Source organism: Lepidochelys kempii, chromosome 5, assembly GCF_965140285.1.
Source record: "Lepidochelys kempii isolate rLepKem1 chromosome 5, rLepKem1.hap1, whole genome shotgun sequence".
Taxonomy (NCBI): Eukaryota; Metazoa; Chordata; order Testudines; family Cheloniidae; genus Lepidochelys; species Lepidochelys kempii.
The window spans coordinates 84,314,052-84,602,409 of NC_136384.1; the positions used below are offsets into that span (position 1 = coordinate 84,314,052).

Below are 288,358 nucleotides of genomic sequence, written 5' to 3' on the forward strand. Positions count from 1 at the left end.
ACATCTACGCTACAAGCTAAGGCTGTGATTCCCCCTGCTTGAGGACATATACTCGGGCTAGCTCTCATGGAGTTAGCATGAGTATAAATAGCAGTGTAGCCTTGATGGCGTCAGTGGAGGCATGGCTGAGCTGAGTCAAGTACATATTCACCAGGTTCAGGCATATTCGTACTCAGCATGGCTCAGCTGTGCCACTGCTGCCATGACCTGTTCTACCACTGCTAAACTGCTATTTATATTTGTACTACCTCTATGAGAGCTGGCAGGAGTATGAGTACTTGAACAGGAGAATCACATCCCTAGCTCTTAGTCTAGATGTAGTATTTGGCTGCATGCTCACTTTCAAAATTGCACCCTCAGTTTCCCCAGCTGGAAAATGGGGATGATAATACATCTTCACTTATTAAGGTGTTGGGGTCATTTAGTCAGCAAATACTTGTAAAGTGCTTTGAAGATGGAAAATACTAAGTATATTCTTAATTTTTTAGAATTGTTGAGTGCAAAATGGTTGTTGGGTTGGGTGCCTAGGAATGCCAGTGTTTCTGGTTCATGAAGAGACTTTAAAATAGTTGCCCCATGACAGGATGCTAACGATAACATATTTAATGATAACTATGCAAAACATTGAAAACAACAATTGGAAATCTAAATATATATACTTAAATTTAGTTTGCTTGGTTGGTTGGTTTAGCAAATTGTTTATATTATACTTGACAGTGTTTATTTAAATAGGTGCTAAGAAGTCACAGTGACAGAATACATGGTTCTCACTTTAGAAATATTAGAAATGAATATTTTGCAGTAGTCTTGCTCTTGGGAGGACTCTAAGATTTGTAGACTTTTGATTTTAGAAAATTGCAGAGTGATTCAAAAAATGTCTTGAAACTGTATTTCATTTGGTCCAGCGCAGTCATCACCAGAATGTTGAGGGAACAGAAATAATTACCAGGGCTGCCGGAGTCGGGGAAGAGGGGAGAGTTTCTCCCAGTCACCCCAAAATGATGGAGGGGCAACTGGGCCAAGTCTGAGTGAGAGGTGTTGGATCTGGGCGCAGGTTTGGGGCCACCATCAATAGTGTGGGGAGTGACTTGCTCACCCCAGCGGGGCCCACATCCCACCAGCACCGCCACTGGCATCATCACACTGGGCCCAAGGCCACCCACCAGGCCGAGAGCCCGGAGGTGGGAGTGGAATTAGGTATACCACTCCCACCAGTAGTAGGGCTGGAACTCAGGGAGAGGTGGGACTGGGAGCAGCCCCCTAGCCTCACACTGGGCAGAGCCCCTCCCCACTATCTCCACAGGGAGGGCAGTGATCCCACAGGCCTGGGGTCTCTCTGACACCCTATCCCCTCTTCTCTTCTTAAATTCTTTTGTTTCCATGATAATTTTCTTGGAAGGATGCGGGTGGGGAGGTTCAGTTTTAGGTTTTGCCTTAGGTCCCCAAAATCCTCTCGGTGGCCCTGATAACAACCAATGTTAAAACAACACTGTAGAAAGAGTTGCATAAAACATTTTTGAAGAATGTAATCATGGATATAATGCAAATTATTTTTGATAAATATAGAATCATTCTTTGCTAAGGAACGTAAATCTTGTTCAGTAAAACAATATGGGTCATATTTTGGCTTGGGAAACACATGTGTATGGGAACCACATGTGTGTATTTCAACACACAATTGACCTACATGATTACATTAGAAAGAACAAAGAGAGTCAAAATTATGGCCCAGTCCTGTAACTGTTGTGCTTATTTAAGTATATAATATGAATGTGAGTAAGAGCTGCATGATCAGGACTTTTATAATATCTTGAGAATATCTGAGTGCTTCAATATTTTAAAATCCATGGATAAATTAACATCTCATGGCTTCTGTGTACATCATTTCTTGTTTCATTAGTATGAATTTTAGAGAACAGTCATATTAGCTCTTGAATCTGAGGTCGGACTCTGCTCGGATTGAAGTCAATGGCAAAATTGCAGTGGAGCAGGATTGGGTCTGTAATTAAGTTAATAGGGTTGAATGCTATTACACTGTTGAATTGGCACTCAATGCCATTAACGTCAACCAACCCAATAAATAATTAAATAAATAAAAACCATCAGCAGTGATTAATGTACAGCCGTATTAAATGTTGGTTTTAGAATACTTTGAGGGAGTGATAAAGTAATTGCAAAATTAATCATAAGGGAAAATATTGGAATTTGAAATGTAGTCAGAGGAATCATTACAGTTCATTAGTTTATGTGTAAATACTCATGTTTTCAGTGGAATTATAAAATACAATTGAAGTGAAATGGCTGTTTTTATTGAAGGCATTTTGCCATTATCATCAGATGGAATTTAATTTGTTTACAGACTCTGTATTGGGCTGATCCGCAAGGAAAACCATTAACAGACAAAGGATTTTAGTTCTCCGTTTGTATAATGGCAGTTTTCAATAAGATGATACAAATGTTCAAGGAAGATACTGATAGAACTAATAATTTGCTGGTGCTTTAATGATTTACCAAAAGCATAATGTCAAAGCTTTTGACATAAGTGGCAATTATATAAGGTTGACATAAAAATCATTGGCCAAATTTAGACCTTATGAACTTCTCACATGGATACAGGCCGGGGACGCATATGAATGTTGCCTGCAAAGCACTGTTGTTTTGAACACATATTTAGATGAGCCATGGACTCGTGTACAGTCCCTCCCTCATTCAGGTTATTCATGCCAAGGGCACCAGTAATATGCACAAGATGGAGTGTGGCCAAAACAGGAGATATGTTTGTTGAAACAAGCAGACCATGCCTCCTTGGAATACCCCAATCTGCAGAAGTCCTGTGGCGCATGAACTCTGCAGTAAGCGAAATATTACAGCCCACCCTGGTTGTATTTTTTTGCTTAAGTGCAACCTGAGGCCTGAATATTGCCCTGTGAAAGTACATATGAATTTGGAATCATTGCATACTCAAAACTCCCAGTGACTGAGAAAAGATTGGTGGTAAAGAACTGAATTTTGAGTATTCGGTGTTTGGATGGGTTTGTAATAATTCTGATCCTGCCAATTATCTGTTATTATTTTTATTACTATTAATATTATTTTATTATTATTGTTCCTAATTATATGTATAATGGTAGTGCCCCAAAGCTTCATTCAGGATGGACTGGGGTCTCATGCTGAATGTTGTACAAAAACATATAAAGACACGATTCTTGCCTTGAAACACAATCTAATTGAAAGACAAAACACCACACTCCCACAATAAGAATGAAAGGGGAAGGAAGATGAGAATAATTGTGATAAGATCATGTTGCTACTTAAGCTGGCTTGTATATAGCTTGAAAGTTTCAAATAATGTAAATATTTTAAAAATACGTACAAATAACTAATTATCATCAAATCCCTATCACTGTTGAGTATTTTCAGTGACTAATAACTTTAAAAAGACCTTGAAGTTCCAGCTTGTACAGCACAGCACATTAATGTATAGGATATAAGCTTGTATGTATATAAGTATCCCCTCTTCTAGGAGTATCAATGACTGGTATCTGATTTTGATTTCAGTTATCTACTACATTTTATATTTTACTCAAATCTCTGTGTCATTCGGGTCTGATCCAACTCCCACTGAAGGCCCACTGTATCCCACTGACCTCAATAAGAATTGGATCAGAGTCTAAAAGAATAAATACATAACTTCTGGTAAAGATATGTTTTCATTGATATTTGATAGAAGAGGTGTACTGTTTCACATTATGTACTTTAGAAAGTGGATACATTTCCTCATTGGAAAGCCAAAAATTATTTAATGACTTGAATAAATATGATTGCCAGTGTTCATAATATGCCAAGATAGTTACTGGTCAGAATTCTTTTGATCCAGTAATCCCAGTGCAACAGAATAATGTAAATGTAACCTGTGTGTTGTATTTTATATGACATAAGTCAAAGGATGAACATTCTGGAAATGATTTCAATTTCCAGTTGACCGGATTGATTATATTTTTTCAGAGGAACAGCCGTGTTAGTCTGTATTCGCAAAAAGAAAAGGAGTACTTGTGGCACCTTAGAGACTAACCAATTTATTTGAGCATGAGCTTTCGTGAGCTACAGCTCACTTCATCAGATGTTTACCGTGGAAACTGCAGCAGACTTTATATACACACAGAAATCATGAAACAATACCTCCTCCCACCCCACTGTCCTGCTGGTAATAGCTTATCTAAAGTGATCAACAGGTGGGCCATTTCCAGCACAAATCCAGGTTTTCTCACCCTCCACCCCCCCACACAAATTCACTCTCCTGCTGGTGCTAGCCCATCCAAAGTGACAACTCTTTACATAATCAAGTCGGGCTATTTCCTGCATAGATCAAGGTTTTCTCACATCCCCCCCACCCCCATACACACACAAACTCACTCTCCTGCTGGTAATAGCTCATCTAAACTGACCATTCTCCAGGTTTAAATCCAAGTTAAACCAGAACATCTGGGGGGGGGGGGGGTAGGAAAAAACAAGAGGAAACAAGCTACCTTGCATAATGACTTAGCCACTCCCAGTCTCTATTTAAGCCTAAATTAATAGTATCCAATTTGCAAATGAATTCCAATTCAGCAGTTTCTCGCTGGAGTCTGGATTTGAAGTTTTTTTGTTTTAAGATAGCGACCTTCATGTCTGTGATTGCGTGACCAGAGAGATTGAAGTGTTCTCCGACTGGTTTGTGAATGTTATAATTCTTGACATCTGATTTGTGTCCATTTATTCTTTTACGTAGAGACTGTCCAGTTTGACCAATGTACATGGCAGAGGGGCATTGCTGGCACATGATGGCATAGATCACATTGGTGGATGTGCAGGTGAACGAGCCTCTGATAGTGTGGCTGATGTTATTAGGCCCTGTGATGGTGTCCCCTGAATAGATATGTGGGCACAATTGGCAACGGGCTTTGTTGCAAGGATAAGTTCCTGGGTTAGTGGTTCTGTTGTGTGGTATGTGGTTGTTGGTGAGTATTTGCTTCAGGTTGCGGGGCTGTCTGTAGGCAAGGACTGGCCTGTCTCCCAAGACTTGTGAGAGTGTTGGGTCATCCTTTAGGATAGGTTGTAGATCCTTAATAATGCGTTGGAGGGGTTTTAGTTGGGGGCTGAAGGTGACGGCTAGTGGCGTTCTGTTATTTTCTTTGTTAGGCCTGTCCTGTAGTAGGTAACTTCTGGGAACTCTTCTGGCTCTATCAATCTGTTTCTTTACTTCTGCAGGTGGGTATTGTAGTTGTAAGAAAGCTTGACAGAGATCTTGTAGGTGTTTGTCTCTGTCTGAGGGGTTGGAGCAAATGCGGTTGTATCGCAGAGCTTGGCTGTAGACGATGGATCGTGTGGTGTGGTCAGGGTGAAAGCTGGAGGCATGCAGGTAGGAATAGCGGTCAGTAGGTTTACGGTATAGGGTGGTGTTTATGTGGCCATTGTTTATTAGCACTGTAGTGTCCAGGAAGTGGATCTCTTGTGTGGACTGGACCAGGCTGAGGTTGGTGGTGGGATGGAAATTGTTGAAATCATGGTGGAATTCCTCAAGGGCTTCTTTTCCATGGGTCCAGATGATGAAGATGTCATCAATATAGCGCAAGTAGAGTAGGGGCTTTAGGGGACGAGAGCTGAGGAAGCGTTGTTCTAAATCAGCCATAAAAATGTTGGCATACTGTGGGGCCATGCGGGTACCCATAGCAGTGCCGCTGATCTGAAGGTATACATTGTCCCCAAATGTGAAATAGTTATGGGTAAGGACAAAGTCACAAAGTTCAGCCACCAGGTTAGCCGTGACATTATCGGGGATAGTGTTCTTGACGGCTTGTAGTCCATCTTTGTGTGGAATGTTGGTGTAGAGGGCTTCTACATCCATAGTAGCCAGGATGGTGTTATCAGGAAGATCACCGATGGATTGAAGTTTCCTCAGGAAGTCAGTGGTGTCTCGAAGGTAGCTGGGAGTGCTGGTAGCGTAGGGCCTGAGGAGGGAGTCTACATAGCCAGACAATCCTGCTGTCAGGGTGCCAATGCCTGAGATGATGGGGCGCCCAGGATTTCCAGGTTTATGGATCTTGGGTAGTAGATAGAATATCCCAGGTCGGGGTTCCAGGGGTGTGTCTGTGCGGATTTGATCTTGTGCTTTTTCAGGAAGTTTCTTCAAAACTTCAAATCCAGACTCCAGCGAGAAACTGCTGAATTGGAATTCATTTGCAAATTGGATACTATTAATTTAGGCTTAAATAGAGACTGGGAGTGGCTAAGTCATTATGCAAGGTAGCTTGTTTCCTCTTGTTTTTTCCTACCCCCCCCCCCCCAGATGTTCTGGTTTAACTTGGATTTAAACCTGGAGAATGGTCAGTTTAGATGAGCTATTACCAGCAGGAGAGTGAGTTTGTGTGTGTATGGGGGTGGGGGGGATGTGAGAAAACCTTGATCTATGCAGGAAATAGCCCGACTTGATTATGTAAAGAGTTGTCACTTTGGATGGGCTAGCACCAGCAGGAGAGTGAATTTGTGTGGGGGGGTGGAGGGTGAGAAAACCTGGATTTGTGCTGGAAATGGCCCACCTGTTGATCACTTTAGATAAGCTATTACCAGCAGGACAGTGGGGTGGGAGGAGGTATTGTTTCATGATTTCTGTGTGTATATAAAGTCTGCTGCAGTTTCCACGGTAAACATCTGATGAAGTGAGCTGTAGCTCACGAAAGCTCATGCTCAAATAAATTGGTTAGTCTCTAAGGTGCCACAAGTACTCCTTTTCTTTTTGCGATTATATTTTTTGTTACTGTAACACAACATTATGTGATGCATTTAAACATTTTACCTGTATTGCAAGCGTTCTGACTCATTTAAAGAAATGTACATTAAGATCCATATGTTCAACACTGAATTTTTAACAGTATTATACTGCATTCAGTTATACTAATGCTAAAATATTGCATTGTAATAAGCAGAATTGCTGTAATGGTACTTTAGGAAAACAAACTATAGAGAATTTTATATGAAGAGTGGGGATATGTGGTGGGGAGTTTCTTTCTATAAAGGCCTGATGCAAAGCATGTTTAACTTAATGGAGTGACTCCCATTGACTTCACCATGGGCTTTAGATCAGGCCTAATTGTGTAGTTATTTGTATATTAGTTATATTTCTGCTTTGCAAGCACAGTAATTTGGGGCGGTGCTGTTGCTGTAAATAGTTAATGTTGTCTATGGAGTGGTTAGCTCTTGACTTCATTTTCCATTAAGGTTTCATTACCAAAGACAAATAGTTATAAGCCAGTAATTAACCATGGATTTTAGGAAAGTCTGCTTAGCTGTTCTATTAAACGTGTTAATTGTTCATGACAGAGGAGTTGGCATGGTTTGATGAAACAGAACCCAACTTGAAACCCAAGTCTTTATGATCCCTGATTAATTGTTATTACATCACTCACTCCACTTTGCCTTCTGAAAAAGACAAGAGAAACTGGCAGAATACAATTCATTTATTTTTTTGTAACTTTCCCAGCTGATAAAGTTAAAATTAGTTTCATTAGTCAGTGTAAACACATGCCCAATAAATAGTGATATTAAGCTAAAGTCACTGTTATATTTATTTTTTTAAATATGCAGGCAGCATAAAGATAGTCTGTAAAAGCAGTTGTCTTGCTAAATTTATTTTATCGGGAACATGACTAACCATGGAAAATTTGGTATGGAGGGAAACTATGTCTAGGATCAAAAAGAAATTTTGTTATGAGAACAAAGTATTTTTGTACTGATATGAATTAAATAATACAAAATGCCAGCTTAAATGCTAAGTCAAATTTTAATGACAAAATGTCTTGAGTTAAAGGTTAAGCTAGTTTTCTTTAGTTGATGATCCCATTTCAGATTTAAACTTCTATTCTAATTTGTGCAGTGTTTTGCTGCAGCTGTGTATCCTTAAATATTGCTAAATTGTACTGTGGTATAGTAAAAAACATTTTTCAAATGAGAATTATGTTAGTAAATGTTGTTATCTTAATGTAATTTCACTAATTACTCAATAGTTTTTTCTTTTAGATACGAGAGATCAACCTTATGTAACATTTTTTTTCTTTGTTGTTGATTTTTGAAAAAAAGTGGCGTGTCAGAATTATATAACTTGTGCTTAAACTAAATTATATTGATATGACCAGGCAAAAAGGGTTCTTAAATGTCATGTGATCTCTATACTAAATGTAAAAATAATATATGTTTTAAAAGTTAATTATTTTTATGTGCTGTGTAGCTGGAATGTGTTCTCTGTCATTATTTTAAGGCAAAGAAAAAAACATTCTAACCTCTTTAAATCAGCGTGGGTTATTTTTAATCTGTAATGGACCCAAATATATAACATTTCTGAATCACACACCACAGCTGCTTTTGGAAGAGAGATCTTTATATGGAGGGATAAGATATTTTCCAGTGCTGCTAATCAACATGTCTAGTCATCTGTTAGTGTAGAGGCTTAAGTTGGTCAACGATGTAATGGGAAGTTCTGTGACAACATTATTGTTGAATCAAAACCAAATGTTATTTTTACTGCTTTTCTTTGGATCAGACTTTACTTGTTTTGAAAACAGGAACCATTATTTTAAAGTTTTTTAATTGCATGGGGGAGGGAGAAAAGCTGCTAGCTGGTTACATAAAGTAACTGGATCATTGTTGAGTTTCTTTTGTAGTCTAGTAGGTTTAATGAATCAATCATTATTGTAAATTATGTATTTTGAAAGTAGCATTTTAAAGCAGAAAATCAGCAATAATCAACTAATAATTGGTGCTTTTTATTTGTTACAGGTTACTTAGCAAGTTCCCATTACATCTCTCAAGAAGTAAATTGGATCTGAATATTCTTCTGTTTAATAATATGAAACAAAAGGAATAATGCATATGGATTTAGAATTACTGTATTTATTAGGTAGTTATGGTTTGAGAAGCACTGGGAAAACAGCTCACTCTGTTACTCATCATAGATCTACTAAAAATTGCTTCTGATGCAGTTGAGAAAAATGCAGACCATTAAAAAGGAACAGGCACCTGTTGACGCAAGTAGCAATACGGACAAAATCATGGTGCTTAATTCTACTTTAACAGAAGTGTCTGAAGACTTGGCTACAAATGAAGACATAATACTTAATGAAGGAAATAGTGGAAAAAACAAATCTTCATCATGTCGGAGAAAGCGGGAATTCATTCCAGATGAAAAGAAAGATGCTATGTATTGGGAAAAAAGACGAAAAAATAACGAAGCTGCCAAAAGATCTCGTGAAAAACGACGACTGAATGACCTTGTCTTAGAGAACAAACTAATTGCATTAGGAGAGGAGAATGCCACGTTAAAGGCTGAGCTGCTTTCACTGAAGCTAAAGTTTGGTTTAATTAGCTCTGCAGCATATGCCCAAGAGATACAGAAGCTCAGTAATTCAACAGCTGTGTATTTCCAGGACTATCAAACTTCCAAATCAAATATTAACTCATTTGTGGATGAACATGAACCATCTATGGTAGGTAGTAGTTGTATTTCTGTCATCAAACACTCTCCACAAAGCTCTTTGTCTGATGTGTCTGAAGTATCCTCAGTAGAGCATACTCAAGCAAGTCCTATACAGAATAATTGCAGAAGTTCTGAAAATAAGTTTCAAGTTATAAAGCAGGAGCCAATGGAATTGGAGAACTATGCAAGAGAGTCAAGAGATGATAGAGGCTCCTATACAGCATCCATGTTTCCAAACTACATAGTAAATACCTTTAATGGGTACTCACATTCCCCTCCTCTGCTGCAAGTTAATAGGTCCTCCAGTAATTCTCCAAGAACTTCAGAAGCTGATGATGTGATCATAGGAAAGTCATCTGATGGAGAAGATGAGCAGCAGGTCCCTAAAGGTCCAATTCATTCCCCAGTTGAACTTAAAAATGTTCACGCAACAGTTAAAGTTCCAGAGGTGAACTCTTCTGCACTGCCTCACAAGCTTCGAATTAAGGCCAAAGCCATGCAAATCAAAGTGGAAGCAATGGATAGTGACTATGATGCCACACAGAAACTATCATCACCAGTTGAGATGACATCTAAAAGACATTTTGAGCTTGAAAAGCACAATGCACAAAATTTGGTACATTCTTCTCACACTCCTTTCTCTGTTCAAGTGACTAATATTCAAGACTGGTCTCTCAAACCAGAACACTGGCACCCAAAGGAACTCAATGTAAAAATTCAGAGTGGTTGCAAAACTGGAGTTGTTGAAATTAAAGACAATGTCTACAAAGTATCTGAGTCAGAGAACTTGTATTTGAAGCAGGGCATAGCAAACTTATCTGCAGAGGTTGCTTCACTTAAAAGACTTATAACTACACAACAAATCTCTGCTTCAGACTCTGGTTAAGTTACTACTGAATAAAGGCTTATTGTTTTAAAGGATGTCATTTGCAGTAGATCAATATGTTTTGTATTATGCTGAATTTTCACTGGACTTGTGATGTCATTTCACTGTAATGTTCACATAATGTCTGATTGATGGTGTCTTTTTGTGCACAAATTATTATGAAGACTAGGTTGTGTTATGATCACTATGCCTTGTGTATAGTCAAGTAGCCTGTATGGGGGCTGTATATAGTGAACCTTTTTTTCCCCTTGTTGTTGTTGTTGTTCTATTATAAAGTGTGCAAGTTACCAGTTACAATAAAATATTGGTGACAAACACAGAACATCTACTCCAGGTCAATTGATTTCTATAAGTATGTAGATATTTTGTTAATTATCAAATAAGAAGTCTTCCAAAATGTATTTCAGTTCACTCGTATCCTTGAGGTTTACAGCCTAAATAAACCAAATTGAAATTTATGACATACATGCTTGGAAAAAATCCTCGGTCACATTTTTTTCTTACAGCCCTTTTATAGGAGAATAGAAACTGGATTGATTTTTCACAACTGGTGATTTTTCACATTTCTTTGCATTCACAAAGCCTGTTAATTGCTGAACTGCAACCATAGCATTCAGAGTTGCTAACGGAAGTACACCATTCTCTTAAATCACCCACTCTTATTTCATGTCCTAATAATGCAATAGACACTATAGTTGGGATTTGTGTACATTTGGCAAGTAATAGAGGGAACACACCTTAACTTTTCTAAAAATGAGTCCAGGATTACCAAATATAACTAAGGGAACTGCAAGTGAATGAACAGGATTGGAAACACTAGAAGATGATTGCTATGAGCTGTTTGCTTGAAAAACATCTTCTGTAAGAAACCACAGAATTCTTTAAAATATTTTAGATATTATTTATCTCCTCGTGTAACAAAATGTGTTCAGTGGGATGATTTAAAATGATGATTATTGACATCTGTGTAAGCTGACCTACATCTTTAGCTGTTCATCTGTTTGGTTATTTTAGCTCTTGTTACTTATGGTTGTCTGTTGTAATGGATAAATTCTGCCCTCCTTTCTAGATGGTTATATTTTTGCACTGGTTTGTATGTCTCTATTTTGTGCAACTACTGTCTGATAGCAATGGTTGTTGGGGAGTCTTACCGGAAATCAACAGTAGTACCTGGCTTAAAAACAGGATCTTGTGTTATATGTACTCTCCCATGCATCTTAGCTTTTTGCTTTCTTTAAAAGAAATATGTTGTTTGCTAAAATCACTATGAATACATGCATTATACCAGCCTAGTCTATAGGCATTATCTCATCAGCTCTGACGGTGATGACAGAAAGATTTTTTTTTCATGTGAGTAATGTTGTGCATCTCACATAAAATTACATTATAAGGGGCAGGAAGGAGGTTGCACATACAGGACCAGGTTCTCAACCACAGTTCTGTCCCTTTTGCACCAGAATCTGGCCAAAACTGGCCAGCTGAGAACTCTTAACTGATATAAAGCATAGCTGACTTCTACACCAACTTCCCTTCCCCAACACAGGAGCATGTCAGGGGAGGGAGGGGGTTAACTTGGACAGGAGAAGGGAGGAGTGGAACTCCACTCCCATACAGAAATTTGCAGCTGGCATATGGTCCCTTATATCACAGCTGGGAATATTTGAGAATCAGGGAGTCTTAACCATGTCCCTGACGGCTCTAATCCCACATCCCCTTTCCTGCGCTGAGTGTTTCTTGGCACAGGAGAAAATCTGACCCACATTAAGAGTTGCAATAGCTGGTCCATTAATCCCCATATTGGGGATCTGAGGCTTTGTTTGTACATAAACACACTTCAACTAAAGCTGTGCAAATCCTTGTATGGATACCCTTTTTTCAATTTGAGTGGCTTATTTTGGTTTGGCTTAAGTTCCAAATCAACTTAAACTAAACTGAATAATCTTGGTTTAAATAGAAATGAGAGTGTCCCATGCAATCTTTTGCACCAGTTTAACTATATCAACTTAAAATCACGCCATTAGTTGAAACAGTGCAATCCTGTGAGTAGACAAGCCCTGAGTTTGGTTTTGAGCTTGGTTTTACACTCATGACAGAGTAAGAAGGGTGGGGAGGGAGGAGTGCTCTCTAGTGACCTCTGTGATCAACTCAAAGAGTGATATTAATGTATGCTGAAGATGGATCCCTGCTCAGATAAAGGGAAAGAAGGTCACTGTGAGGACAGGTTTTGTTAAGGAATAAATGGATTGTTCAAATGTGCATATAGTACTTTTCAAAAGCTGACTCATTTAAAAAAACAAGAACTAATATAGCTGTCCATGGCCAACTTTTATTTGTAGGCAAATAGCTCAGCCAGGTAATATTAGGAATTTGTGTAGCAATACATGGCAATTAGTTTTGTATCCTAAGGTCCTGAGAACAATGGAATTTAAGCTGTTAAGCTTTTGAGTCACAACTGAACATGACCACTGAAAAAATAGGATTTATTGATGTACAGTGGCATTTGAAACTCATAAGTGGAAATATACACAGTTGCCGTAATAATGAGTAAAACAGGTCATAAACATAAAACACACGATAAATATACAGACCTACTGAAACCTCTTATTGAGGGGTGTGGTCATGTGAAGATTTACACTGTTATTCTATCAGGATATACTGCATGACATAAAAAGAACAGATAAGGGTTTTTGTATGGCCAAAATCTTAAAATAAAATAATAAAAAAGGATAATTGAGCATTTATGTGGGGGAGGGGAGGAGAGGATGCTAAGTTCGGAAACAGAACACAGCATGTGTGCTCTTGTATACTATCAAATCCAGTGGAAAATATTTGCATCCTAGAAGCTGATGCAAATCCTTATTTTGGTTGAATTGACATAAACTGATATAGAGTAACTGAAAATACCATAGAAAATTATTTGTATGCTTTAAAATAAGAAATTTAAGAAAATTCACATTTGAAAACTAGAAACATAATAGTATTATCAACAGAAGAATCCTTATTTTACATTGGAAATGCCACACCAAAGGAGACAATCTAGTCCAGACTCTGATAGTTGTCGGTACCAGGTGCTTGTGGAGCATAATTGTGGAATACCTGCAGAGGGTAAGTTTCTTCTTAAACCCATCAGTTAATGGTTGACTGATGCCCTGAAACATCTCTATCTCTCTCCTTCTAAAGTAACTGTAGCTGTATTCATTACCCATATACTTATCTAATCCTTTTCTGAATCCTCATAAACTTTTGTCCTCAATGAGAGTTAGGAGTTCCATCAGTTCATTATATATTGTGTAAACATGTAGTTTCTTTCATTAGTTCTAAACTTGTTGCCTTTCAGTGTAATTGAACATTCCCTTGTTCTTGAATTAATGGGGAATGCCTGATGTATCTTCTCTATACCATTTTTTTTTTTTTTTTTTGGTATCTGTCATGTCCCCTCTTACTTGTCTTCTGTGAAAATAAGTGAGTCCACAGGTGGTGGTCTTAAAAGCACAGCAAGCATCTTCCATTGAACTTATCCTGAATATAAACTTACAATTGTACCTTAGCCTTAGAAGGTATTTTTCCTAGTGACCATTGCTGAAAGTGCACTAAAATTCAAAATGCTACAAATCATTTCTAATTGCTGATAAGTGAATATGCATTTGAAAACAGGAAACACCCAATGAACTGAGTAGAACATCTACAGAAAACCCTGTTAAAGTATGGCTTTTATTAACACCATATTGTTTTAAAAATATGTTTACAGTTTATTGCACAACATAAACTTGGTAACCACATGAATACAACCAAACAACTTTCAGGATGAATTGCAAAAGAGTAAATAACACGTGTTCAGTACAGAATGCCAAGTCCAAAGATAAAAATACTAGGCGAAACCCTGGGTTCCTTACTCAGTGCCAGATTCTGCTATCCTTACTCAGTAGGACCACTCATGCGTGGAATAAGCAATTTTATCTTTCTGAGTAACAATAGCAGAATCTGGTCCTCATCGTTGACTCATTCCTTACTCAGGCAAACTCCCATAGATCCTCAGAAACTCTAGAGCGTAGTCTCCTCTGACACCAAATTTATAACAGAGTAACTAAATTGACTTCACTAGAACTACACATCATTTACAACCATGTATGTGAGAGGAGAAGCAGGCTTGCTATTATTATTTCTTCACTGGAAGCTGTAAGAGTACTGAGTAAAACATGAGCTATATAGCTCAGAGTACAAGGTCGAGTGAAGCCACCCTTTCTCCATGCCAAGGAAAGAGATATTTTGTCTTTGAGCTCCAAGGTTTGGAAGGGACGTGCTTTTGCTACTACATCCTTTATGATTCAGCCAGCTGCCACCCGCATGCCAGTCTCACTCCACAGACTAGTATGAAAGGATGGTACTGCCTTCTCTCCACCACTCCCCTTGGGGCACTATGCACCCCCAGGAGAATACAGATGGAGAAATCTGTGTGATGCTCTGCACACAGGGTCTGCAATTCTGCCAGGATTTTATATAGGTCGTGCAAAGAGATGTAAAGGCCTCTTGCACCCTTCCCTTCCCTCACTGCACTCCACTAAAGGAACAGGCAGACTCCGGCCCTGGTTAAGGGACTAAAGATAAATGGGGCTAATCAGGGGGAATCCTTAAGCAACCTCAATGTTAATGAGGACATCAACTGGCCATCTAGCAGACACACACGGTATGTCCACAGTGTTCACCAGTGTCTGGCTTGTGCGCATATGGGGCACATGCTATCCAAGCCTGCCTCCAAAGGTCTACACTGGAGAGTCGAACATGCCCACGCCTGTGTATCCTTGTACACACCTGTCCTGCAGTTACATATGATTGACACTAGTTGACATATGTTTCTGGGGGTTTGTCCCAGGGTTCTTTAGCACTTCATGAGCTTGAGCTGCTCAAGGAATTGGTTCATAGTGTGTTGTGGGAGATCTTATCTGTCCTTCCTGGACTCTTCTGCTGGGTTTTATCCCATGATCAGACTTAGCTGAGGCATGGCTGGCTCTGCATTCTCCTTGCTTCCCTTCATTCCAGACAGGGGACATGGATCTGTCAGTGTTTGTTTATGTAGTAAAGGGTAGACCTTTTGTGAGAGTCTGGATGACATTTCAGCAGTTGTTTCTGAACTGCAGAAGGTGGCACTGGGACTCAGAGGGGGTTTCATACATGGAAGCCTGGAAAGACATGAGGTTTGCAGCAATTGCTGAGGCTTCCCCATAGATAGCCCGTAAAAGGACAACTAACACAGCATGGTGGAATCATATCAACATGCAGACCTGGGATGACTAGCAGTGGCTCCAGAACTTCCTCATGAGGAAGTGCCTTTATGGAGCTATGTGAGGAGTTTGCCTGATCATCCAGTGCCAGGACACTGATGACAAATGAGGGAGTCCATACCTGTCCGAAACTGGGTTGCAAGTGCCTCTGGAAGCTGACTACCCCAGATGGCTTTCCAGTTTTATGTTGGCAAATCAACTGTTGGTACTGTGGTAGTGGAGGTTTGTGAGGTGCTCACTACAGTGGCTTACACATATGACACCTTCTAGCCCATGTGGCTGTGTGGGTTGATTCTGGCTTTCCATCTTTGCAGCCTGTTCCTGGGACACCAGCCCCTGCTCCGGCATGGTCTTCTACAGTGCTGTTGCTGTCCCTTCTCCATCTGGTCTGAATATGTGACTGTGTTCAGAACTATGTCATGGAAAACAGCAGGCTGTAGTCTTGGGGCAGTGGTAAGCGCTTGGTCAAACTCCTTGTAGAAGGGGCATGTAGATGAGAAGTTGCCAAACCTGCTGTTGCCATCCTTAGCCTTGAGGTTGAAGGTCTTTAGGTGCTTGATGCACTCCCTGAACTGCACACCAATATGGTTGATGCCCACCTTTTCAAGATCGTCTCATATAAGTGGATATTTCGGGTGCTTTTCCCAAAATCATTATCTCTGCTGTACTCACACAAGAGATAAGCCAGCACCCTGGAGTGCTCCTCCAGCCAGTTGGCAGCACACTGAATGGTGAGCACCTTGTTGTTTGGGAGAGCTGGGCTGAGCTCCACAGAAACTGAAGCAGGCCACCTGGAAATGAAAGGTTAAATGACACGTATGTGTATGTAAACTAGCAGGTAATTTCTGATGTACAGAGGGTGAGAGGGAAGTAAGTTGGTAGAAAGGCTGGAACACACAGCAGGAGGTAGCCACACAGAAGGTGAAATCTGAACCTATGTGAATGCAGAAACTGAGGTGGTTGCACTCTTTGACTAGCTCAGGGGTCCGTTGGGATGTCACTGCCCCCTGGATCCAAACGCCCTTGCCTGAGGCCTCCACCTACATGGCCAGCAGCAGGCTCAGGAGGTACAGGAAGAGCCACCACCCCAGGGTAATGGGGAGCCAGGGTGCCATGAGAGGACGGACTGCAGAGAGATGGGGAGGTTGCCAGGAGTAATCGGGACTCTGGTGCTGTTGCTTTACTGCGGGATTGGTCCCCTGACCACAGCAGGTGCTACTGCATGGCTTGGTGCTTCCCTGGTGGATCCCAGGCTCCAATGCCTGGCTCTGGAGAAACATCTTCATCCCGGAAGGAAGGAAGAAGCACTCTCCGGCAGCCTAGCCACCTTCTCAACAGAGATCAGCTCAGTCCTGCTGCATCTAGTCCTGCCCACACCTCTGCAGATGTGCTGGGGAGAGAGTCAGGAAAGAGGGTCAGAGGTCAGGCAAGCCAGGGGGGTTGAGGACCAGGAGAAGTGGGGGTTGGAAAATGAGGGAGCTTGGGGGTCAGAGAGAAGCCTCTGTGAAAAAATGCATGTGCTTATCTCTGCATGCACGGTTGCTGCACTTTTCTATATTAATCAAATACTTGGGTGTGCTGATGGCTAATTAGGCATCTAAATAAACATTTCTAAATATGTGCATGCAGTCTTGGTTGCTGTGTGTGCTCATTTAGGCACACAATAATATGTGCATTTTTGAGAGTGGACCTTGAACCTCCATCTCTAACTATCTGGTCCCCTAAAAACTTTCCTCAATCTAGTATATAAATATACTTATAGCCTCATTTTCAGAATTGCTAAGCATGACAACTCCCATTGATTTCCATGGGAGCTATATTCAGTGCCTCTGAAAATCAAGCTATTAATGGCCTATATAACAATCCAACTGAAAACACCTCAGCATACTGTATCATATAAAATAACTGAAAATGTGAAAAAATACATTGAGAGTCATAGCAGCAGAACAAAGCATACACAGTTCTGAGTACTTTGTTACCAGAAAGATGCTGATAAACTAGAAGTTCAGATGAGAGCAACAAAAATAAATTAAGAGCTGGAGAGTTGACTCATGAATGAATAAAGATTAAAAGAGCTAAATATAGATTGCTTGACTAAGAGACAATTAAAGGGAATATGATAATCATCTGTAAATATCTGAGGGCTGTGAGGAGGGAAGGGAATTACTGAGCACGGTAAAATGGAGTGTAATTGGGAATAACATGACAAATTTAAAAAGAAAATATTAAGGCTAAATATCAGGAAAGATATCAGATGGTGAAAGGTATAAGATGAGGGGAATAGACTTCTAAGAGAGGTGACCATGACTTTATGGTGCTAAAGGGCATATTGACTGTCATAGAAAAGAGCAAAAGATTCTCTCTCAAGAGTGACTCCTCATTAATCCACCTCAATTTCTAGACAACACCCCAGACTAAAAAACTTTATTGTAAATCATATCAAAATATTGAGAGATGTCAAGAAAATATGTTTTAAAAAAATAAATCAGTCCACTATGCCTGTTGTGAGACTGACACCACCACCATGTTACCCATAGGCTGATGTGAGCTTGTCTACATCGGATGTTATTGCGTGGCTAGCCAGTGTGTAAATCTACAGTGCACCGGCTAGCCACGCAATAATGTCCCGTGTGGACATTGCTACAGCACAGTGAAAGTTCCATAGTGTGCTTTGATATACTATTGTTTGAAACAGCTGTTTGAACCAGCAGTCCATCAAAGCACACTACCAAACTTATTTGGAACTTTCTGTGTCTATATCTGCATTCCTGGTATGCTGGCTTTTGAAACAGGGACAGTGGCCTCTTCAGGTATGGCAAAAATGTAAGTGTGGCCTACAGATGACATCCTGAGGGAACAAAACCTGTATTCATGTTGTAAGTTCCTAAAAGACCACTTTATTTTGCTGGAAAGCTCTCATTTTTTAACAAACAGTTAATAATGAATCTGATTTCTTCACTGTCATTAAAAAAAAAAGGAGTACTTGTGGCACCTTAGAGACTAACCAATTTATTTGAGCATGAGCTTTCGTGAGCTACAGCTCACTTCATCAGATGTTTACCGTGGAAACTGCAGCAGACTTTATATACACACAGAAATCATGAAACAATACCTCCTCCCACCCCCCTGTCCTGCTGGTAATAGCTTATCTAAAGTGATCAACAGGTGGGCCATTTCCAGCACAAATCCAGGTTTTCTCACCCTCCACCCCCCCACACAAATTCACTCTCCTGCTGGTGCTAGCCCATCCAAAGTGACAACTCTTTACATAATCAAGTCGGGCTATTTCCTGCATAGATCAAGGTTTTCTCACATCCCCCCCACCCCCATACACACACAAACTCACTCTCCTGCTGGTAATAGCTCATCTAAACTGACCATTCTCCAGGTTTAAATCCAAGTTAAACCAGAACATCTGGGGGGGGGGTAGGAAAAAACAAGAGGACACAGGCTACCTTGCATAATGACTTAGCCACTCCCAGTCTCTATTTAAGCCTAAATTAATAGTATCCAATTTGCAAATGAATTCCAATTCAGCAGTTTCTCGCTGGAGTCTGGATTTGAAGTTTTTTTGTTTTAAGATAGCGACCTTCATGTCTGTGATTGCGTGACCAGAGAGATTGAAGTGGTCTCCGACTGGTTTATGAATGTTATAACACTGTTGATCACTTTAGATAAGCTATTACCAGCAGGACAGTGGGGTGGGAGGAGGTATTGTTTCATGATTTCTGTGTGTATATAAAGTCTGCTGCAGTTTCCACAGTAAACATCTGATGAAGTGAGCTGTAGCTCACGAAAGCTCATGCTCAAATAAATTGCAAAAAGAAAAGGAGTACTTGTGGCACCTTAGAGACTAACCAATTTATTTGAGCATGAGCTTTCGTGAGCTACAGCTCACTTCATCAGATGTTTACCGTGGAAACTGCAGCAGACTTTATATACACACAGAAATCATGAAACAATACCTCCTCCCACCCCACTGTCCTGCTGGTAATAGCTTATCTAAAGTGATCAACAGGTGGGCCATTTCCAGCACAAATCCAGGTTTTCTCACCCTCCACCCCCCCACACAAATTCACTCTCCTGCTGGTGCTAGCCCATCCAAAGTGACAACTCTTTACATAATCAAGTCGGGCTATTTCCTGCATAGATCAAGGTTTTCTCACATCCCCCCCACCCCCATACACACACAAACTCACTCTCCTGCTGGTAATAGCTCATCTAAACTGACCATTCTCCAGGTTTAAATCCAAGTTAAACCAGAACATCTGGGGGGGGGGGTAGGAAAAAACAAGAGGAAACAGGCTACCTTGCATAATGACTTAGCCACTCCCAGTCTCTATTTAAGCCTAAATTAATAGTATCCAATTTGCAAATGAATTCCAATTCAGCAGTTTCTCGCTGGAGTCTGGATTTGAAGTTTTTTTGTTTTAAGATAGCGAGAAAACCTGGATTTGTGCTGGAAATGGCCCACCTGTTGATCACTTTAGATAAGCTATTACCAGCAGGACAGTGGGGTGGGAGGAGGTATTGTTTCATGATTTCTGTATGTATATAAAGTCTGCTGCAGTTTCCACGGTAAACATCTGATGAAGTGAGCTGTAGCTCACGAAAGCTCATGCTCAAATAAATTGGTTAGTCTCTAAGGTGCCACAAGTACTCCTTTTCTTTTTGCGAATACAGACTAACACGGCTGTTCCTCTGAAACCTGTCAAATAAATTGGTTAGTCTCTAAGGTGCCACAAGTACTCCTTTTCTTTTTGCGAATACAGACTAACACGGCTGTTCCTCTGAAACCTGTCATTAAAAAAAAAATCATACTCTCCTTAGAGTTCTTGGAATCTTATGATCTTGCTCATATAAATGGGCTGAAGAGTTAAGTAGCATGTCAGACTATCCAAAAAAATAAAATAAAATAAAACAAATAAAACCAACCCAGCTGGCTTTCAAGTTTGCTATTATATGTAGGATATGAAACAATAAAGTCTAGCAGTGTGGAAACTCCCAGAGCCTCCAGTACCCATTTTTTTATAAAGAAACTATCCCAATCTGATTAACGTATGTTGGTTACAGAGTAGCAGCCGTGTTAGCCTGTATTCGCAAAAAGAAAAGGAGTACTTGTGGCACCTTAGAAACTAACCAAGTTATTTGAGCATAAGCTTTCGTGAGCATCTGATGAAGTGAGCTGTAGCTCACGAAAGCTTATGCTCAAATAAATTTGTTAGTCTCTAAGGTGCCACAAGTACTCCTTTTCTTTTTGCGTATGTTGGTCAGTTAACTCGTACTTCTCTTGCTTTTACACTTTATTTTCAAAAGACCACAGGGGTTGTCGATGCTTACTGTTCTTAAGTAACTCAAATCTAGATCACCCCTTCACATTGAAAAACCCGTGGCATGAAGTTCCCCAGGAAAAATAACCTCCTGTCTTCCTCTCACATCTGCCCAGATCTCAGGGGACCTTTTAGAGACAGAGGACCATCCATGCTGTGGTCTTCTGCCCCTACTCTGGTTCCTAAAGGTGTGATTGTAATGAAGTCCTGTTGTCAGCACCTCCTTCTACCGTTAGCTGCCTGTGGAACGTCACTCAAGGGTTGGGTTCGGTCCTTAGTGGGGAAAGGCACTGTACACAAATTAATATATTTTGTGGGCAGATTTATTTCTGGCATCCAGGATTATTATGCATGTTTCCCAAAAATCTAATCCAAACTTTGTTCTTCCTTCTCCCCATTCTCACATACAGATCAGGGAAACCCTCTCCCAGGATTCATTTAACATGGCCTTCCACTATGAGTTCAGCATGTTCTATTTTTCAGTGCATCACTGTTAGTTTAGATCCCAGATGTTTAAACTTTCTCTAAACAGTTGAAGTTAACTGCTAAAATAAGGAAATTGCAGGGTCATTATTTCAGTCCCATGAACAACCATGTCCCAAAGTCTCTGAAACCCCAAAGCAACCAAGGCCATTGCTGATGGCTGCAGCATCACTGGTCAAGATTGTTTGAACTGAAAACAGTCTTGACCAATGAGGCTGCAACCATAAGTGTCTTGTTTTAATGTACTGTATCCTCTTTGAAAAAAGAAAAGGAGTACTTGTGGCACCTTCGAGACTCACAAATTTATTTGAGCGTAAGCTTTCATGGGCTACAGCTCACTTCATCGGATGCATTCAGTGGAAAATACAGTGGTGAGATTTATATACACAGAGAACATGAAACAATGGGTGTTACCATACACACTGTAACAAGAGTGATCAGGTAAGGTGAGCTATTACCAGCAGGAGAGCAGTGGAGGTGGAGAGGAATCTTTTGTAGTGTTAATCAAAGTGGGCCATTTCCAGCAGTTGACAAGAATGTCTAAGAAGAGTGGGGTGGGATGGGGGGGGGGAAGAATAAACATGGAGAAATAGTTTTACTTTGTGTAATGACCCATCCACTCCCAGTCTTTATTCAAGCCTAAGTTAATTGTATCCAGTTTGCAAATTAATTCCAATTCAGCAGTCGCTTGTTGGAGTCTGTTTTTGAAGTTTTTTTGTTGAAGAATTGCCACTTTTAGGTCTGTAATCAAGTGACCAAAGAGATTGAAATGTTCTCCGACTGGTTTTTGAATGTTAGGAAATATGTCTTCTTAGGAAAGGTTTTTGCAAATATTGCAGCATAAATTGGCAAACCTAACTGAAAATGCACAGAAAAAAAAAGTCAAAATTAGTTAGTTGAGCCTAAAGAAACCTGGCCCTCTAAACAGTGTAATACTATTCTCTAGAATATGACCTTTGATAGATATATTGAGTATTATGATATGTTCTTCTTGCATGGCATGATTCTTTCTTTCTTTCTTTCACTACATTTGTAGTATAGCATTATAAACACTGCAGGCCATATTCTGCTCTCTTACACTGATGTAAATATGGAGTAACTCTCCTGAAGACATAGGAGCTACTTCAGATTTACACCAGTGCAAGAGAGCAGAATCTGGTCCTTATCAAAGATCTGATTTGAGTATGACAATATTTTTTGGCTACACTATTGTAATGTATGTGCTGAGGCTAGCAATGGGGAGGGTATGAAAAGGAAACGCAACAGCAGTTAGTGAATTCTTGTTCACTCTGCAGTTTTGATAGCTCAGCCAATGTTTATTGTTTATTATACTCGTCTCCTCCCTCTTTACAGGATGTTCTGTGATAACTGCTTTCTGATACAATGTCAATTCATCTACATTCTCAGCTACATTGAATACCTTCCTTCATTGTCACTATAAATGGTTGGCTCCCAAAGATGTGGTAATTATTCTTCCTGCTTGGAGAAAAATAGGACTTAAAAACTTTTTTCTTGTGATTTGGACAGTTGCAAAACAGGAAGCAAACTATGCTCCTTAGATGTAGACAAATGTTGCGATACAAGGCAATCCACTTTTTCAAAAAATGCACATGAGCACATTTTTATCCACCCTTCCCTAATATCCCAGAGTCAGCTCCTACAGATGGTACTAAAACATCCACAATGTGGTTGCTTGCATGTGGTGAGCAGTGGTTTTCCTGAACAACAGCAGACTCTCACAACTGAATTTCAATGAGGACCATTCACTGTTAGTATACAGAGTGATTATTAAAGTGTTTGGGTAAAGGAAAAATGAAACAAAATTGCAGATGCTAGTAATTACTATTTAAAAGCCATGATGACTAAGGGATGGACTGTGTGCGACTCAGTAAAGAGAATACAAAGTGTGAGATGTGAGAAGAGGGACAGGTTACTGGAATATGAAGTGTTTTTCTTGGAAATGATACAGTGTACATGTTTGCGTATCTGTCTATTTATAACAAGAAACATGACGGAAGCAAGTTTTTCTTGTTGAACACGGGAAGTGTCATCTGGACTGTGAATATATATATAACTGTAAAATGTGCTTAAAAGCAGCTATTTAACATTTTAAGATGATGGTAATTAAACATGAATAAAAGATCCAAACCCTTTTTTTTAAGACTTATAAAGAATCTTTAGGAAATCCTAATGATTATCTTAGTTAATGAACATGCATTTACATAATGTTTTTTATGCACTGGATGTAAAATGTTTTATAGATGAGCCAATGGATAATGCTTGAAGTGTATTTCTCTAGCACTGCAAGCTATTTTGTCCCAGCAAAATACACAACACATTCACTGTTTAAAACTTTCAGCAGTTTTTTGCCCTAATACAGCGGTTCTCAAACTGTGGGTCAGGACCCCAAAGTGGATTGCAACCCCATTTTAATGGGGTTGCCAGGACCAGCATTAGACTTGTTGGGACCCAGGACTGAAACTGAAGCCCAGGCTTCACCCCCCACCCAAGGCAGCAGGACTTGGGCTATGGTCCCTCTCCCCCCACCCAGGGTGGTGGAGCTTAGGCTTCACCTCTGCCCCCACCTGCCCTTGGGTCATATAGTAACTTTGTTATCAGAAGGGGGTTGTGGTGCAATGAAGTTTGAAAATCCTTGCCCTAACACTTTTCTATAGCATTCACTAGAGAAATGGGAGCTCCTCATTCTTGTGTTTGACCATTTCACTACTCAAAGGTTATGGGAACTAATGTTAAAGAGCAACAGAATACAGAGTGAAATCAAAAGAATTTCTTTCAGTGTAGAGATTAACTACAGCATAAGGCTGACAATTAAGTAAATATAAAGTCATAGAAAAAAAATTCTAGACTGAGGAAAAAGGCTCTTTTATGTAAGAATTATTAGACATCAGTTTTAATTCTCACAAGAAAACTTTGTTATAAACTTTTGTACGCAACATTTGGAGCTGAAACCAGCTAGAAGAAACCACAACCATATGCATTATGAGAAAAAAATTTAGCTTTGTATGACGAATGTCACTTGAAAATGGGCTTTGCTTTTAATTTAGAACATTGTAAACACATCAGGAGAAACTGGTTTTGATCATCTGCCAAATATTGCACAAATATTTAAACTAATAAATAACCTTCTAAAACAGGAAGTGTACTGTATATTTTATTTGTTCCCACAATCTTTAAGAGAGAGTCTCATTCCTTATGCTTCACAGATGTTGCTGGAAGAGAAGGAAATTAGATAGAACAGCATGTATTATTATCAAGAAGCATTTTAATCATAATGTAAATATTCAGGTATCACTAAATGTATGTAATAAAATAAGGTCGTATTTCACTAGAGGGTTTGGCTCACTCATTTGTCCATCAAAAACGCAAGCTTAAATTTTAAGCCTGAATGCAGAGTGGATAAAAATCAATGATTTTTTAAAAAAATAAAAAAAATCGGATTTTTTTTATTTAAATCAGATTTTTTTGATAAAACCTATCTAAAGATATCTTTGAGCTATAATGTATCTTAATTAAAACTATCTCATCATGGAATAGGGATTATAAATTCTAATTCTATAGTACGAGACAATATATTCATGTAATGTTTAAGAAAAGTTTTGTAAATGAGTTCCAATAGTTCATGGATTAGGGACCCAATCTTATGGGGTTCCAGGGGCTTCTGTATAGATTATTTAGGTTAATCTTTCTATCTACTCAATGGGACTCAGTGCTCAGTCTAGAACAGTGTTTCCCAAACTTGGGATGTCGCTTGTTCAGGGAAAGCCCCTGGCGGGCCGGGCTGGTTTGTTTACCTGCCGCGTCCGCAGGTTTGGCCGATCACGGCTCCCACTGGCCCCCATTGGCCTGCAGCAGCGAACCGCGGCCAGTAGGAGCAATCAGCCGAACCTGCGGATGCGGCAGGTAAACAAACCGGCCTGGCCCGCCAGGGGCTTTTCCTGAACAAGCGGCATCCCAAGTTTGGGAACACTGGTCTAGAAGATACCATCAGAGATGCTTAGTTTTGCAGTTCTCAAACTGTGGATTTATGTCCCCAGAGACAACATGCTTGTTAACAGCAAAAAATAAATAAAGAAGTAAAATAATATATAGAGGTGAGAAATAACAGACCTCAACCCTACTGTCCCTCTGCAAATTTGTGAACACAGAGTCAATCCCTTACCTCTCTCTAAAAGTGCAAAGTTTCAAAAAGTTCAGTGAATAGAAGATTGTTGGGGGTGGAATTGATCCGGACAAGGAGAAGAAGTCTGGAGATAAATGTGAGAAGGGAGGGACAGGCAGTAGAAACAAAAGTGAAATTGTTTGAGCAGCATATTCCAGAAGTCTTGCGGTCTTTCTGAGTGTAGCCTTCATTGATTTGAGAGCTACCATACCATTCTCTCACTAGAAGAGCAAACCTATAATGGCAGCAGGCCGTAAAAGAGACTCAGTTTGGGAACAAGAACCATTCAAGAAATATGTTTGCTGATGAAGTTTTAAAGAAAGTCACACCAGTGAACTGGTGGAAGTCACTTAAGCACTTGGATTCAGAGACTGTTGAAGTGATAATCTCACTTTTAACAGCAGTAGCTTCTTCTGCCTGTGTAAAAGAATATTTTCTTCCTTTGGACTAATTCATTCCAAATTGAGAAATCATTTGAGACCTGAAAAAGCAGGAAAGCTTGTTTTTCTTTTCCAGATTATGAACAAACAGGAAAATGAAGGTGAAGACGACTGAGTTAGCTGCAGAAGCCAATATTTTAAGTTTCTCATGTTGACCTGGCTGACATAGTCGATTTAATTTTTGTTTTGTTTTTTTAAATATTTCATTTAACTATTTTAATTAAAAACAATTTTAACGAAAACAAACCTGATTTTAAAAAACTTGAATGTTTAACTAAATTCAAAAATTCATATGCCTGTTTTGTTAAAATATTATATGTTTGCTGTTGAAGAAAAAAATCCAGAATACATAACGTTGTTGTTTTAGTTAAATAAAACAATTTAAATGTCTGTCTGATGATGTTCTCCTCCTAAAGAGCATGGCAATAAATTCCTCCAAATATTAATGATCATTCACCTCCCAATGACTTCATAAATATCTGCTTCAATTGCCTTTGGTAAATGAAATAACCAAACAACCATTCATTTTCTGATATAGCTATAAAACTAATCTGAAAATTTTTCAAAATAAATCACTTAAAAATGAATAGTATGTACCTTCTAAAAATGAAATCTACATATATCTTTGTGTTGTGAAGAATATGTATTAAGGTTATAACAACCAACAAGAATGCACTTTATATAGAAATCCATGATTAAATCGAGTCTTCTGGACTAGTGATTTAAATCAAATCCACCCTGCATGAATGTATTAAAAATAATGTATATCTTAAAATAGTCATAGACCAAGGGCCCTATCATCTGGTCATTTACATTATGCCTATGAATTTGATAGTTTTAAGAGAGATCTATAATGTGGAAAAGCTGAATAGCCTGGCAATGTTTTTTAAAAGAGATTACTGAACCACAGTTGTAATAATATGGGAATTATCTCATATTCTTAAACTGGGATGGACGTTCAGTTAAAAAATATTTTTTTTTCATTCTTTGTCTAAACATATGAGATTTTATGAGTTCATTCCTTTTCTGTTTTGATAGGAGTCTATCTCTGCCAAATAGTTGAGATTTCACAGAATGAATCCTAGTAATTAGTTTGTTTTTTTCCCCCTGATAGTCAAATTAAACTGATGTTTTCTTAACTAGCCATAATGGGGCAAAATTATGCCTTGTTAAACCATCCTAAACAATTCCTCCCGCTTCTTGGTGTTAACCACGTACACTTATATTTGTATGTTTGTTTACGTATGTGCATATGTGTGTGCATATCTCAACTCCTCTTTCACTTCCTAAGCCATTATTTAGCTATACATATTTAGCTTTTAGTCATTTTTCATCAGTTATTCTCTCCAGTTGATTAATAATTTTTGTTACTCTTCCCTCCAGTTGGAATATGTATGTGGTGAAATCCTACCCCCATTAAAGTCAATGACAAAACTCCTATTGACTTCAGTCAAGTCAGGGTTTTAGCCATTGTATTGAAATGCCTAGAACTGAATGCAACTGTCAAGGGCCAAATTCAGCCCCCTCATTTATAACCACGGAGAGCCCCAGATTCAGCAGAAGCAATGTCAGAGCGGGTCAGCACACTCTTTATTCCACTGAGGAGGGGATGATTTACTGGTAGATGGATTCACCAGCCATTTCTCCTCTCCATGGAAGGAAGGAAGGGGAAAGGTAAGAGCACCTTCTGCCAAGGTGTGAGTATTGTATTGCATGTTCATGTGAAATTTGCTGGCCACTATGACCCTTAGGACTCTGTCAGCATCATTGTCTTCAAGTTTTTTTGTCCCATTCAACATCTGTGTTTCGGATTATTGTCCCTCAAATGTATTATTATATGTTTTTCCCAGCTGAATTTAAATTTATTTTCATTCATACTTCTCATTCCCTTTGTATAATTTTCCTTCCCACTTTGATGTTGCAACACCTGACACAATTTGATATTATCTTTAAATATGATTTATTATGGGAACAACTAACCCCTTGAATAACTTCCTTGTTGGAGTTGGAATGGAGTAGCAATGGAGGGGAATTTGGCTCTTACTGCATATTACCTTTTAAGAGAAATTAGGGGTCTGGTTCAAATTCCATTGAAGCAAATGGCAGCCTTCCATTGACTTCAATGGGCTTTGGATAAGGCCCTTAATACAAACTTTAAAATATGGCTAAACATAACAATACTTTCTGTGGTATCCTATGAATGCAATCTGTTTAAGAAAATAAAATAGGATTGAACATCTTTTTTTTTTTGTTTGATTTTTTGCCATTTAAAACATTATAGGAGTTAACTGGTTTCTAATTTTAAAAATGTTTGCCTACATTTTCAAAGTGACTAGTGATTTTGGGTGACTGTTTTTGGTTGCCCAATTTGAGACACCTTGCATGGGCCTAGTTTTCAGAGAATAGGTAATCAGTATTTTCTGAAAATCAGGCTTCTTTTAGGTGTCATTTGGGTACTCAAAAATGAAGGCATCAAAAATCACTAGTCATGTTGAAAATTTAGGCCATGGTGACTATTTTTGTCTACTTCTAGTAATTTATTTTTTTTAAATTATTACTTAATCTAACAGATTAAGAAGGAAGAAAAGGTTCACAGAAGTCCAGCCAAACTAATACAAGGAAAAGTAAGGAAACAGATTTTCTAAAGAACTTGAGTGAAATTCTGGCTCCATTGAAGTCAATTGGAGTTTTCTTATTGATTTTAACGGGCCAGACTTTCACCTATGATGTTTATAGGGAGACATAATAAATACTTCCAGGGAATAATGTACGCAAAAGAGAAATTTACACTAAACACCATCTGTTTTGTTTTTTTTAAAATAAAAGGAGAAGTAGGATTAAGTTAAAGTAAAAATGCAATTTGGATATTTGGAACATTGTGATAGTAAGAATAAGCAGTTTATCTGGTGAGGTAGTTTTAACAAGCTTAAAGACATTGAAGTTCAGACTAGATATGTCTGCCTGAAAGTATAGTGCCAATTTCTTCCTACTTTGACATGGGGAGTTGGGCTGGATGAACAAAAAGGACTGTTTTAACCACATATGAGGTGGTTTCTGATAAATAATTTAATCCCAATAGTTTGAGTTTATTTACTCATGTACATAACTTCCTTGTTTTGATTTACTTTAAACTTAATATCCAAAATTAATTAGTAATTTTAATTTGAATGGCGATCTATGCTAAAGTATGAACTTCAGTGTATGCAAAAGTTGAATATACATTTTCTGACTAGTCAGTCTGAGAAGCAGATTTTTGCCACAATTGCATTACCTTTTTCATCTTCTTCTTATTGAAATAGTAACATTCTTTTGGAAAGCTCTAGAAACTTATGAGTGAATAGGAGAAAATGATCTAGTTGCATTACAGCACGATCAGAACTCTGGCAAAAAAAAAAAAAAAAATCCAGGCATAAGTGGGGAATAGAATGAAAGCATGGAAGGAAGCCATTTAAGGGAAAAAATTGAACTATGAAAGCATGTAATTTTGCTTGTACAATTTATCATGAAGAGGAAAAAATAAAAATCCATCTCAAGGACAGAGGTTAAAGTTTAACTTAACAAAAATGTACTTTTCAGCATTTTTGGCACTTAATGTAAGGAAAAACTATGGGACTTGTCATTCCTTCTGGTATTTCTCTGGAAGGGATGAAAGGAATAACATCTCTTTTGTCCTGAAGTCTTTCAGTGGTGGTGGTGATGTTGAGACAATGTGGCATATTTTGACCCTATGGAAGCCCCTTTGCATACGAATTCACGGAGTGGGGCTTCTACAGGGTTTTGTAGAGATTTAGGCTTGGTCTACATGTCCTGTCTAACATAGTTAGATTGATCTAACTCACATTGTAGACACAGGTAATGGAAAAGTGGATTTACTACAGCAACAGAAAACCCCCGTCCATTGCTATGCTGCTGTAGCACTTATAGTTTAGACATACCGATAGTTGGGTAGAGAGGGAGAGAGAAATGTCTCTTAGAATTCCCTGAGGGATTTCACAAGACATTTAATGCATTCAATTATGGGATCATCAAAACTCTGGCAAAGAGAACTTGGACAAGTCCAAATGGAGAAGCCTGGAACAGTTGTGCTACCCTGGGACATGTGGTGACATATGTGGGAGGACTGCAGGAGATCTGGATTAAGATGCTCTGGCCCTCATTGAATGCCCATCAGCTGCAAGTTAGGAAGATTTCCTCTCTTCCCGCCCTCACCCCGCTCAAACTCTATGATGTGAACAAAGTTATGCTACTTCAAAGCTATATGTTTTTTTTCACCAAACTTTGTGCCTTTCATAGGCTTTTCCATGGAGGGACGTGACCTCAGTTTATATCATCTACAGAATCTGAGTTGACTCTAATGGATCATACAGTACATTTCATCCTAATCTTCCAAATCCTGTGTAGTCATAAGAAGGGGTGTAACTTTAGAAAGGGTGAGTTCCTCATTCAATGAGAAATTAGTGCCACGCTCATACTCAGGAGCTATAGATAGACAGACAGCTAGATATAGTCTATTTTATCCACACTATGTGCACAAGTCTTCTTCATCTTGAATGGTGATTGTAAACATCACAGCAAAGCTTCACACAGGTAATTGCACTTACAAACCCAAGCTACAACACTGCTGCATCTAGCACTATTTTTATTTAGAAAATGCTGTCTTACCCCATGTTCTGCTTCCAACACTTTGGTCCCTACACAGTGGCCTGGAAATTCACCAGCCTAAACAAAATGTTAAAAAATGTTAAGATTTTAAAGTTAAGTACTCAAAAATAAGGAAATGTCAGAATTAAGTTTTCCTATGCAACCTTAATTCAACCCCTTTGTGCATATCCATTATCACAGCCTTTTTAACTATCACACAGTAGTTTTTTCCACAGGACCGCTGTCTCATTCAATGAATGGATAATTATTCATTATTTCTTTTTTTTCCTCTTCATTCAGTGATTAGCCCTAGAGTGTGTCCCTCCTGTTCTGCTCCTATTCATACTCCCACTCACCCAGCTCTTGACCCCTTCCCTCTCTACTCCTATCCACACTCCATTCACCCTGGCTCCTGCTCTCCACCACCCTCCTTTCCCTTTTATTGCTCACCCCTTTGCATCCAAATCAGGCTGCTTCCTCCTCCTCACTTAATTGGTTTTAAGAGAGAGCTGGACAAATTTATGAGTGGGATTGGACAAGCTGCTTGGGATGGTGTGGGTCAGGGCTCGACAGCCCTGTGGGTTCCTTCTAGTTCAAGTCCAAAAACAATCTCATGGTTCAAGGCTTTTGCTGGTCACCTGCAAGGGTTAGGAAGGGATCTCCCCCACTCGCAATGCAGTCTGTATTTTTCTCCTTCCCTCTGAAACATCAGGGATGGCCATGGCTGGAGATTTGATACTGGGTGGGGTGGGTCAGGGCACAGAGCATTCTCTTTCTCAGGTGTTTGACTGGCTGGTTCTTGCTCACATGCTGAGGCTCTAACTGATCATTGGACTGTGGGTTTGGGAAGGAGTGTCGTCCCGTCCCCACCCCCCACCCCCATCCCCGTCCAATTGGCACTGCTATTAGGAGTTTTTCACTTATTTTACAGCAGTGGTTCTCAACCTATTTATCATTGTGGGCCTCATATGTGACCCACAGTGTGTTACCCGGGCCACAGGTTGAGAATCACAGTGTGGCAACAGCAACCCCCAGCAGCTGAAAGTAGCAATTGCAGGGAAAGTCCAGCTCAACAATACTTGCAACTCTTGGCTGGAATGTGCTCAGTGCAGACAGAATCTTTGGAAATTTTAGCTGCTAAATTCTAACAAGTCTCTACAGAGAATGTGCAAACTTAGATTTTTTTTTTCAGAGGGCGTAGACCTTGGCCCAATTTGGGTGAATTTTCACAAGGGTGGCAAAAGGCCCAACGCTGGCACCAGGGATGGGGCTTCTCGGCTACATGTCAAGTCCCTGCACCAACTGTGGAGGCACTAGAACCTACAGTGAAATGGTTGAAAGAACGTTTTAATCAGGGACAAAACCGCGCGTTTTCCCATAAACGCATTCTCAGAAATGGCTAGTCATTTAAGTTTAACTTTACCCAAAAGTTTCATCCGGAGGCAGATACCTGGCATGGGAAATTTTAGCCCAAACGTAAGATTTATTAAAGTTATAATCAACTGAAAACACTGTCTTATAATGTAAAGTGTTGGATAACCTTAACTATAGGTGGCACCCACATAAAATATAAAATGCTTTTCTCCCTTTGTTGTTCAGATATACAAGACATTATTGGGGCAGGGTGAACAGCTCTGGGCCAAAATCATTCGGAAAGTAGTTAATTCTGTCTAATCTATTCTGTTTTCCGCACTTGAATGTTTAGGAATGCTTGTATATGTAATTAAGACTCCTGACTGAAAGAACGGGACACATGCCTGGCCTCAAATTAGGTATTAAAAAGCTGATCTCAGTCAGGTAGCATAGAGCCGTTTCTTGTTAGTTAAGGAATGAGATGGAACAGGTTGGCAGCGTATAACCTAAGAGCAGGTAAAACTGTGCTTAACAACAAAAAAAAGAAAAAGAAGAAGCACAAGACTGTTTTCATTTACCCTGATTAGGACTTTCTTTTCTGTAACATTTTTTAATCATTCAGGAGTTAACCAACGCCCAATAAAGTCAATAGCAGTCTTTCCACTGGCTTCAATGGACATTGGATTAGGGCCTCAGACATTAAAACATGCAAGTAAAGTGATTTCTCAAACAATCTGTGTATTTTTCCTGAGTTGATACATAATACTGGCCAAGATTTTTAAAAATTGGTGCCTAAATAAGGATACAGGAGCCTAACTTTGGGGATCTAAATAAATAGCCCGATTTTAAGAGTGATGAGCACCCAAAAGTTGAAGGCCCTGGACAAAATGTGCACCAATACATATAATTAGCATGACTGTTCATGCAAATTGGGAAATTAGGCAGATAAATGGCTCGCCATTTTGTATTTTTTTCCTGATTTTTTTTCATATACAAATTATATAACTATTAGCTCTTTTGTTTCTGATCCTGGGGTGAGCCTTTTTTTTGTCTGGGAAAGTTACCTATATAATCGGTCTGTTCTTGGAATCAGTTAGATTTGAGACGACTCTAAGGAAACAATATTATTCAGCCAAGAGATCACTCTGTTTAGACTCTGTTCCTTGGCTTTGTCATCCAAGTCATCATGGTATACAATTACCTGCAATAGCTGAAGTAGGATGAAAAACTTGTAGAGCTGCTACTGGTGGTCTCATTCGGTGTCTAACCAACTGCTGCATGAAAATTCCTTGAAAATGTATACTGTGGCTGAGCCGGAGACTAAGTAAATGGAGTTGTGAGGGAGATGGGGGTTTTGTTTGTTTTTGCTTCCCACCTCCCCATCATTATAACCTCTGTGAAGTTCCAGTCAACTGAAGTATTTCTGGTGGTACACAGTCTGGTTGATCTTTACTGTCTCCATTTGGTAAAACAGTTCAGCTATGCAGTTTTCAAGCTACTTCACAGATAAAAATCACGTGGATTTGGACTGAACTATTGCTGCCACAGTAGCAAATCATATGTAGTGAGGATAAATATGAGGTCTTGCCTGCATGAGTTCCAGACAATGTTTTTCACTGAGGTGCTGTGAGAGTTACGAGCTGATTGACTGGCAATCCCTCGATTTGAGGATGATCTCTACCACGGATTTACATATAGGTCCTGAGATGACTCAGGAGTCTGATCCTGGAACCACAAATCTGCCCACAGTAGATACAGACATTTGTGGCGGGCCAGCAGCTTTCTGGGAGAAAGTTATTTCTTTTTCCTTACTCCTCTCTTTCTCTTTTCAGCTTCGAGGGCAAAGTACTTCTCCTCAAAGCAGGCCACTGCCTGATGGATGATGTGGGCGCCATTGGGGTCGGTTGGTGGCTTGCTCTTCCCAGCTTGTGATGTCCACATCAGTTTTCTTAAGATACACTTTCAGTGTGTCTTTGTAGCATTTCCTCTGACCACCATGGGATCTCTGACCATGGATGAGCTGAGAGTAGAGGATTTATTTTGGGACGCAAGAGCCTGGCATCCACACACAATGTCCAGCCCAGCAGAGTTGGTGCATGAAGTTCATTGCTTTAATGTTGGTGACATTGGCTTCAGCGAGGATGCTGGCATTAGTGTGGCAATCTTGCCACTTGACACAAAGGATCTTTCAGAGGCATCGTTGGTGATACCTTTCCAAACTCTTGAGGTGCTGTCGATAGGTCACCCAGGTTTCGCATCCATAGAGGAGCGTAGGAACAACAATTGTCTTATAGACCTGGATCTTGGTGTCCTGCCATACGTCGCAGTCTGTAAAAATGCGTCAGGAAAGCACTTGCTCACTGGATCCTGTGCTGTATCTCACTGTTGATTTTTGCATTTTGAGAAAGTTGGCTACTGAGGTAGCAAAAGTGCTCAACTATCTCCAAAGTCTGACTCTTGATGGTGATTTGCAGTAGGTCATATGCAAGGCCTGAAGCAGGTTGAGAGAGCACTTTAGTCATCTCAATATTGAGTGAGAGTCCTCGGCTTTGATAAGCTTGTGCAAGAAAATCCAGTATGGACTAAAGGTCATTCTCAGTGTGCACAAGGATGACACAGTCATCAGCATACTGAATATCAGTAATTGATGCCCTGAAGACTTTACACTTGGAGTGGAGATGTTGAAGATTAAAGAGCCTCCCATCCATTCTATATTGAATGTCAACTCCATTGGAGAGGTGATCTTTAATGAGGACCAAAATGACTGCTAAGTAGATGGAAAACAGGGTTCGGGCAACAACACATCCTTGATTAACCCCAGTTTTGATGACAAACAGTTCTGTCCCAAGGCCATTACAGAGAACCGTGGCAGTCATCTGATCATAGAGAAGACTTAGGACCTTAATAAATATTGGAGGGCAGCCAAATCTGGCCAGCATCTTCCACAGGACTTCGTGATTGACAGAGTCAAAGGCCGTTGTCAAATCAATGAAAGCCATGTACAGGTCCTGATTTTTCTCCCGAGATTTTTCCTGGATTTGGCGGGCCATGAAGATCATGTCGGTTGTCCCATGGGATGATCTAAAACTGCATTGAGATTCCGACAATATTTCCTCAGCAAGGGGAAGTAATTGGTTTAAGAGGATATGGGCAAGAATTTTCCCTGCTATAGATAGCAAGGCAATGCCTCGATAGTTTCCACATTCCGACTTATCTCCTTTCTTAAAGATTGTAACAGTGTTAGTGTTTCTCAAGTCTTCTGGAATCTTCTCATTATACCAGATATAAAGAAAAACTTTGTGAAGCTTCCCTATCAGTTCTTCACCTCCAAACTTACAGATTTCAGCTGGTATTCATGTGGTCCTGCTGCCTTGTTGTTCTTAGTTTGCATAATGGCTCATGGGAGGGTCAGCAAGAGATTCTCTTTCATGTCATTGAGGTACAAATTTGATGGTGGCATCAGAGACAGTTGACTCATGGTTCAGGAGTAACTCAAAATGCTCCTTCCATCTGGCTTCGATGGCTTCATTGTCCTTAAAATATGTTGAACCGTTTTGGGCTTGGAGTGGTGTGGATCCATGGGAGCATGGGCTGTAAATGGTCCTTATTGCCTGAAAGAAACTCCTCATGTCATGTTTATCAGCATAAAGCTCAATCTCCTTGGCCTTTTCTCACCACCACTTATTTTTGATGTCACAGATTTTCCTTTGGGCTTCCTTAAGCATTGAGTTGCTTATATGACTCTTTCTTCTGCTGGTGTGATATGTTGTTTTGCCACATGTGATGAGCTCTTTTTTTCTGGTAAAGCAGGCCCTGAATCTCAGCATCGTTCTCATCAAACCAATCTTGGTGATGGTGGGTGACATAGCCAATGGACTCAGCACATATCGAGAGAATAGCAGTTTTTAATCCCTTCTAGAGATTTTCATTATCATCATCAGCTGTAGATATAGCGGCAAACTTCTCTTGGAGACACTGCTGAAGTTTCTCCCAAGTCACTATATCTTCAAGGGACTTGATGCTGAATTTCTTTCATACTGATTTTGCCTGCTTGTGATGCCTTGAGGCAATCTGGAAATTCATGATTGATCTAAGAAGGTGATGGTCAGTCCAACAGTCATCGGTTCCATGCATGGCCCTCAAGATGCGGACATCCTTCCGATCTCGAGCTCTAACAATAACATACTCAAGAAGGTTTCAATGCCTGGAGCGGGGGTTTCTCCAGGTGGTCTTCTACTTCTCACTTTGTCTAAAGAGGGTGTTCATGATGATCACGCCATGTTCTACGCATTTGCTCAGGAGGAAGATGGCATTGGAATTAGCCTTTCCTTCTCCTTCTTTTCCGATAGTGCCATTCTAGAGATCTGACTCCCGCCTGACTCTAATGTTAAAATCTCAAGAGGAGAATGATCTTGTCCTCCTTGGGAATTTTGGTCAAGATCTGTTTAGAATTGTTCCTTGATATCCTTGATAGAATCAAGTGTTGGGGCATACGCACTGATGACAGTAGCAGACTGCTTGTTGCAGAGCTCAAGACAAAGAGTCATAAGACATTCATTGATTCCTACAGGAAATTCTGTAGACTGACTGACAAACTTATTCCTAATTGCAAAATCGACACCATGAATGTGCCTGTCCTCTGCAGATTTTCCTTTCCAGAAAAAGGTGTAGCCTCCCCCTTTTTCTCTCAGTTGACCTTCATCTGGGCACCTTGTCTCAATCAGGGCAGCAACATCGATGTTATATCTCACAAGTTCCCGAGCGACAATAGCAGTTCTTCTTTCCAGCAGTACATTATCTTTGTTATCCATCAGGGTGCGAACATTCCATGTAGCAAAAGTCACTGTCTTTTTATAGCTTCAACCGCAGGCAGAGTGATCCCACCGGATACGGTAATCCAGCCAGGAATATATGAGACAGCCTAGGTTTAGGGCACCTTTTCTTGCCCTCTCCCCATGCAGGGTGAGCAGAGAGGATCCTAAAGAGGACTGCTCAGTCGTGATAGTAGCTGCCAAATTGCACCCCTGTCTCAGTCCAGGTGCCAAACGACCATCTAAGTACTGCCGCCTACATGCAGATTCATGGCTAGGGACTGCCAGATTCACTAATACTGTCCCTATCACCACTAGTCCATCGCCACAGGGCTTGGAAGATTGGAAAGATGTTATTCCTGTGGTAGAAGCCTGCGCATGATTTCTTTTAATGTGGGGAAGCTCGTGTGCCTACAGCAACCACATGATCATGACAAGTTAGAGGTCTGGGGCCCAGTGGCAGGGAAAGTCTGAGACGACTGGAGATCTCCACTTGCTGCAGCCTTCATCCGTTGAGATGAAGCCGTTGAGATCCGAGGACACTCTTCCACCTGATTCACCATTGAGGACTTGGAGAATTGGACTGAACTTTGTCTTGGACCTCCCCTCAGACCTGTTCACCTTGGGAGACCCTACCAGAAATATGAAGCTCCCAATAACTTAGCTCTGAGGATCATTGGAACTCGCAAGCCCCTTCACCACAACAAGGTGATGGTCCCCAAAGCTGTGAGCCTCTTGGATGTTGAGGCACTGGGTTCATCACTGGAGGAGACTGCAAATATTACCCTGAGGGAAGCAGTGCCCCCATTTCTTAAAGAATTGGCTGTTTGATGACTGTTCAAGAAACGTTTTTTCCTTCCACATGGACAGTCTCTTCCTTTGGGGTGGGGGGGATGATTAGAGAAAAGGTCGTGGTCATATAGCTCTAGCAATACCTGGAGTCCTTAGTTTTCCTAGATCAAGTCAATCTAGTTTTACATCTGGATATGATATAGAGTAGGGTGGTCAAATTTACTGACCCTCTGAGCTGCATACAATAATCTTCGTAACTTGAAGAGCCGGGTGTGCCTGCAGGGGCTCGTGACTTCAGTCCTGTGGAGGTCACCTGCCAGGGCTTGGGGCTTCTGCCCTGCAGCAGTGTGGTGGGACTTGAGGCTTCTGCCCCATGGGAGGCTCTTGCCAAGGCTCGGGGCCCCAGCAGGTGCACCCCACAGACCTGAAGGCCTGAGCCCCACGAGAGGGCAGAAGCCCTGAGCTTCTTTGCATTACAAACTGTGTATCACAATAGACCTAAAAGGAAAAGAGATGAGCATAGATACTTTTTATATTATAACAACTTAAAATTTATCTTCTCAGTGATTTGTGCATAATAACATAACATTCATTAAACGGTAACTGTGCAGCTGATTTCGTTTAAAAATACAACAGCTTTAGCAAAAGGGTAAATAATGTCTTAAACATCACATATCATCTACAACCCATCCATCCACTGTGAGCTTAGCAAATGTCTTTAGGCATAAGCCACCTTAAAATCAAGAAAAAAATTAGCTGAACAGAAGGGAAATATAATTATGTCATTCAACTGTTTAACATACAGCGTAACTACTGGCTTGCTCATGAGCAGTAATAAAGAATTATGTCCAACAAACAGTCTATAAAGCGCAGGAGATTTTCTATAACATTTTATAACCTAATCATAAAAGACCACATTTCTCCTAACTTCTAGTCTGAACCTGAATCTCAAGATAAATATATTGCCTTCGCCCAGTGCAGCAGTTTCTTGGACAAGCTGGTGCCCCCAACAATGTTTGTATTGTCAGATCTTGTATCGTAGGCCCTGTGCACACTATGGTTGAAACCATGCTAATGATATTTAAACAGTGTTATTGAGGGTTCTAGTAAGATATCCCTGATCATTGTGCAAAGAAACCGTTTTCTTATAAGCATGTGATTAAAGTGAGTCATTTTAACTGAATGCCAGATTGGAGGAAATTTCCACCTTTTGGACTGAGGTTCTTTTTTGGATGCCTGCTTTTTTGGGCTCATGTCATAATTCTGGTCCATCCATTATATGCTTTTCCATGGAAAGAGGAAAGTTTTGTTGCCTGCCAAGCAGTGGCCCAGATTGTGTGTGCTTGGGGTAAAAGCCATCTGGTAACAACATCCCCATTCTACCATGCTATCACATCAAACACAGTGCTCTGCCTCAGTTATTGTGTACTGTGCAGCTTCTGCTCCTGGAAGGTACTCTCCACCTGCAGTCAAGAGGAGACTTTCTCAGCTAGCAAAGCGTAGGACCTCAAGTATATGATTAATAGGAACTTTGCCAAAGCTTTCCCTGGATGGAGCTCTTCAAAAGGATGACCATCACTGGTATCAACAGAGAAAAGGACCAGAGTTATATGAAGATGGGTGACAACACTCATCTGTTCTGGAATTCTAATCCCAGGGAAACATGCCACTTTAACACCAGGTAACTAAAGGAAATTTAAACAAAGATAGATATGGTAGACCATCCACACCACACATCCATGTAGCTGAATTAATTTCTGCTATTTGCTGTCCTCCTTTCATTCAACTTCCTCCTTTACCTGGTGATCAGGAAATGTGCCAGATCAATAGAGGTAATTTACTGGGATTATGTTACACAGATGTATGAATGGTACATGGCCAGGACTATTTCGATACTTATTGTAGTGATGAGGGCTATAAAATAAGTCTGAGCACTGTATGTATTAATTATCCTCACAACCCCTCTCTGAGGCAGGAAATTATTATCGCCATTTTACAGATCTGAAACTGAGGCAATGAGATTAAATTACTTGTTTTAGGTCACCAAAGGAGTCTATGGCAGAGCCAAGAACTCAGCACAGATCTCCTGTGTCCCAGTCCAGTATCCCAACCCACAAAATGTAACACAGTAATTAGTATTATATGTGCAAACTTAGAAATGTTTGGTTTCTAAATACAAAAACTGTAAATGTTTGAAAATACACCAGAGAGTCATAGAACTGAAAGGGACCTCGAGAGGTCATCTAGTCCAGTCCCCTGCACTCAAAGCAGGACTAAATATTATCTAGACCATCCCTGAAAGGTGTTTGTCCAACCTGCTCTTAAAAATCCCCAATTATGGAGATTCTACAACCTCCCTAGGCAATTTATTCCAGTGCTTAACCACCTTGACAGTTAGGAAGTTTTTCCTAATGTCCAACCTAAAACTCCCTTCCTGCAATTTAAGCACATTGCTCCTTGTCCTATCCTCAGAGGTTAAGAAGAACAATTTTTCTCCTTCCTCCTTGTAACAACCTTTTATGTACCTCTTCTCCAGACTAAACAAACCCAATTTTTTCAATCTTCCCTCATAGGTCATGTTTTCTAGACCTTTAATCATTTTTGTTGGTCTTTTCTGGACTTCTTCCAATTTGTCCACATCTTTCCTGAAATGTGGCACCCAGAAGTGGACACAATACTCCAGTTGAGGCCTAATCTACGTGGAGTAGAGTGGAAGAATTACTTCTCGTGTCTTGCTTACAACACTCCTGCTAATACATCCCAGAATGATGTTTGGTTTTTTTGCAACAGCGTTACACTGTTGACTCATATTTAGCTTGTGATCCACTATGACCCCCAGATCCCTTTCCACAGTACTCCTTCCTAGGCAGTCATTTCCCATTTTGTATGTGTGTAACTGATTGTTCCTTCCTAAGTGGAGTACATGGTACATCCAAAATCAGAAACAGCTGTTAGATCAAATTCTTCAACAGAGTTATCGTGTGCCAATGTGTGTAACTAGTTAAATGTCCTCTCTGCTGAGCTGCTCTAAACATGCCAGGCCTTTTACCAGCACCAGCAGGAGAAAGAGGCATATAAGTATTCAAGGCCTTGGAGTTGTAATTAAATATAAATATCTCAATTTTTAGGAATTTTCATTGTTTGCTTGAATGTTTGTTTTGTTTCCCTGGCAGCAGGGGCTTCACACACCTAACTCCCTTATCCCTGCTCATGTCTTACCCCATGCTGAACTCCCATATTCCTGTACAATAGTGAGGACAAAGTCTTATTGCATAACCTATTGGAACTTTCCTACAGATTTTTCTGTAGTAAGAAAACAGATTTCTTCTGTTAGTAAGACTTTAAGGTCTTGTATAAACTACATTTAACAACATCGATAGCTATGTAGTGGCATGGTTGATTTTACCCATGGTGTATGGGTAAAATTTTCAAAAGAGCCTATAGGCCTGTCAGTACTGCAACTGGAAGATGTGATTCCCAGCACTGGTACACAGACTTGTGCTAGCTCAGCTTCAATGAGTGTGTTAAAAATAGCATCATAGACACTGGAGCTCTGGAAAAGGCCCAGGCCAACCATCCAAGCTTGGACCCAGTGGGCAGCAAAACTCTGTCACTCATTACTTTAACAGCAACATGTTAAAGAGTGCAAGAGACAAAACATACAACTAGGTGTTGTGAAATTAAGACAATCTTTGTCAGAGACAACATCTAATAGAGCTCATTGCCAATGTGGTGCTGGCAGACCCCTAAGACTCCTAAGCCTCACTGAACACTGACAAATGCCTAGCTGGAAATAAGTCAGTTTCACCTGTGTGTTAGTATTGTTAAAATAGATGTTAAGTTTATAAGAAATGTGTTCAGTGTTTGGACCTTATGAAATACTTGTCAGTTCCTGCATGCATTACTCTCACTTATTATATCTCTGTGCCATGTTAGAAGATAATATTTAAGTGTTTGCTTTGTAACTATAAAAGTGCTTGCTATGAAACTGGAAACCCCCACACCCATGAAGACAGGATATGAACAAACCCTTGTTTAGGGTTGCCAGGTGTCCGGTTTTCGGTCAAAAAGCGATCCTGGCAGCTCTGATCAGCACTGCTGACCGGGCCGTTAAAAGTCTTGTTGGCGGTGCAGCGGGGCTAAGACAAGCTCCATGCCTGCCCTGGCTCAGTGCAGCTCCTGGAAACGGCCAGTATGTCCCTGCAGCCAGGGGCAGCAGGCTTGTATAATTTTTGGTGGTGCCCAGAACGGGTCCAAGTCCCCACCTCCCCCACACCTGCCTAAGGCTCTGGGAGGGATGGGGGGGTGGTTGGGGTGCAGGCTCTGGGAAAGAGTTTGGGTGCTGGGTGCAGACTCTGGGCTGGAGCAGAGGGCTGGAGTGCAGGAGGGGGTGTGGGCTCTGGGAGGGAGTTTAGGTGCAGGAGAGGGTGTGGGGTGCAGGCTCTGGGAGAGAATTTGGGTGTGGGAGGGGTGTGGGCTCTGGGAGGGCATTTGGGTGGTAGGTGTGGGCTCTGGGCTAGGATGGGGTTGGGGTGCAGGAGAGGGTGTGCGAGGGGAGTTGGGGTGCTGGGTACGGGAGTGGGTTTGGGTGCTGGGTGCGGGCTCTGGGCTGGGACAGACGGTTGGGGTGCAGCACGGGGTGCGGGGCTGGGCCGGGGATGAGGAGTTTGGGAAACAGCAGGGAGGCTACCCTGGAGCTGAGGTGGGGGGCCAGAGAGGAGGACTCCCCGCATCCTTCTCCCCGCTGGCAGCAGCCAGCTTGGGGGAGGTGCATGGGGGTGGCAGGCTGGGCCTGGGGAGAGACCCGGCCCCAAAGATTGGTAGAGCCGGGCCCCCTGGGCCCTGAATTTGCTGAAGCCCAGGCACCATGGGGCCCATATAACTCGCCCACCTCTGTCTGCGGCCCTGAGGTGCAGGAGTAGCCAAGGAGGCTCTGCATGCTGCCCCTACCCCAAGCGTTGGCTCTGCAGCTCCCATTGGCTGGGAACTGTGGCCAATGGGAGCGGTGGGGCCAGTGCCCGTGGGTGAGGGCAGTGCATGGAGCCCCCTGGCTGCCCCTGTGCCTAGGGGCCACAGGGACATGCCGGCTTCTTCTGGGAGCCGCCTGAGGTAAGCGCCACCTGGAGCCAGCCCTCCAAACCTTTTTCCCCAGCCCTGAGCCCCCTCCTGCACCCAAACTCCCTCCCAGAACAAGTACCCCCTCCCATACTCCAAACCCTTTGGCCCCAGTCCGGAGCCCCCTCCTGTACCCCAAACCCACCATCCCTGGCCCCACAAAAGAGCCCCCACACCCAGCTGGAGCCCAACCCCCTCCCACAACCTGAACCCCTCATTTGTGGGCCCACCCCTGAGCCTGCACCCCCAACTGGAGCCCTTACCCCCTTCTGCACTCCAATCTCGTGCCCCAGCCCAGTGAAAATAAACAAGTGAGTGAGGGGGGAGGGAAAGTGAGCGACGGAGGGAGGGATGGAGTGAGCGGGGGTGGGGCCTCAGGGCAAGGGTGTTCAGTTTTCTGCAATCAGAAAGTTGGCAACCCTACTTGTCCCATCACAATGTGAACTCTGGGGGAAGGGAATAAAAATTCCTGACCAGAAGGATCACTGGTCAGTTTTCAGAATGGAGAGAGGTAAATAGTGGTGTCTCACAGGGGTCTGTACTGGGAACAGTCTTATTCAACATACTCATAAATGATCTGGAAAAAGGGGTAAACAGCAAAGTGGCAAAATTTGCAGACGATATAAAACTACTCAAGATAGTTAAATCCCAGGCAGACTGCAGAGAGCTACAAAAGGATCTCTCAAAACTGGGTGAATGGGCAACAAAATGGCAGATGAAATTCAATGTTGATAAATGCAAAGTAATGCACATTGGAAAACATAATCCCAACAATACATGTAAAATGATGGGGTCTAGATTAGCTGTTACCATTCAAGAAAGAGATCTTGGAGTCATTGTGGATAGTTCTCTGAAAACATTCACTCAATGTGCAGGGGCAGCCAAAAAAGTGAACAGAATGTTGGGAATCATTAAGAAAGGGATAGATAATAACACAGAAAATATCATATTGCCTCTATATAAATCCATGGTACGTCCACATCTTGAATACTGTGTGCAGATATGGTCACCCCATCTCAGAAAGATATACTGGAATTGGAAAAGGTTCAGAAAAGGGCCACAAAAATGATTCGGGGTATGGAATGACTGCCATACGAGGAGCGATTAATAATACTGGGACTTTTCAGCTTGGAAAAGAGATGACTAAGGGGGGATACAATAGAGGTCTATAAAATTATGACTGGTGTGGAGAAAGTAAATAAGGAAGTGTTATTTACTCCTTCTCATAACACCAGAACTAGGGGGTCACTAAATGAAATTAATAGGCTGCAGGTTTAAAACAAACAAAAGGAAGTATTTTTTCACACAATGTGGAGTCAACCTGTGGAACTCCTTGCCAGGTGATGTTATGAAGGCCAAGACTTCAAAAAAGAACTAGATAAAATTAATTGAGGATAGGTCCATCAATGGCTATTAGCCAGGATGGGCAGGGATGGTGTCTCTAGCCTCTGTTTTCCAGAAGCTGGGAATGGGCGACAGAGAATAGATCACTTGATTACCTGTTCTATTCATTCCCTGTGGGGCACCTGGCATTGGCCACTGTCAGAAGACAGGATACTGGGATAGATGGACCTTTGGTCTGACCCAGTATGGCTGTTCTTATGTTAACTATCACTATGCTGTTTGGAATTTAGAAAGTGCAATATTTCTAAGCATAAACAAGGGATCCTCAATATACTTAGCTTGGGTTAGCCCTAAAAGGACATACAGTGCTTGTACATTACAGCAGCTTGTATTACTTTTGAAGCTTAAGTCTGTAATTCATTTGTGCGTATGATTACCTGCTTTAACCTTTTAAAGAGCTCTCATCTATTTCCTAGTTAATAAATCTTTTAGTTAGTTTATTACAGGGTTGGCTATAAGCACTGTCTTTGGTGAGAGATCTTAGGTAAAATTGAACTGGGGTAAGTGACTGTCCTTTGAGAATGGCAATAACCTGAATATTACTGTGATTTTTGATGTAAGGGACCATCTATCACAAAGCAGGCTTGCCTGGATGGCAAGATAGACTTGACTGCCCAAGACTCCATATAAAAGCTGTTACAGTGTTTGAGGAGTTCACACTTGATGGTTGGTGAAATCTAATGATAGAACACACAACCAACTTGGGGTTTGTGCCCTGGTTTGTAAAACTCTACCCTGAGGTTGGCACCCACATTCATGAGCCACTCCAGACAACTTGACAGCCAGAAGGATAAAGGCCCTAACAGAACAGACCTTTTACAAAGACAATTAATTTACACCTTGTGAGAAATGCACAAGTGGTTTACCCTAAAAAGCAAGAACTGACTCAGAAGGAATATGCATTTTGCTATAAACATTTTTGAAGTCCCTTCTCTCCTTAGTGAACAACTGCCATTAACTTCACATGTACTCATCCACAGAAGGATCAGATTACTTAACTACAGTGGAGAATGTGGGAAATTGTGTGATTCAGTTTACCTACTCACTGTTGTATTACCACCTACTTGATCTGAAGTTAACTTTTTTCCAGAGACACTCTTTGTGCTAAAGAGACAGGAAGGTGTGCCTGAATGTCTCATTCAGAGGCAGACAGTCATTAAGGACTATCAGCAAGTTTGTAAGCCAGATGTACAGGCAGAACAAAGTGGTAGCTGCACAGCTGTTTCCTGGGGGCAGTTCGGAGATGGACCGGCTGCATGTTTCCCCGCCAACTCAGATGGTACATCACGGAGTGGCTGGAGAGGCTTGGGGAGTGGTGGAGATGGCAAGGCCAGGAAGGTCAGGAGTAAAGGGAGGACAGGGAGCATCCTCCCACAAGACCCGCTTGAGGAAAACATGAGAGGAGGGTAGGAGGGCGAGACCGCACTCCTGGCGTATGTGATGGGGAACACAAAGGGTGGAGAACCCCATGCGCTGGCTGAGTGCTACAGAGTCCCCCTGACTGTAGTCCAGGAAGTCGCCAATCCTGATACTACTAGCCAGGACCAGCCTCCGATGCACCAAGGGGAACTTAGCCACCTGCACACCTAGATGGGGGTTGTGTAGCAGGTGCTCTGCAAGGAGGCCCTCCCCTTAGTGCCCACCACAGAGCTGGTTGCCAAGACTAGCTTCCAGGTCTGGAGGTGGTCCTGGTAAAAGACGAGCAGCTCAGAGAGGTCTTGTGGGAGACCCCTTGGGTGGAGATAGAAAAGCTGCTGGTCATATCGGAGCCCTCTGAGGCAGTAGAGGAAGGTGTGTGCCATAAAGGAGTCTCTGCAGAGCCTAGAGACAGAAGACAGGGACCTGACTGCAAAGGCAGAGCAGACCCTGTCCATCCTCCTCCAATGGGAAGCTCAGGACACCCGCAGAGACTCAGTGCAGTCCTGGACAGAAGACTGCACTGGATCCTACAGTGCCTGCAAGGGTGGAACTTGGTGAAAGGGTGTGGTTAAGCAACAGGGTTGGGGGCAAAGGTGGTTAGGTCATGGGGTCCCACCTCTGAGCAAGGCTACTAGATAGAATCTATGCCCACAGAGCAAGCCTAGAGACCAAGGAGACTGTGCTTTGAGACTACCAAGACCAAAGGGGAGCTTAAAAGCACACATCCAGTGTTCGGCTCCAAACACAGCAGCCTGGTGAGGGTTGTGACAACTACAACTTGAATTGCTGAGTGATGTAGAAAAATCTGTGAGACTCAAGGGCTATAGTAGGTCCTCCTTCCCACTCCCCACCCTGTTGTACAGGTAATTCATAATTTTGCAGCTGGATTCCTGAAAACTCTAATATCAATAGAAATATACATGAAAACATGTTAAAGATTTTGTTATTGTTTTCTGATTTCAGAAATGGATGATGCCTTCACCCCCCTGAGTTTGATCAATGCATCTAGGAAGGGTGGCGGTCATGGGGAGTAAAGGGGGTGGCAGGGAAAAGAGGAAGAAACTACCACTACTGCAAAAATAACTATAAGAGTGGCCATTAACAGGTAAACCTCCCCCTTCCCCACCAACATGGCATAATTTTCTCAATAGCAATGAGTGTGGTGGTGTGTTTTTTACCAGCCTTCAATGCCAGTTTTCTGATGTGTCTGTCTTGGGCTATTCTATCACCTTGGTCTCATCCCCAAACAGGTCCTGAGACTCCAACTGAACTCTGACAGGCTAGGCACAGAAAGACCAGATTCCAGCTCCTCTTGGTCTAACCCACTGTCTTCTGGGTCTGTATGTTTCCTCCTTTCCCAATGACCCTGCCTGAAGCCCTTAAACTGTCCATTGTGAAAGCAGAGTCCATGACTGTAGTGCCGCTAATAATGTGATCCATCTCATTGTCATATGAGCATGTTATCAGATAATTACCAGAATGGAAAATATGGTTCTTGATCTTCCAGTAGAACATTTTAATCTCTTTGCTTTTTCTCCCAGCACCGAGGTCCTGTTTGCTGAATTCCATGCTCAGACCCATGCTTCAGCTCCTGAAATTGTAGGCCGTGCCAGAAACATACCAGAAATCCACCAGTACTTTGGTAGAGGCCTCTGGCCAGGTGGCAGCCTGCTAAGATGATGTCTTCTTGGGGGCTGGCCTCAAAAAAAGGATCTCTGTATCATAGATGTATGAGTGAAGTTGCTGGTAGTGGAAGCCAGATATGAATATGTGGAACTAAGGCTGAGCAGAACTATATGCAGAGGTAAGTGACTTCTAGTCAGGAAACAGATCATGGCAATAAAAGAATAGGAGGCGGGACACCCTGGGGGATTGTGAGAAGTCACTGGCAGGCAAGTTGCTCTTGATTGTTGTGTAGCGGTGCTAACCTATGTCCATGCTTACAGGTTGGTCATGTTAATAGCGAATGAGAGAGGCTCAGTTGACTTGTGTCACTCAGCATCTGTTACTACCACCAACACACAGAAATGTTTGGGTTTTGGTATGTGGATGGAGTCCAGTTAACAGGAACACTTGAGCTTTATGTAGTGTTAACTCATTAGTGAAGCTCTTGGAGAGATTTTCCATGTGCTATAACTTCTTCCTCCACAATTGGAGTTTATATAAAGAAATTATTTCACTAATGAGGAGCATCAGTGCCTATATTTTCAGAAAATCTTTACAAATAAAAGTCTTTTTTTAACCCTTTTGGAACTAAACTTGTCTTCCATTTGCTACTCTTACTTTAACACTGTGTGGGAAGAACTAAACCACAGTGAAATATCAGGGAACTAGAATACATGGAAAAGTGTGTTTCCATCCAAATCTTCTGACTCATGCTTAAAATGCCAGTCTAAAGAAAGGAATTGGATATACTGCAAACTGCATTGTGGCACAAAAACAAAACAGTTATATGAATGTCACACGGTTGGTAAAAGGTGATATAATACAAAGAGGGGAATAACCTACTTTAAGAAGCATATATGCTTAGTTTCTCTTGTTTTTTAACTTTACACAAAGTATTGAAAAATCAATCTTACAGATTTTGTTATATCAGAAAGATATAAGTCTACAATTCTCAAAGGGGTCTGCACCTCCATTTGAAACTTTTTAAGGGTACATACATGAAAAAAGATAGAAAACAACTGCACTATTTTACAGAGATTTCCTTTCATCAGAAAGCAGCCAGCAGGGGCACTACTGAGCATTTGCATCAGGGAAAGGACTGCAGCTGCTCCAAGAGCTTCTGGTTCATACCAAGACTACTCCTTGTATCAGGACCGCAGTGGGTGGTGGTACTACTTACTTCCTCCATACAGGGAGGGGGGATCTGATTAAAACACTTCAGTTTAAAAATCACATATTGTGGCTTTGGGGATACATTTTAAATCCATAATCAAATTCTAATTTTCTTCTTAAATCCCCCTTGAGGGCCACACCACTGTACACTAATTACAGCTCTAACAACTTTCCTTAGCTCCTATGAGTATGAAACAATTCTGAATTGAATTTATTTTTTTCAGATCTAAAAAGATATGCTCTAGCGAAGTTATGGGCTTGATGCAGGAATCACTTGATGAAATTCTCTAGCCAGTGTTATATAGGAGGTCAGATTAAATTATCATAATGGTCCCTTCTGTCCTTAAAACCTATAAAATTATAAATTTGCATTAGAATCAAAGAAGGTTGAGCCTTCTTCTCTCTACCTAGAGAGATGTGGTTAGAAACCACTGCAAAAATAGCCCCTATCTACAGTGATTTGATTGTAATGATTGATTTATAAAGTGTCAGCAAAGTGCTTGGCACTGTACAAGATGGTTTGTGTCTGCAGAGCTTACATTCTCAGGCTCATATCCTTCAACTTGTTCCATGTGGCTAGAACTGCATGGAACAAGTTACAAGATCAGGACCTAGAAGACAGACAAAAGAGACATAATGCATCAGGCAAGCCAGAGGTTTGACTACAACTTGATTACAAATCTTTTAGTTTAATCATTCACATGAAAAAACAGACATATTTCTAAGTCACTCAAACAAAGTTTAGGAGACAAGAGGAAAATCAGACATAGAAATGAGGTGTACTGTCAAAGGCTCTGTCTGTACTAGTGGAATAACACACCAAAAACTGGTTCAAAAGCATTTTAACATGGCATCGCTGGAGGGGAAGGATGGTTCAGCAGTCGGGACCCTACACTTAGAACTCCGGAAACACAAGTTGAATTCCCAGTTCTGCCACAAGTCCCCTGTGGGGCCTTGGACAATTCACCTTGAATGGTATCTTGAAATGTGTCAACTATGTGTGCTAAAAAATCTGTTTCACTTTGTATTTAGCAGTGATGCTCAGAGAGCTTGTCTACACTACAAAATTAGGTTGACTTAAATTAGGCCACCGCCATCACTGAATCAGCTGTTGGTGTCCACACTACCCTCTTTCTGCTGGTATTGCGCATCCTCACCAGGGGCACTTGCACTGAAGTGGGGCACTGACAGCTGTACAGGGGGCTGACAACCCTGCAGGCTGATAGCCTGAGCCCAGCACAAGGCTCAGTTTCACAGCAGGGAAATTGATATTCTTGTCAGTTTCATGGCTGCTATTATTTCTCATTTCCACTCTGGCTGTCAGTCCTGGGGCTGGGAGGGCTACAGCTGTGAGCTCCCGGCAGGGGTGACAGCCAACAGGTGATGTAAGTAACTCAGTGTCTACACAGACACTGCATTGTCCTAACTACTTTGACCTAAGCGCTATGCCTCCCGCGCAGGTGGAGTTATTAAGTTGGTGTAGTGGGTGACTTACATCAGCATGAGCACCATTGTAGTGTAGATACTAACAGAGTTAGGTTGACATAAGCTGTCTTATATCAACCTAACTCTGTAGTGTAGACCAGGCCTGAGTTAGTTTCCCAGACATGAAGAAGAGCTCTGTGTAGCTCAAAAGCTTGTCTCTCTCACCAACAGTTTTACCTCACCCACCTTGTCTCTCTTAACGACCTGGGACAAGTCATTTCGCCATCTAAAAAATGGCAATAGAATACTTCCCTGCCTGGGGGGAGCGGTGTTGCGAGGCTAACTCCATTAAGGATTGCGAAGTGCATTGACTGTTACTGATGAAAAATGCTCTACAAAATCTAGGTCCAATTATTATCTGAGCCAAGCCGCGGCCCCAGCATTGTGCCTCTGGGACCAGAAACCAAACTCGCGGTGCTTCAGAGGGGCTATGAAGGGGGTGACTGCAGGGGGGCTGGGTCTTGCGCCGTGTGCCAGTGGGGAGGAGCAATGATAGGGGCAGGGTTCCTCCAAGCAGCCAAGGGGTCACCGGGGAATGGTCCCCGCTCACTGGCCCTGGGTGCCTGGTCACACAGGCTCAGCCACAGCGGGCATGGCTGGAAGGCTCCTGGCATGAGGGGGGGAGACAGGGGGCCGGGGCCCAGATCGCGAGGCGTGGCTGACTCTGCGCGTGGCGACTGGTGGGCGGGGCGCTCGCGCTCCCAGGGTGACCGTTACCGTGCCTTCCGCTGTCTGGGGTCGCGCGTGGGAGGGAGCGGTGCGTGCCGTCGGGTCACGTGGTGTGTGTGAACGTTGGGGGGAGGGGTGGCTCCGCGGCACGAAGAGGGAGCAGCATGGCGGCATCCCTGGGCGGCCTGGGCCTCCTGCAGGGCAGAGTCAGATTGGCTGCGGCAGCCGCTGCCGCCTCGTCTCTCAGCCGGCCGGGCCCGCAGGGGCTGGTGCGGGGAGGGGCCGCTTGTTCTACGGCCGGGAGGGGCTACAGCTCCGAGGCCAAGGGGGAGGAGGAGCTGCGGGTCCGGTACCTGGATGAGGAGAACCAAGGTAACGGCAGCCCGGGCCGGGGGGAGGCTGCTCCGCCGAGAACTGCGGGCCAGGGGTGCAGCTGCCCATCACTGCGCGCTGGACGCTGCAGAGAGAGCCCTGGGACTGGTGTCACCCCCCGCCCCCATTCGCTTGGTGCAGCAGTGCGATCCGCCGGAGGCCCGTGGTGTCACCCGCCCGGCGCAGCGCGCTGATCTCGGGGCAGCTGATGGATGGGGCTGGCCCTTTAAATGCATGGCGGTGAGGGGGGAGACGAGTGGCTGCTCCGCCTCCACACGCTGCCCATGCGCAGTGCGTCCCCTGGGGAGGGGGGGCGCGGATGGGCGGTGGAGTGGGAGCAGCTGTTTTTTGCACTTACACCGCAGTGCTGCAGCAACCCCGTAGGCTGCCAGCCCCCTCTGAATTAGCCCGTCCGCGCTCCCAGGCCTTGCTGCTCTGAGGGCATGAATCTCTTCCCCCCCCCCCCCCCGTGTGCCATAACATAGTGCCTTCCGCACCTACAGTGGTCGTGGGGCACTTTATCATCCCCACCCTCTTCCTGGAGCGTCTGAGAAGTCTCAGGAGCGCTCGCACCCTGGGAGCAGCAGGCATGCAAGTAGGGGCCCTGCTATACCCTTCCGTGGCAGGGGTGTGTCTACACTGAGTGGTGATCCTAGTCTGCTATACTCTTTTTCTGCCACAGATGAAGCCCTTTGCTGGGATAGGGTTGGCAAAGATCGCTAGAGCAGTAGGTCTTGAAGTTAGTTATACTGAGATTTTCGGTGCAATCTACATTTCTCACCAGTTGTTTCAAGCTTTCTGTAGGCTCAGGCAAACATCACTACATTAGCGGCAAAGAGTCCTGTGGCACCTTATAGACTAACAGACTTATTGGAGCATAAGCTTTCGTGTTGGGTATTCACACACGAAAGCTTATGCTCCAATATGTCTGTTAGTGTACAAGGTGCCACAGGACTCTTTGCCGCTTTTACAGATCCAGACCTAACACAGCTACCCCTCTGATACTTGATCACTACAGTAGTTATGCATGGGTTGTTTTTTCATGCTTTTCTTAACCATGAGCATTAGAAACATTTTTTCCTTAAATGAAAGCTAAGATTCTGACCTCATCACCAGACTTCAGGTGTTGTGGCCCTAGGTATGGGCCTCTTGTGCCAGTGGCTTAATCTCGCCTTGGAATTTGTCCCTGCACCACTGATACGCCTGCTCTCATCTTCTTCCAATACCATGATGATCCTGCTGCTACAGTCCACATTTTGCAACCAGCTATAAAAGTGTTGAAATTTTTCAAATTTATAAATTTCAGTGACATTTTGAATTATGGGGAAGAAAGGGGTAAAGATCTTGGCAAAGTGTTGGTGAAATGTTTCCTGTCTAACCAGCTGTAAACATTATATAATAACTATGCCTACAAAGGGTTATGATTTTAATATATAGTATATTGTGACAGTGCATTGCTAGAAGTACATCCTGTGCCCTGTTGGGAAACTGAGAATCCCTCTTTTAAATGTTATAAAACACCCATATTTAGTCTTGTGGGGTTGTGAAATATTTGACCTTAAATTGTTCACTGGCACATGATTAAATAGTGCTTGAAATAGTGACTATTTGAAGCTGCTCAGGGGCTGACGATGTTAACAGAGTCCTGTACTTTCAGTGAAGATGGATTACTAGTTAGAGTGTGAGTCAGGTGATCAAAGATACAAGACATACAGTACTGCATTTACCTTCAGTTTATTCTTGAATGCATGTGATGGTGTACTGTGGATTGCATTATACAGGGGGTTGAAGAGTGTTGGGTGTTTTTGTTTTTAAATGCTTTCCTCCTTCCCAGCATATACCCATCCCTGTTAGTCAAAACAAAATAGAATCATAGAAATGAAGGATTGGAAGGGACCTCAATATGTCATCTAGTCCTTGCACTGAGGCAGGACTAAATATTATCTAGATGATCCCTGACAGGTGTTTGAAGGTTTTTAAGAACAGGTTAGACGATGGAGATTCCACAATCTCTCTCGGTAATTTGCTCCACTCTTACTCTTACACTTAGGAAGCTCTTTCTAATGTCTAACCTAAATCTCCCTGGCTGCAATTTAAACCCATTACTTCTTGTCTGTCCTCAGTGGTTAAAGAGAACAGTTTATTGCCCTCCTTTTGAAAACTTATCACATCCTCCCTCGGTCTTCTCTTCTCTAGACTGAACAAACCCAATTTTTTCAATCTTTTCTCATAGGTCATGTTTTCTAGACCCTTAATAATTTTTGTTTCTTTCCAATTTGTCCATATCTTTCCTGAAGTTTGGTGCCCAGAACTGGACATAGTACTCTAAATCAGGCCTTCTAAGTGCTGAGTAGAATGGAAGAATTACTTCTTGTGTTTTGTTTACAACACTTTAGCTCAAGGGGTCGGCAACCTTTCAGAAGTGGTGTGTCGAGACTTCATTTATTCACTCTAATTTAAGGTTTCGCGTGCCAGTAATACATTTTAACGTTTTTAGAAGGTCTCTGTCTATAAGTCTATAATATATAACTAAACTAGTGTTGTATGTAAAGTAAATAAGGTTTTAAAAATGTTTAAGAACCTCATTTAAAATTAAATTAAAATGCAGAGCCCCCCGGACTGGTGGCCAGGACCCTGGCAGTGTGAGTGCCACTGAAAATCAGCTCGCATGCTGCAGGTTGCCTACCCCAGCTTTAGCTAATACATTCCAGAATGTTGTTTGTTTGTTTTAGTTTTTTGCAACACTATTACATCAGTGTACACTTCCAGCTTGACTGTGAACGATTGATAACTACTCTCTGAGTATGATTTCCCCCACCAGTTCTGCACCCACCATGTAGTAGGTCGTCTAGGCTATATTTCCTCAGTTTGCTTATGAGAAGGTCATGTGAGACATCATCCAAAACCATTCTAAAGCAGAGAGATATTATTACCCTGTCAGAGAAAGATTTTTAGATTGTGTTGATGTGATTTGTTTTGGGAAAATCCATGTTGACTGACTGACTTTTCTTTTCTTCTAGGTGCTTCCAAATTGGTTCGTTGATTATTTGTTTCATTATCTTTCTGGATACTGAAGTTAAGCTGACTGGTCTAATTCCCCTTTTTATAGATAGGTACTATATTTTCCCTTTCCAGTCCTCTGGGAATTGCTGATGGCTCGGAGATCTCTTTAGCCAGTTCCTTAATAATTCTAGGATGTATTTTGTCATGCCCTACCAACTTGAAGACATCTAACTTGTCTAAGTAATTCTTACCTTGTTCTTTCCTTATTTTAGCCTCAGATCCTACCCCATTTACACTGATGTTCACTATGTTAGTTGTCTGATCGCTGCTAAGCTTTTTGGTGAAAACCGGAACAATAAACGGCATTTAACACTTCAGCCACTGCTGCGTTTTCTCTTGTTGTCTTTCCCTCCTCCATGGGTAATAGTCCTGCTCTGTCCCTGGTCTTCCTCTTGCTTTAAATGTGTTTGGAAAATGTTTTCTTGTTACCATTTATTTATTAGCTAGTTTAATCTCATTTTGTGCCTTGGCCTTTCTAATTTTGTCCCTACATGCTTGTTCGTTTTTTGTTTTTAATATTCATCCTTCATAATTTATCCTAGTTTCCGTTATTTGTGTGATTTTTTTGGGGGGTTTGTTTTTGTTTCAGGTCACTGAAGATCTCCTGGTTAAGTCAGTATGGTCTCTTACCATATGTCCTGGCTTTCCTACACATTGGGATAGTTTGCTCTTGTGCCCTTAATCATTTTTCTCTCTAAAAAACTGCCACCTCTCTTGTTTCCCATGGGATCTTCGCAGTCAGTTCTCTGAATTTGCTGAAGTCTGCCTTCCTGAAGTCTATTGTCTTTATTCTGCTGTTTTCCTTCCTTCATTCCTTAGAATAATGAATTCTATCCTTTCATGGTCACTGTTACCCAAACTTCCTTCCACTTTCAAAATCTCAATCAGTTCCTTACCGTTTGTGCAAATCAAATCTAGAACAAGCTATCCCCAGTTGCTGTCTCCACCTTCTTGTAATAAAAAGTTGCCTTCAATGCATTTCAAGAACTTTTTTGTTTAATTTGTGTTCTGTTTTATTTTCCCAACAGACATCTGGGGAGTTGAAGTCCCCCATTACCACCAAGTCCTGTGCTTTGGATGATATTGTTAGTTGTTTAAAAAAAGCCTCATTCACCTCTCTTCCTGGTTAGGTGGTCAATAGTAAACCCCTGCCATAATATCTTGCTTCTCTTTTATCCCTTTTAGCCTTACCTGGAGATGTTCAACTGGTCTACCTTCCCCTTCTATTGTGACTTCAGTGCAAGTGTATGCATGTACAAGGCAACTGCTCCTCCCTTTTTCCCTAGCCTGTCCTTCCTGAACAAGCTATACCCTTCTCTACCAATATTCCAGTCATCCGAATTATCACACCAAGTCAGATCTGTGATGCCAATTATGTTGTAATTTTGATTAGTCACTAATATTTCTAGTTCTTTCTATTTTCTAATGCAAAAAGAATGGAGATTAGACAGACAGCTAAGATGTTTGTTAGATTTCCCTTCTATATTTCTTCTTGACTCTCCTTTGTCCCTGTTATGATTGCCCATGTTCCCGCCCCAGGTTCCATCCCTTCACCTGTGGGCATATGTCTCCTGCTCTTGTCAAACCTAATTTGAAGCCTGCCTCAGTAGGTTTGCCAGTCTGTATCTGAAGAGACTCTTTGCCATCTTTGCTCAGCAGTCCATCTTCTCAGAACAGTGTCCCATGGTTGAGGAAGCGGAAGCCCTCCTGGCAACATCATCCATGCAGCCATGGATATCTCTCTCTGCCTGGGCCCTACCCTTGATTGGAAGGACCAATGAAAACACCAACTGTGCCCCAATTCCCTCACACTCACTCCAGAACTGTGTAGTCACTTCTGATCTACTCAGTCACGTCTTGCAGAATTATTAGTACTCACATGGAAGACCAGTGTGGGGTAGTAGTCAGAGGGTCAAATGATCCTTGGCAGTCCTTCCGTAATGTCTTGTATATGGGTCCCTGGCAGGCAACACACCTCCCAGGATGCCAAGTCAGGCTAGCAGAGGGGTGCCTCTGCCCCTGCTTAGGGAGTCACTGGCCACCACCACCATTCCTTTCCTCTTAGAAGTTATAGCCATGATCCTCCCAGCCTTGGGGTACCTGGCTTCTCTTCCCTTACATTTGGGGGAGATTCCTCATCCCTTGATGCAAGGGCAGTGTACCATTTTTTAATCTCTATGGACTGTAAGTTGGGAGCAGGGGTGGAGCGCTGCCAGTAGTAGTCAGCAGGCATCTTCTTTCCTGTGAAAGAGCCATTTCACCCTTCCCTGATGGTGCTACTGCAGTCCTCTCCAGCTGGATTGCTTCTTCAATCTTGGAGCTCTCCATATGTGTATTTTCAATGGATCCTCCTCAGCCTAGCCACCTCCTCCTGAGGCCTTCACCTGCTTTCTGAGAGGTTCTACCAGTAAGCACCTCTCACGCTGATGGTCTTCCCAGCCTGCCTTTCCGTGACAGGGAAATGCAGGCCACAGTCTCTGCAAAGACACACCAACACTGGGTAGGGGCACCCATGGTTGGATTCTCTGTCTGGACACAGGTGGAGGAACAGTGTTGACACTGGTGTTGCAGCCATCTCAAACCATGGTGATTTTTATTCTTTCTCCATCCTACAAACGCCTCCGTTCACTAGCTCCCCTTGGTTGCTTAGTGTCTGGCTTTTAAACTCTTCTCTTCTGGGTCAGCCCTACCCCCTCTAACACACAGGAGAAAAACAGCAGGCTAGAGCTTTGCTAGTGCACACTGAGCTAGCGGCCGATAGGCCTCTGGCTCCCATTCCAATGTAATCCCCAACAGACCACATTATGAACTTTAAGCAAGCCAAAAGAAGAACCAAACAGATGTATGAGCTCACTCACCACAAGAAGTAGTGCTTGCTCCTTCAGTAGGGGATCTCCTTCTCAAACTCCCTTGGTTGCTTCGCCTCTAGCTTTTAAGACTATCTCTTCTATATCAGCCATATCCTCTTGTTAACACACAAGGGAACGGTGATCAAGGATCAAAGAACAAATAATGTCTGAGTGGGGGAATTGGCATTTTGGAGCAACGAGTATGCTGTAGACATCATATGGAAGCAATTCTACTGAAATATCTTTCTAATTTTTAGACTGTATTTGAGGAAGAGATCTTTTCTGCACTTGCCTTTGACCAGAAGAGCCCATCTTCACACAGGAGCAAGTCTTGTTCTGTTAGTAAAGAAGGGCAAAGGATTTGGGGTAGGGCCAAGAGAAGGACAGGTGCCATTAGCGGAAATCAGTGCTGTATCTTATGTTACAATGCCTAATGTTTCAGGAGTAAGAATAGTCAGTAGGGAGAAAGTGACGGTTGGACCAACATTATGAAAGAAAGGTCTTCATTAGGTATACTCTATTTTGAGTAAAGCTAACTTAAAACTACAACTAAGAATGATATAAATGAGATGTTTTGGGCTTTTATTGTGCTTGTCTGGTGACTTCAGCTAATGTTTGTTACATAGCAAGATGTATAATTGATGTAAATGTGCTGTTGGGTTTAAAGATACAACAGTGTAGGTGAGAGGGTCATCAAACAGCATCCAGTTGGGGTAGTGCTATGTCCTTAGGAACATCAAGTTTCCAGTGAACATCAGGGGTTAAAATGGGTTTCTGTAGCATTCAGACCTTTGGGCCATGTCTAACTACAGGTGCTACAGCTACAGTCCTAACAGCTGTGTAGATGCTTCCTACAGGGATGGAATGGGGTTTTCCATCCCCGTAGTTAATCCACCTCTCCAAATGATGGTTGCATTCTTCAATCAACATAGCCACGTCTATGCCAGGGGTTAGGCCAGCATAGCTATGGCATCCAGGGGGGTGGATTTTTCACATCGCTGAGCTCTGTAGCTATGTTGACCTAACTTTTAAGTGTAGACCAGCCCTTAGACAGCTCTCAGAAAAGTATTTTAAATAATTAAAAAAAGTCACTTTAGAAAAACTGAAACATGAAAAATATGCCTCAGCCATATAATTAAAAGATAACTTGAAACTCTCTTGCAAGCTTCCAAAAAACCAAAATCTCACCTTAGCTTTAATGTATGTTTTATGTCTTCACTACGGACTTCTGTCAGCATAACTGTGTTAGTCAGGGATGTGATCACTGACTAATATAGCTGCACTGACATACATCCCTAATACAGACACAGTTACACCAGTAAAAGCAGTTTTGTTGAAATAGTTTGTTTCAATCACCTGCAAAGTGATGGGGAGGTGCAGTTTACCGTTCCTGCATGAAGTATAGCTTTGCCAATGTAGGTACATCCACAGTAGGAGCACTTTGCCAGTATAATATACCTGTACGGGGAAAGTGCTCCCAGTGTAGATATGGCCTAAGCTTGAGTGAAATTATAAAGGATTAAAAGTAGGAATTCAAATAGACTGGCCCTTGCAGTTTCTTTTTCCACTTTTTTAAAATTTCTGTTAGAGTGCAGATCACGTTTCCTATCAAGTAGTAAGATGACTCCGATGTAAAAAGCGGTGTGGAGCTACAGTGCCCCAGGGCTCGGTCCTTGGGCCGGTTTTGTTCAATATCTTCATAAATGATCTAGAGGATGGTGTAGATTGCCCCCTCAGCAAATTTGCAGATGACACTAAACTGGGAGGAGTGGTATATATGCTGGAGGGTAGGGATAGGATACAGAGGGACCTAGACAAATTAGAGGATTGGGCCAAAAGAAATCTGATGAGGTTCAATAAGGAGAAGTGCAGAGTCCTGCACTTAGGACGAAAGAATCCTATGCGCTGCTACAGACTAGGGACTGAGCGGCTAGGGAGCAGTTCTGCAGAAAAGGACCTAGGGGTTACAGTGGATGAGAAGCTGGATATGAGTCAACACTTTGCCCTTGTTGCCAAGAAGGCTAACAGCATTTTGGGGTCTATAAGTAGGAGCATTGCCAGCGGATCAAGGGATGTGATCATTCCCCTCTATTCGGCATTGGTGAGGCCTCATCTGGAGTACTGTGTCCAGTTTGGGCCCCACACTACAAGAAGGATGTGAAAAAAATTGGAAAACGTCCAGCGGAGGGCAACAAAAATGATTAGGGGTCTGGAGCACATGATTTATGAGGTGAGGCTGAGGGAACTGGGATTATTTAGTCTACAGAAGAGAAGAATGAGGGGGGATTTGATAGCTGCTTTCAACTACCTGAAAGGGGGTTTCAAAGAGGATGGTTCTAGGCTGTTCTCAGTGATAGCAGATGATAAACAAGGAGTAATGGTCTCAAGTTGCAGTGGGGGAGGTTTAGGTTGGATATTAGGAAAACCTTTTTCACTAGGAGGGTGGTGAAGCACTTGAATGGGTTACCTAGGGAGGTGGTGGAATCTCCTTCCTTAGAGGTTTTTAAGGTCTGGCTTGACAAAGCCCTGGCTGGGATGATTTAGTTGGGGATTGGACTAGATGACCTCCTGAGGTCCCTTCCAACCCTGATATTCTATGATGATCACACTATGAATAACAACCACACTGTATCATATGACCACTTTCCTCACAATTCTCTCTCTCCAGTATTTTGCAGGAATTAAAGCAAATAATGCTATTTTCATTCTTGACAAATTCGAGTTAAAATGGCTTCTAGAAGTGAGAGAATCTTTTTTAATCTAAAAAGATTTCAAGACACTACTGTTACATTTCATTTCTAATGTAGTCTTATTCTAGCATATAGAGATTTGTGTCCTGGATTTCCAACTGGGCTCAAGGAGAATTGGAACCTCATTCCAACACCTCTCTAATGAGCTGCTCTGTTTCTTCAGAATTTAAGTTCTCATTTAAAAATCAGGAAGTTATGTTTCTACTCTTTTATGGTTGCAAAGAAGGCCTTCTGAATATGGTGGTGTGCAAATAATTACTTTTTAATATGCAGCCTTCTGGATATGAACCAGTCTTCTTCAGCCTGCAAATACCCTGAAATAACCCAAACAGGGAATGACTTGCCTTCTTCATGTCCATTTTTGTCAATTTCATGGTCATAGGTTTTAGCTATTTAAATCTGAAATTTCAGTTTTGTAATTGTAGAAGTCCTGACCCAAAAGAAGTTGAAAAGGGGCCGCAAGTTTATTGTAGGTGCTGGAGGTGGTTGTGTTACTGCTACCCTTACTTCTGCACTGCTGTTGGCGGGGTGCTGCCTTCAGAGCTGGGGCCCGGCCAACACCTGCTGCTCTCCAGCTGCCTAGCTCTGAAGGCAGCGCAGAAGTAAGGGTGGCAACATACTATGACCCCCTAAAATAACCTGGCGACCCCCCTGCAACTTCCTTTTGGGTCAGGGCCCCCAACTTCAGAAATGCTGGTCTCCTCTCATGAAATCTGTATGGTATAGGGTAAAAGCACTCACAAGACCAGATTTCATGATCTGTGATGTGTTTTTCATGGCTATGAATTTTGTAGGGTCCTATTCATGTCCAAGAAATACTAATCCTGAAGTCTAATGATGACAAAATCAACACTGCTATATTCTTTACCAGTTCATCCAGCAGGACAAAAGATTTCTCTTATTCTCCACCAGTGCATGCAGGATGTGGAGTGTGGCAGGAAAGCTGACTCCTCCACTCCCAAGCCTCATTCCCTATGGCGTTCATAGACACTGCTTTACTACAACATTCACCATATGTTATTTTAATATGCAGAATTTAATTTGTTGGGCCCTGAAGCCAAGAGCCCAAGTTTGTTTTGGCCATAACTAAAACACAGGAAACAGTTTTACCTTATTGTGACAGTTATTGGGATATCACGACAGTGAGTCACCCAGTTACCCCCTGCCTCCAGTGTGCTTTGCTGGGCATCAGCTCCCTAACATTGCCACTTTTATGAGTGGTCACTCTTGGCAGATTTTACTGTAGTGTTACCCCCCCCCCCGCCTTGTAGCTTAATAGTGTCGCCGTATAGTGGTATGAGGGAAACCCAGTTATTTCTGCTCTTGATCTCACAATTTTGACAGCAGATAAAATGGCTACATTGTATCCATATTGCCAATGGCTATAATCTTCTCAAATTCCTAAAACTATCAACATTTGCTCTTTGGTATTTGAGTAGGAGCTATTCAAGAGAGGAAAAAAGGAGAAAGGATCATCTTATGGTTAAATCACTGGCCTGGGACTCAGGAGGACTATATTTAGTTCCTGGTTTGCCACAGACATCCTATGCAACCTCAGGCAAATCATTTGACTTTCTGTACTTCAGACACCAATTTAATACATTCCTTATCTTACACTGCCACTATAAAGATAAACCTGACAATTTATCGTCAGAGGTGATCTGATACTACGGTGATATGGCTATATTTAAAAAAAGAAAAAGGGGTGGGGTGGTGAATCTATGGAAGATGTCTCTATGCACCTGACTGCACATTCTATGCCTGCTATGTTAATCTTTTCACACATTTCTGATTACAATTCTCACATCACTTTTTTCCATAAATAGGAAGGTTGGAAAGTTGGGTGGAGGGCTGCTGAGCATTTGTCACTTTTTTGAGTGGGAGAAGAAAGTGGTAGGGTTATGACTTGTGAAATTTGTGGGAGTAGTAGGAGGAATTGGCTTATACACTTGTTTTTTTCTCTTTAGGGATTTTCCCCTTGCAGAGAACTTGTTATATTTTGTGTTTAACGACTTTAATCCTTATGTCGGAACATTCTTAATTAAGGTGCTAACATGAATATTAATTTTCTCCCTAGTCTGTGTCTATCATGGACGAGATGGGCAATTCAGTGCAGTCAAAATATTCGGTACAACCAATACAAACAAAAAACCTTTGTAAGGTTCTGAACCATATTTGTCAACTCTTTCCTATACTTTTGTGTTAAGTGATGAAATTTATTATGGTGCCTTGTTAGTAACACATACTAGAACTAGAGTACACGGCATACCTGAAAAAATCTCACGTTTTTCTGTCTCTAGGGCTTTTTCTTGCTTCTCAGGCACTATATGAAAACCAATTGTAAATAAACAAAAGGAAGAAAGAAGGCTGATGTGAACATCTTAGAGAATTTTCTGATTCTGTTGGAGTGGATGTTGTCAGTGTTAACTATGTAGTTCCTAGTGAGACGTATATCCAATGACAAACACAGAAAAACACACAGGGAAAATTCAGCTGTCCACAAGAACTGTAGCTGCTTTATTGACGTGTGTGCATGACATGGCAGAGTAGAAGTGCTTCATTATGGCTATTTAGGGGATCTTTTCCAGTATTGTATTACTATTACTGAATTTAGAAAACAATGATCATCCTTATTTGGAGATAAGTACATGTTTTACTTAAAAAAGATGTCACAAAGGGTGAAAAGGTCACACAATTTCAGAAGTTTTTTTTTTATAGTATCATCCAAATCCTTAAACCTTTCCATAACAAGAATTGCAGCATAGCTTTAAACCTAAAATCAGAGCTCTAGGCCCACTCTGTTCACTACATGTACACACAGTTGTGTATGTTTAATCTGCTCTCCTTAATCTCTGAGGATAGGACAAGAAGCAACGGGCTTAAATTGCAGCAAGAGTTGTTTAGGTTGGACATTGGGAAAAATTTCCTAACTGTCAGAGTTGTTGAGCACTGGAATAAATTGCCAAGGGAGATTGTGGAATCTCCATCATTGGAGATTTTTAAGAGCAGGTTAGACAAACACCTGTCAGGGATGGTCTAGATCAGGGGTTGGCAACCTTTCAGAAGTGGTGTGCTGAGTCTTCATTTATTCACTCTAATTTAAGGTTTCACGGGCCAGTAATACATTTAAACGTTTTTAGAAGGCCTCATTCTATAAGTCCATAATATATAACTAAACTATTGTATGTAAAGTAAATAAGGTTTTAAAAATGTTTAAGAAGCTTCATTTAAAATTAAATTAAAATGCAGAGCCCCCCAGACCGGTGGCCAGGACTTGGGCAGTGTGAGTGCCACTGAAAATCAGCTCGCGTGCCGCAGGTTGCCTACCCCGGTCTAGATAATACTTAATCCTGCCATCCGTGTAGGAGACTGGACTAGATGGTCTCTCGAGGTCCCTTCCAGTCCTATGATTCTATGACCAAGCTGAATATTTGTTTGAAATAATTTTGACATAAGGAATAAATTGGGATACAGCTAAGGAAAAGTGCTACATGCAAAGTACCAGTACCTTGCTGGTGGTGGGTTTTTTGTTGTTGTTGTAACTAACATGAACCCGGCTTTTTTGTGTAGTGAAATGAGTTGTCAAGACCAAGAGGGTGCTATGCTAAAATATGCATCTCACACACACACACACACATACATACATACATTTTGGGCCTGGCAGTGCCTTTGTGGTTTTTTTCTTTTTTAAATAAAAACTTTTTTTAAAAAATGCTTTATGAAGAAATATCTGAAGACTACATTTAAGTACCAAGTACTTAAAGTACATGCTTAATTGTTCAGGAAAATATTATGATTATTTGCTTTCGCAAATTTGGCCTAGTCAGGCTGCATGCACAGATGTGGTAATTTCATGTGTATCAGGTCATGAGTTCTGAGTCTGTCCTTAAAGCGATTGTCATTTCTAATGGCTATTGAAACACTCTGAAAAAGGAAGCAAACAAAACAAATCAGTCAAAATAATTACACGAGTCAATTTTCTTACAGTCCTAATTTAATATCTGTTTAGAGACAAAATAACATGGACACAAGTATGTACTTAATTTATATTTTTAATATGACACTGATTCAAACTCTTCTTTTTTCCTCTAGGAATTGTGGTACTTGGATTAAACAGATCTCGTGCCAAAAATGCACTTAATAAAAATCTTATAAAAATGGTAAGGGGGAAAAACTAACTGCTTCTAATTTGAAGGCAATGTATTGGAATTAAATATTTGAAAAAAAAATCCCCCCCCCCTCCTTTTTCTGTAGATGTCAAAAGCTGTGGATGCTCTGAAATCTGATAAGAAAGTACGAACTGTTATATTCCGAAGTGAAGTCCCTGGGATATTCTGTGCTGGTATGCAAACTTAATTTTACTATGAAGTTGGATATCTGTAATCTAACATTGTAGCAGAAATGGCCCAAATTCCAAGGAAGCATTGTATCTTGTCACATTCATCTCAGTTGTAAGCAAAACCTCTTCATATGATTTTCCTTGATTTTTAACAAGAAAGAAACATGTTTCATTCTGTTTTCTTCTTTCTGCATCATAAAGAACATTTCACAATATGTAGTAGATTTTTTCAAAGTAGTGGATAAATGCATTCTGTTGAATTCTTAAGACTTGCTTATACTCTGGAATTAGAGCCTAATATTGCTAAGTGGTTAATGGGACTGGTAGAGTATGAATGGTAAATAGAGAAGGATGCTGTCTTCACTTTCAACTTGGAGGTATAAAATCCATTAAAACAACTTGTGGAATTAGGCAAACTATATAGCATTAAAAACAGATAGCAAACTTTAACTGGCTATTCCCTTAAATGTGGGTAATTTATTAAAGAATGTGATCCTGTGCCTTCACTAGTAATACATACAAATGCATTGTAATGTGTGGGATGGGTGATTTGGGTATATGAAGCCATTAGGTGGGATTGGTTACCAAATCAAGGTTTTCAAAAGCATATTTTTCTAAAGTGACACATTTTAAGTGGCTATCTTGATGGCTGTGATATGAGAAACATGAGGTGACAAATATCAGTTGTCTTACTCCCAGAAAAAGCCCCAGATATGTTATTGAATTGAGGTACTGTGGCTTCAAGGACACCTGGTTCTATTCGCTGTGCCAGTACCCCTTGTTGGCAAGTTTAGAGAGCTGCATTGGTCTCTGACTTTGAATAGGCTTCTTGCCTGTCCTCCTTGCTGGAAAAGTAGGTCAGTGATGACAGTGGAGAGAGAACAGGAGTAAGTTCATCTCAGAATAGTGAGACCACTATGGGTAACACTGATACGCTGTTTGGGTCAGAACCCAGGAGAGGTGAGATCCACCAAGCTATTTCTTAAACTTAGTTCAAATCTCAGGTCTCTTATTTTGCAATGACTACAGGAAATGAGGCTATTCTTTTGTATGTATGCCTAACAGAACCACCAAAATGTGCACGTCTAAAAGGTGAGAAACCCAAGTGATCTCATTGCTTTAACCCTAATCTTTCATCACTCCCTTCCCTCTCCTTATACTGTTACCTCCCACTAACTGCATGAAGTGTAAAATTAGATTGTAAGCTATTCAAGGCAGGGATCATGCTTTGCTATAAAGTGTGTAGCACACCCTCAGGTGCTATAAAATATCTAAAGAGAAGCACTGCTTATATTTCTGGAGGAGGAGCTGTGTGTATAGATCGTGGGCATTTTACCTTTAAAACAAAAAGGAAATCTACTTTTAAAAGAATGCTAAAACATGAGTCCTTAAATCTGTGTATTATAGTAATAAAATCCCGTTGATCGATACCTAAATTGCTACTGCATATTTTATTGTAGTGTATATAATGCACCAATAGTAATGTCTCAGCTCAGTTTTTAAAACTACATAGAACAGTCCTAAGTCCATGTTGATATGTCAACAATCTCAGAAATATGGCGACTCTTCCTTGCTTCTCTTTCACCCCCAGAAAAATTTTCAGGAAAACCTGTGGATAAGTTTTTGGTGCCCTCAAGGGCTAACAAATTTGGGCTAGGGAGGGAGCTTAGATTCTAAAGCTCAGAAATGTCCTTTCCATAGCCATCAAAATAATGACATTGTCAGCTGATTTGTCCCCCTTGACTTTGACTGCTGGGTAAGAATATGTATAAGGAGGTATCATCTCTCTCTCTCTCACTCTCTTTGAAATAGAGGCCCCAAACCAAAAGGAGTTAGGTGATAAACCTCAAATCACCCTTGAAAATAGCTGGAAAGTAAGTACAGTTTATGTTACTCAAATTAATGTATTTCCATATGAGATGCATTACTAAGGCAGCAGGCACATCTTGCAGTAGCTAAAAATTGAGTAGCTTTCAAGGGTACTGTCAAGTAAATGGCACTGCATATAATCCAGTATGGAGGTGAGAAAGGTACAAAGAACTGTATCCAGGCTTACTTCTCAGAGAAAAGATCATGTGATATGAGATAGGTGAAGGTGGTAAAATAGGCTGCCTGGGCCATTGTTGCTATCTGGACTTACAGAATTTGCTAAAGATCCAATAATAACCATCGTTTCCAAACTTGAGTGATATAATGGGAGGTTGATTATATACACCAGTAATCTTGTTTGTCTTTAGGCTTGTTAGGATCTGGGGTTTACACTTATTCATGATTCATTTTAGCTCCCTTGTTTCTATTCATTTTTATTGTAGGTGGGGCTGACAGCACAACCTATTAAAATTACAACACTTCCCATTCTAAGACCCTGTTTTCAGGTGCTTATAACTTTGCCAGATTGTAACTGGGTCTCTGCCTCAGGTTGAATTACTTTTTTAAAAATTTCAGTGAAAACTGTTGAGCTGTTTCTGAGAACAAGGCTAGAGGAAAATGGTTTTTACCTGTTCATATAAAAAAAAAAATCTGGTGACCTTTTTCCTGAAAAGGTCTGCCCTCCTCTCATGCCTTGGAGTAGGGACTTGAAACTTAGCTGGGGAGTGGATTTTTGTATCAAATGTGCCTTTTGGCACATCCCCTGTGCAAATTGGGTCAGATTTGGCCAAGTTATTTTGGTCTTTGGAAAATGTCAGTTTGTATGTGGTCAGACTTGCTAGACCTTCTTGGTAAAATTCCCTGAAGTTCCATCCATGTTGGCCATGCTTCAGCCCAGACTGAGAAGGACTTTCCCTACAGTTGTTGCTCTGAGCTGTGTGAAGTCCGGAGCCAGGCACGTGAATTGAGAGCAGGTGTCTCTCCTGTGCTTTCAGTGACATCCCACTCCTCCCTTTGGGCCCAGACAATGTGGAAGAGGAAGCTACTTGATTCAAGTGTAGAGGGGACAAGAGCCAGACCTGGGAGAGGGAAACTGGAGGCAGGCTGGTGGTGGCGGCAATACTGGGACTGGCTGAGCAAGGAGACTGGGAACCAGGGATAAAAAGAGGCAATAGTAGGACTAGGAGTAGGTGGGACTAGGGAATATGGGAAGGAGTGGCAACTGAATGCTGGTGGGGAGGGACTGCTAGGGCAAATGAACAGGTCAAAGAGCTAGTGGGTTGATGTGGGGGACTGAGAATGGGATGCTGTGTCCAGAGAGATGAGGGTAGGACTTCAGAGCAAGGAGATGGGATGAAAAGCCTGTGTGGAAACTGGGCCTGACTGCATTGAGGTGCTGGGGAGGACAGGAGAGATAGGACTGGGATGGGGCAGGATGGAGGGGACTGGGCAGAAGTGGTCAGGATTGGGGGAATTGGTCAGAAAAGTTTTGTGCCCACTAGAGCACGCTTCTCTGCAGAGCCTGGAATGGGACCCAAGATTCCTGAGTCTTGCCATTCCTTTGCTTTCAGCAAATATCTGTGAAACCCACTGGCAACACGTCCAGTCTCCCTCTAGTGCTGGTCCACATAGAGGATGCATATTTACTGCTGCTGTCACTTACTCTGTTAGCTCAAGTGACAGAGGTCTCTGGTGTGGATCTAAAGGGTCCAGGCCTGCTGATAACCCACATGTGTGTCTACCTGCCACAAGGTGGAATTCCTGTTTTTCAGTTTGCTCTTTTTAAAAAAACCTGGAAAATTACACACAAACTAAATTAAAATATCAATTTTAAGGTTGAATAGTCAAGCACTGGAAAGTTAGGAAATACCAGAAAGTTGCCTGTGCAACTTTAATTGGGCCCATTTATGCATATGCATTATGATAGTCACGGCACACAATGGATGGTACTCACTTAATGAACAGCTATTAATATTTTGTTTTCTTCTAATTTTTCAAAGCCTAGCCCATATGTTATTTAGTGCATGCTGTTCAGACCCTGCTCTGAAGATAGAATTATTAATTTCCTTCTGTTTTTTTTTCTGTGGCACTCATCATTATAGTACCTGAATGTTTCACAAGCATTAATTTTACTTTCACACTACCTCTGAGAGATGGGTCTGTAAAGACATTATCTCCATTTTACAGACCGGGAACTGAGCAGTGAGAGATTAAGGTTAAAAAAAAAAAATCCACTAATTTTGAGTGCCGTGTTTGAAATGCCCAAGATCTTGTTTTTCAGGGGACTTAGCATGTTGTGTTCAAAGCAGAGCTCCCATCGACTTGAGTTGCAGCTGTGAGTGCTCAACACTTCTACAAATCCCACTCCAGTCTCACAAGTCAGGGACCCAGAAAATGGGGAATGCACAATTAAAGACCACCTCTCAATAGTTTAGTGACTTGCTTAGCCTTCTAGGAACTCTATGGCAGATTCAGGGATAGAATCCAGTTCTTGAGGGCAGCATTCAACTACTTTAATAATGAGACCCTCCTTTCTCTTCCTGCAATCACCTGCCACATTCACTATACACCTTTCAACTTCTGCAACAAGTAAAACAAGGGTCCTACAGACAACAGCTTTCTTCACTACACAACTCTGAATCATATTCAGAGCACGTCCCTATTGGGCATTGAAAGAGGCAGGGATTCTGTGGAAAAAGTACATGACTGTAATTAAATACTGGATTATAATGCATATGCACAAGGAGGGAAAATTAAGATTGTCCAAGCAACCTTAATTCTGCCATATCCAAATTTGAGTGCTTGAATTTGTAACCTTAATATTTTGTTTTGTAATACTATTTTTATATAGGCTTGGAAGGATTAGATTTTTATTGGTAAATGTCGGTTTCACTGTACACACACAAGTGGATGAAAAGTATTTCCATTGATGACTGAAATTTACAGAAAGACAAAATAAGAAAAATGCTGCATGAGACCGTATTAGAATTTGATTTAAGGATATTTACTTTGTATATATGATGTGATGTTGACAATTTGTGTTTTGACCATTATAAAGCTTTATCTTTGAATCTCAATATCTGCTGTCATTACATAAGTCTGACCCCCCCAATTATCCCAACTGAAAATTTAAATCAAAATAAATAAATCCCATAATTTTGCACAATAGTGAACTTAAATTGATTTAAAAAAAAAGCTTAAAAATAAACATTGCTATTTTGTCAAAATGATATAAAAATTAAATTCTCCCAAGCCTAATTATGTAGATTGATAGATTGTTGCGGTGAGTGCATGCATGCACATTTTTGTGCATAGATCTTAAGGATTTTTGTTGTTTGTTAAAAACTTTGTCCCTAAGTGTGTGTGTGTGTGTGCAAAAATCTTGTGTTTAAGGAGCCTTGTTGCAGCATTTTGTGGTGTAGCACAGTAGCGTTGTGGGATGAAGATGGGATAAAAAGATTCATAAATATTTAAGACCATTTATGATCCTGTAGTCTGACTCCCGCGTGACACAAGACATAGAATCTCCTCCAGTAGTTTTGCATCAAATTCAAGATCAAAGTTCTGTTTGAGCTGTAGAAGAAGTTTAGAATAGGTCAGGTCTTGATTTAAAGACTTCAGAGGATGGATAATTGTTAGGTCCCTGCATAAGTTATTTCTATGGTTAATTTAGTTACACTCACTGTTTAAAAATTTGCATCTTATTTCTAGTCTGAATTTTAGCTTCATGATACAGCCGTTGGATCACAATTATGTCTTTTTCTGATAGATTAAAGAGTCATCTATCAGAAACCTTTTCCCAATGAAGATACTTATAGACCATGATTAAGTCACCTCTTATCGTTCTCTTGTATAAACTAAATAGATGAAGCTTCTTAAATCTCTTGCTATAAGGCACGTTTTCCAGACCTTAGATCATTTTGGTGTATGGTTTTTGAACCTTTTTCCAATTTGTCAATCTCCTTTTTGAAGTGGGAGCTCCAGGGCTGGATGCAGTATTCCAGTAATGGTCTCATTAATGTCGCAGACAGATGTATTGTCATCTTTTTACTCCTACTTGTTGATATTCTGTTGATACATGCCAGATTACATTAGCTACTCTCGCTACATTTTTTACCATGACCTGTAAGTCCTTTTCAGTGTTGCTGCATTCCAGGATTCAGACCTCCACCTAATGTATCTTCATTCTTTGATCCTAGGTGTTTGTGTGGCTTTGCATTTTGTTTTATTAAAATGAGCCCCCATTACCAAATGATGTATAGCAGTGTGTATATCTTGGTCATGTTTACTTTGACAACCTTCTGACAAGGTATCACTAATAGTAAGTTTCATAATTGTCTGTTGGCCCAGCAGCTAGTTCCTTGAAGTAAGTCAATGGATACCCTGTCTTTAGCCAGATCAGTGCCTGCCAGTGCAGTAACCATGTATATCATCTGCTAGCTACATAAAATACACAAGAGGTAAATTGTATAGGGAATCCTTGGATGAGGCAGTGTTTAGAATACAAGGTTCCTACCATCAAGAGCAAACATTCCTTTTTTTTCTTTTTCTTTTTGAACTCTGATACAACAGAAGAGACTCTGCTTACTCAGGAGGCAGATGGAATTGTTCCAACTATATTCTGGACTGCTCACACTAGGGTTTCTAAACTTTTTTTCATAACCTGAGCCATATCTTAAAGAGAGATTATCTTTGTCTATCTGCTTTTTCATGTGTGATTACATAATATTCTTGTGGGAAACAAAAACTGTTTACATGGGAATGTAATCTTAAGAAAGCATTTGTATATTTTTCAGCTCTTCATGTCATGTAGTAATTGAGGCAAATTTAATGGAATTGTTGTGGATTTTCACCAGTGTAACTGAAATCAGATTATGGCCTGTAAACAATTATGAAATTGAAAATTGCATTGGGTATATAAAGTTTTTCAACATCTCACAAGAACTAGTATACAAGATGTTCTAAGATCCACTGGGAAAAAGTATTAGTATCTTGCAGAGAAACTCCACACTGAAACTGTTTTGAAGACCGCTGAATTAACAACATTGCCCACTACGTTGAACTTCCCTCCTCATTTAGAGCTTCCCATAGGCTGTTGTAGAAGTAAAAAAAATCTGTTTTCATTCTTTTTATAGCCCTGGCATAAAGCTTCAAAAATGCGCTTTTGTTAATCGTTGGATTGGGTAGAGTGACAATGGTGGATATCTTGTGCAGTTTTCCTTCTTGCTTCATCTGTCTCAGGCGAGTTGTATACCATGGTTCATGGTGACTTGAGGGCAAAACTGGTGAATAGGGAATTTAGGGGTCAGCCTATTTTTAATCAAAGTTAAAGATAAATTATGGAGTTCTACCAGATGACCTATAGAGTGATCTCTTGACTTGACAATATTTTCCCTCAACAGTCTTAAAATTACACTGTCTGTCTTAGTCTTCGAGTGCAGACCTGTTTAAATAGACTCATTATTCATCACTTCCCTTGTGAGAAACGTGTGCCCTGACCCTCAGGCTGGAGAAGACAATGGTTGATCCATCACAAAAGAATGACCCTTCTCTCCCCTTCTTTTAACTCAGACGTGAGATCCCGGCTGTTGCCAAGTTGAGCCAGAAATCACCTGGAATGATTCTATCGTTGTCATGATGACCATAAAAAAAGTGAGCAAATCTAGAACAGTGTACATCTGTACGGACATTTAACTTACCAAGAACAGTCAGGCTTGGTGACTCCTGTACCAATGCATGATGGAACTCTTAGCTCAAGGGTAAACTCTGCAGTGCAATGGGTAGGATTAGTATTGGTTTATAGTACAGTCATATTTCCATTTTGTACATATAATGGACATACTTTTTCAGGTCTAGCTTTGGAGTGGGAAGAGTCCTATATTTAAGATTGAATGCAAATAGCTCAGACACACCACTTTCCTAATCCTTTCTCACTTCATGCTGAACCATGAACCCACCTGATAACCTATGTTAACACGAGTGAATTTTCATTAGCTTCTGTGAGTTACACTGGATCTTCTGAGAACAGAATTTTTGAAAAGACATATACTTTATATCCTTTGAATAATACCATGATAGTTATAAAAAGATTGAATTGCTGATAAAATACTAAAAAAGTGTGTTTTCACCGTTTAATATTTTTCATGTTATCATTCCATAGTACTATAATTACTTTGATGAGTAAAACAAAACCAAAACCTCCAAACCCAACAATCTTCTTTTTGTAGCTAATTGGACAATATCCTTCTGTAAACAAGAACTTGTACCCTTCTTTCCTAAATGTAAAACACATACCATCTATTATTTGTTTGATTATATGACCTGTTTATATATAGATTTTGGGTTTGTTTTTTAAAAAAAGTTAATTATTGCAAAAGTAGACCAAAATTTTCATACATGAATGCCTAAAGTTATGTTCTTAAATTTAAGTTAAGCACCTTAAGAACATAAGAACAGCTAAACTGGGTGAAACCAAAGTATCCTGTCTTCCGACAATGCCAGATGCCCTAGAGGAAATGAACAGAACAGGTAATCATCAAGTGATCCATCCAATGTGACATAAATTGTAAATCAGAAAGACAACATATTGTCAACTTGTGGGCATGTGTGTCCAAATAAAGGATGAAGTTTACATGAAAAATAGCTTGTCCTGAGAGATGAGTTATGGCACTGTGACAATAATACCTTGTTGGCAAAACAAGCACCTAGACCAGTACTTGATGTTCAATGGATTTGTTTCACTTTTCTTTTTCACCTTAAATTCTGGACTACACTAGAAAATTAGGTCAGTTTAACTGTGTTGGTCAGGGATGTGAAAAATCCACACTGCTAAGCAGCATTGTTAAGCTCACATAAAACGCCGGGAAGGTGGATTACCTATCCCAACAGGAGAACCCCTCCTGTCAGTGCAGCTGTAGTGTTTTAAGTGTAGACATACCACAAGCAACCTCCTATTCCTTAGTGATTTTCACTTTTTTATTCCTTAAAAAGGAGTTATGAACTCAAGGTTTCTGTTAACAGACAAACATGCACACACAATCTCAAGAATATCTTAGAGCTTTTCTACTTTTTTAAGCTGAAAAAGGGTTCCAGGGGATCTCAGTTTTGTCTCACTCCCCACCTTGAAGTTCAAGCCAGGGTTCTGAATTACTATTATAACTTACTTTGTCCTATTTGTTTACATTTAATTTGATGTTAGAGATTATCAGTGCTCCTTGAGAGTCTAGTATGAATTTTATTTGCAAAACAAATTTTAGTGCATGTACTACTGTATGTATGCTATCAGACAAATTAAATGGAAAACAGACCATTAGGATGAAGAAATCATTAACATACTAAAAGATGCTTCCAAAAGCAAAATATTTTCTCAAACATTAAGTGGAGGAGACATTTTGAAAGGTATTTGTAAGTATTCTGTATTCCTTAATTGGTTGTGTGTATGTAAGGTTTCTAAATTCAGTTTACAAACTAATACTTACACAGGTTCATAGTGCTTTGAAATGAGTAAAAATAATTGTATATGCATTCATGAAAATTAGGAGGAAGTGTTATGTATCCGGAGGCATAGGCTAAGGGAACTTAAATGCACATTTATGGTATTCATGTTGTAAGTCTGAGGTGAAGAATGAGTTAATATTCAACATGTTAATAAAGACTTAAAACCTTGACTCATTAGGCCAAGAGCGCTATAAACAAAAGATCACTGGTTTCATTGTTTCATTCGATGAAAACAGGAATGATATTTTCTATCCTTATCATTTCTTTGATAGAGTAATCTTGTTTAGACTATACATTTAAAATAGGCATTTTCCCTACTAACTGGACAGTTAAGTTCTCCTACTATGGAAAAATATGATTTTTGTTTATCCTATAATCTGGATGTCTCAATTCTCAAGAAAATCTAACCCTGGCTGTTCCAGTGCCTTAAATTTAGACCTAAAGAAAGACATGACACAATATATTAACTATATATAATTATTTTAACACTATCTTACTGAATAAACAGCATTAATGTAACACTGCCTTTCAGTTATAGCACTTGCACTGTTTTTGCTGCTCCACATAGTGACAGGACTGCAGACATAATTTTCTGATTTTAATTAGAGTCAACATTCCTAAAGTTTACCAGCGATGAGGTTCTTTCCCTTCCCCTTTTTAACATTAAAATTTGTGTAAGACTGCAAGGTAGTATTCAGAATATGTGTTCTTAGTAACTGGTACTGAAACCCTGCAATTCAGAGAAATGAGTTCATTTAAAATTCTGTGTAACTCAGTGGGTTCGTTCCTCTTTGATTTCTAGTAAATCATGTAATTACTACAAACAGACCTTTCACTGAAATGATGCAGATGATTGTTTCAAGTGTTTTGCACATACTGTACATTTAGCTACTGCAAAAGTGAGTTTAAAAACAATATATTGTTACTAGGAATTAATAATTCTTGGTATACCTATTTTGGATTAGTAATAACTACAAAAAAATTAACAAATAGCATGTTTGGTTTGTTTTTTAAAATCAGATTATGAGCTGCACTCACAGAGGAAGAAGTTATGGGGTACGAAAAGGAAAGTTAAAATCTCTCCTAGCAAAATCCTAAAATCTTTATTCAGTCACAAATCCCAAAGAAGCTTTGATTGAATTAAGTCTGCATAATTTGGTTCTGAAACATTTAGTCTGCTGAAAAGTGATAATGATAAGATGTTGAAGGGATAAGTTAAAACCACCATTTTGTTTCTTTTTACATTAAAAAAAAAAAGTTAATTCTCTCACTGATATTTGCAACTTAAAACACTACAGTGCAAACATTCACACTGAACACTCTCCAATTTACCCAAAAACAAGAAGGCTAGAAGGAATAGGTATGTTAAAAGCGATGCCCCCTCCTAAACTGGCCCCCTGCCTTGGAGAGAATATCACTGGGTTCCTGCTTACCCCATTTATTTAATACTATTATAATTTGCAATTGATATTGTGGTAGTGTCTAGAGGCCTCAAGCAGGTCCAGGCCCCAATGTGCTAGGCACCGTACAAAGACATACCAAATGACAGCCTCTGTACCAATAACCTTACCATCTAAAGAGGACAAGACATAAGAGAGAGTTAAACAAACAAGTGGTCATGAGAAGTACAGAGGCAACAGCAATAATATGATGCTTTAGCACAGACTGTGTGCCTATTTCTTAGCCAATCAGTAAATACAACGCATCACTTCACTATACATATCAGATAGCTGTTTTCTGTATACATTATGGCAAGGGTGAGCTTTGAGGAAAGGCTTGAGAAATACTGTAAAGTATTAGCTTTCGAGATTTTGACTGGGAATTTTTCCAACGTATAACTGACAACGTGAGAAAGCACACAGACATTTGTGGGTGACGCAGGATAGATAAAGGCAAGGCTTTAGGAAAAAGATCAGGAGCTCAGCTTTGGTCATGTTAAGTTTCAGTAGACAGCAAGACATTCATAAGATGCCAGGATATGCATGAGATCTTATTCTAGACCGAAATGTACTTCCATCCCACAAAAACCTTCTGGTACTTCAAAATGTATGTAAACTACTGACAGCAGAAATGAGAAATCCTGAAACTGAAATTACAGAAAACTACATTCTGTACATGTTAATCATGCAAATAATCTCCTTGAAAGCAATGGAACTACACACTGAGTAAAACCAGCAGGATTTGACTACTAGTCATGATGTTTTTTTTTTTTTAATTAAAAATTTGTTTTTAAACTCAAACAATAAAAAAGTTTCCAATAGTTTTTAAACCTGATCTGTATCAGGGGACAGGGAGCAGGGAGGGTTGTATAAACGTGGGAGTCCCGGGGGGCCTGTCAGGGGGCAGGGGTAAGGATAGGGGTTGGGGCAGTCGGGGGTTGGAAGTGGGAGGGGACGGAAGCCAGGCTGTTTGGGGAGGCACAGCCTTCTCTACCCGGCCCTTCATACAGTTTTGCAACCTGGATGTAGCCCTTGGGCCAAAAAGTTTGCCCACCCCTGATCTAGATATATCCAAGCAATCATGCCCTGCAGAGCTGACTCCTATAAGGCCCTCTTTGGAGAAGAACTCTGTGACTCCTGGAAGCACAGGTTGGGTTCAGCACATATCAGCTCACCTATTCTGTAAAAAAAATAAACAAGTTGCACATCTTATCAGTGATTTCATATGACACTGGCTCCTTTTACAATTATGGATTAATTTTCAGATATTGGTTCTAATATTTACAGTCTACAACAGCTTAGTGCCTAGTTATTGCATAGACCCAGTGGAGGTTCTCCCATTGTGGCCCAAGGCACTAACCACCTTGGAAAAAGGAGAAAATAAATTGAAAGTAAAATAAATGTATGTTGATCCCAGTCTATACTATTATAGCTGTTACTTGATGGAATAGCTCCTTCAGATGAAGGATACCAGTGGGACAGCTGTTCCAGTGCATCACGTTTTATAGTACATATGCATATATTCCTGTAAGAGGCTTCAAATAGGAGAAGGATTTCATTGGAGAGGAGGTCTCAAAAGTGTCCTTAAAATAATGAACACGAGTCAAGCCAAATCAAGTTAGTGCCCACAATAAAAATGGCCTCAAGCCACCACTGCATAGAACACTATGTCTTTTACTTATCACAACAGATGCAAACAATACGGAGATGGTCTCTCACAGAGCCCAGGAGAAAACTCTCAAAGGTCAGGGACATGGCATTCACTGGAGAATTCCTTTGCCTGTATGATTATCTACCACAAGAGAGAAGCTTATGCCCAAATCTTTCAACCTTTATGGCAGAATGCAAGACTCATAATTGCACAAGCTTTTGCACAACAGTAGTGACTGCACAATAAAAAAAAGTTAAGAGCATGGTCCTCAGCCAGACACATGCCTTCTTTATTTTGTGCCTGATGCTAGGGTGGTGGAAGCCTTAAAAATGCAATTATAATAAAGGTGGAACTCCTATAATATAGAGAGGATATGGAAAATGTATTTTATATGCTACCACCAGTGTAGCAATTGGCATCATACAATATGAAAGATGAACCAGTCACTCTCTCTCAAGAAATAATTTTCTTTCTTCCTCCTCCTCCTTAGCAGATTTTTTTCAACGATCAGGTGTCAATGTTTGACTTCCAGAGAGGTGAGTTATGCATCTTAGGATGCTATTTGGGGAAACATTAGCTTTAAAGCCCAAATTTACAATTTTGTAAAAATAAGCTTTTTATAAAACTTAAGGCCAAGAGAAATGTTTCCACAACATTAAGTGTCACAGTGTAAAAACAGTTTGTAAAGAAACATTCCCCTGAAATGTCTGAAACAGAAGCTCTAAGAAAATGAAAGTGTAACTAGCTAAAGTTAAGTGTGACAATTTATTTATATTGTCCAATAAGAGAAATACAGACAATAAAGACAATAAATATGTAAACTGTTCAAAAAAAGAACTAGACAAGTTCATGGAGGATAGGTCCATCAATGGCTATTAGCCAGGATGGGCAGGGGTGGCGTCCCTACCCTCTGTTTGCCAGAAGCTGGGAATGGGCAACAGGAGATAGATCAGTGGATGGTTTACCTGTTCTGTTCATTCCCTCTGGGGCACCTTGTGTTGGCCAGTGTCGGAAGACAGGATACTGGGCTAGATAGACCTATGATCTGACCTAGTATGGCTGTTCTTGTGTTCTTATATATTTTTAAAATGTGTATATGGTAAGGAGTTTTTAATAGAAGAGGTAAAAGAATTTGTCAACTCAAACATACATTGTAAACAAACAATGTCCTTTCAAAAAGGTGCATCTTGCATTGTATTCTTAAGGAAGTGAAATTCAGGCTCAGTCTTATCTCCTACAAAAATGAATCCTATAGTCATGAGCTCTCCACTAAAAATACTTTGTTCTGAGCATCCAAAGATCAAATCTTGGCTCTATCAGCTAAAAACATTGACAGCACAGGAGCCTCGGAAAAGAGCAGAGTCACTGAGACAGCTGGGCCCTAATTCACTGAAACCTTTGCAAAGTATGATTCATTCATATCAGTTTACTGTGTTTAGGAGGTGAACCACTACACACCCTACTAACAACAGCTTCCAATTGCCTATAGGGTCACCACGACATAATACATGTTGCAGAGATGACAAATACATGGACCAACTCAGTGAATCATATATCCAGCCACACTTCTGAGACATTAATCATATATAAACCTGATAAAAATAAATTTGACAGTTATATATCAAAGTAAATTATAGCATCATATGTATATATGATTATAATCAGTAGTATAAACATATGATCTTGATGTACTGAAAATACATTTTCAAAGATATAGTTTTACTATACATTAGCTAATGTTTCTGCCATATAGGCCTGTAACATGAAAGGGGAGTAAAGCTTTGGGAAGTCTAATGTGGTGACGTCAGTGTTCAAAGCATGAATGTCCACGTGTAAGTTGCCTGCATCACCTCACGTAGATGAATGAGATACTTTCTCCTGCTGTACACACTTCTTTTTCAAGCCAGCCATTTTTTGCTCCACTCAGCTCTCCTATCCTCTGTGAATGAAGTAGATTTAACATGTTCAAATTACTACTTTAATACTTACATCTGTTTTCAGATCATCTTGTATGCAGCAACTTACACCACTGTTTAAGGGCTTGCCTGTATGGGAAAGGTTTTCTGGTATGCCTTTAGCTTTTACAGCATAAGCTGCCTTATGTCCACATGCACAAAATTTCTTTTTTCTATTTCTCTGGTGTTGTATCCCACTTTAATCAATATGCTTTGGTAGTGACATGACTCTTATTTTGTAATGAATTATACCACTATAAGTGAATGCTTCCTGTTTCTGAATTCAGTATACTGCTTCAGGCAGTCCTTCCACTGCTATTCTACGCTGTATTGCTTCACATCTGGATGAAGCTGTCTTGTTAACTATCTGCCCTCCACTGCTCCAGGTCATCTTGACCAGATGTCATTTCCCTGTATAAATCCTGGCTGCTCAAGGCAAGTTCACATACCCCAAGTCACTATAAAATTTTGCCCAGGACATACATTACTTATCACTGATAATCTTTTAAAGATAATTTGCATAATGTTAATTTCAGGTATTCCAAAAAGCTGTACTAACAGTCCAACTGCTCAAGATCACATGTAACTGTGCTACTTTCAAGTATGCTAACATAGCTGTATGCATTCATTCTTATGAAGCTGAAATTTCATAGCCATATTTTCATAACTGAGTGCCTAAAGTTAAGCTCCTAAATCTATATTTTAGGAAACAAAAATAAATGGCTTTATTTTCAGAAGTGAGCAGCACCCACAAAGCCCACTGAAGTTTATGGAAGGTTAGATGTGCTCAACAGCATTGGAAACACAAAACAAAACAGAAAGTCCACTTTTTTCAATGTTGATAAATGCAAAGTAATGCATATTGGAAAACATAATCCCAACTATACATATAAAATGATGGGGTCTAAATTAGCTGTTATCACTCACTTGGATTTTCGAGTCATTGTGGATAGTTCTCTGAAAACATCCACCCAATGTGCGGTGGCAGTCAAAAAAGTGAACAGAATGTTGGGAATCATTAGGAAAGGGATAGATCATAAAACAGAAAACATCATACTGCCTCTATATAAATCCAAGGTACGCCCACATCTTGATATTGCATGCTGATGTGTTCACTCCATCTCAAACAAGATATATTGGAATTGGAAAAGGTGCAGAAAAGGGCAACAAAAATTATTAGGGGTGTGGAACAGCTGCATTATGAGGAGAGATTAGTAAGACTGGGACTTTTCAGCCTGGAAAAGAGATGACTAACGGGGGATATGATAGAGGTCTATAAAATCATGACTGGTATTGAGAAAGTAAATAAGGAAGTGTTATTCACTCCTTCTCATAACACAAGAACTAGGGGTCACCCAATGAAATTGATAGGCAGCAGGTTTAAAACAAACAAAAAGAAGTATTTTTTCCACACAACGCGGAACTCCTTGCCAGAGGATGTTTTGAAGGCCAAGACGACAACAGGATTCAAAAAAAGAACTACATAAATTCATGGAGGATAGTTCCATCAATGGCTATTAACCAGGATGGGCAGAGATGATGCCCCTAGCCTCTTTTTGCCAGAAACTGGGAATGGGCGACAGGGGAGCTGCTGGAAGTGACGGCCAGTACATCCATCGGATCCGCCGAACCTGCGGACGTGGCAGGTAAACAAATCGGCGTGGCCCACCAAGGTCTTTCCCTGCACAAGCGGCGGAAGAAGTTTGGGAACCACTGCTCTAAACCCAAGCGTATTAAGGAAAGTGAGGCAAGACAGAGCTCAGGTCATCCACATAGCTCCAGCATGGCCTTGTCAGTTCTGGTTTTTAGATCTTCTCAAGCTCCAAGGAATCAACTAATAATCCTTCCTCCTCAAAAGGACATCAGTTCTTGAAACTTGGGTCTAGTGCTTCATCCAGACCCTATGTCTCTGAATTTGACAGCATGGAAGAATTTTGGCTAACACCAATGGATAAGGAATGCTTGTTTGAAGTACATTCTGTATTGTTAGAGTAGAAAACCCTCCATTAGGAAAACATGCATGAGAAAATAGAAGGGATTTTTAATTTGGGTGAAAATAAAAGGATGTGTTCCTACCTCCTCTTCTGTTCCACTTACTTTAGGTTACCTTTTATTTTTAAAACACTTGGGTTGTCTTTAAGCTGTCTTAAAATTCATTTGGTGGCAGTTTCGGCTTATTACCCACCAACAGGGAAAAGCTGAGAAACCTGCTATCAAACGATCATCAGATTTTTAAAAAAATTAAATCTCATGTTTTCTCCACTTAGCAAAATTCTCCTTCATGAGACTTGAATTTAGTGCTTTTGGGTATAATGGAACCACCCTTGAACTGTTGATCATGCTGCACTATTCACTATTTATGAATGAAGGCTGTGTTTTTAGTAGCTATTACTTTTGCCCATAGAGTTAGTAAAATCCAAGCACTCCTGTCTCACCCTCCATGCACTGTTTTTCATGCTGATGGAGTCACAACCTAAGTTCCACCAAAGATGGTTTAGGATTTTGATATTAACCAGTATGTGCACCTACCAGTTTTCTTCCCTAGATCCCATAGTTTTCCAGCATAATCAAAACTTCTTACCTCAGATGTTAAAAGAACTTGAACAGAATGAGACCTTTTAGGAAAAACTTTTAGATTGTTTGTAGCATTTAGTGGCAGAGCTAAGTGTACATCTGTGTAGTCCCAAAGACTAAGTAGATTGTGAGCTACATTAGTACAGCCTATGAGAGTAATAAGATAAACCCTCCATCAAACATTTCAGCTCATTCTACCAGGCACTGGCCTATTCAACAGCATATTTCAGCAAGATCCATCTGATAGAAATATGTAGAACTGCTGCATGGTCTTCAGTTAATATGTTCATTAGGAACTACTCGTTAGAGGCTTCCTCATGAGCAGATGCTCAAGTTGGAAGAGCAATTCTATAATCTTTGTTCTGAGAAATTCCTCTCTCTCACCTTGAAGGAATTACAGTGCTTGGTAGCCACCATGAGTGGGATCCAAATGCACATGAAGTTGAAAAAGAAAAAATGGTTGCTTATCTTACAGTAACTGATTCTTTTACATGATTTGTGCATGTGGATCCCATGACTTGCCTTCCATTCTCATAGCTTGGAGCCTTGTCACTAATGCTCTGGGTAGCCGAGGAACTGGTTGGGATCACTCTGCCCCTTAAGCTCTCAGGTGAAGGACTGTGAGAACATGAGACACACATGCATGACCCTTAAAGGAAACTAGTAGAGAAAAACTTCCAAGTTCCTGTGCAGGGGCACCAACCCACCATATGTGGGATCCACATGCACAGACCATCTTGAAGACTCATTTCAAAGTAAATCAATATAAAATATGTAACAGTTTCTTCCGGAGCCTGTCTGAGTTATACCTGCATGTGGGGGTGCCTTATATAAGATGCTGATTGACAAGAAACTTTAATGTTTAGACCTGCTACCCTTTCCAATTTAATGGGTCTCTAAAGAACATTGAAGTTCATACTGGGGTTTTGTTTTTTGTATATAAAAAAATCCTTAATTTATTTTCATTTCCAGATGCACTTTGTCCAGTATTTGTAATTGAAGTGTCTGGAATGGAGTGGAATGGTGAGTCTAGGAAGAATGTTTATTTGGGGTGAAATTCTGGCCTGCTTAAAGTCGGTGGCAATATTTCCACTGACGCTAGTGGGGCTGGGATTTCATCATTTGATTGTAGTTACCCTTCTGTCTATAAAACTACAGTGTAGTTCCAATTTTCCAGATATTTTTAAAATTGTTTCAATAGTGAAGGAAAATTAAAATTTATATAACTGATTTACGTTACTTGATAACTGTACCTTAGAATATCTAACTGAACCTTTGGCTCAACTGGAACCCAAATTTACTGTAGTTATTTATCAGTCTGATGCTAAATGGTTTATAGCCAACATTTCACACTGTGTTTGAATAACTTTGTACCTTGATCCTATTTCAGAATTATTTAGTTAATTGTTTATTTCATGAAGGGAACTGGAAGAGGTTGGCTGAGAACAAAATAAGTGTGCTTCTTTGTTATATCTGTTAGTGCTGCTTTGGTGGTCGAATCACATTGGGAGACCTATTTTCTCAAATGACACATTACTCCAGTGGTCTACCCGTACCTTCCATACAAGTTAAATTAATTTGAAATATAAAATAAAACTATTGTGACCATTCAAAAACTATTGATATTCGAATTTAAGATGTCCTTTTAGCACACAATGAGAAGTGCTTCCAGAGCCTGTCTAAATTTCAGCTGGATAGGGGGATGCCTCATCTAAAACTTTCTGTAAATTGTTGGTATCAAATAATGTTCTGGGCCCAGATTCAATCTGTTACACCTGTTTAAATTTGTGCTGCTATCACATGTTTAGGAGATTCTTGTGATTTAATTTGTTCTTTACCCCTTGAAAATATAACTGTTTGCAAATAGAAATACAGACTTCTCTAAATTTAGTATCACATGTTGACTTAGAAACTATAGTGGATAGCTCAAAGTAGATGTCTGCCTGGCACACAACAAGAGGGGTTTTTTGTTTTTCTGTTTTTAAAGAAGAGATACTTGAATGAATTGTTAAGACTGGAATATGTGACTATAAATCACAATGGTATTCCTTATCTGAGGTATAATTTTATAATCTTAGTCTAATTTTGGTTTCCTATTCAAATGATTGCCCACATGATTTCCATCCATAGATGTGAAATCAGGTTCTTTTAGCCAGCAGTGTCTGTTTGGGGTAAGTCTGAACCTAGATGACCTTATGCCCTCCCTCTTGAGGGCGTATAGGGTGGAGGGGACCTAACCATCCTTCTTACTTCCTGTGGCAGTGAAACAGAACCTGGCAGTGTCTGCCTGCTTCTCTGCGACTCTGATGCAGTTAGTGTAGTTGTTAGGTAGGTAGTAAAATTTAGGTTGTTTGTTGGCTTTTTTTAAAAAAAGAATTTTTAAAAGAATTTTTTTTACTAACTTTTAATTGTTAGTAGACTTGGTGTCCCCCTCCACCTCTCACTATGCCACTCAGTGATGGGCCCTCTAAGCGCCTTTTTGGTTTAGGTGAAAGGCATATCCCTGACCGTTGCGGCATGTGTCACTCTTTTTGTAAGTAGACTCAGAAGGCTAGGAATAACGGGTTAAAGTTATTTCCTCTTGTGTGCTTTGTGAAAACCTCCTTGGATACGAAGAAGAAACATAGCTAAGGCTCTGTTAGTCCTCCCTCTATTCTCTCTAGGCTAGTGCCCCAGTGAGCTGTGATTCCAAGGCTAAGAGGTCTAAGGAGACCCCAGTGGTTGACTTCGATCTATTTGTCAATCCCTTCAAGAAAGGGTAGGAAGGAGTATCACTCCAGAGATGAGCTGAGACGTAGGTCTTTTGCTCTGGGACCTTTGCAACCGAGGCAGAAGAGTTGACATGTTAGACTTGTCTCAAGCTCTGAAGCCTAAGGACAGCTAATGGCCTTAGTTGGATTTTTCTGGTGCCTCCTCTATATTGCTTTGAAAACAGTGCATGCTGTACCAGCTAAATCTGCTAACTTCCTTTCCTTGGGAACTGACTCTTCTCAGTAGTAGCTCAGTTGAGTCTTCCATATCCTCTTCTTGGGATCTAGCAAAGATCATAACCTTGAAATTCTTCACCACATTGGACCTCAAAGTCAACAAAGAGAAATCCACACTTATTCTTACTCTTAGCATAGAGTTCATAGGGACCATCTTAAATTTCAGATCAGTGAGTGTTTATGTTCCACAAGAAAGATTCTAAACTATAGTGGACCTCATCAGCTAACTTCAAGATCACCCAAAGACATCACTAAGAGCCTGCCTCAGAATTCTGGGACATATGGCCTCATGAACCTATGTGATACAGTTTGCCAGACTTCACCAGTGCTCCATGTGGTTAACCAGCAGACTGCGTGGTCCTGTTGATCACTGATCCACAGGAAGTCTTCTCCTCATTAAACTGGCAGAAAGACCCACTTTGGGTGTGTGAGGGAGTACTCTTCTCTGCACCTCTACTAGCCAAGTTGATCTAGGTCCCACTGTTGCAGACCATCTTTCGCAAATAGGTCTATTGACAGGTATTCCCATTTGCCACAGACTAGAAAAAGAAATGCCAAGTGTTCTTTTCCAGAGGGGGCTCCACTCTGGGTTTCCTGTTGCATGTCTTTCGCATCTCCTAGACTCCAGGAATAAGGTATGCCTTCCATTGATCCCCCGACACTGAAGGTTTTGAGGAAACTGAGGCAAGATGCTGGATTGATAGCCCCGCCATGGGCCAGTCAGTTCTAGAACTCTGATTTGGTGAACCTCTTAATGTAGTCCTCAATCATTTTGCCTGCTTTGACATAGTTTCGAACAGTCAGATCCTACACCTGGACCCCAGCTCGTAACATCTGACAGCCTGTATGCTGAAATCCATCAGAAGATGATGTTCTGCTGAAGATCAGCACATTTTGCTCCAAAGCAGGATAACCTCAACCAGACTGACTTATTATGCTAAATGTACACAATTTTTCTGTTTAAGCATCTTGGTACCAGCTGTCTCCCTTTTGTAACACAAATTTCAATAATAATAGACTATTGACTAGTCCTAAAACAATCTAGATCTTCTATCAGTTCCACAAGGGTCTATCTTGCAGCAATATCTGCACACCATCCTCCTTTTCAGGACCACACTATGTTTTTCCATCCTACAGTGAAGATTCCTTCTGGACTTTATTCATGTTTTTCCCCCAGTTCAGGATCACCCTCCTTCTTGGACCTCGATGTAGTATTAGCAGGGTTGATGAGTGCCCCCCTTTGAGTCCTTAACAACCTGCACCCATACCACTTGTCAATGAAGACTTTTTATTAACTGTTTTATCAGCACGAAGGGTAGGGGACATTCAGGCCCTTATGGAAGGTCATATTCCCCTTTATACAGTGTTATAGAAGAACTGGCTCATTCTCAGGCCTCATCCCACATTCCTGCCAAAAGTTGTTTTGGAAATTCATATCAACCTGTTTGTTCATCTCTCAGTCTTTTCCCCCAAGCCTCATCAATTTTTGGGGAAGCAAACAGACAATTGTTTGGTAGTAACCAAGAGTGGAATCCATGTGAACAATCACCCTAGAGTAACTGGTTCTTTTGAGATGTGTTGGCTCCATGGATTCTGTGACCTGACCTCTTTTCCCGTTACCAAGGAGTCCTGCTCCTCTGGGATTCTGTATTGGTAAAAGACCTGAAGGATTGTTGTGCCTGCTCCACTCTTTATCTCCCCACCACTAGCCAGGGCATATATGGTGAGGATATCTAGGGTGAAGCTGCAGCGTCAATGGACTTTGCTGGCCAAAAGACTCTGATCTCGGATGCATGGGGAGTATGTACACCAAGAGCAGAATCAATGTGGACACTTCTTGAACAACTATAGTTACTGTAGGATAAGTAAGATTCTTTTTCTTTGTATTAAAAATGTAGCTGAGATGAAAAGGAGATCAACAGAGAGAAGTGATTAATGTTTAGTAGGATAGTGGGATAGGAAATTATAGGAACTATGATTATGTTGTCCAAAGAGGAGACACTAAATTGAGCAGTTCAGAAGCCCCTCTGGATGCAAGAGAGACCTAGATGCACTGTGCTGAGGGATGCTAGGCTTGAGGGCCTAGAGAGTTTTCTGTGTTGAGTTCAGATGCTGAGTAAACCATTCTGCGTTATGCTGACTGAGAGTCACTCCAATCTAGAGATCAGGATTGCATTATTCCCTCTGTGCGTGGAGGTGCCAGGGGTCCAGAGCGAGTGGACTTCCTGAGTGGGCCCATGGTGAGAGACAGGGATGCTGAAGTCTCTGGGACATACGGTTCTAGGAGGTGAAGGGGTCTACGGCTTACATCCCGAGAGTGGACCCCTGAGAAGGGCTGTCGCACTGAAGAGGGTTCCTCCCAGACATTGTATGGAGCCGAGAGAGAGCAAGTGACAAACAGTTGACTAAATGTTTGTAAAGGCCATTGTGGTTTTTGTTTTGTTTACCAGGTCATATATCAAACAAGAAGAAATTCAGTGTGTGGTCATGGTAGAAGAGGAACTACATTAAATTAGAGCAATAAATTTAGAACCAATAATAGGAAATGCTATTTTACATGACATATAGTTAACCAGTGAAATGCACTGGCTCAGGAGGTTGTCAAGGCAAATATTGTGGCTGGATTTAAAAAAGGACTGTTTGATTTTATGATCCTTAGTGTCACTTTTAGCTATGTACACCAAAACAATAAGGGAAATCTCATCCCATGTTAGAGGTGTAAAATCCCCAGCAGGGGATAAGAAGGAGTTTGTCACCATGTACAGCAATGCACAATTGTTGAAGTACATTTTGGGAGTGATATTTTTGCTGTCTTTGAAGGGATGAGTTACTGTTGCAAGCAAGATACCAGGCCAAATTATCCAATACTCTTGTCTAGCATAGTACTTCTTGTGTTCCTTCAAAAGTGAAATTGATTTTCTTATCTGCCCCAAAGTGGGATGCTTAGAATTTGTGTGGGCTGAAGTGGAAATGAAAAGAAACTATATTTGAAATCCAAAATAGCAACTCTGTCTGATCATTGAGTAGTGCTGGTGGCCAAACTTCAAAGAAAGCAGCTGGAGTATGTTTTCCCACTTCCTCAGCTAGAGTATCATGTGTGACATACCACTAGGTTGCTGTGATGTTCTGCTTGCCCTTGAAAAGATTTACTTCAGAGAAAGACTGCTTTTTTTCTTTCTAATTTTCATGCACGGTTTTACGTAGTTGGGATTTAAAAGCTAACATTTAATAAAATCCTGAATTGAGGGCTTATTTCAGATTTCCAAATGAGTTTTTTGAGTAAAATTAAATTCTTAAAAGTGCCCACTGTCTGCCTTTCAAGCGGAGGGGTTTGTAGCTCATAAGCCACTTTTAAATCTCATTTTCTGTTATAAAAGCTAAATATGAATCTGCTTAACAACGTGATTTTTGTTTTTTAAATTAGGAATTGGTATTAGTGTTGAGTGTTAGCGGCGTGAGAATCAAGTGAGTTTTGTGGTAGCTGTGGCAGAACATCTCCAGTGCAGTAAGGTAGTGGAAGAGGCAGGCTGGGAAATATGTACACCAAGGCTGGAATCCATGTGGACACTTCTTGAACAACCACAGTTACTGTAGGGTAAGTCTCTCTCCCTCACCCCCACCCCCGCTCCCTCATTATGGGGACATGAGAGTCGGTAGACTGAGTATAGTTGGCTGGCCCTCCTGCCCTGGGGGAGGAGCTATGCAGTTGCATGCTAGCTGGTGGGGATGAAAAAGGAACCAAAGAGGCAAGCCTGAGGTAGCAGTGAGTGGGGGGAGAACAGGAGCTGGAGGAAGATGTAGCGCCAGGTTAACACTTCAAATGTAGATTTTGGAATAGAAAGTAAGTTTCAAAATGAGCTGTTGGGCCCTATTACTGAGAGGGTGGTTAGACCAAAAGGGGACTAAGGAAGAAGAAGATGCCTAAAGACCATGCTCTCCCCTGCCAATTTTTTAAAATTTATAAATAATTAAAAAAAGAGAAGATAAATACCTTCTCCTTTAATTTTATCCTTCAACAAATCCTTCCTTTCATAATGAAAGAATGTTACACAAAAATTTTCTTTGTTCCCTCCTCTCATATTTTATTTAACTTATGGTTTGATTTTTTGTGTGATTGTTCATCAGTGACTCAAGTAACTCAAGAATGAACAGCCTGTTGTGGCTTATTGTTTAAAATGTAGATTCTCTCTGAAAGGTGAAATGTAAAAATGGTACCTTCTTTGAGTTTATATATTCCATTTGTTGTGCGCAGATTCCCCATGCACTCAAAATCAGAATTTTGTGGCCAGCATTGTCCATTGAAGCTGTACATGTGCCTTGAGTGTCTGTGTGCTGTTGTACAGAGGACAAAAAGGGAGGTAGAAGCCCTACTGCCACTCAGTTCTTTCTTATCTCCCGAGCCTGGAAGACAAAGCTTCCAGTGTCCATGTCTAGTCACAGCACTTTTTTCCCAAGCTTTAAGGTTAATACTATATATGTTTGCATTAGAGAGTTGCTAGTTGTCTATTTTTAATAGATTCCTTTTTTGATAATGTAGCATGTTTTTACCTTCCTTCATTATTTTCTGTGATTTTTTTTCCTGCCCCCCTCTTCCCTGCATTAGGATCTTTTCTTGTACCAGAGCTTAGGATGTCTCATCCTAAATCACCTGGTTTGAAATACTGACCCTCTTGCGAAATGACAATTCCTATCAATGTTGGGCACCCTAGATGTCTTTTTTGTTTTGGGGAATCCCATATCTCCAGTAAATGCTCAGTGTGCAAGTTCTTTAAAAAAGGGACCTTAGAAGTTAGGGAGGTGCGCCTCAAAATGTGTTTATTAGGCTGCCCCATGTGGCTGCCCTCTGATCTGGGCATGGCAGACCCTCCTGGGGAAGTTTTGCCTGATTCCAGAAGTCCCCATGTGAGATCTGGTTCCGTTAGCTCCTGGACTTCATCTGTGAAAGCTCTAGCTTTAGAATCTGATAAGTTGGGTAATGTTAGTCCTCAGAAGAAAAGGAGCATCACTCCTCTGCTAAAGTGAGGTGCAGATCCCTGAGGGGAACTTCTGTTAGAAGGAGGTCTAAGTCACCTTATCATCCCCATTGAAAAGAGACACCGTGGGATGGATTGTGTACCCTGGGAGTACTGATGCCTGTCAGCTCTGTGTTTTTGGGGAACCAGGACGCAGTATCTAGCCTTCTGACACATGAAAGACCTCTCCCCCCCACCAGGCTCTTCTTGAACCAAAACCGATCAGAGAAAAGGCTTGTAGAGAGCAGTGAAGGGCGTTGGGAGACACACCTAGACCCCTCCTGACAACGATGACAAGATTAAGACATCTCCATTAGCATACAGAATGGAAAACAGAGACAACTCCCCTAGCCTCACCTGCATGAAAGATGGGACAGGGAGACATCTCAATTTGCATACAGAATGGAGAACAGAGAACCGCACTGAACTCTGGAATCAGAAAGGCAGGGAAGCACAGCATCATGGGAATCTCTGCTCCAGATGTTAATGAACCTATGCCTGCACACACCCAGCTCAGCAATTATCAGACCAATTCTAATAATAAATCCTTGATTGATATCTAAAATACTGAAGCAGCCTATCAGAGTAGCAGCTGTGTTAGTCTGTATTCGCAAAAAGAAAAGGAGTACTTGTGGCACTTTTCTTGAAGCAGCCTAGTTGCATTGTGAGCTCCCTGGAAGAAAACACCACCCATAGCCAAGAGTGATCAGCTCCTATTGTCTAGCCTTAAATCATCAGTTTACCCATAAACAAATCTAGTGTTCTCCCTTGAACCATTGTATTTTCTCTACAAAAACCCCTACCTATGACCAAGTAAGTGTTCTGATGCTTAGATCCAAGCTATGCATCAGTTCCACTGGGAATCCATCTTCTGACTGATCGTGCTGGGGGCTCTGCTAGTCTCCAGCACTCAGGACCCTGAGCTACCACCATCACCTGGGAACCCCGGCCAGTTCAAGCCTCATGAAGTGGGTGAGATCCCCCTCTTTCTCTCTCTCTCTATTTTCCTTTCTACCTTAGGTATTAACCTTTGATAATGTATGTTATGTTGGTTTAGCCCTCCTTGTGTAGTTATCACTATTATTCAGTAAATAACTGTTATGGTTAAGCTGGTTGCTTCTCTCTCTCTCTCTGAACTTTACTCTTTTGTGTTTTTAGCTTCCCCTTTTTACTCTACAACAATGCTTCTTTTACCTAAGCTAAAGATCCCGATAGGGCTCAAAAATACGGTGGGGTTTGCTCATCAAGTGGGTTACTGCCAGTACAATTGTGATGTGAAAGTGGGCTAGGGACGTGCTAAGCCTGTGGCACGTAAAGTGGGGGGGCGGAGGCAGCTGAAAGTGCTGCTCAGCCCAGCCCATTGAGTACAGGGACATATGAGGGTATCCGTTTGAGAGTGCTGATTGACCCGGTCCGCTCAGACTTGCTCTGTTAGTGTGTGCGTGTGTTCATCTAGTTCTAGGGCTGGAGGAACCCAGCTCTGGGGAACCTAGGTCCTGCAGGATAGCTCCATTGGGAGGGGACTTGCAGAAGGAAGGAGTAGAGCTCCATATGAACACATAAGTGACATAAGCAGTACATTAATAGGATTACAGAACCCCCCCTCCTCCCCTAGAAGAGTAAACCTAATAAATGAGCATACCCCAAAGTAACGGGCACATCCAGTAACAGTACAGTACTAAGACCTCGAGATCCAAAGCTCGCTGCCTCCAGTACAAAGGCTAGAGCCCTGGTGGGGCTTAGTTTGGCACAGAGTGCTTTGGCACTGACTATTACAGTGCCAGCTTCCTTGGCACTTCTGAAGCTTGGTCCTTGGCTCAGAGTGAATCAATACAGGGCATGTCAGCACTATCAGTTTGCCAGAAGCTGGGAATGGGTGACAGGGGATGGATCACTTGGTGAGATTACCTGTTCTGTTCATTCCCTCTGGGACACCTGGCACTGGCCACTGTCAGAAGACAGGACACTGGGCTAGATGGACCTTTGGTCTGACCCAGTATGGCTGCTCTTACGTTCTGTTCTATAAACCTCAGTGCACTGTACTCCTTCACCTACATTCGTGGCACTGGCCTCAGTAATGGGGAAGTGTCTGGCACTGGATGTTAGGAGCTGGAATCTACTTTTGTTAGGGCTGAACATCCAGTCCACAGTACAGATGGCCAATTCTGTTTCTCCAGTACTGAGTGCCTTCTCAGGACTGGCTATCTCTAGATGTACCTTACAACCTGGTTGTCCAGCATCAGCAGCCCCTTCCTTAGTGATAGAATGCTCATATCTCATCATCTGAATCTCAACACACTGAGGAGGCCCCTTTACTTATTCCCCAAGGACTCCTGTTATGAATAATGTGACTCTTGGAGGGTGTCAAGAAATTCACATTGATCTAGTTCTCATAGGAATTATGAGGATGAGGACATACCCTCCCTTTCTCAGTGCCCCCTGGGTCCTTATAATCTGCCAGTGTTGTCATATTGGAACCCTGGGGTCCATAGGGAGCAAGGCATCATTCCCCTGATTACCTCCTAGGCTGCATACCTCATCCCCTATTCCAAACCAAAAATCTACGGCGCCTTACTTGGCAACACATGATCCTCAGTCAATGGAGAAAAATTTGGAGGATGAACACCCTCAGACTGAAGATTTACAGATACTTGTAACCAGTGATGAGCTGCCAAAATCTGAAGAACCGGTTCCTTCAGTCATTCTGGGTCTTCGGTGGCACTTCGGCGGTGGGTCCTTCACTCGGCTCCGGGTCTTCGGCGGCCCTGAAGTACGTGCCACCGAAGACCTGGAGCGAGTAAATGACCCGCCGCCAAAGTGCCATCGAAGACCCGGAGTGCTGCCAGGTGAGTGAAAATTAAAAAGGGATTCTCAGCCAGGGGAGCCTCCCCAGCTGGATGTGGCCCGCGGGCCGGAGTTTGCCCACCCTTTAACAACCAGTTCTAAACTGGCTTCAAAATTTAACAACCGGTTCACGTGAACTGGTGCGAACCAGCTCCAGCTCACCACTGCTTGTAACTATATTGGCCTCATCCCTGGAGGAGGCAGTAATCACAGCTGCATTGTCTCACCCAAGTGACTATAATAGATCCAAGAGCTGCTCACATGCATAGCAGGAAACTCCATACAAGCTCCAGGCTTGGATTCCTGGGCATGTGGCATTCCCCATTAATGAGGCTTTTTTGGACTCTGCCACACACATTTGGCAAAGTTCTGTGATGGTCGTCCCATCTCTGAGAGCAAATAAAAGATACCAGGTGCCATCTACTGGCCCAGAATATTTTTATATAGATCCAGTATATGACATGTTGGTACTATTGGCAGCTCATGAAAAAACCACAGCATTAACCAAGAACGACTCCAGGTGAAAGGGAACCAAAATGTCTTGACTTACTCGGTTGTAATGTTATTCCTCTGCCAGTTCGTAATTCAGAATTTTTAAACTGAAGCATTGTTGGCCTGTTATGATTTCTTGAATTGCATGAAATGTTTCGATCTTATTTATAAATTATCTTAGGAAAGCAGAGTGGATTTAAATCTTTAGTTATAAAAAGGGACCATTGATCACTAGAATGTCTTTACAGGAAGCTCTAGACACTGAGTATATAATTTCACGGTCTATGACAACTCGGTAGTTGAGACAGGCATCCTGGCTCCAAAGGTCTGGCTTTTAAAGAGAAGTGCTGTCAATGTCTCATTCTAATCAAGGAGATGCTAAATTGCATACCCTAGGTGGTTGTAAGGCTTTGACTTTTTATTTTACTGCAAAGTACCAAACCCTTCAGAGCTTCCCCAAAATCAGTTGCAATATTTTACTGAAAGAATGAAGGGTCAACTGGTTTCATCCCAGAGATTAGCTAAATGCATTGTTGGATGTATTAAACTTTGTGGTGAGTTAGGTAGTTCAGAACCCCCAGCTATTATTAGAGCCAACTCTATCGGGCACAGACCTCCTCTGTTGCTTCCTTGTAAAGCATTCCCATTTTGGTCATCTGTAAGGAAATTGTTTGGAAATTTCCAATTGTCAATGCATACTTTTGCTAAGCACTTTTCCATAGTGTAAACATCTAGGTCTGATGCTTCTTTTGGCAGAGCAATGCTGTAATCTTTAAGTAGATCCTGAGTACCCACCTCCTTATTATTAGATCACTAGTTGGGAATCACCAACAGGGGAATAGATAAGTGACAAACACTTAAAAAAGGAAGGTTATTTATCTTCATAATAATTGGGGTTTGTCACAGGCCTCAGTTGAGTGCCCCCTATTTGCTATTTACTATATTGGGATGGGTGTGTGTGGGAAACCCAGCCCTTGGGTCCCTGGGGGTTTCAAGCCTTCATGTGTGACTGGAGCCCAGTCACTGCCCAAGTCTTTGGAGTCCCTAGGCGCACTCTTGGGGTGCAGGCCGTCTGTCTGACACTCCTTCTAGCCGAGCTGAAACTTGCTGTGCAGCTGCTTAGTCCCCGTGGTCAGTGCTAACCCTTTAGGTGCCCTGTTGCTTAAACATAACATCTTCCGCAATTCCACTCAAAGGTGTGAGCTTTCTAGATTACAGTTTAACTCTCTCAGGAGGCACATAGTAAGTGTAAAGCATATAACTCCCAATACTTTGCACAGATTCTAACACCATTTCTCTTTTACAGATAAAGCCCATGAAAGTACAGATCATTTAGAAAGCAATAAACATCCTGACTGTAGTGCCCTTCACTAGCTCACTCTTACCCTTGGGAGTCCTTGAGGGACCATCTGTTCAGGAAGGTAGGCAGGATCTTCTGCCTCATCAGGCTTCTACATGCTGGGTTGCTTCTCCCTCATCTTGAGCTGGAGAAAAAAGGCCCCTTGAGTAGAGCAGCCCCTGCCTGCTTATAGCTTGTAGCCCTCTTTGTCAGGTGATGTCCTGCTCAGCCTCCACAGGTGATCAGAGACCCCTACCAAGTGACTTTATTACCACGGCAACCCCCCACCCCACTTCAGACTTGAAAACCGGGCTTGCCTTGGGCAGCAGCCATCTCTTTGTAATTTATAAGCACAATTGTCAAAGTTTAATTACTCTGTTGTTAGGCCTTGGTCACTACCCCTGTTGGACTCTCAATCCAAAATGGAGAAAGAGACCCCACAGAAAAGACAAACAAGCTTCACATTCAAAATGGAGTTTGCATCTTGGTAAAGGTACATACAGATAGTTTATAATTTCACAAAGAATTAATAAATTATACATATAGATTCCCATATCATCATAGGATTCTTTGAAATGTGTTGTGCATGTACATAAATTCCACAAACCACCCTTTTTTCCTGTTACTATGGAGTCCTATTACATTAGCATTCTGTGGTGGCAAAGGAACTGAGTGGCAGTTGGGTCAGCACTGCTCTTTATGCCCTTGGTACAGGAGCACAAAGACAGTCAAGGCATGTGTGTGCTCCCAACTGATGCTACTTGCCCAAAGACTCTGACTTGCGGGCACGAGGTGCACATGTGCATTAAAAGTGTGCGTGCTCTTTCTCTCTCTCTGGACAATGCATCTCAAAGAACTCCAGTTACTGTAAAGTTAAGTAACGTTTTTTACTCAGCAGATCTTGGTATTTGATTTCTGAAAAACCATTTCCATTGCTATAGGCTGTGTCTACGCTACCAGAGTTATACCTGCTGCAGCTATGTGGCTATAGTCTCTATACTGTAGACATGGCCAGAGAACCTGATTTGCTCATGCATCATCACTAGTATTAGAAAGAACACAATTTGCCGTTTAGATCATATGTTGAATTTGCAAAGCTAGCAATTAGCAAAACCATCTTTTTTTTTTTACTAGTATATTAGTCATAATTGATCTGAAATCACTGATGGACAGTCAACTCTAAAAATAGCATTATGGGGTTCAAACAGTTACTTTTGAGAGTAAAACTGCACTTTAAGTGAACTCTTGATGTTGTTTCCTAATATTAGTAAGAATGAAAATTGACCTTCAATTTAACACACAGGATTTAACAACTACGATTTTCTGTACTAGAAACATTTTTTGGGTGACAGAAGTTGGAGATGAAATGGTTACACATTACTGAAATGTTAAGAAGGGGTAAATATTTACCTGTGTATTTCTAAACATTACAACAAAACACACATAGAATATTAAAAACAAAATGTGTTACTAATCCTGAAATACTGTAGAAAATTCTGTTGATAAATATTAAGCTACAACTACTGTCATTATTCATTTGATCTTATTGGTGACTTCCATTTTCTGACTGGAAAAAAAATACATTTTATATATGAAAGGTTTATTCAACTACTGTTTTGGTAGCCATGGAGTTAAATGGTAATAGTTTTTAGAAATTACTTCAGTCTGTCCCTCTATTTAATATTTCTTGTATATATGCTTTTTAACAGGTATAAAAGTAACCTTTATTTTTACTTTACCTGCCACTGGTCACTTTTCTTTAAATGGAATTTTGTGCAGTATATAAGTGACAACCAGTGAAGTCCTCTTTACATTTTTTTTCACTTTGAATTCAACATAAAACTAGGTTATTTTGATTTTACTTTAATTTTACTTTTGGTAAGTATATTCTGTACCTTACTGATTTATTGTCCTTTTAAGGTTTATTCTGAATGTATAAATTAGCTATTTCTGTAAAGCGAGTGGGATGTTCTGTGTGGTATCTGAAAGTTTAGAGTCACATTTTAATTATGCAAACACGTATATTTGGTCTACAAAGCATAAGAGTTTTTCCTTTCATTCCTGCAAGTGGTTTTAGACACAATGGTAAAGATTTCGATGGCTTTGATTTCTATGGTGGTTTGTCAAGCAAATGGCTGTCCATATAGAAGACTGCTTGATGAAATAACTAACAGCAGCTTTAAATGAGAATTTTTTTACTGAGGGAAACTTTTATGGGATTTAAATCGAAGCACAATCTGTTTACTTTGTAGAATAATTATCATAATTTTTATTTTTGTGACTTGTATAATTAACAAACATGCTACTTCTGTTCAAACAAGGCTTTATTCCTCCACAGTCTATCTATTTTTTCTTGATCTTTCAGTAAAATGTGTATGTTACATTACAATAGTGTAGTTTCTTTGCAAGGTTCTGAATTCATTGCAGGATGAAGCAGAAGAAGCTTGGTTTTGACTGAACTTGTATAAGACCTAGATATTAGAAAATATAAAAAATTACTGTCAAAGTGAGGAAGAAGTTATTACTAAATGTTTGTTTCCCAAGTTTGATTTTTTGCAGGCTATACATTTTCCCCTTAAATATGTATGGATAACTCCAATTGGGTGAAATCCTGACCCTGTTGAAATCAATGGGAGTTTTGCCATTGACTTCAGTGGAGCCAAGATTTCACCCATTTACTTTAGTGGGAGTTGTACGTGTATCTGAGGGCAAAGATATTTACAGGGGAACTGCGAGGTGTGTTTAATACAGTTATAGCTCTATCCTAAACATTAAAGTTGGTCTTGTGCTTCTCTGTTGTAGTTTGGTATCATAAATAAGAGAAGGAAAAGGCCTATTCAGAGTATGATGTATGAGCTCTAGCATGGGCAGCGGGTGAACACACCCTTGGGGGAGGCTAGTCCCTGGCCCCTCCCACTCTTGTCCTGCCTCCCCTGCTGGAGCCCAGAGCAGCCCCTGCTTGCGGCCGCCGGCCCCTTCCCCACGTGCTCCCAGCGCTGGGTGAGCAGACAGGAGACATGGCCAGAGCGCCCCCAACCCCAGCGCAGTACGGATGGGCAGGTGGCACGGTCAGAATGCTCCCAGTGCTGGGCGGGCAGATGGCATGTCCGGAGCGTCCACAGCCCTGGAACGCTGGGCAGGTGGGTGGCATGTCCAGAGCACTGGGTGGGCAGCGCGGTCCCAGTGCTTGGAGGATGGGTAGCGCAGTGCAGCACAGCGTGGCCCTGTCCCAGTGGTCTTGTACACACCGTGGCCCCGCAGCCTCTGGACCACAGAAGAGAACAGCAGGCAGGAGGGAGTCTGGGGGTGGAGCGTGGGTGGGGACACACTAGGCTGTTTGAGGAGGCACAGCCTTCCCCTGCCTACTATACCTGCTGCCCATGACCTCTAGTCTATCTCACAATCTGCAACCTCTGGAGGTATGTTGAGAGTGGGTGTTGGGAAGGATTAGGCTGAACAGAACGTGGGGCGTCAGCTGCAGTCCGCTGAGGAAACTTATGAAGTCTCATTCTGCAAGGCTGTCTGTTGTCTGAAAATCTGAAGCTACTTCTTGATTCTGAGGAGTTGACAAAGTATTATTTTCAGATGCTTTAAAATATTAATCTTTTAAGGGAATGGAGGCCTTTGCTTGTAGCTGCAATCTTTTTCATGGCTGCCTTTGGTAACATAACCTTTGCCACTTTCTGACTTGTGAACAAATGGCTGAGAAATATCTCTGAGTAATTCCTTTGCAAAATGGATCAAGATACTTTAATAATTGTTTGATCAATGGCTGATTCTTTTAAAGAGGACAAATATATTAAATTGTTGGCAATCCAACTCTCTCCTGAACTAAAAGATGCTGAAGCTGAAGTTAAAAGAACACCGTCTACTTAAAACCTGCACTTCTCTCTGAAAATTTTTTAGTTATTATTGTTACAACATCTAAGATTACTAAAAAAGGAAGAGATTAGAAAAAAACACACTATTTTTTCAGTTTGTTTGCTGTGGGAATTTGACACCATTTTGTGTGAATAGGGCAGAGACATTTTTTAAAATAGGAAAATGTAATTGTAAAACCACAGAAATTGGTCAGGGTACTCAAGAGCAAATATAGTACCTGAAATGGACTTTGAACTATTTTTTTTAGCAATTACATTTCAGGTTGACAGTGGCCCTTTTAATACACTTACAATCCTTTTATCTGCTCTTATCCAAGTTTTGCGAAGAAAATTGATTGAATTTCTATGAATGTCTCCCAAAGGACCTGGAGAAGAGCTACGTGCAAGCTCGAAACCTTGTCTCTTTCACCAACAGAAGTTGGTCCAATAAAAGAGATTACCTCATCCCCCTTATCTGTCCCAAAAGACAAATATTCTATGTGAAGTAAGAAGCCTGCAATTCATGCAGGTCTCTTTCAAAGTACTTATATTTATGCTGGAAACCATTTCTGCTATAAATCTTAACAGCAACAACAACAACAAAACCCTACAATTGCCTCTCAGACTCATAATGACACTATATTCTATAATGTCTGATGCATTCATAGGGTCACTGGTTGTGCTCATTTTAAAGTTGGCTCTATGCATTTTTCAAGTGTGTGTGAAGTAAATAGTATATTTCAGTTTGTATGGTAGATGAAAGTTTTGAGTCAGATTTTTAACTAAGTAATCGTATGCTTTTTTCAGTCTGTAAGTATAGGATTGTTTTTCTTAAGTGACAATTGTAATTTGCTTTTAGATACAGTTATAGAGTTAAAGCCAAACATTAATAAGTTGGTGTCAAAGCAACAGTGCTACTGTTTTTATTCACACCATTTCCTCTTCAGCTTTTAAAATATATTTTTCCTTTTGGTGTCTTATAAAGCACTCTCTTCAGTTAGAGCTTTATAAATAAAAAGAATAGTTGGGTGCATTTGTCTATGATTTAAATCATACCCAAATTTATGCGCATTCACATGCAAATTTTGTTTGATTTTCAGGTTCCTGGTAAGTTTTTGGTATGAAAAGTCTGTGTATTACTGGGGTAGAGGATTGGAGCCGTTCCTCTCCAATACAGTTTTGACCACAGTAATCCCCACTTTTCATGACTACCCAATTAGTTTATTTCACTGTTGTCAATATGGAGCTATCCTTAAACTTGGAAACCTGGCCTGTATCTAATAGCGCTACTTAAACTTAACAGTGCTAGCTGTAGACAATATTATATTATTATTTATTTGTATTATGTAGAGGCAGTGGTCAGGATTGATGCCCCATTGTGTTTGGCACTGAACATGCAGATAATGAAAAGACAGTTCCTGCCCCAAAAGGTTACAGCACAAGTCTGACTAGGCGCAACAAATAAATAGAGTGAACAGATGGAGGTCAAAGAAACAGTGAGACAATTATGATTATTATTATAAGCAGTAGTTGCATTACTGCAGCTGTTGAGTGTTCTATGCCTCATGGCATAGGTGGACTTTAAGAATAGGTTTAGAGGACAGTAATGTAGTGGCTTTTTTGTTTTTTTACAGAGAGATACCCGCACTCTCTCTCCCCAGTGCATAACAGGAGCATGGGAGAAAATGTGAAGTACCTTGAGGGGAAATTTGATTGTTGGGGGCAAAAGCTGGCATCTTTGGTACAGTGGAAGTGGGAGATGAAGATTAGAGCTAATTTTTGGCCACGTTGAATTTGATGATGGCTGCATATCCACAAGGATACACCAGATTGTTTGAGATTTGAGTTTGCATTGAAAGAGACACGATCAGAGAGGGAAGAGGTAAACCTGTGATTTGTTAGTATAAAAATGATAGCTAAAGCCGTGCTCTTGTATGAAAGACCCTAGAGAGAGGGTATAGGAGGAGGAGAGAAGGAGGCCAAGAATAGAGCCCAGTAAGAACATCTGATCCAGTAAAGTATTCAAGCATGTGTTTTAAGAGCTTTGCTGGATCAGAGTCTGAAGCTTTTTCCTAAATGAGCGAGGTGCTGACTGTGGGGAATAGTTTTATTTTTGGGATGCAAATGTGTTCAGTTTGTATCGTTAGTTGTATATCTTGTTTTTAACCTCTTTGTCCATGTGCCAAAATACTAGTTTGATAGTAGCATTTTTACAAATCAGAGAAAAATATTCCATTCATCCTAGTGGGAATGACATACATGTTGTCTGGAGAATACATGCGCATGTGTTGACTGCTTGTGTCTGTTCCATTTATACGATATTCTACTGTTGCAGGGGGATGGACTCTATTTGATAGGTTTCTTCCATATCTAGATACTGTGATTTTGTCTATATCTTTCTTTTCCATAAGGGAAAAAAAGGCATTTTTCATGGAGCAAGCTTCAAAGGACATTTAAATTTTATAACACACATTGTAATGATCACAATATTGTATAAGTAAGCTGCTAGAAGTGTTTTAGTATATACTTTATGAAAGAAACAAAGAATTTCTATTCATGTGTTTAATAACATGAAAAAATAGAGTCCTGGCTTTGGGACACAGTTGAAAAAAGTGAACACAGGCATGACAGTTGCATTAATGTATTGAGGCTGTGTTGTCTATCAAGATTTGTCATTAAGCCCTTAAGTTGCGGGAGAAGTCTCAGTTGGAGCAAAATTGATCAAAGTGGATAGTCTGTATTTCACTGTTTTCACTGTAAACATTCAATTCTATATTTTCCTTGAACTATGAGAAGACTGAGAATAACTGATTAATTTGAACAAGCAGTATTTCAAAGTCCACTTGAATCTTATTGGCACAGCTTTGAATGCTATTTACCGTTTACTAATTTGTGTATGAAATGTCACTTACAGGTGCTGACCTTCAGGAAAGAGCCAAAATGCACTCCAGTGAAGTTAGTTCTTTTGTCTCAAAAGCAAGAGCAACTATTAATGAAATGGGTAAGTAAAATAAACTCACTGTTGAACAGTTGCACAGCTCAGACTTCTTTAACCTCTAAAGGTCAGATCAAAGAAGTGATATAAACATGTATGATTAATTCTTGCTACGCGGTGGGATATCCAAACTACTTATGTCAATGAGATAATTATGAGTCACTGGCACATTGTGTTTTAAAATGTGCACAATAGTGTTTGACTTCTTATAGAATAAATTAAGGTGCTGTTTCACAGACTGATTAACAATATAGCCAAGTGGTTTGGAATCATATTTTTGTGGAGGAAGAATTGTAGTTCTGTGCCCCCTCGGTGGTGTGGGGTTTGTTTATATTATCCCCTTCTTCTATTGGATGTAGCAAATGCTGTTTTAAATTTATATCATATAAATGTTTTAAACATCTGCTGTTGATGGAAAATGTGGTTTTATGGCACTGCAAAATATTGTTAAATCTGTATCTACTTTGTTATAATGGTGCCTTTTAGTAATGATAGTTTTGGTTTTAAATTCCATTTTGTGGTAAGTACTCCTTTTAAGGGCTTAATAATTTGCCTGTGCATTTTGGAATATGAAATTTACATCCAAAAGTGACATTTCTGTAGATTTTAATCTGTTTGGTTTTGACAGGATATTGTTAATGTATTTTTATTAAAAGAAGGTCAATCTAACATAGCATCTCTGGAGCAATCCCCTTTATAAATTTAACCTACAAAAATTACTATTATGGGGTTAAAGAATCCAATCATGTGCAGTTTTGACAGTGCCTGATGACCCAAGCAACATTTTTTAAAGTATTACTCTTTTAAAAACTAAATGTGTATTCCTCCAGGGTTACTGTGTGGGATTTACATTCCTTTTAAAGAAAATAAATGTTGGAGCATAAACATCTTAAATTATAGGACTGTGTGTGTTGTTTATTTTAAATATTAAGAAGTTTGGGAAGGTGTTATCTAGCCCAAAAGTCAGAGAGCCGTTGAAGACAATGGAGTTGTTCCCAATTTACACGGGTAAGAATGGGAGCAAAATGTAGACCCTGTGAGCCAAAGTATGCCATGATGTAACACTCTGCATAACCTGGTTGAAATCAATGGGCTCCAATGAAGTGTAAACCATACCAAAGGTTGATCTGTAAGATTTTAGGTTTTATCATGGGGAGCTAGGGCTAGATCTTCATTTCACCTTTAAAAAGATGAATTATTAATACTTCAAAATTGCTCTAGAGGAGCCAATTACTTTTTAAAGACTAATTTTATATACCTGAAAGGTAATGGGAATAGATTGTTCCAGGGTTATACCAGGAAACCATCCACACATAATGCTATTCACTTATTTTTATGTTCTGTGTTTTTGACAATTTTTTTTTGTTTAATTATTTCAAGTAATATATTCATTACATATTATGGGCATTATTGTTTTGAATGTTCAATGTCAACAGTACATGCCATGACAGTATAAATATAACTTTTATTCTGAAACATTTCTGCAAAATAGTTTGCAACTTGTCTTCTCCATCATGAAGCTGATGGAAAAATATATATATAAAAAGTATACCTCAGAAATTGGAGATCAGTGTGGTGTGAGGTGTATGATGCCTTTACAAATGGAAGTGAACATTAATCTTTTAACAAGTCAGGTTTTCAGTTCTTCTTTTTTTTCTTCTGAAGGAGTAGTCTAGCATTACAAAAACTAATTTTAGTAGAGCAAGTGGGACAGTGTATTTGCATTGGATTCCTGGCAATGAATCAGTATACTGAAAACAAGCAGATGAAGATTTTTTTTTCTGCCCAGAAGCAACCCTTATGTCAAGAGACACTTCACGAAGGGGAAAATATCTTCCGACAATTATTTATTTGTCATTGTACAAATGCTGTAGCACCATATTTTCAATTTCCTGTTTTTGTCCCTTTACTATGCAACGTTAATAATGAAAACCAGTTTAAAATATGCACTACTTTCTGCTCTTCAGAAATAGAACACATTATGAAAACAGTGTTTATATTCAGACGTTTGACCTAGTAAGGAGATACATTTAAAGCAAAGTGTGTCTTCAGAGCCCTTAAGAAAAATAACTTATTTAACTGTATAGCCAAAATAGATGAAAGATAAATATTGCTTAAGACTTTAATAACTATTAAAATCAGCCTTTTGAATTGGTAGGTCTTAGCTTTTTGTAGTTATTGACAATTTGATTATATTTTTTGTTCTTGTACCAGTTCTTTTTTTTTTTTTGGAAGATGCAGCATCATTAATTAGGAATGTAACAACAGAAAGTATTTTCTATAAATTAAAATCATACTGCACTTGTTTGCTACAGTTTTTAAATAGAATTGTAGATGGGATTAATTTATGACTTCATGCTAAATTTGGGGGAAGTATTAAGATTACATTAAATATCACTTGGTATAAAAATAAGCATTTGAAAAAAGAGCAGAAGAAACTGTACTGAGCTCCTAGTTGTAGCTCTGAATACTTAAAGTTGGGGACGGGGGAATCAAAGCATGCCGCTATTTTTAGCACTAGTTGCTTTTGCTAAAATTATATCAGAGTTGTGTGGGTTGTTTTTATAGAGCAGGAACGTAAGACTACTTGTCCATTACTATATTCTGCCTTGAGATTCTGCATTACTGACATAAGGCTGCTTTTACCCTGAAAGTTCTCAGAGGGGAAAACATTAGTAGATCTGCCTAGTTGTATACAGTTTCAAAAGGGTTTCTGGCTAAACTAAAGCAAAGTCTCATTGGCACACACACATGCATCCCTTTTTTGATGCTTTGGAAATAAATAATACCTTGTGCCAGATCCTCAGCTGGTGTAAACTGAAATAGTTACAACGAAGTCAATGGTGCTATGTCTGCGTATGCCAACTGTGGATCTGTCCCTTTATATCTACACAGTGCAGTTCATCCAGTGAGATTCTAATTATAAAATAACATGTAACTCCTTGTGGGGTGGAACATGGTAGCCATTCTGTGCCAGCAAAACACTTTGTTTAGAAGGGAGAATGAAAAATTGGCAGTATTATATGTAATTACTCCAGTTGGAGTTTGGCCACAACCTTTATAAATGTGCAAAAATCCCTAAGGATTGGGAGTCAAATCCCATTGAATTTCAGTGGTATTTGGATGTCTAACTCTCTTATATGCCTTTGAAAAGCCCAGCCCAAGAGTGGTCAGCCTTGATTTTATATTCTGTCTGAAGGCAGTGTAACACTGACAGAACCCGGGCGTCGTCGGGCAGGATCAAACCTGGGACCTCTGGAGCTGGGGAGGGGGGGCTGGATTCCGGGGGGCAGTCAGGGGACAGGGAGCAGGGGGCAGTTGAATGGGGCGGGGCGGTCAGGGACGGGAAGCAGGGAGTGGTTGGATAGGTGTGGGAGTCCCAGGGGGCCTGTCAGGGGATGGGGGTGTGGATAGGGGCTGGGGCAGTCAGGGGACAGGAAGTAGGTGGGATTCCAGGGGGGGCAGTTAGGGTGGGGGGGTCCCGAGAGGGGGCTGTAAGGGGACAAGGAGCAGGGGGGGTTGGATGGGTTGGGGGTTCTGGGGGGGCGGTTGGGGACGGGAATCAGGGGGATTGGATAGGTGTGGGATTCCTGGGCGTCTGTCAGGGGACGGGGGTGTGGATAGGGGTTGGAGCAGTCAGGGGACAGGAAGCAGGGGGCGTTGGATGGGGGTGGGATTCCAGGAGGGGGTGGTTAGGGGCGGGGGTCCCAGGAGGGGGCAGTCAGGAGACAAGGAGCAGCGGGGGTTGGATGGGTCAGGAGTTCTGAGGGGGGCAGTCAGGGGGCGGGAAGTGGGAGGGGGCAGATAGGGGGCAGGGGCCAGGCTGTTTGGGGAGGCACAGCCTTCTCTACCCGGCCCCCCATACAGTTTCGCAACCTCGATGTGGCCCTCGGGCCAAAAAGTTTGCCCACCCTTGCTCTAAGTAGTCTCAGTGCTACTACATGGGACAGAGCACCGCACCCAGGAGGTGTTTGGGTTACAGCAGCACATTGCTTCCTGGCACCATGCTGGATCAGTGATTCAGTAGCAACTCAACGAAGAGAGCTACCAAATTTTTTGTATTACTGCAAGTAACTGGTGGTTTTTTGTTTTTGTTTTACATCTTCCGTCTAAATACCAAATAAACCATACTCTGTTTGGCTTATAAGCGCTAGTTAATTTTTACCCTGAGGTGGTTGCTATGGCTGTAGGCAGTGGGTTATATGCAGTTATTTTGTTTGGAGATAGCTTTCACATTCCTCAATTATTTTTTAATTTATTCTTTGACTATGACCTTCCCAGATCAAAAGGCCATACATTTGGTTATTTTCATTTGCTTTCCCTGAACAATGGCACTAGTTATTGGGGTATCAATATTCAAAGCCTAAGCAAATAGTTGCTTCTAGAGAACTTCCTGAAAGGCACATTTTTATTCTCTCTTAATTTCCGTCTATCATCCCTTTTTCTTTAAGGATTTGCCAAGTGTCACCTCCAAACTTTAAGTCCTTGCTCAGACTTTGGAAAGAATCACTCATCCTCTGAAATCTTCTTTTCCTAATCTTCTACATCCTTCCTGCCTAGAAAGAGGTACTATGCCAAATTAATGCCATAAATTCTTATTTGCACTGGCCAGCAGAACTTGGTCCCTTAGCCCCCAAGAATGCACAACCACATAAATTGCCCTGACCCCTATTTTACCAGCCATCGATCACCACTTCTCAATTTATAAAACTGGCTGGCGCAGCCTCAAAAGTAGGCAGAGCCAACCTGGGTAGGGTCAAGTTCAGCCTGGCCAGGTGATGCCCTAACCAGCTTCTGTGGTGATGGAACCCTCCAGGAGAGGATAGTGGCAATACTGCTGGTGTTTTGTGGATTATTGTTTGTAAATATCTTTGACAATGTCTTAGGGTGCCTTTAGTGTGCTTGATACTGAGGAAACAAAAATAAATGGTCTCTGTTTCAAGGAATGTACTGTTTTAACTTAGATGGTACAGTAGTTTCAGACACATAAAATAATGTGAATAACATTCAGTCTTGAAACAATGAAGATAATCCTTGTGGGATTATTGCTGAAAGACTCCGTAAAAGTGGGTTTTTTTCTTTCCTTTTTGAAAGGAGTGATTTGAATGAAGAGAACATCACCTGCTGCAGCATGGAGAGGAAGAGAGTTCCAAACATAGAAACCACAAAAATGGGAATGGGAGAAGAAGGCAATAAAGGGTTATGCAAAATGGGTTTGATAGTGTAGGCAGTAGAAGGAGAAGTAAGAGGTAATACACACAGAGATTGGGTGTTGGTGAAGTGCCTTGAAGGAGGAGGCAAGAGGAAGCCAGTGAAAGAATGTGAAGAAGGGAGTTGCATTGTCAGAGCAGTACTAGAATAGATGAAAATCAATTAAATTATGCTTTTTGAGACTCTGTTTAACTGCAAAAAGAAAAGGAGGACTTGTGGCACCTTACAACTGTAGCTCACGAAAGCTTATGCTCAAATAAATTTGTTAGTCTCTAAGGTGCCACAAGTCCTCCTTTTCTTTTTGTGAATACAGACTAACACGGCTGCTACTCTGAAACCTGTTTAACGACAGTCATTCTGCCTGAAACGTAACCATTGTACTGTACATCCTTCGTGTTGGCTGTAGTACATCTACTGATGCTACTTTTATAATACATAGTGTAACTGTGGAGGCAGTGACCCAGACCTGAGGGCTTACTTTCCTTTGCCTAGCAAGGATCTATCTGGATGATTAAAAGCTGTTAATATATTCAGAGATCTGTTCCAATCAGCTGGAAGATTGTAGGTTTTTGTGTGGAAGGTGGGTGAGGTATGAGAAATGATCCATAGGTTTTAATCAAGGGCATAGAATATCTCTCAAAGAGGGATGTAAAATTGGTTCCACGTCAAGACCTTGAAGTAAATTTTAATATATAATTAAACCTAGCAAAGTGAATTCTATAATAGTCATGCTATAAATCTGTTGTGTCCCTCCCCCCCCCACCTCCTCCCTCCCACCTTCCAGTCTCTCTTGCTGGTAAATAACACAATTTTGATATGACCAATGCTAAGAAAATAAATAAAATATTAAACACTATAATACATTATCCTATCAGAATGTTGTTTATCTAGTTTGGGGCACTGTGAAGAACATGGGAATAATCTGCATTAATTTCTATGAATGTTAAATATGTATCTGTGCTTATATTGTGCTGGCTAAAAACATGATTAATGGCTAAACACTGCAGGGGGCCATTGCTTTTATCAGCTGATCACAGTTCCAGAGAGGTGAAACATGGTTGGTAAACAGGGGGTAGCCTGGTGATCCAGTCTAAAGTGGAGCGAATTGCAGGGTTCCACTGTTTCTGTGGGCACTCTTTCAAGTGCAGGTGTAGGCCTATTACTTAAAGAGTACCCACAGAAAGAATGAAGAAGATCATAGGTACGCTCACCCCTGAACCATAACAGGCTCATATCTGACCCTACCCTGGCTCACCATCCCTCTCATTTCTGCTCAATGTTAAGGGGGGAGGGTTTTGCCCAGTGTGTTTCCAGCTGTAGATAGTTCAGTGCCTGTTCAGCAGAAGTATAGAGCAAGGCTAATGTAGTCAGAATTGCTAGTAGGCTGAAACACATTTCTGAGTTCTTGGTTGTTTTCCAGCAGTAGCTTTGATTTACTGCTTCTTTTAATGTTGAATTAATTTAAATTACTCTTTATATAAGAAATAACTAAGTATTGTCAGTTAACTAAGTAGGCAGTGCTGTCCCTGCGGAGCTGAAATTATGTGCTTTGTCAAATTTCATTGGATTGTTTTTAATTAAAAAATGCAGTGATAAAGTTTGATCATGCCAATGAATGCATCATTAAACTTCTCCATCCAAGCTGTTTGTTATCCATTTACATAACAACATTGCTTACAGGATTTTTGTTATACTTTTTTTCCCTTTCTTAATAAGACTCTAAAATTTGTTGTAAGGATGGGTAAGGAAATGTGGATACTAATGTCCCAAATCTTCCAGATCCAGGTAGGATCTAAGGCCTGGTCTACATTACAAAGTTAGGTTGACCTAACACGATTCTCTATAACTTTGCATGGGTCCACATCTTAATTTGCCTCTCACTGACATAAGTTCCCTGTTTCATTGTTGTAATAACACGACCTCCTCAGATGACACATAGCTAAAGTTGACCTACTTCTGCTGACGTAGTGCAAGTGTAGACACGGCATTACCTGCGTCGACCCTAACTGTTCTCCAGGAGCTGTCCCACAATGCCCCTGTTGCTGCAAAAATGGTCACTCAGGTCACAGTTTTGAAGGCCACTGCCCAGGGGTCACTGATACCTTAAGTCTGCCTACACCTTAAATCCTCCAGCTTCTTTTTGAAATGCCTTTTGCTGATTGTCCACCATTGCAAGCATCCAACCATGCAAGATCCACGCAGACAGAAAGCTAGTAGATGTGCTCTTGCCTGGAGCGGGAAAGAAGTCACTGATCTCCTTTGCCCTAACCTTAACCCTAAGGTGCACCCAAAGAAATATAGACAGCTACTTCCAAATTGTGCAGGGGTTGCTAAATCTGAGGCACAACAGGGATGAGCAGCAATTCTTGGTGAAAGCCAAGAAACTTTAGCAGGCCCATCATAAGGCAAGGGAGAGCAGCAACAAATCTGGAGCTGTCCCCTGCAGACCTGCTGCTTTACTTGGTGGGGACCACACCAGCACCATGACTGTGGACACTTGGTGAGAGATGGATGTTGAAATCGCTGCAGTGCATGGGGCAGGTGGTGGGTGGAGACAGGGGGCATGCAAACCATGCAGTGAACCAGGAGGTATTCAGAACTCAGTTGGAGTCAAGCCAGTCCTGCCAGGCAATTACAGATGGGGAGGGGAAGGGAAGCTCAGGTAAGTGTGTGGATACATAATTCCTTATAAGCATTTTCCCCTCTTTTTGTTGTCTGATACCTCCTGTCTCTCCCTCCCTTCTTCCTTATTTAAAAATGGCGACCATCCCATCCATGTGTTCAGAGAGCAAAGGTGTCAACTTTTGATTCCTCATTTTACTTGTAAAACCACCCCTGGGAATATAATTAAAGTTAATGCTTCGGAGTGCTTATGCAGTTGCCACTTCAATCAACTAATATATGTTAGAAAATAAATTTAAAAAAATTAGTATGGCCAGCCAAATTACACAGTCCTCATCAGATCATTGCCCTGTGATCTGGTAGAGGTTAGAAGAAAAAAGTAAAAGTGGAGTTTGCTTTTCCTTTCTTTGGCTTGTTGGACTGGGTGGGGCGGAGGGGAAGGAGTCCACAGTTCTATCCCAAACAGAATACTTTTTTTTTATCGGAACAGGGACATCCCTTTTATCCTCTTGAACAATCTCAGTGAAATTTTCATGGAGGTACTCTACAGTTGTTTCCCAAACATTTCTAGGGATGGCTGCTTTATGTCTTCCCCCATAATAGCAGACATTCCAATGCCCCTGCTATGATTTCCACCGGCACCACTGCAGTAAATCGGCAGCAGCATATAGGCCCGGGCAGCATCAAGATGTGAGTAACAGCTGTGTTCTGTGGGCCTCTGTCACCCTCATGAGTGAGAGATCAGCCAAAATCACACTGCCTGTGAAAATATTGGCAATATTCACTGCACTTTCCCTATACTCAGATTCAGAGGCACCCAGCTTCTAAACCTCTCATGCAACAGTCCCCACCCCTGCTTTGTCCCGGCTAGTCCCATGCTCACCATGGCTTGAGTTGCAAAACAGTTGTGTAATGAGGTGCTCCAAAACTAAAGTTGCAATTAGAATTTCTTACATTATTCCCATAAGACCTTTAATAAGGGAGTTTTGGGACTTATCTTTCCATTGTGATTGTAAATCTAATGATGTTTTGGAGGAGTAGGGGGAGGGCAGTTGCTGGAGGAGAGGGAAAAGGACAGAGAGGTGCATGGGAAGTGCACCAGGATATTATGGCTCAGGAAACAAACAGATGTTGGAGAATATGTTTGAGCTGAATGCCCAAAGGCCTCATGCACAGCAGACTTTCCAGCCCATGGAAGACTCATGGTTGCTGCCTCTTATTAACCCCACCCCAGCATAAGAGGTGACAGCATGGCATGAACTCTTACTTCTGTCACTCCATGTCAAGGGAAAACAAGGAGAACCTTGACTATACCTACACTCACTGACCTGCAATAACTACAGGATGAGCCTGCAAGTAAAGTGCACTAGTTTTTATCATGAATAAAACTTTGTTATATGTTTTAATATGTAGGCATGTATGTTTATTGTTTGTGTTTTTTATAAGTTTGGGTTACCCTCTTACAGCACTACTAAAATATTTATTTTCACTTTGTTTCCTGTTTATTTGTACACAATAAAGTTGTATTTTGTGAAACTCAGAGTATATTTATAGATTTGCAGCAAGCATGTATGCCACATTATAAAATCCATAATGGGAGTCAGTAACCCACCCATATTTAAAGTCTATGCACATGAAGGCACACAAGTTCAAAAGCATAACATAATAATCTGATGTCTAACTGCTTAAAATATTCTTTTAAAGCCTCCCTCTGCTGTACGTACTTCCACAGTTCTCTCTTCTAATAGCCCTTGTGTGTGGCTGTTCAAATTCAGCAGATAGCCAGTCCACCTCACCCTTCGATCTTACAATAGTCTTTCCCCCTTCACCTCACAAATATTATATAATACACAACATGCAGCAAAACCGATAGGAATGTTTGCCTTGCTGAGATCCAACCTAATCTCTAAAAATCACAAATGAGATTTTAATCGACCAAAAGCATATTCAGCAGTCATCTTGCACCTGCTCAGCTGTTAGTTGAATCTTTCCTTCGTTCTGTTGAGGTGGCAAGTGTACAGTTTCATGAGCAGGGGAGCAAGGCATAAATTGGGTCCCCCAGAATCAGTTGACATTTCAACAACATTAATGAGAATGTGCTAGTCAGGGAAGAATGTTCCTGCTTGCATTTTTTGGAAAAAGTCCCATGTTCTTAAAAATGCAAGCAGCATGCACCTTTCCTCACATGGGATGCTGGAACAATTTGTATAATGGGGTTGCTGAGAACCATGGAACCAAACTCTAAACCTTCCATATCATGGAAACCAATTCAAGCCAAGGGATGCTGCTGCACACCCGTCACCTATTGTTCCAGAATCTATGTCCCAGACCAGCCTACATTGATGTCAGTGAAGCATGTCTGGTGATCCACTAGCACTTGCATAATCATGGAAAAGTACCCCTTTTGTTTTATGTATTCACTGGATGGTGCCAGAATAGGGATAAGTGTTCCTGTTATTGCTCTACCACAGTTCAGGAACCCCACTATCATGTGACCCAGATGTGGGCTGTCATGCAAGGTAGCCTGATCAGGAGTCAGGAACAGGAGTTAGAACAAAAATCAATAGCTAGGAATCGGAGCCCCAGGTTAGTAAATATGGATGCACATCGGGTTCTTGCATAAAGAGACTGCAACATGTCAGCCAGGTTAAATGAAAAGTAAACATTTGTCCCTAGTACAAAAAGATGTAAGGAAATCAGGGAATATATGTTCAATATTTGTAGTTAGAGGGTCTTCTTTAAACATCCATCTTAATTCCATCAATTCCTTGATTTTCTATTTTGATTAATTCATTCTCATACATGGTCTGTATGAATGTTTCTACATTGGTATAGAAAACACTGATTTGTAACGTTAAAAAGCTGCTTACAGAATAATCTGTATTCATTCCATCGATGATAGAAATTTGTAGAAGAGAAGGAAAAACACTGTATCTTGAGGACATCCTCTTTCACTAGTAGCTTCTGATGCATAGAGGAGAAACCTAACTGGGTAATAGTTTGTCTGATATTCTCTCAGCGAGAAACAATCTACAGTATCTACTTTCTTCATTAAACAGCAAGGCTTCTCTCTTTATCATTTACAGAGAAAATAAAAACTGTGTATGTGCATACTCTGACTCATTGCAGGTTATTTGCCTGGGCATGCTTTTGGATGCACGGAGTTCTCTTTGTGTATTTGGCAAGAACTTAGTTTTTAATTTAAGATATTAACATCTTGCACGAATAGCCTTTCTTTTGCTTTTTTAAATAGTGAGACTTCTGACAGAGCCCTCTTTGAAAAGGTTATTTCGGTATTTGAGGAAACTTATTGATTCTGAGCGGGAACATACACTGAACTAGATTAGATCATTAGGCCAAGGTGTGTTAGCCCAAGATATGCATATTATAGAGTTAAGAGGAAGAGCCCTCAAATTATCATAGTAAATCTCTACTTTTTGAGATATATTTGAATTATCTTTTCTTCTGTCATCTAGTGAATCAAGAAGTTGAAACAGCCATCTTTGTCAGCACATGGCAAGTAGTGAGCACAAAAGGAAGTGCAGGTTTTTGCCTACTGTACAGCATCCAGATGATCTGATTAACTTAGATTCTATTTTGGTATAAACAACGAGGAGTAGTTGTGACACCTTAGAGACTAATAAATTTATTTGTGCATAAGCTTTCATGGGCTAAAACCCACTTCATCAGATCCATGGAGTGGAAAATACAGTAGGAAGATATATATAGTACATGGGGAAAAAATGGAGGTTGCTTTAGTTACCAGTAACTGAAGTTTCTTCAGTCATCCATGGAGACTCTTCCTTAGAGTTGTGTACCATCTTGTTCTGGCTTGGTGCTGCATATCTTGATCCTCTTGCCGTGCTACATCTTTTGTAATCTGAGTTGCTCAGCAATAGAAATGTATACTGCTCTTGACTCTTGATGTATCTGTATCAGAGTCTATATGAATGCAAGTCCATGGACATAATTTTCATAGGTATCAATACAGAAAAGTGAAGATTGACAAGATTCTAGTGATTCCAAGTACAATAATGGGTAGTAAAAAGGACTTATATGGGCATATGTATGTATATCTTCTCCCTACATTTAAAAAAATAAGTGGGATCTCTGTGCCGTTAGGCTTATATATTGACTAAGGATATGTCTACGTTGCAGTTAAAGACCCACTACTGGCCTGTGTCATCTCACAGGGTCCTAGCGCCCGAGCTCCAGCCTGAGCCTGGAAGTGTACACTGTAATGAACCAGCCCCGCAAGCCTGAGTCAATTGGCATGGTCCAGCTGTGTTTTTTAATTGCAATGTAGATATACCCAAAGGATGCTTACTGTTTCTAAAAGTGTCAAGTCCAAGTATCATGATGTTAAAACTCTCAAGATATGTATCTCTTTTTAATGGAGAAGATATGAAAGATTTGTGCTGTTTTTAATAGGGGGAATAATTCTGCTCTCGCATTGTACATGAGTAGTGGATAATCTCAAATCTGTTGGATGACAAATGAGATCCACTTCAATTCAGTCTTAAACATTTTTTTTAGCCTTTATTTTTGTTCATTTTAAAACAGTACTGTTAACACCTATGAATTACATAAAAATGCAAAAACAGATAATACAAGAAAGATAATTGAACAAGTTACCTTTCCTGGGGACAGGGTGATTCTTTTCAAATCTCTGGTCTCTATGTTCTTCCCTCTGTCTTTTCCACTCTCCTGCTGTCAATCACCTATCTTTTAACACCTATCTGTTCTGTAACTTTGCACAGGCTGTTTACGCAGTTATTTCATCTATGTACCTATCTATTCTAACCCCCTAATTAAAACACTCATGCATAAATCCCAGTAACCTAAATTAATACATTTTTGCTTATCCTGCTTTTTTAAGTTACTTTTATCTGTCTACTTATACCACCTATTCTTTGTTGTTAACCTCACTGGCTTCATCCAGGTCTTATCTTATTGGTCTGGTTTTGTGGCCTTGGTTTTTTGCTGGTTAGCTTGTCTTGGGGGGAACCTGAAGTTAACAATTGCTTCAGGACACTTTTTCACTCTGCTGTTTACACAGGACAAGGTTTTACAGCTAAGGCACACAAACCAGCTTTCATGGTTTACACAACCCTGAAGCAATTTCAGCTAAATTCTGAAATGCTACATCAGCAGAGACACATACAAAAGCAAAACTTCCTTTTTATATTTTCTTATATTACTATATATACATATAGTATATATATATATATAATGATAAGAATATATATAATCATTTCTCTAACATTATTTAGTATGTTTATTTGACTAACACAATTTTTACACAGTTTTCTAACAAGTCTTTCTGACCTGGTGGCAGTGCAGTGACAATTAGCAATTATGAAAGAACTTCCAAACACCACCTTGTAGTGACCATGGATATAACCAACCTAGGATGGGAAGCCCATGCTGAAAGTCTTCACTTCTGGGGAAATGTCTCTCTGGGAAGAGTAGTTTCTTATAAATGTTCTGCTTGCACTGATGACCTTCAGATACCTGGTGGTCCTGAGTCAGACAGAGGTGGGCCACAGTATAGTACAGAAACAAGCAGAAAGTTGCATCTCCTGTATTAGGCTATTCCTAATTACCACACATTTAACAGGGAAGAAAAACACGATCACAGGCAAACTAACTTGATCTAACACATGGTCTATGGATTGGAGATTAGGAGACCAGATCTTCCAGTTGGGGAGACACCAGAGGTAGCTCTCTTCTTAACTCACCTGAACAAGATATTGGCAATAATCTGCTCCTAGTAATAAGAAAAGTCTGTATCAGCAAGTAACATTTTCTCTATTCACTGAAAAAGGTGACTCCTATATACCTTTCTACTACTAGTAAAGGTTCTGGCAAAGCTCAGTACAGATGAGGGCTCATTATCTTCTAACAACCCCATGCTCAGATGGGTGAGGTTATCAACTCTGTTGCATGTGGTCAAAGCAGATCCTATCAGGCTAAGAGCCTGGTCTCAGATCATCATTAAAAACCAAGGCACCTTTGTCCTTACCAAGCTGAGAGCGCTTTTCCTGACAGCTTGGTTCCTGACAGTGTAGAGATCCATTGGCAAAGTGTCTCTGACATCTTTGAAGCCACCTATCAAAAAGATTCTCAACACCAACAGGAAAAGGTTTGTGGGATGAAGTCAGGCACAAATGATCTCCTTCGCTTGCCCTGCACAAAAATGGTTTGACCAACTTTCATCTGTCTTGTTTTAACTTAAAAACTAAGTCCATATAGATAAACCTGACAGCTATTTCACCTTATCATAAACTAAATGTTGAACTAGCATCTCTTTAGCCCATGTAGTGAGGTTCTTGCGTGGCTTGACACTTTTGAAATTTTGGGAGCAGGGAGCCCATTGTCTTGTAGGTCCTGATAAAAACTGATGAAAGCACCTTTTTGAAGCACTCAGTTCCTATGAGCTTAAGTTTCTTATGCAGAAAGTCCTTTTCCTGGTGGCTGCAGCTCAGAATCTGAGTAAAGCTTCACTCTTTAGTGACTGACTGAGCTTTATACCATCAGTTTTACATCATCAGTTTTACAAGTTTATATCATCAGTTTTACAAGGTGAAGGTGGTGCGGCAAACTCAGGTGACGTTCTTCTCTAAGTTGGGGTTGGTGTGCTGCCTTAAATTGGCTTGCCAATATTCTTCTCATCCCTGCAATACCCATACTAAGCTCCTTTCCATAGTCTCGGTGTCAAATATTATGAGAGTTCTATTTGGAATGGACTAAGCCCTTAATATAAAGCTTTTTTCCCTTCTTTTCAAGTTCTTGTTTCTTTTAGCATCAGTTTGCTGAGCAATGCGGACTGTGTTAAATGGATATCTGGTTGCACTTTGCATTGTTATAGCCTGGCTAACCTGAGAATAGGTTTGCTGGATTTGTGGGAAGATTGCTACTATGGGTCCACTTCCCAGATGTTTGCATCACAGACTTCTGCAAAGTAGCTATACTTTCTTCTCTCTCTAGCATTTTAAGAGCATTCTTACTTGGATTGGACCTCCAGGAGTGAATCTTTTTCAGACTTTCATTACAGAACTTGTTTTCAAGTTAAGGGAAGAAGAAACTAACTTTCCCATTCTGAAAAGAAGTTCTTGTTTATTTCAGGATGTCCTTTATTTTTAATTGGCCAGTGAGTGAATTCTCTGTAGACTTGAAGGTCGTGTTTGCTTTTGGACTGGTAAAAGATAGATTTCTCCTATTTATGTTTATGCTATGTATAACAACAGGAGAATCACAAACTCATTCCCTATTTACGCTGTTGGCATTAGCCTTGTTATTGTACTATTTGCAGCGCTATTCTTTTTTTTTTGAGATATCCCTTGACATTCTTACTCTCCAGGAATGAGAATCCAGCATATCCTTTTTATGAAGTTATATGCATTTTAGTGTTGTTAAGCCCTTATTAGATTTGTAAATTTACCTTTCATTTTTTGATAACCATAGTATACACAACATCTAATTCTTCATTTCAAACAAAACCTGAACATATGTGGGGTCTTAATCTGAAAAAGCAGTGCATTGGCATTTGATATTGTTATTTTTGAGAATAAAGAAAATGAATTAATGGCTAAAATTCTGTCTCTTGTGATATTTTAATTTTTCTGATTTCCTGTAAAAAGATTTAAAATTATTTTTGTTTTTAATCTTTTTACAGGAAATCAGAAAAAATGTTCCTAATATAAGGACCATTTAAGTTGTTTTAACTGACTGTGCTTGCCACTCACTAAAGTAGATTATATTTTGTGAGACTAAAATCTCAGTTTAAGGTAACCTCTTATTGAGCTGTTGCTCCTGAGTGCGTAGACTTGTTTAATGAACATATTTAAGAGAAGCCTCTTCATGCAAGTAACCGTGAATGGTGGAATATGAATATTTAGACACAAACTAAATTATCGTAAAGCCAAAACCCTAGTGGTTATAGCAATTTTACATTAATTTAATATTTGGTTTTAAATCATCACCAGTCTAGAGTCAAAACTCTTATGTAAATCTATGGCCTATTGAAAATATTTTGCTAATTGCATCCAGATGATTTGCAGAGGTTGAAGTAGTAAATCAGCACTAAAGAAGCAGCCTCTTCTCCTTATCTTTCTTCACTGCCACTATTGTAGGAATGAGCCTGCAGGGTGGAAGTTACAGTTTTAAGCTATATTTAAATGTTAAGTGGTTACAAGAAGTCTTCAGTATGAAATAAATTATATTGATAAACATGCCTTTTAACATATTAATAAATAAAATAACATTTGAAGAAAGTCATAATTTGACATTTTTACTGGATATTGTAATTTTTATCTCTTTCTTCTCATTCTCCCAGTGATAAGACCATCACTTTGTATAATTTACTGTGACACAATGACTAGCTCTACTTAATCATCTTTTGGGCAATCACTTAGTTATCTAGAGAGCACCACTGTTCCTTAGGCCTTCTTGATAAATATACTAGGAAAGATATTAGAGAGGGAGATGTCTTTTGAGTATGGTAATATTAGAAGGCTCTCCCTCTTCACTAGTGCCTCAGGCATACGTATGTAGTACATCTGTCACTGTTTCCGTATGTCTTTACACTCATAATGAATTGCAGCACTTTCTATACATCTCTCAGTCTACAGTGCATGACTCTCCAGTACTGCATAGATCATTGACAGATACAACCCATTTTTAATCAGATGACCCTGGTGTCTTTACATAGTTCAAAATCCATTATTCGAGATAGGAAACAAGCTGCAAATGCATTCCAGCTGCAACATTCCTTTCTCTCTTTTCACTGTGTACAATATATAAAAGATGATTCACATGACCAGAAGAGTAGGTATGGAATTAGTAGGATTATATCCTCCTAGTTCTTCTGGGACTAGTGTTCAACTAAACAGTACACTAGAAAAGTATTTTGTCCCTATTCTGATCCACACTCCATTCTTCAGATTAGTACCCAGTTGTAGTGTCACCAATACTGAAGTCAGTTGCCCCTAGTATCTCAGTCGGAAACTATGCCAGCCACCCGTTTTTCAGAAATGGAGCCAGAACATTTGCAATTTTAGAGCCAGGACAATGTTGTATTGTGAGATTTGTTATATTCTTCTTCTGCCCATCTCTCTGAACTAGATGCTATCATGATGACCTTAGATTTGCACCTTCTATGTCAGTCTGATTAACTTAAGTGTAGCCATTGATCCAGACAACAGATAACACCATTTTTTTGTTTTGTTTTAAAGAAAAACTCATTGCACATTGTTTTGAAATGTTTTCTTTCAACTGTTGATAATTGCTGTTTAATATAGTCTCAAAAGTATTTAAAATGCAGTGTTATTAGTAGCTGTAGAAACAGCGAGGCTTTAAGAGTGCTATATTATTTGTCATACTTACTTTAATTGCCACTATAAAGTCAGAAATACCGTCTGATATTGTTAGTTGCTCAACAGACTGTGTAAGGAAATTGTTGTGCACTGCCATGTCATGTATATCCATTCAGTGATTTTTCACCATTGTTATTCCAGTCTGTATTTGAATAACTGAAATCCTTGTGAATCCATATTCAAAATACTTTATAGTACTTCCTGATCTGCATATGCATTTATTGTGTTTTATTGACTTTATAATTTTTCCTTTGCAAGGCTATTAGCAATATAAACTCTATCAAGTAGCAGTGATTACTGCAGCATGTATTTGTCACTCCTCAGCAAACTCATCCTGCAAAACAAAGATCAGAGCAATGTCTGACTACAGTCCTCAGAAACATACGCCATATCTCTGTGAGAATTTAGTTTGGTTTTAAGAATGTCTCCACAAAGAGGTTGCACCAATTTAACTAAATTGGTTTCTCAGTTGACTTAGGGACTTGTCTACACACAATATTTTTACACTTTTGTAAATTTACAGAAATAAACCATATCGATATAATCCGCTTTATACCAGTATAACTGTGACCGCACTAGGGGGTTGCACCAATTTAACTATATCAATCTGTTTCTAAATTAATATAGTGTTTGTATCAATTTCACTCTGTGTGGACCAGCTTTTAGTTAATTCAGTACAATTTTCTGGTGTAGAGACTTTATTATTAAGGCCTGAAAACATTTACTTGACACGTGCTAGCATGAGAACTAAGGCCATGTCTACACTTACAAGCTTACAGCAGAACAGCTGTGCCAATACAGCTGTGCCACTGTAAGAGCACTTGTGTAGCCATGTTATGCCAATGGGGGATAGCTCTCCCATTGACATAATAAAACCATCTCAGCGAGCAGCGGTAGCTATGGTGGTAGCCTGCTGACGTAGCGCTGTGCGCACAAGGCTTATGTTTTTTCACACCCTTGAGCGACAAAAGTTTTGCCAATGTAAGTGCTAATATAGACATGGCCTAAGACTTTGAACCAAAGTGAAAAATACCTGTGAGATTATGGGCCTGTATAGATTAGGAAATTTGCTTGTATTGTAGCTAGCATGTTTTAATTAACATATTTTAAACACCACTTAGCACCTGTTATAGACTTATCAGCTAGCACATTTTTAAAGGTGTTCATGGTCAATCCTAGTGAATTTTCTGGGAGGTGGGAGCTCAGCACATTCTGAAAATCAAGCCTCCGTGGGTGTCTGAAGATGAGCATTCATAAATTGAGGTACCAAAAATCACTAGTTAATTTTGAAAATCTTGGTCATAAGTGAAAACTTAAATTCTTCAGAAATTTCTGAAGCTTACCGGGGATAGCTTCCAACATTCTGAAGATGAGTGGACTTCATAAATTGTCCTCTTAGAGTATTTCTACACAGCAAAGAAAAACTGGCAGTTGGCCCATGCCAGCCTACTCAGGCTGCGGACCTATTACATTGCTATGTAAACTTCTGGGCTCAGGCTGCAGCCAGAGCTCTGGAATCTCCAACCCTGCAGGGTCATAGAGCCCGGGTTCCAGTCCAAGCCCAGAAGTCTGCACAGCAGTGAAACAGCCCTGCAGCCTGAGCCCTGCGAGCCCGAGTTAGTTGGCACGGGCCAGCCATGGGTTTTTATTTGCTGTGTAGACATACCCTTGCACAGAACAAATATCTATAGTGTTCTTCTTCAAGTGATTATCCATGTGGAGTCCACTCCTGTGCGTATGCGCCTTGTATGCTTAATCAGATTCTCTTAGCCAGCAGTGTCTGCTGGGACCATGCCTGCATTCTGTCTTCCTGTCCCCCACCTGAAAGCATAAAGGGCAAAGAGGGCCCAGCCACCCCTCACTTCCTTCTTACTGTCCATGGCAGCGAGATGGAACTCTTGCAGTGTCTGCCTGCTTCTCTGTTCAGTGTGCTAGTTGTTAGTTTTGTTGTCTGTTACCAACACAAACCCAAGCAACCATTTTAGTCAGGTTCTGTTTTTTAGGCTAGGACCGCTATCCTTTCTCCCCACACACGAACTCTACTACTTCAACAGTAGAAGCAAAATCTGTGGGGTTTAAAACATGCTCCTTCTGTTAATCTTCAGTACTTTAATGTTGAATACTCTAGATACAAGTTTCATTTAGGAGAAGGACATGTTCCTTAGCAATTTACCATATGTCATTCCTTCTCTAAATGGATTTAGAAAGGTGGACAAGCTCACTTAAAATTGTTCCTCCTGGATCTTTTTATGCAAGCTACCTTGGACATCAAAAGAAACGATGCAGCTGGTCCCTCAGTCCTCTGTCAGTCCCTGTCCTTGAGCTCTCTAATGAGTTGAGATTCCACCCTGAGCTCTCTGGCTACCTCAACCAAGAAGTCCCTGTCATCCATTTCCATTCCAGTTTTGACCTCTGGCAAGGTTAGGAAGGAGCAATACTCCAGAGTTGAACTAAGCCATAGATCACTCTGTCTGGTGTCTACTAAATTGAGGTATAGGATTCACAAGTTGTCAAGGTTCCTTCCCCACTCTGAACTCTAGGGTACAGATGTGGGGACCTGCATGAAAACCTCCTAAGCTTACTTTTACCAGCTTAAATTAAAACTTCCCCAAGGTACAAATTATTTTACCCTTTGCCCTTGGATTTCCACTGCCACCATCAAACTTTATCTGGGTTCCTGAGAAAACGGAGTTTGGACACGTCTTTCCCCCCCAAAATCCTCCCAACCCTTGTACCCCACTTCCTGGGGAAGGTTTGGTAAAAATCCTCACCAATTGGAATAGGTGACCACAGACCCAAACCCTTGGATCTTAGAACAATGAAAAAGCATTCAGTTTCCTTACAAGAAGACTTTTAATAGAAGTAAAAAGAAAAGAATTACCTCTGTAAAATCAGGATGGTAAATACCTTACAGGGTAATTAGATTCAAAACATAGAGAGTCCCTCTAGGTAAAACCTTAAGTTACAAAAAAGACACACAGACAGGAATATTCATTCTATTCAGCACAGCTATTTTCTCAGCCATTTAAAGAAATCATAATCTAACACATACCTAGCTAGATTACTTACTAAATTCTAAGACTCCATTCTTGTTCTGTCCCCAGCAAAAGCAGCATACAGATAGACCCAGACCCTTTGTTTTTCTCCCTCCTCCCAGCTTTTGAAAGTATCTTGTCTCCTCATTGGTCATTTTGGTCAGGTGCCAGCAAGGTTACCTTTAGCTTCTTAACCCTTTACAGGTAAGAGGATTTTTCCTCTGGCCAGGAGGGATTTTTAAGGGGTTTACCCTTCCCTTTATATTTATGACACAAGTCATGTTGACTGGGGCTCAGCAGTCAAGGCAGCCAATGGCCTGGGAAGAATCCCTCTGGTGCCCTGGTCCCAACTGTTAAGAGAGCACTGATGGCACCCACTAACCTCAGTACTGGTTCTTCAACCCAGCATGCTGGCAAATGGTGCTTCTGTACAGGCAACATTGGAATTCTGTTCCTTTGTGCCCAGCGCATTGGTACCTAGTGTTTTAGTACCCAGCACATGTATGGTACCAAGTGATTTAACAGTGGTCCCTGTACTGGGGTTTCCTGAATGAAAGAGGTGATAACTAAGCCACTGGCTATTAAGTCTATTGACATGGTAGGTAAAGGAGATATCTCTGATACAGACTTCATGCCCTACCTTGTTAGTGAGAGCCCAGCAGAAACAGAGAATTCCTCACAGGACGGTGCCTGTCTTGAAAATGGTGTACTTGTTCACCTTCATTCCAAGGTATGTACTTGGGACTCATCTCCTACATAGCAGCAGCCTCCTCCTTCTCCTAGGGTGGCAAAGTGGGAGTCAGGAAGAGATTTTTGAGGACGGATCTGTAAGGGAGAGCAGGAAAGAACCCAGGGCTCATAGGGAGCATTCTTTTTTGTACTCCCCCCTCCCCTCATGTGTCCCCTATCCCAGTACCAATACCTATATCAGCTTTGGCCCTACTGAATGCCCTCGTGGAACAGCCAAATTCACAATTCATGGCCTGCATCTTCAAACCATTCTAGGCCTAGATCACCTTTCCCAAAGAGGCACTATAAACCCACATAGCCAGATTAGCTAGTGCAGCCTCAGATCCTGCAAAGGCAGGAGAAAGTGATGAGGAATTACATCTGTATGGGAAGATCAATTTATTCCTGCTCCAGTCTCCTCCTCGTCTCCCAGTGAAGCAGTAAATCCCTCAATTGTTCCTTTAGTTGATAATTTCATTAAGCTAATGGCAACGACTCTAGATATGCCTCTGGAAGTGGTGCAGGAACATCCTCACAAACTTCTGAACATCTTGCGCCTTTCCATGCCTGGGGAAGGGCTCATCATACTTATAAATGAGGGACTGCTGGAGCTTGTGAAAGGCCTGTGGCACGTACCAGCATCTATTCTGGCCATGTCCAAGTGAGCTGATAGGAGGTACAAAGTCTCTTCCAAGGGATTTGAATACTTTTTCCATGTAGTTACCAGGTTTATTTGTGGTAGCTGCTGTCTGAGAGGTTGCAGCAGACAGGGCCTCCCAAATCAACACCTTGGGAGAAAGACACAAAGGGTATGTCTACACTGCAGCTGGGAGGTGTGATTCCCAATGTTGGTTGACAGACTTGCACTAGCTCAGGAGTACACAGTACAAAATGGGGAGCTGACCTCAAAATACACAGAGCAACCAGTCTTGACTTGTGTTACTCAGCTGTAGAGTACTGTGTTCTGGTATGGTCGTGTTCAAGCCATGCACACACAATTGATACTGAACTCAGTCTAGCCTATAGGATCATCACAGGTACTTTGAAACCGACCTGGATGCTGTCTCTACACTGCCTCACAGGGATTACACCATCATCAGTGAGGCAGGATGCCTTCAGTAGAAAGGAGGGACAAAAACCAGGTGCATAAAATTTGAGACTATATGGGCACATATGACCATGCAAGAGGCTAAAGTCCACAAAAAACTTTGCCTCTGAAAATCCTTTACCCCAAAATACCTCTGTGCAAGGCTACAGAGTAACAAAATGGCAAGATATTCCAATGATCCTGGAGAACCTGTCTTCAGAACGATTCCCTCCCCAAGCACTGATCTTGAATGAAAATACTGCTGTACCTTAAATTGAGTGCAAGTTAGGATGACAAAGACTGTAGACAATATGATCAAGTAGAAGCTGAGGAATAACCCCAAAAGTGAAGAGCCAAAGCAAACACTTGAACACTGCCTGATCCTGTGTCCCCGTCAACATCCTACCCCTGAGGAACTATTTGAGACAAGTGACAACACCAGGTCTTGGCTGCAGTTTTGGAATGACAAGTTATGAGGATGATCTAAGGAGAAAAGAAGTCCAAAGCTATATATACCTCAGCAACTGGCTGATTTGAGGAAGATCACTCCAACAGGTGACCATTAAAGCTCTTCACAACCTGGAACTCAAAGTCAACAGAGAAATCCAAACTTGTTCATTGTAGAACAAAGCATAGAATTCACTAGAGTACTGTTAGATTCCAGGTCAGTGAGATCTGATCTTCCGTAGGAATCATTCCAGGTGACAGTAAACCTCATTAACCAACTTCAGGCTCACCCAAAACCATCAGTAAGAGCATACTTTAGATATCTGGGACACATGGCCTCATGCACCTGTATGATGCAGTTTGTAAGACTTCACCTATGTTCCATGCAAGGATGATTGAAAACAGTGTATATATCCAGGAGAAACCACATGGACATGTTGGTCAAGAAGCTGTCATGTTAAACTGGTGGAAAGCCCCTCTTCAGGTATGCAAGGGAATAAGTTTCTCTGCACTTCTACCTACTAAGGCACTAATGATGTATGTCTACACTCACAATGGAGATGGTGAGCTCATCTAGATTACTTAATAACTCAAGGCATGTTGTCCCCTCAGGGAGCTCATCTGCATATAAATATCCTGGAACGCAGAGCCTTCCACTTGGCATGCAATGTATTTCTGCCTTTACTCTGAAGAGCTACAATCCAGGTGCTGACAGACAACAACACAGCTGTGCATTACATGAACAGAGAAGGAGGAACCAAGTCATCTCGACTCTTGTCTGGAATCCATCTGGCTCTGGACATGGTGCATTCCAAATCAAATCACATCAGTGGCTCAAAATCTTATTGATCTTTGGAACACCTTACCAGACAAATTCAGCAGTAATTCTCAAACAACCCTGAGTAGTTTGTCAAATATTCAGAACATCTTTTGCAAGTGAGGATTCCTAGAAATAGACTTGGTTATTACAAGCCAAAACTACAAGTTTCAAACATTTTGGTCCAGAGAAGTGTTGAGTTTGGGCTCCTGGCAGACACTTTTCTCATCCTTTGGTCACTGGGACTAATATATGCTTTTTCTGCCCATCCCATGATACTGAAGGTTCTGAGGAAATTGAGGCAAGACTCTGGACTGATGATTATAATAACATGGGCCAGGTAGTTCTGGTATTCAGATCTGATGAATCACTCAACACAGCCCCCCATGACTGTACCTGCTCTAGCTGACATGACTGTACCTGCTCTAGTCTTGTGGAACAACCATCAGATCCAGACCCACCTTTATTACATTTGTTAGTCTGGAAGCTGTCTTGATGACATCCACTGAAAGAAGCTGTTTAATTGAAGTTCAGAATGTTCTGCTCCAAAGCAGGAATCCTCAGCCAGACTAACTGACTTATAAAGCTAAACAGAAGAGGTTTTCTAGTTAGGCATTTCAGCACCAGTTGTCACCCTTGACATTACCAGTTTCAGCAATATTGGACTATTTACTAGCTCTGAAACAAAATGGACTTTCTAACAGCTGGTGGACCATAACGATCCATCTTGCAGCAGTATGTGCACATCCTCCTCCTATCCAGGGTCATACTGTATTTCCCACTGTGCAATGGTCGTGTTCCTTAGGGACCTTATTCATATATTTTCCCAGTTTAGGATCCCTGTCCTTCTTGGAACCTCAGTATAGGATTAGCAAGGTTGGTGGGTTCTGCCTTTAATCCCCTAGAGGCCTTTTTCCTTTACCATAGATCTACAAAGACTGCCTTTTTATTGGCCATTACATCATCTTGAAGGGTAAGGGAAATTCAAGCCCTAATGATGGGTCCCTCTTATACAGTGTTTCATAAAGACAGAGTCACTTAGTCCTCATCCAAGTTCCTGCCCAAAGTTTTTTCAGAATTCCATGTGAACCAGTTTAATTACCTCCCAATTTTCATCCCCATGCCTCACTCCATCTCTGGGGAAGTTAACCTGCAAACACTTGATGTGGTAAGGGCACTATCATTTTTTACATTGACAGGACAAAACTATTCAGGAACACACCTAGACTGTTTGTGGTTTTTGCAGAAAAGTTTAAGGGGAAGGCAATAGTCTCATGGAAATTATCTAAATGGGTCTTCAACTGTTTAAAGGCATGTTACAAGTTAGCCTGGTTAGAGTCACATTGGAGCTCATTCCGTTAGAGCTGGGGTTCTCAAACTTCATTGCACTGCAACCCTCTTCTGACAGCAAAAATTAGTACACGATTCCAGGGTGGGACCGAAGCCTGGTCCTGTAACCTGATTCTCGTTGCTCAGGGCCGAAGTCCTTGGACTTCGGCCCCCAGCTGGTGAGGCTTGGGCTTTGGCCTCGGGCCTCAGCAAGTCTAAGCCAACCCTGGTGACCCCATTAAAATGTGATCACGACCCACTTTGGGGTCCCGATTCACAGTTTGAAAACTGCTGCACTAGAGCTCACGCAGCCTATGCGCCCTGTTTGATGAGAGGCCCCATTTCTGAAATTTGCTAAGTGGAGCTTTGGTCCACACATTTACAAGACACTGCTCTTAAGTAGAGGCTTCCAGACCAGATGCCAACTTTAGTAGGACTGTTCTGCAGTTATTGTTAGGACTCCTACTACCCACCTCCAGTCAGACAGTTATTTTAGGGCTTGTTTACGTGGACGCTTTTTGGGTGGAAAGCCAGGGTGTAAATCTACAGCGCACTAGCTTGCCATGTGTTAACTGGCTGTGTGACCCTGCTACCATACACTAGAAGGTCCATATACCTACCAGTGTTGTTATAACAATCTGCAGTGTTATGAATCCTCAATTCTGGACACAGCTTTTGAAGTTTTCTGTTTGGCTGTGTGATCTACCTACCTAGGTTTTTATATTGTATCCACCACTGTGGTGTCTGAGTTCCTTAATGTTGTACCTTTGCCAGTAATACAAAATAAATGCAGGGAATTACCTCTCCCATCAAGTTTTTGTTTAGAAATTGTAGTTGAATTGTATTTTTGGTGAATTATTGTTTCTCTTAGATGACTTAAGGTCCTTGGCCTTTTTGCTTCGTGACTCACAGTGTATGTGATGTGTGAAATAATCCTTCAGAAATTCATTATATGACCTGCCTTATTTTGCCTTTGATTCCTTATTCTGATGCTCTGCTATACTTTGACACAACCCTAACTTCTGTATATATTTTAATGTGTTACCTTATTACCTAGACCTTTTTTTAAAGTTTTTACTACTTCTCCCTCTAAAGACAACTTTCAGCTCTATACTAGAATAGATTACTTTACCTATCTGGTCTGTATTTTGCACTCTCTATTTTTCTGTTAAATTATTCATTAATCTGCCCACCCAACCATACTTTTAATTCCTTCTGTAGACTTGCACCTTGCAGCTTGTGATTCTGCATTGATAAATACTAATCACATTTGAAATCTATTCCTATTGCCCAGCTGCTGACTAGGATATGCAAAACATGCCTTAATGTGGTGTGCCTTTATTTACAGTGTGTCAAAACCATTCCAGAGAGTGACTGAAATTGTGGAATGTTCTGGAATAAAACAAGCTGCTGGAAAAGGCTTTAAATAGATTTTGTCTGTCACTCACCATTTGGCAACTGAGTCTTGCCATGTAAAATCATTGTTGAGACTGACATGACTATCTGCTCAATTTAGCATTCTTCAAATCTGAGTGCATCCAAATCAACTGAATCTGCAGGACTTGATCTTCAAATGTTTGATCAGAATTGCTTTGAACTGGACTGTTTTATGCATACAGTATTTCAAAAATGAAGATAACACAAGCAATCTGTGAATATTCCAGCAGGCTGTACCCTTGATGTTAATTTTTACTACTTTGGAACGCAATTTTTTTTATCCAAAACAATTACAGTTTTACATTTATGTTTATTTTTTTCTGTTATGTGAAAGGATGTTAAAATGGATAATTCTACTGTTCTTTTGATATGTGCATGTCACAGATTAGCACAGAGCAGCTATGGAGAATTCAGAGACTACCTTTCAAGTGTCACTCAGTCAACTGCCAGTTTGCAATTGGCTCTTTAGAATTAAACTCATTGTGAAGTGATGGCATAGCATGCTAACACGAGGTAAAGAAAACCAAACTCCTTTTTATTTCTGAGTTTTGAATTTTAGAACTGCTTATTAGGAACTTTAGCTGTAATTCTTTAAAACAAGTTGATTTTATAATATTTTTCTACTCCTGAGTCTTCATTTCCTTGTGGGATGGTGTGTTTGGTTTGCACTGTAGCTAACATTCTAAATGACTAATCTACTTTACCACCAAATGAAGCAGCCTAGCTTTGAGTCCTCCAGTCATTATTTAGTTAGTACTCAGAACATTATCCATGGAGGCTGTGATTATTTGCTATCCTCTCAAGAGAATCCTCTTAGTACTCCTGGGGGAATTCTGCCCCCCAAAATAAAAAATTCTGCAACAAAAAATGAAAAAAATCTGTGCACAGTATTTTCAAATTCTGCAAAATTCTGCATATCTTATTTGTTAAAATAAATAATTCAAATATAATCACACCAGTTTCAAGTATTTTTGGTCCTTTATTTCAAGATACTTGTCAGCAAGTATGTCTGTAACAATACAGACAACAACAACATCAGAAAATGTTTTTTGACAAGTAGATTCCTTAGTAGGCATATTAATGCAGAACTCTGAGCAATAATTCATTTAAACTACAGTACAGAACCATATTTCCCACACACCCCAGAAGCAGTGCAAAGGCTGGGTGGAGTCAGGTAACAGAGGAGCTGAGTTAGAGGGAAGGAGCCTGGGGGTGAACTTGGAGGGTTGTTGTGTATGGGGGCAGGGGAAGGGAAGGACTGTTAGGGAGCTCCCCCCATGCAGACCCTGGCTGACCCCTAGCCTCTCCCATTCAGTCAGGCACATGTGTCCCTCCACCCCCAGTCAGACACTCACTCCCCATCCCCATGTATCCTTGCACCCCCTGTCCATATGTGTCACTCCATCTCCGCTCAGACACCCACTTCTGCATCCCCATGTGGCCCTGCACCCCCTCCTTCTGTCCCCATGTGCTCCCACTCAAGCACCCCCTGTCCCTATGTGGCCCTGCACCCTGTCCCCCATCCCTGTGTGTCTCTGTGCCCCCACTCAGCCATTCCCCCATCCCTATGTGGCCCTGCACCTCTTCCCGCTTTGGCCCTAAGCCTCATCTCCCATTGAGCCCCTGCCACAGTCTGCCCTCCCCGACTAGCCCTTATGAGCCCCTGTCTGACTCCCCCGCCCCGCATCCCCACACTGTCTATCTCTCCATAGCCCTGGTCTCCTGACCTGGCCCTACAGGTACTGTGAAGAAGGCTCTGCAGGCTCTTTCTCTTCCCTAGCTGGGCTGGGAGCAGCTGCTGTGTTCTATTGCCACACTGCCCTCTAGTGGGCAAAAGGCAGACCTGCAGAAGTTATTTTCTGATGGGAGCTGCTGCTGTGGGCTGTTGTCACAGCACCCTCTAGTGGGCAAAAGGCGGAACTGCAGCAACTTTTCAGCAGAAGCTTTTTCTGCGCAAAAATAAAAATGTGCAAGGCTCATAAATTATGTGCATGCACAGTGGCACAGAATTCCCGCAGGAGTAATGTAGGTAATAATCACTAAAAATTGTGATTACTGGCAATTAAGCTTTCAATGGTCCAGGAGTTATTTTTCAGTTATCTATCTCTGTTAGTTGATCTATGGCAACTTTTAACTTTTGAAGCCAGATTCTGTCATGCTTAGTATACAAGGGCATAGATATGGGTTCCTGATTATCATGCTGGCAGCTCAGTTCCTGAACGGAATTAGAGAAGTCTGTCCTTTCTATCTTCACGTACAATATATGGGAAAAGTGGACGAACAAAGATAGGACCTGGGTAGGCCTGGTTCCTGATCCTTTACTCCCTATATGCTATCTGGTAGCTGGTGTGTGTAATAGCTATTTTGGAGCCTTGCAAGTAACTTCTGATGCCTGGAGTGACAAATATTTTTTAGGGTGCTTTATTGGTGCCAGTTTTTATTGGCAGTAAAAGACTACTCACAGATAATTTCAACTAGTCAATTATTGCTGTAATAGCATAGATGTAATATAGAATAATGCAGAACTTTCAAAACTCTTGGTCCTGAACTAGAGGTGATCTATGGACTGCTTATTGGTGGTCTAAAGACTGCTGGCTGTACAAATTGTGCTGGCTTTCCTTTTTGTTTCTGTTATTTTTGCAATAAAGACACCTAAAAATGAATTAGTTTCCTGATACTTTTCTCTGTAACCAATTGCTGTATTTTCCAAAGAGATATTATGTGCTCATGAATAGGAGGGGAGCTGGTCAGAGGTTGCCTTCTCTACTATCTCTTTGTTAAATTGTGATCCACACACTGAAGAAGTAGGAAACCCTAGAATAGCATTCTCCTCCAGTCTTCATTTAGTGCACCGTGAACATGAAAGGAAAGAACCTAAAATCAATAAAGATGAGGATGGATGCTTATATTTTTATCACAATTATATATGCATATATTATAATAAAAATGATATGCAAACAATATCATGATTTCACAGTTCCCTGGTGACCATACAACCTGTTAGATATGTTTGGTGAGATTAGTATCACTAGACTGAGAATTCCTTCCCGTACTTCACCCTACTCAGCCATCTAGTAGCTGCTCCCCCATGGTCAAGTACATTGGAAAAGACCCATCATGATGTGGGGATACCATACTTGGCAATGCTCACATGCACAGAGCTGCCAGCTCTAACCTGATTACAGTTGCTGCTATTTACATGTATGTTTCAACTGTGCTCTGGCAAGGCTACAGATACAAAAAGAAAAGGAGTACTTGTGGTGCCTTAGAGACTAATAAATTTATTTGAGCATAAGCTTTCGTGAGCTACAGCTCACTTCATCGGATGCATTCAGTGGAAAATACAGTGGGGAGATTTATATACACAGAGAACATGAAACAATGGGTGTTACCATACACACTGTAACCAGAGTGATCACTTAAGGTGAGCTATTACCAGCAAGGGGGGAGGGGGATGGGGGAGGGGAGAACCTTTTGTAGTGATAATCAAGGTGGGCCATTTCCAGCAGTTGACAAGAATGTCTGAGGAACGGTGGGGGTTGGGGGGATAAACATGGGGAAATAGTTTTACTTTGTGTAATGACCCATCCACTCCCAGTCTCTATTCAAGCCTAAGTTAATTGTATCCAGTTTGCAAATTAATTCCAATTCAGCAGTCTCTTGTTGGAGTCTGTTTTTGAAGTTTTTTTGTTGAGGTATTGCCACTTTTAGGTCTGTAATCGAGTGACCAGAGAGATTGAAGTGTTCTCCAACTGGTTTTTGAACGTTATAATTCTTGATGTCTGATTTGTGTCCATTTATTCTTTTACGTAGAGACTGTCCAGTTTGACCAATGTACATGGCAGAGGGGCATTGCTGGCACATGATGGCATATATCACATTGGTTGATGTGCAGGTGAACGAGCCTCTGATATTGTGGCTGATGTGATTAGGCCCTATGATGGTGTCCCCTTAATAGATACGTGGACACAGTTGGCAACGGGCTTTGTTGCAAGGATAGGTTCCTGGGTTAGTAGTTCTGTTGTGTGGTGTGTGGTTGCCGGTGAGTATTTGCTTCAGGTTGGGGAGCTGTCTGTAAGCAAGGACTGGCCTGTCTCCCAAGATCTGTGAGAGTGATGGGTCGTCCTTCAGGATAGGTTGTAGATCCTTGATGATGCATTGGAGAGGTTTTAGTTGGGGGCTGAAGGTGATGGCTAGTGGCGTTCTGTTATTTTCTTTGTTGGGCCTGTCCTGTAGTAGGTGACTTCTGGGTACTCTTCTGGCTCTGTCAATCTGTTTCTTCACTTCCGCAGGTGGGTACTGTAGTTGTAAGAACGCTTAATAGTGATCTTGTAGGTGTTTGTCTCTGTCTGAGGGGTTGGAGCAAATGCTGTTGTGTGGTAGAGCTTGGCTGTAGACTTCAATCTCTCTGGTCACTCGATTACAGACCTAAAAGTGGCAATACCTCAACAAAAAAACTTCAAAAACAGACTCCAACGAGAAACTGCTGAATTGGAATTAATTTGCAAACTGGATATAATTAACTTAGGCTTGAATAGAGACTGGGAGTGGATGGGTCATTACACAAAGTAAAACTATTTCCCCATGTTTATGCCCCCCACCGCCACCCCCCACTGTTCCTCGGACATTCTTGTCAACTGCTTGAAATGGCCTACCTTGATTATCACTTCAAAAGTTCTTCTCTTCCTCCTCCCCACCCGCTCTCCTGCTGGTAATAGCTCACCTTAAGTGATCACTCTGGTTACAGTGTGTATGGTAACACCCATTGTTTCATGTTCTCTATGTATATAAATCTCCCCGCTGTATTTTCCACTGAATGCATCCGATGAAGTGAGCTGTAGCTCATGAAAGCTTATGCTCAAATAAATTTGTTAATCTCTAAGGTGCCACAAGTACTCCTTTTCTTTTTGCGAATACAGAATAACACGGCTGCTACTCTGAAATCTGCAGATACAACAATTTTAAATGTTTTGTTATTTCTGTAATGCCAGGGACTGTGCTTTCGGAGTTTACAATATAAATTAAGAGCAGAACTGAGCAGCTGCTGAAGGGAAAGTTTGCAATACAATTTAGTTGCAGAAAGATTGAGTGTCATATGTTCACTGAACAATCATTCTGGACAATTGGTTTTAAGATCAGCATCGTCACTGAAGAAGATATGTTACTGTTTTTCCTCATCTGATTGTAATTTGAACAAGAGATAATACAGGAATGACTCACAAATGTTCATTGTGAGCAGGTATTAAGTGATACTTTCTCTTGCAGCTAATCTTCCAGTACCAACAATTGCTGCGATAGATGGGACTGCATTAGGTGGTGGCCTAGAACTGGCATTAGCCTGTGACATAAGAGTGGCAGGTAAGACTGAATCCTATTACATGAACAGGAGATTATTAGCATTACAGAAGGCTTGACTAATCCTTGCCTTGGCAACAGTCCTTATAAAACTGGTTTTATATTCTGACATTGCATATGCTCAATTATTTCTATGTGATTTAGCAGAAACTTGACTGAAATCATTGCTGATGTTTAATTTCATACCACTTACTGTTGATAGCTAGAGCATTTTTGTTGCCTGTTTTAATTTATTCTTATGATCTTCATTTTATTGTTAGCAGTCTTCACTATATCATTAGCAGTGATCCCAGAAGGCTAGGGCAGAGGTTGAGAATTTTTTTTATAATTAAAATGCTCTTGTCGTCAAAATTTGTTACTATACAAACAGGTTGCAGGAAATAGGCCAAACTAGTTTGTGAGTGTATTATTAAACAAGCAATTAAGCTCTTATAAAATAAAAGTGACAACAGCACATGAAAAGAGGAACCTTGATCTATCCAGCTGTCAGAACTGCAAAACCATTTGTTGGAAAGTAAATGGAAACTTGCTCTTGAGCAGTTGCCAGCATACTCATAGTATATTAAGCTGTTTGACCCTGAGGGAGTAGTCAGTCAGCTAAAGAATTCATAATCGTCAGAAACAGACTTCCCCACCATTTCAAGTTGTTAAATAATAACATTGCCACTTTCTTTTAGTGCTTTAAAATCTACAAATAATTCTCTGCATTATTGGATCTAAATAATTTACTTGCATCAGCAATCTTCCTGTGTGAAAATTAATGAGGTACAGAGCCTGTCTTGACGGCAATAGCTTCTTAGTTCTTTTAATAAATGCAAATCAATTTGGTGTCTTTCTGTATTTCCATAGCCAAATGCTTTTTTAAGTGATGGTTTGTTGTTTGGAAGACAAGTTTAATAAATTAACTGATTGTTGTAAAGAATCTTCTTTTGTATAAACTTTTTCAAATTATTATTTACTATAGATTATATCAAGAACTCATTACATTTTATGCTTCTTTTCAAGCATCTTCTGCTAAAATGGGTCTAGTTGAAACAAAGCTGGCAATCATTCCAGGTGCAGGTATGAATTTATGTCTTGTACAATACTGACGATAACCCAACTGCTAACCAGTGGTCTTGGTGCTTGTGATTTTGCATTGTTGGTTATGCATTTTAGGTTTAACTTTGCATTTTTTATTAAGTGTTATTAACATAGTTTCAAACCATATTTCCTACTGAAAATTAGTAAAAAGATTTTGTGATGTCTTTAAAGAAATGAGTTATGTAGGCTTTTTTTTTTTTTAATGGATGCCTGCCTTAACGGTTATGTAAATGGGATTAATGTCTTTGAAGGCTGATGTCATTTGTGTAGGGGCATGTGCAAAAACATTAATTTGTAACTATTAGTATAGCGGAAATGGTAATTTAATTTGATGATCCAACAGTGTATACTGTCTTAGCATCATAGAAGATTAGGGTTGGAAGAGACCTCAGGAGGTCATCTAATCCAACGCCCTGCTCAAAGCAGGACCAACCCTAACTAAATCAATCTATTCCTAAATCTGTTCCTTTAGGACACTAATTCAACTTTTGTACTGCTTTTTAATCAGTTATATGAAGATACTGACTGTGAAAGTGTGGTGTATGTATCACTCTATCTCATTCAGATTTTTTTTTTTATCTTCAGAGGACAGAGATTACTATTTTATTTTAACACCCTCTTCCACTTGGAAGGACACTTGGCCCTACTCAGGATTCAGGGTGGTTGAAAAGAATAAAAGGATAATAATGATGTTTGATTTGAGTCCCTTCTACTGTGAACGGCATTTATTTTTGTTTTCCAGATAAAAGCGCCCTGATTTGAACCAAGCTATTTGCCTTTGTCCTATTTGCCTAGAAGAACAATATCTTGAGAAAACAAAACTTCTCTGCTAGGGCTTTAGCCAATGTTGCTGGAAGTATTTTGAGAATTTTTTACTTCAGCTTTGGAGTAATGTTCTTTCTGGCTGTTGGGGAAATACTAGGTCTGTTGCTAATGGAAATTGTCAATGCTTGTAGCAGGGAGAGCAGGGTGCCAACTGTCCTTAAGGAAACATTGGTGCAACCTCTGGATAAGAAACAACCACTTGAATTTGACAGTCTGGATGCTTTTTGTCCTGTTTCAAATTTTCCATTATTGGTTAAGATTATTGAGGAAGTTGTGATGAGACATCTCACAATAGCTTAATTAGGTGTTTCAGATCTCCTAGTTTATTCTCAGTTTGAGTTCAGACCTTTGTTTGTCATAGGTACAGCACTGGGTTATCCTGATGTTTGATCCCCTCTTAGCCGTGCGTGAAGATGAGGTATTCATACACATATTTTTAGGTCTATCAGTTGTCTGTGGTGCTGTTGATCATGATATATTATTGCCTTACCAGTGGATCTTAGTGCGAGTAGGTGAAGGAGGTGTTGATTACCTGTGTTCTTTTCTTTCAGAGAGCTCCCACAGGGTGGTGTTGAGGATGATGGCATCCTAGACGCAGAAAACCAAAGTTAGTATAGCAGTGGCTGGTTGATATTCAGTCATTTCAAGAATGAGACTAGGGAAAAACATGTTGTTTTGGCCATGTTAAATTCTAGTGAGCTTTTCCTTGAACAGCTCCAGTGCCCCCATGCCTTTCTGTCAGGGATGTGTCTGCAATGAAGACGTGGATTCTGTCCCAAATCTGTCTTGAGTTATAAGCCTTTGAAAAATTGTAGTTTGTGCATGCTCGGTAGAGACTTCTTTCATTTTACCAGCTAAAATCTCCGAAGATTCCATCCTCATTGAGCTTGCTCAAACCTCTCACAATTCCTAGTGTTGACCACACTGCACTTACACCACCCCTACAGAGTGACTGAGCATGCTCCATATGTTCTCTGCTCCTACTTGTGATTGGACTGTGACTGTAGGGAAGGATTGCAGACCAAGTTGGATGAGCAAACATTTCAAACAGTGATTAAGAGAAAGCAGAAAGCCTACGAGGAATGGAGGATGGGACAGATCAGCAAGGAGAGCTGCCTCTTGGAATGTGGGGATAAAGTGAGAACTGCCATAAGCCAAGCAGAGTTAGACCTTGCAAAGAAAATTAAAACCAATTGTAAAAGATTTGATAGCCATATAAATAAAAAGAAAACACGGAAAGAAAAAGTGGGATCACTAAGCACTGAGGATGGGGTGGAGATTAAAGATAATCTAGGCATGGCCCAACACCACAACAAATACTTTGCCTCAGTTTTTAATAAGGATAATGACAAGTTTAGGGGTTGTGGCAGGGTGGCTAATGAGAACAAGGATATGGAAGTAGAAATTACAACATCCAAGTTGGAAGTCAAACTCCAACAGTTTAATAGGATTAAATCAGGGGGCCTGGATAATCTCCATCCAAGAATATTAAAGGAACTGGCACATGAAATTGCAAGCCCATTAGCCATGATTTTTAATGAATCTGTAAACTCGGGGGTTATACCCTATGATTGGAGAATTACTAATAAAGATCCTATTTTTAAGAAAGGGAAAATAAGTGATTCGGGAGATGACAAGCCTGTTAGTTTCACCTCAGTTGTATGCAAGGTCTTAGAACAAATGTTGGAAGAGAAAGTAGTTAATGACATAGAGGTAAATGGTAATTGGGATAAAATATAACATGGTTTTATAAAAGGTATATTGATCTCCTTCTTTGATAAGATAACTGCCTTTTTAGACAAAGGAAATGCAGTAGATCTAGTCTACCTGGATTTCCATCAGGCATCTGATACAGTTAAATTGGAGAAGGTGGGAATTAATATAAGGGTTGAAAGGTGGATAAGGAATTGGTTAAAGGGGAGACAGGTCATACTGAAAGGCTGCCAGGCTGGAAGGAGGTAACTAGTGCAGTTCCTCAGGAATTGGTCTTGGGACCAATCTTATTTAACAGTTTCATTAATGACCTTGGCACAAAAAATGGGAGTGTACTAATAAAATTTGCAGATGACACAAAGTTGGGAGGTATTGCCAATACGGAGGAGGATTGGAATATCATATGAGAAGTTCTGGAGGACCTTGAAAACTGGAGTAACAGAAATGAGATGAAATTTAATAGTGCAAAGGGACTATCAACAAGACGTTTTGCTATAAGCTGGGGACTTACCAGTTGGAAGCAACAGAGGAGGAGAAAAACCTGGGTATATTGGTTGGTCACAGGATTACTATGAGCTGCTAATGTGATGTGGCTGTGAAAAAGACTAATACAGTCCTAGAATGCATCAGGCAAGGTATTTCCAATAGAGACAGGGAAGTGTTAGTACCATTATACAAGGCACTGGTGAGACCTCATCTGGAATAGTGTGTGTAGTTCTGGGCTCCCATGTTTAACAAAAATGAATTTAAACTGGAACAGTTGCAGAGAAGGATTACTAGGATGATCAAAGGAATGGAAAACCTACTTTATAAGAGGGGAATCAAAGAGTTTGGCTTATTTAGCTTAACCAAAAGAAGGCTGAGAGGGAGATATGACTGCTCTCCATAAATACATCAGAGGGATAAATACCAGGGAGGTAGAGGAGTTATTTAAGTTAAGCACCAACGTGGACACAAGAACAAATGGATATAAACTGGTCATCAACAAATTTAAGCTTGAAATTAGACAAAGGTTTCTAACCATTAGGGGAGTGGAGTTGCGGAACAGCCTTCCAAGGGGAGCAGTGGGGACAAAAATCCTAACTGGCTTCAAGACTAGGCTTGATAAGTTTGTGGAGGGGACATTATGATGAGACGGCATACAATGGTATATAGCTGATGTGTGACTGGTAGCAGCAAATATCTTCAATGGCCAGTGATGGGACACAAGAAGGGGAGGGTTCTGAGTTACTACAGAGAATTCTTTCCCAGGTGTCTGGCTGGTAGGACTTGCCCACATGCTTAGAGTCTAACTGATTTTCTCCTGGGTCAGATTGGCAGAGAACAGTGTTCCCTCTAAGCTGCATGCCTGCGTGGCTGCACAAAAGTAAATTGAGTGCCGTGCATTTGATTGGTATAGCTGTGCACATCCGGCAACTTGTGTCTGTTGCAGTCCGAACGAGCCTTCAGACTGGTGAGTGTGGCTGCGCTTCAAGAGACAGCGCACTGTCTCTCATATACTTCCCCAGCAGCCAGCACACACACACTCTGTCTCTAATTCACACACTGTGTGTGTTTGTGTGTGTGTCTCACACACACACACATTCTCTCTCTGTCTCTCACACACTTACCTCCCAGCACATACTTGTGTTATTGTTGTTGTTACTTCGTGATACTTCCTGCAATGCACGTATATTCTCTGTAATTTTATTCTTTCAAAGTGCTGCTGTTTTAGTTTTTTGACTGGTCTATGCATTTCATAATTTTTATTTCTCTCTTACACTTAAATTTAATTCTTTGAGTAGTGAGTTCTAAAATGCTTAACCTGTCCTGCCTGGAGTAATTATCCCTATGGTAACTTTTCAAAAATATATATTATATCTAGGGTTTTTTTGTCTACTGGTGGCGCACATCCTCACATTACCTTAATATTGGTGCACATAACAAAATTCATTCCATACATAGATGGAAAAAATTAGAGGGAACATTGGCAGAGACCCTGGGAGCTTTTTGCCTTCCAATGCAGCATGGGGTACAGGACACTTGCAGGTTTAAACTAGAGTAAATGATGAATTCTCTTATAACTTGAAGTCTTTAAATTATGATTTGAGGACTTCAGTAACTCAGCCAGAGATTATGGGTCTTTTACAGGACTCTGTTGCCTGCAGTATGCAGGCAGTCAGACTAGATGATCATGATGGTCCCTTCTGGCCTTGAAGTCTGTGAGTCTACATGCTACAGGGGCAAAGCCAGACTTTTCCCAGTAATGGCTGCTTCTAGTTGCTTCAGGACAGGGTGGGGCTGTAACTGAGAATAGGGAGCCTAGCCCACTAGGACTCACACCCCTACAGAGCTTGGAATAGAACCAAGATTCCCGAGTCTCACCATTCCTTTGCTGTCAGCAAGTAGCTGTGAAACCCACTGGCAAAGTGAGTGATTCATCTTCCCTCTAGAGCTGCTCCAAATAGAGGAGGAAAACATACTATTGCTATCAGTTACTGAGTTAGCTCAAGTAGCAGAGGTTTGTGTGATTAATATAAAGGTTCTAACCTTGCTGATGACCAAGATGTAGTTGGTGACACATGGTGAGACTTCTTTATTTCCAGTCAGCTTTTTTTAAAACCTAGGAAATTGAAGACACCCACACAAAGTAAACTGAAAAAACAAGATTAAGATTGAATAGTCAAGTCTTGAAAAGTTAGGAAATGCCAGAATTAATACTGCCTGTGCAACCTTAAATTCAGCCCCATTGTGTATATACATTATGATGATCTTTAATTACATCATCATAATTACATGATTAATTACATGATCACGCTGGGATCTGATTTGCAGAAGTGCTGATCACTTACTGCTACAACTGAAGTCAACGGGAGCGGTGCTTTAAACATATAAAGTACTGTATTATGCTAAGTACTCTGAAAAATCCTCTTTCGTTCGATCCTGGTGCAAAAATAATTGAGGAGAAAAGCTATTAAATTAGTGAATGGGGAAAAGTGATAATAGTACTGTTTATATATTAGATGACTTTTTTTATACAGAGGAATCAGCTTATTGAGTGTGCCCAGAAAATCATTTATCAACACATTGCAGAGAATGAAGTGTGTGAAATTGGTGCTTGCAGAGGAGCAGGCTACATTTAGACCAGGATCTGTTACAGTAGATCAGTATTTGTGATAAGATAGGTATCAGAAGTACATCAAACACAACCAAACCTATAACAACTTTATAAACTTCATAAAGGCTTTTGATAGCATTTGGCAGAAAGGGCTATGGCAAGTTTTGAGAATGTTTGGCACCCCAAGAAATTGATCAAGTTGATAGAGAATATCTATGGCAAGTTGATGAGAGCAGTGAGAATAGACAAGAAGCTGATGGAATGGTTCAGGATGACCATAGGAGTGATGCAAGGATTCACACTATTGCCAGCTTTGTTCAACTTGGTACTGGAAGCAGTAATGGCGGTAACACTCAGAGATAAAATGGGAGGAGTCATGTTATGTGGGAGGACAGTAAATAACTTTAGATTTGCAAATGATACTGGCCTCATAGCATTGACTAAGGAGGATTTACAGAGAACAACTGACAAGATGGACCAAGAAATCAGAAAATTCAGACTGAAGATCAGCATGGAGAAGACAAAATTTATGGCAATTGGAAGACAAGAGGAAGAGGTAAAGATTAAAGTTGAAGACAAAGAACTAGAACAAGTGGGAGAATTTGTGTACTTTGGAGGACTAGTACTGAAGAATGGGAATCGTGAAAATGACATAAAAAGAAGAATCAGACTAGCCACTATGGCATTCAAAAAAACCCTGCAAGATCTGAAAGTCTAAAGACATTTTGATTAAAATGAAAATCAACATATATGAGACAACTGTTGTGTCAATACTGCCGTATGGGTCAGAATACTGGAGTGAGGAAAGTCCGTGAATGAAAGATATTTGCTAAGGCCAATATTAAGAGTTCCAAGACTGCAGAAAATAAAAAATGAAGTTGATAAGAAAATGGGTAGGGCAACAAACAACACTGTTAGAGAAAATTCAAGAAAGACAACTATGATGATTTGGACATGTGTCAGGAATGGACTTGAAAAGGATACCATACATGGCAATAAATACCAGAGTGCAAGGAACTAAAAATAGAGGAAGACCAAGTATGCATCAATAGACATGGTGAAGAATGGAGATAAAGCAAAAAGATTTAAAGATAAAGGAAGCTGGTGAAGATAGAAAGTGGTGGAAAGACTTCATTCAGTCCCATCATAGCTGCTGAACTGATGGATGGGAATCAAAGAAAATGATGACTCTGAAAAATCAGGTCCTAGGCATATCAAATTAGGCACACAAAATTAGCAAAAACTTTTGATCTTAATTTCTCTGTCCCTCAGCTCCTCATCTGTAAAATGGGAATAAATATCATGGCCTCACCTCACAGAAGTGTTGTGAAAATAGATTGATTAATGTTTGTGAACCACTCAGATACTATCGTGATGAGCCCAATAGGAAAACTCATGAGGAAGTTTAATATGTCTATCTTGAAAGCAGGGTTAGAATTGTATATTGTAAATAAAGCATGGGGACACACTGAATAATGAGGAGAAAACAAAAATATCAAGCACCATCCATCCTGTACACTGAATGGATAAAAATAGTATGTGATCGTGTAATTAATGATGGTATCATAATGCAAGGAGGGTGAGTTAAGGTTGCACAGTGAATCCTAATTCTGACATTTCCTACTCTTTGAGTTTGCACTTTAATAATGTTTTTTTATCTTTTAAAGTAGTGTTTTTATGTGTAATTTATCTATCTATAAAGTGTATGTGTGTGTTGTATTATTAGATACCTAGATTTATTAGATTTATTTTGAGTAATTTAAACAAGGGGGTGGTTCCTGAGACATAGGCCCCTGAAATAAATCATGTGTTTACAAAATCATCTGGTTTGTGTACTCCTGTGGCTCAAATTATTGTATTCATCTTCTGCAACCTGATATCACATGCTCAAGATTGGTTTCAGTGAGTTCATGGCACCCACTGCCCTTTTGAAGAAGCAATATTGAGTAAGATATTGAGGGTTAAATTGTAACTGCAGATTGGTTCAAGCTAAACTGAAATGCCACAGAAAGGGAAATGTACGTGTGCATCAAGACTAGGGCTCTGTTGCAAGTCAGAAGCTTTGCAGGCAGCCCAATGTCAGAGTAACAGCGTGGCTCAAGGTGACATGCAGTGCCCACTGAACCTAAGCAACACCCATGTACTCTGAGTTCACATCCTTCCCTTGGTAGAGAATGTATATTGTTCATGTTCCTTGCTCCCTGCCCAAAATCTGCTTTAACAGCTGATATTTCAAAGTGTTCTAAGATCCACACACACATTCTGATTTTACTTGAGAAATATTGTCAAGAAAATTAGCATTAATTAAATAGAGGGAAGATGAGACTCTAGGAAGCAGTTAGGGTAATGTAATCATGACTTGTGCTCCTCAACCATTTCCTTAACAGTGGGACTGAATACGATTAAAGAAAAGCGAGTTGTTGAGTCAGCCCCCCTAAAATGAACTGCTGATAACACTTTAAGATTCTTATCACTTTTTTTTAGTGTAGACTAAGGGAAAATCCTAAGGCCACCTTCATTTAGTTTATAGCATGGACTGTCCCTGAGATCAGCTATTAAATGGGACTAAAGACCAGTTTAGAAATATTTCAAATATTATTGCACTACAAAACATTTACTACCTCTGCTTAAAACATCTGTGCAAGCTGTTGTTTCCTCTGAAACTTTTGTGAGTGACACACACTGATCAGCGTAATCCCTTGGTAGTTTAAGGGTACAAGTGCTATCCCAAGGACAGTGAGGTTGAATCCTCTGCTTAGGTGATTTGTGTGCTATGCACATTACGCGCACAAGTGCTGAAACTGCAGAGATGGGGTGGGGATGAGATGAGTGGAGCAGTTCACACATCTCAGTGTTATCATTCCAGAGTGTATTCATCTCTGTGGTGTATTCTCATTCAGTTGAGAACATCTTATTGAGTTGAATGATGCACTTCACACCTCTCTGAGCCTTCTATACTTCAGATAAATGCACAGAGTCCCTTCCTCATACACTCTGCCCAGACAGGGACACTGTATCTCTACTTTCCTTCCCTTTCCTGCCTCCAACTGGTACATGCATTCTTCACAACCCAACCACCTTCCCTTCTCCTCCAGGTTAACAGGTGCATGGAGTGGGAAGGAGGAGGGTGGAGCTGGTCTGTGTGTGTGTGTGGTGGGGTAGAACTGGACTTAGTGCAGTGGGGGTATGGGAGGGGCTCAGAGTAATGGGAATGCTAGAGGGAATGTTGGAGTGGTTGGAGCAGTGTCAGGGGCGGGGGTGTAAATGACCATTCATACATTGGTTCTGAAAACCCGGTCCATTGACATGAGCTTTGAGGTACAACTGACTTTCCAAAAGCAGTTTTTCCTAAGATCCTTTGATGAATAAGGGATTGTCATCAGAGGGACCTTTGCTTTCTGGGAGCTCAGATGCGCTGATAGAGCAGAATGATAAGGGGAGCCAGGGAGGGGGAAGGTTGGACACCTTTTCATCCAGCGATATACTGGTTGGGGAAGAGAAGTGGAGCCAGCTTTCCACATTCTGGATGGTCCTGAGGCAGCACTGGGCAACCTTAACTCTGTGTTAATAGGTTTCAGAGTAACAGCTGTGTTAGTCTGTATTCGCAAAAAGAAAAGGAGTACTTGTGGCACCTTAGAGACTAACCAATTTATTTGAGCATAAGCTTTTGTGAGCTACAGCTCACTTCATTGGATGCATATGGTACAGCTCCGCCAGCTGCACATCCAGGCTCCGCAGCACCTCGAAGATCTCCAAAATTGGTTAGTCTCTAAGGTGCCACAAGTACTCCTTTTCTTTCTATGTTAATAAAGTTTTTGGCAAGTTAATTACAAAAAAGGTAAAAAGTCACTTCAGGAAGAGCTGGAAATAGAATCCTGGTATCTCATATGTAGACCCAAGTCTTATCAGCTCAGCCACACTGCTGTTTGGTTCAGGGTATAAACCCTGCATACAGTCCATATCAGAGAGTCTGAACCATCTAGAATTGTTTTCGTTTCATTCTTATATACCTAAAACATCAGTTAGGTTCCTAACTTGCTCTCTTCAATGCTCTGCCATCTATGGATTGGCTTGGTTTCTAGCACATAGAGTCCGTCTTCAGGTCTCAATTGGTTCATACTGCCTTTGATGGGCAAAAGATATCTAGAAGAGCCTTGGATACTGGTGTTCAGAAGGCAATGGACTGTGATAAGTTGCTCATGCCAGAAGAGAAATACTTCAGTGAAAAAGCAGGAATCAATCTTTCATGCCACTAAGCCCAAAAATATTATTGTCTCTCTTCAGCTCTCAAAAGTCATTAAATGATCAGGGCTGGTCCTTCCACCAGCAGACAGAAGCAGGGCATGGTATTTCAGACCGTAGCCTAAGAGGGGACAGGCTGAAAGAGTACATATATCCCGCAGGGGATTCTCAACTTTGAAAACACAAAATGAGATCACCTAATAAACTTAACGCCCCCACCAATATTCTCTTCTTTTTTATGAGAATAGTTCAAACAACACAAGATACAGTATTTGGGAACAAACACAGAAACTATGCTGTATGAGAGCTATCCCCAATTTAGGCGAAGGTTTCAGGGATCTGTATTTGGTTCTTCCTAGTTCCAGTGAAGAATAGGGTATTTGACCATTTCGGGATATGATGTCTCCTTTATATGTCAAATGAACCAGGTTCTTCCATGTGGGAAAATCTCCCTATACAAGATTTATTGTGGGATGAAATATTTTCTATGTTCAGTTGACTTCATGGATTTGTATCTTCATGTTCCCTGCCCTCTCACAGGTACATTTCAGAATCCTCTGCTTCTCAATGGATTGTCTTTGCTACCAATCTGTTGCCTTGCCATTTCATCTTTCATCAGCCTCACATATGTTCTCCATGCTCATTGTCAGCCATGGTGGTTTCTATGAGAGAAGAGAGACTTCATGTCTTCCATTATTTGGACAACCTTATTGTTTAAGCACCAATTAGTGTGTCAGGTGTTTCACAAAAATATACATGGGAGATTAACAACAGTTAATCGCCATGGATCAAAGTAACACATTTCAGGCCTCCTCTTGTTTTTTAGACTTGTGGATTTGTGATGAATAGGGATAAGATCTCTTGTGACCTATGTTCCAGGTTCTGCATAGCCCTATACATGGCTTCTTTTTTCAAAAGGAAGTATCCAGTATCAAGTCTCTGGCCAAATATCTATTCCTTCCCACAGAAACATTACTATTTGTCAGATCCTCCAACAAGCTATTCTAATGGCTGTATATGATGAGCTGTCATCCACCTGAGACCCTTCTTATTCTTATTCTCCTTTTGTCTAGGATTACCAAAATGATGCAATTAATTCCTGGACTGCTCGTCCCTAGAGATTCATGATTCATAAAGTGGTGGGCTCTCAACATGAATATCAGGTGGAAGATGAATGACTGAACCAGTACTAAAACAAATCAGAATAGACACCCATCAGGTCTGTGGAGCTTATGTGACCCACCACACATCAGAGCTAATGGTCCTCACAAGAGCACACAGTAGTAACTGACTGGAACTCAGAATCACAGGAAATACCCTTAGGATGTTCACAATGCTTCTGAATCCAACTCTCTGTTAATACAAAGTGGCAACTGTACATTCCTCACTTACATAAAGAAGTGAAGAGGAACAGAGTCCCTCTTTTAGGTCAAAAGTACTGCGAATTCTTCACTGCATGGAGATAATAAGCTGACAGTCCCAACTTCCTGGTCAGATTCATTGTGTAACTCCATTTGGTGAATTTGGCTCCTTCTACCTAAGGAAAGCTAAGTACTTAAGATGACAAGAAAACTCATGTGAATATCTCTGAATGTAAAAAGAATCAACAAGTTTTGCACTTTGTCCTTTCAAATGGGAATGCCAGATGATTGGCCTCTTTCCATCTTTCATCAACAATAAGCTTCGTCTGCTTTAGATACCTGGAAAACAAGACATGTAAGGTGGATGCATTCTCCTTTGAGTATGAGAACTCTTTTTGGGGCCTGATTCTTGTTTACACTGGTCTGGCAGTTGTAAATGGGCCTTCCTGTAATTGAGAATCAGGCCCTTTATGCCTTGTCTCTGTCCTTTCAAGGCAGCCATAAAGATCAGAATGACAAATCTTCATAGTGTCCATAGCTCCATATTAGCCTAGCAGGACATGGTTTACCATATAGTAGAGATATTCCTCTGTTTACATGGATACTGCCCACGTGTAACTGTGGTGTCACAGTTCAGGGCAACTGGCACTGTACCTGTTTTTCCCTTCAGTGGTCCAGCAAAGGCACCTGCTCTCAGGCTTCCAGCACCCCAGCGCCGTTGCCTTTCGTGGGTGGAAGCTCGTGTGTCTAACTGGGGCATTTCCAAGCTGTGCAGTTCCCTGCCTTTATTGTGTTATTTGCAGCACAGACAGGTTGCCCAAGGACACCTGCTGGTACCACACAGCACTTCCTATGCAAACCTACTTTATTCTTAAGGTAAAAGGGATCACTGAGAAAACATTAAAAACAATAAAAGAACCTACATGCAAGCTAATTAGACATCACCCCAACTCCAACATGGGCTCCGTCAGTAGCAGTCCTTTGGAGTTTCCTTTGTGGTCACAAGTTCATCACAGCCTCAGCTTAGAACTAGCACACTCATAACATATTTAGTTCACCCTTTACACAGTTCAGGGGTAACTCCAGGAGCAGGTAATTAGTAGACGATGGGATTTCTTCCCCAGGGCATAACTTTTACAGGATGTATTTGAAATGCGTCATTTGCATTCCCCTTATCCCCCAGGTACTTCCTAGGAAATCCACTATACACACATAGTCCCCCAAAGTACTTTGAAGTTCCTAACAGTTACATTAGTCAAGACCTTAGAAAAGTTACATGCAGTCCTCCAATAACACAGAAACAATTTCATTTTCAATATGATTGACCCCTAAGGCATCTAACCCAATTCAATAAGATTTAACTTAATTTGGTAAATTTCATTTGGGATATTACAGATTATTGTCAGTCAGTCACACAAGGTCTTTCTGTTACAGGGGCCAATCTTGTGTTCTGACCCAGGGATATTTTCATTGGTGAAACAGACACTGTGGAAGGCTAAAATGTTTGGGTTTTGGCTACTCATCTCTACTGGCGGACAGTCCTGTGCAGTCAAGATCTGTCTCTAGTATTCTTCATGTATTTAAAAACTCTTTGCTAGTTTAAACCCCAGCTCCTAGAAAGGGGGACTATCTAAAATTTAATTTGGGTGACTTCACAAGGGTTTGGACCTGATCTCTCTCCAGGTCCATATCACAATGTTAAGGGCTTTTAAGGTCTTACATTGGCAAGGGAATCTAGTCTGCGATTACCACAGTGCAAGATTTTCCTCAGGCAATCACCAGACTTTGACTTGCCACCTGACAACCTATAATGAGCTGGAACTTGAACTTAGTTGGTCTATACCCCTATGAAATCCCCCTTTTTGAATCTCATGAGATAACGTCACTTTGTATCAGTGAATGTAACCTTTCTCAAGTCTTACTGCTGCTCAGAGGACTGAGGAGCTTTTTGGCCTCTCTGTCTCAAAGCCATTTTTCAGCTTTATCAAGAAAAAGTTGTACTCTTCATGGATTTAGATTTCCTATAAAACTCATCTCTCCTTTCCACATAAGTCATCTCTGTCCTATGGCTATGCCCTAAACTAAAGCACAGAAAAATACACTTTCAGTATCTGGATGTCATTTCCAGTAGTACCTCTTGACTTAGGCAGAAACTATATATGAAAATAGGGTAATTTTGTTCTTATCTGGAAATTTTCTTCTCAGAACATGTATATGAACACTTCTCCCTTTTCTAGTTTGTTGCTGTTTTGAATTATTTTGATTTATAGTTTATTGCTATTATTTCTCTCTTGGTTAGCATTGTAAACTTATTTTGGGAGCTGTAATGTTCAGAGGGTTCCTTGTCAGCAGAACTGCCTCCATTTGTGTAGTACATTATTTAAGAGGCTCTGGATTTTAGCTGTGTCATGAGAACATGAAAGTGCTAATAAAGAACATAACTGTGGGAACATAACATGAGTAACAATGTGTGGTTGGTTAGTTTGTAATTCTGGTAGACTCACAAATACTTTACTGAGCTAATAGGAAATGACAGAGTAAGGATACTGTTATGATAAAAACAGGAGGTACTTTCTGGTACTAACCGAATATTCTTGGTGTGATTGCATATGGGGTGTTGAGTTCTTTGGAAAAATTGACAGCGATAGACACAAACTATGCTCTTGCATAACACCAGTAAAGTCAGTGGAGTTATGTCAACAGAAAATGTGACCAAACTAGATGAAATCCTAGTACTGGAGTTGCATACTTACAGCTTTCTAAACCCTTTAAAAAGGCATTTTAATTTGCAATATTTCATCAAAGATCAAATTTTACCATTGTTTCCTTTAGTTCAAATAGGATTATTTCATTATGCAGCTGTCTGCCACAAAGTCTTGAAGAACAGTGGTGTCTTAAAAAAATTCCTCTGTACATTAACTCTTGACATTTTTTGCAATTATGATAAATATTTCACCCTAAAGGCTTTATTTAACCCTATAAATATCATTTGTCATCTTCTCAACAAGTCTCAAATTTTTCCAGCGATGCAACTGTATACAGCATATGTACCTAGATACATAGGACTTATTGTCTCTTGAATGTGTGGTGCAGATTTCGAGCAAGTGAAGAATTAATTGAAGCTTTTAAAGGTTATTTGTTTCTCTCCAGTTTGGTAACTGTCACCTCAGAAAACTTTACAGTTCATTTTTTTCTTATTTTTGACCATTTTTGCTGATTTGACAACCTGTTGTAGAAAGTCAGAGCTATCAGATTGTGGATTCTAAGAATATAGAGGAAGAACATGGGTAGTTTTATTCTTTGTATGAAAAGAAAATGAAGGAAAGTGTGCTAATTGGTCTTAGTGGATCTTTGTGAATCTTCAGCATCCCTTAAATTATTCCCTTTTCGCAGTTAAAACCAGAATAAAGTTCTGTATTAATGGATTTGCCTTAAAATTGAAAAGCATTCCTTTTGTGATGAGTAAGATACGAGGGGAATTTCCAGATGTGACACTCATGCAAAATGCATTCATGCAAACAGCAGTTGTACTAACTATGCAGGTGTAAAAGGTTAAAGAAAGACTGTTGTATTTTGAGCCTGAAATTTGACCCACATTTTTATGGTAGAGTATCTTCTAGCTATAAATACTGTAGCTTCTGCTAAAGTAGAAAAGTATTGTACAACTTGGTAATGGCAGAGAGGGGAGGGAAACAGGACTCTCAACATCAAAAACAATTTGTAATTTTTCTCTGCTCAGATGCTAATTTAAGAATATTTGAAATAAAATAGAACATTTTGCCTTCCAGATAATGAAAAATATCATTTATTTACTGCCGAGACTCCTCCTGCATTGGCAGGCTGATGTAACAGAAGACTTGATTGCTCTTTTCCACCTCTAATTTCTATGATACAATGACAGGCTAAATGTGAGAAGAAAAGGAAAACTTTTAGGGGAAAAACTTTCAAATTTCTAAAATAGAAATTTAACATCTTAATCCTCCCGGAATGAAGAGACGGATTAGAAGTTGTTGTTTAAAGTATTGTATTCTGTCCTTAGTATATACTATGAGAAAACAAAACATATCAATAGAAGGTGGATCTGTTTTGCTTTAGATTCATTTTCTGGGGGAAGGAAGTGGCTTTGGAGTTTCACAGAGCTAACCTGAAGAAGAGTTCTGTGAAGCTCGAATGTTTGTACCTTGCACCAACAGAAGTTGGTCCGATAAAAGATATTACTTCACCCACTTTGTCTCTTGTCCCAATGTTGAGCATTCATGATAGCTATCATGATTTGGTATTGTAATAAGACAAGTAACTTGGTATGTGAACATCTATTGGCTTTTTCTTCAATCAACACAAATCTATAGAGCCTTATTTGCATGTTAATATTTTGTAATATTTATTTTTTATCAAGTTAAATAAATGGCCTCAAATAAAAAAAAATGCTAATAGTGTTGAAAACAGATGTTTTGAACATCCACTCTTGTCTCAAAGTAATTAAACAAAATATGTAGAATGCTAATAGCGGGAGGTAAATTAGTTCTACCTCAGTAGGTTATGGAGAATTATGGTTCATATGATTTGTTCTTTTTTCTTAAATAAAAATAAGCTGACTTTCACCAAATGAGTCATTTTATACTTGGCTTTCTGAGCAGTTCTAACGATGTTGGTGTGGAGGCAGAGTTTTAAAATGTCACACAATGCTAATATTCAAAATCGGTTTACCAAATTTTAAATACAATTGTACAATAGCAACATCTTTATGTATAAACTGAGAATGTTTCACCAAACTATTGGTAGTGCAATGACCTGCTCCTTATAGAGAATCAGAGTTCAGGGTGCTATGTTCAGATAGGGTACATCTACACAGGAAAAAAAACATGCAGTTAGTTTTAGACCCTGGGTCAACTGACTCAGGCTCACTCTGCAGGGCTAAAATAGTGGTATAGATGTTTGGTCTGGGGCTAGAGTCCAGGGTCAGGGACGTTTCCCCCTTGCTGGGTTTCAGAGCTCAGAGCCCAAGCTGCTATTTTTTGCATAGGTGCCAACGTCTAGTTGTCTTGGGGGGTGCTCCCTGGCTGAACAGCTGTGGCTGGTGGGTGCTGAGCACCTACTATTTTTTAACTCATGGATGCTCCCACCCCAGAGCATCCACGGAGTCAGTGTCTGATTTTTAGACCCACAAGTCCAACTCAGTTGACTCAGGCTCTGAGGCTTGCTGCCACAACTCTTTTTATTTTTATTTTTTTTGCTGTGTACCTTCAGGGTTAGGATTAGAACTCCAAAGTGTTGTTTTTTGTGACCTGAGCTAGAATTTTAAACCCAAAAGTTTGGGGTCTTGAATCCATTGTGTTACAATCTCTTCCTTTCCCAACATACGTTAAAAAGAGGTGAGCTCATTTCCCTTTGGTAGTGTTGTCATTAGCTGTTTCTTCTTCACACAGTTCTCCTCATATCTTTCAAAAATTGTATTGGTCAGTTTGAAACTAATGTGTTGCTCACTTTACATGAATAACTGATAGAAGGTGTGACCTGTTCCCTCCTCCATAACACCTACAGCATTAGGTCCCATTCAAGATCTGCCTCAGTGAGTGTGGGTTGCACCATGTCACTGGTTTCTTTTTGAGATTGTTTCATTGTAGTTTTCCATGACACTGATGACTAAAGGGAGAATGTTTGAAAAATTAAGCAACGCTAAACTTTTGTATTTATAATTCAATTCTATAATGAAGCATAGGAGTGTCTGTGGGACATTGAATAGAAATCCAAGTTTAGGAAGAGTGCAAACTATGTGGAGACAATTCACAATCGGCTTAATACATTTCTTATGCTTTTGGGGCACTCAAGACCCCTCTCCAGTGAAATGGTTCAGGACACAATAAAGAAAATATAGAAAAATACAGGTTCAAGTATTGTCAGCCGTAGCATCCTTTACTCTTTAGCTCATGAAGATTTAAAATCATCTTTCCATTCTGGTTCCATATCTTTATGAAGAGGTTCATTCCCTGTTCACCAGCCTTGCAAGGATTAAGCATTATCCCTGCAATGCCCTTTTCCCCACAACCCTCCCTTTCTGTTTCCCTGGCAGACTGATTGCTAGTGAACGCAGCTCTGTTTAATTCTTCTTGTCTCTATGGTAACAGAAGCACAAAAGAGAGAGAGCTGTGCTTATTAGTGGCAGGACAGACAGAGAGAATGCAGGCGGGTTGAAGAGAGTGTCTGGTAGAGATACTGATTAATCCCTATGAAGATGAAAAGCCAGGAGTGGATCTACCAAGATGGGAAATGTTTACTTCTCCTCGTCCACTGAGATGACCAGGGGAAGGCTTGAACCCACCTTTGTTGTACAAACAGAAGCTAGCAGAAATTTGTTGTTGCCAACCACCAGTCCTTAGGCCTTGTCTACACTGGAAAAACGCATAGGGTTATAAAATGTCTTAATGCACACAGTGTTAAACACAACTTAGCAAATAGTGTGGACAAGTCTTACTTTAAAAAAAAAAAAAAAGCTGGTCCTGCACATATTGAAAGTTTTTTAAATTAGGTTTCAGAGTAACAGCCGTGTTAGTCTGTATTCGCAAAAAGAAAAGGAGGACTTGTGGCACCTTAGAGACTAACCAATTTATTAGAGCATAAGCTTTCGTGAGCTACAGCTCACTTCTTCAGATGCATATCGTGGAAACTGCAGCAGGCTTTATATATACACAGAGAATATGAAACAATACCTATTCCCACCCCACTGTCCTGCTGGTAATAGCTTATCTAAAGTGATTTCCAGCACAAATCCAGGTTTTCTCACCCTCCACCCCCCCACACAAATTCACTCTCCTGCTGGTGATAGCCCATCCAAAGTGATAACTCTTTACACAATGTGCATGACAATTAAGCTGGGCTATTTCCTGCATAAATCCAGGTTCTCACATCCCCCCCACCCCCATACACACACAAACTCACTCTCCTGCTGGTAATAGCTCATCCAAACTGACCACTCTTCAAGTTAAAATCCAAGTTAAACCAGAACATCGGGGGGGGGGGGGGTAGGAATCCTCTTGTTTTTTCCTACCCCCCCCCCCCCCCCCCCCCAGATGTTCTGGTTTAACTTGGATTTTAACTTGAAGAGTGGTCAGTTTGGATGAGCTATTACCAGCAGGAGAGTGAGTTTGTGTGTGTATGGGGGTGGGGGGGATGTGAGAACCTGGATTTATGCAGGAAATAGCCCAGCTTAATTGTCATGCACATTGTGTAAAGAGTTATCACTTTGGATGGGCTATCACCAGCAGGAGAGTGAATTTGTGTGGGGGGGTGGAGGGTGAGAAAACCTGGATTTGTGCTGGAAATCACTTTAGATAAGCTATTACCAGCAGGACAGTGGGGTGGGAATAGGTATTGTTTCATATTCTCTGTGTATATATAAAGCCTGCTGCAGTTTCCACGATATGCATCTGAAGAAGTGAGCTGTAGCTCACGAAAGCTTATGCTCTAATAAATTGGTTAGTCTCTAAGGTGCCACAAGTCCTCCTTTTTTTTTTTAAATTACTCTTTCAAGGCTAGCTATTAACACTTGGCAATAGGACCGAATGTCCTTTCTGCTAGTTTCTTATTAGTTTGTTAGACCCCACAATTGGAAGGTTTTGATACGGTCTCCCACAGTATTCTTGCCAGCAAGTTAAAGAAGTATGGGTGGATGAATGGACTATAAGGTGGATAGAAAGCTGGATAGATCGTCAGGCTCAACGGGTAGTGATCAATCGCTTCATGTCTAGTTGGCAGCCGGTATCAAACGGAGTGCCCCAAGGGGCGGTCCTGGGGGGCGGTTTTGTTCAATAACTTCATTAATGATCTGGAGGATGGTGTGGATTGCTCTCTCAGCAAGTTTGCAGATGACACTAAACTGGGAGGAGTGGTAGATACGCTAGAGGGTAGGGATAGGATACAGAGGGACCTAGACAAATTAGAGGATTGGGCCCAAAGAAATCTGATGAGGTTCTACAAGAACAAGTGCAGAGTCCTGCACTTAGGACAGAAGAATCCCATGTACTGCTACAGACTAGGGACTGAATGGCTAGGCAGCAGTTCTGGAGAAAAGGACCTACGGGTTACAGTGGACGAGAAGCTGGATATGAGTCAATAGTGTGCCTTTGTTGCCAAGAAGGCTAACAGCATTTTGGGATGTATAAGTAGGGGCATTGCCAGCAGATCGAGGGACGTGATCATTCCCCTCTAATCGGCATTGGTGAGGCCTCATCTGGAGTATTGTGTCCAGTTTTGGGCCCCACACTAAAAGAGGCATGTGGAAACATTGGAAAGAGTCCAGCAGAGGGCAACAAAAATGATTAGGGGGCTGGAGCACATAACTTATGAGGAGAGGCTGAGGGAACTGGGATTGTTTAGTCTGCAGAAGAGAAGAATGAGGGGGGATTTGATAGCTGTTTTCAGCTCCCTGAAGGAGGGTTCCAAAGAGGATGGGTCTAGACTGTTCTCAATGGTACCAGATGACAAAAAGAGGAGTAATGGTCTCAAGTTGCAGTGGGGGAGGTTTAGATTGGATGTTAGGAAAAACCTTTTCAGTAAGAGGGTCGTGAAGCACTAGAATGGGTTACCTAGGGAGGTGGTAGAATCTCCTTCCTTAGAGGTTTTCAAGGTCAGGCTTGACAAAGCCCTGGCTATGATGATTTAGTTGGGGATTGGTCCTGCTTTGAGCAGGGGGTTGGACTAGATAACCTCCTGAGGTCCCTTCCAACCCTGATATTCTATGATTCTGTGATTCTAAGGTGAATCCCATGCAGGGTTTTTGGGGAGATGCCTTGTTATTTTGTAGGGTTTTTGTTTGTCTGTCTGTCTGTCTGTCTTCAATGTTTTTATTGCAAAGTTATGGATAATTAAATATTTTACTAATCAATATTGGCGTTCTTTAGCACAGACATGAAACTATAACCTGGAAGATGCAAGAGGTAAAGGAGAAAGAGTGAGGAAACTTACATTTGTTATTCAGAAAGTTGTCAATATGTGGACAAATTGTGCTTGTCTTATCAACCTGTGTTGTCTCAGATATAGATAAAAGGAACAAAGACAAAATGCTAAAACTTTCCAATTTAATTTCCTTTAAAAAAGCTTTAAAAAAAGTAGTTATAAATTTATACATAATATAGGGTTACTTCTTTTTCAGAATCCCAAAATACATCACTGAGTACCAAAATGTCCCTCTAAAATTGGGCACAAATCCTGAAGTCATTACTCAGTAAAAATTCACATAAAAGTCCATGAGAACTTGCCTGAGTAAAGGCTGTGTAAAAATTGAGAAATTTTTTTGATTTTTGTCCAGTAGCAGTGTATCTGGTAATGTAAATCATAGTGGGTTAATAAGAATCGTATGCTTCTGTTTTTCAAAATTTGGACCTGTCATGTGGTCTTTTCTTCACACAAGTAAATCTTATGCAATGAGAGAATAGTTACACTTTAGGCAATGGCATACTCATGTAATTAAGGACCTCTTGCGTGAGTAGGATTTGCTGGATTGGGCTGCAAGTGACACCTCTTTGAAAGCAATACCTTGTGTTAATTATGTCATAGTCCCAAATTGGTTAGTAAAAAAGTCCTGCAAATGTTTTAGTTTTTCAAGAACAGTCTTTTTTACATAATACACCAATTTATCTTCTGTACTTTACTTTGCTAGTGAATGGAAAGCAATTTGCAGAGGACAGTAAGAGGTTTTCAAAAGATGATCAATCTAAGATGTAGTGATTTTTGCTACATATTATTGTTATGATACTTCTCACCAATATGTCTTCATCTCAATATAAATGGTGGTGGTGGGATGGGAGAGGGGAGGTGATTTCTATAGTATATGCTTCATTCTATAAATGGGGCCTTTTATAGAAGCAGTAATGCTTGGTGAGTTCTTGAAAAAATTATGTTGGCAGCTGTTGAGCTCATCCACACTCCGTGTGTTTTTTGAAGAGAAGCCAAGGAATTTTTAATCAAGAAAGATTACTGAGCAGATTACTGTATGCTGAATATTTAAAAATAGACATACTTTTATTAGTAACGCTCTCTTTGGTTTAAGGATGAAGTGTTACATTTTTCACTGGAAAATAAAAAAACAATCTGATTTAAAACAATATTAAGATATTATGAATGAGAAGTAAAAGTAATTCTAAAAAATCTTCTAATACAGTGCATGTGAATGCAATACAGGGATGTCAGTGTGAGTAATGTAATGTTAAAGTAACTTTAATTCTAAGAGATCTCACGAAGTCCATGCCTTTTTTGTGTGGGAGGGGATTCTCAGTGATCTGTCAGAATGGATCATTTGTAATGTAAAAATAAAATAAAATAAAATAAAATTAGGGAATGTAACTCTTCTCCTATATAGAGTTATTCTGATAATCTCCCCTCATAGGACCACTTGCTATTCTTTTCCCACCCTAATGAAACTAGGTCACTGGATTTTGGCACTCATCCATGTTGTGAGATTTATTTTGTGTTCAAGCACACTGTCTAGAAATAGCGATGCAATGTCAGCAAGGCCACTTTTCATTTCACGAACATAATTTCCAGTGCCCTGGAATTAATTTATTCACTGACCTGTTAATAACTGCAATCCGTCGCTAGTTTACAAAGGCAGAGGAAACGTCTGGCAATAGTCATGGTCACTCTATTAGATGATTAGTTACAGGATTTTCATACACTGTAGTATTTTGGTTTTGATCATGTTGAAGAGCCTAGCTGCTTACGAAAACCAACTAGCTACTTAAACAGAGAAAAATATTTGTAGTTGATAAATATCTTGAGGGGATAAGCAACCTCAAGTGATTGCTTTATAGAACTTTTTGCTGGTGGATATCTTAGTCACACATTCTGGATAACTTTGAGGAAAAAATCTGAAGCAGTATTTTTAGGGCATCTAAGATTATTTTAAGAATCTAATGTGTTAAAAATGCATTATAGTTTTACTATTGTGAACTTATCAAATAAAATAAAAATATAGTTGCTAGAATTATTTTGTGTTACACAGCAGAATTTTTTTCAAGGCACTTTTTAGAGTACAGTTATATAAAGTATGGTTTATGTACAGTATATGTTCATTTGTGTCATGCACTATTGGTTCTTGTGGTAAAACAACTAATTAGGGGTTAGGTTTATGAGGGGAAGTATATTATTCCATCTTAATGTGAAGACTTGTTATTTTGTTTGCCTAGTCGAGGGGTTGGCAACCTTTTAGAAGTGATGTGTCGAGTCTTCATTTATTCACTTTAATTTAAGGTTTCGCATGCCAATAATACATTTTAACGTTTTTTAGAAGGTCTCTCGCGATAAGTCTATATATTATATAACTAAACTATTGTATGTAAACAAGGTTTCCAAAATGTTTAAGAAGCTTCATTTAAAAACAAATTAAAATGCTGATCTTACACCGCTGGCCCGCTCAGCCCGCTGCCCGCCTGGGGTTCCATTTACCTAGGCCGGCAGCGGGCTGAACGGGGCCTGAGGCTGGAACCCCGGCTGGCAAGGGGCCGGCAGCCAGAACTCCAGACCGGCAGCGGGCTGAGCGGGGCCGGCGGCCGGAACCCCAGACTAGCAGTGGGCTGAGCGGCTCAGCCTGCTGCTGCTCAGCCTGCTGCCTGTCTGGGGGTCCGTCCGCCGGCTCCTGCCAGCCAGGGTCCCTGCGTCCAGCCCCGCTCAGCCCCGCTGCCAATCTGGGGTCCTGGCCCTGTCCACATAGAGTGGGTACCTACCTTCTCCCTGGTTCTAGCCATTCTCTTCCTCTCTCTGCACTGAAATGAGGGCGGGAGTGCGCTGAGTACAGGGATTGGGGTGAAGGAGCAGGCTGGGGGTTGGGGTGCAGGGTTTGGCCAGGAGCTAGAATGAGGGAGGGGGCTTAGGGTTGGGGCAGGAAGTTTGGGTGTGGAGCGCTTACCTGGGCAGCTCCCATTTGGTGGGAGGGGTGCAGGTGGGAGTGTGTGTGTGTGTGTGTATGTGCAGGAACTCCCGTTTGGTGCCCAGGGTGGGGATGTGGGGGGTGCAAGAGTCAGGGCATGGGGTGTGGGGGGGCTGGGTATGTGTGGGGGGTGCAGGAGTCAGGGCAGGGGGCTGGGTGTGTGTGAGTAGGGTGCAGGAGTCAGGTCTGGGGGGGTTGGGTATTTGTGGGGGGTGCTGGAGTCAGGGCTGGGGTTGTGGGGGTGCAGGGGTCGGCACGGGGCTAGGATGTGTGGGGGATGCAGGGGTCAGGGCAGAGGGCTGGGGGTGGGGGGGGTTCAGGGGTGAGGGCAGAGGGCTGGGGGTGTGTGAGGGGGGTGCAGGGGTCAGGGCAGAGGGCTGGGGGTGTGGGCTGGGGTTGTGGGGGTGCTCCCAGCCCCCTGCCCTGAGCGGCTCACAGCAGGGGGCTGGAGGGGATATGCCGATTCCACCCCCTTCCCCAAGGTCCCCAGAGCAGAGAGCACGAAATCTGCTTTTCCCTCTCCCCCTCCCCCTCCGTAGCAAGGGCCGTCAGCTGATTGGCCGCAGGGAGGGAGAGAAGGAGGGGCAGGAACCCAGCATGCTGTGGGGAAGAGGCTGGGGGAAGGGAGAAGCTTGCCTGCCCTGCAAGGAGAGAGTGGTGGGCAGGAGGTGGAGAAGAGCGGGCCGGGCCGGGCAGGATTTTTAGTGGCACGCTGCTGTCTGCTGGGGTCCCCGGCAGACAGCAGCGTGCCGTTAAAAATTGGCTCGCATGCCGTCTTTGGCACGAGTGGCATAGGTTGCAGACCTCTGGCCTAGTCTCTGCATAGTTCTTGGTCTATGGAATGAAGGCAGGCCAGATAACATTAAAGAATATCTTAATGTGCCAGTGGTGGGATTTTCAAAGTGCTGAGTGCTGACCTATCTCTTCTTCAGTGGTGGAGTTGCCAACTCTTGTGATTTTTATCACAAGTCTCATGGTATTTGGGTTTCTTCTGTGAGTAGCCTTTGCATATTCCCACTTGTGCATCCAAGATACCTGCGCTGCGAGCTTCTGGACAGCAGTGTCCACTAGGGCCACTTTCCCCTCCTCCCGTTCACATCCTGGAGGTTCTGAAGGTATAAAAGCGGGGGCGGGGGTGGGGGAGCGGCCCCAATCTGCCCCTCAGTTCCTTCTAACTGCCAAAGGTGAGGCAAGCTTGGATTGTTCACAGCATCCTCAACACTTTCCTCATTGTTTTTTCTTTTTTTTCCTCTCATTCTACCCTTTGGGGGCAAATGTTGTTTATAGCTTGTCAGTTAGTCAGGTTTTTTGTTTAAAAGAAAAGAGATGCCTGTCCAGCACAGACTTTGTCTGAACCGGCAAGAGTGGGAGGGCTGCCTCAAACATCCCTGCTAATATAGGAAGCTCCTTAGGCCCAGTCAGCTAAACTATCAGTGAATAAATCCAGCATTGGCTTCAAAGATAGTCCTCTAGGCCAGTGGTTCTCAAAGCCGGTCCACCGCTTGTTCAGGGAAAGCCCCTGGCGGGCCGGACCAGTTTGTTTACCTGCCGCGTCCGCAGGTTCGGTCGATCACGGCTCCCACTGGCCGTGGTTCGCCAATCCAGGCCAATGGGGGCTGCGGGAAGGGTGGCCAGCACATCCCTTGGCCTGCGCAGTTTCCCGCAGCCCCCATTGGCCTGGAGCGGCAAACCGCAGCCAGTGGGAGCTGTGATCGGCCGAACCTGCGGACGCGGCAGGTAAACAAACCGGTCCGGCCCGCCAGGGGCTTTCCCTGAACAAGCGGTGGACCAGCTTTGAGAACCACTGCTTTAGGTCAGGGTTTGGCTGTCTCACACAATTCTGCTAGTGAGGGAGGCTCCTCAATCTGTTTACTGTCAAGGTTCCTGGCTCTGTCCAGGTTGATCTTGGAGACCTATCTGTGTGCCTAAAATGGTTTTATGGTTGTTGGAGCTGGTTTCCAAGGGATCTAGAGCCACACAGATCAGAACCTGCAGACAAGCACAGAACTTGGGCTGCACAGCCTGGATCTGGATCTGGCAGCTGAGCATGTATCCGAGGTGGCAAAGTCTTGATCTGGATCTGGCAGCCAAACATAGATCTGGGACTGCAAAATCCAGATGAAACAATGAAGCATGGATTTGGCAGCCACAAAAGGGCACAGATACAGAGCTACCAAAAAAAAAAAAAAAAAAAAAGAAGCCTCAAAAGCAAACTGAGCATGTATCTGTAGCCGACAAGTATGGATCTGGAGCCAGAAATCAAGCCTGCTTTGGGCACTAGCAGCCAAACATGGATCTAGGGTGAGAACCTGAATCCAGATTTGACAGCTCAACATGAAGGATTACCAAGTACAACTGCCAAGAAGGGATCCAGCCAACGTGAGGATCTAGCACCTTTAATTGTTAAGTCACTTGTCTTGTGGTTCTGTACCACTGAGGCCCCAGATCCACCCAGATCAATGAAGTCCAGTACTGTACTTCCATTACCATGATCTTTGCAGAACCTCTTGCCTTACTGCTTCTGTGCCCAACTTAGGGGTCTGAGCAAACAGATCTGGTGTGGAGGTCCTCAGAACACTGAAATGTAATGTATTTTCTATTACAAGCTTTTGATCAGATCTGGGATTGTGATTCTTTGTTCCAGGATAGTGTTTTTACATTGTGCTTCCTGTTTGCATTTTCAGATGCAAAAACTTGACACCCTGCTTTTGGGAGAGGGTTTTCCTTCCTTCCAAAGCTCTATCTATCAGACTCTCGCCTTGTAGGTGAGTAGAAAGGGGTAGAACCATTCATAGACTCTTTTACTATTAGAAATCTTAGAAGCCAATTTGCATGGTTCCAGAGCTCTCTGTTCCCTTGATCCTGCATAGTGCCTGTTGAGGTTCTCTTGGGCTTCCATCTTATGCCTTTGGGCTAAATTGTGTAACAGAAATTCAGGCATCCAGGGTTCGGTTCACAAGACTATAGCTGATGAGGATCTGACAGGCTAAGAACTGATGCCTGGATCATAGGTTCCCTTAGGGTTTCAAGTTAGTTGCAGAGGTAACCCTTAGGATGGTGAGGATACTATATCCACCTCAGCCCTATTGATTCTGAGAGCTCAAAAATCCAAAGCTTTCTCTGCTCCACAGCCTTTGTAGCAGAAACAAGTTATGGTGTCATAGGATCAATCTGATGTTCCCTTGGGCAACCTTGCTGCCTCAGACTCAAATACAGCTAAAATTGGAGTGGGTTTATATGTTGTCTAAACTGGAAAAAAAAAACATTGTGATATAGGTTCTGCCAGCATAGATGAATGAATATGTGAGCCTTCTTCATCTCTTAAGTCAGGCCTGTGTTGGTGAGCCAAATGCACAATTTTCATATTCGCTTTTTCCAACTCCAAATGTACAGACTTCCCTAGATATTTTCTTGCCTTCCTAGAAAAAGCTGTAACCTTTTTCAGGAACCATCTTTTTTTCCAGGCCTCCTCAAAGCTACAGAATGACATGGATGAGGATTTGGGTGCACAGGGGAAGCTTCGTCTCAGAAGGAGCTGGGGAAGGATAGCAAAAAATGCTTCTCTCGTGCCTCTCCCCTAGAACTTTTGGTAACTGATCTATTCTACCAACCATTTTCTTCAACCCACTTCCTGCCACAGTATTACGCAATACTGCCACATCCAAGCCCAAAGGTGGGCAAGAGTGGCTCTGAACTGGACGACTATAATCTTCCTGTGGACTCCAGGAGCTTGCTAGGACAACTTCAATTCCCTCCAGACACTCTGGCAAGGGGACTCTTCCTCCCAGACCTGGACTCAGATGTAAATGTTGACATTGGCACCTAGATGACACAGTGGAGCCAAGGGTCACCCATTGTCTCTAGGATCCCCTACTTTCATGCTTCAGTTAGAAGACATAATCTGTGTTATAAGCCTTATAGTCTATAGAATGTTTCAGTGTTCTTGAATGAAAAAGGAGGAATTTATATAAATGTACTTTTTGTACAGATACAAATTATAACAGCATAGCTCATGCTCCTAATGTCATATTGTTTCAGAAGAAACTGCCTGCTTTTTTGCTGAACTCCCTTATTTTTGGAGTAAAAGAAAACAAACATGGCAAGATATTTTTATGGCAAGATACAGGGCAAGATATTTTACTTGTATGTGTGTAATTTATGCTGGTAATAACAAGCTTATGCAGTCATAGTTTTTGTGTACACAAAGAAACAGTTGATCACCTGGCCATTTGTTTATGCAATAACCCAGATTGGATGCACCGTCACAATAAATCTGAGTGCAATTCTAAAAATCTGGCCAAGAACATATAGCATAGAAGTGTATGCAGTAGCTTCATCTTTTTTGATATGAGCAATCATTAACGTTACACAGAAAATTTGAGGATAAAGAAAAATATTGTGGTGGAGAAATAAAATTCAGCAAATGGAAATTCTGTGGACTTAGCTAGCAATTTCCAAAAAAGTTTGTCTGAGAAAAGCCACAGCAGGGATCAGAGCAACACTTGTTATAATAGGAAATAAAATATAAAAACAAAGTGAATTTCCATCCTTATCTTCTGAATTTAAATTGTGTGTTCTTATTGAACTTTAATTTTGCTTAATACAAAAGAAAAATCAAAGGAGGAGAACAAACCAGAACTTATTTAAGATCCTGTTGATTGCATTCTGGATAGAAAAAAATGCAGAAAGATTAAGACTAAATGCTGTTTTCTATAATTACTCTATCTGAAAAAGCACTGGTAGCTGTCGGGCGTTGATTAAAATCTACTGAAGTTTGACACCAGATGCATAAATTAATTGCTGAAAAGTTGGCTATGAATAAGATGACACATGGCTTGTAGGTCAAATTTGCTGCAGATTTTATAGAATGAGCAAACAATACACACTAGGGCACCCTACACTAGACCTAAATACACGGGAAATAAAACCAGTCAGTCTTTTACAGAACTGGATCCACAGTGGTAAAAATACTAGCACCCTATCCACAATGGAGCTCCCACTTGTTACCACAAGTGAAGAATTATGGGTCAGAATTTTTGCTGGAGTGGTTGCAGCCCTGAAACGTATTCCCAGCCAGGTTTATTACCACTTATGCAGTAGAAAGCCCCTTGGATAGTTACACTATGGACTTGAAAGTGCCAAATGTCCTGCCAGCTGTTACTCTGTTCCTTGGAATGCTAGATCACCTAGTACATAAAGCTGTGGCCACAAAGCTGCATGTTGCTCAGCACTCAGAGAGCAAAGAATAACAAGTTAATAAATATACTATAAGATCACTTGATAATTACCTGTTCTGTTCATTCCCTCTGAAGCATTGCCATTGGCACTGTCAGAAGACAGGATGCTGGGCTAGATGGACCTTTGGTCTGACCCAGTATGGCCATTCTTATGTACATTCTTATGAGGGAACTGTCTTGCTCTTTCAAGTACATTCTGAAGGAAGAACCATGAACGAAGGAAAATTTCTTGTACAGTAACTCCTTGCTTAATGTTGTAGTTATGTTCCTGAAAAATGCTACTTTAAGTGAAATGATGTTAAGTGAATCCAATTTCTCCACAAGAATTAATGTAAATAGGGGAGGTTAGGTTCCAGGGAAGAATTTTTTGCCAGACAAAAGACATTATATACATATACAGTATAAGTTTTAAATAATTTTAAGCAAACAATTTAATCCTGTACTCACCAATGATGGTTGTGAAGCTTGGTTGAGACAGGGGCGTAGCAGGGTCAGGGCGTGGGGGCTTGCCACATTCTGCCCACCCAGAACTCCTGCCAGGGAGCGAGGTTGGGGGCTTGCCTGCTCCCCGGCTGGAAAGCCGGGTAGGCAGAACGGGGCAAGCCAAACAACATTATAATGGAACATTGCACGACTTCAAACAAGTATGTTCTCTAATATATCAGCAACCTAATAACGAAAAAACGTTAACCGGGATGACTTTAAGTGAGGAGTTACTGTATCCCAGAACTATCATAGTGCCAAGTAGTGTCCACAATTAGTGTAAGGAACTGTTGGACTTCTGATGTGGGCTCCCAAAACCTGTCAACCTCAGCCTTCTTGATGTGAGGTTTCTAACGCCTGTTTTGCTTCAATCCACCATAAATCAAGACAAAATATAGATAACACAGTTAACCTGTGTTTATTAAGACCCCTTGTGTCCCATCCTCACAACAAGGGCTCTAAAATCATGCCCCTCCCTACCATCATATTCTTAAACAAGGGAAATTGACTATCAGAACCACAATTAATTTCGAGTTAGAGACCAGCAATGCCTCTTACCTTTCCAGAATGTCATAGAATCATAGAAATGTAGGTCTGGAAGGCACCTCAAGAGGTCATCTAGTCCAGCCCCCTGTGCTGAGACAGGACCAAGTATTCCTAGACCATTCCTGACAGGAGTTTGTCTAAGATGTTCTTAAAAATTTCCAGTGATGGGGATTCCACAACTTCCCTTGGAAGCCTATTCCAGAGCTTAATTATTCTTATAATCAGAAAGTTTTTCCTAATATCTAATCTAAATCTCCTTTGCAGCAGATTAAGCCCATTATTTCTTGTCCTGTTTTCAGTGGACACGGAGAACAATTCATCACCATCCTCTTTATAACAGCCCTTAACATATTTGAAGACTCTCTTATCAGGTCACCTCTCAGTCTTCTTTTCTCAAGACTAAACATGCCCAGTTTTTTTAACCTTTCATCATAGGTGAGGTTCTAAACCTTTTATAATTTTTGTTGCTCTCCTCTGAACACACTCCAATTTGTCCCCAACTTTTTGAAAGTGCAGTGCCAAGAACTGAACATAGTACTCCAGCTGAGGCCTTACTAGTGCTAAGTAGAGTGGAACAGTTACCTCCCATGTCTTACATATGACACTTCTGTTAATATACCACATATTCAATTTGTGATGCACTGTAACCCCCAGATCCTTTTCAATGGTACTACTGCCTAACCAGTTATTCCTCATTTTGTTGTGGTGCATTTGATTTTTCCTTCCTAAGGGTAGTATTTTGCACTTGTCTTTATTGAATTTAATCGTGCTGATTTCAGACCAATTCTCCAATTTGTCAAGGTCATTTTGAATTCTAATCCTGTCCTTCATAGTGCCAGCAACTACTCCTAGCGTGGTGTCATCCTCAGATTTTATAAGCATACTCTCTACTCCTTATCTAAGTGACAATGAAAATATTGAATGGTACCAGACACACGATAGACCCCCTGTGAGACCTCCACTAGAAAAATCCCCCCAGACTGACAGCAAACCATTGATAACTGTGCTTTGAGCCTGGTCTTTCAATCAGTTTTGCATCCACCTTATAGCAGTTTAATCTAGACCACATTTCCCTAGTTTGCTTGGGAAAATGTTATGTGAGACTTTGTCAAAATCCTTACTAAAATCAAGATATATCATCACATCTACAGCTCCCACTGCCCCATCTACTAGACCAGTAACCCCATCAGAGAAGGAAAGTAGGTCTGGCATGATTTGTTCTTGACAAATGCATGTTGGCTGTTACTTATAACCTTATTATCCTGTAGGTACTTACAAATTGATTGTTTAATAATGCGTTCCAGTATCTTTCCAGGTATCCAAGTTAGACTGACTGGTCTATAATTCTCAGATCCTCTTTGTTCCCCTTTTTAAAGATAGGTACTATGTTTTCCCTTCTCCAGTCCTCTGGAACCTCATCCTTTCTCCAGGAGTTCTCAAAGAAAATCACTCGCTGTTACAAGTTTACTTGCGCTAGTTCTTTAAGTACTCTTGGGTGAATTTCATCAGGCCCTGATGAGTTGAATACATAGAAATTATGGAAATATTCTTTAACCTATTCTTTCCCTGTTTTAGATTGCACTCCTTCCACTTGTTGTTAATATTGATTGTGTTTAAGTATCTGGTCACAATTTATTCTTTTAGTGAAGACTGAAGGAAAACTGGCATTAACCACCTCAGCATTTTTTAATATAATCCATTATTAGCTCTCCTTACCTGCTAAGTAGAGGACCTACCCCTTTGTCTTTCTCTTGCTCCTAATGTTTTTATCAAACCTCTTCATATTGCCTTTTATGTCCCTTGCTAGATGTAACTCATTTTGTGCCCTAGCTTTTTTTATTTTTGTCCCTACAGGCTTGTGCTTTTCTTTTGTACTCATCCTTAGCAATTTGTCCATGTTTCCTCTTTTGTGGGATTCCTTTTTGATTTACAGATAATTAAAGAGCTCCTGGTGAAGACATATTGGCTTCTTCTTATTTTTCCTATCTTTCCTTCACATCAGGATGGTTTGCTGTTTTGCCTTTAATATTGTCTCTTTGAGAAACTAGCAGCTATCCTGGGCTCCTTTTCCCCTTAGATTTCCTTCCCATGGGACCTTACCTACCAGTTCTCTGAATTTGTTAAAGTCTGCTTTTTTGAAATCTTTTGTCCCTATTCTGCTGCTCTCACTCCTTCCTTTCCTTAGCATCATGAAGTCTTATCATTTCATGACCAATTTAACCAAAATTGCCTTCTACCTTCAGATTTGCAACCAATTACTCCCTGTTCGTCAGAATCATATCTAAAATGCTCTACCTTTGGTTACTACCTCCACTTTTTGAAACAAGAAGTTGTATTCTATGCAATCCAAGAATTTATTGTGTTTTTTCTGTTTTATTTTTCCAACAGATGTCTGGGTAAAGTCCCCTATTACTACCAGGATTTCTGTTTTGAATATTTCTGTTGTTTGTTCTAGAAGTGGCTCATCCACCTCCTACTCCTGGTATCGTGGTCTATAATAGACCCCTACCGTGATATTGCCCCTGTGTTTTCCCCTTTTATCTTCACCCAAAGACTTTCAAGTGTTCTGCCTTTCACCTCTTTGTGAATCATGTGTATATTCATGATGTATAATGCAACACCTCCTCCTTTTTTACCCTGCCTATCCTTACTGAACAAGCTATGCCCCTCTGTACCAATATTGCAGTCATATGGTTTATCCAACCAAGTCTATGTGATGCCAAGTGCACCAGTGTTTAAACATTTAAAATGCAGGAAATAGAGTTGCAGTAAAACAAACCAAAACCTCTGAAAACAAGGCAACACAAAGGTAAGGCTGCTGGATGAGGGTGGGATATCTCTGAACTATGAAGTGACAGTAGTCACTGGGAATAAAATGGTCCAGCCAGTGGTGTCCAATAATAAGCATACATGAAGAATGACTAACAAAATGTCCTATTTTGTGTGTTGTGTCCCACAGAATTATATTCTCAGCTGCTGTTCACTGTGTTAGGGATAGCTGTATTGACTGGTTACAGGGGTTACCTGCAGCACATAGCCACAGCACTCTCAGCAATATGAGGAGAGGGTTTTCTACACCCAGAGAGATCATGGAACCATCTTCTCTGTGCTTAATTATGTTGATAGTGCAAGTAGAGGTGCACAATAGTCTGTTCCTCCCATTGGGATTTCTGTATTCAGTGTAGTTTTAGCTGCATCAGTCTCAGGCTATTAGAAAGACAAAATGGGTGAGATAATATCTTTTATTGGGCCAACTTCTGTTGGTGAGAGGAAAGCTTTTGAGGTCTGGGAAAGGTACTCTGAGTGTCACAGCTAAATGCAAGATGGGACATAAGCAGGTAGCACATATTCTTACAGGCCATTCAAGGTAGAGTGTCCTGTTAACACCTCTGCAGTCATAGGACAAAAAGTGGGGGTTAGTGAGATACAGATTGTTGTAATAAGCCATAAATCCAGTGTCGAGCATTCTGCATGTGCACTGTGATGTATTACAGAGCTTATTCACAGGTAAGTACAGGTGATATTCCAGAGGGAATTAATGAGACAATGATTAAGGGTGGGTAACATCTGGCAGTACTGGTGTGGTTTTTGTGAAGTACACGAAGTGGTGATCAGGTATATATAGGACAGGCGTAGTAGCTAGCTGGTGTTTCCTCAACCTGCCTAAACACAACTTTTACCTTAGTGAAAACAAGTTTCTTCTACTTTATTTAGGCTCTTTTCTGCAGTGCTCCAAATCATTTGGAAGGATAGTGTTTTATGATGTGTGTTGCGGTGAAGCGGGGTGCCATGCAGAGGAAAGAGTTAAGGTTGTGAAGTCAAAGTGATATGTACCTTACCTTTGCATTTTCCAGTTTTCATAAATGTTTGTTATATTTTCCCTTCCTCATTTTAGAGCTTTCAATATTACGTGCACTCAACATTCTGGAAGGATATGAGGTGAACTTTAACTCTGCATTAATGAAGATTTTGGAAGTGAATATAATTTGGAGTCAGACATAGACTGTTGTGTATTGTGAAAAAGAGTCTGGATATTCAGTTTTGCATGAAAGATACTATAAAAATAAAGTTCTATGATTTGTAACACCTAATCATATATAAAATAGATTAACAGTAAGGAAATTTCTAAATGTTTTACAAATCCAAAATAATCCATGAACTAATTCTATGTAACTATGGGAATAGTGACACTGGGATATTTGTCATTTGCAATGCAGCTTCATCTGTGCGAGCATCTGATTTAAGTAAATTATATCAACCATTACAGAAATGTGGAAGTGGTGTAGTAGTATGCAGAAATATAGCAGTGGTATTATAGTAGTAATCATTTCCATAATGAAAAAAAAATCAGCTATAAGAATGTGTGTAGGAGAAAAATGTTTTCCAAGAACTACATTAGAATATCAGTTCATCTAAATGCTAGACACATTCATATGACTAATATTTTCATTTTTAGTAATGATTGAGACACTTTTTGTCAGAAGTTACTTGTGGTTTTTATCAGTGTTGTGAAAACTTGCCTTACTTTCATTTAAGGAAACAAAACTTAACTTGTAAAAAATTTTATATCTATATATATCACACTCTGTTCTTCAAATTGCATATTCCACCAAACAGTCAAACAAATTTCTTTAGTGGTTATCAATCTCCCTTCTTTTACCTCATTTTTTAGTGCCATTTACTCAGCCACTTTCCTTGTGAGAAGGGCCATTAGACATATTGCTTTGCAGCAAAATCAAATAGTTGGTTGATTTAATATAATAAATGATATTGAAACTCAGCAACTTTAAAAATGATTAAAAATGATTTGTAACACAACTCACAATTAGCTGAGGAACTCATTCTTTCCAGATAGATAGATTTTAAGGCTAAGAGGTTAGCAAGATTAATTAAAGATTGGACATTTATATAACAAAAATATCAAGTTGTTATAGTAAGGACTACAAAAAAAATTTAAACAAATGGAAAGGAAATAAACCCCTATACTTCATAAGCCAAACACTAACTAAATGGAGTTAAGGAAAAACTTGCCCTATAGGCAGATTATTCCAAAACTGCCTACTGAAGAATTTGTCTCACATTCCTCTGACGCTTCTGGTACTGAGCACTGTTAGCCACACAAAACTGTACTAGACAGACCACTGGTCTGATACAGTATAGCCGATAGATTTCTTTACTAAATAGTCACCGAACCAACAAAATGTGATACCATGTTAGATTTTGTATTGGTAATTAATGAGGACCTCACTGAAGAACTGGTTGCAGAAGACAGCTTTGGTGTGAGTGATCGTGAGCTAATTTAGGTTAAACTAGATTGAAGGTGTGACGGGTTGGATCACAGAAAACCCTTTGGGAACTGCCAGCTAATGTGCTGAGACTACCTCTGAGCCCGTTTTCCTTGGCAGCTTGGGACTTCAGTGCCCTGCCTGGTTTGAGCCAGACACACTAGCCTGCTACAAACGCAGACCCAGATCTGAACAACATCCCCCAAAAGCTGCAGGCTTAACTGAAAACAGCTTGAGAAGTGTTCCTGTCTCCAGCACTCAGATGCCCAGCTCCCAGCGGGGTCCAAACCCAAATAAATCTGTTTTACCCTGTATAAAGCTTATACAGGGTAAACTCATAAATTGTTCGCCCTCTATAACACTGACAGAGAGATATGCACAGCTGTTCCTCCCTTTCCCCCCTCCCCAGTATTAATACATACTCTGGGTTAATTAATAAGTAAAAAGTGATTTTATTAAATACAAAAAGTAGGGTTTAAGTGTTTCCAAGTAATAACAGAAAGAACAAAGTGAATTAACAAGCAAAATAAAATAAAACACGCAAGTCTAAGCCTAATACAGTAAGAAAACTGAATACAGATAAAATCTCACCCTCTGAGATGTTTCAATAAGCTTCTAACACAGACTGGATGCCTTCCTAGCCTGGGCACAATTCTTTCCCCTGGTATAGCCCTTGTTCGAGCTCAGGTGGTAGCTAGGGGATTTCTCATGACTGCAGCCCCCTTTGTTCTGTTCCACCCCCTTAAATATCTTTTGCACAAGGCGGGAATCCTTTGTCCCTTTCTGGGTTCCTACCCCTCCTTCTAAATGGAAAAGCACCAGGTTAAAGATGAATTCCAGTTCAGGTGACATGATCACAGGTCACTGTAAGACTTCATTGCCCACTTGCTAGCACACAAGTATACAGGAAGACTTACAAGTAAACAAAGCCATCTACAGTCAATTGACATAGTTAATGGGAGCCATCAAAATTCCAAACCACCATTAATGGCCCACACTTTGCATAATTACAGTAGGACCTCAGAGTTATATTTCATATTTCTACTTTTAGATACAACAGTGATATATTTATACCACACTCAGTAGATTATAAGCTTTGTAACGATACCTTACAAGAGACCTTTTGCATGAAGCATATTCCAGTTACATTATATTAACACTCATTAGCATATTTTCATAAAATCATATAGAGTGCAACGTCACAGAAGGATAAACAAAAATAGGTCTGCAACTAGGTTCCTTGATTTCAAAAGGGCAAATTTTATGAAATTAAAGGCATTAGTTAGGGAACTGGATTAAATTGAAGAACTCAAGGATCTGAATGTTGAAGAGGCTTGGAATTAGATTACATCAAAGTTGCAGAAGATATCTGAACTTGCACCCTAAGCAAGGGGAAAAAAATTCATAGGGAAGGGTTGCAGACCAAACAGGATGAGCAAGCATCTCAGACAGGTGATTAAGAAAAAGCAGAAAGCCTACGAGGTAAGGAAGATGGGATGGATAAGCAAGGAAAGCTATCTCTTGAAGGTCAGAAAGTGTAGGGCTAAAGTGAGAACTGCCAAAAGCCAAGCAGAGTTGGACCTTGCAAATCAAATTAAAACCAATAGTAAAAGGTTCTATAGCCATAGAAATAAAAAGAAAACAAGGAAAGAAGAAGTGGGGCCGCTAAACACTGAGGAGGGGGAAGAGGTTAAAGATAATCTAGGTGTGGGCCAATACCCAAATGAATACTTTCCCTCAGTTTTTAATAAGGATAATGAGGAGTTTAGGGGTAGTAGCAAAGTGACTAATGCAAATGAGGATGTGGAAGCAGAAACTACCATCCAAGGTGGAAGTCAAACTCAAAAAGTTTAATAGGACCTAATCTGGGGGCCCAGATAATCTTTATCCAATAATATTAAAGGAATTATCACAGGAACTTGCAAGCCCAATAGCAAGGATTTTTAATGAATCCATAAACCTGGGTGTCATACCCTATGACTGGAAAATTGCTAATATAGTACCTATTTTTAAGAAAGGGGAAAAAATGATCCAGGAAACTATAGACCTGTTAGTTTGACATCAATTGTATGCAAGGTATTGGAACAAATTTTGAAAGAGAAAGTAGTTAAGGACATAGAGATAAATGGTAATTGGGATAAAGTACAATATGGTTTTACAAAAGGTTAGATGGTGCCAGACCAATCTGAACACTTTCTTTGATAAGTCTTTTTTTAGACAAAGGAAATGCAGCAGATCTAATCTATCTGGATTTCAGTAAGGCATTTGATACAGTTAAATTGGAGAAGATAGGGATTAATATGAAGATTGAAACGTGGATAAGGAGTTGGTTAAAGGGGAGACTACAACAGGTCATACTGAAAGGCTGCAGGCTGGAGGGAGGTTACTAGTGGAGTTCTTCAGGGATCTGTCTTGGGACCAATCTTATTTAACAGTTTAATTAATGACCTTGCCCAAAAAGTGGGAGTGTGCCAATAAAATTTGCAGATGACACACACTTGGGAGGTATTGCCAATATATAGGGAGACCAGAATACCATACAAGAAGATTCAAAGGACTTTGAAAACTGAAGTAATAGAAATAGGATGAAATTTAATAGTGCAAATTGCAAGGTCATGCACTTAGGGACTCACAGCAAGAATTTTTGCTATAAACTGGCTACTTACCAGTTGGAAGAGACAGGAGGAGGAGAAAGAGCTGGGTGTATTGGTTGGTCAAAGGATGACTATGAGCTGCTATTGTGATGCGGCCGTGAAAAAGGTTAACACAGTCCTAGGATGCATTGGGTGAGGTATTTCCAGTAGAAACAGGGCAGTGTTAGTATCATTATACAAGGCACTGGTGAGAGCTCATCTGGAATACTGTGTGCAATTCTGATCTCCCGTGTTTTAAGAAAAATGAATTCAGACTGGAACAAGTGCAGAGAAGGGCTACTAGGATGACACAAGGAATGGAAAACCAACCTTATGAGAGGAGACCTAAGCAGCTTGGATTGTCTAGCCTAACAAAACGAAGACTGAGAGGAGATATGATTGATTTCTATAAATATATCAGGGGGATAAATACCAGGGAGGGAGAGGAGTTATTCAAGTTAAGCGCCAATGTGGACATAAGAACAAATGGGTATAAACTGTTCATCAACAAGTTTAAGCTTGAAATTAGACAAAGCTTTCTAACCATCAGAGGAGTGCAGTTCTGGAATAACCTTCCACAGGAAGCAGTGGGGGGCAAAAAAACCTAACTGGCTTCAAGACTGAGCTTGATAAGTGTATGGTATGATGAGATTGCCAAAAATGGCATGTGGCCCATTTGCAAATGCTAGTAGCAAATCTTTTCAGTGGCTGAAGATAAGACACTAGATGGGAGGGCTCTGAGTTACTACAGAGAATTGTTTCCCAGATGTCTGTGCAGTGGGTCTTGCTGACATATTCAGGGTCCAACTGCTCTCCATATATGGAATTGGGAAGGAATTTTCCCCCAGGTCAGATTGGCAGAGACGCTGGGGTTTTTTTTTGCCTTCCCCTGCAGCATGGGGTACAGGTCACTTTCAGGTTTAAACTAGAGTAAATGGTGGATTTTATGTAACTTGAAGTCTTTAAATCATGATTTGAGAACTTCAGTAACTCAACCAGATGTGATGTGTCTATTACAGGAGTGGGTGGGTTAGGTTCTGTGGCCTGCAATGTGCAGAAGGTCAGACTACTAGATAATCATAATGGTCCCTTCTTGCTTTGTAGTCTATGAGTATGTGAACTCCAATGTAATATGTCTTTGAAAGGCAATCTTATAATGTCATGTTTTGGTAAATATAGTTTAAGATGATAGAAGCAAATTACCAAAATTATAATAATCCTCAATAAGCAGTGCCAAGATACCAGAGAGATGTTGAAACTTTCTTTCTATCTAATCATACTTTTTTAACTTTCAGAATTAAAAAAAAAGATAACTAAAAACAACATTTTCTTTAATCTACTCAATCTTTACCTTTCTCATATTTCAGTACATCTAGTTTGAATGTAGTTTGCCAGAAAAGTTTTGGAGACATTAAGATCAAGGATAATGTCCCTTGCCTTGAGTCCCTACTGTGTATTTCTACTCTATATCAGAGAGCTTCAGTTGCTTGAACTTTTGCATGATGGTTGGTAGACATGATTGATTCAGGATGATTAGACTGGAATTTCACACAGCTTTACCATATGCTTGGAAATGTAACTTAGTGAGGTCCATAACATAGGTTAAATTCATGTAAGCTGGTACAGTAGTGACGTTTGTGAATGCTTTACTGAAGCTAGGTAGTTGAGGTAGTATAGATTAGACTAAGAATAGACTAGATGACCATATAGTAGAGATTGAATAATGCCATATTGCATCTGAAATATTTGTGTGCTTTTATATAGTACATGCATTTCGTCTAGAGAGAAAAGTATTTCCATCATTTCTACTAAAACTGCAAGTACCTAACGAAAGACATGTGGCTCTTTTTACACAGCATCATCTACTGTACTGGCAGATTTGAATTTCTTTAAACAGGGACAGTACTGCAATGAATGCTCAGTGAAAGCAATAGACTAGGTATATAATTACATGAACTACATTAAGATGTTTTGTGCATCTAAGCAGCACATAATGTATTAAGATATATAAAGTAGAGATTCACTTTGAAGAGCAAATAGTTGTATCAACATTTGCTTAGTATTGCTGGTTGCTGTTACAGAATCTCTGATATTTTAGTTATCACTGGTTATGTAAAAGTTTTAGAAATAGCTCAATTACAAGGCATTTTAATACAGCTGATTTAGCTACTGCTGGATACCTGGTATTCTGGAAAAAACAAAAAACATGGGTGACAGAGTTAAAATTTGTGATATCTTGTGGCCTTTCCAGTGCGTTGAGTTCAGCAGAACCCAAATTTCTGAAATGAAAGCACGTTTCCTGGAGTCTGTTGGAACTACAAGTGGAATTAATACAAAATAAATAGATTAATAAATTAATCATAAAATGAGAATACCCGTATACAACATACTAAAATAACTCTTCTATTGCGATTCTACTCGGTGTTCATGTGCAAATAAGACGGACATTTTAGCATTCACATATAGGTCTCTGTAACTAAATAGTTTTGGTATTAGATCACTGTTTGCTTGACCCCATCAACTCTCAGGTCTCTGGGCGTCAGGCCTTCTGGCCAGTGAAGGTTTTGTATTGTACTTTAATCCTTCTTTTATGGGTGAGTTTATGTGGAATAGTTTCTCAGACATTTAGAAAATGTCTATTATATGAATCACATGGTCTCACTGGGATAAAGACTGGTTGAACTGTGGTCCTCATCATCAGCCTCCTGTTTTATAGCCTTGCGAATCAGCACTTGAGTATTATATATTAACATACTTAACAGTGCAGTAGAACTTGGCAATTTTGTTATGTGTAGGAAAATATGATATATCTGTACTTGAAAAACTGGTTTGTAATGAAGTTACAGAAGTAATTTTTAAAAAATTAATATTTTTCCAGCTAGCATGTGCACTTCTAAGTTGGGACTTATGTTACAATTTTAAAGGTGACTTTCAAGAAAAGCAAAATTGAGCTTGTGCATTATTTTACTTCTTTGAAGTATAAAGAAGTCCTGTAGGGGTTGATTTTATGAGTTTTCTTTGCTGTAGAAACTAGTGCAATGATAACATCACAAGAGGCAAGAGACTAAAAGCTGAGCAGTTGAGAGGGAAAGGGATTTGTTACAACCTGTTTTTTGTTTGGTTATGTTAACATTTATTTACTTCAATGACTAATTGGTATTTTGGAGAAAGGAAGCCTTTGTTGAAGATTCAATATCCCACCCCTTTTATGAAGGTGGGAAAGTTAACAGTATACATCATTTGAGGCGCTCAACAAGTCCTTCAACAAAAAATAGGGGAAAACACAGTTGACATTCCCGATATATCCAAGGTGAAAAATCAGAGGGAAACATGTTTATAACATAGATCCTGCCCTCTTTATTTATTTTTTTTTGGGGGGGGAGGGAGGAAGCAGTGGGGGAAACTTTTCAGTCCTTCATTGTACATCATAAGGAAACAAATGAGGGCACAAGCCCAGTTTGTATAATATCCTTTGCAGAAGATCTTTAAACATACAATTTTAATTGTTAGCTTTTCATTACCTGCTGAGCTTTTTGGTGTATTAACACTATAAGAAAAGCAATGTTATAAGTTTTAACAGCTGGAATATAAACACTTTAATAGTAATAAGTGAATATTCAGTTTTCCATTACTATAAAATGTGCACAGATAAATACAGTTTGTATAAAAATAAATATATACATTGTTCATCTTATTGGTGTAGATCTTCCTTCGCTTTTATAAAATGGGTTGGATGGAAGCTATGATCTGATTGAAGATCTCCAGCCTGGTAATAGCAGTAGTAATAATGCCTTTTACCAGTATTGCTTTCAACATTATTTCAAGTTGGAGAAGCTTTGGAGGATGTAACTGTTCTGCAGCTGTCATAACAGAAGAAGGACCACATTTTCCAAGCTACCAGTGGAATCCCACTATGTATCTGAGCACATTAAGTATACTTGCAGTAGCAACATACCCAGGGCCGGCTCTAGGTTTTTTGCCGCCCCAAGCTCAGGTGGGGCTGGGGCTCGCAGGTGGCGCTGGAAGTGGGGGAGTGATGTCACGTTCTCCCAGTTCCTGCAGGGGCTTTACCCCCTCCTCCCCCCGGCCACGCAGAGAAGCCCCAATGTAAGGGATGGCACAAGGCAGCACAGCAGCCAGTGCACAGATGAGACGGCGCAGCGCCGGCTCCCCAGCAGGACGCGCCCTCTCCTCCCCAGGTAGCGGCTGGGCCCTGGCAGCTCAGCATCCCGGGGCTGGGGCTTCCCCTTTCCGCTGCAGCCGGGGGCGCGGTACCCTCGCCCCGTCTAAGTGGCGCAGTTCCGAGAGCGCAACTGCCCCGAAAAAAAAGGATGGCCGGAATGCCGTCCCTGGAAATGTGCCGCCCCAAGCACATGCTTGCTTTGCTGGTGCCTAGAGCCAGTCCTGAACATACGTAGTGGTCTTTAGGGAGTCTCTGGTCTCTGGTTCTCCCTTTTTCTGTTAAAGAAATCTTTGCTTGGGGGCATATATATATATATATATATATATATATATATATATATTTATTTACACCGTGTCGTTTACTGTACTTGCAGGTTTCAGTTTCTTTAAACAGGGACAGTAGTGCAGTATTTTGGTGAATGCTCAGTGAAAGCAATGGACTAGGTATATAATTACACGAACTACATTAAGATGTTTTATGCATCTTATATAGAGGGCAGAATTGTATGTGGGGTTTGTTTTTGCTATTGTTTTGAAAATCATTCTGTTTCTGGTGGAAAAGGTGTGTTGAAGAGGCAAGTTTTGCAGTATTTTCTACAAGTGATCAGAATCTGGAATCCTCTAAATTATTATGGAAATGTATCCACAATTGGAATATCTTGACTAATAATTAATTTTCTCAAGCACTCATGCACTCTGTTTAGGGCTTTGTGATCTGCATTATTCCACTGAAGCACAGCTATTTTGAAGCTTCCTAGATGAATATGCAGTCTCTAATGTAGTTGGGACCTGCTACAGTATGGCTATGAAGATTAGGACCAAGGCCTTGAACTTGGAGCAGCATTAGAAGAAGAGCCAGTGAAGGGAATAGAGCATAAATTTGATGTACTAAAGTTGGCCTGAGCCATGGAGGTGGGCAGATACATTTTACATCAGTTGGGGCCTTTGAATTGTGTTCATATTTTAGGATTAGAACTGAGGACTTCATGACTCATGATCTTCTCTCAATACACTTCTGTCTCACTATCCCCCAACAAACACTACTGTTCACAGGAGAGTAATTCCGTGTTTCATTACTCTCTACTCTGCACAGGTAGAGGAAGATTTTGAAATTGAAGTTGCTCTGCAAAGAGCATTTAGCAAAGCTATAAATAATTAGGTGGGTTTAAGACTGTAGAATTCATTTTAACAAACAAGTGCTTTAAAAATTGCTGGTAACTCTGATGGAAGCAGAACCCTTTGAAATTGTTGTAACTCTGTTTCACAGTCTGTCATAGAAATGAGAAGCTGTGATAACAAAATAACTCTTTGAAGAAAAAACAGCACTAACAGGACAGGCAGGCTTCTTAAGTGAAGCTTAAACAGCCTTGTGTCTCAACACACCCAAGGTGTGCGGGGATTACCTAACTGTGTACCCTGTCAGTATGTTGTTGCTTAAAACTTGCAGTCATGCAACTTTTCATACCAATTTTTCCTATCAGCACTAATTGTAGTTAGGGCCTGAATGCGAACTACCTACAACTGGAGATTCAGACATTTTTCAATGAAACATTTTTTCTGTAGAAGATACTGATTCAAAATGGAAACTTTTCATGAGAGGTCATTTTTGACAAATTTCCCTCTTAAATTTGTTTGGAAAAAAGTTTCAAAATAATCAAAACATTTTCTAAATGAAAAGTTCTGTTTTTCAGTTCAAAATGACTTTTTATTTTAAAATGTAATTTTTAGTAAAATATTTATAAAAGAAAAGTTCAAAATCAAATTGAAACATTTTAAAATTATCTAAATGAAACATTTTTATTCACCTGAACAGTTTACAAAGAATTTCTAGATTTAAACATCTTATGGTGATTGAGGATGAGAAAAAAAAAAGTTAAATCCTCAAAATTTTTCCTGGGACAGGAAAGCAGTTTCCTATCTAGCTCCACCTTCAACTTCAGTGTCTTATGGGCACTTCTGAAAATCAGGCCTTTAATTTTTATAGGCTATGTAGTTGTTTCTCACCACCCTCCATTGCCCCCAGTATGTGTGTTAGTTTTTCTTTATATTCCTGACAGAAGGAATTGCTTTATCTTCTCCAGAGTAATTCAGTGTTCCATGGCTGGTTAAAGCCCTCTGAACATGTGTAAAATGATTCATTTCCAATGCAGATGCCCAAATGGTTTGAATGGACTACCTCTTGGCAAGTTGACAAATTGGTTAAAGCCTAAGTAGTTCGGTTTGAACTGTTCAGATGCCAGAGTGGATGGAGAGTGTAATCTTCCAAGAATCATTCACAGTGTACCAGTTAATGTAGATGTAGCCTCTCTGGGCGCAATGGGGGCAGGGAAAGGGCTGTGAAGCAACTGGTTCAGTTGATCAAATTTCCATATTGTGCCAGTTGAGGGTCCACAGTCTGTGCCCTTCATACCCTCATTTCATCCACCATTAATTCATTTGACTCTACGTGTGGCTGACACACTACAGTTGCTTTGTTGGCTGCAAGTCCTGGTCTGAAGGTGCAGAAGGTATAAATACTTTCCCTGGGCCTGGGGTTGAATTGAAGCAAAGGGGGCAGGGGTCAGTATGGATGGGGAAACACAAAGGAGAGGGGATGATATGTAGAGGGCACCTGTAGTAAACCAACTTTAGTTCACCAGCGGAGGACATTTTGAACCAGAGCATTAGTGGAGATGTCATCTGTGTGCTTGTGTGAGAGAGAAAGAGATTATGTGGGAGCATAGAAGGTGTGTGGATGAGGTATACTGAAAGGAGATCCTCAGTAGATGAACTATAGGTGGTTTACTGAAAGCAGCTGCCAGTTAAGTGGAGCTGAGGGCTCTGGTCTTCACACTCCCCCTGACTCTGCAACCTTCCATTCCTAGGCTGGCCAGTGCATTGTTGAGTAGGTACCTAGGATGTATTGCACCTGAATTGATTTAGACGATAATAGTATGGATGTGGGGCAGTCATTAATGCTGCTTAAACCAGCTCCACATGGCCAATATGGGTGCACTGAATTGTTTGAATTTAATTGGTTATATTTAACTGGTTAAAGTACAAATGATTTATTTCTCTGTTGTAGACTTACCATAAGACTCTACCATTTTCTCCCTACTATTACTTGTTTTCCTTTGAGGCTCTATATTGCATTCACTGTCCTCCTAGCTGCAGAAGGAACTTATCAATATGCCTTCTTCAGACCCAATTCTTTTTTGTGGAAGTTACTGCAAGAATTCCCATAGCTTTCAGTTGGAGTAGTAGCCTGCTCTGACCACATGGCTTGCGTTCAGCAGCCTGAAGTCCCTGCTCACAGGCATTTCAGTATGCTCCTTGTTCCATAGTCTTAGCTCCTACTATCTCAAGCTCTAAGAGACTGGGTCTAGAACTAAATCTTGCCTGGTATATGTAGAACACTTTGGCAAGGCTACAGTTCAGCTCCATTATAATTCTTATTGGTTACATATGTTCTAAGAGTTTACATGAAAATGTAATTGACTTGTTTCTAAATTAGAAATGGTTGTCTCTGCCTTTCTCTGTGTATGAAACTGCAGAATGCTAGTTAATTTTTCCGTTGTCATAGCTTAAAAACATTGAGTGGCACTGAGATGTTTTTAAAATGTACACAAATAGTTTTAGAATTTTTAATTAGGATTTTCTTTTTGTATAGGAAACATTGCATTCAAAAAACCAAACTGCTGAATACATGACTGATGGCTAACATTTTTATCAGTGAATTATGAACTCTGGTGGTTAAATTTGTATCTAACACTAATTCAGAGAAGAATTGTAAAAATAGCAGTTCATGTCTTTTTTATGGTACTTTTATTAGTTTTATTATTAAATGTATATTTAATTTCAATATAAGGAAATTAAAAAATATTGCACTGTTCATGTGGAGTTATTTTATGGCAATAAACCCTAGCAAGTTTAATTACAGCAGTCTGGATAGATGCAATAGACATATGTTTAACACAATTTAAGCCTCACTAACCAAATTAATGAGCTAGTCAAAATTCCTATCGTAACACTGACTATGTTTGTTTCACTTACTGCAGACAGTTATTTTGTATTTTTCATCTTGCACATTATATGAAAAAGCTCTGATTTTTTTTTAGCTGACGTCTTAAATTAGACAACTTTAATATTTTTTAAATAAGAAATTTAAAATACTGGAACCCAAAGCCATTTAATCATGAAGTTCCTAAATAGAGACTGCTTACCTGATATTGCTTTATCACATGAGCATTTGTCTAAAGAGACGAATTGCTCTGTGGGTATGATAAGTCAATTTATAGGCACAGATTGTGTAGGTGTTAGCACCTGAAGCATTTTGAATTAAGGTTGAGGACAGTCTAGAATGTTGTTTGAAGGTTTCAGGTCTTAGGTGATGAAGTAAAGTGAGTTTTAGACTTTAATGATTTAATGCTTAGCAAAGTAAGATTTTTTGCTTTGATCTCAGTGGATGGAACTTCAGTTGTGTATGATTCAGTTGTGGTTCAGAGAATGACCGTAAGTAACTTATCTTATCTTATTGAATGTCAGGAAGTCTATGGGAATAAATGAAACAACTTTATTCCAAAGCCCCAATTCAGACATATGCATGTTATTATTTCTATATTTACCTTTATCCTAATCAGCCCACACTGAGAAGCATTTTATGTTTTATTGCTAGCAGCTGTGCTAAGTTTTGTGTTTTTAGTCTGCATTCTTCTGTAGCCAAGCCAAAGCACATACATGTTTATGAGATTAATTATTGAAATGGGGAAGAAAATAATGGAAGCAAAAGGAACATGTATTTTTACTCAAAAGTATTTTATGATTAAACCATTTCTGATGTTCTTTGGTGGAAGGGGAACAAAGCGTCATCATTTCAATGTTATATAGTAAATAACACTTCACAGTATTATGAAAAGGGGGAAGAACAACTTGAGTATTCTATCACCATTTCTAAAATGTGGTTTCTGTGCATGAATCTAAAATAAATCATTTGTATGTCTGATGAAATTTCCCTTTTATTTTGGAGTTTTGATTTAAAAAAAAATATTGTGCCAAGCCATTCTGATGAAGCTAGGCTTGGCTTTTTGACAGGTTAACTTCTGAGATGAGCCTACAAAGAGATTGATGGTCAAAATCCCAATATTCTGTTAACCTCTCCATGACTTTGGCAATGGTAGGTAACTAAATTGCAGACTGCTGATGTCAACCTGAACTGAAGTCTTATTGGTGCTTTAACATTGAAAATCTTGACATTTTTCAAGACCTATTCATAAGCCTCAGCAATCTGATTGTCAGCAACTTAAAGGAAGGATTTTAATGATTCTTCTCAGACTTGTAAAATATACTGCAGCAGTGATTGTAGTGACTGGAAAAAATTCTTAGACATAATTAAAGCTCTTTTGAAGGACAAAGGAACAGGTTGTAGTACACAGCTATCCAAAATATCACTTTAATGTTCTGTTGGCTGTAAATACTAGATTTATATGTGTGATGCCTATATTTGAGGAAATCAATCCTGATGGTATACCAAAAAGTCATTGCAATCAAGTTAGTGCTAAAAATGCTCACAATTTATTAAAAGTGTTTGTATAAAGATTTGAAAAAAACAGTATTAAATAATTTTGACACTTATGCCTTAGGTAAAAACTAGCTGATTCTATGTATTGATGACCAAGATTTTCAAAAACGGGTAACTAAAGTTCGGCTTTAAGCTCCTTATTTGAGTGTTCAAAGCAGCACTTAGGAGCCTAACTCCAAGCACTCATTTTTTGGGGGCCTAATTCTTGTAACTTTTGTGAATCTTCCCAGACTTTCTGGTTAGTAGATTTTTCTTGTTGTATATCTGATTTAGTTGTTTCTTTGATTCAGTTAGGTAACTATACCAGGGAGGTAAGATATAAAGGATAGGCTTGTGTAGAATGGAAGGTTTATAGTACGCATAGATTCAGCTAGTTTTCAGCTGGAGAATACCTATGTTTTAAGATGGACCATATTGCTTTTACTCTTATTTCATTTGCTATTAAGCAACTTGGTATATGGCTCTCTGAGAACTAGAGAAAAATCAAAGAAATAGTTTTTGTCCTAATATCGGAAGGACCCCCCTCCCCTGGAAAGTTAATACTGAAGATTATATTACAGAACATTAAGGAGTCCAGTGGCACCTTAAAGACTAACAGATGTATTTGGGCATAAGCTTTTGTGGATAAAAAACAACTTCTTCAGATGCATGGAGTGAAAATTACAGATGCAGGCATTATATAATGACACATGAAGAGAAGGGAGTTACCTCACAAGTGGAGAACCAGTGTTGACGGGGCCAATTCGATCAGGGTGGATGTAGGGCTAATTCGATAAGGATGGATGGTTCTAGCGACACCATCAGAGGACCCAACTACATCAGCCACTCCATCAGAGGCTCATTCACCTGCATGTCTACTAATGTGATATATGCCATCATGTGCCAGCAATGCCCCTCTGCCATGTACATTGGCCAAATCGGACAGTCTCTACATAAAAGAATAAATGGACACAAATCAGACATCAGGAATGGTAACATACAGAAGCCAGTAGGATAACACTTCAATCTCCCTGGACATTCAATAACAGATATAAAAGTAGCCATCCTTCAACAAAAAAACTTCAAAAGCAGACTTCAAAGAGAAACTGCAGAACTAAAATTCATTTGCAAATTTTAATACCATTAATTTGGACTTGAATAGGGACTGGGAGTGGCTGGCTCATTACGAAAGCAGCTTTGCCTCTCCTGGAATTGACACCTCCTCATCTGTTATTGGGAGTGGACTACAGCCACCCTGATTGAATTGGCCCTGTCAACACTGGGTTCTCCACTTGTGAGGTAACTCCCTTCTCTTTGTGTGTCATTATATAATGCCTGCATCTGTAATTTTCACTCCATGCATCTGAAGAAGTGGTTTTTAACCCACAAAAGCTTATGCCCAAATAAATCTGTTAGTCTTTAAGGTGCCACCAGACTCCTTGTTATTTTTGTGGATATAGACTAACACGGCTACCCCCTGATACATGGCAGAACATTCACCGTCTGTACTCTGTGGTGCTTCCCATGGGTACCTGGGTTGTGAGGCACCTTACCACAACCTGCCCTTGGCCTGAGGGAACCTTTTCTGTGTCTGCTGTGGATTAACGCCCTGAAACTACCAGCCTCTGGCAACATAAGCACTTGCCCTTAGCCTGAGGGAACCTTTTCTGTGTCTGCTGTGGATTAACGCCCTGAAACTACCAGCCTCTGGCAACATAAGCACTATCTTCCAGGCTTCCTCAGGCCTTGCTCTCTCTGTATAGGTTACTCATAGGCACACACCAGCCCCCGAGTCCTCCAGGTATCCCTCTGGAGTGCTCAGCCCCTGTTCCACTGAACACTCACAGAACTCTTAGATCAGCTATTCCCGAAGTATTGACACACCAGCTTATAAGATTCAACTCAGGATCGCCACTTTGCGTGACACACAACACTTTGATATAGATATAAATACAGTGAAAACAAGTATAAGTTTATTTCCAAAGAACAGAGATTCAAGTGATAGAGAGTAGGAATATGGGAAACAAATGATTACATATAAAACAAAATCACAACACATCTCCTAGAGAGTAAACTAACAAGACATTTTCCCTATCTCCTACATGATAGTGTATCCCAAGTTCTTTCCCCAGCGTTTTCAACCACTTTGGTTGAGACCCCCTCTCAAAAGATCAAACCTGCTGGCAGCTTGTCCTCATAGACTGAAGGAATATCTAAGGTTCATCTGTACCACAGATATACTTTCAAAAGTTCATTGTCTTACTCCTAAACAGGATAACTTCTGCTGTTTTTGTTTTTCCCTCCAGCCCTTGTAATCTGTTGATTAGCATTTTGCTCAGACTGTAAATGTGCATTCATTGCGAATGATACAGTACGCAGTTTGCATATGATGGGCAGAGTGAGATAAGCCTCTCTTCCCCCTTGACTGCCAGAAGTATGTGGAAAACCTTTTGGTGACCGGAGTCAACTCACATACCTAGAGAATCATAGAATCATAGAATCATAGACTATCAGGGTTGGAAGGGACCCCAGAAGGTCATCTAGTCCAACCCCCTGCTCAAAGCAGGACCAATTCCCAGTTAAATCATCCCAGCCAGGGCTTTGTCAAGCCTGACCTTAAAAACCTCTAAGGAAGGAGATTCTACCACCTCCCTAGGTAACGCATTCCAGTGTTTCACCACCCTCTTAGTGAAAAAGTTTTTCCTAATATCCAATCTAAACCTCCCCCACTGCAACTTGAGACCATTACTCCTCGTTCTGTCATCTGCTACCATTGAGAACAGTCTAGAGCCATCCTCTTTGGAACCCCCTTTCAGGTAGTTGAAAGCAGCTATCAAATCCCCCCTCATTCTTCTCTTCTGCAGGCTAAACAATCCCAGTTCCCTCAGCCTCTCCTCATAACTCATGTGTTCCAGTCCCCTAATCATTTTTGTTGCCCTTTGCTGGACTCTCTCCAATTTATCCACATCCTTCTTGAAGTGTGGGGCCCAAAACTGGACACAGTACTCCAGATGAGGCCTCACCAATGTCGAATAGAGGGGAACGATCACGTCCCTCGATCTGCTCGCTATGCCCCTACTTATACATCCCAAAATGCCATTGGCCTTCTTGGCAACAAGGGCACACTGCTGACTCATATCCAGCTTCTCGGCCACTGTCACCCCTAGGTCCTTTTCCGCAGAACTGCTGCCTAGCCATTCGGTCCCTAGTCTGTAATGGGCATTGGGTTCTTCCGTCCCAAGTGCAGGACCCTGCACTTATCCTTATTGAACCTCATCAGATTTCTTTTGGCCCAATCCTCCAATTTGTCTAGGTCTTTCTGTATCCTATCCCTCCCCTCCAGCGTATCTACCACTCCTCCCAGTTTAGTATCATCCGCAAATTTGCTGAGAGTGCAATCCACACCATCCTCCAGATCATTTATGAAGATACTGAACAAAACTGGCCCCAGGACCGACCCTTGGGGTACTCCACTTGATACTGGCTGCCAACTAGATATGGAGCCATTGATCACTACCCGTTGAGCCCGACAATCTAGCCAGCTTTCTACCCACCTTGTAGTGCATTCATCCAGCCCATACTTCCTTAACTTGCTGACAAGAATACTGTGGGAGACCGTGTCAAAAGCTTTGCTAAAGTCAAGAAACAATACATCCACTGCTTTCCCTTCATCCACAGAACCAGTAATCTCATCATAAAAGGCGATTAGATTAGTCAGGCATGACCTTCCCTTGGTGAATCCATGCTGGCTGTTCCTGATCACTTTCCTCTCATGCAAGTGCTTCAGGATTGATTCTTTGAGGACCTGCTCCATGATTTTTCCAGGGACTGAGGTGAGGCTGACTGGCCTGTAGTTCCCAGGATCTTCCTTCTTCCCTTTTTTAAAGATTGGCACTACATTAGCCTTTTTCCAGTCATCCGGGACTTCCCCGGTTCGCCACGAGTTTTCAAAGATAATGGCCAGTGGCTCTGCAATCACAGCCGCCAATTCCTTCAGCACTCTCGGATGCAACTCGTCCGGCCCCAGGGACTTGTGCACGTCCAGCTTTTCTAAATAGTCCCTAACCACCTCTATCTCCACAGAGGGCTGGCCATCTCTTCCCCATTTTGTGATGCCCAGCGCAGCAGTCTGGGAGCTGACCTTGTTAGTGAAAACAGAGGCAAAAAAAGCATTGAGTACATTAGCTTTTTCCACATCCTTAATTGTGTGTGTGTATTATTTTCTTTACATACATTTTACAATGATTATGATGACCAGTGTGACGCAGGCTTTTATTTGAGTCTTTACTTGACATTCTTCTGGTGAACCCAGGGGATCCTGTACCCCTATGTACCTTGTGCCTTTTGGCAGTTGACATCAAGATGTCCTACAGTCACATACAACTTGTCTGTATAGAACAGCTAAACTGTGGGGTATGCCCTCTAGGGAGGCAGGGAAGAACATTTGTGGGGTGTGGCAGGGCCTGGTCCAGTCCCCATGGGTGGGCGGGGAGGGAGCATCACCCAGCTCCACTCCATCCCCAGCTCTGCCTCAGTCCCAGCTGCGGTTCCACTCCCAGCCTCAGCCTGGGCCCCCAACCATGGCTTCCACTCCCGGCCGTGGCCCCAGCCTCGGACCCTTTATCCCTGGCTGCTTGCCTCCCCGCTCCCGGTTCCAGCTCTGGGGCCTTTAGGTGCTACAGTAATACAAATAATAATGATAAAAAATTATTTCAGGACATATCAGTGTATTTATATAGTTAGGTAAGAAAGGTGAAACTTTAGTAAAGAAATTCTGACTGCAAAATATTTTTTTAGGAACTCTCTTTTTCTGACTTTTTTTTGTACTTCTCAGGATCTTAGGTCTTTATTTTTTTGTGTCTGCCAGTGATGTTGTTTCAGAAAGCACTGGATATGAATTCCAATTTACACCATTCTCAGCCAGCTCAATTCCATAATAACACAAACCACCTGTGCAGGCTCCCTAATTTACAGGGTTACAGTGGGCAGCCCCAAGGTGTCCCAGTAAATAAGCTCTTTAATACTGTTTCCCCACTCAGGTTTTTATAAGTAACATTTTACCTGTAGGGTTCTCCTAAGGGAACATGTGGTTTAGCAGTAGCAGAAGCTTAACTCCCATGTGAAATACTATAAAAGTCCTCACTTCCCTAAAGAGAAATAAATTTCACAACAGATTAGAAAAATGCCTTAATGCACTATCCATGTCTCCTAATGATGCTTGGATAACTGGTTTAGTCATGGAAGGTGCTTTTTTAGTCCTTGTCCTCTCTTTTTCATAAAGCAGACTTCAGTGAAGGAATAAAAGTTACGCTGGTCTGAGGTCTGGGACTTGCTATAGTCAGTGCTGTTAGATTTAGGGGCCAATAATAAATCTTAATATCAGATATCTCAAAAATAATCAGGGTTGGATACTACTGATTATGCAAATGGATTCAGATTGTCATTTTTTGAATGTATGAGGCTATGGTATGGTTTCTAGCGCTAGCAGGTTCTCAGATATGTGATCCTAATATTCTAATTCCTAGCTTGCTTGTCTTCCAGCCTAATTCAAATATGCTCTGTCTTTTCAAACTGTCAGAGCTAGAAATGCTTAATACCATTTTATGACCTGAGAGTAGCCTGGAATCCCAGCTTCCAAGCTTTATGGAGCGTCAGGGTCAGACTGTGGTTTGAAAGACAGAGTGTGAGTAGGGTCACACTTCAGCAAGTGCCACTGGAGAACTTCCTGAAGATTTGACCTGAATTCCTCCTTAGGGTGTGACCCATGAATCAGATTTGCAACTCTTTGAAACTATACAACATATGCTGCTTGTGTCCAGCATGCCTAGTTGACTCGATTAGCCAATGCGGGGAGCAAGGAAGGTGAAAGATGGCCACAGTCTTCCAGTTCCTTTTGGGGTAGCTAGATTTAGCAGCAGCATTGGCTTAGTAGAGAGCTTGTGTTGCCTATCCTGATTGTTGCTAGCTTTTGCACAGGGATATAAAAGGAGAAGCTTCTTCCTCTTATTCTCTCTCTCCCACAATCCCCCATGTTTTCAGGAAAGGCTTGTGACAATCTATACCTAAGCCCTGGTTTACACTATGAACTTACGTTGGTATAACTACATCATTCAGAGCTCTGGAAAATCTACACTCCTGAGTGACCCACTTACAGCGACCAAACTCCTGGTGTAGATAGCACAATGTCGATAAGAGGGCTTCTCCCATTGACATAGCTACTGCCTCTCGGGGAGCTGGAGTACCTATACCAACGAGAGAATCTATTCCGTTAGCATAGGTGGCATCTTCAAAAAGCACTACAGCAGCACTGTAAGTGTAGACAAGCCCTTAGTCTCTCTCTCTCTCTCTCTCTCTCTCTCCCTCCCCCTCATCTTGTTAGTGAGCTATAGGTTGCTGAAATCATATTGGACTGGAAGTGGGAGACTAAATAAGATGGTCCAATATTCTGACTCTCCATGGATAGAAACGCTTTGCCAGATGACTTCAAATGCTTTCAGGAACACTAAGCTTTCCCTAATACTGATTATGAGCTAGCAGTCAGAAGGAAGAAAATAGCTGCTGCTTTTGAACTAACTCAAATATGACTCATATTTTCCATATGCGGCATGGTAAAGCCTCCACTAGCTTCTGCAATCTGAGAAGTGTACTCCATAGCCCTGGCCACTTACATTAGGGACCTCGCCTGCATTTCTTGATCATCCAGAATTCTCACTAAAGTTAATTGGCATTCAAGGAGTGTCTGTTGGGGCCCATACTTAGCTCAGTCAGGGCAATATTAAATGAGATGGAGAAGATGGAATGTAAACGCCTTCATTTCTAAAACCTATGGAGGATTGTAAAAGCAGTCTCAAAACGAAATTGTTTTCAGAATTTTCTCTCATGAAGTGTCAGCAGCAGTTCAGAGTTCTGGGTACATGATGGTGTTTGACAAAGGATTTGCACTACACAGTAGAAGTTGACATATTTTTACCATCAAATTTTATTACTGCAGAGTTTGCATTTAATAAGTAAAACATCTGTATTGCTTGTTCTAGTAGATTTTTGAAAAATATCTCAATAATACAATATGTCATTGTGCCAAGAGTCATCTTGAGCTTGCCCTTTTAAAATGCTTTCTATTTCCGTTAGTTTTAATAACCTGGAAAGCCCCCATGCTGAAAACTCTGGGCTTCTGTGACAAGTATCTAATTTAAGCAAAAAAAAGAGGTCATCCTAACTAATATATACAGCAGTATCATACCAGTGGCTTGATCTATGTTTATTCTTAAGATCTCAGTTCAGGAAATCACTTACACAAGTGTTTGACTCCCATTGACTTCAGTGGAACTTAAGCACATATTTAAAGTGTTCGATGAATCAGGGGGTTAATGGACAAGCGTACATTCCCAGCCAGCAGAATAGGATCAGTAATTTTTCTGTGTGATGACTCTGGGTGCTTTAAGCATAAGTCATAGACTCAGTGAGAGGGAGTAGCAATTGTGAAGAAAATAACTCATGATGTATCTCAAGAATCTGATTTTTGACTTAATGGAAATGGGAAGGACTGCATGTATTGCCACTAAAACCTGTAATGCAAAATCATATTAGGGGTCACATTTTATACAAATCAGGTACTGCATTTGCACATTAAGCCCCTATCTGGCACATAAATTATGTACACAGTAGTATATGTGGGCAGTTGTGCCTGACTTTGAAAATCTGACTTTATATAGGTAGAAAATAAAAGAATTTGTAACATATCTGTTGCACTGTCCCTTTTATATTTTATAGTTCATTAAACAGCAACATTTTGTTGCATATTTAACCAATTTAAGAAGTAATGTGTATAAATATTCAGTCCTGTTCAATTTTTTAATATCTACAAGTATTCTAATGATATTTTAGAATACTTATAACCGGTCTGAGGGTGTCTCCAGTGGATAAACCACAGGACTTTGAGTTCTGTTCCCAGCTCTGCCACTGACCTGCTGGGTGACCTTGGGCAAGTCACTTCATCAGTCTGTGTTTCAGTTTACCCAGGTGTAAAAAAGGGTCGGTGATACCGTTCTGTGTAAAGTCTGTGATCTGCAAATGAGAAGCATTATATAAAAAATGAAGCATTTATTACTGCTATTATCATAACATACAAAAACCTTGGTAATGAAGCAGTTAGAGTTGCTACATCCATGGTAACATTCCTTGTTGTCACCCACAAGAACAAGGAAATGAAAATTTAAGATACCTAATAGTAAAAACCTTTTACTCCTTGACTCAGACTCACACCTTATCATTACCCAGCTACCATACACCATAGAACATGTACTGCAATCTTAATTCTGTCCCCATCAACTTTCGCTTCTCCACACACCCCATTACCAAATTACTGCCTTTCAACGTGATTAATTGTACATGGTTGGTGCAAAGGTGTGGGTTTGAGAGAGGGTAGTTTGGAAAAGGAGATGCTGGAAGGATGATATCCTGTTTGGAGGGAAGGAGAGGGCAGAGTTAAGACATGTACATCCCAGTGGCCATGTTACATGTCACTATAAAAAGATTGGTACTTCTTTTTACTTATGTGGTTTTATATTGAGCTCTTTGGGACAGGGTCCTTTAGTTTCTTCAGTGAAGTTCAGATTTGTAGGGTAATGTGTACACCGGTGCAATTGTGCAAAAGTCATATGTGAGGTTAGACAGTAAAATAATTTACTGAGCGAAGTTGTTAAGGCATTGTCTCTACAGGAGCTGGAGCTAAAAAGCAGACTTTATAAAATATGTAAAGAGAAATTTCCAAGACCTATGCAAAGCCTAAGCAAGTAGATTTTGTGTACATGATTATACCAAGGCTAGGGGTATGCAATCCTTTCCACTAACCTATATACAGGATACCTGTGCAATCATTCTGCAGGTTCTGATACAGCCCATAGGATATTCCAAAAGTCTAAACCTGCTTCCTTGTTTCCTACTTAAGTCAATGACGAGTGGATCCATGCAGTTCACAGACCCACTGGCTATGCCCATGCTCCTCCCCTAGCCCATTCAAAACCCTCTCCACTTCTCCTTGCTTTCTGCGGATGGTGCATTTTTCCACTTTGGTATGATGGTTGACAGTTTGTGTCACCTGCAAATTTTATCTGTGGTGATTTAATGTTTTCTCCCTAGTCATTAATACAAATGTTAAATAGCATAGAGCAAGAACTGATCCCTGTGGGACTTTACTAGAAACACACTTGTTTGATGATGATTCCCTGTTTACAATTACATTTTGAAACCTATCAGTTAGCTAGTTTTTAATCCTTTTAATGTGTGCCATGTTATTTTTATATCTTCCAAGTTTTTTAATCAAAATGCCAAGTCCAATACTTTACAGAAGTCTAAGTATATTACATCAACACTTACCATTACCCTCACGCCCATACAGTGGAACAACTGCATTTTGCCTCTTCTTCAGCTTTGTTTTCAGGGTGAGTAGGATTTCATCCTTGGAGAATAATTCTCATTAGTGGGGTGGGGAAAATTACCTGGGAAGTGCTTCCTAGACCATGCTCGAAAAATACTAAGGTTTTCTGTTAGCCTTAATTTAATTTGTGGATTTATGTTTGAGATGTTGTTCCAGATCCTCAGCCATGCCAGAGCTTGTTTGGCACAGCTGTGGATGGGGCAGGAATCTGCAGGGTACTGAACGCTCTAAATCCTGGTCCCAGTCCCTTTGCCTTCTGATATGCCCCTTACGTCAAGCAAGGGAGAGTAGAGCCATCTATGCCAGCTCTTGGATAGCTGGTGTGATGCAAAGGAACCAGAGCTGGGGATATAATTTGTTTTATTAATGTTGTGGTTTTGTGATTGGTTGTACTAAAAATAGAAATTTTCCTCTTCAGTTTGTCTTTGAATTCTCCATGTTTTTCAGAATAGTGCATGATGGCTTTCATACTGTATATGCTAGACTCAGTGCTCCCTGGCTAAGAACGAGGACTATATTTTAAGATCCACTTAAATTCAGTTTCCAATAAAGTTGCTAAAGATGCAAGAGGAAAAATATTCCATGGAATACAAGTGGAGATATATTCATTTGAGATCATTATGTCCAAATATATATTCTGAATTTTAAAAAACAGATACTGTGTACTAGATTTCAGAGTAACAGCCGTGTTAGTCTGTATTCGCAAAAAGAAAAGGAGTACTTGTGGCACCTTAGAGACTAACCAATTTATTTGAACATAAGCTTTCGTGAGCTTATCCGATGAAGTGAGCTGTAGCTCACGAAAGCTCATGCTCAAATAAATTGGTTAGCATTTTTGACTGCCACTGCCACACTGAGCCACAATGACACTCTTTCTTGAATGGTAACAGGTAATTTAGACCCCATCATTTCGTATGTACAGTTGGGATTATGTTTTCCAATGTATATTATTTTGTACTTACCAACATTGAATTTCATCTGCCATTTTTGTCACCCACTTACCCAATTTTGTGAGATCCCTTTGTAACTCTTCACAGTCAACATTGGACTTAACTATCTTGAGTAATTTTGTATCCCCTGCAAACTTTGCCAACCTTACCGTTTACCTCTTTTTCCAGATCATTTATTAATATTTGGAACAGCACTGGTCCTAGTATAGATCCTTGGGGGACCCCTCTATTTACTTCTCTCCACCATGAAAACTGACCATTCATTCTTACCCTTTGTTTCCTATCTTTTAACCAGTTACTGATACTGGATCACCCTTGTCCATATGCTTTTTGACCCCCTCATAGAATTCTCTTAGATTGGTGAAGCATGATTTCCCTTGACAAAAGTCAAGTTGACTCTTCCCCAACATACCGTGTTCATCTATGTGTCTGATAATTCTGGTCTTTGCTATGGTTTCAACCAATTTGCCTGGTACTGAAGTTAGGTTTACTAGCCTGTAATTGCCAGGATCTCCTCTCAAGCCTTTTTCAAAATCAGCATTACATTAGCTATCCTCCAGTCATATGGAACGGAGGCTGATTTTTAAGCAATAGATTACATAACCACAGTTAGTACTTCTGCAGTTTCATATCTGAGTTTCTTCAGAATTTTGGGGTGAATTCCATCTGATCCTGGTGACTTATACTGTTTAATTTTTCAGTTTGTTCCAAAACCCCCTGTATTGACACTTCAGTGTGGGACAGTCCCACATTCTGTCTCTTGAGAAGAATGGCTCGAGTGTGGTAATCACCCTCAGATCCTCTGCAGTGAAGACTGATGCAAAGAATTCATTAGCTTCTGTGCATTGGCCTTGGTCATCTTTGAGTGCTCCTTTAACACCTCGATCATCCAGTGGCCCCATTGATTGTTTGGCAGACTTCCTGCTTCTGATGTACTTCAGAAAATTTTTCTGTTAGTTTTTGTGATTTTTGCTAATTGCTCTTCAAATTCTTTTTTGGCCTGCCTAATTATATTTTTACACTTGATTTGCCAGAGTTTATGCTCCTTTCTGTTTTCTTCAGTAGCATTTGACTTCCAATTTTTAAAAGATGTCTTTTTGCTTCTAACTACCTCCTTTACTCTGTTGTTTAGCCATGGTGTCATTTTTTTGTCCTCTAACTGTTTTTTGAACTTGGACTGTACATACAATTTGAGTCCCTACTATGATGTTTTAAAATAGTTTCCATGCAGCTTGCAGGCATTTCATTCTTGTGACTGTTCCTTTTTATTTCCATTTAGCTGGCTTCCTCATTTTTGTGTAATTCCCCCTTTTGAAGTTAAATGCTATTGTGGTTGGTTTCTTTGGTATTTTCCCCTCTCTAGTAGGTTAAATTTAATTATGTTATGGTCACTACTACTGTGCAGTTCAGCTATATGCTTCTCTTGGACCAGATCCTGTGCTCCACTTAGGATACAATAAGTATCCACAGTAATTACTTCTTCCCTTGTGGGTTTCAGGGCTAGCAGCTCCAAGAAGCAGTCATAATGGTGCCTAGAAATTTTATCTCTGCATCCCATCCTGAGGTGACATATACCCAGTCAATATGGGGATAGTTGAACTCCTCCATTATTAATCTGTTGTCTCTTTATGTAGCCTCTCTAATTTCCCTGAGCATTTCAAACTCACCATCGCCATTCTGGTTAGGTGGTCAGTAGTATATTCATTCTGTTATACTCTTATTATTCAAGCATGAAATTTCTATCCGTAGATATTTTATGGTACAGTTTGATTCATTTAAGATTTTTACTATATTTCACCTATAGTGCCACTCCCTCACTAGCATGACCTACTTCGTCATTCCTGTATATTTCGTATGCTGGTGTTACCATGTCCCACTGATTATCATCATTCTACCAGTTTCTGGAATGCTTATTATATCAGTATCCTCATTTAATACCAGTTACAAAAGTTCACCCATCTTATTATTTAGACTTCTAGAATTTGTATAGAAGTATTTATAAAATTTGTCAACATTTAGTTGTCTGCCTTCATGTGATGTAACTGAATGGGACTCTTTTTCATTTGACTGTTTCTCTTTAGTTCCTACCGGTACTTCATAAGCTTTTATGCCCCTTTACTAGGATATAGATTATTCACTTTAATAAAGCCTCCCGTAAAGGATTTCTCTGTCTGAAGTGTGTGTTCCTCCACACTTGTCGGCTTTCCCTCAGTCATTAGTTCAAAAACTCCTCTGCTGGTCAGAGTCTGCTCATTTTGGTTTAGGTGGAGGCCCCCCCGCCCCATCCTGTGTAGGCGCCTCCTTTCCCAAAAGGTTTTCCAGTTACTAATAAACCACACAATCCCTCCTCAAAGCACCATCATCTTGTCCACGCATTCAGGCCCTGCAGTACTGCATGTTTAACTGGCCACAGACATGGAATGGGAGCATTTCAGAGAGTGCTACCATTGAGGCCTTTTCTCCTTTCCTTTCCTTTCTGCAATAAACTTGAATATACTTTTTTTTACCTCCCCCACCTTGTGTATTTGGGATCAAAAAGTTGATTTAAAAACAATTACTATTGGCCTTAGATTTTCTACATCAAATTTCAGCATAAATTTTCATGATTGTTTCCTAGACCCTTGAAATCATAGGTGCTTATAATAGAAATGGTGTCAGAACTTTAAGTAATGAAGATAACGTGTCACTATAGAAACTTTTAGTCATTGTAAGCACATCTACTAGAAACAGATACTGTGTTCTTTTAAATATTTTATGGAACTTCCCTTATGAGCCAAGCATTTGCAGGAGGTGACTTCTGTATAGGCACATTTAAAAAAAAACAATTAAAAGAAATGTGAAATGTCATACTTCTATGATCAATGCAAATGAGAGTAAACCTCAGCAGTTTAATTTTTAAAACAAATCCAGTAAAAAGAAGTGGCTTGATAGGCAAACTGTTTTAATAATTTGGGTAACCAGCCTGCTTCTTGGGTACTTAAAAAGAAGAAGAAGAAGAAGAAGAAGCAGCTCAAATGGCAAATGTTCAGAAGGCACCCTAGCACATCAAAACATATAGAAAACATATAGTTCATCCCATAAAGAAAAACTAGAAGAGAAACACAAGATGGAAAAAAAGAAAGCTCGTATTTCTATAGAGAATTCTGACATAGACAATCAATAGCCGGTTCATCGGCTTTCTTTTATCTGGTATTTTGCTTTCGTGATAGTTTGAATTAAGGTTTCCTCAAAGTGGTTTGAGATGCTAGGTCACTTTCTGAGTATTTTCTGTTTTAAAATGTCATCTGTCTGCTGTATGTCTATGGAGAGAGCCATTTGGGGCCTGATCCAGAGTCCATTGAAGTCAATGGGAAGCCAGTAACATACTACTTGAAGATTATTGAATGTTTAGTCCAAGCTCTTTGCTAATGTTTAAAATGATGGTGCATTTACTGTATTAAACATTTTTGTGTTTTCATGAAACTTTTAATGTTAGTTTTGTACATCTAGGTCTTATATGCTGTTTTGACTTTATTAACCAATATTATAATCACCAGTCATTTAAAAATTATTTACTGTCTTGGTTGACTATTAAACTGGATTCTGTATTTAACCAAAAAAAACCAAAAAACCCAAATCCCCCTAATTTCATCATTGTAGTTTTAACAAGACTATATTTAAAATAGGCTTGATTTGCAGTTCATATAATACACTTATGTGTATAATAAACATACAAGATTAATTATAAGCAAATTTATTTGATTGTTAAAATGCTTTAAATGGTTCTGTAGTTTGGAAGCATTAAGTGTGTGTATGTGTGTGGGGGAGAGAGAGAGTGTGTGTATTAGAAATGCTCTTGTCTGAGAGTTTTGCATGTATAATACGTTTAATTTGAGAAATAATGTGTTGCAGGAACAAAGTTAAGAGTTTAGGCTGTTCAGAACACCGCTCTAATCAGCAGATACACTGAAATACTGAAAAGGGTGAAATTCACCTCCGTGCCTAGGGCTGTTTTGCATGCCCCTTGTCACCACCAGAGCCCTTTGGATGAAATTCATTCTAGCACAGATGGCCTGCAAAATCCTTGTGCATTCACTTAAGCCCCAATTAAGCACTATATTGAGGTTTTAAGTAGGTTTAGGTGGTGTCAAGTTCTGAGGGCAGGCCTTCTTCAGTGAGGTGAATTTCTTCTTATATGTAGAACTGTTAGATAACTGTCTTTTATTGTAACAGAGGAAAGTGTTCTCAGGTTCTCATCTGTTTCAAACTCTCGTGCTCATTTAGGTCTGATAGCTGTGTGATAATTTTAGTATTCTATGAATCAGTATTAAAAGGCCATATGTTACAATAAAGAGACATTCTCTTTTTGCCTAAACCTTTAAATAAATTTATTACTTAAAAGTGTTCATAAGTCCTGTGATGCATTTTTTTCTTAGTTGTTTTTTTAATGTTTGGCCTACAGAGATCCAAGCAATGTTTTTATTAAAGGAAAACTGTGATGCATACTTAAATTGAGTACATGCTACGTAAGGCTGTATATATCAAAAATATTTTTCAAAAGATTTTAGAAATACTTATCATTTTCCATATCTCCATTCAGTGAATAGTGATGGAGTCATTCTCTGTGGGGGCTGATGTTTTTCTGATACTTCGCAGCAAGAAGTCTATTCCAGTTAAGTAGGTTGAGATAAAGAAATGCATTTCACCATTGCAGTGGAATGGATGGGAAATCAGATTTTTTCAAAGGTGTTGTAAGTTCTTAATGCTTTTTTATTATTATTATTAAAGGGTTTAACTACTGTTAAATTAACCAAATTTTTAAAAAATAGTAATCGCCTTACAACAACTTTGAAATTGTCCGATGTTTCATTTATTTCAATGGTGAGCTGTTTCCTTTGTCCTAACCTACATCACCAGACTGCAAGATGGCTGCTCTCTGTTAATTGTCTTTTGTTAATTTTTCCTTTTTATTATGTTTACTGTGCTTTAACTTGTAAAAATAGATTCTTTGTAATTAGATCTTATGAAATCTTTTTCACGGTGTTACTAATAGTCCTTCATATTGAATTGCTGTTTTCCATTAACTAAAATTGTAGTGAGAGTGGATGGAAAAGGTTCTCAAAATTACTTGCTTGTTGCCAGTAACTTACTTGTATCCAAACCTACAAACTGATTAGTCCTTGACTGCCATATGAACAACCCAGACTCTCATTTGTCAATTTCAACTTGTCAGGTCTTACCCATTTTTCTTACGTATGATAGGTTATGAAACACTTAAAATTCTGCATCATAAGCACTGGATTGAACATGTTTTTAGGGAAGTTTGTGACAAGACAACAAAAGCGTTAGATTTCTTTGATCTCAGTCAGTTTGGTTTTTGGCTTGCATATGGTATTGAGAACCATGGGTGAGATTCTGCTCTGCTCCTTTATTAGGCATAGCACAGGCCTTGCAGCCCAGGGGCCAGAGCGGAGGTGAAAAACTCTTCCACTGTCCCTGTGTGAATGTGTATATATGTGCGTATGTGTGTGTGTGTGTATATATATATGTGTATATCTGTATTTAGTTATAGGCAGGGCTCGTAGCAAAGTTATAGGGAGGGATCATAGCACTGCCTTTGCTTGACACTTCCCATTATAAGATTCTGTTTTCAGTTGCTTATAACTTTGCCAACCTTCAACAATTTGGACTGAAATTTTCTATGCCAAGTCTGTCTCAGACTGATTTTTTTGTGGGGTGGGGAGAGGGGCAGTTAAGCCAAAATGTTTCAGATGTTTGAGAATAATGCTAGTGAAAAAATTGTTGTTTTGCTCATAAGTTATAATGAAAAGTCTTCATTACTTGGTAATATTTTATATCTGCTTTTCTTTATTTTTCTTATTAAAGATTGATTCAAATAAGTATCTCAGCCTCTTTATAATTATCACTGATTTCTTCTTCTGTGTTTTGATTATCTAACTTTCTCATTCTTTATCCCAGTATTATTTTCCAAAACCCTTCTTATTCCCCTGGGCTGCTTTGGCTAGCATTAGGTCATTGTGCTTTGGTCGCCCTGATCTTTCCCTGAAAAATTTAACTGGCTCTATATATGCTTGTTTGGTTTCCTCCCTCAGTGATTACTGTAAGTTTTGTCTCATCCAGTATGAATTCTTGTTCCCTCTGCAGAGTCAGCAGTTAGATGCAGTGTTAGTATCTTTATTCAATTACTGAGTTCTGCTGGATTATAAGACATGCCTGACCTGGTGCTATAATAGACCCATAGTGCTTAAATTTTTGGAATCAATATAAGATTCATATATGGGGATCAGGTAATGTTAGGATGGTTTACAAAGATTAGATGTTAATTATCTCTTGGAGAGAGGAGAAATATCTAAATTCTGGTTGCCTCACTTTTCCAGTACCCCCTGCAGGTTAATTCAAAGGAACAGCATTTGGTTTCAAAGTGAATGGCATATATATTGTGGCTAATTAAAATGAAAATAAGCCCAAATGTCTTTTATGTTGTTATTAATATTTAATAAAATAGTTTCTAGGCTTCTGTGTGAAGAGAATACCAAAGGGATTTCTGAATAGATTCCACCCCAACACTTAACTTTCAGCAAACTGATAGTATCTTGTTGAGATTACCACAGTATCTATTATTATTGTTGATATTATATTTAGCCATCAGAGTTATTTTTGTGCTTCCTGTCATCCAGAGCAGGTTGTCCTGACCTCCTTGTACCATTGTGGTCATGAGGATAAACTGGAGCACTGAAGTATTTAAGATAAGATACAAAATAACTTCATGATGACAACTGGGGATGTAAAAAGAAAAATCTCTAAAATATTTAAAGTGGAGATGAAATTTCATCAACGCACTGCATTACTTTGTTACATTTCATTTCATTCTTAGAGCATCTCATAATAATCTTGTTGCACTTCATATGACATTGTAATGAGTTCTGATGATGTATCCATATCACATTGTGTTACATGACATGGCAGTGTAAACACATTAAATTGTTTTTGTAATATGGTAGATCATTCTAATTTTAATGGTTTTGACATATCTCTTCTTCTGTGCCTCCTATACCCGTTGTTTCTCAAATCAAAGGTGATATATATAGGAAACTAAATTCCTATCATTTTTAGAAACACATTTCAAAATTCACATTACTTTTGTAACATAATATTATTTCTTCATTGAAATTAATTTGTGCTATTCCAGCTATGCTAAACAAATTTATGCTTATTTATAGCGGGGTTTGTTAGCACTGTCTGTTATTAAGGTTGCCTTTCCATTATAAGACCCTGTTTTTGGTTACTTATAACTTTGGCAAACTTTAATAATTTGAGCTAAAATTTTCATGACCGAGTATCTGCCTCAGGGTGAAATGTTCAAAAAAATAAAAAATAAAAAAATAAAAAAATAAAAATGCAGCCAAAACAGTTCAGCCATTTCTGAGAACAAAGGAAGGGAAAAATATGTTGTTTGGCCCATATTAAAAAAATTATGTTGACCTTCCTTTGAGAAGGTCAAGGACCCCCATGCTTTGGAGCAGGAATTTGAAATTTGGTGTGGAATGACCTCTGTGTCAGGAATGGGCCTTTGGTCATCACCATGAAAATCTTCCCAGTTTTGTCCAAGTTATAAGCTTCTGCAAAATCACAGTTTGCACATGTTCAATACAGAGTTCAATTTTAGCAGCTAAAGTCCATCTTCACTAAGCATGCTGCAGTCCAGGAGTGAGCAGAAATTTCCCTGCAGGTGGAGTTCTGGACTGTTGTGGGCCATGCCAGACCTAGACATCTGAACTGAGAACAGGGAGCCTGTCTCCCCTGTTCTCTCAGTGACATGCTGGGCCCAGGCAGCATGGAGGAGGAAGCTGCCTGATTCAAGGGGACAAGAGCTGGTTTTGTGGGATGAGTAGATTGGGACAAAGAGCCTGGGGGGTCGGTAGAAACTAGGAGTTGAGGTGAGAGGGGCTGACTGGAATTGCCTGAACAAGAAGACTAGGGCAGGGTATCATAGAATATCAGGGTTGGAAGGGACCTCAGGAGGTCATCTAGTCCAACCCCCTTCTCAAAGCAGGACCAATCCCCAATTTTTGCCCCGGATCCCTAAATGGCCCCCTCAAGGATTGAACTCACTACCCTGGGTTTAGCAGGCCAATGCTCAAACCACTGAGCTATCCCTCCCCCAGGGAGCTATGTGGGACCCATTGGCTGGGCAGTGCAATGCGGACTCAAACCCAGGGTGGGAGCACTGTGACTGGCTGGGCAAGGAGACTGTGACTGGGAATTGGGAAGGGAAATGGGGAGAATTGGGAGCCAGTAAATGAGGAGGTGGTTATGAGTGGATGGTGGGGGTGGAGATTGGGATTATTTGGGCAAGGAGAATGGTACTGAGAAGCAGTGAGACAGGGTGAAGGAGGTGAGGAGTGGGGAGATATGTGATGATGAGCCAGGTTATGAAGAGAGAACTGGACTTTTCTGCCCAGAAAGACTGGAAAAAGGAGTCAGGGGGAGAAGCGGGGGCACTGAGATTGGATGAAGATCCCAGGGAGGGAAACTAGGATTGGGAGCCAGTAGGAATGGGGAATGTGTGTGTATAGGAAGCAACTGGGGGCCAGGGTTGAGGGACAGAGAGATCGGATGAAGAACCGGGGGAAGAGGGAGACTGGGACTGACTGGACAAGGAGGCTGGCACTGAGATGAGAAGATGGAATTGGAAACTAGGACAGTCTGGGTGAGAAGACTGGGTTTGGGATGAGGAGCCAGACTGGGAAAGAGACGAGTTAGATCCCCACCACCATTGTCTTGCATGATCCACTCCCCCTTGCAGTGCATGTCCCCCTTGTGGATCTCCTCTCTCCCACATTTTGCTGCCTGCCTCTCCTGCCCTGCCTGAGTCCCCCATCACTGTTTGCTGCCTGCTTCACCTGCCCACCACCCTTCACTGTTTACTACCTTTATCCCCTTTACTGTTGGTTGCCCCTTACTTTGCCCTTGCTGTTTGTTACTGCCTGCCCATATCTCTCTTAGCCCTGATTCCAAACTGACCTGGACACAGTGTCCTCCCAGGACAGGTCAGAGTTTTAGGAAATCTGCTGTTACCAGCTCACCAAAATGTCCACTTTGACCTGCAGAAAGGAACAGAGTGCTCGAAGCCTGAAGTTCCATTGTCTGTTTTTCCTATATGGCCATGTTAATGCTTTACATTTTTCAAACCTTATTTAGTAAGGCCTCATACCCACCCCATGGGACAGTCAAATATTATCATCTCCATTTTACAGATGGGCTAACTGAGACACAGAGAGATTAATCAGTTTTCCTGAAGTCACGTATAAAGTTGTGGCAGAGCTGGGAAACAGAGTCCAGATCTCCAGCCTGCTAGATGCATACAATAGATTATAGTGACCCCAAACAAATTGCTTCAGATTTCTGTGCTTAGTTGTGAATTCTGTGAAGTGGTAATACCTACCAATCTGTGTAATGCACTTAGAAATCTACAGATGAAAAACACTAAGTCCAAACCATTACTGTTACTTATGTAAGCATTTGGGCACACAGCCTACCATTATTAGTGTATGTGGCTTTTGTCTACACTATTGAATTTTACCAAAAAAAATCCCACCAGTGTTACTACCAGGTCTGCTAACATTCACATTAAGTTTTGTAAAAATAAAATAGAAGTCCAGTAGTTGCCATTCTCAGATTGATCAATATTATATGGTGAAAATGTGAAAGTTTAATAGGAGGAGGAAAGCTTGCAATAACTTTTTAGTCTGTAATGCAGCCTCATAGTTTAAATGTTGTTTATCAGGATCCCAGTGAAATAAATGCAATATTATATTCTCAAATATCCATAATAGGTTAAATGAACAGTGGTGAAAGACTTAACAGTAAGAAGACCAATGTTTACAATAATCAGACCTATATTTTATGTATATTTTACAAAAATATGCATGAACATTTGACAGTGTTAAATGACATGGGTAGAAATCAAACATTTTGGAAAAGGAAGAGCAAACATGAGCCTTGAGCTAAATCCATTAACACTCCAAACCCCTAGTCATTTAGGAAAGAGGAGAGTCTGATGATCATCAGACTTAGTCCAGAATCAAATTACAAAAAGGAATTATCAAAATTTTAGTTTTATTGGTGTTAATTTTTAAATAGATTTGTAATATCCGTAATTGCAAAGTAGTAAGTTATGATGACAACTGGGAAGGCTGGTGAATTCTTAAAGTAGGTAGTCAAAATTGTGTTCCTAGCCAATTTATATTACAGAATAAAGATCATACTATATTTAGGTCCAAATAGGATATGCAACGTCAATCCTGTATGCGCAGAGTAGCTTCCACTGGAAGCCACAAACCAAGATTTCCTGAGCTGCATCAGGTCAACGATTACAATGTGATTCTTTGTATACCAGCTTCTTTGTACTTGTCAGGTGAAATAAAGGGGCCAAATAGTGGCTGTAAATGGCCAGCAGAGAGTTCTCCAACTCCCTATAACTTAGAGAGCATCCCAAGGGGCGGAGGGTTGTACCAGAGGGCAGATGGAGCTCTGCTTAACTATGTTAGTACTCAGCTTAATGCCAGTAACATAAGTTAGATAAACCCCTGCTCTAGGCTACTGTAACTCATGCTGTATCAATGCCGGCACAGAACCGGGGAGCTATAAATGGAGATTGGAAGTAGGGGAGCATTGGTCTTCAGAATAATAAAAATAATAGGTACAGATAATGTATAATAATAATTAATAATTAACACCAATCTGAAAATGTCAATTCTTAAAAGCATGGGGTCCCAAACTGAACTCTAAGAAGGCCTGTAAGTAACTGGGATGGGGCCTAATGATCACGTACAGCTGCTGATGGCTGTAAACTGACAGTACTGGAACAAAATGAGAAGCAATAGTATCAAAAAATGAAGCATCTAACACAACTCTTTAGACTCCAGTGCTTAATTTGTGCCCTAGCTTGCCAGTAGGGTTGCCAGGCATCTGGTTTTCAACCAGAATGCCCGGTCGAAAAGGGATCGACTGGGCTGTTAAAGTGTGGTCGATGGAGCAGCGGGGTCCTGGGGCTAAGGCAGGCTCCCTGCCTTCCCTAGCTTTGCACGACTCTTGGGAGTGGCCACCAGGTCCCAGGAGTCGCGGTAAGTGCTGTTCTGACCCCACACCCTGAACCCTCTCCCTCACCCTAACCCCATGCCCCAGCTCAGAGTCCCCTCCCACACCCAACCTGCCTCCCAAAACCTGTACTCCCCCAACACCCTGCCCTAGCCCTGAGTCCCCTCTTGCACCCCAAACCCCTTATCACCAGCTCCACCCCAGAGCCCACACCCCCAACCAGAGCCCTCCTCCCCCCCATCCCCCGCACCCGAACCCCCTGTCCCATCCCAAAGCCCTCTCCTGCACACTGAACTTCTCATTCCCACCTGGAGCCCATACCCCCCTACACCCCAACCCCCTGTCCCAGCCCAGAGCCTTCTCCCACACCCCAAACCCCTCATCCCCGGCTCCACCCCAGAGCCCGCACCCCCAGCCGGAGCAGGGGAGGGACAGGGCCTTGGGGAAGGGGCAGGCCAGGGGTGTTCAGTTTTGTGTGATTAGAAAGTTGGCAACCCTAATTGCCAGGGCTGAGCCCCAGCACCCCTAGGCATGATAGTTCATAGCCCTGGCACCTCTGGGCTTGCTGCATCAGTTATGAAAGTAAAAAAATTGCTTGAGCTCCGGCACCTCTTTCATTACTAATTGAAATCTGTTAGACTCAATTCCAATCAAATTAAAATTTGTGGTCACCTAAACCAGTGCCATTACAGGAGGTAAGACTGTACCATAATCTTGATTGAAACTTAGTATTATGAAGATAAAATTGCAGCGGAGCAGGAAAAACAAAACAACAAAACAACTTTTAAGTACCGTATATAGTCGTTCATAAGCCGAATATTTTTGGTAAAAAAATAACACATCAAAGAGCAGGGGTTGGCTTATAAATGGGTCTACACCAAAATTTGATCATTTTAAACTCTATGAAATCATTGAATTGAATATCTAATACATTGTCATTTTGTTTACCTGGAGCGTGCCACTTCCAGCAGCTCTCATTGGCTGGAAACGGCGAACTGCAGCCACAGGTAGCTGAGGGGCTCCATGCCTGCAGATGCTCCAGGTAAACAAAACGTCCCAATCCGCCAGTGGCTTACCCTGTTGGGCCGGGAGCCAAAGTTTGCCAACAGTTTTTACTATTTGTACCTATCCATCTTGGGGGGTCCGCTTATAAACGAACGGGCTAATGAACGAGTATATACGGTACTTTTGCCAAGAAGGACAAATTAAATAAAGAGGAGTTTCTCCAGAAATTAGTGATATAAGGTAGGATAGTCATAGAAGATAATAGAGCCCCTGATTTATGCCACAAATGACAAATGAACCTCAGTTCACCTTCATTATCTTAATTATATTGAATGGTCACCATGTTCCAGCTGAAGAGCTCTGGTGGGGTTCTCACCACAGCTCATCGATCCTACTCAAGAACTTTCATGAAGGTTGGAGGCTAGGAGGAGTTAGGCACCCTACACTTCCCTTTTCCAAAATTGAAGTGTTGGTACTTTGCTGGGCTTCTGGTTTTTGCTCATAGTTAGTAGAGGAGCTGGGAGTATTCGGGAGCTCTCCATTAGACCAACATAATATACAAATATAAAATCTATTCTTTTTATCTCCAGCACTAAACCTGAAATACATTAAAATTAAATCTTATGAAATCTAGTTTAGCTAATTTGGTGTAATAGTTTACCCATTTTGAGATCTGCCATCAATATGTAATAGTTGCTATTCACTTTTTTTCATACTCAGTTATAAGTGTAATAAGACAGGAAGTAAAATAGCTTCCCATAGCCACTGTTAACTCATCCTCATCTGTGTGTGTGTGTTTTTCTTAAGCTTCTGGAAATTTCAACAAATTAACTGGCATTTATGTAGTCCACCTTAAAAGAACAGCTACATGGGTTAGTCAGCTCACAGTAAAAAGAAGTTTGACAAAACGATTTATGAAATATTGTTTCCTGAGTTATGTCACAGAACCATTGTGGCTCCAGAGACTTATTTGAGCCAGCTCTTACAAAACTCTGTGTCAGTATTCAGAAACATTAGCTTCCCTTCTTTCCTTGCCTCCCTCTTTCATCATCTATATTCTGGTATCCACAACAAAGGATTTATTTTTCAGTTGTCAACCATAATAAAAAACAAACTTATTTTTAAAAGTAAAGATTGCCAAAAGAGATATCAATGCCTAGCTGTGCAAGAGTTTATCTTACTGTTGTCTACATTTTGATCTGTGAAAGTAGGCAAATCAACTTTATTCAGATGGCTGATATGCTTTTTTGTCTGAGTTTTCTGTTGACAACTAAATCTTACTCCTAAAGGTTTGAGTGCCTGTAAAGAAAAATAGGAGCACACACTAATTACATGATATAAATGTGTGTATTTGGTGGATGACTTAAATATTCTTAAATGTTTTTTGATAAGTAATATTCTTATCCTGATGCTGCTTCAACAAAAAAGCAGGTCTGTTTTGCATTTGAAGATTAAGAAATGGTTTTGAAGTTTAAATCATCTAAACTAAAAGAGGAGGGCAGAGCATTCAGTTAATTTGGATCTTTTTGCTGTAATGGGATAAGTGTATAGTTAATACAGTTATAAAAGGAAGAGGCCTAATAGCTCATTGTGAATGGTCTAAATTCCTGCTCTGTCCTAGTTCCCTCTCTAGAAAGCCTCTCTCACATCCCTTATGTAAAGGTTGGAGATGCAGTTACCACAGAGTGAGCAGAACTTCAGCTTTATGCAGGGTTCTGACATCTGCCAACATGGTGAGTCACTTGAAAAGCTCTGACCAAAGCAGGATGGTTCCCTACACAAAAGTTTTAGCTTTTTGCCCGGTCTACAGCCATCTTATTTTTCTCCAGTTAATTAAGGGAGAGAGACTGTCATTACCCAGCCTGTATTTGTTCAGGCATAGCATACCATGCACATACAACTTTCACTTACAGAAAATGCTGCTTCAGTCTTAGCCGGGGGGAAGTACTTACATCCTTGTGATACCACACAGTTAAATAAAACCACATCATTCTCTGGTCCCAATGGTAGGTAAAAGTGGAGGAACAAATCCAGAACAGAATGTTGAAGGAGAGCCACAACTGTCTTCATTCTCAGAAATAGAAAAAAAGTCTCCTGTGTTATTTGAACCTACCACTTTAAGCTGCTTTATTCTTCCATGGTCTGATAAGGGAGGGCAAGAAGTACAGGGACAAGTGTGTGAAATGCATTTTGGATTTGGGGTAGAATAATACTCAGGGCTGTCCTGCCAGGAGGAACAACACTGCTGTCATGGCCAGCCCCATTGTGTACCATACTAATAGGAGATAGGATCGCTGTCACAATATGGCTGTGCTTGTTATTTATTTTATTTAATTTTTATTTACACAGTAAGAATTGTTAGTATAACATTTCACAACTGCAAACTTTTGAAATCCAAATAGATTGAAAAATGTAGCAAATGAAATTCTGAATATTCCTGCAACTCCATAAAATACATTAATTTATATTATTCACTATTCGACTTCACTGTTTGTATAGTGGGAGGTCAGATGAGTTTCTGGCTAACACACATGAGTGACAGTTAGGACACCTAAGCTCTATTGCATAACAATCAATATAATAGAAATTATTTACTTAGTATCAAACATGAGCAGTGGCCTTTACAGAGAAATATAAAGAACATCTCTGCCCAAAAGAGTTTATTAGTAGGGCCCTGCAAAGATTGACACAACTCAGCATTCCCAGTCAATGGAACTACTCACTTGCTTAAAGTTCACCACGTGCATAAGTCTGCAGAATTGGGATGTACGTAGACAGTATGTAGGTGAAAAATAATAATGGGATGTAAGAAAAAAGCAAATATATTGGGCAGTGATGTTTAATACATATCCATTGTGCTGGGTTGATTTTTGTTGTTGATTGATAGGAGAGGATTGTGTTCTAAAGGCATCAGGGAACAAGCAGACTCTTTCAAAGAGGGTGTGGTAGTTGGAAGTGGACAGAACTTTACGTTTTTGCTTTATTTGTGTGAATGTAGTTTATGCTGGAGCCTCAGTTTGCTGCTGCCTGGCCTGAATGCTGCTCTTGAAGCAGCACTATGTACTGGCTGGGGCAGGCTGAATCCTCAGTTTTCTACTTCAAGGGTAGGTAGAAGTTGTGTTAGCTAAAAAATGCCTTAGCAGCTTCAGAGTATGACTTCAGTAGTAGAGAAGGTAAGTAGCCGGTGAGAGAAAATGCTCAATCGATAAGATTGAATTGCAAAGGTTGTTTTGCTTTTGCTATTTTTTTTTCAAGTTTAAGTACTTTTTTTATTCTTAAAATGGTTACAAAGTAGCTGAAGTAGTCTTTGCTTTTCTGTGTCAGCATTCCACATGCCCACAGAAAGCCTTGAGGAAGGAATCAAAGAAAACAAGGTCAAAGAGAGTGTTTCAGACTTATAGGTTTACGTAGAAGAAGGCACAGATGAGAGTGGAAGAGGCAGGGAGGAATAGAGAAAAGGCAAGATCGTTTGAGTCTTTGGGCAATTCACTTATCCTCTTTGTGCCACAGTTAACTTACCTCTGAACACCAAGTCTACATTCTTCTAATTCACGTGCTTCTTAAAAACCCACTTCTGTGAGGCACACAAGAAGTGAGTTTATAATTTTTATGTAGGAGGGAAACAAGCACAATCCAGTTTCTCATCTTCTGTGTATATGTCTTTTAGCTTGCAAGCTGTCCAGGCCAGTCATCCATTACTGTTATTATTAACTGAGTAATGACAATTAGTGCTGTTGATTAATCACAGTTAACTCATGCGATTAACTCAAAAATTAATCGCGATTAAAATATTTAATTGTGATTAATTGCTGTTGTAATCACACTGTTAAACAATAGAATACTGATTGAAATTTATTAAATATTTTAGATATTTTCTACATTTTCATATATATTGTATTCTGTGTTGTAATTGAAATCAAAGTGTATATTATTTTTTATTACAAATATTTGCACTGTAAAAATGATAAATAAAAGAAATAGTATTTTTCGATTCACTTCATACAAGCACTGTAGTGCAATCTCTTTGTCATGAAAGTGCAATTTGCAAATGAGAACATAAGAATGGCCATAATGGGTCAGACCAAAGGTCCATCTAGCACAGTATCCTGTCTTCCGACAGTGGCCAATGCCAGGTGCCCCAGAGGTAATGAACAGAACAGGTAATCATCAAGTGATCCATCCCCTGTAGCCCATTCCCAGTTTCTAGCAAACAGAGACTAGGGACACCATCCCTGTCTATCCTAGCTAATAGCCATTGATGGACCTATCCTCCATGCTAGATTGTAGATTTTTTTTGTTACATAACTGCACTCAAAAACAAAACAATGTAAAACTTCAGAGCCTCCAAGTCCATTCAGTCCTACTTCTTGTTCAGCCAATTGCTAAGACAAACAAATTTGTTTACATTTACAGAAGATAATGCTGTCCTCTTCTTATTTACAATGTCACCAGAAAGTGAGAACAGGCATTTGCATGGCACTTTTGTAGCTTTGGCTACCATTCCAGAGGACATGCTTCCATGCTGATGGAAAAAAATGTGTTAATTAAATTTGTGACTGAACTCCTTGGGGGAAAATTGTATGTTTCCAGCTCTGTGTTTTACCCACATTCTTCCATATATTTCATGTTATTGCAATCTGAGATGATGACCCAGCACATTATTTATTTTAGGAACACTTTCACTGCAGATTTCACAAAACACAAAGAAGGTACCAATGTGAGATTTCTAAAGAGAGCTACAGCGCTTGACCCAAGGTTTAAGAATCTGAAGTACCTTCCAAAATCTGTCAGGGATGAGGTGTGGAGCATGCTTTCAGAAGTCCTAAAAGACCAACACTCTGATGCAGAAACTACAGAACCCAAACCATGAAAAAAGAAAATCAACCTTCTGCTGGTGGCATCTGACTCAAATGATGAAAATGAACATGCATCGGTCTGCACTGCTTTGGATTGTTATTGAGCATGTCCCATGGAATGGTGGTTGAAGGATGAAGGGACATATGAATCATTAGCGCATCTGGAACATAAATATCTTGCGACACCAGCTACAACAGTGCCATGAGAACACCTGTTCTCACTTTCAGGTGACATTGTAAACAAGAAGTGGGCATCATCTCCTGCAAATGTAAACAAACTTGTTTGTCTGAGTGATTGGCTGAACAAGAAAAAGGACTGAGTGGACATGCAGGCTCCAAAATTTTTTAAAAAAAGTATTTTTGAATGTAGGCTTTTTTTGCACATAATTCTACATTTGTAAGTTCAACTTTCAAATGATAAAGAGATTGCACTACAGTACTTGTATTAGGTGAAATGAAAAATACTATTTCTTTTGGTTTTTTACAGGGCAAATACTTGTAATCAAAAATAAATATAAAGTGAGCACTGTACACTTTGTATTCTAGGTTGTAATTGAAATCAATATATTTAAAAATGTAGAAAACATCCAAAAATATTTAAATTAATGGTATTCTATTATTGTTTAACAGTGCAATTAATCACGATTAATTTTTAATCACTTGACAGCCCTAATTATAATTACTATTAATATAATCACCAATAAAATGTTGATTTGTTATTCAATATTACATCAAACATTTTAACACCCTATTTTATGCCCCATTGTCCATGATTTTTATATTGTAGTATTGTTTGAATGAATATGGTGTTGATATGAAATTTAAAGCATGTAATTTATGTGTTGAGAGAGAAGCTGAAATCCCAGCAAAAGTAAAATGTCTGTTTTATTTTACTATTTTGTATTTTATTTTAAACATAGTTTTTATATGTACAAATGTTTAAAACTTGCTCATGCAATTGGCATTTGTATGTACAAAATTTAGAATCCAGTTTGAAGCTCTTTGAAAATCTGGTCCATAGTCTGGTGTTTTTGAAAAATCTTTTTTTATCAGAATACATGCACTGTTGGTTGCTATAATATTGGTATTTAATCTATTTAGATTTTGGGTATTCCTACACGGTAATACACAATGAAAAATGAAAGAACCATTTATCCCTTGATCCAACCTTATGCAGACATAAAAGCATCTAAGGCAGATGGCCTGATCACACATATTTCACTATTCACAATATAAATTTAGGAATGAGTACCAGATTAGGTCATAAGTATCCAGTGTATTATCTAAAATGTAGTGCTAAACATATTTAGGTATTTTAGTGCTAAAGATGCTCAAAAAGGCAGTATTTTCAGCTTGTGTGCCTAAAGTATGTATACTTTTTCCAATTAAAATTACTCTTTTGGTCTTTTTTTTTCTTTTTAAAGTTAAATCATTAATGCAGATTAAGAAGTTGGTTAGTGTTCCTTAGTCCTAGTTTGTATGTCCTTATCAATATTAACTTCAAGTTTTAAAGAATTACAGTATGCTGATAACCAAAATTGTCCATCTGAGTGACCTTTAAGTATAGCTGATGCTAGTCTAAAAGTTTCAGTCCTTGTTACACTAATAATGAGACCTGCTAGCAAAGGTCCATTGTAACCTCAAAAACTGCTTGTAAACTGTCATGTACTATATGCTCAGTGCAATACAATTTATTTTTGTACAATAGTCTTTATTCATAGAATCACAAAATATTTTACAGCAAAAGTTAAACATCAGCTAAAGAGAAGAAGGACTTCAGGTGAGATTTAGAGAAAAAGTGGCTTGATATACCTTAAAATTTTGGTATGTCTGAAATGTTGATGTACACTGAAACATTGAAGTATAGTGTTTGCAGATGTACAGAATTATGTGCATCTTTTATATAAAAAAGTCCAAATCCTTGATGCAGGGTAATGCCATTTGTGCTGCTCCAGCAGCAGATAAGGGACCTAAAATTACCTCTATCTACGTAGGACCTGGGAGGAGGCATGGCAGGAACACACTGCACTCCGGTTGTCCATCTTGACTGCTGGGACCTATTCTGTCATAAATTTGAAGCAGACTTGCAGCTGTAGTAACTTGCAGGTGGTCTTAATTAGTTCCTGGCTGCTCCCAGGATCAGAGAAAATAAAGGTCTCTTATGTCTCTACCCACCCTTTCCATCTCATTAGTACCAAGTGGAACTCTGATGTACCTAAGAATCCAGCCTTTTGGCTATCAATATATTGGGCAAAATTCATACCAAGTCTATCTTCATTGAAGTCAGCTGGGAATGAAGTAACCCACAAAATACATATCTTTATTATTAATATTTATATTGCAGTAACACCCTTTGCATCTAAGGTGCTTTCCAAACAAAGAGAAAGGCATGATCCCTATTCTGATGAGTTTACATCTAAAAAGACAGACAACTTAAGGGTGATATGACAGATTGGGGAGATGTCTGTGTCCAATTGTGAATTGCATTTTGTTTTGTGAATGCCATTTTGTGATTGTAACCTTCATTGCAAACTTCACTTTACATTGTAACCTTCATGTTGGATTAAATACCCATGGTCAATCTGTTCTGGACATTGTCTTCATGCTTCCGTGTGGAACTCTTCAGCGCGGGCTGACAATGAGAGAGACATCAGCTCTGATTCTCTCTCTACTACCACCTCCCATCTTTTTGTTTTGTGTTTGTACAGTGCCTAGCATAATGGGGTCCTGGTCCATGACTAGCAAGCACAAACGTAATCCTAATTAATAATAGTAACCCACAAGAACACTCTACAGAGAAGGCGGGCTGAGAAAATGTGCTGCTGTTCCTCAGCCTGGAGCACATAACGAAGAAGGGGAAATACACATTTTTAAAAGGTGACTGCTTCTCTGAACTGGTGCTGACCAACATGTGAGCAGACCAGTCCAAGAAGGCAGGACAAGCTTCCTGGCATAAGTTTGCTGACTAAATCCAGAATTTGCGAGAGGGATGTGATCAGACTCAAGGGGGCTGCATTCATAACTCTGTTGTTTTCCAAATATCTATAACTCTTTAGTGTGCTTTCAAAAGTAAAGTAATTGTGATTAAGAAATTCCTTTCCTAAATCTGTATTCCATGAGGAACTGCCATGTTATCCCTGAAGGATTTAACTAGAAACCAGAGCTCCCACAATCAAGTGAACAGAGGGGGAATGTGTTTAAAGCAACAGGGAGCTCCGGAGGGCTGACTTGTTCCAGAGTCTAAGGCGGCCAGACTGCAGTGTCCCACTGTCCAAGTAAGATGTCAGACACAGGGTCTGTATTCTGGGGAGTGCTTCAGAGACCTAGAGCTAGGAACATTGATGAGTCACTATCCATACTCAGGGGGATTGGAAGCTTAGGAAGTCAACTCCCAACAGATTGGTATTCATCTAGAGAGGGGGATGAGGTGCTAGAGCCAGGTTATAATGGAAAAGGTTACAACATACATGCAAAATTGATCAGTGTTGTGATAGGCATGTGCTGTGTGGGTTCCTGTTTGTTTTATATAAACTATCCCCAGTGGCATCTACTGTCTAACAGATCTTTTAAAATATTTAATTATTTATTTAATATTAATTTGTTCCCAATTAACATGCTAGCTCTTTGTGCTTAACTGACATAAATTCACCACTTTTTGACGCCTGGCTTGTGTACTTCCAAATAACACCTCTCTTGTATCATGGATCTAGGGTTTAAAGAAAAAATAAAATATATGTTAATGGAACGTTAATGTCCTAAGTGTCTAAAGGTGCCCACCCTCCTGTTCTGGAGAAGACATGACAAGGGCATCTGCATGGCAACCCTACCCCCAGTCTCACCAAGCAGATCCTGACACTTCTCCCTTTTGGAGGGTTCAGGAGGGGAAATTTTCATTATCTACATACCTCTTGGATTCTATTTTATGAACTAGTCACTGACTAACTCTCCATTATTATGTCACAGTAGCAGGTAGGATGAGTAACAGAGGTCCCTTCTTAGTGATGTCACTTTCCCCTTTGCACCCCAACAGCTGGACAGCAACTGCCTAGAAACAATTGCTTGTTTCAGCTCTTTCTTTTTGATTTCCTATAAGTGGACAACTTTATTTTTTGTAGATGTTATAAATTGGATAGAAGGTGACATAGACTAAGGAAGACAGTGGAAGAGCAGTACTATTGAGGAAAACCATGTCAGTGTTCTGAAGCAATAAACAGTAGGGACAGAGTCTCAGTTTGTGTAAATTGGCTTAGCTCCGTTGAAGTCAATGGAACTATACTGCTTTGTGCCTGCTGAGGATACAATTAAAAAACTGTTTATATAATTTCAAGTGAGACCTTTTAAATATTTTAATTGGAAAACAGTGAAATCAATGAAATCCATTTCTTAAAACATGTGTTACCAATGTGAATAAAGTAAAATAACAGACTATTTCACCAGAATGAGTACAGGACAAAGGAGACCATTTTAAATGCACCAAATGTACTAAACCCTTATTATCGTATTATACCTCAACAGAATGTGTAAGTAAATAAAAAAATATGCCACGAAGTGGCTTCATTTGTAGTAATCAAAACAGGCAGTATTCATGCTTTATTTAGTAGGTGTTGGTACCACCTGTATATTAAGTTTGCCTAACATTTACCATTCAACTCCACCCCCCTTTTCATTTTCTTATAACTTTACCAGACTATAACAAGTTGCGCTGAAATTTACCATGCTGTTGTCTGCCTTGGGTTGATCTTATAAAAAAAATTTCCACGGAACTGGTGCTGTGGTTTCTGAGAATGAGAAATGTGAAATATATAAGCAGTTTTACTGATGTTAGTTAATTTTTCTGTATTTTTGAAGAGCTCTTGCATCTTAGGAGCTTGGTTCAGGAATTTAAAATTCAGCAGGGGGATACTCCTGGGATCAGAGTGGTGCCTTCTCTGTTCCAGATGTGTCTAAGTTATAAACTGCAAACATCACCATTATGGCATGCACAATAGAACTTTTTACAGTTTTGCTCCTAAATTCTTGGAACATTCTGTTTGTCTTGAGTACACTCTTTAACTCATTGACCATCCTGCATCACTCTGAAGCAGGTACATAGAACTGACCCTCCTGTCAGAACACAGGCAAAATGGCTCTTCGGCTGCTGCTTCTCTTTCTTCCAGGCTTTATGGGTACCTGCATGGCCCCACAGTATGCCAACATTTTTATGGCTGACTTAGAACAACGCTTCCTTACCTCTCGTCCCCTAACTCCCCTACTCCACTTGCAATACATTGATGACATCTTCATCATCTAGACCCCTGGAAAAGAAGCCCTTGAGGAATTGCATCATGATTTCAACAATTTCCATCCCACCATCAACCTCAGCCTGGACCAGTCCACACAAGCGGTCCATTTCCTGGGCACTACTGTGCTAATAAGCAATGGTCACATAAACACCACCCTATACCGGAAACCCTACTGACCGCTGTACTTACCTGCGTGCCTCCAGCTTCCATCCAGGACACACCACACGATCCATTGTCTACAGCCAAGCTCTAAGATACGACCGCATTTGCTCCAATCCCTCAGACAGAGACAAACACCTACAAGATCTCTATCAAGCATTCTTAAAACTACAATACCCACCTGCTGAAGGGAAAAAACAGATTGACAGAGCCAGAAGAGAACCCAGAAGTCACCTACTACAGGACAGGCCCAACAAAGAAAATAACAGAATGTCACTAGCTGTCACCTTCAGCCCTCAACTAAAACCTCAGAGTATCATCAAAGATTTACAACCTATCCTGAAAAATGATCCGTCACTCTCACAGGTCTTGGGAGACAGACCAGTCCTCACTTACATACAGCCCCCCAGCCTGAAGCAAATACTCTCCAGCAACCACACATCACACAACAAAAACACTAACCCAGGAACCTATCCTTGCAACAAAGCCCGATGCCAACTCTGTCCACATATTTATTCAAGTGACACCATCATAACAGCTAGTCACATTAGCCACACCATCAGGGGCTCGTTCATCTGCACATCTACCAATGTGATATATGCCATCAATGTGCCAGCAATGCCCCTCTGCCATGTACATTGGCCAAACCGGACAGTCTCTACGCAAAAGAATAAATGGACACAAATCTGACATCAGAATCATAGAATCATAGAATATCAGGGTTGCAAGGACCTCAGGAGGTCATCTAGTCCAACCCCCTGCTCAAAGCAGGACCAATCCCTAATTTTTGCCCCAGTTCCGAAATGGCCCCCTCAAGGATTGAACTCACAACCCTGGGTTTAGTAGGCCACACGGAATCATAACATTCAAAAACCGGTAGGAGAACACTTCAACCTCTCTGGCCACTCAGTAAAAGACTTAAGGTTGGCAATTTTGCAACAGAAAAGCTTCAAAAACAGACTCCCAACAAGAAACTGCTGAGCTTGAATTAATATGCAAACTAGATACCATTAACTTGAGTTTGAATAGAGACTGGGAGTGGCTGTGTCATTACACATATTGAATCTATTTCCCCATGTTAAGTATCCTCACACCTTCTTGTCAACTGTCTAAATGGGCCATCTTGATTATCACTACAAAAGTGTTTTTCTCATGCTGATAATAGCTCATCTTAATTAATTAGCCTCTTACAGTTTGTATGGCAACTTCCACCTTCTCTGAATGTATATATATATATCTTCTTACTATATGTTCCATTCTATGCATCCGATGAAGTGGGCTGTAGCCCACGAAAGCTTATGCTCTAATAAATTTGTTAGTCTCTAAGGTGCCACAAGTACTTCTGTTCTTTTTGCGGATACATACTAACATGGCTGCTACTCTGAAAAATGATCATATTCTATTTTCCACAGGTGCTCTGATTCATTTAGTGCATTAGATGGGCGAATGATTCATATTTGTGTAGTGAATAAAGGTGTTGTCTGTTAGACCTAGGAGGAAAAGGAAAGGAGAAGATGTGGTTTGTGGTTAAGACAATTGACTGACTTGGGAAAACTAGGTTCAATCCCTGGCTGTGCCATAAAATTCATATGCGATGCTTGGCAAGTCCCTTACATAGCATTTTTGAAGGTGTATTTCTGTTACTTTGGTGCAGAGTTTGAGAGTTTTTATAGCCTGTTGAGTGGAGGGTGGGGGAGCTTTCGGAACCTATGAGAATTTAAGCCCTGCTACCTCTGAAAATTCAGGCCTGAACTGTGTTAAGTTACATACACAATCAGTGAAGCACATAAAATTGGTATATGAAATATGTCATATAAAATACATGCGGTAGCTGTGTGTATTTTGTGTTTATATTGACTTCTTGTTTAATTGATAAAGAATTTCAAATATGTCCTGTAATTATTCTTGCATAGAGATATCCTTACCAAAAATGGCAAGTAGTGCCACTTTCTAGATACAAATTAAAATATGCATACAAAAATAATGTATAAAATATGTATGCATGGTGGTCTACAGATTGTATGTACTTAATTGCAGCTGTGAATATCTCGTCAGGTATCAACCACATCTGCAAAATAACAATAAGAGGACCACTCTTCATAGAGACAAAGAACAGAAGGTCATTCTGGAGTTTTTAGATACAGTAATAAGTGAAATAGAGCAAAATAAAGTTAGGATTTCAAAACAACGGATTAGTTAAAAATATCAGACGTGGTTTCTCAAAATCCAGTTTTCTGATTTACCACGAAGTTTGTAGTTTTACTAAGTTAGAGAGACTGGAGGAGGTGGTAGTCAGAAATGCCCTTGTAACACAAGTCTTGTTTCAGCCTGAACTATTGTGAGTGATGCAGCTAGTCTCTCCATAATAATTATTTGTCTTTAGCAGCATGAGTAGAGTTACTCTGTAGTTGGACATGGGCTTTGACTGACCTGCCTGGTGGTCCCTTCTTTGGAATACTGGTCTGGTCTGTTCCCTTTTCATTTATTTGTGCTGATTGTCTTAGCTACAGAACTTCTCCTTCTCCACAGATTTGCTGCTGCTCAAGGTACTTGGCTACTGAAGCATGCAGCTTTAGTCCTAGCTACAGCCTGCTGCTTTACTTTTTCCCTGGACTTCTGTTATCAGTAGTCAGAAGGGTCAGCAAATCCTCCTTCTGTAGCCCCACATGAGTCAGAGAATTTCAGGGGTGGGCATTTATAGATTAATTTTGGAGGACTGGGAGCAGATGGACTTCTCAGTGGAGAGGGTTGAGAGCAGATGGATTTGATGAAACTTGGGGTAGAAGAAACTGATTAACTTTTTGTATTTTTGTGGGGTTCAGCAAAATGATTAATTTCTTTGTATGGCAGGTGGGAGAAAAGTGATAGATTTCCCTGAGGAGGAGGTCAGCTGAGGAAGGGAAAAATTTCTGACTACTTGTTCACAGACAGCTAAGACTTCAGATTATCTGATTTTAAAACAATGCCCCAGTTTTGGGTTGTGGGTTCATCCTCTCAGGTAAACCAAAATGAAATACCCTTTCCACCTGTGATAATCTAAATGCATTTTGCTTGTTCTATTTTAAATTATTGTGCAAGACTTTCGCATTTCTATTCTCTTGTTTTTGTTATTAGCACCACCAGTCCGAGACTGAGATAATAGAAGGTATGAAATCAGTTATTTAAAATTCAGGTAAAAATTCTAATACTTAAATAATATTAGGGCTAAAGTCCCTGTGATTGGAAATCATACAAAATAACAGTAGATTCCATTAGGCCATCTTACTGTTGCTGCCAAGAGCTGATTCTGTTCACAAATATGTGGGCACAGCTCTAATAAGGCTAGATAGCACTTTCTCTTGGGCCATTCATTTATATCTGCACCAAGTTGGGGATTGTGCTTTAGTGTGTGTGTGTGTGTGTGTGGTGGGGCTTCTTTTAATTTCTATTACTGTAGTATTTCAGAACAATATAAACAATATTTCCACCAAGGGCTATTGTATTGTAGGGCAGGTAGCTTTTGAAATATGCATGGGCACTCTCATTTGTTATATTTAAATATATTTAAGTATAATTTTCCTCCTCACTCAATTTCTTTGTAAAGTGGTCTTGCATTGTCAATTTCTACATTGTCATGATGAGCTAATTATTATTGTATCATTAGGTCACTACTTGGAGTCAAAGTATTTCAAACTATATGAATGGTGGCTACTGTAGCTGATGAATCAGATGTTTAATAATGTCAGGCAAATAGATCCGATTGTTCCCCAGCTATAACTTTGAAGACTCATTTACCCCAAAGACATTTTTACTCCTTCAAATCTGCTATCTCTAAGTACAAGCTTTCAGTTTCATTTTCTGTTTTCATGCATTTCACATGGGCAGATGTCTGCATTTAGGGAATCCATTCTTAGTCTTATACCCCCTTAAAAAAGTGATTGCTTTTATCAAAAAGTCTCATCTTTTTTTTACAAATTACTCAAAACATTTAATCTGTCTGATATGAAGCCTATGAATATTTAACTTCCAATGAATTCTAAAAAGTGTATTTACATGTTTACATCTGAGTTTCTCATGTTAATAAGTCACATAAGCTTTTGTCATTTTGTAAGCTTTCTCACATTCTTAGGCCCTCTACTGATTCAATCTCCTGGCTTTTTTTTTTTTTAAGCCCTTCCTCCCCCTTCCCACCCCTTCACTCCCCTTCCCTCTCCCCCAAAAAAAACCAAAAGCAAGGGGGAAGATTTGAAGTGTTCTAGGATGTTTAAATCAACCAAGTCTATGTAATAGTTACATATATGTGATTAAAACTGTGTGTGACAGTCAAGGTCTGATTTGTAAATTAAACTGCCTGGTCTTTTAGCAAGAATAGAGTTTGCAATGAAAGACTGCTACAAAATGTTACAGGATATATCTACAGAGCAATTAAAAACTTGCAGCTGGCCTATGCCACCTGACTCATACTCATGAGGCTCAGGCTGAGGGCCTTTTTTATTGCAGTGTAGGCTTTTGGGCGCAGCCTTTGGGACCCTGTGGGGAGGGGGCAAAGGGTCTTAGAGCTTGGTTCTAGCCCAAATCCAAACATGTATGCTGCAATTAAACAGCTCCACAAGCCCAAGTCAGCTGGCACATGCCAACCACAGGTGTCTAATTGCAGTGTAGACATACCCATAGAGCAGTGGTGGGCAACCTGCATAAAAAGTATACTGCAGCTTAGGTGTCTGGATTCCAACAGTGGGACAGCAATGCACATTCCCAGAGTTAGAAACATAGGTGCCTAGGGAACAGCTACAACAGAAATTTAGGCACCAAGTGAGTTTAGGTGTCCACAGGTTTCAGCGACCTTTGAGCAGGAGGAGTTTTGAATCCCAGTGGGGCCTGTTTCTGGGATCTAGGCTATATAACTTGAGTTGGATCTTTAGTTTTTCTTTTGTGGGAGAGCTCTGATCCTGCAAAGGCTTAAACAGAAGCTTAAATAATGTGCATAAATCTTTGCAGGATCAAGGCGTAAACTGGTAGTTGTGTAATGGGAAATTTGAACCTAAATATTCTATTGATACATTTTAGATTTTTAATGTTTAAATTTGGAGAGGTATCTTGAATTGTGAATAGATGGCAGATACATTTAAATAAAAATAAAAAAAAATTATGTGTGTGTTTATATAACAAAACAAGCAACATGGTTAAAAATGGTGGTATATTTCTATCTTATCTATCATACTTTTATCTATGTAGCTTACTTATGAGTTCAGATAGTTGTGTGTTGAGGGAAGATGGAAAATAATTTACAGTAGATATATGTATTTCACACTGTTATAACAGTCTTAATGAGTAGGAGAAAGTCGGTTACTCCCCTTTCCTTTTGTATGGGAACCATGAAGTAGAGATTCCAGACATTTCTTGGCTGACCTGAATAACTGGGAAGTCTGTGGCTGATGAACTTTGGCTCACCGTTAGTTATTAATAAAATATTATAAATATTTAGTGGCCTTTTTAAAAGAAAAAATGAAATGCATCACAATTAAGCCAGCCTAATGTAAATCAAAAAAGTTGGTGTAACTAAGATAACATTATTTTTACGTGGTTTAATGAATGACAGTATGATTGAATTAAATATTGGACTTTTTCTCACCCCAGGATTTTTCTCAATATGTTGTGATGGAGCCTTGAACTTTGAGAAACTTCTGGTTTTAGATATCTTTTGCCAGAATGATTAATCTATTTCCAGTAAGCTAGTTACTTCATCATTCTGGATATGCTTTTGGGAACTGTTCATGTAATTCCGTTAGTCCAAACCAGTTGTGTACTATATTTTTATATTTTTTAATTGATAAATTACTGACACTAAATATATCTCTCTAGAAAATCAAGATTTTGTTAAATAATGCCATTGTTTAATAATTTTCATACCACTAGTTAAATGTCTTTTCCAGTGTTGATTTTCACATCAGCTGGAGTGTCATCTAAACCTGATGTTTACAGTTGCATTAAGTGGCAGTATCTCTGGTAAGAATGCATTTATAGTGCAGCTGCAGATCAATTATTTTGTATCAGCACAGTCAGTAAATACCAGAATACTAGTCCATGAAATAATGTGGCAATAAATTTGAAAAAATGCAACAATACTCTTCCATCAAGTAGCGTTCTACTTTTAGATGAAATGACTAGTTTAAGTAGGGCCTTTGAAAATTGGGTGTTACTTCCTTTAGTTCTGATTGAGGTTGGCAGGAACTATATGTTTTGTATGTATTATCAAAAAAGAACATCTTTCTACAGTATACTCTTGCTGTTTCCCCTGCAAATTTATGTAACTTATGTACATCTTTGATCGAATTTGACACTTTTTTGAATATATGCCGTGTTTACTGCTGAGTATGTGAATGATGCACTGAACTGTTGGCTAATGTTCTGTGAGTGTTAACCAGAGAACATTTCGTTTGCTTAACAGCCTTGCAGTGTGTATTGTTGTATTGCTCTTTAATCCTTATTGTGCAAGATACTGGCAAGAGAACATTTTTCATCCATAAGCATTGTTTCATGCTTAAACATATCCATTGTTTGGTCAAAGTTATGAAATATTGTTGCTCAATTAAATTTTGTTTTCAACATTTCCTGGTAGAGGCAGTAACAGAGAAGATAAAACAATAAAGGAAGAAAAGATAGATAAGTAGGAAAATATATTAAGCACGAGTGACCAAGGAAGGAACAGAAGAAGTGCAGTCAGTAGATATAAGAATCCTGACCTTCGGATTTGGACAAAGAGTTTGTTTTTTATCAAAAGCTGAATCTGATGTATTTCAAGATTGTATTTCTGCTACAGGCTGTGGTAAAAAGCTTGACTTCTGAGGAACCTGTTCTTCTCTAAAAGACATCAGCTCTGTACTGATGCACACTTAGATTGTTCACAAGGATAGACGTTGATTAAAGTGTGACAGTTTCTTCAGATGAAAAATGAAAAGATACATACAGTAGGAATGCAAAAATGTTATTTAACTTACAAGATGATGGTAGAACAGCAGTGTATTAAGCAATCCTTTTGAAAGAGCATCTTCACATTTTTTGGCACAGAGATGAGGTTTAGAGAGAGACATGCTAACTCATCTTGAGCCTGATCCTGCGTATATTCAATGTCTGTAACTCCCACTGAAAATGAGATAATAGAATATCAGGCTTGGAAGGGACCTCAGGAGGTCATTTAGTCCAACCCCCTGCTCAAAGCAGGACCAATCCCCAACCAAATCATCCCAGCCAGGGCTTTGTCAAGCCTGACCTTAAAAACCTCTAAGGAAGGAGATTCCACCACCTCCCTAGGTAACCCATTCCAGTGGTTCACCACCTTCCTAGTGAAAAAGTTTTTCCTAACATCCAACCTAAACCTCCCCCACTGCAACTTGAGACCACTACTCCTCATTCTGTCATCTGGTACCACTGAGAACAGCCTGGGTCCATCCTCTTTGGAACCCCCTTTCAGGTAGTTGAAAGCAGCTATCAAATGCCCCCTCATTCTTCTCTTCTGCAGACTGAACATTCCCAGTTCCAACAGCCTCTCCTCATAAGTCATGTGCTCTGGATGGCTTAGTCTTGAGGTTTGTATTATTTTGGAATATACATACATAAGAAAGTAAGAACAGCCATACTGGGTCAGATCAGTGGTCCATCAATGGTCCAGTATCCTGTCTTCTGACAGTGGCCAATGCCAGGTGCTTCAGAGGGAATGAGCAGAACAAGCATTCATCAAGTGATCCATCCCCTGTTGCCCATTCCCAGCTTCTGGCAAACAGAGACTAGGAACACTTCAGAGCCGGGTTTTGCATCCCTGCCAATCCTGGCTAATAGCCATTGGTGGACCTATCCTCCATGAACTTATCTAGTTCTTTTTTTAGCCTTGTTATAGTCTTGTCCTTCACAATATGGTCTGGCAAAGAGTTCCACAGATTGACTGTGCATTGTGTGCAGAACTATTTCCTTATGTTTGTTTTAAACCTGCTGCTTATTTATTTCGTTGAGTGACCCATGATTCTTGTGTAATCTGAAGGCGTGAATAACACTTTATTTACTTTCTCCACACCAGTCATGATTTTATAGACCATTATCATATCCTCCCTCAGTCATCTCTTTTACAAGCTGAAAATTCCCAGTTTTATTAATCTCTCCTCATATGGAAGCTGTCTCATACCACTAATAATATTTGTTGCCCTTTTCTGCACCTTTTCCAATTCCAATATATCTTGTTTGAGATGGAGTGACCACATCAGCATGCAATATCAAGATGTGGGCGTACCATGGATTTATATAGAGGCAATATGATATTTTCTGTTCTATCCCTTTCCTAATGAGTCCCAACATTGTGTTTGCTTTTTTACTGCCGCTGCACATTGAGTTTTCATGAGAATGTTTTCAGAGAACTATCCACAATGACTCCATTGAGTTTTCATGAGGATGTTTTCAGAGAACTATCCACAATGACTCCAAGATCTCTTTTTTGAGTGGTAACATAATTTAGACCCAATCATTTTATATGTTTAGTTGGGATTATGTTTTCCATTGTGCATTACTTTCAATTTATCTACATTGAATTTCATCTGCCCTTTTGTTGTTCAGTCACCCAGTTTTGTGAGATCCCTTTGTAACTCTCTGGAATCTGCTTTGGACTTAACTATCTTGAGTAGTTTTGTATTATCTGCCAATTTTGCCACCTCACTGTTTATCCCTTTTTCCAGATCATTTATGAATATGTTAAATAGGACTGGTCCAAGTACAGACCCCTGAGGGAAACCACTATTTTCCTCTTTCCATTCTGAAAACTGACCATTTATTAGTACTCTTTGTTTCCTATCTTTTAAACAGTTACTGATCAAGGCAAGGACTTCCCTCTTATCCCATGACAGCTTACTTTGCTTAAGAGCCTTTGGTGATGGACTTTGTCAAAGGCTTTCTGAAAACCTAAGTACACTATATGCACTGGATCACCCTTGTCCACATGCTTGTTGACCCCCTCAAAGGATTGTGGAAGTACCTTTTGTTAATAAACCTTACCTCAGGAGAGGGACTTTATTTTGATTCTTCTCTCCTGCTGTTATAAAATAATTTTAGCAAAAAAATTCAGCTGCACCTTTGGTAACTCTAGTAGGATATCTAGTGTACTCCAGCAGCTGCTAGCATTTTTACCACTGTTTCAGTTAAACCTGCTGTGATATTATATTCTTTTTGTATAAAAACTCCCCCTGACTTAAATTGGAATTACAAACATAGAATGGCTGCTCTGATCAGGTTTAACTGATGTAGTGGTAAAAGCTCAGAAAGCTGCTGGACCTTTATCTAGACTAGGGTTAACACTAGGGTCATTTGATTAAAATTCTCTTGTGTTAGCAAGTCCATTGTTTTGAAAAGGTGGGATGTCAACCACTTTCGCTGCTATTGTAGACATTTTATTTTAACTTTCATTAATGTAAAAATGTTTATTGCAGCTATAGCCACCCTTTGCCAAAGCCCATATCTCAATTTTTGTTACAAGCCACTATTTTTTAATCTGCCAACCACATCTTAGTATTGGGTAATGTTGCACTGAAAACCAGGTATGTTTTTAGGAAAATGAACACAGTAGTGCTAAAGCTGGTTGCACATAATAAAAATAAATGAAAGTTGAATCATAAAAGCTTTTGATTTATTTCCAATTAGCTTATTTTCTCCCAGAGACATATTTAAATACTTTTGAAAACAGCAGTAAAAGAAACAGATTGGCTTTAATTAAATATTGATTTAGTCTGCCATTTTTAAAATTGAAATTACATCCATTTTATATTGGTTGAACACCTGTTAATTCAGTTGGTGCAGACTTGCCTCCCTGGATTTCCCCCATAAGTACCCCATCACACATACTTTTTCTCTCTTGCCCTGTGCTCTCATGTGTTTGTGGAAATAATCCTGGATGGGAAGAATCTCTATTTAAAATTTGCCTAAATGTCTTAGATACTTGATTCAGACCTACCATGTCAAAGCAAGAGTCCCAATCCCAGATAGTTTTAGAGCCCATTCTACTAGAGCAAAGGTAACTTCTACAGTTAGCCTTCAAAGACATATCTATTTGTAAGATGTTGAAGGCTTCCATGTGGAGTTCTGTTCAGAGCTGTACTCAGTGTTACTCTCTCATTCATATTGCATGATTGTTTGGGGAAATTGGTTATTCTCTGAACAATTAAGCACTCTTCAGCCACTCTCTGGAAATTGTTTCTGCTTGTTAATCACCCGAAAGTGGGAATTCACAGAAGTAATTCCTGAAGTAGAAAGGAAAGCTAACTACCACTAACTAAAGCTCTCTGAGAATATTATTTCTACAGATCCATGCTTGTCACACTATGTCCTTGTCGCTTTGTAGTCCTGTGCTAGATTTCAAACAGCAGGATGGAAGTGGAAAAGTGTGGGCCATGGATAAGGTTGCCACCTCCAAGACGCAGACAAAATGGCCACTGGCTACAGCCCTACCAACAAAAACTGGCCACTGGCCACACCATCACCAACAACCAAAAGGGTCCTAGTGTTGACTAGAGCTAGTTATTACAAAAATGTTTTAGAGACTCATTTAAAAACCAGACCAAACCAGTAACACAATATGTGTATTTATATGTTATTTTATCACTTTTCTTACCTTATCCTAACATGGTACTGCGGTCCAGGCTACCAGGGTTGTCAATTGTAGAGCACGCTAATGTGTGCCAAGTGAGAAAATAAAAAAGGTATATTAATCTTTTCACCAGCAAGGCAGTACAAAACCGACCAGGTGGCAACACTAGACATAGTCTTTTTATAGATGTTGCCTACTGTGCTTGAGTCTGTGGGTAGAATCGATGTCTGGCCACAGTGGACGCAGTATGGAGTCTTGTGGCATGTTACCTAGAGATAGATCTGCAAAAGTGGTTGTACTGTGGTTATGGATGCCATATAAATACACAGATTAAATAGGAAAAATGCTTGTAGAAAACCAGTTACTAGTAAGTAGCTGTCCTTTTAAGTTATGGTTTATTATGAATAAATGAGCTTCTGATTAATGGAAACTGTATTTATATTAACTGTTATCAGTAAATAAGAAACCTCTTTCTAAGATTTTATACGGTTAAAGTTTCAAAAGTGCCTAAGCGACTTAGGAGCCTAGACCCCATTTTCAAAAGTGATTCAGGCACATAGCAAAATCTTACTATGTTCACATATATCATAGTTTAGTACAAATTGTGTGTGTGTACACAAAATAAACTGTAATGTATTTAAACATGGCAATGTTTAAATCAGGCAATTTAAAGCATAGCATCTAGTGTTTCGACTAAACTTCCATAAAACTTATGCTTGCATTTTCTGTTTTCTACAAACTACAGGCGGGACACAGAGGTTACCTCGTATGATTGGTGTATCTCTAGCAAAAGAACTCATCTTCTCTGCACGTATTGTAGATGGCGAAGAAGCAAAATCAATAGGATTGGTCAGTCATGTGGTGGAACAGAATGAATCAGGGGATGCTGCCTACAGAAGAGCTTTAGCCCTAGCACAAGAATTTTTACCTCAGGTACAACATAATGGAGATGTATTTTGATTTTGTTTTGGAGTGGGTTAGTTCACAGTAGTATAGTACAATGGTTAAATAGTAAATATGAAAAGGAACCAGGTAAACCAAGAAGAAAATTACCATTCTCTCGATTTAATGTCTGCACTGTTAAGTTTTGTGTTCCTATTTACTTTCAAATTAACATTGCAGATTTTTTTTTACCAAATTAAAAAATTCTGGAGACTACAATATTACTATTGAAATAACATTGAACACTTTGGGAAACAGTTGAGGATAGGAGAAAGACAAAAGGTTCAAGTGAAAAGAGAGGCCTGTCCTCTTCTTTACTATTCTAGCCATATTAAGTTTTCTCTTAATCCTTTGGCTCAGGGAGTCTAGATTTCTCAATATATTTGCCATAGTAAAATGTACAGATTTTCTGCTTGTACAAAATCCATTAAGTGAACACTGTGACTGTTGAAATCCTCATTCTTTTTCATATTTACATTTGTTACTAACATCCCCTTGGAAACTTAACAGTAAAATTTATTTCCAAAATTAATGTCTTTTTCCATTTATGCAACATATTGTTTTTACTGGAAGTCTCATTTATTTGCTTTCTGGACTACATACACCAGCACAGTGATGTCATCATTCTCATGCACCGCTTAAGGTTACGTGCCCTCTTTTCCTTTCACTTGATGTAACAGTGGCAGAGAGACCTGAAATATGACTACTTTCAGACAGCCATACTCCAAATATTCAGCATTAGAGAACTTCATATAAGTTAATTATGGGTTGCCTTACTTTGAAATGTCACTATTGGCTTCTCCTTGACTAGAGAACCTGCTATCTGATTTTTCATGGCAATCAGTCAGGGAGCATGGTGGGGGAACTTTTCTGAACAGTGGAGGATTAATCCATGAGGCCTGTGCCCAGGGGCCCTAGCCAATTTGGGGCCCGCACAGGAGCACCGGAACCAATGTAAAAGTGGGGGGCCACTGCCGCTGGAACTGTGGCTCCACCCCTGCTCCTATTCTTCCCTCTTGGGATCCACCCCCTCCTCCACCTCTTCCCCCGAGGCCCCACCTACTGCCAAGCTGGAAACTGGAGCTGGGCCATGGTAAGAACTGCCCAAGGAGCCAAGGACACTGTGGGGAGCCCCAGACCCTCCACCTTGTCCTAGGCAAGTCTTATCAGCTCTCCCACCTCGAAGTGCAGCCTCTGCCACCACCATTCAGCACATGCCCGAGGCTACTATGCCCATGTTAAAAAGTGAGTGGGCATGGTCTCCCTGGATCCCTCTGGTTCCGGCACCCCTGGGCCTCCAAGGTGTGGGGGGCCCAAATGTTCTTTGTGCCCAGGGCCTCGATAACTCTTAATCCATCTCTGTTTATGTAGCTGACCACTCTGTCTCTCAATCACAATAAAGTGCACACATATCAGTGTTTCTGCTTGCAGTGCATCCGATAGTTGTTCTCTTCTGAACCATCAACCAATACACCAACATGTCATCCTCCCTCACTGTGGGGTGCAAACGTGAGGGAACTAGACTGATTTCCATCCCCAAAACACCAGAACTCTAGGAAGAAATCAGTGTGACCTTCTGGAAAAAGCTGCAAGAACCTTGGTGATGATTGATTGTGACATGCCCCCTTTCTGCCCTAGACATCAGTCTTCACCAATCTCCTCTCCCTCCTCCCCACCCCAGTATCCATGAGAAAACTGATCATGGCCTAATCTGTATCTTTCTTCTTCGTCCCATCAATCCACAAAAGATGCCACTTCTTCTCTTTGATCTCAGATGTCTGAGATTCTAGATGTTTTAATTTTTTAAAATGGAAATATATATAATCATACACATATGTATTTTAAGTGCACAACACTTACTCCATTGGATCTCCCAGATGTATCTTGTTTTTCTTTATCTATCTGTAGACTATAAATTCTTTGGGTTAGGAACTGTTTTGATATTTATTTGATATAACAAATTTATAATCTTTTGATGTGCTTCACAGCCCTTGAGAAATGAACAGTCCTTGAGCACTGCAGGTTGATACTGAGCTCACAACAGAAATGGAATATCTTCAGGGGAACATTTCAGGAGACTCTCCACATGGGCAGTAGAGAAGATTTTTGGGGGAATCACCAGTGTGTCCAGAATATGATTGAGTTTTTGGGGAGCTATTGATAAATCCTCTTCCCTGTTGAAGGCTCTGCGGGAAGACTAATCCCATCCAGATCCTGGTCTATATTGAGCTTCATTTAAAATAAAATTCTCATTTACTTCACCACTTTATTTGGCTTGCCACAGTAACTGCAGAAATCCCTCTTTTTGGGTGGAAAATACTGCAAATTATACAGTAAATTTAACTACCGTTGAAAATAAGTATTGTTTTTTGTTTTTAAAACCCTATTATCAAACATATGAAAAAATGCATTTTAAAAGAAAGAGGACCTGGATTATTATTTGTATCCACAGACTCACACTGGAGACAGTGCAGAGGTTAACTGCTCTAATAGGAGCTCTGATGGCGTGTCTCGTATACAATTCTAAATAACCATTGAAGAGAATGCACTAGCCTCTCCCCTCTGCATCCTACCAGCTCTTTTGGCCAATACATGTGTTTGTAGAAGCTAGTGCCTGTGGTGGCCCTAGCTATGCAAAGTACTTGTACCCCCTCTGGACCAGCTGTAGGCACCAGCAAAGCAAGCATGTGCTTGGGGCGGCACATTTCCAGGGGCAGCATTCTGGCCATCCTTCTTTTTTCGGAAAAATCCACAAATGTACAAAAAGAAAATAATACATGAAGATCAAAAAAATCTCCAGTAGTGTGATAGGAGTGTGACGTGAAAAGTATCACGTCGTGATACGGTCACTCATAATGTGAACGTGCGTAAAGGTGTAAACGTTAACGGTTATTGATTAATTAAATCAGGAATCACGATTACTTGTGTGCACTGTGCCTCCCTATCGGCGCCATTTGCTCCAATTTCCATGTTGCGTCGGTGCCAGTGATTATAGGGCTAAAATGCCAGGACAAAAACGAAAACTGCTTTCCAGTGCTGCCTACCGGGAACAAAGAGAGAAATGGCAAAAAGAATTAGAAAAACTATCTCGTATGTCAAATAAGTATTTTTAAAAAGTCAACCATCAAGAGAAAGCTGTAAGCAATGCATTGAAAGTGATTATTCATCAACTGATGAAGACCAATCGAACCAAAGATTATCTTTTTCAACTGATAAAGATGAACAACAATCCTACCAAAGATTATCTTAGCTAACTGATAAAGACGAACAATCACAATCCATCCAAAGATTTACTTCTTCAGCTGAAGAGTCCAGAAACGAAGAACTGTTATCCAAATCTAAAACTGAAGAACAATTATTGGAAGGTGGAGAGACTGACATAGGATGGAATCCAAGTACTGGACCGACAATAATTACTGATACAATGCTAATGATTATTGTGAAAAAAGGTCCTCCAAAACTAGATCCTACATTTGATTATCCATTTAATGAGTCAAATCATCAATTTATGCCATCCAGTATGAAGAGAAAAATGTGGAACAAATTAATAGATTGTGGTTAGTGTATTCACAGACCAAAGATGTAGTTTTTTGTTTTTGCTGCAAACTGTTCTGTAACTCGGACATTCTTATGGCAACTGCAGGTTTTAATGACTGGCAAAATTTGCATCAGCATTTGAAAGAATATGAAACATCAAAAAATCATTTACACTCGTTGACAAATTGTATTGAGCTGTCAAACCGATTACGTTCCGGTACAACAATGGATGCGGTACAGCAAGGTCTACTAAATTCAGAAATTCTATGTTGGGAAGCTGTGTTGGAACGTTTACTGGCAATCATTAATTTCCTAGCCGAACAGTGCCTTGCATTCCATGGATCCTCGGATATTTTATATGAGAATAACAATGGAAATTTCTTGAAATAGGTTGAGTTATTGGAAAAATTTGACAGTGTTATGGCTGAGCATGTTTGAAGAGTGAAAGATGGAGAGATTCACACCCATTATTTGGGTAAAAATACACAAAATGAGATGTCGCCATGTCCAGTTTCCATTTTAGGGCTCTGAATGGCCGACGGGCATGCTTGGGTGTTACTCCATTCTGATTCTAGCCTGTTTTTTAAAAAGTTCATAACTGTTCATGTGTTCCTTAGGCATTTCAGCCGCCACGTCTGCTAAGGGTCCACTGAGCTGCGGCCTCAGCTCTACCATGTACTGGTCTACAGACATGCTGTACCCAAGGCAGGCCCTTTCAAAATTTTCTATGAAGGCCTCTGTAACATCGCCTACCTTGTAGGTGGGGAGCTTTCTGGAATGGGAAGCGGGGTACCTGGAGAAAGATTGCTAGGGTTGTCTGGTATATTTTGCTTAGCCCTTGCCATCTCTAACTCCAGTTCATGCTTCCTCTCTCTTTCCCTCTTCTCCTGAGCATGCTTCTGGGCCTCCCTCTGGGCCTCCATAGCTCTCTCATGGGCAGCTTTTTCTGCCTCCATCCGTCTATCATGTTCTTTTTGTCTCTTATCAGCTTCAAATCTGGCTAATTCTAATTTCTTTTGGAAGTCACTGTCAGTCATCCTAGCCTTTCTGTGTTTAATGTAGCCTAACCCGAGAGCTAGAATGAAAAAAAAAAAAAAAACACTTGTGAATTCCCCTGTGGGAGGTTAACTACCCTGCCCTCAGGTAGAGAAAAAAGAACTCCAGGTGCTCCCAGCTTTAAAAAAAAATCCTTAAAAAAAAACAAAACCTCCCTGCTTTCCAAGCAGCCAAAAGGGGGGGGGGGGGAAATGTCCTTTTAAAAATCCTACTATGGTTTTGGTTCAGAATGATCCCAGCGCACTGCCACCATGTCAGGGTTTCCCTCCCCACTCTGAACTCTAGGGTACAGATGTGGGGACCCACATGAAAGACCCCCTAAGCTTATTTCTACCAGCTTAGGTTAAAACTTCCCCAAGGCACAAATTCTTTGCTCTTGGAGGGTATGCTGCCACCACCAAGTGATTTAACAAAGAATCAGGGAAATGACCACTTGGAGTTCCGATTCCCCCAAAATATTCCCCCAAGCCCTTGAGAATAATATCCTAACCAATTGGTTACAAAGTGATCAAAGACCCAAACCCCTGGGTCTTAGGACAATAGAGAAATCAGTCAGGTTCTTAAAAGAAGGATTTTATTTTAAAAAAAAAAAAAGGTAAAAATCACCTCTGTAAAATCAGGATGGAAAATAACTTTACAGGATAACAAAAGATTCAAAAACACAGCAGAACTTCCTCTAGGCTTAGTTTCAAAGTTACAAAACACAGGAATAAACCTCCCTCCAGCAGAGGAAAAATTCACAAGCAAAACAAAAGATAATCTAACATGCCTTGCCTGGCTTTTACTTACAATTTTTGTAATATGAGAGACTTTTAGGATGGTTTATAGGAGAAGGAGTTTTCTGACCTGATGCTTCTGTGCTTCCCAGGAGAACACACAAAACAAAATCTTCCCCCCTCTTCCCCCCCCACAATATTTGAAAGTATCTTCTTTCTCCATTCGTCCTTTTGGTCAGATGCCAACCAGGTTATTTGAGCTTCTTAACCCCTCACAGGCAAGGAGGAATTCTAGGCTACCCTTAGCTGTATGGTTATGACATGAGATAATACAATTAATTTCTAATGGAGTACATAATGAAATTTTATCAAATTTGAAACATGCCAAATATTATTCAGTTATAGTTGATTGTACTCAAGATCTGAGCAAAACCAAGCAAACAGCAATAGTTTTACGATTTGTGAAAACTGATGAAAATGCAGAAGTGAAAATTTGTGAACACTTTCTAGAATTTATACAAGTGAACAAAACTACTGGGAAAGCCCTCACAGATGTCCCAGGGTACAATAACGGCTCAAACATGCAAGGACAACATGCAGGAAAACAGCAAAGAATATTGAATTTAAATAATAAAGCTTTTTTCATTCCTTGCCATGCGCATTCATTCAATCTGGTTGTCAGTGATGCCACCAAATCATCTAAAAATGCTGTTTCATATTTTACCACAGTGCAAGCAATTTACAACTTTTTTAGTGCTTTCACACACCGTTGGGCAGTCTTGAAGAAGCATCTTGAACAAAAACTCACACTTAAACCTCTAAGTCAAACTAGATGGGAAAGTAGGATGCTATTAGTCCATTCCGATATTCATCAGGAGAGATTTACAATGCACTATTGGAAATAAGCCAGGACTTGTTATATGATCCTTCATTTCGACATGAAGCTGAAACGTTGGCTCAGAAAATGATGCAGTTTCCATTTTCATGTTGCAGTTATTTGGCATAATATTCGAAATCAAATTAATTTGCCTTCAAAACATAACCATAGACATATGCGAGGCAAAGATGATTTTGAATAAAATGCTGGAATATTTTTAAAAGTACCATTCAGATGAAGGATTTGAAGAAACTGTCAAAGAAGCAACAACAATAATAGAAGATCTTGATTTTGAACCGACGTTTGCACCTCAACCATTCATTCGTCCTCGAAAAAAAACAAGACAGTTTTGTTATGAGGCTCATGATGATCCTATTCTCGATCCAAAAGAAAGGTTTAAAGTTGAATGTTTCTATTGTATTTTTGATGTAGCTATAACTTCTATTGAAGAATGATTTTATCGGTTGCATGGTCATTGTGAAACTTTTGAATTTTTATACGATATTGTAAATATTAAAAATCAGTTTCCCAAAGAAGACCTCATGAAGCACTGCCAAGACCTACATTTAGCGCTCAGTACTGATAACGCTGCTGACATTGATGGAGTAGAATGTATGATGAATTAATACCTTTATCTGAGCTAATAAGTCCTAAAACTTCTCCTCTAAAAGTATTAGAATTTATAGCAAGAAATGATTTTTTCACTATAAACACTGCTGTAGCATTATGCATTCTTTTAACATTACCAGTATCAGTGGCTTCTGGTGAGCACAGTTTCTCAAAACTGAAATTACTAAAAAAATTATTTGAGGTCCACCATGTCTCAAAATCGTTTGTCAAGACTCGCATTAATTTCATTGAAAGTACCATTGCAAAAAATTTAGATTTCACTGAATTATTAAAAGACTACGCATGTATAAAAACCAGAAAAATTCAGTTCATATAAATTCTTTTAATTTATGAGTAACCGGAAGACACTAATATTTTCCATTACAGTGTATAGTTGAACCCAAATTGTTTGTAGTTGTGATTTTGTTAAAATTAAATGACTACACGAGTAGGAAATTGTTTTATTTCACTAACTACAAATTCTGTTTTCATTTTTTTTAAATTTTAAATAGTCAAAACAAAACAAAAACATTGCAAAGTGCAAACGTGTAAAAGCCAAAAAAAGGGGGGGAAGGGGGACGGCCAAAACTTTTTTTGCATGGGGCGGCAAAAAACCTAGAGCCGGCCCTGCACCCCCTGAATGAAAGGATTCCTATCATTCCTGGCCCTTCTGTGGGAGACTGAGCTTCTTGCATTGTCTCCCTTGCTCCCTTGCACGGTCTGAGAGAGGTCAACCATAATCTGACTGCTGGCATGGTTTTACAGCTCATGCATTTTAGTTTTGAGGCTAGCTTTGATTTATTTTCTTTTTGTTGAGGTGCTTCCATGTCTTTTTATTATATGCTCATGAGGACATAATATAGTAGATCATATAGAGTCCTATAGTACAGTCATTATTTGGTTACTTTGAACCTAATTTCTAAAGGTGTTGAGCACCCACAACTCAAGTTTAAGTCCATTGGAGCTGCTGGTGTTCAGCACCTCTAAAATTTAGACTTTTTATGTTGTTTTGGTACCATATCGTTTTTGAAAATTATATGCTGCTTTTAGATTTTTTAGTTCTAGAAACATATATTTGGAAGAAAGTGTGTATCATGGTCATATTACTTATTCAAAAGTGTAGACAAAGCCTACAGAGTGCTAATATGATAGCATTCATATGTAGACACTTTACGTCATAATTTTGCTGTATCTGCTGACATGTAAATCTATCTAATTTATTTTTAATTTTAGGGACCTCTAGCAATAAGAGTTGCAAAATTGGCAATCAATCAAGGGATGGAGGTAAGGATATATATTTGTTGGTAACAGTGAGTGGAAGCCTAGATGGCAGGGAACAGTTCCTAAAATAGAGAGTTAAAAATTAATTAATGTTTTTTCTAGACTTGTTTTAAATTACAAACCATATAGTCTTTCAAAACCTAGTTGGTTGAATCCAGTCTATAGTAAAGCAATGGTTCTTATTTTTGTGACTTCATATTGATTTCATCCTGCTCCTGAAGATATGGTTGATGCTGACTGGGCACTACAGTACCAAAACTTGGTAATTCCACCTCTGCTATAACTGATACAATGTGCTAATTATTAATGTTAGAAAGTAAACATACAACTTGTTGAATACTAGTTCATGTCAAAGGGTGAGGAAGAAAGCTTTCCTAAATTCATGTGCAGGATGCTGTAAAAACTATCGTTGTTTTAAAACTAAATGATATGAAAATCCATCCCATCATCAACAGGATAAATGTTTTCCAGTAAAACTGAAGGCCAAAAAGGACATTACTGCTTATAATAATTTAGTATAGAATAGAATAGTATTAACAAAATATCAGGAATCTGATTTAAATGCAAAAAGACATGCCAAGTAACCACTCCTGAGTGGTCTCTATTGATCTAGCTCTAGAGTTCATTAAGATCTGAGCAGACTCACACTTTTGTGCTTAAGTTTAAGTCTCTGAGTCTCCTGCTGAACTCAATGGGACGACTCAGATACTTAAAGTTAAGCACAGGCATGAATCTTTGCAGCATCACAAGTTAGAGTACAGTCTGACCCAGAGAAGAGTGTGATCACAGCTCATTTGCAATGTAAAACCTCAATATAACAGGATAAGTTAAGGATGTATTCTGTTTTAGGTTTTTTGTTTGTTTGTTTTAAAGGTTGACATACAACTAGTCAAACAAATGAGTTCAGTAGGGTTACATTATTGATGAATTTGAAAAGTACACAAAGGGTGTAAATTAAGCTCACACATACAAATTAGTGTTTTAAGGGTATAAATCCAAGGTTGAATTCAGTGGTACACAAGGGAGAAACTTTTGAAAGAAAAATTCTAAGTCCCAGACACAGTAGGTAGGTGAGTCAGAATGACCTTGTTGACAAACCCCATGTGGTACACAAGGTCCCAGCTTTCAGACACTAGTAGAAAAACTTCTTGCTGATGTAATAGATGGCACTTATGAAAAGGAGATAGCTAAATGAAGAGGAAATAATGGAGGAGGAAAAAAAGCCAGCTGTTCAGGCCACCACACAAAGAAATCTCAGAGGGTCCCAGAGGCAGTCCAAGATCACAATTGGTTTCATCCTTATATGTGGGAGAAATATATTTTCATCAAGACAAATCCTTAAGAGATATAGGTTCCTGGCAGATCAAGCTCCTACAGATCAGTCTCTAGCTAGGTCCTTAAGATGGTCTGCGTGGGTATTCAATCTGTCCGTTATTGGCAGTCTTATTGCACCACCAAAGCTTTTGTTGACCATGTGATTGCTGACTGTGTAATAGCATTTCTTGAGAGAAACACACTTTGTAATTTATTGGACTTCCATCCATATTTATATATATATATCAGTCAATTCATTAAAATAGTTTGTTAAAATTGAAGTATATTTTAAATTGTACAACATTGGAATCATAATAGGTAAAATGCATGGATGTAAATGTATTTATTGTCAAGTTTATATATATATATCAATATATATATAAACTTGACAATAAATATATATATATATCAATGCATATTATTGATACAGCAAATAAAGGACATGTAAAAATGATACAATTTATATAAGTAAAATGTATTAATAAGATTATGTAATAAAATAATGGAAGAAGAAATATTATATCACATCAGGAATATATGTACCTTATCAATGTATTACCATATTTCACAAAAATATGTCTGAGTATATGATTGCTGTTTTTACTCTATGTACTATATATTGAAGTATGAAAAGATCATGAAATTATCCCTTTTTTAAGTGTTGAAATTGCAGTTGGGTCAAACATGTTTTCTCAAAACAATGGGTTGGCTTTATGAGCACTTCTCTGATGCAAATGTAAGATAAAGTTCCATAATAAACATTGACATAAATAGCATCTGGCCTGCTTTTCAGGAGGTATAACTCTTTATACTGTATGGTGGTAACTTCTTCTTAGGTATAATTAGTTTTTCAAATTAAGTATCTCAACTTATTATTTGTATTTCAGTAGTACTCATCATGTTCTAGGTGCTTTCCTTACATACTGAAAGTCTCATCCTGGAAGATAACTGTTTCAAAACTTGTTTGTTAAAACATAATTAATGACTGATTTACATGCAGTCTAGGTTTCTGCCCAGTAATAGCTGAAACAATTAAAATATGCAGCTAATTAATGGGTTTTAGCCAAAGACAATTTGTAGTAAGACAATGCATTGTGCATTCACCTATTATTTCGGACAGTCTATTAAATAGTGATTACATCACAGAATAAGGAAACTGATTACAGAAATACTGACCAACCCATATGTGCCCGCAAGGACCGAGGGGGAGATACCAGCGAAAGGAGGACACTCAGGCCTAAGAATAGTAAACTATGCTTTATTGAAGGAAGGAAGGAAGGAAGGAAGGAAGGAAGGAAGGAAGGAAGGAAGGAAGGAAGGAAGAACTTACGCTCCAAACTGCGTGGGGAGCCCCTAGATCGTGCGGAGGGGCTGCCAGGGACTCTGGCCATTCGTGACAGCTGACCAGGCAGGACTCCGCCTAGGGGGAGTCCTCTGCAGCGCTATATTCTCCGTGCTTTTCTTGAGGTTACATGGGGTCAACAGCTGGTTACATTCTTATATGTATGATTTATGCTTATTACATAAACTGACTTGTTTACAGGGAAAATATGCTGAGCTATGCTACAATATCTTTTAGCAGGGTCTGTCGGACAAAGTTCATTGAAACTGCCTGCATCCTCCACTTACATCCAGTCACGTACTCAGTCCACCACTTAGCTCCTCGCCAATCTTCCGCAACCTTGCCCCTACACCATAACCACAGGACAGTGAAGAATTTCTGCATAAAGATACTGTGAAGAGGGACTTTGCTGGACTGCTTTAATGTTTGGGATATAGGAATATAGTATTTGAGTTAGCTGTCAGAGAATAAAGTGTATGCTATGTACAGAAAGTTATTCACTCTTACAATATTTAATTTTTGTTTCCCAGGTCGATTTAGTAACAGGCTTAGCAATTGAAGAAGCCTGTTATGCTCAGGTATGTAACACAATTATGCAAAAAATCCCAAAAAACAAAACAAAACCCCTCAGTTAAAGCCTGCATTGAAAATCATACAGAAATGCAGCTTGAAAATAATTTATATTTTCTCCCAGCAGCATTTTGGATATGAAATTTAACCCTTCCTCTTAGCCATTTCGGTTTTTTTTACATGGAAATCTTAAAGAAGGAAGTGGAGTTCAAGACAAAATCAAGCCCTTTGTATAAAGGGGCTATTTAGGAAGCGGAAGTTGGACGTAGAGCCAAATCTTCAGATGGTGTAAATTGATATATCCTTGTTGACTTCAGTGGAGATATGCTGATATATAATGCCTGAGGATCTGGTCCATAATCTCATCCATAAACTAGAGAGATTCTGCCTTGATGCCTACACAGAAGGAAGAGATTCCCTGCATGTTTTATCCCAACCCCTTAAAAAGAGTAGTAAGTAATTAAGTAAGAGTAGAGTCATTATATTACTTCTGTATTTGGCATTGGTATGACCCCTACTGTAATACTGTGTTCAGTTCTAGTTTCCACACTTCAAGAATGATGTTGAACAATTGGAGGGGGTTCAGATAAGAGCCACAAGAATGATTAAATGATTGGAAAAGATGTCTTACAGTGGAAGATTTTAGGAGCTCAATCTGTTTAGTGTATAAGATTAAGGGGTGACTTGATCCAAGTCTGTAAGTACCTCAGTGGGAACTGAAATTTGATAATAGAGGGCTCTTCAATCTAAGTATAATAAGAACCCGTGGCTAGAAGTTGAAGCTAGACAAATGCAAACTAAAAATATGATGCAGTTGTTTAACAGGAGGGTAATTAATCATTGAAAAAACGTACAGAGTGTTGTGATGGATTCTTCATCACTGGAAATTTTAAAATCAGGATTGGCTGCTTTAGATCAAGTACAGCTATTGAGTTGAAGCAGGAATTTATACTTGGAAGTCCTTTTGCTCTATTATGCAGGAGGTCAGACTATAAAATGTGTGAGTAGAATTGCATGGTTAGAAGTAAGCGTACAGTGCATGGTTAGTTTTTATGTAGTTTTAATTTTATAGGTGTGAGCAGGGTTTCAAACTAAAGAGTAAACTTTTGATGACGACCTAAAGTGATATGAGGCTTGATCATTTAGACAGTAGAACAAGAGCCTGTTTTGTTATCTGGCTACTCTATCTGAGGGATTGTTAATATGCCCATCACTTCAGCATCTTTTTAGTCTCTTCAAACCATTGCCATATCCCCTCCAAAGGTGGTATTTACATGTTACATAAGGAAATACTGCAGGCACTGTAGTTGATCATTCAAGAACTTGTGAGAATTTTAACTCTTCCCCCCCGCCCACCTCTCACCAATAGTTCTGCGTGCATCTACTGTCAGCAGTGTTAAACCGCCTGGGAAAGTATAACTGTGGGTTTAAAATAATTAAGTTTTTTTGGTCTTCTTATTTTATAGCTTTAATGAGCTATAATATTCTTTCAGCACTGAAAGAAGTGTGTTTAATAATTATCCTAAAACGCAGAAGGCCAGATCTTCAACTAGTGTAAGTCAGCATGGCTGAAGTAACTTCTGTGGAGCGATACTGATTTATACCAACTGAAGATCTGGCCCACAGTCTGTAAATCAGTTGTGTGTAGAGTGTTTTCACACTTTTTTGTAATTTCTGTATTACACTTTAGTCTGCAGATTGCGTCCATTAAAGAAAGGTGACAATATACATTATTTTTTAAATTTTGGTATTGATAATACAAAGTTAATCTGTTCTTTGTAGACTATTCCAACAAAAGACAGAATTGAAGGTCTTCTTGCTTTTAAAGAAAAGAGGCCCCCTCGCTACAAGGGAGAATAGGAGAAACTGATGCCTTGAAAATACAAATGAGATAAACATGGCTGGAAGGACCTTTCAGCTGCTCTTTGCCTCAGCGCATGGAATATCACAACCACCAAAGTAAAAGCAAACCCTACCTACATTACAACATCTGGAATGTGTCCAGACGTGCCTGGCCCAATAATATGTATCAAGTCATACTCAGCATTGGTTATGAAGGTTGCTCTGTATATTTGCAAGGTCACAGGTTCATAAGCATTTCTTTTATTTCATATGTATGAAACTAACCATTCCACAATTAAGAAAAAGTAAATTGTTTTAGTAGACAAAGCCTATAAAGTAATATGGAATGTTTGTCTGTTGTACCATTTTATCAAAATAAGTGATTTCTACACACCAAAAATGTGAAATTACACCAAATCTGATTTCTAAATGATTCTGTATATCAACCAAAAATCATAGTTCACTGTCTATTCTAGCTGAATATGTAAATTATTAATAAAGTTGGTGGAAATCAGAAGAATGATTGTTTGAAAGATTATAAACTGTATTTACTTGTCTCATACTGTAATAAGTAAGATAAACTTCATTTTGAGACTACTATTCAGTGGTGTTCTGTGTTACTCTATATTCATGTTCAGCCTTCAGTCACACACGGCTATATGGTAAACCTTGCCTCTCATCCCAGATTCCTCCAAAACATCATCTCACCAACACTGTCTACTAGTGAGTAACTTTTAATTCACTTGTCCCATTTGTTTTGTTTTTTTTATTTCCAGGCTGTATTAAACTTTTTATTGTGGAGCTGTGGTTAAACACATTCTTAAAGCTAGAAAGTTTCCTTATGCCCCAAAATGCTGGATCTTGTGTGTGACCATTTTTCAGGTTCTAATAATACTGTATTAATAAACACCTGCTCTGAATTGAAATGCTCTTTTCCTCTGTTGGAACATAAACCTCTTGACTTCGAAGTGTACTATATGTGTATATGTGCCATGGAAAATGGCCTCTTTAAAATATTCTGTTAACTTTACTGGTAAGAAAATGTGGCTTAGCAATCAGATGTTAACTTACTTATACGGAAAAACCTCCTTTATGTGTGATTTGCATTGTCTTTGTGAAACTTCTGCATGTACTGCTGTTTCTGCAACATTAGCTATGGTCACTCTCCAGAACTATGGTGATATAGCAGCTGATCAACATGAAATGACAAGAACTCATTAAAATTCATATCTAGCCATATCTTTACATGTAAATTGATTATATCTGGTGGACCACGCACTTTGCTGAGTGATAAACTTGCTGAGTTGACCATTTCATGCATGATAATTTGCAAATAAAGCACTGGTGTGTGTTTTGATAGTCATATAAAGCCTTTGAGGTCATTTTCTCCTATTTTCAAAATGCTAAAATGTCATTTTCATTTTTACTGAGTAGGAAATAATTATGTTAATGGGAGAAAAAATATTAAGGCTATGCTGAATGGTTTGTGTCTCATAACTATGATATACGGTCTGGTTATTGAGCTTCCTTTAGTTTTCTAACAAGCACTGATTAAATAACTTCAGTACATGTATAGGAAAACATTTTATTGACTTGAAATACAATAGCAGAAAAAATAGTCTGCTCAACCCAGTGGAAATTCTTGACTTAGGCTAGGAGGTTTGATTTAAGTAAAATATTTTGCTGTCATAATAGTTACAACATTCCTTTTTCTCAGGGAAAAATGTGGCCATGCTGTGGCATTTTGAGGTCCTTCTCTTGAAGTCAGCAGTTTGAATAATATTGCAAAGTGAGTATAAGATGGAGACTTTTTTCCAAAGTTCTTGTAAGTCATGATCCTGGAATAGTTTTGAGGGAAAACTATTCAGCAAAAGATATATGCGAGACCTCTGTGTATGTATAAATTGTAAGTGAAATAACATCATGATGACTTCATCTTGATTAATTAATGTCAATATTAGAATTCTGCTTCCTGAATTGGGGTACTGGGGAAAAAAATTCTCTCACTAAATCTGACCTCTGCTCATTATACCTGCTATCTGTCACTCCTTCAAACACTGGGGCTCAGCCATGTCAGTTTCTGGCAGAATTCTGTTTTCCATTACATACACTCTGTCTCTCCTTTTTTAGCTGCAGTATAAGTGCCTTATATGCTCTCTTTAGCTTTCCTGAAAGATTGTTCTGTGGCAGGGGTGTGGGGCATAAGCATCTTTTATCCCCTCTCTTAACAAACTCATATTTATAATACTTCAGAAGCAGGTTTGCGCTTGGGTGGCTAGCTTGAGTCTCCACCATAGCTGCAATGTTCACACAGCTATTTTTAGCATGTTAGTTCCAATCCTACTAGCATGAATCTGTCTGCCTGGGCTGGGAGGCCTGCTCCCAGCTGCAGTGTGGACATACCCTAGTTTGCTGCTGATCTTACTAGATAATCATAATGGTCCATTCTAGCCTTAAAATCCATGAATGAATTAATCTTAAAGCACTGACTTTTCTCAATTACTATTATACTAACATATTTTGTAAATAACCCTTATTGACTCTCTGGGTAAAAATTTCAAAAGTGTCTAAATGACTTACCGTATATACTCGATTATAAGCCAGTTCGTTTATAAGCTGACCCCCCTCCCCAAGATGGATAAGTAAAAATGATAAAAACCGTATGACCCTTTCATAAGCCAACCCTATATTTCAGCGGTTGGCAAACTTCGGCTCCCGGCCCGTCAGGGTAAGCCGCTGGCGAGTCGGGACATTTTGTTTACCTGGAGCACCTGCAGGCATGGAGCCCCTCAGTTCCCAGTGGCCACGGTTTGCCATTCCCAGCCAATGGGAGCTGCGGGAAGTGGTGCCACTTCCCACAGCTCCCATTGGCTGGGAACAGCAAACAGCGGCCACAGGGAACTGAGGGGCTCCGTGCCTGCAGATGCTCCAGGTAAACAAAACGACAATGTATTAGATATTCAATTCAATGATTTCATAAAGTTTTTTAAATCATCAAATTTTGGTGTTGACCTGTTAATAAGCTGACCCCCGCTCTTTGATGCGTCACGTTTTTACCACAAATATTTGGCTTATGAACGACTATATACGGTAAGTCACTCTGTCGCTTGACAATTTTTTCCCCACTGTCAAAATGTTTCAGACTCTGTTGAGGTTATTGAGCTAGTTAAAGATCACTTTGAATGTGTTGGTTTATGGAACATTTCGGTTTGGTCTGTGTTTCTGTCAAATCAGTAAAAAGTCAGTCAGTCTGCAAGCAATGATATTTGTTCATAGTTCTGCTCCATGATTCTTACTGTAGCTGTCCAGCAGCTCTCTTAACCAACTGCATTCAAAATAATAAGCACTAGTATACATCATGCACAGCCACTTCTTATTTTTGTTTGTAAGATGTTTCTTTGCTGTACACTCACCCATGATCAGATTTATTGTGCTTTCATTTCTTTCTTTTGGGCCAAAAGCCTGAATCTCTCAAGCATTACAACTAATAACACCATCAACAAGACACAGATGTACACCATATAATGGGAATGATGCAGTTACTATGGGGGGGGAGTGATGATATGTTTGTTCCAAGGTGTGCTTGTCATACATACTTTTACCAATAATTTTTAAAAGAGACAGCTACCCCTAAACAATCAGAAGAGATAGAATAATAAGCAGATAAACCAAATGAGAGGTATGTTTAGCTAAACAGTAACGAAAAGGAAAAAGTCATGAGTCTCCTCCATGCATGCTCTCTTAAAGGACTCATTTTTCCTCCTGTACATTTTACTATTTTTTGGTTTTATTTCATGGGACATGTATTCTCTTCTACATGCACAGGTACCATGGTGATGGATATGATATGAGAACCTGAATAGATTAGTTTAATCACCATGAACACAAAACTTTAAATAAGTGTTAATAGGACAGTTTTAACAAGTTCATAAAAATGGTTTGTGTATTTTCTACAGAAAGACTGAATCTGAAACTATCATTTTATTTTATATATTATAGCTTCAAATCACATTCAGTTTCAGCTTCTGAATAGAATTCAATGTAGTTTTTGTTAATCTTACAGAATTCATTATGCATACATACAAATTGTTTGGCCTGTCAGACTGGAGCAGTTCCTTTCAATACCCTGAACTTGACTGCAGTTCGTGTTGTAATAAGTTTCTGTTGGGTTTCCACGTAAAGCACTCAAATGAAAAACCTTTGACTTGGTAAAGAATTCCCTGTGCAAGTTTGTGTTTTGAATGTTATAAGTTTCATTGCTTTTGTGTGTGTGCACAAAAGACTTCAAAGTCCTGATTAGTGATTCCAACTCTGTTTATCATTTCTAAAGCGTGTGTTAATTAGTAACAGGTTTCAGAGGAACAGCCGTGTTAGTCTGTATTCGCAAAAAGAAAAGGAGTACTTGTGGCACCTTAGAGACTAACCAATTTATTTGAGCATGAGCTTTCGTGAGCTACAGCTCACTTCATCAGATGTTTACCGTGGAAACTGCAGCAGACTTTATATACACACAGAAATCATGAAACAATACCTCCTCCCACCCCACTGTCCTGCTGGTAATAGCTTATCTAAAGTGATCAACAGGTGGGACATTTCCAGCACAAATCCAGGTTTTCTCACCCTCCACCCCCCCACACAAATTCACTCTCCTGCTGGTGCTAGCCCATCCAAAGTGACAACTCTTTACATAATCAAGTCGGGCTATTTCCTGCATAGATCAAGGTTCTCTCACATCCCCCCCACCCCCATACACACACAAACTCACTCTCCTGCTGGTAATAGCTCATCTAAACTGACCATTCTCCAGGTTTAAATCCAAGTTAAACCAGAACATCTGGGGGGGGGGGGTAGGAAAAAACAAGAGGAAACAGGCTACCTTGCATAATGACTTAGCCACTCCCAGTCTCTATTTAAGCCTAAATTAATAGTATCCAATTTGCAAATGAATTCCAATTCAGCAGTTTCTCGCTGGAGTCTGGATTTGAAGTTTTTTTGTTTTAAGATAGCGACCTTCATGTCTGTGATTGCGTGACCAGAGAGATTGAAGTGTTCTCCGACTGGTTTATGAATGTTATAATTCTTGACATCTGATTTGTGTCCATTTATTCTTTTACGTAGAGACTGTCCAGTTTGACCAATGTACATGGCAGAGGGGCATTGCTGGCACATGATGGCATAGATCACATTGGTGGATGTGCAGGTGAACGAGCCTCTGATAGTGTGGCTGATGTTATTAGGCCCTGTGATGGTGTCCCCTGAATAGATATGTGGGCACAATTGGCAACGGGTTTTGTTGCAAGGATAAGTTCCTGGGTTAGTGGTTCTGTTGTGTGGTATGTGGTTGTTGGTGAGTATTTGCTTCAGGTTGCGGGGCTGTCTGTAGGCAAGGACTGGCCTGTCTCCCAAGACTTGTGAGAGTGTTGGGTCATCCTTTAGGATAGGTTGTAGATCCTTAATAATGCGTTGGAGGGGTTTTAGTTGGGGGCTGAAGGTGACGGCTAGTGGCGTTCTGTTATTTTCTTTGTTAGGCCTGTCCTGTAGTAGGTAACTTCTGGGAACTCTTCTGGCTCTATCAATCTGTTTCTTTACTTCTGCAGGTGGGTATTGTAGTTGTAAGAAAGCTTGACAGAGATCTTGTAGGTGTTTGTCTCTGTCTGAGGGGTTGGAGCAAATGCGGTTGTATCGCAGAGCTTGGCTGTAGACGATGGATCGTGTGGTGTGGTCAGGGTGAAAGCTGGAGGCATGCAGGTAGGAATAGCGGTCAGTAGGTTTACGGTATAGGGTGGTGTTTATGTGGCCATTGTTTATTAGCACTGTAGTGTCCAGGAAGTGGATCTCTTGTGTGGACTGGACCAGGCTGAGGTTGGTGGTGGGATGGAAATTGTTGAAATCATGGTGGAATTCCTCAAGGGCTTCTTTTCCATGGGTCCAGATGATGAAGATGTCATCAATATAGCGCAAGTAGAGTAGGGGCTTTAGGGGACGAGAGCTGAGGAAGCGTTGTTCTAAATCAGCCATAAAAATGTTGGCATACTGTGGGGCCATGCGGGTACCCATAGCAGTGCCGCTGATCTGAAGGTATACATTGTCCCCAAATGTGAAATAGTTATGGGTAATTAGTAAAACGTTTATAACATCATATTTGTGTTAAAGAAATGAGTACATTCCAGCTTTCACACTCCATAATACAATCACTTTCAAAAGAACGTGAACAAGTTTTGTTTTATATTTAAAGAACTTACACTGCAAACTGGTGTGAAACAAAAAATTATCGTTCCTTTATTTCAGCTATCTCTAATTGATTTAACATTTTCCTTTAAACATAAGGGACTTTGTGATATCATCTTTGGCTCAAATTTTCATAACATATTTAAAAAAATCAAATGCCAGTGGTACAAGTTCTGCAAAAAACTATTTCTGGATCTTCTGCATAGTATATCTCAGGAAGACAAAGTTTAATATTTAAATAGTATGGGAAAAGTTTGCTGTGCTTTATTACAGCTGAATATAAATAAACATATGCGAGTGCTCTTGTAGATAGAGTGTTGTTCTGCATCCCTTACTCATGTGATGAGTTCTTGCTCCAAGGAGTAGTTCCACTGGCTTCCTAAAATTGAACACTTGTCAAACTATTTCTGTAAATTGGTATAATTCATTGTAAAAACTGCAAGATTGGAGCTACTTTTGGCCCAATCCTTAGTCATGTTGGATAGCACTTAAAAGAACAGCCCCATTGACTCTGATGGAATTATTCACAGTAGCAAGTACTGTTCCCAGTAGTGTCTGCAGTATCAGAATCTTTAATAAGGTAGGGGCTGTGTTTCGTGTTACACAATGTTGTTACTTGTATTTTCCAGGTATGTAAGAATTGCAAGTCCATCATTCTAAAAAGTAGAAATGCTAGGAAAGTAGGAATTTTTTAAAACGTTCTGTGGAACTAGTGTCCTATAGCTGGTTTCAGAGGAACAGCCGTGTTAGTCTGTATTCGCAAAAAGAAAAGGAGTACTTGTGGCACCTTAGAGACTAACCAATTTATTTGAGCATGAGCTTTCGTGAGCTACAGCTCACTTCATCAGATGTTACTTGTGGCACCTTAGAGACTAACCAATTTATTTGAGCATGAGCTTTCGTGAGCTACAGCTCACTTCATCAGATGATGTGAGCTGTAGCTCACGAAAGCTCATGCTCAAATAAATTGGTTAGTCTCTAAGGTGCCACAAGTACTCCTTTTCTTTTTGTCCTATAGCTGTTATTTACTCACAATAGGGCTCTAAATCGAATCTGATTAGCTGAGTTACCATGCTAATTGTCAGAGCTATAGGCAGAGTCTAGAGTAGATGAGGGAGGGAATTTCCTTGCACCTAAGTCTGGCCCTCATATACTGCTGGCCCCCGAAATAGCCAGAACCAGGCCATCTTAGCCCCCCCACCCTGAACTGTCTGTGTGCTGCACCTCTTAGAGTCGCAGCATACAGTTGCACCTGACGTGTCATAGGTTCCGGGGGCTAGATTCACAATGGTACTTAGGCCACTAACTGCCTCTTTAGGTGACACTGACATTCTCAAAACCTCTACTCAGCTGCCACCTAACCCCATAGATGGCTCTGTTTCCACTGATTGGCTTGTGCACAGTCACCTAAGTCCTGATGCCACCCCACAGCTAACAAGCAGCTTGGAGCCATAGTGCAAGCCCAAGTGCCTGTGGCCCCAAAGTGGGATTCTCAAACTTGGCATTCTCACACCTATCTTGCCTGTGGGGCCTGATCCCATAGGTGTTCGCTGAGTAGAATACCCAATAGCCTGGTAGGTAAGGCGCTCATCTGGCATGTGGGAGACCTAGGTTCACTTCCCTGCTTCAAATCAGGCAGAGCTAGGAATTGAATCTGGAATTTCCACCCCGCAAATGAGTGCTCTGACCAGAGAGGTATTGGCTATAATGGAGTGGGGATATCTCTCTCTTTGTGTCTGGTTTGCCGCAAGAAACCTTCCCATAGAGTTAGGCACGTGCCTAACTCCAGGGGAAGGTTCATATCTGAGGATACCGAACAGAGACAGTCTCCTTCCTCCAGCCCATCAGTTTGACACCTGAATACCTGTGAGGCTGCAACCCCTATGCCCTGCCTCTTTCCTCTGGCTAGCTTAGACTGCTCTCACTCAGCCTGCTGACTTTTAAAAATGTCTGTCTTAGGTGCCTAACTCTCCCCATACAATGCATGGGGCGTCTGGGTGCCTAACTTATGGCTCAGAATTTCACTGGGTAACAGGGCACCTAAGTACCTTTGTGAATCCAGTGCCTTCCACTCCACAATACAGATGTGAGATGAGCATTAGTGCTAGTTATGAGGTCCACATTTTTATTTTTATTTTATTTTATTTTTTATTTTAATCAATGAACTATAAATAAATAATAAATTTAATTAAATAAGTAAAAATGAAAAGTTCCCCAATGGCTGATGTCATGGGAGCATGGAACACAAAGAGCAACTTGTATGAAACCTTTGGTCTTGCTTTCCTGGCACAACTTCATCTCCAGCCCAGTGGAAGGAGCAGTAGAAACCCAGTAGCACATATGTCTTGCAAGCCGGAGTGGAGAAGTGGATCTAAGCAGAAGTTTCAAATAACCCATTTATTTTTGGGGTTATACAAAGTTTCTAGCTCCTACACTTTTAATACACTTCTACAGACCCCCTTTTAATATTTTCACTAGATACCAGTCTGTGTGCCTGAATTTAGAATGCTTTGTAATTTTGGAGTTTCTTACATCTTAGAAATGTTAATTTAGCTTCAAAACAACTCTGCCACAGGTAAGATATATCAAAAAGCAATTCCCTGATCACTGAAATGCAGTCAGCTCTGGGATGGAACATGCACTGCTGGAAGGTGTTCAAATACTATGGTGATGATCACAGCATAAGAACCTGAATAGAATAGAATAGGAGCTATTTAACACATATTAATGCCTACAGACTGGAAGTGCTGATCTGGTCTCCCTAGTTACACCAGCTGCCAACCAGAGGCATCGACTTTATGATTTGCTGGGGGGGTGCTCGACCCCCGCTGTGCCCCAAGCTCTGCCCCCACTCCAACCCCCCCGAGCCCCCGCCCCGCCACTTCCCCAGAGCGCCCCCCACCCCTACTCTTTCCCCTTCCCCCCAGCACCACCTCCATGCCATTGATCACTGGTAGTCGGGAGGAGCTGGGGGTGGTGGTGGAGGGGAAGGAGCTGATCAGCATAGCCTGCTGGTGGGCAGGAGGCACTGGAGGTGGGGGGGATGGCTGATTGGGGGGGCTGCCAGTGGAGGCTGAGCACCCACTATTTTTTTTCCATGGGTGCTCCAGCCCTGGAGTCAGCGTCTCCGCTGCCAACAGTCCTAAAGGGCCAAAACAGGAGCTGGGGATCAGTGAGGTGCAAGGAAGCCTCAACCATACACCGCCTATACTGGGGGCAGGAAATTGCATAGGGAGATTCCATGCTGTGCTAACACAATCTAAGGATAGCTCTTTGCTAGGGTGATCATTTGGAGATGGTTATTCCAGCACCATAGCCAGATTTCACCAGCAGTGAAGCACAAAGCAGTTGCAGCATACCTGAGGATCTGGATCATTTTGTGTAATGCGTACTTGTATCTATGATATATATGTATATATGCACACTATATCTGCTACGCTTAGGTTTAAGATTGCTCATTGAAGCTTATAAAGCATTGTTTCCATAGCTAATTAAAACTGTACCTCCACAGATATGTGTATTCCGGGTAACAAAAACATCTTGTACTACACAAGCTTTTTTTTTATTTCTTGTAATTACAGCATATTTGTTTAGAGTGTTTCACAAGTGTTCTTTTGTGTAATACTGGTAGGGGAGATTAAGTAATAGATTCTTACTAAATTATTGCTCAAGAACATCAAATGTTACTGTGATGTATTGAGATTTGAGGTAGCATTCATACATTTGGCTGTTTTGTTCCTACAACCTTTATGCTTTTCTGGATCACAAAGCAAAGTGGCATGTGTTTTCTCTAACGTAAATGCCAGTAACCACTTGAATTGAGTGTATGATTCCAGTTTAACGGGGTGGTGTTCATAATGGACAACAGTAATATATCCAAGCCAACTTGGCCATATTTATACTCCACTCTGTGCCAGAAACCAGGAACTTCAAAGCTTCTTCCTTTCAGAACTCCAAAGGAATAGAAGTTTGTGTTTCTTCATATCATCAAACTTAATTATTGGCAATAAATGACTGCTGGCAAGAGCGACTCATCACATGGCTCCATTTCTGTTTTAGAAAAGGTCAGCATATGGCACAAACACTTTGCTGTATTATGCAGCCTTGTACTCTGATCACATAACACATGCTTCGGAAACATTATGCAATGTTATACTCCCTGATTAATGACTGCTTGCACAAGAAGTTTTTCATTACCCTGAATGCTAGTGTCCTGGGAATGATTAACTTTGTGACATAACTCTCATCACATAAATATGGAAGACTCAAACATAGCCTCAAAATAATATGTTTCAGGAATAACTGAACTCTTTGCTTAATATTGTGTACTGTACATGATTAACTACTGCTTTAAAGCTTCAGAGTGGACTAGAGAAGCCTGTTTGGGGAAACTGAAAACACGATTTATTTTTAGGGGTTAAAGTTTCACCCAAGATTAATTTTTGCACACAGCAGCATCTCATTCACAGTGTTTTTCTTTTGCTTGTGTAAGTTTGAATTTCCTGAGAAAATCTTGGCCAACTCTTTCCAGTGTTCAGCAAATGAGCTAAGCTGCCCGTATTAGCTCTGTGAAGCCCCATTTAAATCATTGCAGCTAAACAGATATAAATGAGGTCAGCATTTGGTCCAGTGTGTGCCTAATTCAGCTCTCAGTTATAGCAGGGTAAACCTATAATAGCCCCACTGAAGATGCTGAAGTTGCTCTGTATTTATTCTGCTATGAGAGAACACTGGTCCTAAATGAAGCAACTCTGGTGTTAATTCATGGGTTCTACTCCCCTACATAAGATTATAGTTCACAAATACATACAAATAAAAAGAACATGTTCTGAGTCTAGAGGCAATATGCTGAGGTAACTTTTTTACTCAGGCAAACATCCAGAGTTGCAGGGGGAAGGGGGTAAAAAAAAATTCAGAGGGAGGGATAGCTCAGTGGTTTGAGCGTTGGCCTGCTAAACCCAAGGTTGTGCGTTCAATCTTTGAAGGAGCCATTTAGGAATCTGGGGCAAAAATTGGGGATTGGTCCTGCTTTGAGCAGGGGGTTGAACTAGCTGACCTCCTGAGGTCCCTTCCAGCCCTGATATTCTATGATTCAGAGTATAGACTCAGTTTTTACTCAGCAAGGCATTGAGGATTTGGCCACAAATTAGTTGATTCTTCCTAAATATTACATCATTACAAATATTACATAAAATATTACATTATTTTATTCCTGAAATTTTCATAGCTAAAACTGATCACTTTAAAAAAAATCTCCATAATTTCTCAGTCCCCTTCTCTCACCATTTCCCTATCAATGTGATATTTCTAAGCAGCTATATAGGCAGGGCATTGTTTTCTACTCTGTTAATGGCAATACTAATTAGGTCTCCTAAATGATACTCCATGCTTTTCCTAAAAAGAAAAGGAGTACTTGTGGCACCTTAGAGACTAACCAATTTATTTGAGCATGAGCTTTCGTGAGCTACAGCTCACTTCATCAGATGTTTACCGTGGAAACTGCAGCAGACTTTATATACACACAGAAATCATGAAACAATACCTCCTCCCACCCCACTGTCCTGCTGGTAATAGCTTATCTAAAGTGATCAACAGGTGGGCCATTTCCAGCACAAATCCAGGTTTTCTCACCCTCCACCCCCCCACACAAATTCACTCTCCTGCTGGTGCTAGCCCATCCAAAGTGACAACTCTTTACATAATCAAGTCGGGCTATTTCCTGCATAGATCAAGGTTTTCTCACATCCCCCCCACCCCCATACACACACAAACTCACTCTCCTGCTGGTAATAGCTCATCTAAACTGACCATTCTCCAGGTTTAAATCCAAGTTAAACCAGAACATCTGGGGGGGGGGGTAGGAAAAAGCAAGAGGAAACAGGCTACCTTGCATAATGACTTAGCCACTCCCAGTCTCTATTTAAGCCTAAATTAATAGTATCCAATTTGCAAATGAATTCCAATTCAGCAGTTTCTCGCTGGAGTCTGGATTTGAAGTTTTTTTGTTTTAAGATAGCGACCTTCATGTCTGTGATTGCGTGACCAGAGAGATTGAAGTGTTCTCCGACTGGTTTATGAATGTTATAATTCTTGACATCTGATTTGTGTCCATTTATTCTTTTACGTAGAGACTGTCCAGTTTGACCAATGTACATGGCAGAGGGGCATTGCTGGCACATGATGGCATAGATCACATTGGTGGATGTGCAGGTGAACGAGCCTCTGATAGTGTGGCTGATGTTATTAGGCCCTGTGATGGTGTCCCCTGAATAGATATGTGGGCACAATTGGCAACGGGCTTTGTTGCAAGGATAAGTTCCTGGGTTAGTGGTTTGTGGTATGTGGTTGTTGGTGAGTATTTGCTTCAGGTTGCGGGGCTGTCTGTAGGCAAGGACTGGCCTGTCTCCCAAGACTTGTGAGAGTGTTGGGTCATCCTTTAGGATAGGTTGTAGATCCTTAATAATGCGTTGGAGGGGTTTTAGTTGGGGGCTGAAGGTGACGGCTAGTGGCGTTCTGTTATTTTCTTTGTTAGGCCTGTCCTGTAGTAGGTAACTTCTGGGAACTCTTCTGGCTCTATCAATCTGTTTCTTTACTTCTGCAGGTGGGTATTGTAGTTGTAAGAAAGCTTGACAGAGATCTTGTAGGTGTTTGTCTCTGTCTGAGGGGTTGGAGCAAATGCGGTTGTATCGCAGAGCTTGGCTGTAGACGATGGATCGTGTGGTGTGGTCAGGGTGAAAGCTGGAGGCATGCAGGTAGGAATAGCGGTCAGTAGGTTTACGGTATAGGGTGGTGTTTATGTGGCCATTGTTTATTAGCACTGTAGTGTCCAGGAAGTGGATCTCTTGTGTGGACTGGACCAGGCTGAGGTTGGTGGTGGGATGGAAATTGTTGAAATCATGGTGGCTGTTTTCATTACCAAGCAGAGGCTGTGAATGTTTAATCCTTGAATGACCATGGCTTTCCATTCCCTTTTTCTATAGGTCAAAAACTTATACAAATAAATATTTTGTCCCTTTCCCACTTTCCCTCAAACCTGAAGATCCATCCAAAATACCTTATTTTCTACACCTGGTATTGATTGCTATGTGTTCAGACTATTTCATAGCTTTGTTAAGGAAAAAAGTTGTTTTGCGTGCTTAGAAATTCAGCCCACATCATCAACTTGCTCTTTGAATTTCTTTGAAATGCTGTATTTTCCATCACAAGGAGAGCACTGTTTATTATAATCCCTTTATTCAGTCATATTAAATGCCAGCCTGAAAATTGTCTGCTCTTGACACTCTCAGTTATGTGACAGGTATCAGAGGGGTAGCCATGTTAGTCTGTATCCACAAAAACAACGAGGAGTCCGGTGGCACCTTAAAGACTAATAGATTTATTTGGGCATAAGCTTTCGTGGGTAAAAACCCACTTCTTCAGATGCATGGAGACTCCTTGATCTGAAGAAGTGGGTTTTTTACCCACAAAAGCTTATGCCCAAATAAATCTGTTAGTCTTTAAGGTGCCATCGGACTCCTCATTGTTTCAGTTATGTGAGTAATCCTTACTCTTGCAAATAGTCCAGTTACATTAAATAGAACTGCATGCATGAGTAAGGGCTCTAGGACTAATATTCTACTAGGAGGGATGGTTTAGGAATATTACCATATTACCACTTGTGTTCTATTCCTTAGAATATAATCTTAACTGAAAGCAAATAAAGAAGTTAAACATTGACTTTTTGCGTGTGTTCTCTAATATGTGCCTTTTCCTGCATTCCAATTACTACAAGCAGTAGCAAATGCTCAAGAAAGCAGACTCTGACTAAGCATTAGCTACCAGCATGGTCTCATTATAGCTAAGGGCCCTTGTTCTCCCTGAGCCTACGTGCAGAGCCAGCTAGTTTTTCAGCTGTGATGACGAAATGCCATGCATTTCTTCCTGGAATAGTACGCAGATAAGATGCCAATTATGCTGAGGTTTCAGATGAACTCCACTAAGGATTTCAAAACAGTGTGTCACAAGTCTATCAGGTTTCTTTAGCAACCAATTCATTTTAGACACTTTTAAGATAAAAAAGGAAGAAATGTTAGTTTATTTATCCTTGGGATTTCACTGTTTAAATCCTTGCAGGAAATTACTATGGAGAGTCAATTTATACATAGCCTACATGTACTAATTTTTTTTAAAAAAGATCAAAACAGATTTGTTCACATCATGAAGTCCATATTATTTAAAATCCATGGATGATGAAGGAAATCTTATGGCTCTGATGTGCCATTATAAAGGTCCAATTGTGCAAGTTGCTGATCAACTCCCGTGCGTAGCTGAGTGCCCTGAACACCCACTAAGTTCAACAGAGGGTGAAGGCATTCTACCTGATTCTTGCAGTTTGGTTCAGGCTACAAGTACCTGTGCAGAATCCCGCTGATTTCAGTGGAACCCCATGTGGGTGTAAGGTTCTGCCTGTGAGGATCAGATTGCAGAATCAGGATCTCATTCTGTGATCCCATGTAATTAACAAAATCGGAAGCATCACATTTAAATAACAAAAGCTTATAATATAGAGTAAGAGGAGGGGAGAGTACTATTACTGCATGATATATTGTTTCAAAGAGAAGCACTGCAATTAGTAATGATGTTTTACATAATTTGGGGGTAGGGGATTTATTACCTGGAATAATCTATATCAGAGGTTCTCAAACTGTGGTCTGTGGGAGCTCCATTCAGGTGGTCCACGGATATTTCCCTCTAAGGTGCGTGCCTGGGTGGCTGCAAACGAGATAATGAAGGGCCACCCACCTAATTAGTGGAACCATGCAGGTGTGGCTCCACTAATTAGTTGCCTGGACCTGGAGAAGATGCACATGTAAGGTGAGGTGCTGGCCTTGGGGGGAATAGGGGGTAGGTGGGAGCAGGCAGTGGGGTGAGAAGAGGGGGTGGGGGGAATTTGGAATGTGCAGGGCTGCAGCGGCCAGAGAAAGGCGACTTTCCTCAGTTCCAGGGCTGCGGCTGCCAGGGAGAGATGGGCCTCCTTCCCAGCCTCAACTCTGTGGCGAGGGAGAGACCCCCCTCCTTCCCAGCCCCAGCTCCGGGGCTGCTGCGGTGGGGGAGAGAGGGACAGACCCCCTCCATCCCAGCCCCAGCTTGGGGGCTACTGTGGCAGGGGAGAGAGGGCACATCCATCACATTAGAAAGGTAAGACTACAGATATTAAAATATGAGTTGGCTGCTTTTATTTGTAGAAAAAAAACTTTATTATTATTATTAAGGTTTTTTTTATTTACAATAGTTAGCTAATGGTACAAACAACATTTGGAAAGATCTTTAAGTGGTCCGCCGAGACCCTCAGCAATTTTCAAGTGGTCAGCGAAAAAAAAATTTGAGAACCACTGATCTGTATGACTAGAGCAGAGTACTTGGGTGTGTTTTCATTCGTGGTTGGTTTTCAGGGTGTTTTTTTTCTTCCATTTTATAGACATTATCTTTAATCTCTGATGTGACTTGATTTTCACTCCATTCATTAATGGTGAATATGCTAAATAAATAAATACATACATAAAAAGTCAAATTATCCTTAGTAATTAATATCATATAACCTGTGAATATTTAAAACTAAGAGTTCAATCTAATTCCCATTCAAGCCAGTAGGAGTTTTTTTCCATTCACATAATGGGAGCTGGATCACACTTAGCATCTCTAATATTATTCTGGTCTTGCATTCTTAATGCATATGCAATCCCCAGTGAGGTCACTGGGAATCTTGGCTGTAAAGGACGGATTCTTTTTTCTGAAACTCTTAGTGAACTTAGAGTGAAGTTGACCCCTCTGCAGAGATCCCACAGAAAGTCCTATGTACCATTTAAGCTAACATAAGAACACAAGAATGGCCATGCTGGGTCAGAACAAGGTTCTATTAGCTCCGTATCCTGTCTTTCCACAGTGGCCAGTGCCAGAGACTTCAGAGGGAATGAACAGAACACAGCAATTTATTGAGAGATCCATCCCCTGTCATCCAGTCTCAGCTTCTGGAAGTCAGAGGTTTAGACACATCCAGAGCATGAGGTTGCGTGCCTGATCATTGTGGCTAATGTATCTAATTATTTTTTGAACCCAGTTACTCTTCACAATATAACCTGACAATGAGTTCAATAGCTTGACTGTGCGTTGCGTGCAGAAGTACTTCCTTATGTTTGTTTTGAACCGGCTGCTTTTTAATTTCATTGGGTGACCCCTGATTCTTGTGTTATCGAAAGGGGTGAATAACACTCCCTTATTCATTTTCTCCACACCATTCATGATTTTACAGACCTCTATCGTATCCCTCCTTAGTCGTCTCTTTTCTAAGTTGAACAGTCCCATTCTTTTTAATCTCTCCTCATATGAAAGGTGTTCCATCCCTCTAGTCATTTTTTTGCCCTTCTCTGTATTTTTCCAGTTCTGTCTCTTTTTTGAGATGTGGTCACCAGAATTGCACACAATATTCAAGGTGTGGGCGCACCATGGTAAAAGTTACATATATAGTATTTAAAGTTATATATATATACTTTTATATACTAAAAGTAATACATTTTCTGTTTTACTGTCTATCCCTTTCCCAATGGCTCTTAACATTCTGTTAGCTTTTTTGACTGCTGCACATTGAGCAGATGTTTTTAGAGACCTGTCCACAATGACTCCAAGATCTCTTTCTTCAGTGGTAACAAATAATTTAGACCCGATCATTTTGTATGTATAGTTGGGATTATGTTTTCCAACTGCATTACTTTGCACATACTAATATTGTTTCTCATCTGCCATTTTGTCACCCACTCACCAAGTTTTGTAAGATCCCTTTATAACTCTTTAACTTGAGTAATTTTCATAGAATCATAGGACTGGAAGAGACCTCAAGAGGTCATCTAGTTCAGTCCCCTGCACTCATGGCAGGACAAGTATTATCTAGAGCATCCCTGATGGGTGTTTGTCTAGCCTGCTCTTAATCTCCTATGATGGAGATTCCACAACCTCCGTAGGCAATTTAGTCCAGTGCTTAACCAACCTGATAGTTATGAAGTTTTTCCTAATGTCCAACCTAAACCGCCCTTGTTGCAATTTAAGCCCATTGCTTCTTGTTCTATTCTCAGAGGTTAACAAGAGCAATTTTCCTCCCTCCTTCTTGTAACAACTTTTCATGTACTTGAAAACTGTTGTCATGTCCCCTCTGTCTTCTCTTCTCCAAACTAAACAAACCCAAGTTTTTCAATCTTCTCTTATAGGTCATATTTTCTAGACCTAGATCATATATTCTAGATCATTTTTGTTGGTCTTTTCTGGACTTTCTCCAGTGTGTCCACATCTTTCCTGAAATGTGGCACCCAGAACTGGACACAGTACTCCAGTTCAGACCTAATCAGTGTGGAGTACAGCAGAAGAATTACTTCTCCTGTCTTGCTTACAACACTCCTGCTAATACATCCCAGAATGATGTTTGCTTTTTTACAACAGTGTTACACTGTTGACTCTCATTTAGCTTATGATTCACTCTGACCCCCAGATCCCTTCTGCAGTACTCCTTCCTAGGCAGTCATTTCCCATTCTGTATGTCTGTAACTAATTGTTCCTTCCTAACTGGAGTACTTGGAATTTGTCTTTATTGAATTTCATCCTGTTTACTTCAGATCATTTCTCCAATTTGTCCAGATCATTTTGAATTTCAATCCTATCCCTCAAAGCACTTGCAACTCCTCTCAACTTGGCATTGGTCACAAACTTTATAAGTGTACTCTCAATGCCATTATCTAAATCATGGATGAAGATATTGAAAAGAACTGGACCCAGAACAGCAAACTTTGCTACCTCATTGTTTACCCCCTTTTCCTGATCATTTATAAATGTGTGGACCGGCATTGGTCCCCGTATAGGTCCTTGATATCTTTTAACCAGTTCCTAATCCATAAGAAGGCCTTCTTTCTTATCCCATGACTGCCTACTTTGCTTAAGAGTCTTTGATAAGGGAGCTTGTCAAAAGCTTTCTGAAAGTCCAAGTACACTATATCCACTGGATCACCCTTGTCCACTTGTTTGTTGGCCCCCCGCCACCTCCTCAAAGAATTCTAATAGATTGGAGAAGCATGGTTTCCTTTTACAAAAGCCGTGTTGACTGTAACATTTAAGTTTATTTTTTAGGAGAGATATAATCTTATGCCTCGGGATGTTAGTCAATCACAGATTGACAAAGATTAAGAAACTTTCCCTATAGGCAGTTTATTCCATAATTGTTTTCATGTACATTCCTCTGAAGAATCTGGTACTTGCCACCATCAGATAGGATACTAAATTATATGGACCTCTGGGCCTATGCTTGTGCCATCTCTTTGCACTGGAGTGTGAAGTTTAACCTAAATGATGCTACAAGCTAGATAAACAGAAATGCTTCTTCCTGATGTTCATTAGGTTAAAAAAGGTGGTTAGTTTTTAAACCGTGCAGTATAATGTTTAAAACAGTTCATTGTAGTTTTCTGAGTTTTCCAAAGTTTAAAATCATTAATGTTAATACCTGAAAAAATAGATTGATCTTTCATGAAGTACAGTAGAAGAAAATTTATATCTTATTATTGACATTTCATTTTAATTTATACAAAAAAGAGTGCCTAACTATGGTTCTATGCCCTGGAAATTATTTAAAGATACAATTATTACAAATTACAACTCTATCAGTTTCACCCAAACCCCAGAACCAAAAGAATATTGGAAGAACATAGACAATAAAAAAAAAATCACCACCGCTCACCACCTCTGTTAAAGCCAGGGAGAATAGATGGACTCAGCTGTGTGCCCTAAAGGCTATTTGAACTTATAAAATAATAACAGTGGCTTTTGCCAGTCAGAGATTTGCAACAGAATTGTAAACAGCTTATATAATGGTGAAGAATTAATAGCTCAATAGACTTCTTAAATGCTAATAGAACTAAGACTCTCTTTTATTGTGTAATTAGATAAACACCATTTAGAAATACAAAATTGTGACTTACTGTGGGGAATATCAGTTTATTTTTTATGCCTCCTATCCATTCCTCTGAGAATTATTTCACTGCTAGAAGCAGATGGTGATTTTTAAACCCACTGCTATTTTGGTGTATGTTTTTTAAAGAAAAAAGCCTAAAAATAGACCCAAGTTACCAGACCCTGCAAAAATATGTTGTCAGCTCTTTACTCTGCTGGGCTGAAAACAAATCTGTCAGCAATTTCTTTGGGTTAAAGTATATGTACACTTGTGATTTTTTTTTTTTTTAAAAAAGAAAGCTTTTTAAGTGCTTTTGTAAGAGAGTCCATTTAAAGCTTTAAGTGTCAACAAATTACCATCTGTTGTTGTAAAGACACTTTATCAGATTGATGAGACCTTCTCTTCCATTAATGTTGTGGAGCAACTGCATGAATTACACTTTAATCTCTGAATGAGCCTGAAATCAACAGCTTCAGCTCCGCTGAACAGATATTCAAACACACCCAGTTTTGTGTAACTATGAAAACTAAAATGGGAGTGTGAATTATATGTGTGGGAAAAGCCTTCATAATACATTTTATTCAACTAGGGCTTTTACTTCTCTTTTAAAATCATTTGTTGGAGTAGATCTGTGGTTTGATGAAGTAGCTACTGGATGACAGAGAAGTGGGGGAGGTTGACTGTGCTTTTAGTCAGCTTACATAACAATAAGAAAATATAATATTTTTCAGAAGTACCTATAGGTCAACTGTGTAGCACTATTACCTCAGTTCTTGATGATTGTCACTCTGGGCAGTTCCTGTGCAGAGAGGAATCAAACATAAGCCTTTCAAGTAAAAGAAATGAATAAGTATTGTTATCTATATGGCACCATTGGTGAAGATAGCCCTGAACAGTAGGTGCAGGGTGCTGAACATATAACAGGTTCTTGGGTCACCTTGGGGTAGGGTGTTGCTATTGTAGTAAAAAATATAAATATACTGAAAGTTATATAATCAGGCAGTATTATATCAAGAGACCTCAATTCCTCAAGGCCAGATCTTGTAAGTGCAGAGCATCTGTACTGGAGTCTAGGGAGCTCAGCAGTTGTCAGGATCAGGAATTTATTTTGTCTCATCATTTATAAGCTATTTTAAAGAAAAGAGTTCAACATGTTATGCTCCAAAACATAATTCCTTTAAAGAATCTGATTTCTATTCAGCATCCTTTGTTTTTCAAGTGTGTGTGAGAGTGAGAGAGAGAGAGAGAATTTTGTTAGTAATTCTGAGCCCTCAGTAAGCCACACAAGCGTTGGGTATATGGCTGTAGGCTTGCACATTTGCACTAGCTACTGCAAACCTAATCCAGCTGCATAACTAAACTTTGGAAGCTGTGTGCCTAGCGCAACTCATTGATGGCTCTGCCAGGGGCTACAGCCACATAACAATACTAGTAAGCTTTGACTCCCCCTGCTGACTCTGTCAGCTCTCCTTTCCCTCACCTGGTGTTCCTGGGTCCTGGGGGAAGATGATCCAGTAGTAAGGGCCATGGAAGTAATCAAGGAGGGGCAGTCAAAGTGATAGTGGATTTGGGTTCTGATGTGAAGACGAAGCAAAGCTGGGATCAGAAGAGGAAATGAATATGGACAGAAGACAGACGATGGCAGCAGCAGCAGACTATGAAATCTTCAGAGGCAGGATTGTTTTGTAATGTTTGTACAGCTCCAAGCGCAATAGGGTGCCTATTGCATTTGTAATACAAATAAATAATAATAAGGGAAGGATGCAGGCCAGACATTAGCTTGAGGAAGGGACAATGATATATATGGGAGTAACCAACAGCTTTCACAGCAGTAGCAGTGAGGCAGGAGGAGGGAAAACTGGGACACATCACACTGTTACCAGTGTACCAGTTAGATAATTGAGGATAAAAACTGTTGCTTTTTTTAAGCCAAAGAAACATAGATTATTTTTAGAGTATTCAGTCTGAGAATGAAGAAAATAGTATTCCTTAACATCTTTCTGAAGGTGATTCAGGCAGTTCTGATCTTTTAAGGAGAAAGCATAGGCGGGTTAGGTGGTTCCATGTGATTAAGGAAGTGACAAGATGGCATAGAACAATCTTCATTTTCACAAAAAGTAGCAAAGAAAAGAAGTACAGTATTAAAATAATTTGATTTACAAAGATTCCAGTTTTGTATTTCAAGGGTGAGGTGTTAGTAGAGTTTTCTATCAAAAAACAAACAAACAAAAAACTTTTGTTAGCCTGCCAACTCCACATATGCCTCATTCTTTCCTACCACAGGTTTCACCTATCCCTGACTTATCTCCTTTGTAAAACCTGCTCCTGCTCCAACCTGCACCACTTTTACTCTCCGAGCACTGATTGCCCTGGAACCCTGCAGTAATGCACGGTTGTCTGGAGAGCCTCTAAACTACTCTCGCACTAGCTGCAGGTTTTTCTGGTAGGAGCACTTTGATACTGCAGTGATGTCACTAGCCCCAAACCCTGAGATAAGAAGGACCTGGTAATGGAACTCCCTAGCCCAGACAGTTGAAGTTAATGTTAGATAAATCCAATCTTGAAATACAATGTAGTTTCTTAGCTGTGAGAGCGGTTAAGCATTGAAACAGGGGAAGTGGTAGACCATCGCTTGGAGTCTTTAAGACAAGAGTGTATATCTTTTTGAACAATATGCTTTAATCTAGCTTCTGGGAGAAATCCTGTGGTCTGTGAGTGTGTGTGAGGGGAAAGGGGGGGACAGGCTGGGGGGTCATAATGGTCCTCTCTAGCCTTGGAATCTGTGAATCTGAGTCTCCAGTTCATTCCTTCCTTCATAGGCTGTGGGGAGAACAGGATTGGCAACATAACCCACAGCATTCTTGTAACACTTGCAGCTTTGCATTAAGATAATGACTATAATCAAATCTCATGCTTCATGGTTTCAGTCAATCACTTGGGGTGGTCAGGGAGGAATCCCCACCCATGTACATTTCATGAGATATATTCTGAGGGAGGGAGGGGGGTTTCACCCTGCTCTGAAGCATCAGAGATTGGCCACCATTGGAGATGCGTCATTGGGTGGGATGGACTAGTGCTGTCAGCAGGGCCGGCTCCAGCGTTTTTGCAGCCCCAAGCAGCAAAAAAAAACAAAAAAAAAAAACAAAAACCTTGCCGCCGAACATGGAGGCGGAGTGATGGTGCGGCCGCTGAATTGCTGCCGGCGACCGAAGAAGAGTCACATCCCTGTCGCCGAATTGCTGCCGAGTGCGAAACGTGCTCTGACGGAGCGGCTGCCAAATTCCCACTGCTGCCGAGGGCGGATTGCCGCCCCAGCGCCCGACGTCTTGCCGCCCCTTTACGTTTGCCGCCCCAGGCACCTGCTTGGTTCGCTGGTGCCTGGAGCCGGCCCTGGCTCTCAGATGGTTCAGAGAATCCTTTTTCTAGATGCCTGACTGGAGCGTCTTGTTCACTTGCTCAGGGTCAAACTGATAATCAGATTTGGGGTCAGGAAGGAATTTTTGCCCAGGTCAGATTGGCAAGCACCTCTGGATTTTTTTTGCCTTCTGTAGCATGGGGTGTGATTCACCTTCTTGGATCTCCTAGGCATATCTCACCTAATGAATTCCCTGCCATTGCAGGGGTCATGGGCATTGGTGGCACTGCAGTTTCCTCCTCTCTGCCTGTGGCACCCAATTAAATCTCCTGAGGACTGAAATGCTTCGGTCTACTAAAATCTTTGGCCTTAATATAGGAGTATCTGGGTGAAATCCTCTGGCCTGTGAGACTACAGGAGGTTAGACTAGATGATCTAATTATCCCTTTTTGCCTTCTGACACTAAGAAACCTGGAGGCACACTGAGGTAGCTGAACAACTGGCTATACTTCTCCCAGATGGAGATGTGGTGACTGTGGGATTGAAGCCGTTATTCTGTCTGGAGATGGGATCCTCAGGCAGCCATAGTGCCAATATTTGATGGGATGGGATAGGCTGCAGCCTAGAGCCAGCTGTGTTCGTGCAGGCACAGCCGTGTGGTCTGCAGTGTGCTTAATGGAAGCTTTGGTTATGCAGAGATTGTAAAATTAGCCATGAACAGTTCTGCTCTTTGTTGGAATTAAACGAAGAGGTGAAAAAATGTTCTATACTGTAGAATTATTTCATTCATGCTGCTGCCCAGGTTTATCCCAATGACTGCCTTAAAAATACCCCCTTGTTAAATAAATAAAATATAATGTGCCTGGCAATAGGACTCATTTTGCTAACATAAGCATTTGGCAAGTTTCTACATTTTCAGCTGCAGGGCTGAGGAAGAGATGCTAACGCAAAGCAAAGGAGCCTGAAAGAACAGAGCCCAGTTCTATGACCCTTGTCCTGAGTAGCACTTATTCATGTGCACAGTCTGGATTGCTTGTGTAAGCAAGTACTTCTTAGCACATGTGAGGGTTGGAGAATCCAGCCCCACTTCCTTAAAGGAAAAGGGGGGAAGAGGAACAACTGTCTTTTGTCCTAATTTTATTTTTTAATATTTACAAGGTAATAGGGGGAAGGGAACAATGGGAAATAAAAGGGAAAAGTATGTTTGTGGAGCCAGGTGGATAATTATAGTAAGGGAAACTCCATGGAGCTCCATTTTCCTAATTAATTACTCCTTGTAAAAGGACGTAGGCAGGTGCTAGGGGTTGGATCGTTTTTTATAAGTAAATATATTATTTACTGTTCCAAGCCTTCAGGACATTACTGGTGTCTCCAGGTGCATTGTAATCTATGTGAACCACACAGCCTTAATTGCACAATGCAACACTGTTACAAAAGGTTACCACACCAACAGCGTTTACATTATTTCATAATAAGGAGCAGTTGTTCTACAGAACATTTTACCCTTAAGGGAAAACTGCTAATTATTATAAACACAGAGAAGAGTGTGAGTGAGTGAGTGTGTGTGTTTGTAAAAACATCTAGGCCCCCATGGTCAGATGGGCTTTAACAGAAGAGTGTGTCAAAGGCTAAATAAACATATCATCACAGCTGGTTGCTGTGTGCTTATTGGGGTAAGATGGGCCACCTTACTTGAGAGGATAACCTGGCCGTCTTGACGGGGGTGGGGTGGGGAAGAGAACTGGGCTGAGGAGCCTATCCCAGGGGGAGATTGTAAGTGTCTGCCAGAGGTAACATAGGCCAGAAATGTGCTCAGTTTTGGTACATGCAAAACATTTAGCCCTAATTGACTCCTGGATAAAGGGCATATTTCTCAACTTTTCAGTGCACATGAGGCTGGAAATTCTAGGCCTGATCCTGTGAGGTGCAGAGCACTCTCCCTCAGGAGGATGTTGGGAGCACTCATCCCATTACAGCAGTGTAGCCTCTAATAGCTGTTTTGAGTTAAAATGTGGTTCTGACCTTGAAAAATAACGTCATAAATGGCTTTGTGGGGCTCCTTATTTCTTGTCTCAGTGATTCCAGTGCAACTATGCTCAAACTCCAAGCAAAAAGATATTTCGTTTCTAACAAGCAGCTCTATGAACGTAAACCCAGATTACAGAGTTTATTTTTCCTTCTTGTACATCATCACCAGCAATTAAGGTTCTGCAGGGCAAAAGCCAGTCTTGGGTTGTGCAGATGGAAAGAACTAATTTCCCCATCTCATTGCCTGTCTCTGACCTGCTTTATACAGTCTGGGGCCCTTAAAATTCCACCTTTCCTGCTAGAAGAGTGTCTTTTTATTAACAGGAATAATGGAGGGGTCAGCCAGACATACACGTGTCCTGTGGGGAAAGAATGTGACCTAGTGGTTTGGAGAGTAGGCCTGGCAGTACGGACTCTTGGGCTCTACTTCTGAATTTGCCACTGAGCTGCTGTGTAAATTTGAGTAAGTCACTTAATTGCTCTGTGCCTCATTTTCCCCATATGTAAATGGAGATAATACTCTTTTCAGAAGGGTGATGTGAAAGGTTTAATGATTTTAAATCTCTTTGAGATCTTCTGAAAAGCGTAGTAGTAGTTCTACTGCAATTGGCCAGAGGTCTGAAATAGTCCATTTCTACCCTGGTGCCATATTTCTACAGCACATTAAATGGGCTTGTTGCAATGTATATTTGGAGATATGTTATCCCATCTCTCCCTCTTCTCTTCCCTAATGTTATCTTAGGGCTTTAGGCTAAGAGGAAGGCAGAGTTCTGTGGTCAGGACTCCCTTAGATGGTGATAGAAGTATGCCTAAACCTTGATAAGAAACTCATCTCCAACTCCAGCCAACAACCATCTGGGCTTAGATTGTAGATGGCTAATGGGATCTGTAGATGAAGCCACTGATGGGCAGGTCTTACCCACACAGCATGTGTGACTTGACAGCCATGATTATCCATTCTTCCCCCTTTATTATCTTTTTCACATCAGCGTTCTCTTAAATATCCATTGGACCTACTTGTAGGGCTGCAAGTCTTGCATATGTCAGTAGTGAGATATTCTGTTGCTTATGCTTCCAACTATGTGGATGATGAGAGTTTGCAGTTACCCTCAGAAATGAGGATAAAAGAGGTGTTGTATGCACGTGTGACAATTTTTATCAGCACCAGCAATATACAGTAGCAGTTCAAATATATCTATCTAATAAGTATGTAAAGTAGAAAATTGCAGAGTAGTGTTGTCTCGCTCACCAAATCATTTTATATTTGAATTCAAATGAACTCACAGCTTCAGTTGTGTCCAAAGATTACGAAATGGGTTGAGTTGCTCAAATGCCAGTTCACTGCTGTATGTGACTACGTTTTTATTACCGATCTAGGCTGGCTCAGCAAAAATGTAAACCCCTATGCGTACTTGCTAAAGGCACATGCTAAAATTAACAAATGTCCATTCTCAGGATTCAACAAAGCAAACACTGGGTCAGCGAAGCGTTCCATTAAACTGCAGCTCTCTTCTCAGTTCTCATCAGTGCTCCAGTCAACTTATTTATAAGCCTTGTATTCCCCATTTCCAGTAATATTACCATTAGGATTATCCATCCATTCTGGGGGAGAGGCATCCCTTTCTCCTTGAGTGCCTGATCCAAATCTCACTGAAATCTCTAGAAAGACTTCCATAGATTTTGGATCAGGCCCTAACTTTTCCTTTATTAATATTTTTAAAATGTTCACAGAGGGCTGCTTGAATTGTTGACATTAGCAGTGTCCTCAAAAGCAGCATCATGCACAATGCACACCTGACTCAGGTGACCTGAGGTTTGTTGTTAATGTTCCCTTCTTTAGTTGAAGGCTCTGGTTTTAGATGTGGAATAAATTCATTATCAGTTACATGGACTCAACATGATTTTAATGTCTGGAATGGAATAATATCAATTAAAAGTATAGCATGTGCTCTTTAAACTGAGCCAGCAAAAGGAGCTCTAGTTTACAAAGCCCTGTTTAGAAAGACTGGTACAGGACCATGCTGCTTGCATACTATTTCTATTCACATATAGTTCAAATGGATGCTGCCAAGCAACATTTACGCAGGAAAGACCTCTAGGGTTGAAAGGCTGGTTCAGTCTCCATGATCCTCATCTTTTGGCTATTCTGCTGAAAATGGATGTCCGTAATGATGGTTTTTAATGATGTGGTCACTTGTCCACTATGACTGCATTAACATCACAAACTCATTTTGCATGTGTCACCATACAGCCATCACTCCTGAGATTGAAAAAAAAATAACAACCAAAAACTCAGCTAATTCGTTTCCCCAGCCATAATACATTGCTTGTGTAGAAAAGTCACCATATCAGGGACATCCAACTTCAGACGGTGAATGCCTGGTGTCTTGTAAGACCTACATGTTCATTTTCTGAGCAAGAGCACGCAGAAAACATCTATTTAAAAAAGTATCATGATATCATCCTAGCAGGGTTCTATGTAGTTTGGTATTTGGACCACCATGTCTGCAGAACACACATTCATGTCCTTAATTGTACTGTCAACAGAGTTAACAGAAAAGCCCATGCTCACTCCCTCCTTCCTTTTTCTGGTCAACTTCTGTCTCTCTCACACACACACACACAGAGTGTGAGTAGAGTAACAGTTTTGCCCTATATACTCTAGTCACCAAACAGTAAAACATTTACAGCATAACAGATTTTAAGAATCAGTGAAGAGTTCAGAGATAAATCATCTAATGCAACTTTGTGTTCATTAAATAATTGAATTCTATTTTAATTCTTATATCCTTGAAATAGTACTTGAATGTACTTATAAGCTTGAAATAAATATATACAAGTACTTACATACTTGAAATAGTACCTCAAGTCTGGGGTAACAGAGAGCCTAGATTCTGTTCTTTCTAAAGATAAGTATAAGCAGCAAATATGCTTATCAGGAATATCATCATGGAGAACATTATCCTGAGACATGCTGAGCACCTGAAACTCCTCTTGCTTTTTCAGGCCTTAAAACTACAGTCACAAGGACCTTTTTTTATATCTCTTCTTAGCAAAATTAATTTTAGTAAAATGAAATCATCACAAAAATGAAATGTCAAACATTTCTGACTTAGCATTTCCAGTTTACCTCAGAAAGAATGGAATGCATGAAGATATTTTATCAGATGTTCCTCCAAATGACAGTATTCCAATGAAAAGTTTAATATGTTGAAATAGTATTATTATTCATACTCTGGTATCACGCATACTATACTGAGCATTCACACATTCAGGAAAGACACATTCCCTGTCCCAAAGAGTTTATAATCTAAGGTCACTACTTTCAAAGACTTGTATGTGTGCCCAACCTTACATGGCTTCATTGGTACTACTCTTCTGTAAAGTTAAGCATGTGAAAGCCTTCACAGGATCTAGGCCTAAGAAATATTTTACATACAACCTGGTCCTTTCACTGCTTTTTGCAAAGTAGGTGTAGATATTGGACTTACTTTGCACAACTAGTGAAAGGATTAAGTTAACGCTAGACCTTAGACTTATTCCATCTTGTGGTTTCTTCCAGGCCCTTTGTGTCCTCCTCAGCCATGCTGGTTTTTTTGTCAGCCAAGTTGATTTTATATCTGATTATACAATTGGACTTTATAAATTTCCTGAAAATTTGTGGGTGACTAAAATTAATTGGCTAAATTTTTAGTGTTATTTCTCTTATTGGAACACTTTTCACCAAGCTGCTTTGTTTTTTTGATTGGCATTAGCTCTTCAGAGACATTTTCTTGTTGTTCTTGCTATCTAGTGTACTTTTTCCTGTTCAGTCATGTCCTGCACTGATGTATACTTAAAAGTGAGGGTAAAGATCTTCTGTGACTATACATACTATTAGGCATTTCATTGCTCATTGAGGTCAAACCTAGGGTGTTCTTGAATTCTGAAGGATTTTTTTCTCCCAATCTAGGATTAAATGAGCCTGACGTAAGGTTAAGGGGCAAACAGAGACCTGTGCTTACAATTTTTTCAGCATCTGAGGGCCTGATTCCTCTCTGTTGCTCTGGTAGTAATCAGGAATAAAATATTGCAGCCGATTGAGTTACTGCGGTGTAGAATCAGCGGTGGTGAGATCAGAAGTGGTCCCTGAATTATAGCAAACCAGTTCTCAGTGTCTGCAGCAGGAAATGTAGTCATGCTGTCAGGTTATTAGTGTACTCTAAACCTATTCTTCAAAGGTGATAAACTGAGATGAGCTGAAACCTGAAGTCTGGTTAGCAATGAAATCTCTGGAAACGAATTTTGATCCAACTCTCCTGTACTGACAGAGAGCAAGATCTTGGTTTTTACAGTCTGTGACTTGAACTCTGCTGCTCACAAACCAATGCTTTTATTCAAATCAAGAATGTTGATTTACCACAACATTGAACACTGCTTTGCTAAAAATATCTCCCGCACCCATAGAGCTGTGGCTTGTGGCATTGGTGTCTAGGCTTTTATTCCCTCTAAATATATTCTGTACTTCTTTCTGTGTGGCTGTCATGTTGAATAAATAACAGGCAGTGGGCACGGAACCAGAATTCATGTCTGTGTATTATATAAAACAAAACAGGCAGCCTTTGAAGTATGGGGCTAGAATTTCATCAGTGGGTTCTTCTGATGTCAAAAACCAGAAACAAACCTCAACAAGGCATACATAAGCACGAGAACCCTGAGACAGAATTGTAGCTAGTAATTCAAAATGTGCCTGTTTTATTTTATATAATCCATAGAGCTGAGTCTTTAAATCATGTTTTCTTCTCCCCTCAAGTTCCCTGTTCCTTTCCCCAGGCTCTCAAGGCTCCTGTTGCCCCCCTCCTCTACCCTTTTCCTTGGTGTTCTTGCTTGCCATACTCTCTTACTCCCCCTTGTTTCCAATGCCACTTTACTTACCACAAGAACAGCTCTGTGATAAGCATGATCAGAGGAACTTTACATATTGTTCTGGTTCCTATGCTTTGGCTGTTTGCTCAATGTCACCGGAATAGTGATGCTTGTGATGAGCACAGATCTATGTCCCTTGGTCATGCTGAGCAGAAACGTACTCTATGAGCAGTTCCATTGATTTCACATTTCATTCAAAGAACCTGCACCTGTAGGGCCTGATTTCAAATCAATGGGACTATTCATGGACGTAAGGGAGTTAGAATTGGATCCTATGATAGCAGGTTGATTGACTCTTGTAATTTTTTGGTCTGATGCCATCCTATTGATTTTGTAAATTCAGTAGTAATCACTGCAATTAAAAAAATCATTTACCTTATTTGTAATCATCTTTCTTGAATCTCTGTTTAATTACTGTAGATCACACTACTGACAACCTACTGGGAAGCCCAATTTGTGTTACACATTCATTAACTGCTGAATTAATCTCCTTAAGTTTGGCCAACCAGATACTATGGGGATCAGTCCCTTAGAAATGTGTTTAATAATAATAAATAAAAAGTACAGAAAAACACTTTATCTTTGTTACAAAGAAACAACCCCCATGATAACTGTCATCTTAAAACTGGCCTGAATTTAATAGTTTGGATGGAATATTCTATAAAGTGAAATTTTCTTTCTCTTGCTCTCTCTCTCTCTCTTTCCACCCTGCCTCTGTTAGCTGGAGTAGGTGTGGAATCTCAGTGGATACAATTACATTCTCTGCAAATGTAAAATTGATGATCTGACTATTTACAGGGCTATTCTGTTTGAAGTGAATTGCAATTCCGTGATGCTTGGTGTTTGGATAGATTCTCAAATACTATGATAAATGTAAGGGTGTATTAAGTTCCAACTTTCTATTTTAAGCAGTTAGTAAACACTGCACCAGACGTGGGTGTGAAGGACCCTGAAAAAGCTGAGTGAGTTCTGCTTTTATTAAACATTTTTAACTTTCATAACTGAGAACTTCAACGCATTGTTTATGGGGTTTTTTTAAACTGCTGTGAAAAACAGGCTTATACAACTTAGTTTGCATAAAGGCAGTGAGTCATCCACCTCTTTGGTGTGTGTGTGTTATATCACTTTACATAACTCCCATCTTTGATTGAACATGGAATGATAAACATATTTTGTCTGTATAATAATATTTTTTAAAGGTGGCTGCTAAACAGATCATCCCACGTATTAGGTCCAGGTACAACTCCCCAGGCTTACACCAGAGTTTAATTTTGCCCACTTTCACTGGGGCTTCAGTCCTGCAGGCCTTACACAGACCAAACTCACACTGGAGTCAAATCTGTAAGAGGAAGGAGTAGTAGCCCTACCCTGCACTCCTAGCATTTACGGCAGTGGGGAACTCCAACACACGGCCAGCAGCAGCAGGGGTAAAGGGTTCCACCCCACTGCTTTGATTTTACTCAGGCTTTGGGGCTGCCCAGTAGCGTTGTTTGAATGTACAGAATACATGGGGAACCCCGGCAATAAATGAAATTTAAGAGATTTTTTAGGCATGCTCTGGTTTTTAGATTATGGTGCCTGGGGTATTAGTTCAGGATTTTACCATTAAGGGGTGAGTGGGACTTTTTTGAGCTTCAAAACTATTTGGATTTGAGTGATTTTTATTTTAATCACACCATCACTGCTGGGGACTTACCAGCGCTGACCCTGAGAGGCTGTCAGGCTTGTGTCCATTGGGGAGATACTGTGGAGAAAGTCACACTGCTGCTGACTGTGCTATAGGTGTTCTGTTCCTAAATAGAGATCAATCTTTAGAGCTACCCATCAGCAAAAGTAGATTCATGTAATTTTTTAAAAAAAGGAAAAAATATAGTTTAATGTTTTGTTTGATGCGTGCAATATCGGTCACTATCTGGGTGCATATAAAATTTGTAAAAGAACTGTTGCAATTTAAGCAGATCACATGCCATACTACTTTTTCCACTCCTTTGTGGACTAATGTTTACCCAGTTGCCACCTCAAATCAAAGGGCAAGGTGAAAGTGTGTGTCTAGCACCAGGCCCATAGGTTACGAAACTCAGGTTCTTGCACAGTGCAAGAGAGAGTGAATTCCAGAGTCAAGAACCCTCTACTAAGATGAGGGACTCCGCATCAGGAATTCAAGTCAGGCAGCAAAATCATCGCAGTCAACTGAAACTACCACAATAGTGGAGAGAGGTTTCTGAATTGTACATTAGCACACTAATATGAAATGTAATCATCTCTACCTAAATGAGAATGAACCCTAACTTCAAAAGTACAGCGTGCACTCAGTTCCTGTTGACTTCAATGGGAGCGGCAGCTCTGCATTTCTGAGAATCAAGTCCTATAAATTAAGGAGGATCTATGAGGTAACATGATCAAGGATGCTAAGCCATGCTCACCATGAGTAAAAATGACTAAAGAGGTCAGTTAAAAGTGACTTAAAAATAAAGACCTCGTCAAACTAATTTTTAAGGAAATTAAATAAACAACCATTGAAAAAATGATACTAATGGGACTAATGACTAGCTAGGGGAGAAGAAGTTAGTCCTTTGAAAACATTGTACTCCTAAACTTATTATTGCGATTACAAGCTAAAGATCAGGAAAAAGTTTACACTTTTTATGTATGCATGCCATAATTGCTTGACATGCAGTTGTGCTGGACCTATGCTACCTGATTATAGTATTTGCATCTCCTGATGTTTGAATTATTCATTGTGAATAAATTATGCAATCGATAATTCTTGCAGTGCACAAATCATCTTAATATTTTCACAGATATTCATTAGTAATCTCCGAATAGCGTGTGTCATGGTTGTGGAACTGCTATACAATCCAAGAAGACTGAGATATAATAATTTTATGAACGCTGTGTGACCTGGTCAGGGAAGTAAAGGCACTGTATAATTAGAGTGGGTTGTTAAAATTTCCTTTATGACTGTATTGATCTAACTTACATTGGGAGTAGTGGACTATTTATTATATGCCTATAATACTGTATCTGAATGAGGTCTATGCATGAAAGCAACACAATCACTTTCCTGATAAGAACACTCAGGCACAGAATTGAAAGACAATCGGACAAACTGTTAGCTTTAAGGATCCTGTCTCCAACAAATTGCAAGCATTGTTTTGTGGAAGCTGAGAGCCTGGAGATCAAAAGAACACTAAATAGTTAAAACACCCTTCTCAGGAAAAGAAGGAGGGTCAATTGTCAGAAGCTATCCAGGGAGACAAACTGACACAGGGAAAGGCTCTGCAGAGGCAGTTTGAAGGAACTGGTCCATCCCAGCTCCAGGGAATGGTAATCCTTAGGGAAAAGCAGGCATGAGTATAGGCTGGTTTATTTGTTTTTAAGATAGTTTTCTCAGATAGCTTTTGTTCTAATAAATAATACTCTGCTTGAAGGAGTCTGTCTGGTCACTGGGTACCATTGTCATTGCTCTCAGAGAAGGGACCAGAACTGCAGAGTCTGAGCCTAAGCCAGGCCTGCTGAGGTAAATCATGGTTGATAAACAGGGGACTGCAACTTAGCAACGAGTCGGAGAGTACGAGAATGGCATGATTTCATCCTGAGAAAGTTGATGGCCAGAGGCCTGAGACCACAGCAAGGGTATACTCGAAGAGATCAGGAGAGGTAAGCCGTGCAGTTAGCCTGGTATCTGTGACAGTATGGACAATTAATTTTCAGCCTATGGGCCGTTTGCTAACTGTTCACTTTATGGAATCACTATGACTGTGACTATGCTGGGAAACTTTAGGAAAAGTTGTCTAAAGGTGCTACCACCCGTCCTACTAACTTGTAGCACCAATCGTTACTGCTGTGTTGTCTAACCCTGTTCACAGCTAATTTAGATATGGTGGTTAAAACACTGGCAGCTGGTGTCCCCCTGTTTACACGAGAGATCCCACTGTTGTTGCTATGTTGATAACGATACTGAGAATTGTTAGGGAAGAAGATGTAGTGTAGACATGACCTAATTTTGTAATGTAATAGGTCACCTAAGTCACAAGGTATTTCTGCTTCTTGACAGGATGGCTAAAATGTTTTTTGCAGGAATAATAAAAGTGAACATGCTTATTCGTGCACAAACAGCCTTGTTTGCATATGAATAAGGGTACTTGTACAAGAACAGCTCATTTCCTGCATATTTCTGAGAACATGACTAGCAAATAAAAAGAAGCACAAATATGGTTAAACTGAGCAGCCATTTGTAAATGGAATGAATGTTCATGAAGAATGTTTTTGCACTAAAAGTTCTTCCTTGTTCGAATTCCGTTTAGCAGGATGCTGGATTTAATTATCTTCAGATAAGAGCTCACTGTAGTTGCAGTAAAGGCTTTTGTTTATTACTCATCGGTATTACATAGCTGCATTGGAACCTCGTAAAAAGTTAGTGCAGCTCTCTCCAGGCATGTTCAGGAAAAGGCACCTGACCTCCCCACAGGCTGCCCAGCTTGCCCATGTTCAGCAGCACCTGCAGGATTGTAAAGTGGCTCAGCCCATTACTACAAACACTGCTTAGCATAAGTACTTTGTGTAGTTAGCAGACGTAACTGGTGAGCATCTTCCCCCAGGCAAGTTTGCAAGCTAAGTTCTCTGGAAAGCTTCATATTTTCTGACACAGTTTCATAACTGTATGTGATCAAATGTCCCCTGAACGTTCAGCTGTTTGGAGTTTGTTGTTTTAAACCAGGTTGCAGGCATTAAGTGTCTGTATGGTTTAAGAGCTGGAATTTCTGTTTTGTTTTGTTTTTTATATGTTTCAGCTGCTTTTCTCTTGACACGTCAAGCTTAAACAGCGTCTTGCATATTAACTCTTAGTGCTCCAGGATGTTTCTGGAACTGTCTGCCACAGGGAGCCCAGTGTTGCTCTTAGAAATGTTTATAGCATGCAAGGGGTGGTTTGGACCAGATCCTTTACCTTCTGTGCATATTGACACTCTGCCCCCATGCCTGTCAATCCACTTCCCTTCATCTTTCCTGTGTTTCACACTGTCCCATGAGCCACTTCCTGTGGTTATTCCACAAGCCCCTGCCTTCACATGAAGCTTCCCATGGCAGTTTTTCTCTGCACCCCTCCCTATTGCCAGTTATTTTTCTAAACCAGATCCAAATCCTCTTCTTTTGCAATAGGGCTTAATCCTGTTCCCACTGAAATCAATAGCAATCATCCCCTTCCTCCTGTCCCCCTGTTGGCTACCATGGACACACATGCCAATAAGCTTACCAGAGAATCACCCCCTGATTCCAACAAGGGGCTCTAGCTAGTAGAAGGTCCTTCAGTTCCCACCCTGAAGTTTTTCCATGATCACAAGTCCATACCATCTGTTAGCTCAGAACAGGCACCCTTCTGAACTGAGAGTCACTCTTTTATCCAGTTTGGGTGTTTGAAGAGACCCTGAATAGGTAGTCAGCCAGACAATGGGTTCCTGCTCAAGGCACAGCTTCACAAGGATGGATCTAGAGGATTTGCATCCCCCTCCTCCTAAATATGTCCCAGGAAACCTACTCAACTAACAGTTCATTCTTGTTCTTAACTCATTGGTTTAAACTATTGTTTTAAACAGTCCACTGAAGTTCATAACACTTCCCAACATTTACATTAGTTATGAATCCTAGACAAGTTACATACAATACCACAATAACACATAAACATTGTGTTTTAATTCAATGAGTTCCTAAAATACTTAAGCTTAATTCAATAAGCTTTAACTTAATTCAATAAGATTTGTCCGGCATACTGGAGGAAATTGCCCTCTCTGTCACATCCTGCACCTTTAAAGTATTTTATTTAACTAATAGAAACGTTTTAAAATGCTGTTTTTGTACTTTTAATTGAATTCCAATTTCAATCCAAATGCAGTCTGACACAAATTATGAGTAATAATTATTCCTCATCTAGTAAATAAGGGTGAGTGAGATCATCTCCCTTTTATGTCACGAGGTGGTACACCTGCATCAGATCAGCCTGATAGCCCTCCATCTTCTGCATACCCCAAACCATTTGGCAGATGAACTAAGCAGAAAAAGCTCCATCATTTATGAGACTTGGTTCTAGATCAAGCCTTCCTAAATTGGGAGGTTTCCTCAATGGACCTGTTTGCTACCAATGTGAACATTATAGCGTTCGGCTATAAAGGAGGAGTAAGTCCAGGATCTCTGGCAGATAGATTTTGTTGGGAAAAGAAGGCTTTATGCCTTTCTTCCCATTCTGCTAATTCCCAGAGGCCTCAGAAAGGTAAGTCAGGACAAAGCCTAGGTAATGATAGTTCCTGCTTGGGCACATTAGTTCTGGTATTCCATCCAAATGCATCTGTTAATCAGACCACCTTTTCTACTTCTGAACCTCCCAGGTGTCATTTCACAGAACTAAAGCCTGGTGCTAAGTCTGGACCTGGCATGTCTACATCTGACAGCATGGAGGGTAACTGGCTACGTTTTGTGGACAGAAACTATTCACTGGCTGTAAAAGAGATTGATTCAGAGCAGAAAGGCCTCTGCTAGAGGACATATAAAGCTAAATGGAAGTTTCTTTCATTGTGTTCCATTCAGAGACACATTCAGCCCTTGGACTCTTAGATTGCGACTATCTTGGACTTCTTGCTGTCTTTGATACATTCAGGACTCTTTATCAGCATTGTTAGAGTTCATCTGGCTGCTATATCTGCATATGACCCACCTGCTGAGGACCATTCCTCTCCCTCACGCACTTCTCCCAGCTCTGAATTTTTAAAGGGCCCAATTCATGGTTAAGGAACCACTAGTTAAGGAGCCATTTCCTTCCTAGAACTTGAATGTGGTCTTTGATGGTCCTTTCCTTTGTGCTCATGTCATCATGTTCATTATATCACTTCTCTGTTACTACCACATTTTTGGTAACTATCAACTCTGTTCACGGGGTGAGCGATATTCAGCCTTTGGTGGTTGGCCCTCCATAGGCTGTATGTCATGAAGACAGAATTATGTTCAGGCCACATGAAAAATGTTTACCAAAATATGATTTTGTATAAATTTATTTATGTGAAAATCCACTTACCGTAGGGTTTCCTGACCCTCCTGGGGCTAAACACCACAGGCTTTATTTTCTTTTACCTGTCTACAACAAAGCCATTTCATAAATCATCCGAACTTTTTGTAGGCTTTAGTGATAAGTCTAAAGGGCAGGCTGTTTCCTCTCAAAACCTCTCTAAGCAGGAAACAGATTGCGTTAACATTTTCTATACTTAATAAAAATTACATACTCCACACACACACACACACCCCTCGAGTTAGGGCTCAGTTAACAGCTGTAGCTTGTTTCAGGGGAGACCCTCTTTCTGAGCTTTGTAGGGCAGCTACTTGGAGTTCTGTCCATATGTTTACCAGTCTCTATTCCAGTGTGCCAGCTTTTGGATCAGATGCCCAACTTGGTGGGGGTGTCCTAAAATTGTTATTTCAATAGGACTCCTGTCTCCCTGCTCCTGGAAAGGTAATTGCTAGTAATTCACCTACAGTGGGAGCCATGTGGAAAAATGTTCAAAGATGAAAGAGAGGTTACTTAATTTAGAGTAACTGGAGTTCCTGGAGATGACTTTCTCCACATTGATCCCACGACCTGCTCACCTGTCCCACTGACACAGAGTCCTTATTTAGATATTCTATATTAGAGAAGGAACTGAGTGGTAGCTGGGGCTACTCTACCTTTATTACTATCACTGAAGGGGGTGTGAGGGAGCATATGGTACATGCTCAGCCCAAAGGACATTGCTGGCTAAACCATTCTGGCCTTGTGCACATACCTACAGTGGGATCTAATGGACAAAAGCATTTCAAAGATCTCCAGTCATTGTAAGGTAGGTAAACCTATCTTTACTAAGGCCCTGATTCAATAAGAAGCTTAAGCATTTGCCTAGCTTTAAGGATGTGACATACTTGCATACTTAAAGTTAGGTGTATGCATAGGTACTTTGCTGAAGCAGTGCCTGAAAGAGCAGCTCTGGTAGTTCAGCCAACAAAGGGAATTTATATACACACAGTTGAAAATATTGGGCCCTTGGTCACATAAACTAAAATAATTTCCTGCAGCAGCTGTTGCCAAGAAAACTCCTACTCTCAATAGATTGTAATTGGCGTGACTCTCGGAGATAGTAGAGATCACTTAACTTATAAGGCTCTATACATAGAAAAATCTCATACATATATACTCCTAACTTGTCTTTTGCCTTGTGTGTAACTTTTAAGAGCCAAATCTTTTTTTTTTCCTTTTTTTAAAGTGGATGTCCCCTTTTACATGCGATTGTGCATTTATATGCACATGCACAGATTGGACAGAACAAATGTCAAATGGCCATTAGCATGAATGAACACTCAGGTTGTTCACCCACTTGCAGTAATTGTGATCACAAATAGGGATATGAGAAGTGAATGGGCCCCTCTTCAAAAAAAAAAAAAGTTAAATAAAGCCAGCTATAAGTGTGTTGTAAAAAAAAAAAAAAAGGCTCTCCATTAGTATCGGAAGGCCTAATAGTATTAAAAGAAGGTTCTCTAGTGAGATTACATGACTGTCCAAGAAACTAATTAAAAACAGGTAATTTTTCTGAGGTTTACCTTTCTGAATACAATGGAGAAATTCTGTGGAAACATCATCTGCTGTAAGCATAAGAAATTATGTGATTTATTCAGTAAAAACACTTTGTGGCTTTAAAGCTATTACAGTAGAGGAGTAATTGTTAAATTTGATTTAAAATGAAAATGTCTCTTCCAAGTTTTTTCATTTTAGGGATTTTAAAAATTAATTTATGCAAAAGCAAAGACTTACGCTGATGAGAAAAGAAATGAAGATATATTTACAGGTAGCAAGCCTGAAGAAAAGAGCAAACACTTCTTTGTGGAACCTTGAATTAATGTTCCTATAGGATATAGGAACATTAATTCAAGGCTCCATATATATATATATATATATATATATATATAATTTCATCTCCATATAATTGCTGGAACCTCACTAAATTTTTAGCAGAAGTCAAGCTTTTGAATTTTCACAGTAAATCAGCAGAGAACAAATAAACGTTCTGCAACTGTGATACAGTGGGAATAATTACACTTTAAATGACCCTTATGTCAGATTTCCATCTGTCTGGAGTGGAAATCTGGTGTCACTAGTTCAGTGAGCTGTAATGTAAAACATCAGAGTAGTGGTGCATCTCAAGGGCCGGGTCCTCAGATGTAATGAATTGACATAGCTTTATGGAAATCAGTGGAGCTTTGCCACTTTAAACTAGCTGAGTGTGTTCGAAGCTTCTCTGTAGGAAGCTTGGCCTAGCAGGCTTGCTAAACTTAAATTGTAGTATATTCTTTACTTAGTGTTGTTCCCCTACCACCTTGTTCATTTTGGTGGGATTTTTTTATGATGACATTCTATTTGGAGGAAGATATTCTATTTTGGGTACTGGTGGGCAGAGTTTCTTATTAGTCACGGTATATTTTTGATCTAACCAGATAGCCACAGCTTGTTACTATCCTTATTACTAATGGTTTCTGAAGTATCACACCAGCAAGTAGCCCAGACAGAACAGATACTTTGTCTCAGCCCATCTCTAATATTCTACTCACTCTCTCTTAACAAGTCTCTTCCAACCCTTAGAGATCGGTGCAGGATTTCATGAGGAAGAACGTTTTTCCCAATATATTTTTCTAATTTTTTTTAGAGGTGGATTTAACCTCAGGTGTAAAAACTGTCCCATTCACAGCTGCTGCTAGGTAATGTTAATGGTAATGATCAAACATGTAGAACTTGGCTATTCTTGGCTCTGGATCATGGAAATAACTTGGAAACGGTACAGAAGTGGTAATTCCAAAGATTTTCATTAAAAAACAAATATAGCATTTGAATTTTTTTCTTGAAATATTTTTATTTGTAAGCCAAATACTGCAGTAAATTTTCTAGAAAATTAAGAGACTGCTGTTCGCTTTTAATGAAAATTAGCACTGTTTTTCACCAGGCAGTCAATCACTTAACTCAGTTGTCTTATTATATTATTCAAATGTGATATACATTAGTCAATCATAAGTGGTTGAAGAATCACGTTGCTAAATGCCTCTTGAGAGAGAAGTATGTTATAAATGGTTCTACTAATGGAATATTTATGTTAATGTAAATGAACTCCCTAAGGGTGACACGTCTTTGAAAGGTGAGCGTGCAGCCTTAGCAGCACGTTACTTGCTTTTATTGTACTTATTATTTTGTTATTTATTGAGCACCGACAGTGTGCTCAGCACTGTTCAAACTACTGCCCCAGTGTCAAGGAACTCTCAGTCTAGTTCTGCCACCCTTGAGACACATTGTTCTTCAGACACTGAAAATACATAATGAATGGAAAGAACAGCGTAGACATACGTCACGCTCAAGCTTAAGGTGGTGAGGAAATTTGGCAGAGGTTAACAGGCAGAATCTCTGTAATCTGAATAGAAGTGTAGGATGGGATGAGCCAGTATAAGAGGCACCACTGTGAGTAGGAGCTGGGGAGTAGATGATGGGGGGAAAGCCCTAGATAGGGACCAGTAGGTGCAATTAGTGACAAAGAAATTGATCCTTTTGGGGCTTGGTTTTTAATTGTCAGGTTGAGAGGGTGTCAAGGATGAAGCCCTAAAAATGGGCAGCAGTAACGTTACAGCCACCAGGGGCTATATTTGTTTCTGTTCCAATTCATTTTATCCAAGCTAGAGGAGTTTGCTTGGATATGAGCGGATGGAAATAGTGCATAGGAGTGGTGGCACAGACTGTCTGTTGCTGTCCTGGGAAATGATTCCTTTAGCTACAACTGAGGATTGAGTCCCTATCCAGTTTGAAGCTTGGGATAGTTGTTGATGCTGCTAGCTCTTCCTTTGTCTGCACCTTTAGGAGCCCTGGTCAAACAGTCATCCTGACCCTGAAGGCTTCAACGCAGATCCTGGTTTTGACCAGGGAGGGAACTGGGGGAGGAAACTGGGTTCTGGCTACCTTAGGCAGTAGACAGTACTCCATCTTCCACCCATCTATTGAGGCCAAAAAACAGTATGCTGTACTGGCAACAGGAGACCCCCAGTAGCTGAAGAAGAGGAACCACCTTCCCCCGAGGCTGGGAGGTTCATGGCTATCACACCCAAGAGGAGGAGAGGTAGGGTGGTGGTGCTTGGGGACTCCCTCCTGAGGTAGATGGAGACATTCTTCTGCTGATCTGATCTGATGTCCCAGGATGTGCTGCCTGTCTAAAGTCTGCATCCAAGTTGTTAGAGAAAGATGGGTTGCTAAGGCTCATGTGTCCCTCTGACCACTACCTCATGTTGTTCATCCACGTGGGTTCTAATAATACTGCCAGATTTGACCCTGAGCAGACCAGCAGTGACTCTAGCACTCTGGGAGTAAGGATGAAGGATTCGGGTGCAGGTGGTTTTCTTGTCCAACCTCCCAGTTGAGCATCAGAGCCCATGCAGGAACACACACATCCTGGTGATGAATGCATGGCTGCACCAATGGTGTCAATGGGATGCTGCTCTGGGAAAAAGTACTGCTGGAAAGAGATGGGGTCCACTTCTTCTTTGGACACAGACTTCCCAACCTAGTGAGGAGGGCTTTAAAAATGGATTCAAAGGGGATAGGTGACAAAAGCCCACAGGTAAGTATTTAAAAGTAACCTCAACAGAGCATTAGATGGAAAATTACAATAGGGTAATAGAGCAATAAGAGGGGAAATAGTGGGGGAATCAGCTCAACATCTTAGATGTCCATAAAAAAATGCAGAGTTGTAGTCTTGGCTTGACATGAGTAATGTAACATAAGAGAGGCCATGGATTGAAGATGCATGGTGATTGGACTAACATTTGTGTCTTAGAGATGATCCTCTTAGGACAAGGTTGAGTGGCACAAGGATTGGGTGGGAACATGTATTCCCACTATCTGTGGTAAACCTGTTCTGTGGCTGTATAGACGATTTAATTCCTCAGGATGGGCCATCTGGCATCTTTCTCAATTACTAAATTCACTTTAAACAAATTAAGAAATAAAAGCAAAGGCCCTATGGTGTGAGGAGTGAGACCGTTTCATCTCCTTAGTAGAAACCTAGGTTCCCCTTCCCCTGCTTTCTATTTCACCGAGAGATTAGCAATAGAACTGTAAATCCCCCAAGTGCAGAAAGTAGTAAAACTCCCCCCAACCCTCTCCAGAAAGGACATGTATACAGGCAACAACCTCATTCAGCTTGACACCTGTTTCACTTTAAAACAGACTCCTATAAATAGATGAGTGAATGCAAACCTCCATGGCATTGCAAAATATTATGGAAAATACGGCTTACGATCCTGTGAAGAAGGGGGGCAGAAAGACACTATCTACCATAAAAACCTGGCAGCTTCATGCAAGGGCTGTTGCTTTTAATTTAAATGCTCATTTCTTATTCTATTTTCAGATCCTCTCTGGGATTTTAGGAATGTTGAGACGTGCTGCTTATAAAGCCCTAAGTACAAAATGGTCACGGATGGCTGGAATGAGGCATGTTCTAATGGAAACAAATCACTTGTCAGTAAGCAGCCTTCAGACTTTTGAACAAAAGCTCAAAAGGGTCAGGGAAAAGACATGTTTGTTGACTTAAAATGGCTGGATACAGGTCCACAGAAATACATAGGCTTCAATACTGGAAGGCAACTATTCCATGCTAAGTAAAGCTGGGCTTTTATACAAGGTTAAGTACTTTGATAACAACAACAAATAGAATGAGCAGCTCCATTTCCATCTAGTGTATTTGCTGTTGCTAAATACATGGTAAATTCATGAGGACTGTTCTACAGAGCCTTCAATTTAGGAGTATCACCTTAACATAACTGTGTGTGTGCAAGTAAAATGAAAATACAGCTTATAAGAATCAGTCTTCAAATTAAGCAGCTGTGCTAACTGGGCCAGAATCTTGGCTGGTGTAAATCAGCATGACTCAATTGACTTCTTAACCAGGGGAGGATATATCAAAATTATGAGATTGCTAGCTACAAGACTGCATGGTTCTTAACTGCTGAGAACTCCCTACAATATTATGCTTGAAGTTGTATAAACCCACAAGACAAATATAAAGATTATGATTCCCACATCAACTATAATTCAGTCCTCCTTGCTCACATGTAGCATTTCCTATTATATGTGTGTTTTGTGGCAAAATGACACATGCTTTGGGGAGCATAACTGAATTTCCTGACCATTGTGCGTATAAAATGAGAGAAGAAGGGAAAAGTGAAAGCACACCTTATGTGACTGTACATAGTCAAATGATACTTTTATAGTGCCTTACATCTTCAAAGAACTGTGAAGATATTTAATTAAGGAAACCTCATAACACTTCTGTGAGGCAGATAAGCAAATATTATCCCCATTTTATAAGTGGAGGAACTAAGACACAGACAGTTTAATTGATTTGCTTAAAACCACTAACTAACTCAAGACCAGTTGGGTGTAATGATATTCAGATTGTACCCCAAGGCCATACTTAAGTAGGGCACCCACAGACACCTTTGAAATGCACTGTTCCCATGCCCTTCCCTTTGTGCTACCCACCCAACATGTTCACTGTAACCCACACCACCCTCTCAAGGCACAAGTCCTTGGTGGCCCTGACCCGCTGATCTTTTCCAATACCACTCCCCATTCTCAGAACCTTGATCACTCTTCAGTGCCTTTTGCCCATTTTTCCTGGTGGCAGCCAAAAGAGAACATTGCCTGATCATCCCCTGGGTGAGTGTCTGCCTGCCATAAGTGCCACTCCAGAGGGCCACCACAGGAGTTTGGGGGCAGACAAACAAAGAGTTTGCAGGAAACCACTAGCTGTTTTCACCTCTTCCCAGAAAGAAGAGGAGATACCTACAATGAGACTGGGATTTGGCAGCTTTTCCCCACCTCTGCTGGCCACTGCTCTCGTATGTTGCCCTCACTACTTCTTGCCTTGTCCCTCTCCTAAAGGCAAATCAAGGACAAAGGTAAGGAGGCAGTTCTTGGAGCCTGACACTTTTGCATTTGGTGGCAGCAGGTCCAACCGCCACACAGCCTCTTGGGTGTCAGGGCCTTCCACAGTTTCTGGGGTAGGTTTACAACTAAAATATATTTGAAATAGGGCTTGAACAGTCCACCTAGATGTACAAAAGGCTGCTGCACTACATAATAGCAGTGGAGTGAAATCCTGGCTGCTGGGAAGTCAATGGGAGTTTTTATATTGATTTCAATGGGGATAGGATTCCACCCCTAGTGCTGCAGAACTGTTGTTAATCTTACTGCTCCAGCAAAACTAATGGGGAGGGCAAGAAGGGGCCACCAGAATCCCAGTGTTGGTAATACGGGGAGGGGAGAAAAAGAGCAAAGAATATTCTCAACCCCATGGCAGCACTGGACGTATTTAATGCGATAGCACTATGCAAATGGATGGTGCCGTATTTAGTATTGTGAATTCCAGTCACAACAAATCCTCCAGTGAGACACACTAATAATATATCAAATTAGTTCTTCTCTGAATGAGCAGGGGATATAAATGTCAGCAGTTACTACTTAGATACACCTGTGATGGGCACTATCAAAAAAACTTACAACAAATAGAACAATTTATTATATAGAAATTTATTATCATCATGTATTTGCTGCTTCTGTAATGTCCTCCATCACTCGAGTAAGTACCAAAACCATCCAAAAGCTATAGAATGGACATGCTGCTGCATCTCCTTAAGGGGGCCATTTAGGGACCTGGGCCAAAAATTGGGGATTGGTCCTGCTTTGAGCAGGGGGTTGGACTAGATGATCCCCTAAGGTCCCTTCCAACCCTGATATTCTATGAAATCTGATGGTATTCCACCTTAGTAGCTCAAAGGTGCCTTGGAACCAGTGAACATCAGCCTGCATCATCTATTAATAGTGTGTGCATCAGGAAAAGTACCAGCAAAATGGAAAGATGGTGTCATAGTATCTCTGTACAAGGGCAATCTTACAAAGATCTGGCCTCCTTCAATCATTCATTATTTTCAAAAGCAGCATTGCATGTTCTTCAGCCATGTCACCAGGATGGACAAAATTACCCCAGCATACTGTGCTCTCAAGCTCTACATCCATGTGCAAAGGTCATACCCTGTGGCCCTATCTGGTGTCACTTGCAGGGCTGCCCCAGAGATTCATGAACTCGCAGGAGCGAGCCAGATCTGGGAACTTCACTACACAATATCTGGCGCGATGCCATCAACCGTGGTCACTCTGGCAGGCACAACGGTCCTCACTAGACTAAGCATGTTTGAAGATGATGTAAAGTTCTTCATCTGTTTGCTGGTTTTTAGATTCTTTTATCACATGACCACTAGAGGCACTAAATAAAAATAAAACTGAAAACCTATAAGTTAGATAAGCCTGCCTTGCATAATGGCACTCAAACAACTGCTACTTAGGGTGTCTCAAGTTGCAGTAAGTCTTTCTGCTGGCACTGACCATACTACCACTCGTCAAAATGGAGCATAGTGGGCAAGTAAAAGGAAATAGTAGAACCTCTCTGGACTTTATCCTGAATTTCAGGCAGGGTCAATCTGTCCCCATGTGGCTTCTACAGTATGTGGATTTAGCATCTTCAATAATTGTCTTTCACAGTTCTGAATTTAGCATAAATATATTAAGGTATAATCAGTTGCTTATGGAATTTTTCCAAGTACAGTGGTTGGTCTTATGAATAATTTCTCTGTCATGTGTTGAGCCTGTCTTTTTCTTTGGAACTCTTCTAATCTTATTTTCATAGCTTGTTACCTCTCTGACTTTCAATTAACACTTCCTCTGGGTTCTTTACTTACACCCAGTAGGTATAGCCTTTTGAAATACCTCCGTAATGCAAATTTAGTGCTGTCACTTCTGCTTGGGGTGCAGTAATATGTGTAGCTTCTGCTCCCATAGCTCTGTTGCTGCTTTGCCAAATAACTTTTCACAAATTCTGGATTAATACAGGTCAGTTGATAATTTGGGGACACATGGCAGTATCCTGTTTGGACAAAATCCATTTATAATATGAAAGCTCTTGCTGAAACACTGCATAATTTGAGTGAAATAATAGCTTGTCAGCTACAAGTTTGGGGAGTGTTTGACTGAGGATGGATAAATAAAACCTGATGGGTAAATATCATTAAAGAAACTTCTTCAGAGTCATTTTAACACTTTTTCATGAATGACATGTTAGTTAAGCCAGCCTCAGGTAACAACAGATGTTTCAAACAAACAACTCAGCTTTGGGGTCCTGTTTCTTGAATCCTATCTCTTACCAAGTCTGTCTTGCATGTGAACACAGCACATTACACTGCTGTAAGTGTCATTGCTGAGCATTTCAGGAGTAATAGTGCCTTACAAATGTGGAGATTCTCATCGTGCTAGTTATTACATTCAGTCTGATTTTAACCTGTAGGTACCCAAGACTTCTCTATAGAAGAAAAGAGAAAGCTCCAAGATTTCTTAGCAAGGAAACACAGCTTTGGGGACATAATGGAAGGAAACACAACAGCTAATATCTTTGTGCTGTTTGAACTTAGGGCCTCAGTTTTTTCAGCATTATAAACTGACACTTAGTCTATTCTATAATGAAAATTGAGGATGAGATCATGGTAGCAAAACCTTAAGAGTTATCAGTGAGTGTTATGGAGCAGTTAATAGCTGGCTTGGTGGAGACTGTTGTTATGGAACTCTTTTAAAAAATAATTTTGGAATCCTGGCTCTATTTCTGTTTATTTTAAGGGTTATACACAATGGCTAGAGTATCTCTGCCCTGAATTACACTGCAGTTAGACTCTCTCAACCAATCCAGTCACTTGTTGCCAGTAAGATTCTTCCTTGATGTTAAGACTCCTTAAAGTAATTTGTTATCTGTGTGTGCGGGTCACATCATTTCAGCATTCTAATAATTTTAATGTCTCCTCACTTTAAAAGGCCAGGGACCTTCCATAGTTGCATTCTGTTCATGTAGATTCCCAAACCTTCAGACATATTTGAATTTTCATAAAGCCAGAGTTACATTGGCTGAGCTTTCTGTGCCTTCTCCTGCTATACAGCTTCTTGTTCCACTGCAGATTTACTTAGACTGACTTTAATCTTAATCATTTTATTTGAAAACAAATATTAAAAGGCTTCTAGTGAAAGAGCTGAAAAAGAAGGGCCCGGTCTTTTTCTCTCCAGTAATATTTCCAGTTTTTCTTTCCAATTAAGGATAAAAGACAGGTTGGCTTTGGACCTGTGTTATTGCCTCATAAAATGGGATGTTGCTCCCATCATCACTTAAATGATGCAGTGCAATCCTAATAGGTTAATCCCATGAATGAAAAATATTGTTTCTAAATTAATAGAGGGAGGATATTGATTTTACTATTAGAACATGTTGTTCAGTCTATTTCTGCAGGGGAAAATGTTTCTGGAAAACCTACATCAGCAAAGCCTCCTAGCCTTCTAGCTGCTATACTATTTTAATTTAATAGTCATTGGATATCAGTAAGCATGTTATTGACTATTTATAATAAGATAAATACACTATACTTACTGGGCAAATTTTGGTCTCAGTTACACTGGTGTAGATCCAGGATAATTCAACTGGAGTAATCTACACACATATAATTGGGAATAGAATTTGCCCCCTTTCTATCAATCTGTCTATATTTTTGTTTTGTGTTTACACATACAATCGGTATTGCTCCCCTGCTATGAGCTGTTGTCAAAGCATTTTTGCCCACCAATTATCAGTGACTTCTCTTGGAGCTGCTAATATGACCATTTAATGGTTTGGGTGAGCTGGACAATCTGATAGAAAATGATTATTGACCACAGATACTTCACGTCTCAAAATTGTATGTAATGGAAAAACTTGGGTTGTGTATGAGTTCAACAGGACTATCAGTTTGGCGGACTCTGTGTAGTGTTTTTCACTTTCTTTAGGAAGGGAGAGGTGTGAGACCCGCCTTTGTCCTGCTTGTCGATATACCTCTGGTAGAAAATGGGCTTTAATTAGCCTCCATGTGCTATAGCCAAGATCCAAGTCTGCTCAAGGCCATGTATTCACTAAGCAACCCATGGCATCCCTACCTTTGAAGCAAGGGTTGCATTTCATTTGTTCTTCAGCTTTAGCCTGATTCTGCTGTTAGTTGCACACTTCGTAATGAGATTTTTTCATGTGACTTATGTAACTGACATGCTTTAAATATCTATCCTGAGGTTACTCTTTACAGGTAATAAACCTGAGGCATTATCTGAGAAAAAGGTAATGACTTATGCAATTAAATTGCATTAGATCCTAAGAACATTCATTCAGTGGGTACTAATTATCAATAGTTAAACAAACAACAAAAATGTTTAGTTTATCATTGCATTTATTGTGCTGGAGAACTAGATGATGGCCAATTATCAAGGCTGATAAATAGTTTGGTAGAGAGATGGAGAGAGACAGCTGGGGAGGTAGCATGGTCTAGAGGAGAGGGCACTGGACTAGAAGCTAGGAGACCTGAGTTCTAGTTCTGGCTCTGTCATCAATGAGCTGCTGTGGGATGCTGGGCAAATGACCTCCCCTTTGATGTTTTTGACTAATAGCTATGGGCAGGGACTAGCTCAGAGTGTGTTTCCACAGCACAATGAGGTCTTGATCTGGGTTGGAGCCTTTATGCACTACTATAATATCAATATTGTTATAAACTCTAGTTATACAGCACCTATAGTAGATGAGCCAAGTACGATATAAACCAAACCTGCATGACTTTTCCCCATGCCTCTCTAACCTGTTGGAATTATTTGGAAGAATAAATAAAATAATGGATAATAATGAATATTTATCATAGTTCTGTTATCTATGAGTCTTATGGAAGAAGTAGGTCTTTAGATGGAATTTAAATGATGAGAGAGGGTAGGGTCTGCTGCTCTGGGTTTTTGGAGGTCATTTCATACACCAGGTTAGGGGGTGACTTCATAGGAGAAGACATGAATATAGCAGGGAGAGAGAAGGAAATGAAAGAGACCTTTAGGCTGGCATTGTTGAGTGTGTGAAAGGGGTGAAGTGGACCGTGAAAACAGTGCTGGTTATAGTGCTTTCAGCTGTAGGTGCATACATGACATATCAGAAAAAGTACATGGTCTAGCTAGTAAGGTATCCTGTTTCACACAATGGTCTATCATCAGATCTTTCAGAGGAAGGTGACTGTCCCTGGCCTGGGAGCAGCTTATGCCATGAAGCATAAGAACAGATTGATCTTGCAATGCTTGCCTTTGCTAGTGTAATTACAGATGCTAGGCTTTTTTAACTTTCCCCATAAATACCCACATTTTAAAAATTAGATTCTGAGGATGAGAGAGAGTCAACTTTCTCTGCTACATCTGATGATAGACCATTGTGTGAAACAAGATACCAGATAAGGTGGACCCATATATCTGTTCTGATATGACATAAATCTGTTGTATTTAGATGATGCTATTTTGAAAAGTGTCACACACAGACTCCACCTATAAAGGAGATGGGAGTGGAGCCAAAGTGTAGAGTTAACCACATTGAACAACGTATTCATTTTCAATGAAGTCTTTCATGTATTCTCTTCTTTCCAAAAATGAGAAGAGCTAAAACAGGCCACATCAGTTAAATTTGCTGTAATGTACTCCTGCATCTCTGAGTCTATGCCATTATCCTACACATACCACATCACATGAAACCACTAACCCTAACCATGAGACTGACACATTCATGTCCTTACAACATATTCATTACACTCCGTTAACAAATAAATATGATGTTACAATAGCTTTGACATTATGCAACACCTGTTCAAGAGAATGGAAACAAGGGACTCTGTGATTAAAGATATTATCTTCATGACAAAGCACTGCACAACTGTTTGGCTAGAGCTCTGAGGCAAATGGTATATTTGCATATGAAAAGGAATTTGTGTACATTTGATAAATGATTGAATAACTCCTATCTATGGCAAGGGAGGGGGGTGTGAGATACTTCACATATTCTGCTATTACCATTGCAAAGAGGTGTGAAAGGCACCACAGTGGTAGCTGTGCATTTTCTGTTCTTTGACCAGTATGGCCAGGCATAACTGATCATTGTAATGTTGCCAACTGTGCTATACAAGACCGGTTTGAATCCAGAAATCTGAGTTGGAAAAGTTCTGTTAGGATACATCTTTCTAGGCCAGCCCCTGGGAGCCCTTGCAGGATCAGTGTTTTGTCCAGTCTAGTTTCAAGGTTGTCAAGCAAGGGGGCTTTTACCATTTCACTTGGAAGCCTGGTCCAAAATCTAATAACTTCCTGACAGTAAGATTTTTCCCCTTCGTATTCAACCATTTTCTCTATCTTATGGGTCTTGGGGGGGGGGGGGGGAGGCATAGCTCAGTGGTTTGAGCATTTGCCTGCTAAAGCCAGGGCTGTGAGTTCACTCCTTGAGGGGGTCATTTAGGGGACAGGGGCAAGAGGAGAGGGGGTAGAAGATGAGATGGAAACAAAGGGGACAGGAGATTGGGAGAGGCTGTGGATTAGAGTAGAAGGAGAGGCTGGGGAAGACAAAGATACACTGGTCAGTTATCACTGAGCAGATTCACCTACAAAACCTGATATTGAACCCCTTATTCCCATGTCTTGACAGTCCTTTTCTGCCTAGCAAAGTCTGTCTCTCCATCCCCCTATGGTGGCAGATCCACACACAAGTTAATAGCCTTCTACTGCCAGTTACTCTGTTAGCTTGAGTGGTAGAGGACTGCTATGGATTTAAAGGTCCCAACCCTGATGATGACCCATGTAGGGTGTCAATATGGTTCCATATGATAGAATTTTTTTACATATATATTTTTAAGCATAGGAATTTTCATAAAAATAAATATGTTCTAAGAACATTAAGGTTGCAAAGGCAAGTACTTAAAAGTTAGGAAATGCCAGAATTGACATTGCTTGTGCCCTTAATTAGATTCCCCTGTGTGTATGTATTATGATAGTCTTTAATTACATGATCACATATTAGCTTTCCCACAGGACCCCTGCCTCTTTCAGTGCGCAAGAGGGACCTGCTCTGGGTATGAATCAGGATTGTGTAGTGAAGGAGACTGTTGTCTGTAGGACCCGTCTCATTTGTTGCAGAAATTGGAAGGTGTGTTGTGAATGAGGCAGGGGATTGCAAGAAGAGAAGGGATGGTCTCATGGTTAAGGCAGCTGAATTAGATTTTATCCCTGACACTGCCACAAAGTTTCCGTGTGATGCTGGGCAAGTTATATCAACCAAAGTTTTTATATGGATGGATGACC

At 40.3% G+C, this 288,358-nt stretch overlaps 2 protein-coding genes across 6 annotated transcripts in view; both read left to right on the top strand.

Moving 5' to 3' along the window:
* Positions 1 to 10,713, top strand: part of NFIL3 (nuclear factor, interleukin 3 regulated) — an 18,362-nt gene extending 7,649 nt beyond the window's left edge. For both annotated transcript variants that reach the window (XM_073344890.2, XM_073344891.2), the window contains exon 2: positions 8,809 to 10,713. In XM_073344890.2, coding sequence (XP_073200991.1) covers positions 9,006 to 10,391 — 1,386 coding nt within the window. In that variant the 5' untranslated portion in view covers positions 8,809 to 9,005 and the 3' untranslated portion in view covers positions 10,392 to 10,713. The remainder of the gene's footprint in view (positions 1 to 8,808) is intronic.
* A 39,992-nt stretch (positions 10,714 to 50,705) lies between these two features.
* Positions 50,706 to 238,122, top strand: AUH (AU RNA binding methylglutaconyl-CoA hydratase). Of its 4 annotated transcripts, XM_073344894.2 has the most exons (11): positions 50,712 to 51,002; positions 63,757 to 63,824; positions 63,919 to 64,006; positions 72,302 to 72,400; positions 100,437 to 100,523; positions 131,874 to 131,966; positions 132,969 to 133,025; positions 224,240 to 224,427; positions 232,465 to 232,515; positions 235,699 to 235,746; positions 237,521 to 238,122. In XM_073344894.2, exons 1-11 carry the CDS (start codon positions 50,795 to 50,797, stop codon positions 237,596 to 237,598), a joined length of 1,065 nt encoding a protein of 354 aa, XP_073200995.2. In that variant the 5' UTR covers positions 50,712 to 50,794; the 3' UTR covers positions 237,599 to 238,122. The 4 variants fall into 4 exon arrangements, with proteins under 4 accessions (XP_073200996.2, XP_073200995.2, XP_073200998.2 ...); XM_073344898.2 differs by lacking the exon at positions 72,302 to 72,400 and having other exon boundaries at positions 50,718 to 51,002; XM_073344895.2 differs by lacking the exons at positions 131,874 to 131,966; positions 132,969 to 133,025 and having other exon boundaries at positions 50,706 to 51,002.
* Positions 238,123 to 288,358: the final 50,236 nt, after the last annotated feature.

Bases quoted from the DNA above. Each gene is read 5' to 3' on its own strand.
- AUH (XM_073344894.2), top strand. From the start codon at position 50,795: ATGGCGGCATCCCTGGGCGGCCTGGGCCTCCTGCAGGGCAGAGTCAGA. The intron at 63,825-63,918 runs GTAAGGGGGAAA...CTTTTTCTGTAG, and splicing joins ATAAAAATCTTATAAAAATG to ATGTCAAAAGCTGTGGATGC. The intron at 72,401-100,436 runs GTAATCATCAAG...TGTCACTTACAG, and splicing joins AGAGGAAATGAACAGAACAG to GTGCTGACCTTCAGGAAAGA.